General features: G+C 35.5%; 9 protein-coding genes across 11 annotated transcripts; 4 read left to right on the top strand and 5 right to left on the bottom strand.

The window, feature by feature from the left end:
• The first annotated feature begins 48,021 nt into the window (after window positions 1-48,021).
• On the top strand, window positions 48,022-49,340 carry LOC135695887 (myophilin). Its single transcript, XM_065215096.2, has one exon. It carries the CDS (start codon window positions 48,538-48,540, stop codon window positions 49,138-49,140), a length of 603 nt encoding a protein of 200 aa, XP_065071168.1. The 5' UTR covers window positions 48,022-48,537; the 3' UTR covers window positions 49,141-49,340.
• Window positions 49,341-53,063: 3,723 nt separating this feature from the next.
• Window positions 53,064-125,138, bottom strand: LOC135695886 (uncharacterized). Of its 2 annotated transcripts, none has more exons than XM_065215094.2 (57): window positions 120,910-125,138; window positions 117,661-117,746; window positions 116,244-116,402; window positions 115,025-115,386; window positions 113,306-113,474; window positions 111,946-112,188; window positions 110,265-110,666; window positions 109,068-109,112; window positions 107,334-107,837; window positions 105,320-105,361; window positions 104,013-104,180; window positions 103,141-103,260; window positions 101,703-101,897; window positions 100,666-100,983; window positions 99,200-99,465; window positions 98,460-98,562; window positions 96,426-96,642; window positions 95,234-95,382; window positions 93,307-93,628; window positions 92,921-93,053; window positions 92,128-92,308; window positions 89,991-90,104; window positions 88,702-89,409; window positions 87,645-87,905; window positions 86,714-87,009; window positions 83,317-83,548; window positions 82,552-82,887; window positions 82,026-82,082; window positions 81,374-81,498; window positions 81,036-81,094; window positions 80,122-80,294; window positions 79,253-79,555; window positions 78,004-78,339; window positions 77,118-77,441; window positions 75,675-76,481; window positions 74,700-75,026; window positions 73,778-74,248; window positions 71,695-72,051; window positions 70,975-71,292; window positions 70,246-70,416; window positions 68,505-68,786; window positions 68,035-68,193; window positions 67,532-67,705; window positions 66,715-66,885; window positions 65,517-65,626; window positions 64,269-64,327; window positions 63,438-63,580; window positions 62,391-62,696; window positions 61,679-61,972; window positions 60,064-60,375; window positions 58,754-59,220; window positions 58,166-58,257; window positions 56,830-56,986; window positions 56,108-56,174; window positions 55,563-55,834; window positions 54,941-55,112; window positions 53,064-54,379 (listed from the first exon to the last, which is right to left on the bottom strand). In XM_065215094.2, the coding sequence occupies exons 2-57, from the start codon at window positions 117,740-117,742 to the stop codon at window positions 54,183-54,185; spliced, it is 13,389 nt and encodes a 4,462-aa protein (XP_065071166.2). In that variant the 5' UTR covers window positions 117,743-117,746; window positions 120,910-125,138; the 3' UTR covers window positions 53,064-54,182. The 2 variants fall into 2 exon arrangements, with proteins under 2 accessions (XP_065071166.2, XP_065071167.2); XM_065215095.2 differs by having other exon boundaries at window positions 117,661-117,743.
• An 813-nt stretch (window positions 125,139-125,951) lies between these two features.
• Window positions 125,952-153,116, bottom strand: LOC135696009 (fidgetin-like protein 1). Its single transcript, XM_065215267.2, has 18 exons — window positions 152,539-153,116; window positions 151,729-151,820; window positions 151,444-151,497; window positions 150,179-150,264; window positions 145,219-145,437; window positions 141,811-142,032; window positions 140,051-140,173; window positions 138,292-138,392; window positions 137,493-137,564; window positions 136,288-136,363; window positions 135,875-135,975; window positions 132,563-132,642; window positions 131,574-131,644; window positions 130,698-130,859; window positions 130,025-130,080; window positions 129,272-129,435; window positions 128,404-128,504; window positions 125,952-126,173 (listed from the first exon to the last, which is right to left on the bottom strand). The coding sequence occupies exons 1-18, from the start codon at window positions 152,697-152,699 to the stop codon at window positions 126,051-126,053; spliced, it is 2,064 nt and encodes a 687-aa protein (XP_065071339.2). The 5' UTR covers window positions 152,700-153,116; the 3' UTR covers window positions 125,952-126,050.
• Window positions 153,117-154,449: 1,333 nt separating this feature from the next.
• LOC135696012 (uncharacterized) lies at window positions 154,450-160,632 on the bottom strand. The gene is made up of 4 exons (XM_065215271.2): window positions 159,113-160,632; window positions 158,259-158,315; window positions 157,904-157,977; window positions 154,450-156,235 (listed from the first exon to the last, which is right to left on the bottom strand). The coding sequence occupies exons 1-4, from the start codon at window positions 159,435-159,437 to the stop codon at window positions 155,855-155,857; spliced, it is 837 nt and encodes a 278-aa protein (XP_065071343.1). The 5' UTR covers window positions 159,438-160,632; the 3' UTR covers window positions 154,450-155,854.
• Window positions 160,633-160,836: 204 nt separating this feature from the next.
• Window positions 160,837-166,051, bottom strand: LOC135696013 (golgin subfamily A member 7). Its single transcript, XM_065215272.2, has 5 exons — window positions 165,913-166,051; window positions 164,470-164,586; window positions 163,940-164,092; window positions 163,479-163,580; window positions 160,837-162,417 (listed from the first exon to the last, which is right to left on the bottom strand). The coding sequence occupies exons 1-5, from the start codon at window positions 165,925-165,927 to the stop codon at window positions 162,394-162,396; spliced, it is 411 nt and encodes a 136-aa protein (XP_065071344.2). The 5' UTR covers window positions 165,928-166,051; the 3' UTR covers window positions 160,837-162,393.
• Window positions 166,052-166,060: 9 nt separating this feature from the next.
• On the top strand, window positions 166,061-168,032 carry LOC135696011 (isocitrate dehydrogenase [NAD] subunit gamma, mitochondrial). The gene has a single exon (XM_065215270.2). The coding sequence runs from the start codon at window positions 166,061-166,063 to the stop codon at window positions 167,207-167,209; it is 1,149 nt and encodes a 382-aa protein (XP_065071342.2). The 3' UTR covers window positions 167,210-168,032.
• Window positions 168,033-171,590: 3,558 nt separating this feature from the next.
• On the top strand, window positions 171,591-181,996 carry LOC135696010 (uncharacterized). 2 transcript variants are annotated; one of them, XM_065215268.2, is made up of 3 exons: window positions 171,591-171,833; window positions 177,675-178,590; window positions 179,737-181,996. In XM_065215268.2, the coding sequence occupies exons 2-3, from the start codon at window positions 177,693-177,695 to the stop codon at window positions 180,309-180,311; spliced, it is 1,473 nt and encodes a 490-aa protein (XP_065071340.2). In that variant the 5' UTR covers window positions 171,591-171,833; window positions 177,675-177,692; the 3' UTR covers window positions 180,312-181,996. The 2 variants fall into 2 exon arrangements, with proteins under 2 accessions (XP_065071340.2, XP_088968675.1); XM_089112549.1 differs by lacking the exon at window positions 171,591-171,833 and adding an exon at window positions 173,083-173,321.
• Window positions 181,997-182,121: 125 nt separating this feature from the next.
• On the bottom strand, window positions 182,122-200,143 carry LOC135696077 (uncharacterized). The gene is made up of 4 exons (XM_089112548.1): window positions 196,874-200,143; window positions 188,350-188,508; window positions 184,855-186,521; window positions 182,122-183,668 (listed from the first exon to the last, which is right to left on the bottom strand). Exons 1-4 carry the CDS (start codon window positions 196,874-196,876, stop codon window positions 183,212-183,214), a joined length of 2,286 nt encoding a protein of 761 aa, XP_088968674.1. The 5' UTR covers window positions 196,877-200,143; the 3' UTR covers window positions 182,122-183,211.
• Window positions 200,144-200,229: 86 nt separating this feature from the next.
• LOC135696080 (oxaloacetate tautomerase fahd2, mitochondrial) lies at window positions 200,230-208,158 on the top strand. Its single transcript, XM_065215357.2, has 7 exons — window positions 200,230-200,503; window positions 201,744-201,957; window positions 202,944-203,003; window positions 203,891-204,053; window positions 204,942-205,050; window positions 205,634-205,721; window positions 207,910-208,158. The coding sequence occupies exons 1-7, from the start codon at window positions 200,265-200,267 to the stop codon at window positions 207,985-207,987; spliced, it is 951 nt and encodes a 316-aa protein (XP_065071429.2). The 5' UTR covers window positions 200,230-200,264; the 3' UTR covers window positions 207,988-208,158.
• The last annotated feature ends 13,967 nt before the right edge of the window (window positions 208,159-222,125 follow it).

Here is a 222,125-nt window from a genome sequence, read left to right as displayed (position 1 = left end):
TTTCCAAGGCTATAGGCTTACGTTTTTCGCAATTTGGAGTGCGTTTGAGAAATATTCTTTTCTCCAAAAATACATTTTCTTTTCTTCAGCTAAAATGATAAAATGACCATTATGATCATATATAAGAGTTTAGGGATGGAAATAACCAAAAAAATTTCACCTGGAAAAACGACCAATTTTCAAAGGCTATAGGCTTACGTTTTTCGCAATTTTGAGTGCGTTTGAGAAATATTCTTTTCTCCAAAAATACATTTTCTTTTCTTCAGCTAAAATGATAAAATGACCATTATGATCATATATAAGAGTTTAAGGATGGAAATAACCAAAAAAATTTCACCTGGAAAAACGACCAATTTTCAAAGGCTATAGGCTTACGTTTTTCGCAATTTTGAGTGCGTTTGAGAAATATTCTTTTCTCCAAAAATACAATTTCTTTGCTTTAGCTAAAATGATAAAATGACAATTCTGATCATATATAAGAGTTCAAGGATGGAATTAGCCAAAAAATTTCACCTGAAAAAACGACCAATTTTCAAAGGCTATAGGCTGACGTTTTTCGCAATTTTGAGTGCGATTGAGAAATATTCTTTTCTCCAAAAATATACTTTCTTTTCTTCAGCTAAAATGATAAAATGACCATTATGATCATATTTAAGAGTTTAAGAATTGAATTAGCCAAAAAAATTTCACCTGAAAAAACGACCAATTTTCTAAGGCTATAGGCTTACGTTTTTCGCAATTTTGAGTGCGTTTGAGAAATATTCTTTTCTCCAAAAATACACTTTCTTTTCTTCAGCTAAAATGATAAAATGACCATTATGATCATATTTAAGAGTTTAAGAATTGAATTAGCCAAAAAAATATCACCTAAAAAAACGACCAATTTTCAAAGGCTATAGGCTTACGTTTTTCGCAATTTTGAGTGCGTTTGAGAAATATTCTTTTCTCCAAAAATACACTTTCTTTTTTCAGCTAAAATGATAAAATGACGATTCTGATAATATGTAAGAGTTTAAGGATGGAGTTAGCCAAAAAATTTCACCTGGAAAAACGACCAATTTTGCAAGGCTATAGGCTTACTTTTTTCGCAATTTTGAGTGCGTTTGAGAAATATTCTTTTCTCCAAAAATACACTTTCTTTTTTCAGCTAAAATGATAAAACGACCATTATGATCATATTTAAGAGTTTAAGGATGGAATTAGCCAAAAAATTTCACCTGGAAAAACGACCAATTTTCCAAGGCTATAGGCTTACGTTTTTCGCAATTTTGAGTGCGTTTGAGAAATATTCTTTTCTCCAAAAATACACTTTCTTTTTTCAGCTAAAATGATAAAATGACGATTCTGATCATATGTAAGAGTTTAAGGATGGAATTAGCCAAAAAATTTCACCTGGAAAAACGACCAATTTTGCAAGGCTATAGGCTTACTTTTTTCGCAATTTTGAGTGCGTTTGAGAAATATTCTTTTCTCCAAAAATACACTTTCTTTTTTCAGCTAAAATGATAAAATGACGATTCTGATCATATGTAAGAGTTCAAGCAGTGGCGAAGCCAAAGGTCCTGCTGGTCCTGCTGAGCAGGACCAAGAATTTCCAAAGATAAGATTTACTGTAAACAATAAACAATTTCTTCTTTGCAAAAAGGAAGTTTCAAATTCTTTTTGATAAACAGTCCCCAGTTCCGCCAGCTGATACAGGCATCCCGTGCTAATCTCAAGGTGCTGTTCTGTTCTACGGCAGCCCTGTATTTCGGTCCTGCTCATAACTATGATACCCTATGTTTGGTCCTGCTTCACAATGGGCTTTTGTGAATTTAGTCCTGCTTCACAATAGTCTAGAACAAAGAGCAGTCCTGCTCAATCTCGGGAGCAGGACCTCGTCGAAATGACCATCATAACATTTCGTAAGCAGTTGTGATTTGATTGGTCGAGGGTTCAGCTACGTAGGTCAAAGAGCATTGTTTTGAAAACCTTTGGTCCTGCTATTTCTGAGAGCAGGACTGCAAGAATTGCCCTGTGCATTCTCGTTCTGCTATGAGATACTAGCAAGGAGGCCAGTTCAAGTATTATGGCGAGGCGATGTGAATGCGGATTTTCTGCTTGCTTTGGCAATACCAATGATATTATTATTGACAGCAAAACTCGCCTCACTTGAGCTGCATAAATTTTATTTGTAACAAGACAGAGTCCAAAGTTCGCAAGAAAGAAATGTAAACAACAAGAATTGGCTGTATGAGGCACTCTGATTTCGGCCTTTGTACGATCGTTTGAGGCACGGTATATCATGGTGGCCTAAATAAAAATTTTCTTAGACTTGGACAAGGACGATGAAAGCATAATTGAATTTACTGCTGTGTGATTGAGAGTTTTGAGTTGGAGAATAAACCAATTTCAGCGGTACTTGCATTTTTCTACCTGAATTGTTTTCTCGTCTAATGGTTTATCTAATAAAGTTGTTTTCATTGATAATGCGACACATTATTCGATTGTATCTCTCTTCATCAGCTGCAGAATAATTGTTCTGCAGAATATGTGAACTTGCCCCTACAGACTTTAAACTCTGTTGTTTATTAAAATTATTTTAATAGAGTATCCAGATTGGTCAGGTTTATAAGACCAAAATCTGGAATACCACAAATATATGATATGCAACTTCAAATGCCACCCCTACCCCCTTTTATCGTCAAATTTAGTTATCACCAATTTGAACTTTTACTTCAGCTGTAGAGGCTTACTACAATTTAGCATAGATTTGTTTGAAAAGTAAGCACCCTAAAGCACGTCTTTAATTATGGGTTTATTTTTCAAAAGATAGACATCGATTTAAAATTTGCTTTTTACTGAATTTAAGAAAAAATTCATCTGCAAAATAGAAATTTTGTCCATAGGCTTTTCCAATTTAATAAGGGCGTGGCCCTGTCCATATAGCAGGACCAACAATTTTTGGCTAGCTTCGCCACTGAGTTTAAGGATGGAATTAGCCAAAAAATTTCACCTGAAAATCGACCAATTTTCCAAGGCTATAGGCTTACGTTTTTCGCAATTTGGAGTGCGTTTGAGAAATATTCTTTTCTCCAAAAATACACTTTCTTTTTTCAGCTAAAATGATAAAATGACGATTCTGATCATATGTAAGAGTTTAAGGATGGAATTAGCCAAAAAATTTCACCTGGAAAAACGACCAATTTTCCAAGGCTATAGGCTTACTTTTTTCGCAATTTTGAGTGCGTTTGAGAAATATTCTTTTCTCCAAAAATACATTTTCTTTTCTTCAGCTAAAATGGTAAAATGACCATTATGATCATATTTAAGAGTTTAAGAATTGAATTAGCCAAAAAATTTCACCTGGAAAAACGACCAATTTTCCAAGGCTATAGGCTTAAGTTTTTCGCAATATTGAGTGCGTTTGAGAAATATTCTTTTCAACAAAAATACACTTTCTTTTTTCAGCTAAAATGATAAAATGACGATTCTGATCATATATAACAGTTTAAGGATGGAATTAGCCAAAAAAATTTCACCTGAAAAACGACCAATTATCAAAGGCTATAGGCTTACGTTTTTCGCAATTTTGAGTGCGTTTGAGAAATATTCTTTTCTCCAAATATACACTTTCTTTTTTCAGCTAAAATGATAAAATGACGATTCTGATCATATATAACAGTTTAAGGATGGAATTAGCCAAAAAAATTTCACCTGAAAAACGACCAATTTTCAAAGGCTATAGGCTTACGTTTTTCGCAATTTTGAGTGCGTTTGAGAAATATTCTTTTCTCCAAAAATACACTTTCTTTTTTCAGCTAAAATGATAAAATGACGATTCTGATCATATATAACAGTTTAAGGATGGAATTAGCCAAAAAAATTTCACCTGAAAAACGACCAATTTTCCAAGGCTATAGGCTTACGTTTTTCGCAATTTGGAGTGCGCCTAAAAAAGACTCTTTTCTCCAAATACACACTTTCTTTTCTTCAGCTAAAATGATAAAATGACCATTATGATCATATTTAAGAGTTTAAGAATTGAATTAGCCAAAAAATTTCACCTGGAAAAACGACCAATTTTCAAAGGCTATAGGCTTACGTTTTTAGCAATTTTGAGTGCGTTTGAGAAATATTCTTTTCTCCAAAAATACACTTTCTTTTTTCAGCTAAAATGATAAAATGACGATTATGATCATATATAAGAGTTTAAGGATGGAATTAGCCAAAAAAATTTCACCTGGAAAATCGACCAATTTTCAAAGGCTATAGGCTTCCGTTATTTGCAATTTTGAGTGCGTTTGAGAAATATTCTTTTCTCCAAAAATACAATTTCTTTTCTTCAGCTAAAATGATAAAATGACGATTCTGATCATATGTAAGAGTTTAAGGATGGAATTAGCCAAAAAAATCTCACCTGAAAAATCGACCAATTTTCAAAGGCTATAGGCTTACGTTTTTCGCAATTTTGAGTGTGTTTGAGAAATATTCTTTTCTCCAAAAATACACTTTCTTTCTTCAGCTAAAATGATAAATGGACGATTCTGATCATATGTAAGAGTTTAAGGATGGAATTAGCCAAAAAAATCTCACCTGAAAAATCGACCAATTTTCAAAGGCTATAGGCTTCCGTTATTTGCAATTTTGAGTGCGTTTGAGAAATATTCTTTTCTCCAAAAATACATTTTCTTTTCTTCAGCTAAAATGGTAAAATGACCATTATGATCATATTTAAGAGTTTAAGAATTGAATTAGCCAAAAAATTTCACCTGGAAAAACGACCAATTTTCCAAGGCTATAGGCTTAAGTTTTTCGCAATATTGAGTGCGTTTGAGAAATATTCTTTTCAACAAAAATACACTTTCTTTTTTCAGCTAAAATGATAAAATGACGATTCTGATCATATATAACAGTTTAAGGATGGAATTAGCCAAAAAAATTTCACCTGAAAAACGACCAATTATCAAAGGCTATAGGCTTACGTTTTTCGCAATTTTGAGTGCGTTTGAGAAATATTCTTTTCTCCAAATATACACTTTCTTTTTTCAGCTAAAATGATAAAATGACGATTCTGATCATATATAACAGTTTAAGGATGGAATTAGCCAAAAAAATTTCACCTGAAAAACGACCAATTTTCAAAGGCTATAGGCTTACGTTTTTCGCAATTTTGAGTGCGTTTGAGAAATATTCTTTTCTCCAAAAATACACTTTCTTTTTTCAGCTAAAATGATAAAATGACGATTCTGATCATATATAACAGTTTAAGGATGGAATTAGCCAAAAAAATTTCACCTGAAAAACGACCAATTTTCCAAGGCTATAGGCTTACGTTTTTCGCAATTTGGAGTGCGCCTAAAAAAGACTCTTTTCTCCAAATACACACTTTCTTTTCTTCAGCTAAAATGATAAAATGACCATTATGATCATATTTAAGAGTTTAAGAATTGAATTAGCCAAAAAATTTCACCTGGAAAAACGACCAATTTTCAAAGGCTATAGGCTTACGTTTTTAGCAATTTTGAGTGCGTTTGAGAAATATTCTTTTCTCCAAAAATACACTTTCTTTTTTCAGCTAAAATGATAAAATGACGATTATGATCATATATAAGAGTTTAAGGATGGAATTAGCCAAAAAAATTTCACCTGGAAAATCGACCAATTTTCAAAGGCTATAGGCTTCCGTTATTTGCAATTTTGAGTGCGTTTGAGAAATATTCTTTTCTCCAAAAATACAATTTCTTTTCTTCAGCTAAAATGATAAAATGACGATTCTGATCATATGTAAGAGTTTAAGGATGGAATTAGCCAAAAAAATCTCACCTGAAAAATCGACCAATTTTCAAAGGCTATAGGCTTACGTTTTTCGCAATTTTGAGTGTGTTTGAGAAATATTCTTTTCTCCAAAAATACACTTTCTTTCTTCAGCTAAAATGATAAATGGACGATTCTGATCATATGTAAGAGTTTAAGGATGGAATTAGCCAAAAAAATCTCACCTGAAAAATCGACCAATTTTCAAAGGCTATAGGCTTCCGTTATTTGCAATTTTGAGTGCGTTTGAGAAATATTCTTTTCTCCAAAAATACACTTTCTTTTCTTCAGCTAAAATGATAAAATGACGATTCTGATCATATGTAAGAGTTTAAGGATGGAATTAGCCAAAAAAATCTCACCTGAAAAATCGACCAATTTTCAAAGGCTATAGGCTTGCGTTTTTCGCAATTTTGAGTGTGTTTGAGAAATATTCTTTTCTCCAAAAATACACTTTCTTTTCTTCAGCTAAAATGATAAAATAACCATTATGATCATATTTAAGAGTTTAAGAATTGAATTAGCCAAAAAATTTCACCTGAAAAAACGACCAATTTTCCAAGGCTATAGGCTTACGTTTTTCGCAATTTTGAGTGTGTTTGAGAAATATTCTTTTCTCCAAATATACACTTTCTTTTCTTCAGCTAAAATGATAAAATGACCATTATGATCATATTTAAGAGTTTAAGAATTGAATTAGCCAAAAAATTTCACCTGGAAAAACGACCAATTTTCCAAGGCTATAGGCTTACTTTTTTCGCAATTTTGAGTGCGTTTGAGAAATATTCTTTTCTCCAAAAATACATTTTCTTTTCTTCAGCTAAAATGGTAAAATGACCATTATGATCATATTTAAGAGTTTAAGAATTGAATTAGCCAAAAAATTTCACCTGGAAAAACGACCAATTTTCCAAGGCTATAGGCTTAAGTTTTTCGCAATTTTGAGTGCGTTTGAGAAATATTCTTTTCAACAAAAATACACTTTCTTTTTTCAGCTAAAATGATAAAATGACGATTCTGATCATATATAACAGTTTAAGGATGGAATTAGCCAAAAAAATTTCACCTGAAAAACGACCAATTATCAAAGGCTATAGGCTTACGTTTTTCGCAATTTTGAGTGCGTTTGAGAAATATTCTTTTCTCCAAATATACACTTTCTTTTTTCAGCTAAAATGATAAAATGACGATTCTGATCATATATAACAGTTTAAGGATGGAATTAGCCAAAAAAATTTCACCTGAAAAACGACCAATTTTCAAAGGCTATAGGCTTACGTTTTTCGCAATTTGGAGTGCGTTTGAGAAATATTCTTTTCTCCAAAAATACATTTTCTTTTCTTCAGCTAAAATGATAAAATGACCATTATGATCATATATAAGAGTTTAGGGATGGAAATAACCAAAAAAATTTCACCTGGAAAAACGACCAATTTTCCAAGGCTATAGGCTTACGTTTTTCGCAATTTTGAGTGCGTTTGAGAAATATTCTTTTCTCCAAAAATACACTTTCTTTTTTCAGCTAAAATGATAAAATGACGATTCTGATCATATGTAAGAGTTTAAGGATGGAATTAGCCAAAAAATTTCACCTGGAAAAACGACCAATTTTGCAAGGCTATAGGCTTACTTTTTTCGCAATTTTGAGTGCGTTTGAGAAATATTCTTTTCTCCAAAAATACACTTTCTTTTTTCAGCTAAAATGATAAAATGACGATTCTGATCATATGTAAGAGTTTAAGCAGTGGCGAAGCCAAAGGTCCTGCTGGTCCTGCTGAGCAGGACCAAGAATTTCCAAAGATAAGATTTACTGTAAACAATAAACAATTTCTTCTTTGCAAAAAGGAAGTTTCAAATTCTTTTTGATAAACAGTCCCCAGTTCCGCCAGCTGATACAGGCATCCCGTGCTAATCTCAAGGTGCTGTTCTGTTCTACGGCAGCCCTGTATTTCGGTCCTGCTCATAACTATGATACCCTATGTTTGGTCCTGCTTCACAATGGGCTTTTGTGAATTTAGTCCTGCTTCACAATAGTCTAGAACAAAGAGCAGTCCTGCTCAATCTCGGGAGCAGGACCTCGTCGAAATGACCATCATAACATTTCGTAAGCAGTTGTGATTTGATTGGTCGAGGGTTCAGCTACGTAGGTCAAAGAGCATTGTTTTGAAAACCTTTGGTCCTGCTATTTCTGAGAGCAGGACTGCAAGAATTGCCCTGTGCATTCTCGTTCTGCTATGAGATACTAGCAAGGAGGCCAGTTCAAGTATTATGGCGAGGCGATGTGAATGCGGATTTTCTGCTTGCTTTGGCAATACCAATGATATTATTATTGACAGCAAAACTCGCCTCACTTGAGCTGCATAAATTTTATTTGTAACAAGACAGAGTCCAAAGTTCGCAAGAAAGAAATGTAAACAACAAGAATTGGCTGTATGAGGCACTCTGATTTCGGCCTTTGTACGATCGTTTGAGGCACGGTATATCATGGTGGCCTAAATAAAAATTTTCTTAGACTTGGACAAGGACGATGAAAGCATAATTGAATTTACTGCTGTGTGATTGAGAGTTTTGAGTTGGAGAATAAACCAATTTCAGCGGTACTTGCATTTTTCTACCTGAATTGTTTTCTCGTCTAATGGTTTATCTAATAAAGTTGTTTTCATTGATAATGCGACACATTATTCGATTGTATCTCTCTTCATCAGCTGCAGAATAATTGTTCTGCAGAATATGTGAACTTGCCCCTACAGACTTTAAACTCTGTTGTTTATTAAAATTATTTTAATAGAGTATCCAGATTGGTCAGGTTTATAAGACCAAAATCTGGAATACCACAAATATATGATATGCAACTTCAAATGCCACCCCTACCCCCTTTTATCGTCAAATTTAGTTATCACCAATTTGAACTTTTACTTCAGCTGTAGAGGCTTACTACAATTTAGCATAGATTTGTTTGAAAAGTAAGCACCCTAAAGCACGTCTTTAATTATGGGTTTATTTTTCAAAAGATAGACATCGATTTAAAATTTGCTTTTTACTGAATTTAAGAAAAAATTCATCTGCAAAATAGAAATTTTGTCCATAGGCTTTTCCAATTTAATAAGGGCGTGGCCCTGTCCATATAGCAGGACCAACAATTTTTGGCTAGCTTCGCCACTGAGTTTAAGGATGGAATTAGCCAAAAAATTTCACCTGAAAATCGACCAATTTTCCAAGGCTATAGGCTTACGTTTTTCGCAATTTGGAGTGCGTTTGAGAAATATTCTTTTCTCCAAAAATACACTTTCTTTTTTCAGCTAAAATGATAAAATGACGATTCTGATCATATGTAAGAGTTTAAGGATGGAATTAGCCAAAAAATTTCACCTGGAAAAACGACCAATTTTCCAAGGCTATAGGCTTACTTTTTTCGCAATTTTGAGTGCGTTTGAGAAATATTCTTTTCTCCAAAAATACATTTTCTTTTCTTCAGCTAAAATGGTAAAATGACCATTATGATCATATTTAAGAGTTTAAGAATTGAATTAGCCAAAAAATTTCACCTGGAAAAACGACCAATTTTCCAAGGCTATAGGCTTAAGTTTTTCGCAATATTGAGTGCGTTTGAGAAATATTCTTTTCAACAAAAATACACTTTCTTTTTTCAGCTAAAATGATAAAATGACGATTCTGATCATATATAACAGTTTAAGGATGGAATTAGCCAAAAAAATTTCACCTGAAAAACGACCAATTATCAAAGGCTATAGGCTTACGTTTTTCGCAATTTTGAGTGCGTTTGAGAAATATTCTTTTCTCCAAATATACACTTTCTTTTTTCAGCTAAAATGATAAAATGACGATTCTGATCATATATAACAGTTTAAGGATGGAATTAGCCAAAAAAATTTCACCTGAAAAACGACCAATTTTCAAAGGCTATAGGCTTACGTTTTTCGCAATTTTGAGTGCGTTTGAGAAATATTCTTTTCTCCAAAAATACACTTTCTTTTTTCAGCTAAAATGATAAAATGACGATTCTGATCATATATAACAGTTTAAGGATGGAATTAGCCAAAAAAATTTCACCTGAAAAACGACCAATTTTCCAAGGCTATAGGCTTACGTTTTTCGCAATTTGGAGTGCGCCTAAAAAAGACTCTTTTCTCCAAATACACACTTTCTTTTCTTCAGCTAAAATGATAAAATGACCATTATGATCATATTTAAGAGTTTAAGAATTGAATTAGCCAAAAAATTTCACCTGGAAAAACGACCAATTTTCAAAGGCTATAGGCTTACGTTTTTAGCAATTTTGAGTGCGTTTGAGAAATATTCTTTTCTCCAAAAATACACTTTCTTTTTTCAGCTAAAATGATAAAATGACGATTATGATCATATATAAGAGTTTAAGGATGGAATTAGCCAAAAAAATTTCACCTGGAAAATCGACCAATTTTCAAAGGCTATAGGCTTACGTTACTTGCAATTTTGAGTGCGTTTGAGAAATATTCTTTTCTCCAAAAATACAATTTCTTTTCTTCAGCTAAAATGATAAAATGACGATTCTGATCATATGTAAGAGTTTAAGGATGGAATTAGCCAAAAAAATCTCACCTGAAAAATCGACCAATTTTCAAAGGCTATAGGCTTACGTTTTTCGCAATTTTGAGTGTGTTTGAGAAATATTCTTTTCTCCAAAAATACACTTTCTTTCTTCAGCTAAAATGATAAAATGACCATTATGATCATATATAAGAGTTTAGGGATGGAAATAACCAAAAAAATTTCACCTGGAAAAACGACCAATTTTCCAAGGCTATAGGCTTACGTTTTTCGCAATTTTGAGTGTGTTTGAGAAATATTCTTTTCTCCAAAAATACACTTTCTTTTCTTCAGCTAAAATGATAAAATAACCATTATGATCATATTTAAGAGTTTAAGAATTGAATTAGCCAAAAAATTTCACCTGAAAAAACGACCAATTTTCCAAGGCTATAGGCTTACGTTTTTCGCAATTTTGAGTGTGTTTGAGAAATATTCTTTTCTCCAAATATACACTTTCTTTTCTTCAGCTAAAATGATAAAATGACCATTATGATCATATTTAAGAGTTTAAGAATTGAATTAGCCAAAAAATTTCACCTGGAAAAACGACCAATTTTCCAAGGCTATAGGCTTACTTTTTTCGCAATTTTGAGTGCGTTTGAGAAATATTCTTTTCTCCAAAAATACATTTTCTTTTCTTCAGCTAAAATGGTAAAATGACCATTATGATCATATTTAAGAGTTTAAGAATTGAATTAGCCAAAAAATTTCACCTGGAAAAACGACCAATTTTCCAAGGCTATAGGCTTAAGTTTTTCGCAATTTTGAGTGCGTTTGAGAAATATTCTTTTCAACAAAAATACACTTTCTTTTTTCAGCTAAAATGATAAAATGACGATTCTGATCATAAATAACAGTTTAAGGATGGAATTAGCCAAAAAAATTTCACCTGAAAAACGACCAATTATCAAAGGCTATAGGCTTACGTTTTTCGCAATTTTGAGTGCGTTTGAGAAATATTCTTTTCTCCAAATATACACTTTCTTTTTTCAGCTAAAATGATAAAATGACGATTCTGATCATATATAACAGTTTAAGGATGGAATTAGCCAAAAAAATTTCACCTGAAAAACGACCAATTTTCAAAGGCTATAGGCTTACGTTTTTCGCAATTTTGAGTGCGTTTGAGAAATATTCTTTTCTCCAAAAATACACTTTCTTTTTTCAGCTAAAATGATAAAATGACGATTCTGATCATATATAACAGTTTAAGGATGGAATTAGCCAAAAAAATTTCACCTGAAAAACGACCAATTTTCCAAGGCTATAGGCTTACGTTTTTCGCAATTTGGAGTGCGCCTAAAAAAGACTCTTTTCTCCAAATACACACTTTCTTTTCTTCAGCTAAAATGATAAAATGACCATTATGATCATATTTAAGAGTTTAAGAATTGAATTAGCCAAAAAATTTCACCTGGAAAAACGACCAATTTTCAAAGGCTATAGGCTTACGTTTTTCGCAATTTTGAGTGCGTTTGAGAAATATTCTTTTCTCCAAAAATACACTTTCTTTTTTCAGCTAAAATGATAAAATGACGATTATGATCATATATAAGAGTTTAAGGATGGAATTAGCCAAAAAAATTTCACCTGGAAAATCGACCAATTTTCAAAGGCTATAGGCTTACGTTATTTGCAATTTTGAGTGCGTTTGAGAAATATTCTTTTCTCCAAAAATACAATTTCTTTTCTTCAGCTAAAATGATAAAATGACGATTCTGATCATATGTAAGAGTTTAAGGATGGAATTAGCCAAAAAAATCTCACCTGAAAAATCGACCAATTTTCAAAGGCTATAGGCTTACGTTTTTCGCAATTTTGAGTGTGTTTGAGAAATATTCTTTTCTCCAAATATACACTTTCTTTTCTTCAGCTAAAATGATAAAATGACCATTATGATCATATTTAAGAGTTTAAGAATTGAATTAGCCAAAAAATTTCACCTGAAAAAACGACCCATTTTCCAAGGCTATAGGCTTACGTTTTTCGCAATTTTGAGTGTGTTTGAGAAATATTCTTTTCTCCAAAAATACACTTTCTTTTCTTCAGGTAAAATGATAAAATGACCATTATGATCATATTTAAGAGTTTAAGAATTGAATTAGCCAAAAAAATATCACCTCAAAAAACGACCAATTTTCAAAGGCTATAGGCTTACGTTTTTCACAATTTTGAGTGCGTTTGAGAAATATTCTTTTCTCCAAAAATACAATTTCTTTTCTTCAGCTAAAATGATAAAATGACCATTATGATCATATTTAAGAGTTTAAGAATTGAATTAGCCAAAAAAATATCACCTCAAAAAACGACCAATTTTCAAAGGCTATAGGCTTACGTTTTTCGCAATTTTGAGTGCGTTTGAGAAATATTCTTTTCTCCAAAAATACACTTTCTTTTCTTCAGCTAAAATGATAAAATGACGATTATGATCATATATAAGAGTTTAGGGAAGGAATTAGCCAAAAAATTTCACCTGGAAAATCGACCAAATTTTCAAAGGCTATATATAGGCTTACGTTTTTCGCAATTTTGAGTGCGTTTGAGAAATATTCTTTTCTCCAAAAATACACTTTCTTTTCTTCAGCTAAAATGATAAAATGACGATTATGATCATATTTAAGAGTTTAAGGATGGAATTATCCAAAAAAATCTCACCTGAAAAAACGACCAATTTTCCAAGGCTATAGGCTTACGTTTTTCGCAATTTGGAGTGCGTTTGAGAAATATTCTTTTCTCCAAAAATACATTTTCTTTTCTTCAGCTAAAATGATAAAATGACCATTATGATCATATATAAGAGTTTAGGGATGGAAATAACCAAAAAAATTTCACCTGGAAAAACGACCAATTTTCAAAGACTATAGGCTTACGTTTTTCGCAATTTTGAGTGCGTTTGAGAAATATTCTTTTCTCCAAAAATACAATTTCTTTTCTTCAGCTAAAATGATAAAATGACGATTCTGATCATATGTAAGAGTTTAAGGATGGAATTAGCTAAAAAATTTCACCTGAAAAATCGACCAATTTTCTAAGGCTATAGGCTTACGTTTTTCGCAATTTTGAGTGCGTTTGAGAAATATTCTTTTCTCCAAAAAAACACTTTCTTTTCTTCAGCTAAAATGATAAAATGACGATTATGATCATATATAAGAGTTTAAGGATGGAATTAGCCAAAAAATTTCACCTGGAAAAACGACCAATTTTCAAAGGCTATAGGCTTACGTTTTTCGCAATTTTGAGTGCGTTCGAGAAATATTCTTTTCTCCAAAAATACATTTTCTTTTCTTCAGCTAAAATGGTAAAATGACGATTCTGATCATATGTAAGAGTTTAAGGATGGAATTAGCCAAAAAAATCTCACCTAAAAAATCGACCAATTTTCAAAGGCTATAGGCTGACGTTTTTCGCAATTTTGAGTGCGTTTGAGAAATATTCTTTTCTCCAAAAATACACTTTCTTTCCTTCAGCTAAAATGATAAAATGACGATTCTGATCATATATAAGAGTTCAAGGATGGAATTAGCCAAAAAATTTCACCTGAAAAAACGACCAATTTTCCAAGGCTATAGGCTTACGTTTTTCGCAATTTTGAGTGCGTTTGAGAAATATTCTTTTCTCCAAAAATACACTTTCTTTTCTTCAGCTAAAATGATAAAATGACGATTCTGATCATATATAAGAGTTCAAGGATGGAATTAGCCAAAAAATTTCACCTGAAAAAACGACCAATTTTCCAAGGCTATAGGCTTACGTTTTTCGCAATTTTGAGTGCGTTTGAGAAATATTCTTTTCTCCAAAAATACACTTTCTTTTCTTCAGCTAAAATGATAAAATGACGATTCTGATCATATATAAGAGTTCAAGAATGGAATTAGCCAAAAAATTTCACCTGATAAAACGACCAATTTTCCAAGGCTATAGGCTTACGTTTTTCGCAATTTTGAGTGCGTTTGAGAAATATTCTTTTCTCCAAAAATACACTTTCTTTTCTTCAGCTAAAATGATAAAATGACGATTCTGATCATATATAAGAGTTCAAGGATGGAATTAGCCAAAAAATTTCACCTGGAAAAACGACCAATTTTCCAAGGCTATAGGCTTACGTTTTTCGCAATTTGGAGTGCGTTTGAGAAATATTCTTTTCTCCAAAAATACATTTTCTTTCTTCAGCTAAAATGATAAAATGACGATTTTGATCATATATAAGAGTTCAAGGATGGAATTAGCCAAAAAATTTCACCTGAAAAAACGACCAATTTTCCAAGGCTATAGGCTTACGTTTTTTGCAATTTTGAGTGCGTTTGAGAAATATTCTTTTCTCCAAAAATACACTTTCATTTCTTCAGCTAAAATGATAAAATGACAATTCTGATCATATTTAAGAGTTTAAGAATTGAATTAGCCAAAAAATTTCACCTGGAAAAACGACCAATTTTCCAAGGCTATAGGCTTACGTTTTTCGCAATTTGGAGTGCGCCTAAAAAAGACTCTTTTCTCCAAATACACACTTTCTTTTCTTCAGCTAAAATGATAAAATGACCATTATGATCATATATAAGAGTTTAGGGATGGAATTAGCCAAAAAAATTTCACCTGGAAAATCGACCAATTTTCCAAGGCTATAGGCTTACGTTTTTCGCAATTTGGAGTGCGCCTAAAAAAGACTCTTTTCTCCAAATACACACTTTCTTTTCTTCAGCTAAAATGATAAAATGACGATTCTGATCATATGTAAGAGTTTAAGGATGGAATTAGCCAAAAAATTTCACCTGAAAAATCGACCAATTTTTTAAGGCTATAGGCTTACGTTTTTCGCAATTTTGAGTGCGTTTGAGAAATATTCTTTTCTCCAAAAATACACTTTCTTTTCTTCAGCTAAAATGATAAATGACCATTATGATCATATTTAAGAGTTTCAGGATGAAAATAGCTAAAAAAATTTCACCTGAAAAAATCGACCAATTTTCTAAGGCTATAGGCTTACGTATTTCGCAATTTTGAGTGCATTTGAGAAATATTCTTTTCTCCAAAAATACACTTTCTTTTCTTCAGCTAAAATGATAAAATGACGATTCTGATCATATGTAAGAGTTTAAGGATGGAATTAGCCAAAAAATTTCACCTGAAAAATCGACCAATTTTCTAAGGCTATAGGCTAACGTTTTTCGCAATTTGGAGTGCGCCTAAAAAAGACTCTTTTCTCCAAATACACACTTTCTTTTCTTCAGCTAAAATGATAAAATGACCATAATGATCATATTTAAGAGTTTCAGGATGAAAATAGCTAAAAAAATTTCACCTGAAAAAATCGACCAATTTTCTAAGGCTATAGGCTTACGTTTTTCGCAATTTTGAGTGCATTTGAGAAATATTCTTTTCTCCAAAAATACACTTTCTTTTCTTCAGCTAAAATGATAAAATGACGATTCTGATCATATGTAAGAGTTTAAGGATGGATTTAGCCAAAAAATTTCACCTGAAAAATCGACCAATTTTCTAAGGCTATAGGCTTACGTTTTTCGCAATTTGGAGTGCGCCTAAAAAAGACTCTTTTCTCCAAATACACACTTTCTTTTCTTCAGCTAAAATGATAAAATGACCATTATGATCATATTTAAGAGTTTCAGGATGAAAATAGCTAAAAAAATTTCACCTGAAAAAATCGACCAATTTTCTAAGGCTATAGGCTTACGTTTTTCGCAATTTTGAGTGCATTTGAGAAATATTCTTTTCTCCAAAAATACACTTTCTTTTCTTCAGCTAAAATGATAAAATGACGATTCTGATCATAGGTAAGAGTTTAAGAATGGAATTAGCCAAAAAATTTCACCTGAAAAATCGACCAATTTTCCAAGGCTATAGGCTTACGTTTTTCGCAATTTGGAGTGCGCCTAAAAAAGACTCTTTTCTCCAAATACACACTTTCTTTTCTTCATCTAAAATGATAAAATGACCATTATGATCATATTTAAGAGTTTCAGGATGAAAATAGCTAAAAAAATTTCACCTGAAAAAATCGACCAATTTTCTAAGGCTATAGGCTTACGTTTTTCGCAATTTTGAGTGCATTTGAGAAATATTCTTTTCTCCAAAAATACACTTTCTTTTCTTGAGCTAAAATGATAAAATGACGATTCTGATCATATGTAAGAGTTTAAGGATGGAATTAGCCAAAAAATTTCACCTGAAAAATCGACCAATTTTCCAAGGCTATACGCTTACGTATTTCGCAATTTTGAGTGTGTTTGAGAAATAGTCTTTTCTCCAAAAATACACTTTCTTTTCTTCAGCTAAAATGATAAAATGACGATTCTGATCATATGTAAGAGTTTAAGGATGGAATTAGCCAAAAAATTTCACCTGGAAAAACGACCAATTTTCCAAGGCTATAGGCTTACGTTTTTCGCAATTTGGAGTGCGCCTAAAAAAGACTCTTTTCTCCAAATACACACTTTCTTTTCTTCAGCTAAAATGATAAAATGACCATTATGATCATATTTAAGAGTTTAAGGATAGAAATAGCCAAAAAATTTCACCTGAAAGAACGACCAATTTTCCAAGGCTATAGGCTTACGTTTTTCGCAATTTGGAGTGCGCCTAAAAAAGACTCTTTTCTCCAAATACACACTTTCTTTTCTTCAGCTAAAATGATAAAATGACCATTATGATCATATTTAAGAGTTTAAGGATAGAAAAAGCCAAAAAATTTCACCTGAAAAAACGACCAATTTTCCAAGGCTATAGGCTTACGTTTTTCGCAATTTGGAGTGCGCCTAAAAAAGACTCTTTTCTCCAAATACACACTTTCTTTTCTTCAGCTAAAATGATAAAATGACCATTATGATCATATTTAAGAGTTTAAGGATGGAATTAGCCAAAAAATTTCACCTGGAAAAACGACCAATTTTCCAAGGCTATAGGCTTACGTTTTTTGCAATTTTGAGTGCGTTTGAGAAATATTATTTTCTCCAAAAATACAATTTCTTTTCTTCAGCTAAAATGATAAAATGACAATTCTGATCATATTTAAGAGTTTAAGAATTGAATTAGCCAAAAAATTTCACCTGGAAAAACGACCAATTTTCCAAGGCTATAGGCTTACGTTTTTCGCAATTTGGAGTGCGCCTAAAAAAGACTCTTTTCTCCAAATACACACTTTCTTTTCTTCAGCTAAAATGATAAAATGACCATTATGATCATATATAAGAGTTTAGGGATGGAATTAGCCAAAAAAATTTCACCTGGAAAATCGACCAATTTTCCAAGGCTATAGGCTTACGTTTTTCGCAATTTGGAGTGCGCCTAAAAAAGACTCTTTTCTCCAAATACACACTTTCTTTTCTTCAGCTAAAATGATAAAATGACGATTCTGATCATATGTAAGAGTTTAAGGATGGAATTAGCCAAAAAATTTCACCTGAAAAATCGACCAATTTTTTAAGGCTATAGGCTTACGTTTTTCGCAATTTTGAGTGCGTTTGAGAAATATTCTTTTCTCCAAAAATACACTTTCTTTTCTTCAGCTAAAATGATAAATGACCATTATGATCATATTTAAGAGTTTCAGGATGAAAATAGCTAAAAAAATTTCACCTGAAAAAATCGACCAATTTTCTAAGGCTATAGGCTTACGTATTTCGCAATTTTGAGTGCATTTGAGAAATATTCTTTTCTCCAAAAATACACTTTCTTTTCTTCAGCTAAAATGATAAAATGACGATTCTGATCATATGTAAGAGTTTAAGGATGGAATTAGCCAAAAAATTTCACCTGAAAAATCGACCAATTTTCTAAGGCTATAGGCTAACGTTTTTCGCAATTTGGAGTGCGCCTAAAAAAGACTCTTTTCTCCAAATACACACTTTCTTTTCTTCAGCTAAAATGATAAAATGACCATAATGATCATATTTAAGAGTTTCAGGATGAAAATAGCTAAAAAAATTTCACCTGAAAAAATCGACCAATTTTCTAAGGCTATAGGCTTACGTTTTTCGCAATTTTGAGTGCATTTGAGAAATATTCTTTTCTCCAAAAATACACTTTCTTTTCTTCAGCTAAAATGATAAAATGACGATTCTGATCATATGTAAGAGTTTAAGGATGGATTTAGCCAAAAAATTTCACCTGAAAAATCGACCAATTTTCTAAGGCTATAGGCTTACGTTTTTCGCAATTTGGAGTGCGCCTAAAAAAGACTCTTTTCTCCAAATACACACTTTCTTTTCTTCAGCTAAAATGATAAAATGACCATTATGATCATATTTAAGAGTTTCAGGATGAAAATAGCTAAAAAAATTTCACCTGAAAAAATCGACCAATTTTCTAAGGCTATAGGCTTACGTTTTTCGCAATTTTGAGTGCATTTGAGAAATATTCTTTTCTCCAAAAATACACTTTCTTTTCTTCAGCTAAAATGATAAAATGACGATTCTGATCATAGGTAAGAGTTTAAGAATGGAATTAGCCAAAAAATTTCACCTGAAAAATCGACCAATTTTCCAAGGCTATAGGCTTACGTTTTTCGCAATTTGGAGTGCGCCTAAAAAAGACTCTTTTCTCCAAATACACACTTTCTTTTCTTCATCTAAAATGATAAAATGACCATTATGATCATATTTAAGAGTTTCAGGATGAAAATAGCTAAAAAAATTTCACCTGAAAAAATCGACCAATTTTCTAAGGCTATAGGCTTACGTTTTTCGCAATTTTGAGTGCATTTGAGAAATATTCTTTTCTCCAAAAATACACTTTCTTTTCTTCAGCTAAAATGATAAAATGACGATTCTGATCATATGTAAGAGTTTAAGGATGGAATTAGCCAAAAAATTTCACCTGAAAAATCGACCAATTTTCCAAGGCTATACGCTTACGTATTTCGCAATTTTGAGTGTGTTTGAGAAATAGTCTTTTCTCCAAAAATACACTTTCTTTTCTTCAGCTAAAATGATAAAATGACGATTCTGATCATATGTAAGAGTTTAAGGATGGAATTAGCCAAAAAATTTCACCTGGAAAAACGACCAATTTTCCAAGGCTATAGGCTTACGTTTTTCGCAATTTGGAGTGCGCCTAAAAAAGACTCTTTTCTCCAAATACACACTTTCTTTTCTTCAGCTAAAATGATAAAATGACCATTATGATCATATTTAAGAGTTTAAGGATAGAAATAGCCAAAAAATTTCACCTGAAAGAACGACCAATTTTCCAAGGCTATAGGCTTACGTTTTTCGCAATTTGGAGTGCGCCTAAAAAAGACTCTTTTCTCCAAATACACACTTTCTTTTCTTCAGCTAAAATGATAAAATGACCATTATGATCATATTTAAGAGTTTAAGGATAGAAATAGCCAAAAAATTTCACCTGAAAAAACGACCAATTTTCCAAGGCTATAGGCTTACGTTTTTCGCAATTTGGAGTGCGCCTAAAAAAGACTCTTTTCTCCAAATACACACTTTCTTTTCTTCAGCTAAAATGATAAAATGACCATTATGATCATATTTAAGAGTTTAAGGATGGAATTAGCCAAAAAATTTCACCTGGAAAAACGACCAATTTTCCAAGGCTATAGGCTTACGTTTTTTGCAATTTTGAGTGCGTTTGAGAAATATTATTTTCTCCAAAAATACAATTTCTTTTCTTCAGCTAAAATGATAAAATGACCATTATGATCATATTTAAGAGTTTAAGAATTGAATTAGCCAAAAAATTTCACCTGGATAAACGACCAATTTTCCAAGGCTATAGGCTTACGTTTTTCGCAATTTGGAGTGCGCCTAAAAAAGACTCTTTTCTCCAAATACACACTTTCTTTTCTTCAGCTACAATGATAAAATGACCATTATGATCATATATAAGAGTTTAAGAATTGAATTAGCCAAAAAATCTCACCTGCAAAAACGACCAATTTTCCAAGGCTATAGGCTTACGTTTTTCGCAATTTTGAGTGTGTTTGAGAAATATTCTTTTCTCCAAAAATACATTTTCTTTTCTTCAGCTAAAATGGTAAAATGACGATTATGATCATATATAAGAGTTTAGGGATGGAAATAACCAAAAAAATTTCACCTGGAAAATCGACCAATTTTCAAAGGCTATAGCCTTACGTTTTTCGCAATTTTGAGTGTGTTTGAGAAATATTCTTTTCTCCAAAAATACATTTTCTTTTCTTCAGCTAAAATGGTAAAATGACGATTATGATCATATATAAGAGTTTAGGGATGGAAATAACCAAAAAAAATTCACCTGAAAAAACGACCAATTTTCCAAAGCTATAGGCTTACGTTATTTGCAATTTTGAGTGCGTTTGAGAAATATTCTTTTCTCCAAATATACACTTTCTTTTCTTCAGCTAAAATGATAAAATGACCATTATGATCATATTTAAGAGTTTAAGAATTGAATTAGCCAAAAAATTTCACCTGGAAAAACGACCAATTTTCCAAGGCTATAGGCTTACGTTTTTCGCAAATTTGAGTGTGTTTGAGAAATAGTCTTTTCTCCAAAAATACACTTTCTTTTCTTCAGCTAAAATGATAAAATGACCATTATGATCATATTTAAGAGTTTAAGAATTGAATTGGCCAAAAAATTTCACCTGGAAAAACGACCAATTTTCCAAGGCTATAGGCTTACGTTTTTCGTAATTTGGAGTGCGCCTAAAAAAGACTCTTTTCTCCAAATACACACTTTCTTTTCTTCAGCTAAAATGATAAAATGACCATTATGATCATATATAAGAGTTTAAGAATTGAATTAGCCAAAAAATCTCACCTGCAAAAACGACCAATTTTCCAAGGCTATAGGCTTACGTTTTTCGCAATTTGGAGTGCGTTTGAGAAATATTCTTTTCTCCAAAAATACACTTTCTTTTCTTCAGCTAAAATGATAAAATGACCATTATGATCATATTTAAGAGTTTAAGAATTGAATTAGCCAAAAAATTTCACCTGAAAAAACGACCAATTTTCCAAGGCTATAGGCTTACGTTTTTCGCAATTTTGAGTGTGTTTGAGAAATAGTCTTTTCTCAAAAAATACACTTTCTTTTCTTCAGCTAAAATGATAAAATGACGATTCTGATCATATGTAAGAGTTTAAGGATGGAATTAGCCAAAAAATTTCACCTGGAAAAACGACCAATTTTCCAAGGCTATAGGCTTACGTTTTTCGCAATTTGGAGTGCGCCTAAAAAAGACTCTTTTCTCCAAATACACACTTTCTTTTCTTCAGCTAAAATGATAAAATGACCATTATGATCATATTTAAGAGTTTAAGGATAGAAATAGCCAAAAAATTTCACCTGAAAGAACGACCAATTTTCCAAGGCTATAGGCTTACGTTTTTCGCAATTTGGAGTGCGCCTAAAAAAGACTCTTTTCTCCAAATACACACTTTCTTTTCTTCAGCTAAAATGATAAAATGACCATTATGATCATATTTAAGAGTTTAAGGATAGAAATAGCCAAAAAATTTCACCTGAAAAAACGACCAATTTTCCAAGGGTATAGGCTTACGTTTTTCGCAATTTGGAGTGCGCCTAAAAAAGACTCTTTTCTCCAAATACACACTTTCTTTTCTTCAGCTAAAATGATAAAATGACCATTATGATCATATTTAAGAGTTTAAGAATTGAATTAGCCAAAAAATTTCACCTGGAAAAACGACCAATTTTCCAAGGCTATAGGCTTACGTTTTTTGCAATTTTGAGTGCGTTTGAGAAATATTCTTTTCTTCAAAAATACAATTTCTTTTCTTCAGCTAAAATGATAAAATGACCATTATGATCATATTTAAGAGTTTAAGAATTGAATTAGCCAAAAAATTTCACCTGGAAAAACGACCAATTTTCCAAGGCTATAGGCTTACGTTTTTCGTAATTTGGAGTGCGCCTAAAAAAGACTCTTTTCTCCAAATACACACTTTCTTTTCTTCAGCTAAAATGATAAAATGACCATTATGATCATATATAAGAGTTTAAGAATTGAATTAGCCAAAAAATCTCACCTGCAAAAACGACCAATTTTCCAAGGCTATAGGCTTACGTTTTTCGCAATTTGGAGTGTGTTTGAGAAATATTCTTTTCTCCAAAAATACATTTTCTTTTCTTCAGCTAAAATGGTAAAATGACGATTATGATCATATATAAGAGTTTAGGGATGGAAATAACCAAAAAAATTTCACCTGGAAAATCGACCAATTTTCAAAGGCTATAGGCTTACGTTTTTCGCAATTTTGAGTGTGTTTGAGAAATATTCTTTTCTCCAAAAATACATTTTCTTTTCTTCAGCTAAAATGGTAAAATGACGATTATGATCATATATAAGAGTTTAGGGATGGAAATAACCAAAAAAATTTCACCTGAAAAAACGATCAATTTTCCAAAGCTATAGGCTTACGTTATTTGCAATTTTGAGTGCGTTTGAGAAATATTCTTTTCTCCAAAAATACACTTTCTTTTCTTCAGGTAAAATGATAAAATGACCATTATGATCATATTTAAGAGTTTAAGAATTGAATTAGCCAAAAAATTTCACCTGGAAAAACGACCAATTTTCCAAGGCTATAGGCTTACGTTTTTCGCAATTTTGAGTGTGTTTGAGAAATAGTCTTTTCTCCAAAAATACACTTTCTTTTCTTCAGCTAAAATGATAAAATGACCATTATGATCATATTTAAGAGTTTAAGAATTGAATTAGCCAAAAAATTTCACCTGGAAAAACGACCAATTTTCCAAGGCTATAGGCTTACGTTTTTCGTAATTTGGAGTGCGCCTAAAAAAGACTCTTTTCTCCAAATACACACTTTCTTTTCTTCAGCTAAAATGATAAAATGACCATTATGATCATATATAAGAGTTTAAGAATTGAATTAGCCAAAAAATCTCACCTGCAAAAACGACCAATTTTCCAAGGCTATAGGCTTACGTTTTTCGCAATTTGGAGTGCGTTTGAGAAATATTCTTTTCTCCAAAAATACACTTTCTTTTCTTCAGCTAAAATGATAAAATGACGATTATGATCATATATAAGAGTTTAGGGATGGAAATAACCAAAAAAATTTCACCTGGAAAATCGACCAATTTTCCAAGGCTATAGGCTTACGTTTTTCGCAATTTGGAGTGCGTTTGAGAAATATTCTTTTCTCCAAAAATACAATTTCTTTTCTTCAGCTAAAATGATAAAATGACGATTCTGATAATATATAAGAGTTTAAGGATAGAATTAGCCAAAAAATTTCACCTGAAAAAACGACCAATTTTCCAAGGCTATAGGCTTACGTTTCTCGCAATTTGGAGTGCGTTTGAGAAATATTCTTTTCTCCAAAAATACATTTTCTTTCTTCAGCTAAAATGATAAAATGACGATTCTGATCATATATAAGAGTTTAAGGATAGAATTAGCCAAAACATTTCACCTGAAAAAACGACCAATTTTCCAAGGCTATAGGCTTACGTTTTTCGCAATTTGGAGTGCGTTTGAGAAATATTCTTTTCTCCAAAAATACATTTTCTTTCTTCAGCTAAAATGATAAAATGACGATTCTGATCATATATAAGAGTTCAAGGATGGAATTAGCCAAAAAATTTCACCTGAAAAAACGACCAATTTTCCAAGGCTATAGGCTTACGTTTTTCGCAATTTGGAGTGCGCCTAAAAAAGACTCTTTTCTCCAAATACACACTTTCTTTTCTTCAGCTAAAATGATAAAATGACCATTATGATCATATTTAAGAGTTTAAGGATGGAATTAGCCAAAAAATTTCACCTGGAAAAACGACCAATTTTCCAAGGCTATAGGCTTACGTTTTTTGCAATTTTGAGTGCGTTTGAGAAATATTATTTTCTCCAAAAATACAATTTCTTTTCTTCAGCTAAAATGATAAAATGACCATTATGATCATATTTAAGAGTTTAAGAATTGAATTAGCCAAAAAATTTCACCTGGATAAACGACCAATTTTCCAAGGCTATAGGCTTACGTTTTTCGCAATTTGGAGTGCGCCTAAAAAAGACTCTTTTCTCCAAATACACACTTTCTTTTCTTCAGCTACAATGATAAAATGACCATTATGATCATATATAAGAGTTTAAGAATTGAATTAGCCAAAAAATCTCACCTGCAAAAACGACCAATTTTCCAAGGCTATAGGCTTACGTTTTTCGCAATTTTGAGTGTGTTTGAGAAATATTCTTTTCTCCAAAAATACATTTTCTTTTCTTCAGCTAAAATGGTAAAATGACGATTATGATCATATATAAGAGTTTAGGGATGGAAATAACCAAAAAAATTTCACCTGGAAAATCGACCAATTTTCAAAGGCTATAGCCTTACGTTTTTCGCAATTTTGAGTGTGTTTGAGAAATATTCTTTTCTCCAAAAATACATTTTCTTTTCTTCAGCTAAAATGGTAAAATGACGATTATGATCATATATAAGAGTTTAGGGATGGAAATAACCAAAAAAAATTCACCTGAAAAAACGACCAATTTTCCAAAGCTATAGGCTTACGTTATTTGCAATTTTGAGTGCGTTTGAGAAATATTCTTTTCTCCAAATATACACTTTCTTTTCTTCAGCTAAAATGATAAAATGACCATTATGATCATATTTAAGAGTTTAAGAATTGAATTAGCCAAAAAATTTCACCTGGAAAAACGACCAATTTTCCAAGGCTATAGGCTTACGTTTTTCGCAAATTTGAGTGTGTTTGAGAAATAGTCTTTTCTCCAAAAATACACTTTCTTTTCTTCAGCTAAAATGATAAAATGACCATTATGATCATATTTAAGAGTTTAAGAATTGAATTGGCCAAAAAATTTCACCTGGAAAAACGACCAATTTTCCAAGGCTATAGGCTTACGTTTTTCGTAATTTGGAGTGCGCCTAAAAAAGACTCTTTTCTCCAAATACACACTTTCTTTTCTTCAGCTAAAATGATAAAATGACCATTATGATCATATATAAGAGTTTAAGAATTGAATTAGCCAAAAAATCTCACCTGCAAAAACGACCAATTTTCCAAGGCTATAGGCTTACGTTTTTCGCAATTTGGAGTGCGTTTGAGAAATATTCTTTTCTCCAAAAATACACTTTCTTTTCTTCAGCTAAAATGATAAAATGACCATTATGATCATATTTAAGAGTTTAAGAATTGAATTAGCCAAAAAATTTCACCTGAAAAAACGACCAATTTTCCAAGGCTATAGGCTTACGTTTTTCGCAATTTTGAGTGTGTTTGAGAAATAGTCTTTTCTCAAAAAATACACTTTCTTTTCTTCAGCTAAAATGATAAAATGACGATTCTGATCATATGTAAGAGTTTAAGGATGGAATTAGCCAAAAAATTTCACCTGGAAAAACGACCAATTTTCCAAGGCTATAGGCTTACGTTTTTCGCAATTTGGAGTGCGCCTAAAAAAGACTCTTTTCTCCAAATACACACTTTCTTTTCTTCAGCTAAAATGATAAAATGACCATTATGATCATATTTAAGAGTTTAAGGATAGAAATAGCCAAAAAATTTCACCTGAAAGAACGACCAATTTTCCAAGGCTATAGGCTTACGTTTTTCGCAATTTGGAGTGCGCCTAAAAAAGACTCTTTTCTCCAAATACACACTTTCTTTTCTTCAGCTAAAATGATAAAATGACCATTATGATCATATTTAAGAGTTTAAGGATAGAAATAGCCAAAAAATTTCACCTGAAAAAACGACCAATTTTCCAAGGGTATAGGCTTACGTTTTTCGCAATTTGGAGTGCGCCTAAAAAAGACTCTTTTCTCCAAATACACACTTTCTTTTCTTCAGCTAAAATGATAAAATGACCATTATGATCATATTTAAGAGTTTAAGAATTGAATTAGCCAAAAAATTTCACCTGGAAAAACGACCAATTTTCCAAGGCTATAGGCTTACGTTTTTTGCAATTTTGAGTGCGTTTGAGAAATATTCTTTTCTTCAAAAATACAATTTCTTTTCTTCAGCTAAAATGATAAAATGACCATTATGATCATATTTAAGAGTTTAAGAATTGAATTAGCCAAAAAATTTCACCTGGAAAAACGACCAATTTTCCAAGGCTATAGGCTTACGTTTTTCGTAATTTGGAGTGCGCCTAAAAAAGACTCTTTTCTCCAAATACACACTTTCTTTTCTTCAGCTAAAATGATAAAATGACCATTATGATCATATATAAGAGTTTAAGAATTGAATTAGCCAAAAAATCTCACCTGCAAAAACGACCAATTTTCCAAGGCTATAGGCTTACGTTTTTCGCAATTTGGAGTGTGTTTGAGAAATATTCTTTTCTCCAAAAATACATTTTCTTTTCTTCAGCTAAAATGGTAAAATGACGATTATGATCATATATAAGAGTTTAGGGATGGAAATAACCAAAAAAATTTCACCTGGAAAATCGACCAATTTTCAAAGGCTATAGGCTTACGTTTTTCGCAATTTTGAGTGTGTTTGAGAAATATTCTTTTCTCCAAAAATACATTTTCTTTTCTTCAGCTAAAATGGTAAAATGACGATTATGATCATATATAAGAGTTTAGGGATGGAAATAACCAAAAAAATTTCACCTGAAAAAACGATCAATTTTCCAAAGCTATAGGCTTACGTTATTTGCAATTTTGAGTGCGTTTGAGAAATATTCTTTTCTCCAAAAATACACTTTCTTTTCTTCAGGTAAAATGATAAAATGACCATTATGATCATATTTAAGAGTTTAAGAATTGAATTAGCCAAAAAATTTCACCTGGAAAAACGACCAATTTTCCAAGGCTATAGGCTTACGTTTTTCGCAATTTTGAGTGTGTTTGAGAAATAGTCTTTTCTCCAAAAATACACTTTCTTTTCTTCAGCTAAAATGATAAAATGACCATTATGATCATATTTAAGAGTTTAAGAATTGAATTAGCCAAAAAATTTCACCTGGAAAAACGACCAATTTTCCAAGGCTATAGGCTTACGTTTTTCGTAATTTGGAGTGCGCCTAAAAAAGACTCTTTTCTCCAAATACACACTTTCTTTTCTTCAGCTAAAATGATAAAATGACCATTATGATCATATATAAGAGTTTAAGAATTGAATTAGCCAAAAAATCTCACCTGCAAAAACGACCAATTTTCCAAGGCTATAGGCTTACGTTTTTCGCAATTTGGAGTGCGTTTGAGAAATATTCTTTTCTCCAAAAATACACTTTCTTTTCTTCAGCTAAAATGATAAAATGACGATTATGATCATATATAAGAGTTTAGGGATGGAAATAACCAAAAAAATTTCACCTGGAAAATCGACCAATTTTCCAAGGCTATAGGCTTACGTTTTTCGCAATTTGGAGTGCGTTTGAGAAATATTCTTTTCTCCAAAAATACAATTTCTTTTCTTCAGCTAAAATGATAAAATGACGATTCTGATAATATATAAGAGTTTAAGGATAGAATTAGCCAAAAAATTTCACCTGAAAAAACGACCAATTTTCCAAGGCTATAGGCTTACGTTTCTCGCAATTTGGAGTGCGTTTGAGAAATATTCTTTTCTCCAAAAATACATTTTCTTTCTTCAGCTAAAATGATAAAATGACGATTCTGATCATATATAAGAGTTTAAGGATAGAATTAGCCAAAACATTTCACCTGAAAAAACGACCAATTTTCCAAGGCTATAGGCTTACGTTTTTCGCAATTTGGAGTGCGTTTGAGAAATATTCTTTTCTCCAAAAATACATTTTCTTTCTTCAGCTAAAATGATAAAATGACGATTCTGATCATATATAAGAGTTCAAGGATGGAATTAGCCAAAAAATTTCACCTGAAAAAACGACCAATTTTCCAAGGCTATAGGCTTACGTTTTTCGCAATTTTGAGTGCGTTTGAGAAATATTCTTTTCTCCAAAAATACACTTTCATTTCTTCAGCTAAAATGATAAAATGACAATTCTGATCATATTTAAGAGTTTAAGAATTGAATTAGCCAAAAAATTTCACCTGGAAAAACGACCAATTTTCCAAGGCTATAGGCTTACGTTTTTCGTAATTTGGAGTGCGCCTAAAAAAGACTCTTTTCTCCAAATACACACTTTCTTTTCTTCAGCTAAAATGATAAAATGACCATTATGATCATATATAAGAGTTTAGGGATGGAATTAGCCAAAAAAATTTCACCTGGAAAATCGACCAATTTTCCAAGGCTATAGGCTTACGTTTTTCGCAATTTGGAGTGCGCCTAAAAAAGACTCTTTTCTCCAAATACACACTTTCTTTTCTTCAGCTAAAATGATAAAATGACCATTATGATCATATTTAAGAGTTTCAGGATGAAAATAGCTAAAAAAATTTCACCTGAAAAAATCGACCAATTTTCTAAGGCTATAGGCTTACGTTTTTCGCAATTTTGAGTGCATTTGAGAAATATTCTTTTCTCCAAAAATACACTTTCTTTTCTTCAGCTAAAATGATAAAATGACGATTCTGATCATATGTAAGAGTTTAAGGATGGAATTAGCCAAAAAATTTCACCTGAAAAATCGACCAATTTTCTAAGGCTATAGGCTTACGTTTTTCGCAATTTGGAGTGCGCCTAAAAAAGACTCTTTTCTCCAAATACACACTTTCTTTTCTTCAGCTAAAATGATAAAATGACCATTATGATCATATTTAAGAGTTTCAGGATGAAAATAGCTAAAAAAATTTCACCTGAAAAAATCGACCAATTTTCTAAGGCTATAGGCTTACGTTTTTCGCAATTTTGAGTGCATTTGAGAAATATTCTTTTCTCCAAAAATATACTTTCTTTTCTTCAGCTAAAATGATAAAATGACGATTCTGATCATATGTAAGAGTTTAAGGATGGAATTAGCCAAAAAATTTCACCTGAAAAATCGACCAATTTTCCAAGGCTATAGGCTTACGTTTTTCGCAATTTGGAGTGCGCCTAAAAAAGACTCTTTTCTCCAAATACACACTTTCTTTTCTTCAGCTAAAATGATAAAATGACCATTATGATCATATTTAAGAGTTTCAGGATGAAAATAGCTAAAAAAATTTCACCTGAAAAAATCGACCAATTTTCTAAGGCTATAGGCTTACGTTTTTCGCAATTTTGAGTGCATTTGAGAAATATTCTTTTCTCCAAAAATACACTTTCTTTTCTTCAGCTAAATTGATAAAATGACGATTCTGATCATATGTAAGAGTTTAAGGATGGAATTAGCCAAAAAATTTCACCTGAAAAATCGACCAATTTTCCAAGGCTATAGGCTTACGTATTTCGCAATTTTGAGTGTGTTTGAGAAATAGTCTTTTCTCCAAAAATACACTTTCTTTTCTTCAGCTAAAATGATAAAATGACGATTCTGATCATATGTAAGAGTTTAAGGATGGAATTAGCCAAAAAATTTCACCTGGAAAAACGACCAATTTTCCAAGGCTATAGGCTTACGTTTTTCGCAATTTGGAGTGCGTTTGAGAAATATTCTTTTCTCTAAAAATACATTTTCTTTTCTTCAGCTAAAATGATAAAATGACGATTCTGATAATATATAAGAGTTTAAGGATGGAAATAGCTAAAAAAATTTCACCTGAAAAATCGACCAATTTTCCAAGGCTATAGGCTTACGTATTTCGCAATTTTGAGTGTGTTTGAGAAATAGTCTTTTCTCCAAAAATACACTTTCTTTTCTTCAGCTAAAATGATAAAATGACGATTCTGATCATATGTAAGAGTTTAAGGATGGAATTAGCCAAAAAATTTCACCTGGAAAAACGACCAATTTTCCAAGGCTATAGGCTTACGTTTTTCGCAATTTGGAGTGCGCCTAAAAAAGACTCTTTTCTCCAAATACACACTTTCTTTTCTTCAGCTAAAATGATAAAATGACCATTATGATCATATTTAAGAGTTTAAGGATAGAAATAGCCAAAAAATTTCACCTGAAAGAACGACCAATTTTCCAAGGCTATAGGCTTACGTTTTTCGCAATTTGGAGTGCGCCTAAAAAAGACTCTTTTCTCCAAATACACACTTTCTTTTCTTCAGCTAAAATGATAAAATGACCATTATGATCATATTTAAGAGTTTAAGGATAGAAATAGCCAAAAAATTTCACCTGAAAAAACGACCAATTTTCCAAGGCTATAGGCTTACGTTTTTCGCAATTTGGAGTGCGCCTAAAAAAGACTCTTTTCTCCAAATACACACTTTCTTTTCTTCAGCTAAAATGATAAAATGACCATTATGATCATATTTAAGAGTTTAAGGATGGAATTAGCCAAAAAATTTCACCTGGAAAAACGACCAATTTTCCAAGGCTATAGGCTTACGTTTTTTGCAATTTTGAGTGCGTTTGAGAAATATTCTTTTCTCCAAAAATACAATTTCTTTTCTTCAGCTAAAATGATAAAATGACCATTATGATCATATTTAAGAGTTTAAGAATTGAATTAGCCAAAAAATTTCACCTGGAAAAACGACCAATTTTCCAAGGCTATAGGCTTACGTTTTTCGCAATTTGGAGTGCGCCTAAAAAAGACTCTTTTCTCCAAATACACACTTTCTTTTCTTCAGCTAAAATGATAAAATGACCATTATGATCATATATAAGAGTTTAAGAATTGAATTAGCCAAAAAATCTCACCTGCAAAAACGACCAATTTTCCAAGGCTATAGGCTTACGTTTTTCGCAATTTTGAGTGTGTTTGAGAAATATTCTTTTCTCCAAAAATACATTTTCTTTTCTTCAGCTAAAATGGTAAAATGACGATTATGATCATATATAAGAGTTTAGGGATGGAAATAACCAAATAAATTTCACCTGGAAAATCGACCAATTTTCCAAGGCTATAGGCTTACGTTTTTCGCAATTTTGAGTGTGTTTGAGAAATATTTTTTTTTTCCAAAAATACATTTTCTTTTCTTCAGCTAAAATGGTAAAATGACGATTATGATCATATATAAGAGTTTAGGGATGGAAATAACCAAAAAAATTTCACCTGAAAAAACGACCAATTTTCCAAAGCTATAGGCTTACGTTATTTGCCATTTTGAGTGCGTTTGAGAAATATTCTTTTCTCCAAAAATACACTTTCTTTTCTTCAGCTAAAATGATAAAATGACCATTATGATCATATTTAAGAGTTTAAGAATTGAATTAGCCAAAAAATTTCACCTGGAAAATCGACCAATTTTCCAAGGCTATAGGCTTACGTTTTTCGCAATTTTGAGTGCGTTTGAGAAATATTCTTTTCTCCAAAAATACATTTTCTTTTCTTCAGCTAAAATGGTAAAATGACGATTATGATCATATATAAGAGTTTAGGGATGGAATTAGCCAAAAAATTTCACCTGAAAAAACGACCAATTTTCCAAAGCTATAGGCTTACGTTATTTGCAATTTTGAGTGCGTTTGAGAAATATTCTTTTCTCCAAAAATACACTTTCTTTTCTTCAGCTAAAATGATAAAATGACCATTATGATCATATTTAAGAGTTTAAGAATGGAATTAGCCAAAAAATTTCACCTGGAAAAACGACCAATTTTCCAAGGCTATAGGCTTACGTTTTTCGTAATTTGGAGTGCGCCTAAAAAAGACTCTTTTCTCCAAATACACACTTTCTTTTCTTCAGCTAAAATGATAAAATGACCATTATGATCATATATAAGAGTTTAAGAATTGAATTAGCCAAAAAATCTCACCTGCAAAAACGACCAATTTTCCAAGGCTATAGGCTTACGTTTTTCGCAATTTTGAGTGCGTTTGAGAAATATTCTTTTCTCCAAAAATACATTTTCTTTTCTTCAGCTAAAATGGTAAAATGACGATTATGATCATATATAAGAGTTTAGGGATGGAATTAGCCAAAAAATTTCACCTGAAAAAACGACCAATTTTCCAAAGCTATAGGCTTACGTTATTTGCAATTTTGAGTGCGTTTGAGAAATATTCTTTTCTCCAAAAATACATTTTCTTTTCTTCAGCTAAAATGGTAAAATGACGATTATGATCATATATAAGAGTTTAGGGATGGAATTAGCCAAAAAATTTCACCTGAAAAAACGACCAATTTTCCAAGGCTATAGGCTTACGTTTTTCGCAATTTTGAGTGCGCCTAAAAAAGACTCTTTTCTCCAAATACACACTTTCTTTTCTTCAGCTAAAATGATAAAATGACCATTATGATCATATATAAGAGTTTAAGAATTGAATTAGCCAAAAAATCTCACCTGCAAAAACGACCAATTTTCCAAGGCTATAGGCTTACGTTTTTCGCAATTTTGAGTGCGTTTGAGAAATATTCTTTTCTCCAAAAATACATTTTCTTTTCTTCAGCTAAAATGGTAAAATGACGATTATGATCATATATAAGAGTTTAGGGATGGAATTAGCCAAAAAATTTCACCTGAAAAAACGACAAATTTTCCAAAGCTATAGGCTTACGTTATTTGCAATTTTGAGTGCGTTTGAGAAATATTCTTTTCTCCAAAAATACATTTTCTTTTCTTCAGCTAAAATGGTAAAATGACGATTATGATCATATATAAGAGTTTAGGGATGGAATTAGCCAAAAAATTTCACCTGAAAAAACGACCAATTTTCCAAAGCTATAGGCTTACGTTATTTGCAATTTTGAGTGCGTTTGAGAAATATTCTTTTCTCCAAAAATACATTTTCTTTTCTTCAGCTAAAATGGTAAAATGACGATTATGATCATATATAAGAGTTTAGGGATGGAATTAGCCAAAAAATTTCACCTGAAAAAACGACCAATTTTCCAAAGCTATAGGCTTACGTTATTTGCAATTTTGAGTGCGTTTGAGAAATATTCTTTTCTCCAAAAATACATTTTCTTTTCTTCAGCTAAAATGGTAAAATGACGATTATGATCATATATAAGAGTTTAGGGATGGAATTAGCCAAAAAATTTCACCTGAAAAAACGACCAATTTTCCAAAGCTATAGGCTTACGTTATTTGCAATTTTGAGTGCGTTTGAGAAATATTCTTTTCTCCAAAAATACATTTTCTTTTCTTCAGCTAAAATGGTAAAATGACGATTATGATCATATATAAGAGTTTAGGGATGGAATTAGCCAAAAAATTTCACCTGAAAAAACGACCAATTTTCCAAAGCTATAGGCTTACGTTATTTGCAATTTTGAGTGCGTTTGAGAAATATTCTTTTCTCCAAAAATACATTTTCTTTTCTTCAGCTAAAATGGTAAAATGACGATTATGATCATATATAAGAGTTTAGGGATGGAATTAGCCAAAAAATTTCACCTGAAAAAACGACCAATTTTCCAAAGCTATAGGCTTACGTTATTTGCAATTTTGAGTGCGTTTGAGAAATATTCTTTTCTCCAAAAATACATTTTCTTTTCTTCAGCTAAAATGGTAAAATGACGATTATGATCATATATAAGAGTTTAGGGATGGAATTAGCCAAAAAATTTCACCTGAAAAAACGACCAATTTTCCAAAGCTATAGGCTTACGTTATTTGCAATTTTGAGTGCGTTTGAGAAATATTCTTTTCTCCAAAAATACATTTTCTTTTCTTCAGCTAAAATGGTAAAATGACGATTATGATCATATATAAGAGTTTAGGGATGGAATTAGCCAAAAAATTTCACCTGAAAAAACGACCAATTTTCCAAAGCTATAGGCTTACGTTATTTGCAATTTTGAGTGCGTTTGAGAAATATTCTTTTCTCCAAAAATACATTTTCTTTTCTTCAGCTAAAATGGTAAAATGACGATTATGATCATATATAAGAGTTTAGGGATGGAATTAGCCAAAAAATTTCACCTGAAAAAACGACCAATTTTCCAAAGCTATAGGCTTACGTTATTTGCAATTTTGAGTGCGTTTGAGAAATATTCTTTTCTCCAAAAATACATTTTCTTTTCTTCAGCTAAAATGGTAAAATGACGATTATGATCATATATAAGAGTTTAGGGATGGAATTAGCCAAAAAATTTCACCTGAAAAAACGACCAATTTTCCAAAGCTATAGGCTTACGTTATTTGCAATTTTGAGTGCGTTTGAGAAATATTCTTTTCTCCAAAAATACATTTTCTTTTCTTCAGCTAAAATGGTAAAATGACGATTATGATCATATATAAGAGTTTAGGGATGGAATTAGCCAAAAAATTTCACCTGAAAAAACGACCAATTTTCCAAAGCTATAGGCTTACGTTATTTGCAATTTTGAGTGCGTTTGAGAAATATTCTTTTCTCCAAAAATACATTTTCTTTTCTTCAGCTAAAATGGTAAAATGACGATTATGATCATATATAAGAGTTTAGGGATGGAATTAGCCAAAAAATTTCACCTGAAAAAACGACCAATTTTCCAAAGCTATAGGCTTACGTTATTTGCAATTTTGAGTGCGTTTGAGAAATATTCTTTTCTCCAAAAATACATTTTCTTTTCTTCAGCTAAAATGGTAAAATGACGATTATGATCATATATAAGAGTTTAGGGATGGAATTAGCCAAAAAATTTCACCTGAAAAAACGACCAATTTTCCAAAGCTATAGGCTTACGTTATTTGCAATTTTGAGTGCGTTTGAGAAATATTCTTTTCTCCAAAAATACACTTTCTTTTCTTCAGCTAAAATGATAAAATGACCATTATGATCATATTTAAGAGTTTAAGAATTGAATTAGCCAAAAAATCTCACCTGCAAAAACGACCAATTTTCCAAGGCTATAGGCTTACGTTTTTCGCAATTTTGAGTGTGTTTGAGAAATATTCTTTTCTCCAAAAATACATTTTCTTTTCTTCAGCTAAAATGGTAAAATGACGATTATGATCATATATAAGAGTTTAGGGATGGAAATAACCAAAAAAATTTCACCTGGAAAATCGACCAATTTTCCAAGGCTATAGGCTTACTTTTTTCGCAATTTGGAGTGCGTTTGAGAAATATTCTTTTCTCCAAATATACAATTTCTTTTCTTCAGCTAATATGGTAAAATGACGATTATGATCATATGTAAGACTTTAAGGATAGAAATAGCCAAAAAATTTCACCTGGAAAAACGACCAATTTTCCAAGGCTATAGGCTTACGTTTTTCGCAATTTGGAGTACGTTTGAGAAATATTCTTTTCTCCAAAAATACAATTTCTTTTCTTCAGCTAAAATGATAAAATGACGATTCTGATAATATATAAGAGTTTAAGGATGGAATTAGCCAAAAAATTTCACCTGAAAAAACGACCAATTTTCCAAGGCTATAGGCTTACGTTTTTCGCAATTTTGAGTGTGTTTGAGAAATAGTCTTTTCTCAAAAAATACACTTTCTTTTCTTCAGCTAAAATGATAAAATGACGATTCTGATCATATGTAAGAGTTTAAGGATGGAATTAGCCAAAAAATTTCACCTGGAAAAACGACCAATTTTCCAAGGCTATAGGCTTACGTTTTTCGCAATTTGGAGTGCGCCTAAAAAAGACTCTTTTCTCCAAATACACACTTTCTTTTCTTCAGCTAAAATGATAAAATGACCATTATGATCATATTTAAGAGTTTAAGGATAGAAATAGCCAAAAAATTTCACCTGAAAGAACGACCAATTTTCCAAGGCTATAGGCTTACGTTTTTCGCAATTTGGAGTGCGCCTAAAAAAGACTCTTTTCTCCAAATACACACTTTCTTTTCTTCAGCTAAAATGATAAAATGACCATTATGATCATATTTAAGAGTTTAAGGATAGAAATAGCCAAAAAATTTCACCTGAAAAAACGACCAATTTTCCAAGGCTATAGGCTTACGTTTTTCGCAATTTGGAGTGCGCCTAAAAAAGACTCTTTTCTCCAAATACACACTTTCTTTTCTTCAGCTAAAATGATAAAATGACCATTATGATCATATTTAAGAGTTTAAGAATTGAATTAGCCAAAAAATTTCACCTGGAAAAACGACCAATTTTCCAAGGCTATAGGCTTACGTTTTTTGCAATTTTGAGTGCGTTTGAGAAATATTCTTTTCTTCAAAAATACAATTTCTTTTCTTCAGCTAAAATGATAAAATGACCATTATGATCATATTTAAGAGTTTAAGAATTGAATTAGCCAAAAAATTTCACCTGGAAAAACGACCAATTTTCCAAGGCTATAGGCTTACGTTTTTCGCAATTTGGAGTGCGCCTAAAAAAGACTCTTTTCTCCAAATACACACTTTCTTTTCTTCAGCTACAATGATAAAATGACCATTATGATCATATATAAGAGTTTAAGAATTGAATTAGCCAAAAAATCTCACCTGCAAAAACGACCAATTTTCCAAGGCTATAGGCTTACGTTTTTCGCAATTTTGAGTGTGTTTGAGAAATATTCTTTTCTCCAAAAATACATTTTCTTTTCTTCAGCTAAAATGGTAAAATGACGATTATGATCATATATAAGAGTTTAGGGATGGAAATAACCAAAAAAATTTCACCTGGAAAATCGACCAATTTTCAAAGGCTATAGGCTTACGTTTTTCGCAATTTTGAGTGTGTTTGAGAAATATTCTTTTCTCCAAAAATACATTTTCTTTTCTTCAGCTAAAATGGTAAAATGACGATTATGATCATATATAAGAGTTTAGGGATGGAAATAACCAAAAAAATTTCACCTGAAAAAACGATCAATTTTCCAAAGCTATAGGCTTACGTTATTTGCAATTTTGAGTGCGTTTGAGAAATATTCTTTTCTCCAAAAATACACTTTCTTTTCTTCAGGTAAAATGATAAAATGACCATTATGATCATATTTAAGAGTTTAAGAATTGAATTAGCCAAAAAATTTCACCTGGAAAAACGACCAATTTTCCAAGGCTATAGGCTTACGTTTTTCGCAATTTTGAGTGTGTTTGAGAAATAGTCTTTTCTCAAAAAATACACTTTCTTTTCTTCAGCTAAAATGATAAAATGACGATTCTGATCATATGTAAGAGTTTAAGGATGGAATTAGCCAAAAAATTTCACCTGGAAAAACGACCAATTTTCCAAGGCTATAGGCTTACGTTTTTCGCAATTTGGAGTGCGCCTAAAAAAGACTCTTTTCTCCAAATACACACTTTCTTTTCTTCAGCTAAAATGATAAAATGACCATTATGATCATATTTAAGAGTTTAAGGATAGAAATAGCCAAAAAATTTCACCTGAAAGAACGACCAATTTTCCAAGGCTATAGGCTTACGTTTTTCGCAATTTGGAGTGCGCCTAAAAAAGACTCTTTTCTCCAAATACACACTTTCTTTTCTTCAGCTAAAATGATAAAATGACCATTATGATCATATTTAAGAGTTTAAGGATAGAAATAGCCAAAAAATTTCACCTGAAAAAACGACCAATTTTCCAAGGCTATAGGCTTACGTTTTTCGCAATTTGGAGTGCGCCTAAAAAAGACTCTTTTCTCCAAATACACACTTTCTTTTCTTCAGCTAAAATGATAAAATGACCATTATGATCATATTTAAGAGTTTAAGAATTGAATTAGCCAAAAAATTTCACCTGGAAAAACGACCAATTTTCCAAGGCTATAGGCTTACGTTTTTTGCAATTTTGAGTGCGTTTGAGAAATATTCTTTTCTTCAAAAATACAATTTCTTTTCTTCAGCTAAAATGATAAAATGACCATTATGATCATATTTAAGAGTTTAAGAATTGAATTAGCCAAAAAATTTCACCTGGAAAAACGACCAATTTTCCAAGGCTATAGGCTTACGTTTTTCGCAATTTGGAGTGCGCCTAAAAAAGACTCTTTTCTCCAAATACACACTTTCTTTTCTTCAGCTACAATGATAAAATGACCATTATGATCATATATAAGAGTTTAAGAATTGAATTAGCCAAAAAATCTCACCTGCAAAAACGACCAATTTTCCAAGGCTATAGGCTTACGTTTTTCGCAATTTTGAGTGTGTTTGAGAAATATTCTTTTCTCCAAAAATACATTTTCTTTTCTTCAGCTAAAATGGTAAAATGACGATTATGATCATATATAAGAGTTTAGGGATGGAAATAACCAAAAAAATTTCACCTGGAAAATCGACCAATTTTCAAAGGCTATAGGCTTACGTTTTTCGCAATTTTGAGTGTGTTTGAGAAATATTCTCTTCTCCAAAAATACATTTTCTTTTCTTCAGCTAAAATGGTAAAATGACGATTATGATCATATATAAGAGTTTAGGGATGGAAATAACCAAAAAAATTTCACCTGAAAAAACGATCAATTTTCCAAAGCTATAGGCTTACGTTATTTGCAATTTTGAGTGCGTTTGAGAAATATTCTTTTCTCCAAAAATACACTTTCTTTTCTTCAGGTAAAATGATAAAATGACCATTATGATCATATTTAAGAGTTTAAGAATTGAATTAGCCAAAAAATTTCACCTGGAAAAACGACCAATTTTCCAAGGCTATAGGCTTACGTTTTTCGCAATTTTGAGTGTGTTTGAGAAATAGTCTTTTCTCCAAAAATACACTTTCTTTTCTTCAGCTAAAATGATAAAATGACCATTATGATCATATTTAAGAGTTTAAGAATTGAATTAGCCAAAAAATTTCACCTGGAAAAACGACCAATTTTCCAAGGCTATAGGCTTACGTTTTTCGTAATTTGGAGTGCGCCTAAAAAAGACTCTTTTCTCCAAATACACACTTTCTTTTCTTCAGCTAAAATGATAAAATGACCATTATGATCATATATAAGAGTTTAAGAATTGAATTAGCCAAAAAATCTCACCTGCAAAAACGACCAATTTTCCAAGGCTATAGGCTTACGTTTTTCGCAATTTGGAGTGCGTTTGAGAAATATTCTTTTCTCCAAAAATACACTTTCTTTTCTTCAGCTAAAATGATAAAATGACGATTATGATCATATATAAGAGTTTAGGGATGGAAATAACCAAAAAAATTTCACCTGGAAAATCGACCAATTTTCCAAGGCTATAGGCTTACGTTTTTCGCAATTTGGAGTGCGTTTGAGAAATATTCTTTTCTCCAAAAATACAATTTCTTTTCTTCAGCTAAAATGATAAAATGACGATTCTGATAATATATAAGAGTTTAAGGATAGAATTAGCCAAAAAATTTCACCTGAAAAAACGACCAATTTTCCAAGGCTATAGGCTTACGTTTTTCGCAATTTGGAGTGCGTTTGAGAAATATTCTTTTCTCCAAAAATACATTTTCTTTCTTCAGCTAAAATGATAAAATGACGATTCTGATCATATATAAGAGTTTAAGGATAGAATTAGCCAAAACATTTCACCTGAAAAAACGACCAATTTTCCAAGGCTATAGGCTTACGTTTTTCGCAATTTGGAGTGCGTTTGAGAAATATTCTTTTCTCCAAAAATACATTTTCTTTCTTCAGCTAAAATGATAAAATGACGATTCTGATCATATATAAGAGTTCAAGGATGGAATTAGCCAAAAAATTTCACCTGAAAAAACGACCAATTTTCCAAGGCTATAGGCTTACGTTTTTCGCAATTTTGAGTGCGTTTGAGAAATATTCTTTTCTCCAAAAATACACTTTCATTTCTTCAGCTAAAATGATAAAATGACAATTCTGATCATATTTAAGAGTTTAAGAATTGAATTAGCCAAAAAATTTCACCTGGAAAAACGACCAATTTTCCAAGGCTATAGGCTTACGTTTTTCGCAATTTGGAGTGCGCCTAAAAAAGACTCTTTTCTCCAAATACACACTTTCTTTTCTTCAGCTAAAATGATAAAATGACGATTCTGATCATATGTAAGAGTTTAAGGATGGAATTAGCCAAAAAATTTCACCTGAAAAATCGACCAATTTTCTAAGGCTATAGGCTTACGTTTTTCGCAATTTGGAGTGCGCCTAAAAAAGACTCTTTTCTCCAAATACACACTTTCTTTTCTTCAGCTAAAATGATAAAATGACCATTATGATCATATTTAAGAGTTTCAGGATGAAAATAGCTAAAAAAATTTCACCTGAAAAAATCGACCAATTTTCTAAGGCTATAGGCTTACGTTTTTCGCAATTTTGAGTGCATTTGAGAAATATTCTTTTCTCCAAAAATACACTTTCTTTTCTTCAGCTAAAATGATAAAATGACGATTCTGATCATATGTAAGAGTTTAAGGATGGAATTAGCCAAAAAATTTCACCTGAAAAATCGACCAATTTTCCAAGGCTATAGGCTTACGTTTTTCGCAATTTGGAGTGCGCCTAAAAAAGACTCTTTTCTCCAAATACACACTTTCTTTTCTTCAGCTAAAATGATAAAATGACCATTATGATCATATTTAAGAGTTTCAGGATGAAAATAGCTAAAAAAATTTCACCTGAAAAAATCGACCAATTTTCTAAGGCTATAGGCTTACGTTTTTCGCAATTTTGAGTGCATTTGAGAAATATTCTTTTCTCCAAAAATACACTTTCTTTTCTTCAGCTAAATTGATAAAATGACGATTCTGATCATATGTAAGAGTTTAAGGATGGAATTAGCCAAAAAATTTCACCTGAAAAATCGACCAATTTTCCAAGGCTATAGGCTTACGTATTTCGCAATTTTGAGTGTGTTTGAGAAATAGTCTTTTCTCCAAAAATACACTTTCTTTTCTTCAGCTAAAATGATAAAATGACGATTCTGATCATATGTAAGAGTTTAAGGATGGAATTAGCCAAAAAATTTCACCTGGAAAAACGACCAATTTTCCAAGGCTATAGGCTTACGTTTTTCGCAATTTGGAGTGCGTTTGAGAAATATTCTTTTCTCCAAAAATACATTTTCTTTTCTTCAGCTAAAATGATAAAATGACGATTCTGATAATATATAAGAGTTTAAGGATGGAAATAGCTAAAAAAATTTCACCTGAAAAATCGACCAATTTTCCAAGGCTATAGGCTTACGTATTTCGCAATTTTGAGTGTGTTTGAGAAATAGTCTTTTCTCCAAAAATACACTTTCTTTTCTTCAGCTAAAATGATAAAATGACGATTCTGATCATATGTAAGAGTTTAAGGATGGAATTAGCCAAAAAATTTCACCTGGAAAAACGACCAATTTTCCAAGGCTATAGGCTTACGTTTTTCGCAATTTGGAGTGCGCCTAAAAAAGACTCTTTTCTCCAAATACACACTTTCTTTTCTTCAGCTAAAATGATAAAATGACCATTATGATCATATTTAAGAGTTTAAGGATAGAAATAGCCAAAAAATTTCACCTGAAAGAACGACCAATTTTCCAAGGCTATAGGCTTACGTTTTTCGCAATTTGGAGTGCGCCTAAAAAAGACTCTTTTCTCCAAATACACACTTTCTTTTCTTCAGCTAAAATGATAAAATGACCATTATGATCATATTTAAGAGTTTAAGGATAGAAATAGCCAAAAAATTTCACCTGAAAAAACGACCAATTTTCCAAGGGTATAGGCTTACGTTTTTCGCAATTTGGAGTGCGCCTAAAAAAGACTCTTTTCTCCAAATACACACTTTCTTTTCTTCAGCTAAAATGATAAAATGACCATTATGATCATATTTAAGAGTTTAAGGATGGAATTAGCCAAAATTTTTAACCTGGAAAAACGACCAATTTTCCAAGGCTATAGGCTTACGTTTTTTGCAATTTTGAGTGCGTTTGAGAAATATTCTTTTCTCCAAAAATAAAATTTCTTTTCTTCAGCTAAAATGATAAAATGACCATTATGATCATATTTAAGAGTTTAAGAATTGAATTAGCCAAAAAATTTCACCTGGAAAAACGACCAATTTTCCAAGGCTATAGGCTTACGTTTTTCGCAATTTGGAGTGCGCCTAAAAAAGACTCTTTTCTCCAAATACACACTTTCTTTTCTTCAGCTAAAATGATAAAATGACCATTATGATCATATATAAGAGTTTAAGAATTGAATTAGCCAAAAAATCTCACCTGCAAAAACGACCAATTTTCCAAGGCTATAGGCTTACGTTTTTCGCAATTTTGAGTGTGTTTGAGAAATATTCTTTTCTCCAAAAATACATTTTCTTTTCTTCAGCTAAAATGGTAAAATGACGATTATGATCATATATAAGAGTTTAGGGATGGAAATAACCAAAAAAATTTCACCTGGAAAATCGACAAATTTTCAAAGGCTATAGGCTTACGTTTTTCGCAATTTTGAGTGTGTTTGAGAAATATTCTTTTCTCCAAAAATACATTTTCTTTTCTTCAGCTAAAATGGTAAAATGACGATTATGATCATATATAAGAGTTTAGGGATGGAAATAACCAAAAAAATTTCACCTGAAAAAACGACCAATTTTCCAAAGCTATAGGCTTACGTTATTTGCAATTTTGAGTGCGTTTGAGAAATATTCTTTTCTCCAAAAATACACTTTCTTTTCTTCAGCTAAAATGATAAAATGACCATTATGATCATATTTAAGAGTTTAAGAATTGAATTAGCCAAAAAATTTCACCTGGAAAATCGACCAATTTTCCAAGGCTATAGGCTTACGTTTTTCGCAATTTTGAGTGCGTTTGAGAAATATTCTTTTCTCCAAAAATACATTTTCTTTTCTTCAGCTAAAATGGTAAAATGACGATTATGATCATATATAAGAGTTTAGGGATGGAATTAGCCAAAAAATTTCACCTGAAAAAACGACCAATTTTCCAAAGCTATAGGCTTACGTTATTTGCAATTTTGAGTGCGTTTGAGAAATATTCTTTTCTCCAAAAATACACTTTCTTTTCTTCAGCTAAAATGATAAAATGACCATTATGATCATATTTAAGAGTTTAAGAATGGAATTAGCCAAAAAATTTCACCTGGAAAAACGACCAATTTTCCAAGGCTATAGGCTTACGTTTTTCGCAATTTTGAGTGCGTTTGAGAAATATTCTTTTCTCCAAAAATACATTTTCTTTTCTTCAGCTAAAATGGTAAAATGACGATTATGATCATATATAAGAGTTTAGGGATGGAATTAGCCAAAAAATTTCACCTGAAAAAACGACCAATTTTCCAAAGCTATAGGCTTACGTTATTTGCAATTTTGAGTGCGTTTGAGAAATATTCTTTTCTCCAAAAATACACTTTCTTTTCTTCAGCTAAAATGATAAAATGACCATTATGATCATATTTAAGAGTTTAAGAATTGAATTAGCCAAAAAATCTCACCTGCAAAAACGACCAATTTTCCAAGGCTATAGGCTTACGTTTTTCGCAATTTTGAGTGTGTTTGAGAAATATTCTTTTCTCCAAAAATACATTTTCTTTTCTTCAGCTAAAATGGTAAAATGACGATTATGATCATATATAAGAGTTTAGGGATGGAAATAACCAAAAAAATTTCACCTGGAAAATCGACCAATTTTCCAAGGCTATAGGCTTACGTTTTTCGCAATTTGGAGTGCGTTTGAGAAATATTCTTTTCTCCAAATATACAATTTCTTTTCTTCAGCTAATATGGTAAAATGACGATTATGATCATATGTAAGACTTTAAGGATAGAAATAGCCAAAAAATTTCACCTGGAAAAACGACCAATTTTCCAAGGCTATAGGCTTACGTTTTTCGCAATTTGGAGTGCGTTTGAGAAATATTCTTTTCTCCAAAAATACAATTTCTTTTCTTCAGCTAAAATGATAAAATGACGATTCTGATAATATATAAGAGTTTAAGGATGGAATTAGCCAAAAAATTTCACCTGAAAAAACGACCAATTTTCCAAGGCTATAGGCTTACTTTTTTCGCAATTTTGAGTGCGTTTGAGAAATATTCTTTTCTCCAAAAATACATTTTCTTTTCTTCAGCTAAAATGATAAAATGACGATTCTGATAATATATAAGAGTTTAAGGATGGAAATAGCTAAAAAAATTTCACCTGAAAAAACGACCAATTTTCTAAGGCTATAGGCTGACGTTATTTGCAATTTTGAGTGCGTTTGAGAAACACTCTTTTCTTCAAATATACACTTTCTTTGCTTTAGCTAAAATGATAAAATCGTCTTTTATGGCCATGAAGAATTATCACTCGAATCAAATTCGAACATTCCCGCTGCAACGCCAAATTATATCCAGGCCTCTAAACGTTTCGAATAATTTGGCGATACAAACAACAAATTTCCTTTCTCCTCTTCTCTTTCTAGGAATAGTTTTTATTTCTTCCTTTTGTTCACGTTGTATCTTCACCTGCAAAAACGACCAATTTTCCAAGGCTATAGGCTTACGTTTTTCGCAATTTTGAGTGTGTTTGAGAAATATTCTTTTCTCCAAAAATACATTTTCTTTTCTTCAGCTAAAATGGTAAAATGACGATTATGATTATGAAGGCTATAGGCTTACTTTTTTCGCAATTTGGAGTGCGTTTGAGAAATATTCTTTTCTCCAAAAATACAATTTCTTTTCTTCAGCTAAAATGATAAAATGACGATTCTGATAATATATAAGAGTTTAAGGATGGAATTAGCCAAAAAATTTCACCTGAAAAAACGACCAATTTTCCAAGGCTATAGGCTTACTTTTTTCGCAATTTTGAGTGCGTTTGAGAAATATTCTTTTCTCCAAAAATACATTTTCTTTTCTTCAGCTAAAATGATAAAATGACGATTCTGATAATATATAAGAGTTTAAGGATGGAAATAGCTAAAAAAATTTCACCTGAAAAAACGACCAATTTTCTAAGGCTATAGGCTGACGTTATTTGCAATTTTGAGTGCGTTTGAGAAACACTCTTTTCTTCAAATATACACTTTCTTTGCTTTAGCTAAAATGATAAAATCGTCTTTTATGGCCATGAAGAATTATCACTCGAATCAAATTCGAACATTCCCGCTGCAACGCCAAATTATATCCAGGCCTCTAAACGTTTCGAATAATTTGGCGATACAAACAACAAATTTCCTTTCTCCTCTTCTCTTTCTAGGAATAGTTTTTATTTCTTCCTTTTGTTCACGTTGTATCTTCAAATTGTAGTTAATTTAGTTTTATATGTCGAATGTAAATTAAAACAGGGTTGCTATGTATTCCCATGCTCCCTGTGGTATCGCCTGGTTAATTCGTGTATGTTTTGTAAAAAATTTATGTGAATATAAAAAAAATGATAAAAGGACGATTGTGATGATATGTAAAAGTTTAAGCATGGCCTTAGCCAGAAATCTTCATCTGGACAAATCGACCAATTTTCCAAGGCTATAGTCTATAGTCTGTAGAAGAACTTTTTGGCCCCTACATACGAATCTGATAATTTTCATCAATCACCAAGAAAGCCTTTCATTTTAATGATCCACCTAAAAATAGTTTTGCCGCACTTTTTAACAGCACAGAACCTTCAGATGGCTTTAAGATGTAAAAATTTCCGGAATGAGTCAATCGGCACAGTTTTTATCTAGAGAAAAGAGGCTTTGTGAAGAGGGTGCGAGTCATTCATGTATCGTGACAGCCTTTCCTATCAACCTCATTGAGCCGTATGACTTTTCCAAAGGTTTCCATAGGTCCTCCTTCTTAATGTTTCAAAATTCCGGTCACGTCTTCAATGAGGCTAAGCCGCCTGCTAATTATTTTGTGGGCACTTAATTCGCATCATGATGGCATTAGTGGCCAGAAAGAAATCTCTTTTTTGCATGTTCTTGAAGCAGAAATGCCAATACCACAAGGGTAATGCAACAGTACCGATGCCATGTTACGATAAACATCCATGTTTCATGATAAACTTAGTTGAATAATCAAATTTTCGGACGACCCAGGCGAATCAATGTCGGATGCACTTTTTGAGGCAGGGAGAACAAATCGATTTAACATCCGAATGATGTTTCTTGTAACCGCAGCTGAATAGAGCAAAGAGAACAATAGTGACATATCCACCACGGCTTGTATTAGACAGATGCCTGCTTAATTTGATTACTATACAGTAAATATAATTATGGCTTTTTATTGCTTCTAAAGGTCACAATTAGGGGAATTTCACTATAGCTTCCCCGTATATGCAAAAGTAATGTTCATCGGCTCTATAAAATGACAACTTCAGCAAAATAGAATCATACGTAAATAGTAAACAGCTTTCGTAAATAAAATTATGGCTTTTTACTGCTCCTAAAGGTCACAATTAGGGGAATTTCACTATAGCTTCCCCGTATATGCAAAAGTATGTTCATCGGCTCTATAAAATGACAACTTTAGCAAAATAGAATCATAAGTGAATAGTAAATAGCTTTAGTAAATAAAATTATGGCTTTTTACTGCTCCTAAAGGTCACAATTTGGGACTTTTATTCTATAACTTTTCCGGCATGGCCTAAGATAAGCTCATCGGTTTTATATTTTGACAAATTCAGCAAAATAGAATCAATTGGATAAACCTAACTAATGTTTCTATGGCAATATTTAATGGTAATGTCAAAGATAGTCAAAAGTTTTTAATTTGCAAAACATTGGAGTATAAATCGCTCAATTAAAACATGATTTTTTGTATCACAAAAGGCAAATGAAAACCTGAAGATGGGAACTGTTACATCAACATCTGAATTTGTCAAATTCGACAAAAAACGCTCGCAATTGAGGTAAGACCAGACAATTTATTACATATGGTGTTTTAAGGTCGTAATAGTTAATTCACGTGCCCAAGGCATTTCATTTTAATTCTACATTGGAATTCCACTACGTGAGTTAAATAGCCAGATAAATGTTTATTATACCTAGAGTGCATTATACGGAGAGTATTCCAAGGCAGCAGACATTATGTTCAAAGTTGCTAGCAGCTCGAAATAAGCAAAGTTCGTAACAATTATATTTTTCTGGAAACTGTCAACAGACCAATCTTAGGTTTATCGTTTGAATGATAAATGGTAGTTTACTACTATATTGGCAAAAGCTGAGCCACGCCTCACGCCTTTCGCCTTATACCCCACACCCCAAGCCTCACGCCCGTTTCCTTACGCCCCACGCATCACATCTCACGCCCTATACCTCATGCCCCATGCCTCACATCCCACGCCACATCCCCCTCAGATATGCCCCTATTGGTGGGAGTTCGGTTTGCCAAACAAATTTTTTCCGTACTAAGGAACCTCATGAATGAATGTCTATGAAAGGCAGGAATATGCTTGTGAATCTTTGATCACAATCACGAGGCGACATAAGATCGTTTTCGAAAGAGTTTTTACAAGAAGCCATGGCTTAAACGAACCAGTGGAAATTTTGCTGGAAGTAGAGGCAGTTGCAAAACGCATGCAATGAAAAAATAGCACACGGATACACGACGAAGAGGCTATAAAAAAGGAAGAGAAAGACTGATAATTATTTGATTATTTTTTCAGGAACCTCAAGTTTCTGTATAACATTCTATAGAATCAGAAAGCAACTTCCAAAGGGTGTCAATTTTTCATTGCAGCAAAACAGATGCTATCTGTCACCGTACACTTTGTTTCAAAATAGAAATAGTGATAAAATAGTCACCCCTTTCACGAATGGATTTGCGGGCTTTGCTACAAATGCCCTTAAATGGAGTGTTGCAATGTCGCGGGAAAAAGTCTTATCTTCTACGTCATAATTCTCACGGCATGATCCCAAACCAAGGCCCATTTCCCATCCTTTGAACACCTTTGGCGGATTAGGTCACGTGATTAGGTGTTTTTACCAGTGGGCTTTAGTTGCGGGTCAAGCGCGATTCATTCATGTTTCAAATTACACAGGCTGCCACAACCGCTGTAGAAATGCAAAGTTAATGCGAGGCCACGCAACGATCGAGCACTTTAGAAAGAACGCTATCAGAGGCGGATGGGCAATTGTTGGCTCCATTGAAACGAAAATTTTATAGCATCAAAGCACAACAACTGGTAAATAAACGAGTTGATTGTTTGGTGTAAGATACAGCTTTGTTTGCGAGGGATCAAAACCTAGCTTGGATATAAAATCACGACGGCATATCATTGACAAGAGAAAGCCCTGAAAACAAGTCAGCGCCAGTCTTCCGTGACAAAGGTTGTGTTGTTCGAGAGACATCAGTAGCTTGGAGAAGTGGAAAAAGACCGGGGAAGGCTTACTTACGATTTTCTGGATTTTGGCTGAAAAGAGTTTCCTGTGTTTGCTACCCACGGGCGAAAATATTTCTAAAATACTTTGGATATTTGCGAAACCAGACTTTTTACTAGTGGTGAGATCTGAGGCAAAGAAAAGTTGAGGGAAATGTCAAGTCAAAAGGAAGGAGCGAACCGACCAATGGGGTATGGTTTAACAGCCGAGCTTGAGTTGAAAAAAATGGAGAAATACAACGCCGAGGAGGAACGGAGTGCTTTAGCATGGATAGAGGCGGTGCTCGATAAACCTGGTCTATTCGACGACATCACGGGGCCAAATGCCGTGCATTCGATACTCAAAGATGGCATCATTCTTTGCGAGCTGATTAATGTCTTACAACCTGGCAGCATCCGAAAAGTCAATCATCAAAAAATGCCATTTTTCAAGATGGAAAATATTGGGAATTTTCTATCGGCTTGTGAATCATATGGTGTCTCAAAGTGTGATCTGTTTCAAACGGTCGATCTATTTGAATATAGAAACATGGTCGCAGTTATAAACGGTATACATGCATTGGGAAGGAAAGCGCATACCAAATATTCGGGCCCTGCACTCGGACCTAGAGAAGCAACAAGGAACGTACGAGAATTCACCGATGACCAACTAACGGCTGGGAAAGGGATTATTGGTTTGCAGATGGGTACAAACAAGTTGGCGAATGCTGCTGGGATTAATATGGGAAAATCGCGTGGCATTACAAGCAATCACTGACGACATTCAGCGATTGGACAATCCTTTCTAGGTGTGGATAATTCAGTATTTCCTCGAGCTCAGAAACTGATTATAGCTATTGCTCGTGCAAGCTATGAATTCAACGCCTTTAATCTTAGCTAAAGTATTTAATGAATAAATGAAATGATATTTTTCATTTAATTATATTTTTTAGTTGACATTCATAAGTTCTAAGTTCAGACGAGCGTTTCTCTTGCATAATACTGGAAGCCACCTAACATGATTACGATTGTTTTGATCGCGTGAGCTAAAGAGCAATTATATTTTAATTTAGACATAATGATTAAAAGGAATTTCTTTGACTGGAAATTCATAGTAAAAAATTCCTACACGATTTTGTGGTCATTTTTTGACTCCATCAGAGTTTGCTTATTCTGTTGTCATCTCCTCAACTGTCATGAGGACAAAATGTTTGATTTATGAAAACCCATGTTTTCACGGCCATGTAAACAGTGTTAGTAATCCTATAGTTTACATCATAACAACTGCCTTTCTTTCAGAGATGTGCATTGAATTGATCGAGGTGATTAGTTTTTATAAAGAAACTGCTTTTGCAGGAAACCTAGAACGATAATGGGATTTCCCCGCGAAATCTAAACTGACGTAAACATGAAAGAACTTCAATGTCATTTATAAAGAGTTATAGCTTTGCTGGTGAAATGGGGGTTTTCCCAACTGCACCTTCCGAAATATGTTTATAAAGAAAAATAGACGAAAACAACTATAATAATTCGTATCTCTAAAATATATCCTAAACAGTTCATACCCAAATATAATATTCTAGCTTGAGATTGTCAATCTCAAATTCGAGTCGAAAAGTAACGCACACATCCACCCGAGTTCAACTCTCAACATAGCATTTTATTTTTGTGTTATCAGTGAGCTTAAATGGTTGACCTGTTCCCCGCAAGTCGATTTCGCATACTGGCTTTCTAGAGCTTTAGAAAGAGTGAGGGTTGGTAAGACAAAATGATTTAGATGCAGCAGAGGAGCAAAGTTATCTTGTGGCTAAACTAGAAAGACCGAAGTAGAAATTGGTTTTTTTTTATTTCAAATTTCAACTTTGAGAGGGCGTGTCTTCTTATAATGAGGGGTTCGTACGAGGGGCATGGCCAAACTGGCTGGTGCGTTTTGGAAACTGATAATACAGTCAGACGAATTAGAAGCTTTATCTTATTTAATTCTTCAATCTTATTTACGAGAAAGCTCACTATTATGCAAAACTAGAAATCAAAAAATCCTTACACCCTTCCTGCTATTTAATTTCAGCTTTAAGGTGACGCGAATTGTTTGTTTTAACTCAGACGCAGAGTTGCAAAAATCTTTTCCATAATCTGAGGATTCTTGTTCATATCGCGGACATACGAGAGAGGGATTAGCCTGTCTCAGCCTACTTTGATTTACTCAACCTCGAGCCGATATTTAGGCAAAGCTACTCATAAAAAGAGCAAAAGGAGAGGAAATTACGAAAAGGCAGACAAACATAGGAGGGGCATTTTTAATAGAACAAAGATGTTTAGAGTTTTCCAATGTTTTTACCAGGCGGATTTCACGTCTGCTTGAGCAGGGTTTATGAGTACATGTTTTAATATAAGAAATATTTAGACTAGTTACCGAAAATTGGCTTACTTAAGTTACTGTGAGTTTTACTGTCTGTTGGCAAAAGTCCTTATTATTGCGTATGTGTGGCTGTATTCAAGATAAATTTTTTGCAATATTAAAAATCTTCTCAAGCCTTTTTCTGTTGACGTTTAAATCTTGTTTCGTCAAGACAGGCCTACATCAGGATAGCAGCCATAGTAGTAATAATCAATATAAAGGTTGCTTTACTTCTTGTCAGCCATCGAATTGTAATTAGTCATAATGTCAAGTCAGTGTGTCAGGCTTTGATTTTGGTATTTAGAGCTCAGACAAAAATTTGGAGATCTTTGAAAAGCTGTTGAACAATAGTGTTTTTGAGTTTATGTCTGTTAGTTTGGACATAACATAACATAACATAACATAACATAACATAACATAACATAACATAACATAACATAACATAACATACATAACATAACATAACATAACATAACATAACATAACATAACATAACATAACATAACATAACATAGCATAACATAACTTAACATAACATAACATAACATCCTGTAATTTTTATGACAATAAAACTTAAAACCAATGGCAAAACCAGATTAAGGGGCTCTTGGGGAAACAAGACAAACATTTCAAGGCCGCGCCTTTTTTACCACTAGGAAACGCTCTTTTACCAACATAGAATGCCAATTTTACCTGAAGGGAACATGACTAACTTTTGGTTACGTAGAAGCAGTTTGAAAATCATAGGATTGCATCTCAAAAAATACGTTGCCTCATATTACCACTTCCTCAAAATTTTCTCATCGATTTTAGACGAAATACAAAATTGATTCAGCCGAGAAATTAAAACGTAACCTTTCCTTAAAAAGTGTTCCATCCGCAGCACGATTGCATGACATACAAATCTAGGAAGTGTACAATGCAGCTTAAACTGCCTCGTCATTCATATCCCGAGTTAGAATAAATTGGTTAAGCTTCTTAAGCAGGAACGATTAAGAACCCACAAATGGGCAATGGCAGTGATAGGTTGTCGATGCTATCATGTCGAGATTACGTCACTTTTCGTAAGCCGACGTACAAATCTCTCAAAATATATACGCCCTCGCCTTTCTGATAAAAATTGCGTCTTGTGCCTATTTTGCGAGCTGGAAACGAGATCATAATTGAAATGGTGGAGCTAGGGATTTTTTTGTTACACCAAGTCGTCCTTTGACGAAGCATTTTCTGATCATTGAAGACGATTTCTATATCTTTCAAAATTGTAAGAATGAAATATTATGAAAAAATTCTGGTAAGGACTTTTATGAATATATTTTCTTTTTGGCATGGAATATAAGGCTTGGGAAAGACTGCAACGAACTCCCGGCTTTTTATTGACTCGTTTCTGACCCGTACCTGTTTGGATCCGTACCAGGGATAAATACTGAACCTCACATTTAACTGATCAAAACTGATAATCTTGATTTTTTTTACAACTCGAACTGAAGTTCCGGTCGGTTTGATAGTTCTGGTGAATTTCTGGTGAATCCGACACTTCGACATTATCTCTTTGTATCTCAAACTTCTGTCTAAAAGTTTTCCTTACTTTGAATACGATGTTGGTTCCCTGTGGATGTTGCTCAATCTACGTCGAACTTCCCAGCACTCGATGTAAAATTTGAAGTATATTTTGAGCAGGCAAATTGCATAAAATATTGATAAAAAGAAAAATTGTGAAAAAGCCATCACTGGAAACCTGTGACGTCAGTGGAAAGCTATGATAAGGGATGACTGAAAAATATGGTTCTGTAAAAGTCTTTAATACCTCAAATACATCCTTAACTTTGGATTAAATCAGAAAAAAGCTATTAGCTGCTTTAGAAGGAAGATCATTCATGAAATGAAGTTATGTCAGTGTGATTATGGAAAGTTTTAACCCATTGATCGAGCGCTGCTTAAGGAAGAGGCCCTTTATAAACGCTCTTCAAGGGTAGAAGAAGCCTCTCTAAGCCATTTTGAATTCAAGAAGTGAAATTAATACCAACAGAACAATTGAACTCTTCCAAAGAAGTAAAGAAAAGAACTTTTTCGACGTGTAAATTAGTTGTAACTACGACTAAACTTAATTGCAGCATTCTTCCACTCACAAGAGAACATATTTATGAGTCTGTTTCAACTATTGCCTGATGTCCGATCCATTTTTCTTAGTTTGGAGAACTTATCCCGTATCTCGAATTTCCTCTATCTCGACATGACTCGAATTAACCAGTTCCTTGCCAGTTCGAGATAGAGAGAGCTGACTGTACTTCTAAAAAGAATTCCAATGGTGGTAGAAAATCTATTTTTCAGTATTTGTCAGTGTACATTAAATACAGAAGACAGTAGGCCGTGCGCAAATACGAAAATTTCAAACATGTAAAACGACAAAACATCGCAACAAGAATCATGATTATAACTTTGGCGGTGAAAAAAACTTTACAGATATTTTAAGGCAATAAAACAATAATAATTGACAATTTATTTAGCAGATATACAGCTAAGAATTATTTTTTAATGTTTTAGAGAATATATTAAATAATCAGGTCATATCGTTGATTTACAATAAAAAACAATAGTATATAGATACCTGGTTACTCATTCTTTAAATCGTTAGCTTATTCTTCAGTTTTAAACTTATTCTGCATTTGTTTAACTTATTCTTTAAGTTCTTAACTTATTCTTTATATTTTAACGTATTTTTTAAGTATTTAAATCATCAGCAAATAAAGAAATGATAGAGGGATGGACGAGCACTGTGGGGCATGGAGTAAATGTCCGCAGTGTGGATGGGTCTGTTAGAGGCCTAACTGCAAAAATGGTGTTGGAACACGACAACTGTTTATTTACTTCATGTTTTACTGTATGATGTTTTTACTATCACGTTTTTAATGGAATTATGGATCAAACAAAGCATTTGTTTAGCTTATTTACCCATGTAGAAAAGATTGCTCTAGACAGTCTTAGAGATGGGAGGCGAATTTATCAGTGAATTCTTCTACTAACAAAAGTTTTCGTTACAAGCTTATGTGGCCCCTTATAAGAGATGACTAAAGGCAATATTAGAATGCCAGGTAAATATATCAGTTAATGGACGCCTTTAAGCAGGACACAAACTTCCTCTCTACTTGGCATCTCTAAAGGTTAGCCAAGCTTTTAAACTAAATATCCATTTAAAAATTTTCAGTTTATTTGGAGTTCAATTTTTGGTAATTTCATTACTTTAAGTGCAATTTTCCTGCATTGCAGGTCGTTATCTGAAAGTTATTATATACAAACATGACTTATTTTTGTTGACATTATAAATATTCACAAAAGTAGAATCTTTACAAACGTTTGGTCTTTTAACCGTGTTTTTTTTGTTTCAATAAAAGATCGATAAGCATCTCACCGACCTTAGCAAAAATCTACCTGCTCCCAATAATCTGCTCCATATAAGTCGGATACCGTCGTTTCAAATGACGTTGGTAACTCTTTTTCAGCCGGAACAGTTCATTCATCTCACAACGATGCTCTTCCGATAAACGATCCAATTTATTATTGACACGCTTTTCAAAATCGTCTACAGATTTGTCAAAAGCCTCCATCTTTTTCAATTGTATCTCTGTAGTATTACAAAAAGATGATACTGCAATTAGCAGAGGCATTCAAAAGGGGGTAGGCATTTAATATGGATCAAAATATTTTGGTGCATTTAAGTAACGGGCAGGCTGGGGCAATGGCTAAAACTACAGATTGATGCAACAACATGCCGCCTCAATATCTTGTATTATCTTTCAGTGGCGTAGATAGAAATGAGGGTGGAGGGGGTTGGAGGGGGGCTAGAGAGGGGGGTTAGAGGGGGGGTCGGAAGGGGTATTGTCTTTGTTGTCTTTTTTCTAAATGCACTTGGTTGTCTTTTTTCTAAGTTTTCTATCTATCTAGGAATGAAATTTGCCAAAAATCTAGAGATCTAGAGAAAAAAATCGGGAAGTGTAGACTGGGTTTACACCAGATCGCTGCAATAGAGGGTAAGGCAGCAACAACTTGTAAAAACAAGATTTTTCGAAGAATTTCTAGATAAAAATCCAAACTTCGAAACACCGAGCCTGGCTATCAAAGGATAAATACTTAAGATGGTATGTGAATAATTTGCAGTAATAGGGATAATTCAAATATGACTTACCGCGAAGAGACATGATTTTAGCTTTTCTCTTCTTCACAAACTGGATGAAAGTGTAGATTAGGCCAGCAAGAGTACAGACGCCAAGAAGTATTCCCTCTGTTTGTAGCATTTGCTTGAAGATATCAGTTGAAGGGTCGAAAAGCATTGGGACTTCTTGTGGAGTGTTATCAATCTGTATAATGGGAAGGAGTACGGTCATTTTAGTCTCAACCAATAGAAATTCGATAATCTAACCTAAATATGCGAAAACTGAAAACTATTCAGTATAAGATAAACCCAATTCTTTACATCATAGAGCAACAACAAGTTTAGCAGAAAAAGGGCCAGCGAAGGTAAAATGTTATTCAAGCGTTAATGAAGCAAAAACTTCATCAAGATAAAATTCGTGCAAGATCTGAGCATTTATTGACGTATAGGCTACCTAAGTTACATTTGCTGTTTGGTATAGAACATTAAAGGATCAAGTCTTGACAAATCTTGGAGGTCATCTAAATTCCCATTGGTTTGATTATACAATATGCTATTGTTACGTTATCCAATCCACAGAGCCTATTGTTAACCCTGGACAGTTCAATGACAGAACATAGCTACTTTAATCTATTTGAAACTTGGCAACACTTACTTCAAGTTCAGCTGTCATGTTTGATGTAAAGCTAGCAATTTTGCCTTGGTTTGACGCAATATAACTCCTGAAATCTCTTTCAAGCCTCACAAACTCCTTAGACACAACAATGCCGTATCCGGCATTGGCGTTGATTATTTTCTTAACTTTCAGGCCTTTAGCGGTAAGGCGTTTTTGCAAGCCAGCGGCAGTAAACGCATCCAGCAATGCAATATCCACTTCTTTTTTCCGCAGGGCCTCCAAAACTTGTTCTATTGTTTGGTATTGCTTTTCTGTATGGAAAATAAAGAATTTGGTGAGCTTCTCAGGATTCAATAGCTTTGATAGAATGAACTGTGGATTTTCATTTAAAACAGCTACTTCATGAGGCACATTATATTGCGGCTTTTCTTAAACCTTGCAAGTAAAAAACAGGTCCAAAAAGATGGGAAAATTGATTTTAAATTACACTTATTTATCAAGTTGCAAAAGGGTAGAGCCTTAATGGCAATATTAAAAAAGGCTTTAACTAAAGTCATCTACGGAAGACAATGCAAAAGACGTACTCGGATTTACGTTGCTGTTTCGTCGCACTCCTAAGTTGTACTCGAAAGAATTGTTGACAGCAGCGCACTAAAACCAGGAAAGACAAAATAAAAAAAGGAAGACATACACTTTGGTTAGATTAGGCCCTTGACAACACTAAAAGAAATCTCTTCGATTTTGGGTTTAGATCGTCTATATACCTGGAAGGGTTGGAAAACCAACCAGGCAGTTATGCCAACTGCATCGATGAACTTTAGAAAATTGCCTTGAAAGTGGCAAAAATTAATTAAATAAAACTATAATAAAATAAAACTATGATCAACAGCAAATTTACAGACTATCAAAATTCTGATCCAGAAAGAATACATGAATGCCTCCAAATGTCTAAGTCAACTAACTCTGTCATAAATTTTTGTGATTTGGCGAATAAAAAGTTTTAAATTTGCTAAAGAATTAGTGTTATTCTGGTTCACAAACATTGAAACCAGAGCCAAATAAAAGTTTCTTGAGGAGGAAACTGATTTTGCAAATTCAGGGTTATTTTTGGTATTCTTTCAGGTTATATTTTCAAAATCCAAAAAATTTAAAAAAAATCTTACGTTATCCCCAGATTGCATTTTCGCGTGCATTCTTATGTCACCATTTCTACTACTTATTTATAAACTAATCTTTCAAATGAATATGTAAATACAGACTAAATCTGATGCTTGTATGAAAAACCATAGTATAAAACAACACGTACATTAGTTCCATACAGCTGGACTTCTGGGGGCAATGTCAATGATGTCACCGATGAGGTCAGGGCACCAAGAAGGATACCAGAGAGGACCAGGCCAGCTAGCGTCCATATAATCGCAACAATGCGGCCTTTGATTGTTCTTGGAGTTATATCTCCGTACCTACAAAATATTTGACAAGCGTACAATCAAGGGTATCACCAGCAGAAACAAGTAAAAGATGAAACAATATGAAAACTTCATGGCTACAGAAATAATCGGAATCTCTGAGCTCTGTATTTAGAAAAACTTCAGAGTTGGCCATAGAAAACTATACCAGCAAAATCAGGTAATTGAGAAAATGCAATTGTTTCTTTGCATTAGATTCCACATTAAAAATGACAAATGTCACTTTCATTTAAAAAGGCGATTAGTTGAAATTTTTTTCCATCATTTCAAAAGTACAAGAACTAAAAAATGCTAGTGTTCAAAATTATCTGTTATCAAATGGATTATAACGAACTACTATTGCTGACTGTCTAAAAAATGTACAAAATACTATCTTTATCATTTGTATCGTTAGAGGTTTTTGAAAAGATCTAGAATGAAACTTAGAGAAATTAAATACTTGCAGCAAACGTTTGCATATACAGGTTAAACAATGTAATATTTGTATGCAAAAATTGCAAAGACTCGCTAGCAAACGATACACGAAAATTCATCGATGAAAATGAATCAAAGGATATAACGCCCTTGAAATTATCGACGAAATAAAGTATATTGGGACAAACAAGCACAATCTATCCATAGAAATCAGCTGCTGGGATAAAACAGACCTGTAGGCTAGGACCAGTTAACTGTAGAACAGAACAGGAGCCCTAACTTGCTTAGTTACATAGGGAAGCCAGGTTCATATGACAAAGGTTTAAAATTAAAGTGAAAAAGTTCGTTTGGGGTAGCCAATGTTGGTTACAATTCCGGACAAAAATGGCTGAGACTTTTCAAGGAAAGCTTATATTTTTACTTTCCTTTAAAGAATAACTTTCTCCCCTTCCCCCGATTCAATGTTGAATGCATGATTTTGAAGGAGAAATGATAGAACTACAAATCCAAAATTGCTTTGGTGGGTAAGAAGGGATTCGAATTTACAGGGGCAAGGTAAAGTAGAATATTACAAAAATTGTTTTTGTCTCAACATTTTTGTCCGGGATTGTAGATTCAAATGCTTAATCGCGAATATTCCATAACATTCTTTCAAATAACACTAACAACATTAAACAAATTGAGTTTTATTACTTTTAACAATATTTGATGTCAATGGTCAAAATTGTGCAATATGAAACAATTTTAAAGGTTATTTACCCAACAGTTGTCATTGAGATGAATGCCCACCAGAAACCTTGAAACGTACCCAAGATGTAGCTTTGCGAAAACTCTTCATTCCCATGGCGCTCCTAAAAAATAGAGTTAGCATTTGAAAATCGTTATAAAAAAGAGCATTTGAAAAACAAAAATTCATATTCATAAAACAATCAAACTACACTCTCGAGTCTGGAATGAACTGAAAATATATGGAATAAACGGGGTGGGTAAAAACTTTTTCACTCAATAATGAGCCAGATGAAAGGCTTTCAGTCCCTTCAAATTGGAAACAGAAGGAATGAAAACAAGACGCTGGATTCTTAAACTAAAATAAATGTACTTATAACAGCATGATAAAGAATTCAGTTTTAAAGAACGTTTGCACTCATTCATTCTATTCTCGATGCCTTTTCTAATGCTACGGCGAGCCTCATTGCAGTTTTTTATATTCGAGATTCTGAAATGATGGCTGGAATAAGAATTAGGGAGGGGGGGGGGATATTCCGGACTGGAGAGAAATTAAACCTTAATCAAACTCTGATCTAATCCGAACTTATAGTTAAATATTTTTACATTGGAAGTACTTACACATTGCCAGATGAAAATGCCAAACACCCCGGTGATCAAAAACGTGATTAAATACATTGGCCAGATATTCACAATCGATTTGAAGGCAGTGATAGTCTTTTTAGCGTAGTCGACTTCATTCCTCACGATTGTTGCACTTCCCAGCGATTCGATAAACAAAATGAACACATGGTACTCCATGTATCGCGTAATGCTGGAATACCCAAATACGGGGAAGGACACATGGAATTCTCTACCAATAGATCCTTTAACCTCTAGCTCATTCTTCTTCACTGGATTTTCTCCAGACAAACTCTGGTATTCATAAATGGTGGACTCTTCATTTTGGCATTCTCCACACGAAGATTTGATCATGCTTTTGACTAAGTCGGCCATGATACCCGTCATTTGTTTCCTTGGTGAATCCTCAACATAAGGTGGATTGGAATACCAATTCAGGAACACATTTCTTGGACACTTGCATGTTCCTATAGGATAGATTCAGGCAAGGAATGTAAATTTTTTTAACAGGACGAACTGTACATTATTGCTTAGCACATTATATTTTGCAAAGGTAACTTGAAGCTTAAAATATCAGGAAATGTTGATTTATTGCTAGTTGTTGCTATTTATAACTAATGCTTCAAGCTGATGTACACTTTTCGTTTATTACATGAATACTCGTGTAATAAAAACCAAGTATTGCAGAGAAAAAAGTAAAGAAAATGTAAAAAATGAATCAATCAAACAAAAATTGAAAACGAAAATGGAAACAAGGAATCAATCAAGCAAAAATTGAAATAGAAAATGGAAACAAGGAATCAATCAAGCAAAAATTGAAAAAAGAAAGGAAACAAGGAATCAGTCAAGCAAAAATTGAAATAGAAAATGGAAACAAGGAATCAGTCAAGCAAAAATTGAAATAGAAAATGGAAACAAGGAATCAGTCAAACAAAAATTGAAAAAGAAAATGGAAACAAGGAATCAATGAAGCAAAAATTGAAAAAGAAAATGGAAACAAGGAATCAATCAAGCAAAAATTGAAATAGAAAATGGAAACAAGGAATCGGTCAAACGCACCATACTTCCATTGACGTTACTTTCTTTCCACATCCGGATATAAATTATTGGTTTCCTTTGTCATTATCTGTTGTTAATACTCTAAGGACTGTCGCACGAAAAGTACATGTGCTATATTTCAGCTTTTTTGCGTTATCTTCAAATTTTGTGGTACATAAAACATATCGGAAAATGGTTTTGCTACGAATCTTGCTACGAATGGTTTTGAAAGCATATCTTGCAGTTTTAAATGGAAACAGAGTCATACTCACTTGCTTCTAGTGGTTTGGAGTAGGGCCCTTCACCGCCGCCAGTATAGCCAGAGACACTGACCTCGTATGTTGTGTAGCTCTGGAGGCCTGTTATTTTGTATAAGAATGTAAATCTGTCAAGATCAATCACTTTAGTGATTCGTTCTCCGACAGAGTCCTGTCCAGATACTTTGGTTAATGTGTATCTGATCTTGTAACCAAGCAGAATGCCGTTCGCGTCGTCGTCAGAAATTCCGGCCCACGTGACAACCAACGAAGTTGTGGAGATGCTGTTCGGTTTTATAGCGAAATTTGGCGGTGAGATCAAAGGAGCTGGCAAGTGAGAGCAAAAACTGTTAAGACTGTGGTCAAAAAGCGAGTTTAGAATGAAACAGGTCGCTGACTAATTATATTGCAGTTGCTGTTCTATTGGTGTTGTTAAGGGTGATGGAGGTGATGGTTTTTCTGGTGATTATGATTATGATGATGACTGAAATTTACTGTGGTTGAGTTTCAAGATTTTTTGAAAAACACGGTTACAATTTACGATAATTGAAAAGTGAAATAATGATAGTGGTTATGATTGATGATGATAAAGATGATTGACGATCATTGACGATAATACCTTTCACGAAGAAAAGGATTGATGATGGCTTTTACTATGATGATGATTGTAAACGATGGTCATGGTTGTTGGTAATTTTCTATTTCGCAATAAGGAGAACGTAGAAAAAACGAAGTGAACGACGGACCGCTGGCAGAAAAATCTTTTTTAGCAAAAGAAGTTATCACGCTCAGACAGGGGTGTCGAGAGAGGGGGTAAGGAGGGGCAAAAGGTCCGGGGCCCGTACTCCGATGGGGCCCGTAATAATGCATAAGATTTATTCACCATGAAAAAGCTACTATTTCAGCTACTTACACTGAATCAACGTCTGTAGGTTTATCACAGAGAAAAACTATACCAACATGTCCTGGATTCATGTAAAGTGTTTTTGCACAATCTCGTTAAAATCCTTAAAAAACATTTTCAACAATTGCAGCTAAAAGGGCGTTTCTCTAGTTCTCCGGGAGACTCAAGAGCGCAGCCACAGAAAATTTTCTGGGGGCCCAGTTTTGTAAATCACCCCTGGACCTGAGCTGGGTGTCGACTGCCCTGCGCTCAGATACTGTCTGGCTATTTGGTTGCCATAGACAGCTTTCCAAGTTCTGCCGGGGAAAGGTTGTATATTGCTTAACAAATATATTGGTGCATTACGCTAAAAATTCGCATAAGTTCAGTAGCATCCCCTTCTCCCCCTTGAAAAAATGTTGAATAACAAAAGTTTCAAAGCTTGAAATTCAACCAATGTAACTGTATCAGCTAGGGTAAGTAATATGCTATTTAACCAATATTGTTTGGAAGGAAGGGAGATTATCTCTATATCTTACAAACGGAAACTTTCATTTCATTAAAATCTTTAATTGACTGCAGGGTGTTCCTAGAACTTTCGGCGAGGGTTGCAGCTTGTTGTCATAACAGCTTCCGGGCGGCATCGGAATTGAATTAACAAGGGTGTACCAAATCTGACTCAACCAAAACCAACAACATAAACTTTATCGAACAAGAACTAACAAAAAAACAAATCATTTCTCTTACCTCCTTCAGGGGTTTTGAGAACATCAGCCACCGGGGGTCCTAGCCCAGCCCCAGTGTACGCAGCAACTTCAAAATAATATAAAGTGAAAGCCCTGAGGTTACTAATGGTTACCTCAGCTAGGTAACTCGGGATGGTCTTGATTTCAAAATCTTTCTTGTTATACGGCTTGTACTTGATTTGGTACCCGAGTCTACTGCCATGATACTTTGAGTCGGGTATTTTGGACCATTGGACATAAACTTTCGATGCAGTTGTAGCCAGTAGAGAGAAGTCTTTCGGTGCAACGCTCGGAACTGGTGGTATATATAATAATAATTATAATAATTAAATAATAAATAGTTTCTTTACAGTTGGCGTACTAGATGAAAGTTCAATAGCTATAAAGAATCTAATTAAGGTCAACCATCTATGAAGAATTAGTATAAAATGAAAATATGGTACAATGTTAAAAACATATTTAAGGTATAATATTCTAAACAAAAACTAACCAAGCAATAGATACTTTCATAATCTACAGTCACATCCACTGGAAAACACCCATGGTAAAACAAAGGCGTCACTGTGAATGACATAAGCAAGGAGCCATACATATAATAGAGAGTTGGAAGTCTTTAGCCTACTTTAACACGGAGGTGCAGCATGACTTTCGATATATGTGAACAACTTTTGGAATAAGTATATTAAAGCTGGTACAAAACGTGACGACATTACCTCCTTCTTTCGTAGAGCTGATGACTTCTTCGCTTGCAGGGCCATTGCCACTGGTGACAGCAAGCGTCATTCTGAACCGATATTTCGTGAACGCCTTCAAATCCGTTAATGTGAAATCTTTACTTCGTAGATCAGGAACGCCAGCTACATCCCATTTTCCTGGAGGACTATCAAACTGTCTGTAGAATACATAATATCCAGAGATATTTACAACATTTTCAATGTTTGAAGGAGGAGTCCAAGACAACTGCATTGTAAAGGGACTGTGTGAGACAGCACTCAGATTTCCAGGTGGATCTGTGACAACTTTGAATAGAAAAGAAATACACTTTAACCAACTGGTAAATAGTTTATTGATTATACTAAAGTGTAAATGTGCATACTCAGTCGAAGTAAATTGGAGGTTAGTGCGGATGCTAAGTAGATGAAGTGGCAATTCTAAGCTAAAAACAGACCACTGTTAGGTACATTATTTCTACACTCTCTTTTGATGGTCATGTGACAAATTTAGTTTCTTTGGCATATGTCCACTTCAGTGGTTCATCCAGCTCGGTCTTAGATCAGAAAACTAAACTTCAAGAGCTTTGTCTATAGTAGCTAACACTACAGGCCACGGGTCTAATGATATCACTTGGAGGGGGATGTAGAGTTGGAGGGAGACAAAGAGGGGGGAGGTGGAGGAGGAGGGAGAGGAGGTGGAGGGAAAGGTGAAGGTGGAGGGTGAGGTGGAGGTGGAGGGTGAGGTGGAGGGGGAGATGGAGGGTGAGGTGGAGGTGGAGGGTGAGGTGGAGGGTGAGGTGGCGGGTGAGGTGAAGGGGGAGGTGGAGGGTGAGGTGGAGGTGGAGGTGGAGGGGGAGGTGGAGGTGGAGGGGGAGGTGGAGGGGGAGGTGGAGGTGGAGGGGGAGGTGGAGGTGGAGGGGGAGGTGGAGGGGGAGATGATTTTTGGAGGGGTTAAGTGGCTGAGTCACTGGAAGACGAGAAGTAATTCCCATAACATAAGAGAGTATTTCTTGATCTGCCTTATTTAAACATGATACCATGACAAACCTTGTATAGGCCTGACTTCTTTAACTGTTGTTGACAAGTTATAGAGTTTGCCTGTGGTTGAAACATAATCCTGGAGCAGCAGAATTTCAGCTTGCCTAACTTCCACGTAAAATATCGTAAAATTTGCAATGACACTTCCTTTTCTAGAAAATGAAATCAGCAATATTTATATGCTCTATAACATTATCTTAATTATTGCATTTCATCAGACAAGTACTAAACACAAAGCCCTTTCTCTGAAAGTTTATGCCTGTAAAGTATTCCATGACTTCTAAACAAAAGTAAAGACAACGACAAAGAGCTAGTACAAATAAAAATATAAAACAAATATTAACAGCTGAAAACCATGAATGCTCGTCAAAGAAATCAGATTCAAAGAACCATTTCATTGCTTATGATATATATTTACTAGAAGTATTTTTTGCCTAAAATTTTTGACACAAATTATTTCGAACTCATTATAAAAAGCTAGAATTCTGACTTAAGTTTCAAATATTTCTTATGCCATAACTACCAAAAAAGTTCTAGTATCTCAGTTTTGTATCTAAATATCGATCACACTATTTCTTAAATTAATTGTTTAATATCAGATTTTAATACCCTACTAAATGTATGCCCTAAAGACTCAAAATAACTGACCACTTGAAATCATTTAAGCATTCCTTAATAAGCATCTTTGCCTATTCTAAGGTGTTCAAGTCCTGGCCACACCGTTACAACTGTAACACATGATACTTGTTTGAAGAAGTAAACTTTTCGAAAGAAAATTTCGAGTTGAATTTGCAATTATAATAAAAGCGACAAGAAAAAAGTACTCGAAATTCAACTTACGCAAAATTCAGCATGTTTACTCTCTTGATGATCGCTGAATTATTATACAGCGCATGGACCTAATGAAAAAACAGTTTAAAAGTAAAGTTATGACAAAGGAAATCGCAGAAAAAAGAGATAAAAAACTAGTTCTAATCTTACTAGGTTGGACAACAATTACACTAATCTATTACAAAAATTACAAAAACCGATCGTTTTTAACCCTATAACCTGGAAAGAGCCAAGTTAAGATAGCGCGAAAAGTAGGGTTGAGAAGCAGGCACAGAGTTCAGTTCTATCAAAGAAAACTCTTTTTTGCAAAGTAAAATTGCGAAACATCTTCGTGAGAACATTTAAAATAACGAGCTCATGATTTCATGTAATGCTTCTCTACTTTAAATAGCACTCAATAAGGGAATAAAATAACTTTCAGACCCAGATTTAACGTAAACGCTGATAGGTTTTGCCACAAAGATATGAATATGTAAGTTAAAAATAATAAAAATAATAAAATAATTAAGCTAAAATGCAACAAAAAGCTTTCCATTCCACAAATACTCGAGCATGCTAGACAATGGTTTAAAGGATTAGAACTAGAAGTTCTGAAAACAAGACAACACGAATAGGATTAACACAAACCTAGCATTTTATATCTATCAAAAATCCAGTCTAAGGAAAACCAAGCCTTGATTTTCCGGAATGAATCATCCGGATTTTCCGGAATAATCCGGAATGAATCATCATAAAACACTGTTTTATAAAACACTGACATCAGCTTTATAAACTTTTAATCTTTGTAAAATACGAAAATTTCTACACTTGATCAACAAATTTCTACAAATAGCAAGAATTTTCTTTTTCATGTTCCTACTACTAAGACCCGAACACTTCCAAATGACCACTGCTTTATCTAATTAGAATTCATACTCCCTTAATAAATTAACATGTATATCGTTTCTTCATTGGCATTTTTCTACAATTGATCCTTATAATGTCTGTCAAAAGTCTAAGAAGACTTCACTATGGTTATGCAATTTTCAATTCCACCCGTTACCTCTTTTTATAGGCATAATTTTAGAAGCTCAATTAAATGTGGCAGTTTCCAGCCAGACGTGTAGCAACCTTGTTCTGAGGGGCGTGTAACAGCCTTGAACAGAATGTTAAAGTGCTGAACCTATTAATCAAAGAAAACTACTCTGAAGACCTATAAATGTATAAAGCATATAAAGCTTTGAAGATTATAAAATTGTATGAAACAACGAGACTCACATTAGACGCACAAAGGGCTGTCAACTCCTGGGTCACCTGCTTGCCAGGATAAATGTATTCAAAGGTCCATTCTATATCAGTCAGTTTGATTGTAAAAAGCACCTCAACGCCTACGACAGAACAAATTAAATAACTTTCAAAAATTTGATTTTTACTTGAATTTTCGCACTTTGAGAGGGAAAATAAGTTTATTTCAAGAAAGAACCTCACAATATTTAATTTTGAAATAAATCTACAATGCCATGCATTAACGGTAATCACTTCACCATTTCAGGTTGTTATATTAATCCCAAATTAAATTGTATATTGCTTAAAAATCTTTATAGCAATGTAAACTCTAAAATCTTTCTTAGCTTTAAAAAATCACGCGTTAGCACCATTAGATACCTACATATTCATCTAATAACCGGAAGTAAATACAAATATTAGCTTCTTAGCTCAGACTTTCTTGGAACCTTCTGTTTTTAAAACATTTAAAACATAAACCTATTGTAAACTTTTGTACAAGATAAGTTTCTCTTGCATCTCTGGAACCAAAACGTTTTGTTTATCCTAGTTTTAACCGTAACGACAATGGGCACACAGCAACAAACAAACTGGATCTCTTTATCAAGACGAATTCTCTCTCATAGAAAGATCGTCGTTTCTTCGTTGGCCACATTGAAGACTTTATTTGATGCGAAGAAGTAAGTTTTTATAATTACTTAGCAACTTGAATAAAATTTTTTGGCCTGATGACCAAGCCTTTAAAAAAAAAAAATTTTAACTTAAGATAAGCATGTAATTAACAGTTAAGGCAAGCAATAAAATATCATCAAACTCCCTTCAAGAAGTGCACTTTCAATAAATATTAAAATGTATAATATCTTTGTTGACCACATATATATTCCAAGATGAAATTATGCATATAAGATGTTGGCGTCTTTAAAATGCTCATGTTAAGCAAACAAGTTAAGCATTGCTCGTGTTCTGAAGCCAAAGAACTCAAATAGACTGTTGAGATGTGAAGGAGATAGAACAACGCATGGGTTGAACAGAACAAAACGATAACTTTAACTTCAAACGGCCTACACACATAAATGTAATACTGTAAACTGCAATATGAAACTCTATATAAACATGGGTCACATGAAGTAATGCTCATGCGCATAGTCTATTAGGTTACTACATAGACTTCATAGCATGTTACAATATATACCTTCACAAGGGTTAGAGGAGCATCTCTTCCACTCAGTGTCTTCACCTTCGCAGGATCTTCCTTCATACTTAGGGGAAGGGTTGTTGCAGTATCTTTTTCTTTTACTTAAACCAGTTCCACAAGGTGCATCGCATGGGCGCCACTCACCCCATTTCCCCCAATTACCATGAACTACAATAACAAAAACAGGGGGAAATCAAATAATCACATTCAATAGATATTTAGATATTCTAGGGTCGCGTAGCTCTTTAGAGCTGACAACGTAAGTGACTTTAAAATCACAAAATAACTTTTAAACTTACAGGTAAACCAAGTTTGAAAATTCTCTTTTTAAAAGCTAAAAATTTGATTTTAAAAACCTGAACGGTTTATATTTGAAATGATTGAAAGCTTTTTGAAATACCATAGTATGTTTACTGTTGACAGGTGCCTTCAACTTAAAAAGTTACCCAGGATGCTGTTCGACATAACTGAAGAAATATAAGATGCCTTTACTTGAACTCGCCAGCTTCCCAATGAGCTTTATATTATATTTATTATATTATATTATATTATATTATATTATATTATATTATATTATATTATATTATATTATATTATATTATATTATATTATATTATATTATATTATATTATATTATATTATATTATATTTTATTATATTATATTATATTATATTATATTATATTATATTATATTATATTATATTATATTATATTATATTATATTATATTATAGGATAATAGGAGAGTTTTACGATATATCAGATTATAGGATAACTTGCATAAACAGAAACAGATGCATTCAACAAAACATACCTGGACACACGTGCACATTGCATTCTGGTATAACATAGACAGACGGACCGGGACACTTGGTTCCACCATGCTCTGGTGCCGGATTACTGCATTTTCTGTACCGGTGTCTATAGCCATAACCACACGTCTTATTGCAAGCCGTAATAGCAGACCACGGACCCCAGTTTCCGTCAACTGAAATCAAAATAACCTTTCTATTGTAACCAGGATGCATTTATAAAAACATCATCGGAGATACAATCACATCTTGAAGTTGGAACATTCGAAATCGCATCACTAACTTGGGACATCAATGTATCATAGCGCCATGTTATAAACTTAAAAAAATCGGGCATTTCCTACAATATCACAGAAACCTCCATGGAAACACGGGAATCAACAGCACTGCAGTCCTTACGAATTCTTGTGAATGTTGATTATAATTCAGATAGCTTGACTACGGTGACAGGAATCGATGTGAATCCTGTAATACTGATCTACTAAACAGAAACCTAACTACTGACCTGGACACGGATCAGTGTTGCATTCAACGCGTTGGATCGAACTACCAGCCGGACACCAAGGTTTGCTCATGCAGGTCCGTGTGCGACTCTGGACACCACCTCCACACCTTTCCACAGTACACAAGCTCCAAGTGCCCCACTGAGAGCAACCACAGTCACCTAAGTATAACATTATAACAAGTATAACAAGATTTTCAATAGTTATAGAAAATTTAGCTAGAAAATTTAACTGTATTTCTCCTGTAAGGGAGGCAGTTCATTTTATAGACACAATTCCAAATGCAAAACTTATGAATTTACTAGTTTACCGGTCTGTCATTAAGTGCTTGATATCGTATAGGCAGAGCTGTGCACGCTCTGGTCCGTAGAACAGGACGGTTCTAAGTTGCAACTCCGAGTTTCACGCTTAATGCGATCATCAGGCAAATGCAAAACAACTGTATGTAAAAAAGCAGAAATAGAAAGCTTACCAGGTGAAACACAGTCACAAAGTCGTTTGGTCTTCCCATCTACTGGTGGTTTGGCAGTGCAGTTTAACAATTTAGGTAGGCCCTGATATCCTTCACATTTGCCATCTGAATGGCTTGGATGGTACAACGAACTGTATTTTGCATTAGTGTCATCTGTGCACGTGACACCCAGCTTTTCAAATGGGGCTGTGGTGCCATCCATGACCATATCCACATTGCAGTAGAAGGAGATATTCCTACAAGCTGTAGTGCAGCTCTGTTCCAACCCACCAATGTAATATCCTAGTCGAAAATGAAACTTCTCATTAGTCCGTTCAGCTCGTAATATTGCAGCCCTAACGGGCGTCGAGAAGGAAACTTTGAGTTTCTTAATACATAAGGAAACAATTGATAACAGAAGCAACAAAAATTATTTAAAGTTTCATGATTTTGAAGATTGAAAGCAAAAGTGGTTTTCCTTTTTCAAGACACTCTTTGAATTGTTTCTATAAAGTGGCAAAAAAAAGAAAAAAGACTCCTGAATGTTGCATAAATTTGAAACAGGAATCAAAATGAAAACTTCAATAAGCAATACCAATTTAAATAATCTATTTGTTTTTGTTAAGTCAGGACTGGCCTTAAGACTTGAGCAAAGGAGTAGTAAACAGCTCTCCTAGTAGCTTCCAGGTGAGCTATTCATTTATGCATGAAAATAGAAATAAGGAAAATTTATAGGGAAATTTTCAACAGTTTAAGAGAGCAATCTGCAGCTCCGCTGGAGCACTTGAGTGGAGCCTGGAGGGGAGCAAGAGCTATGACTCTCCTCAAAGAGCCAGGCTTGTTATGTGTTACGTAAAAAAACATTGCTATTGTCTTTAGCAAAGGTTGCTACCATTATACATAAAGTGATATGGTATGATGAGTTTTAAAAATCGCAAAGGTCTTAAGCCACTAAAGGTCTAATCTCTTCCTTGGAGGAAAGAAAAACCAAGAGGCGGAAGCCAAGTAAAAGGGAACGTTTAGAGATAGTATAGAAAGCAAGAACAGAAGGATGAAAAGTGGCGTAAAAAGACACGGGGGCCTAGCGGGATATTCTTATACACATTCTGTGTACACGCTCTTGTTCTAGTGTGATTTGATATATGCACAGTAAACCATAGATAAGATATTGACTATTGTAGAGCGATGTCCATTGTCCGGAAGTTACTTGTAAAAGGCATTGGTTATTAACAAATTTATCACTAAAAGGTGGATCTAATCTCTTGGAGATGACAGCTATAAAAGGTAATGTCCAGAAAGCAATGTCCTATAAAAGGTAATGTCCAGAATGAGTTTTTCAACAATCTTTAATCCATGGCAAATTTGTTCATTTTAAAATCACAAAGCTAATCACCAATAGAAAATTTTATAAAATGAAACCCTGTGTGCCATATTTACAATAAAAAGTCGTTCTCAAAGAGATATGGAAAAGTATTATGTGGTTACTCTGCAGATCATTTGACTTTTCAGCACGGAAAATTATTTGCGGATAATTTTTTTCAATTTCTTAGACCAACTAGGTGAAATTGGAGAATTTTCCACAGCACACAAGATGATATCTTACGTCACACAAATGGGCTGCGGCATCGTGGTTGAAAAGCACTGCATTGCGGGTACAAAACAATTTCCAGGCAGTGGGTAAAATCATACTTGCTTGCTATTAGAATAAATGAACGTTGGGTTGTTGGTCTGGTTAGTTTTAATTAGACATTCAATAACTTACCACTACAGATCTCTTTGTTGCATTGCTTAGTTCGATTGTTCACTCCTACACAGTCATAACCACCATTGTAGGGTGTGGGGTTATTACAATCCCTGCGCATGATACTTTCTCCACCTCCGCAGCTTTTGCTACACGGGCTCCAGTTAGACCATTGCGACCAATTGCCATGTCCTAAAAAATGAGCGCTATTAGCATCGGGGAATGCCTTAAGCAAAAGGTATTGCCTTTGCCATATTGTATTGCTATAAGCATATTGCCTTAATTGCCAGCACAGAGCATCGCCATAAAACATACTGGCAACATTGAGGAAACTTCTATAAAATTATCTTAGTAAAATCAGGGCTTGTAAGTAACTTACTTATTTACTTTGATCAGTTTAAAAGACCTTCCAGTCCAACAGTAAGTCTAAAATTCATATGGAACATCCAGATAGAGATATCAAACATTTAAGTCGATATATCTATCTAGAAGAAAAACAACGAAAATGTAGAGTAGAGTTTTCCCAGCCAAATAGCAGTTTTCCTAAAGAGAGTTGTGTTTTTGACGATAAAAATGTATAGCAAATAGCACTGTTGGCATGGCAAATCAAGTTCTTTTAACATGGCTCTTATTGATTTTTCAAACAATACAGCCTTATTATAACAAAGTCTCTGACTCATTTTTTGTAAAAGCATTGATGGATTGCAGAGTTTGGCATAAATGTAGTGCACAAAAAACGAATCAACTTACTATAATCCCCAGATTCCCCGTAATATTTTTTAGAGAATACACCAACTCCTTTCGACGTCATGGCTGCTATTTTGAATGTATTATTCGACTTGAGAGCCAGTTTTGTCACCTCGTAACTGTTTGGTGGTGGAATTGACGTCACATTGATTACGTTGAAATTTTCAGCGGACACGCTCAGTAGTGACGTTTGTTGATATTTGATTTGGTAGCCAATTATTATACCATTTTGCGAAGGAGGCTGTACGTTATCCCAGAATAAATTGATGGAAGTTCCATATGTTGCTAAAAGGTCAGTTATCGCTGGTGCTTCTACAGGTACTGTTGGAATAAACACAGTATGATCAGCTATTCACGATTACGTGTTATAAGATCAAACTCAATTAAAATAGGACTTGAACATAGAGTGGCAAAGTCCTTTCTGTCGAAGCTACTACAATTTTTTTTTACTGCTGTGCTAAAATTCTGAAGGGCTACAGTCCTGTCGATTCCTTCAAGAAGCGTATATTGAGATTTTCATATCTTAATAAAATAGGGAAACAATCTGATTAACATGGAAGTCAATCTGGAATATTCATTTTATAAACATGCTGTAGATAGCGAGGAAAGATTGATCAGCCAACCACATCGATCTGTTGCTGCCTGGGTATAAGTTCTGAAGTGCAAAGGTTTAAAAACATTCTGATTTACAAATTCTAAAGAAAAAATTTAAACAAAAACTACCTCCTTCATCAGTGCGATACGTCTGATTTGCACATGGACCATATCCAGCACTTGTTCTAGCACATACCTCACAATAATAGAACGTGTAGGGGGCAAGGTCATAGAGGGTTAGCTCGGTACCGTTGCTGTCTCTCGTACGTACTTGGAACTCTTTGATGTCTTCAGAAATCACTCGTTCGCAGTCATCAACTTCAGGCATTCTAATAAGGCGGGCGTATTCACAACTCTTCATGTACCTGACACGATACTCTTCAATCAATCCATTTTGATCCATTATGGCTAATTCATCCCATGAAATGGTCAACGAATGAGTTTCCCTTCTCGCAACAGAGTGCATCACAGGTGCAGCAATGGGCACTGCAATAACACGGGAGAGGTGCAATATTCTTCACTTATATGCAGAGACTGCTTTACTTGCTTAATAAGCAGAAAGTACTTTGGGCTCTTTAACTTATCATTGTCTAAGCGTGTTTATCATTTTCCTTATCATGAAGTTTCTTGTCAACAAATGAAAAATAGGATTGATTGCTAGAAATGTTTCCACAATCTCGGTGTTTAATCAATTCCGCATAAACAATAAACATATGACTATCAGTCGTTAAAAATGGAACAATGTCGTTGAAGATGAAGAAGAAAGATGAAACAAGAACTTTTATCCAAACAAGAGGAAAACAGGGCTCATTAATAATATTTTGTGCCTGCGAGCACAAAGACGAGTAACAATGTGCCTGTATGTAAAATAGGATGCAATTTACAGTCAGATATTGATAAATTGAGAACCTCCCTGTTACGCTCAGTACTGTTACACCAACTTACGTTTGTCAAAAGCAGATACCAGATCAATATAATCATGAACTACATGTAACTACATGTAACTACATGTAACTACATGTAAGACTGAACAGATAACATAGTAAATGCTACTAGCGTTACATTTTGTACATAAGAAAGGGATTGTTCCAGTTTTTATCTACGGGTAGTTTTGCGTTGTCAAGTGGGCCTATCCCTGTTATCGATCTCATCAAATAGAGACATCTTCACGTTTTCATCAAAGGCTTTCCGATATCTTAAATGCTTTACTTTAAAGAGTGCAGTTTTGTTTAGAACAGCATCTTCAAGGTCTGTGAATTTTGGGATCTTGCTTTCGCTTCCTTGGCAAAGGTTGCAAGAATGTCGACTTTACACTGGTTTTTTCTTATTTCAAAGATATGAAAAATAGCCATGAAAGATTCTATCCCCAATTACTTTCGTTGGAATGTCTTAATAAACATAGTATCTTACAAAGATACTCCGTTTTTTAGCTTTGAGTTTATCATGCTTGTAAGACTTGATTGTGAAAATGCTCTCTTTCCGAAAATTGAAGAAATAGAGGCTTGTTTTTGTTGTCAAAAATTGTCGAAAATGTTTGTTTTTGATGAATTCTTTCGAGGTTTACCTTGAAATTTTGCTCAAATTGGTTAGAAATCAATAGCTACCAGATTCAAAAGCTTGAAAACTTTAGTTTTACAAGTCATAACATAATACTGTGAAAAAGCAATACAATAATTGCAAGCAAAAGAGACAAACAGCCAACTTGATTTGGAAAATCAAATCGCGCCTTCAGAGTAAAGACCTTCTCTCATCTTGGTAACAAAGACTTGCAACTGCTGCCTTTTATATTCTATTTGACCGTTCAATTTCAATACCAAGAAAGATGTTTAAAAAGAAGGATTTTGATACAATTAAGGTAAATAAAAATCGATTCAGAATGGTGCCTGCAGAAATTCTTGAGAATGAGCTTTTGTGCCTGCGAGCGCCGCTCGCGCAGATTAATGAGGTCTGGAGGAAAATTAAATGCACACCATTCAAAACATGGTAAAAATTCTACAAATGCTTTTTTCAAAAAATGAGCTGACTTCCTTGAAATCGCCATTGAGAAAAATTTGTAAGTAACACTATAATCAAAAAAATTTTCACGAAAAAATCTACTTGATATGACCTCAATGCAAAAACATTGCTTACAAAAAGGACCCCCACCCCGTCGTTAGGGTCCCTTTTGCATTCACATCATACAGCAACCGAACTTTTATTTATGCATACTTACAGCTTTCATTGGTCTGGAAGGTGGATGATCCATAAGGCCCACAGCCAACAGCCGTGCAAGTTGAAACATACAAATCGTAAATCGTGTACGGCAGTAGTCCTGACACACCAATGCTAAAGTAGGTCGAACTGGAATTGAAAGTGAGATTTGTGATCTCATTTGAATCGAGACTGTTAATTGTAAAGAAGGCGAATGCTCTCTGTATGTTGCTTTTACCGCTGCTGTTCGCCATAAGTGGACCAGGGGATGCGCCAGTTGTAGGTACGATTGCAGGGGGTGATGTAACGTTTGAGGCCAATAAATTTACAGTATAGTTTTTCTTTACGTTATCACGCCTCCATTCTACCAGTGTCAAAACAAATTTTCGAAATATCCCGTTCAGGTCTTTTGGCGCTGTCTGTTGAAACAGGATGTCAGTGCTTATGCTCCTTGTCTTTTCAGGTGTTATATTGCGAACAGGAGCAGATGGAACTGAGAAGAAAAGAGAAATGTTAGATCTTGAAATTGTTTAACTCTCGAAAATGGAATCAAGTCCAAAGAAAACAACTGACAAACTAGCCATAAATTTTAGAAGATGTTTTTGAAAATATTTAGAGAACACCCCACTGATTTTTTTGTTTACCTATAAGTCATCACACGTAGTTCTAAAATCCATAAAACAAAATAGGAAAAACCGAAACACGCAACAAACAAAAACATATTTAGCACTACTTGCAAAATTTCAGCCTTTTCACGCGAAATCTCTAAATCTTGAAGCACCCAAAGGTACAGAGTTGTAAGCTTTGCAACAAAACCGATGAAATCTAACCGTCCACCTAAATTTACTCGATATGTTTAATTTATACACAGAGATAAGAACCAGACATAAATAAACTTATGAATAACATCGTAACCGTTGCATAAATGTTTATGTCTGACCTACCATCTTCCTGTGTTCTTGTAAGCATCGTCTGGAAACCAAATGGCCCACTACCAACAGAAGAGAATGCAGAAGCAGACACATTATACCAGGTAAAGATTGTCAATTTTTGAATGAATCCGGTAGTAGCAACCTCGTCAGGATTGCGGAGAATAACAGTCGAATTCGTTGGTCCCAAACGATTTCCATCTCCGTCGCACTTAAAATATTGTACGGTGTACCCTTTGATTATTCCATTGACAATGTCATCCGAAGGCAGCGTCAGGATCACTTTTAACTTGCTACTACCACTTGGCTTTACAGAAACGTTGCTTGGAGGGCCTTCAGGGGCTAGAAACAAAAAAGGTGACACTTTCAACAATTCAAAGGCCATTGTGACAAAATTGTGACCATTGTGACAAAAAAGGTGACACTTAGTACTAGCCATTCAAAGGCTTGTACTTCCTAAAATTAATGAGAATTAAGCCCACTGTAGGGGACGAATAAAAAAGCCATGCCCTCCCTCTTCTATCCTCCCCTCCCCCAGGGTTTATAAGCATAGAGAGGTCTGTTTTCTATGTACTGTAGGGTATACAGATATCGTTAGCTTCTGGCTCTACGAATTTTACATCTTAGGAAGACTGAGTGGAGACGAGGGGGAATAAACTACATAATCCAGTTTTCTTGCCAGTAAGGAATGTAGCATGGTAGCCCCTCGAGGTCTATTTTAAAAACGTTTAATAATCGTGTTTACTTTGGCAGGGCACAAATATCTTCTTCTACATTAAGGTGCGCGTCGAACATAGCTGCGTCGAAGACTGAATTTCAAAGTGAAATCTAAAATATGACCTGTCTCGATGAATTCAAGCAATGTTTAACAGCTAGATTCATGCAACGCGCAATTCCAAATAAAATAGAAATATAGACCTGTGTCAGTAGCATGTTCATAAAAATATTCGCACAATGATGATGTTGTGCAAAGCAAAAAGATATACATACCATCTTCTGCTGTATGATTGCAGAATCTGACGGATGCAGGACCACGTCCCTTTATATTGACAGCTTGCAAAAATACACAGTAGCTTTTATACTTCTTTAATTGAGTAAATGACACGTTTAGGCTTGTTATATTTGTGACGTAAAATTTCGTTTTTTTCATAGTTGGGTTAAAGGTGTCCCAACAAGATGACGTATTAAAACATTCCATTCCTGATAACTCTGATTCGAGAGCAAAGAAAACGTTGTAGTGTGTTAGAACACCATGAGTGCAGTGCACCGGATTCTCGAGCCATGAGATGAACATTGAAGTTGATGACGTATTTTGAATAGCGGTAATATTCGGAGCGCATGTCGGGGCGTGCTCATCTGTTCGTATGAAGATCGGATTGCTATAAGGCCCGCATCCGACACTATTGCAGAGGGCCGAACGCACACTATAGTTTGTCCAGAACTTCAGGTTATCTAAAGGATGCATAACGATAAATGCTGTATTTCGCAAATTTGTTTTTGCGGCTTGGCAAGAATGGTTGTTTTCGTAATAAGATCTGTTGAAAATATGTTCATTTCTTTCGCGGAAATTGCAATCAGAAGCCCTATCCAAGCAAGTGCCGTTGCTGGGTAGGCACTGTTTCTCTTCGATATGTGCTGTGTAATGACTTGTGATGTTTGTGACTATGTCAGTGGCCGTTACATTGTAGTAGAGGATAACACCGTTTTCACCTTTTATAGCAGAACAGCCGACTTTGTACAGGATAACATCCGATGTAACATTGATCAAATCGGAAACCACTGGCCGACTTGTCGGAACTAAAACGAATGACGAAATACAATTTCTCATGTTATATGAAGAAAGATAGGAGGTTAGGACAGATTAAAAAAACTTCAAAATTCAACAGCCTTCTCGTACATACTTTAAAAGATAAGATTTAAAAGGGGAAGCTTGCTATAAAATAGTCTTCTTTGAATAAATAATTCTATTCAAGTTGTTGAAAATATTAGAGGACCTTTAACCCGCGTTTTTTGTTCTGTTATTCAAAACTTGTTATGTTGAATATAGACAGTACCACAAGAATCTCATAATCAGGTCAAAGTCATTTCGCATATCGTATTTCAGTTAAGTTGTAAAATGTTACGTTTGAATTCGCATGCAAGTCGCTTGATGCTTTTACCAAATAAGTTTTCTATCGCGAAAGAACTCGCACGGTTGGGGAACTTCCAACAAAGTAACAAAATATTGTCTGAAAAGATAAGAAAGTGGGCATAAAAAAACTGGAAAGGATTTCGAAAAAATGGTTGAACATGAAACTGAAACTTGTAAGTTAAAGTTTAGTTGCATTGAAGGCGGTATGTTGCATGGAATAAAACGGATAAATTCAATGTGATAACGAAAACAGAATATAGCATGGAATACAAAGATATAGTGAGATAAAGTTAATCACACACCTGCTTCTCTTGTCCGAACACACAACATTGTGTGAATTCCAACCCGATCTTCAACATTGCCAGCAACAGACACGCTAAAATCCCGGCCTTCTTCGAGAGGCCCAAACGTAAGTGTCAGGTTGCCCGGCGAAAGAATAGTTGTTATTGGGAAGTGGTCATCGGGATACAGACTCGGGAGATTTTGCTCGTTCAATACGACAGTGTAGCCCGACAACACCCATCCATTGAGAAGCTCGATATCCGACGTCATTGGTGACCAACTTGCTTGGATGTGGGTGCTGTTTAGAGATGCCAAGTTAAAACCTGGCGGTGGTACTTCAGGTTCTGTATAAGAGGGATCATAAAATTGTCATAGGTATTGCTATTGTATCAAGTGCTATAAAATATTTTAGATTTATAACGTATAAGCAATGGGAAATATAACAAGTTACGAATAGAAGTAAAATCTGCCATTTTATACTGTCTTGGTAGGGATGGTATCACCGTCTAGCCAAGGGGCTTATCAGGTCTTTAGTTTTTAAAAAGAGACAAATATATGAAAAGGAATTATCCAGGGTTTACGCACATAGAAAGGCTTCAAAAACTTAAATTCGTTGTTGTAATACTTTTTCAAAGATACGCTTCAGAATAGGAATTTTTCAGGGAGCGACTTAAAAGTCAGAATTCGGGTTTTCTTCTTCCAAAAAACCCCTCCCAGTATAGGCGTCATTAGGTGGGGGCTTGGGAGCCCCAGTTAACCCTTAATCCCCCTAGCAAGATTTAATCAAGAACAGCTTTGTAAATCTAAGGTCATTTTTATCAACAGAACAAATTTGAAAAACCTAATTGTCTATTGTTGAAATCAAAATCAATAGGGATAAAATCCATATTTGTTTATATATTTTACCTCCTTGCATTGTTCTGTTGAATACTTGAGTCATCGGTCCAACTCCAAAACTGTTATAGGCACAGGCAATAATAGAATAATTTGTAAAATCTTCAAGACTGTTGAGTTCTCCGTGAAGATTGAGATAGTCTGTTACGTTGATATGGAGATGGGTGGCCGCAATTGCATCTGTGTCATTGAGCAGAATTGGAAGGCTGAGATTCAACAAAGACTGGTAATAGACTCGATACCCGATAGGAAAACCACTCCACGACGTCATTGAAATAGCAATAATATTGAATTTAATACTTGTGCGATCTTTGTCGTATACATTGATACCAGGCGCTTCAGTAGGGTCTGAAAGGAAGTCAGTGATTTTTAGAAGTAACTAAATAATATACTATTGGATCAAATTGAGTCAAATTCTGTAAATAGAGCTACATTTCCTAACAGTGGATACTGTACTTTCATTTCCAAACAGCATTATTCGCATTTCATTTTACTTGTACCTTTTCATCGTTTGTAGCTCCTCAGATAATAAAATATGGGATACAGAGAGGCCACAAACCAAATTAATACTGAACGCTGGTTAAAAAAAAGTGATCAAAATTTAATCTCAATTCATTTCACAAAAAAATACGCATAATAGTTAAGAAATGCTATAATTGATATTGCGGTATGGCAGTATTGGGGTATGGCTGTAAGGCTCTATGACATTATGGCAAGGCGGCAGTTTGGCAGTATCGCTGTATGAAAGTATTGTCTTATAGCAGTATTAATTCATGGCAGTATCGCTTCAAGGCAGCATGGCAGTATTGCTGTATCGCTGTATGGCAGAATGGAAGTATCGTTATATGGCAGTATTGATTTATGGCAGTATTGATTTATGGCAGTATTGATTTATGGCAGTATTGATTTATGGCAGTATTGATTTATGGCAGTATTGATTTATGGCAGTATTGATTTATGGCAGTATCACTGTATGGCAGTATCACTGTATGGCAGTATTGCAGTATGGCAGTATTGATTTATGGCATTATCGCTGTATGGCAGTATTGCAATATGGCAGTTTCGCTGTCTAGTAGCTTTGTAGTATGACATTATTGCTGTGTTGTAGTATCACGGTAGGGCAGTACCAGCTTTGTGGTATTGCAATATGGCAGTATTGCACCACCACAGTATTGCAGCATCACAGTATGACAGAATGTCAGTAGGAATCGGAAATATTTATGCAGAAGATTCAACACATGATTTGATAGTATTTACTTACTGCTTTCCAAGGTGTCAAAGGTTGTTTCAACCGGCCGGCCAATTCCTCGCACAAAAATTGGTTGTACGATTATCTTGTAGGTGAAGTAGGGCAAAAGTTCTTTGAGGGGTATGACACCCCCGGTCTTAAACACGGCTATTCTAACAGTAGTAATCCAGTTTTTGACAAACTTGGATCTCCCTTCTATCGTCACGTTATGCCCCTGCGCAGCGAATCCAGTGCTTTTGAAGTCACCAACAGCATTCAAATTTGCAGAAAACGAAGAGATATTTGCTACCCATAAATTGACTGGGCTTAAGTCAACTGCAAAAGGAAATTTAGAACTATTCAAACAACAACAACAAATTCCTTCTTCAAATCCAGTTTCAGTTTCATAGTGGAAAGGTCGCTTTAACTTTTTTACTATAAAATATGACTGAAGCAAAATTAGTTTTGTTTTCAGGTTGAAAAAGAAATCATCAACTTATGGCGCCTGGCAAGGCTCATCACTGGCTACTTTCAATTTTACATAATTGTTATCTGTCAAGCGTTAACTGGTGTACATATGCTTGCTTTGCAGCTTAATTGTTCAGCGCTAAAGCAACCAAGAAGTTTACAAACGGAAATAAATTTAGTACTATTTATTGTCGTATATCCATGGTAGTTAGTTGGGGGTAGTTAGTAAACATTTAATAAATAGTTACTTTGTACACAATTTCAGACAGGAATGACGAGGGTATTCCGAGGTTTATTATTGTGTAGGGGAATAAAAAATTTTCGATAAAGAAAATCATGGCATAGAATAGACAACTAAATAAGCTCGCATACTGTCATATTTTCTAAACTTAGCAAATCAACAGAACAAAAGTATTAGAAGAAAAGTTTCTCACCCCCTAAAGCCTGATGGGGAAAATTGTACTGACACAGCCATCCTTGGCAATCTGTCCAAAGGCCAGAGAACTTCCTAGAACTCATAATAGTATTTTCCTCTGCCCCAAGGTATCGAAATTTAAGAGAAAGCGTTGACTCCCAAGGACACTGACTATCATCGCAGATCGAAGTGCTAAAATAACAAAATCATGAATAAACAAGAAAAGCAAGGCATTTGCCTTCATTAAATGTGAATGTGCTTCACTTCTCAAATATGAACGAAAAGATCATTTCATTCTTGATCATAATTAACATTTCGTTTTCCTAATCCAAAATCCTTTTTGATTGAGAAATTGATAGATATAAGATCTGATCGATAATTCACTTTTTTTAACATCTGTCCAATGTCACCGATAAACCATTCAAATTTCCTTCAATAGGGTAGCTTGTAGACCCAACTTTAATCAGAAATCAGTAATTGTAATTCAGTTATCAGAAATCATCAATCAGAAATCAGTAATCAGAAATCAGTAATCAGAAATCAGTAACCAGTAACCAGTAATCAGCAATCGGAAATTATAAGTCAATAATCAAAAATCGGCAAACATCTATTATCTTCCACCTATTCCACAATGCATTTTATTTTTAATTCAATAAAAAGTCTAAAAATTTTTTAGATATTGACGAAAGAAGAAACAAAAACCGCGTGAAAATCCAATAGTCAAGTGTAAAAATGGAGCACACGAAGGCAAAGCAGGGAACGAACATCAAAGTTACTCTAGGTAATGCTGTTGTATGTATTGTATTGATGAATTGATGTATTGATGATTTTAGGAATTGTATAATGTTGCTTAAAAGATTCTTACAGGGCAGCCAAACATTAGCTGACTAAAATTGAGGTGAACGATGATATTCTTTGAAGCCAGGTACTCACCCGAAAATGCCACATTGAGCGCCTAAATAGTTGACGTTCGCGGCAAACTGTTGACTGAGCTGAAAAATTATTGCCGATTCTCAAATTAAACTGAGCTCTAATGCATTTAATGCTATCAAAATACAGAGAAATTTGATTTGAGGGTTTCATTATTTCATAGATTAACTTCATGGTGAAAAAACTAGCAATTACTATCCTGATCATGCTCCATTTGCAAACAGCTCTTTGTCCAGAAAACATTTGATCAAGACTTTAAAAAGGTGGCATCAGAAGAATAAAGATACAGCAATCAGGGAACGGTAATAGCTTTAAAATGTCAAGAAAAGTTGAGTATAAACCTCTTTTGTAATTTTATGGCAAGCGAATCTAGTCCAAGGTGAAAATGGATTTCGGAAGTCTAATAACTCTCGATTGGTAGGCACCAAGAATTTTGCTTTCACTTCTACGCGGACTTCGGCGTTCTCTATAAGGGAGAATGTAAGAATCTTCAACCAAGCATAAAAACTAGTAGACTGCAAAAGTTTGAAAATTTGAAAATCCTATAGGAGAATTTTAATTATAATGAAATTCACTACGTGTGGCTAAGTTTCCTAATGAAGATATTTGGTGTTGGAGAAGCTAAGTGGGCCACCAATCAAAAATAAATTGCAGTAATGAACAGATATTTCAGGTACTGGTTTTAATTTAAGATGTCTTGAACATGAATTAAGACTGTCAAATTAACGAAATTTCAAAAATAATTGATGTAAGGAGAATAAGTAGGAGGCGATAGGATGGCCCTGTAAGAGAACACTGAACAACGCAAGGCATACTATGGAGGAATTTTGTTAAAAAGGGGAAATCGATAGCCATCTGAATAGCTTACATTGATGACTTGACAGCATCGTAAGTAGTCAACAACATAGACTGGGCTATCAGTATGGCATTAAAAAGAAGCAATGTATTTTTGACCATAAAAAAGCCTGAAATTAGTGAAAGCTACACACTTACCTACGGTGTACGTGGAATTCACCAGATTGAAACTAGATAGTTTTTTAAACGGACTCACTAAAAATTAACAAAAAAACATAGATCAACATTCTTCGCAGTCGTTTATTCATGGTCTTCATTTTTAATTCAATTTCAGAGAGCCAGTTGATTTCAATTACAGAAAAGCAAATTCCTCAGACCTCTTATACACGGGAAAAGTTGGACCCTGTTGGTAAAACGTCTGGTCCCTTATAGAACCTGCACTTAGGATTGGAACTGGAACACTTAGAAATCTTGTCAAAACAGGACAAATTCGAAAATGGCTTTTTAGTTTAAAGCTGCACACGAGCCTCTTTAGGGCTAGTTTTGTACCTTTTGTTACATAAATGATACTTGTTTCTTTACTTATGTAAATGAGGCCCAAATACAATCTGACTTTATGAATTTTCTATTCTGGGGCATTTTGCAAGCTTGTCACAAGCAAAATAACTATTTTCCTAAAACTGTCGATGTAGCTAACAAAGATGGAACACATGTTTGAACTTACCTGTCTGTAAAACAAATTTAGCAGTACTGTCACATGGTCTTTCCTTTACCAATACATTATTGTTATTAACAGCAATGCATTGGTCTGGAAAATTCTTCCGGCGCAGTGTTCCATCACCATGGAAAACAACGACGTCATTTTCGCTGCAAGTATTTTCCTTGATCTTCACTTGAATCTCATCAAAAGAAAGCCTACGTTCTGATTTTAAATGAATAAGGCAGTTTTTTTCATCGAAATAAAACAGCTCATTGCAAACTTCGCCAGAAGTTAAAGTTTCTGAAGTTGCCTTTTTTTGTAAACATTTCCAATTATGGTTGACCACAAGAAACGGCTCAACTGGAAATAAGAGGCAAAAACAAGCATAAAAACTATAAGAGACTATTGGAAACTTTTTCTAACTCAACCTTTAAAACAGCACCAATCAATAGACATTGCATAGACAAACACAAGATTGCATGAAGTAGAAATACGTAATTCATTTGTTCATTTAATATTGGAACACATATTCTAGCAACATATTTTATATTAATAAATGGGTAAAAATTGGTATTGGAGAAAACAAACAAAAGATGCAATTATCAGTGCGAGATAAACAAGGCTAAGAATAAGAAATGTTTACGCACTTATTGAAATTATATCAAAATACCACTTTACCGTGCTATATTTAAATTGTTTTTACGGATAAATTGAATGATAATTTAAATAAGCCTGAAAATGAGTGAATCTTGTATCTAAAACATTGTGAATCGATATTTAATTGCATACCTTTCTTCAAGGCAAAAATATCCCCGTTCTGACGAATTCCAAAAGGAAGCCCGTAAATTGATGCAATGTCTTCAAATTTTCCATGCTCCGTGCGATGCTTTGCTTCAAAGTTATCATCTGGTTTCAACAACAGCTCAGCAAAACCTGAACTATCACTCATTAGCACGTATGGAGAAGACTGGAAATTTCCAAATGAAATCCTCTTAATGGGCACTGGTAGATTTCCATTTCCCTGTTTTCAAGTAATCGAAAATAGAGGAATCTTTTTAGGAATCAGCAAACGTGAAAATAGCAAAAACTAATGTACATTCTTTATATTGCCACTCTATCACTTGGACTTAAAATTGCTTTGAAAGTATGTTCAGCACGAAGAAAGACAATGTTCAACTGACTGAACCAGTAAAACGAAGTCAGAAAATCTTCCAGCAAAATAAATAAATAGGTTGGGCAGGACTCTAGTTGGATCGACAAAGAGTAAGCAAAAGGTAATGAAGAAGGGAAAATAAAAATATAAAAAAAAGAACAAAACGATAGAGAAGAAAAGAAAAAATAGAGAAGAAAGAAAAGTGCAGGAGGAGTAGAGGAAATGAAAAGAGAATGAGGAAAATAACAAAGCAAACAACACAAAGAAAGACAATAAGATAAGAGGCTGATGAAAAATAAAATGGAAGAAAATTATATTGCAGGCGAGAAATGGTAAAGAAAAGAAAACACTGAAGCTGAATAGAACGTGCAACTGAAACAGGCTAAGGAAAGGAAGAAGAAAAAGAGAAAAGAAGTTTGTGGATACGAGTAAGATAGGACAGGAAAAGAAAGACATCTGAAATTCTATGTCAGCTAACATCACTAGTTATCTGGAATTCTGTATCAGGTAACCTTATTAGTTATCTTGAATTCTGTATCAGCTAACCTCACTAGTTATCTGGAATTCTGTAACAGGTAACCTTATTAGTTATCTTGAATTCTGTATCAGCTAACCTCACTAGTTATCTGGAATTCTGTATCAGGTAACCTCACTAGTTCATGTAATTCTGTACCAGGTAAACTCACTAGTTATATGGAATTTTGTATCAGGTAACCTCACTAGTTATCTGGAATTCTGTATCAGGTAACCTCACTAGTTATCTGGAATTCTGTATCAGGTAACCTTATTAGTTATCTTGAATTCTGTATCAGGTAACCTCACTAGTTATCTGGAATTCTGTATCAGGTAACCTTATTAGTTATCTTGAATTCTGTATCAGCTAACCTCACTAGTTATCTGGAATTCTGTATCAGGTAACCTCACTAGTTCATGTAATTCTGTACCAGGTAAACTCACTAGTTATATGGAATTTTGTATCAGGTAACCTCACTAGTTATCTGGAATTCTGTATAAGGTAACCTCACTAGTTATCTGGAATTCTGTACCAGGTAACCTCACTAGTTCATGTAATTCTGTATCAGCTAACCTCACTAGTTATCTGGAATTCTGTATAAGGTAACCTCACTAGTTATCTGGAATTCTGTATCAGGTAACCTCACTAGTTCATGTAATTCTGTACCAGGTAACCTCACTAGTTATCTGGAATTCTGTATAAGGTAACCTCACTAGTTATCTGGAATTCTGTATCAGGTAACCTCACTAGTTATCTGGAATTCTGTATAGGGTAACCTCACTAGTTATCTGGAATTCTGTATCAGGTAACCTCACTAGTTATATAGAATTTTGTATCAGGTAACCTCACTAGTTCATGTAATTCTGTATCAGGTAACCTCACTAGTTATCTGGAATTCTGTATCAGGTAACCTCACTAGTTCAGGTAATTCTGTATCAGGTAACCTCACTAGTTATATGGAATTTTGTATCAGGTAACCTCACTAGTTTATGTAATTCTGTATCAGGTAACCTCACTAGTTATCTGGAATTCTGTATCAGGTAACCTCACTAGTTCAGGTAATTCTGTATCAGGTAACCTCACTAGTTATATAGAATTTTGTATCAGGTAACCTCACTAGTTATCTGGAATTCTGTATCAGGTAACCTCACTAGTTATCTGGAATTCTGTATCAGGTAACCTCACTAGTTATCTGGAATTCTGTATAAGGTAACCTCACTAGTTATCTGGAATTCTGTATCAGGTAACCTCACTAGTTATCTGGAATTCTGTATAGGGTAACCTCACTAGTTATCTGGAATTCTGTATCAGGTAACCTCACTAGTTATATAGAATTTTGTATCAGGTAACCTCACTAGTTATATAGAATTTTGTATCAGGTAACCTCACTAGTTATCTGGAATTCTGTATCAGGTAACCTCACTAGTTATCTGGAATTCTGTATCAGGTAACCTCACTAGTTATCTGGAATTCTGTATCAGGTAACCTCACTAGTTATCTGGAATTCTGTATAAGGTAACCTCACTAGTTATCTGGAATTCTGTACCAGGTAAACTCACTAGTTATATGGAATTTTGTATCAGGTAACCTCACTAGTTATCTGGAATTCTGTATCAGGTAACCTCACTAGTTATATGTAATTCTGTATCAGGTAACCTCACTAGTTATCTGGAATTCTGTACCAGGTAAACTCACTAGTTATATGGAATTTTGTATCAGGTAACCTCACTAGTTATCTGGAATTCTGTATCAGGTAACCTCACTAGTTCATGTAATTCTGTATCAGGTAACCTCACTAGTTCATGTAATTCTGTATCAGGTAACCTCACTAGTTCATGTAATTCTGTATCAGGTAACCTCACTAGTTATATGGAATTTTGTATCAGTTTACTTCACTTGCTATCTGGAATTTGTATCAGCTAAATTTTTTGGAGTTTGTTACAAGGTTTTCGAGAGCAAGACAGGCCCTAAGCGGCTAAAATGCATCTGCAAACACTCTTTTGCTAAAGTGTTATCATAGCATTTTAAGGTGGTCTGCAGCGTATACCGTATTTATTCGATAATAAGCCGCTGTTTATAATTATTTTTTAGCACGATTTGCTACAGTTTATTGTCAACGGCGGCTTATAAACGAGGTCGGCTTTTCTTTCTTTATCTAGATCCTGCCTAGCTTTACTGCTACCTAGAAGCTGAGGATGATAATGCAGAAGATGTAGCAGAAATACTTCTGGACGATGTTGATGATCTGTCATCTGAACGATATTGTTCTTGGTTGAACTTCTAACATCTATGTTTTTCGTTTAAGTACATAATCAGTTTTATCTGTTTTTGATCTGTCATCTCAAAACCAAGTATATCTGCATGGTTTTTTGGTGCAGCTTAGAAACAAGGGCGGCTTATACTCTCATAAATACAGTATCGGTAACCATGAATCGTATCTGATAATATGATCTATGAATTAAAATAAAAGTGTTGCAATCAATAAAAAATCAATGTAAATCAAATCTAGCTATAATTACCAAGTCAGTTCTTGTATCTAGTCTGCAATCTCCATTTTTGTGTGCAACTACCAGGTTTGTTGTAGGCAATGCACCGTTTGGTTTCCAGCACAGTCCTTGTTCATAGGGTATATCCCCGCGACACACCAACTGTCCAGAAGTTAAGAGTATGGTCGAACCATCTTTATAGAGAGGTTCCCATTTCGTAGCTATTGCTGCCGATCGAAAGTCATAACAATGCCACCGGTAAAGGCTCTTTGCAAAGAGTAAGCCATCTCCAAGTGATGTGATATCGATGATTCCACCCCAAAATCCGACTAAAAATAAAAAAAAGTTATCAGATTTGCAAACACTTGCTAATAAAAGACGGTTTTCATTCATGTTCAGAATCGCAGACAAATTTTTCTATTACGAAGAAATTTTATCAAAAATATCGTCAGTAATAAAGTTGCAATTTATTTTAAGAATATAACACTTTCTATGCAGGTGCGAGAAAATTTGTATTCATTGCCATCTTTTAGGCGGTTTTAGGAAACTGAGAAGAAACTTAGGTCCTCTTGAGGTGATGAAACCTTATGCTTCTAGTGCCTGGAAATACAGAGATCTGGCGAAAGTCCTCACTCCAAGTGGAAGTTTGGACATGGAAGGGAATCGAACCCCAGACCTTTAGATATGCAGTCCACGACCCTAGCTACTGAGCCATCCTCACGCTATTGTCAATTTTTACTTCATTCTAAACTTTGTTTTCTAAATTTATTTTTTCATACTAGATTGCTTCTGTTCGTGTTGCGTTGTTTTTGCCCACCATTTACAATCACATTTTCCATCGCAAGATTCACAGAAAACCCATGCTACAAGTTCAATAACCTCACAAAAATATTGAGCTCCTTTCATTCAAAGCTACATTAGAGGTACGGATTATGAAAACAATGACAAAAATGGTGGAACCCACCTTCTAAAGTGTACTTATGCCACGATGAAACATTTTGTGTGTCTAATGAGTAGTTGTTTCTCAGAACGTTGTTCTCCTGGTCTACTGCAAAAACACCCAAAGGACCAGCATGAACAGCACGCATGCCCTTATCTGATACAGCAAACCAACTCTCATTCACATACTTGTAAAGAACACCGGATTTGTCTAAAGCCCAGAGACCCTTTGATTCCTGATGCGTTAGTTTCTTGATGTCAATGTGCTGTCGGATGGCTTGCTGACCTAAAAGTTACAATAGGACAACCATAAAACAAAGGAAATGACCGAAGGTTGCGCACAAAAGTGACACGTGAATCGAAAGCTGGTTGAACTTGAATAAAGAAATTGACATCTTTTCACTTTTCAACATTAGGATCCTTTCACGCCCTGAAAGGCTGCATCTAGCTGCAAATAATATGAGCCCATATTCGCAGTCAAATCATCATCATGATTTACAATAATAATATCATAGCATATTAAAATATAATATGATATACTATAAAACGTGTACATAGGACAAACGCGTTTTAGCTCCTTCAATAAGTACAGTGGTTACCCCAAAATTTCCAAATTTTACCAATTCAAATGATAAAGCAAAATTCTGAAATTCATTTTTAGTTTAGATATCATACAGAATTGGATAAATAAAAAGATTGTGCTTCCCAGGATAATGGATAGTTATTTAGAACTTACAAGGCAAGGGAATATCAATTAAATACCCGCTTCATCCCAAGTTACACAATTTCTATATCAAACTTAGCAATCATCGAGAAGATGTATAGATAAACACAGGATACCTTTTAAATGAATCTATGAATCTTATAATAAAGGATTGACTCCAGAAGGGATGCTTATATAATGAACAATCTTCTTATCTTGATTGTTTAAAGCTTTTCATAATGGTTTGTTCCTATTTTTTACTATTTTCTAAAACTGATATTTAAAATTGCTGGTACCGTTCTTAGTAGAGACAAATAACCCGTATTTTGTATCAACTTCAGTATGATTTAAACTCTATAAGCAGAAAAAGCCTGCTAACCTCCGAAAATAGTCGCATTATAGATGTTCTCGATCTCCATTTCACCAAGGATTCTATTCCATACAACCAATTCGTCCATGCATGTTAATCTAAGGTGACTGCTAACTAAATTTGTAATTTGTGTCTCAGCTGGTTCCACTTTGGCTGATTTTTTCACAAAATTTGGTTTACCGTTGTAATAAACCTGAACGTCGTGCGAGGAGTCCACGGTGATGGCAAGATGAGACCAAGCTTCGGTTATCGAGCTGCCGTATATCATCGATACCCAAAGCCAGGTTTCGCCATTTTGTGTATAGGCGAACATCAGCGATGGGATTGGCTTGGTAGTTCCATTGCGCATGTCATTAACAACGCCGTAGATAACCTTGAGTCTACCGTAAGTGAAAAGCGTTACGTTACCAAGCGCGTTCCAGTCAAGCACAGGGGGTACCATAAACCAAAATGCAACGGTTGATCCACTAGCACAACCTTCACTGCTGAAGCAGGACGGCCCTGATATTTCGATGTTCGTTTCAGCTGCCTTTGCAAAGCAAACTGCCGCATTTACAGGTCCAGGGATATAGAAGCGAGACATCTTGCTAAACAGTTTGTAGCCTGGTATGACTTTATTCGTGGCATGTGCAAAATTTGGCAAGAATTTGAAGGGGTACTCTACATCATCGAAGGAATGGTATACAATCTTCCCATTGTAAACTGTACTCTCAATGGCTGTTAAAAACGATAGAAAGATATTTGAGCTACTACCGATAGAAGAATTATAATTTGAAACAATATTTAATTAAACAATTTTAAGCTAGATGGACACTTTTTTGTGACAGAAAACCTTCAAATGGTTAAAAAACAATTTTTATCCACTGAGACAATTTTTAGCATAAAAAGAATCCCGGCACCCTTGTATGGTGCATCCATTACCACAATTATCTACGAATGGACAGAGAATTTCGCCCGTTTCCAAAAGATCTGGGACTCTTCCTTCCGGTTGGAAGCTTCGAAACAGTTTCAATCTTTATAAAATAGTAGCAAAAAAGTAACACCGCAACGTGATGAGAATGAACAACAATAAACACATATAAATCAGTTATGGGTTATTTTCATCCAGGCAGTGGAAGGTCTATAACAAGTTATCTGCAGATCCACAGGATCATCATTTACCAGGGTCCGAAAACAATAAGTAATCTAACAGAAATCTGGCAACGAGATCTTAATCTGGATTTCAATCCAAATCGTTGTTCAGTTGTCTGTGCTTGCAAATGGGCAGATTAATTTGACCAATATTAAACAAAACGTACCACTGGTGCACTTCTCTGTGACAAATCTGCTGGCAAAACTTGGACATTCACATTTTTTGGTAAGTTGGTTGCAGATTGAGGGACTTGAGCAATCGCTGGAGCAAGCGTCTTTAACTAAAAATAAACAACAACGATAATACAACAACAAGGGAAAATCAACGCATAAGAAATCATTTTTCCCGTTTAAATTCTTATATAGAATTATTTTGGAATTACATAAGAGCTACTGAGGGTACGAGTAAAGAAAAGCTGCTTCAAAATTTCTCAGGAGAGATTTTGCAATAGCACTTCAAGGTTGAAGATACAGTAAAGTAGGCCAAACTAGAATCCGATTGGATTCAACTCGTGGTTGAGGATTTCGATTGTATGGAAAAGCAGGGCAAACATATTTGCACCACATAATCGGTAATACAGCCATGCAGACTGATAAAAATGGAAAAAATGTTCTTCAATTAACAATAGTTGACTTTTTCTGTTATTTTTCTCTTTGTGTAAAAAGAAGGGGCCTATTGTGAGATGATTCAAAGGTCACGTTAAGAAAAGAACCATTTTGGTTACTACATAGGTCGAAGCCATTACTCGCATTATAGGCATTAAACTTAACTCATATAATCCAAAAAACTTTGCTCGCACTGAGTTGGGTATCTGAAATAACTAGCCGTTTGGTTTAAAATGTATGAGTGGTGGGTTATCGAGAAACGCTTCTGTTGTAATTTCCTAAAAGTAACGATCATAGAAAGTTTTCATTTTCAAATAGAGTGCTTCAAGGCTGGATTATGTCACCAATGATGTACAGTTCTGGGGTACAGTTCTGATGGTAATCACTTTAACTAGACAGTTTTTGGTTGAATATAAGGAAAAATTGTTCTTTAAAATATTCCAAAGAGTGCTTAATGCCACATGGAGTTGAAAGAGTTAAAAACTTTGCATACTTTTTCATGTCATTGATTAAAAAAGCATAATTTTTTGCTTTGACTCGTTTTTCAACACACAAACGTACTAATTAACAGACCTTGCGTTGTACTGATCAACCTCAACCTTCAGAAACTGTTCGAAAATCCTCATTCTAATTATGGAATTGAAGTTATTCTTTTCAACGATCAGGCACCTCTCCTATTATTTATTATTACGTCTATTATTTCCTCTTCAACTGACAGTTTCCTCTTCAACTGACAAAGGTACACAGAAAGAAGAGCCCCTTGTAAGTTATTAGACGTTCTATATACTGTTATCACATGCTTCTAAAAAGTACCTCTTCAGCATTAAAGGGCATGTGTCGTGAACATGATTCGCTAATGCAATACAATTATCTCTTTTGTTTAGTACAAAGCATGGAATCGAAGGTGAATTTTTACGGCAGTAAAAATTAATTAAGAAGAAATGAAAAGCCACGAAACAATGGTATTCCACTCCAAACGCTTTTGTTTTAATAGCCAAATGCTAATGCGACATATGCCCTCTAAGCAATGCGACATATTCCCTCTAAGAGACCTCTACTACTGCAATTAAAACCAAAATTAAGAAGTTAATTCGGAGTTAAGAAGTTAGAAGTTAGAACTAGGTGTTAATTCGGAGCCTCGCTTTTTACAAAAAAAATAGTGCCCTTTAATCAGTTGATTTAAAAGCAGACCGCCGTGAGTACAGTTTTTGTCTGCCTTGAATCAGTAATTAAAAGAGGACTGTTCATCTCAAGGGTTCAAAAATACCGGCATCACTACAAGAGAACGGTTAATTATAGGTATAGATCGGAGTTTAGTAGTTTATAGGGCTGAAACTTGCAAATATTGGAAACAGGACTTAGTGAAGGATGAACGGGATCAAGATGTGCACTTGGAGATGGATGATTTCAGTGGGCTGGACTAAAATCGATTCAAGAGGTGTACGTTCATTTAGTAGGAACGTAACGAATAACCGTAGGGGGAATAGAAGGTCAGATAGCTTGCTTATGGTGTCCATCAAAGAAGAATACGATGGTAAATACAAGCACTAATGGTGATTGGGCAGTGGTTAATCATCATTGATCATTGATCAATCACCATCATTGATCAATCATCATTGATCAAATGATTAATCATCATTGAGACATCTTGATCAATCTTGAAGAACATATTTCAAAACATTATTAAAAAAAACTTACCATGGTGAATTGGGCAAAGATCGAGAGTTTTGAGGACAGATCTATCAAAGGCTTGACCATATAGTTGCAAGCAAGAAAGCGATGCTTCTGCCAAGACGCCCCCGGAAAGTATCTCTCCAAGCACACCCATGGTTGCAGCAACTTTTGGTACAGCGAAACCAGTATCCTTCTCAGCAACTAACTAAACATATAAGAGTTTAAAATGTTGCTGAATAGAATTACTGCATTCTAAACGGAAGAAACCGGTGTCAAAAATGGCTCTGGCAAAAGCTAAAATGTTCAGTCATACTTAGGCTTTTCGTCTGACACACTTCAGAGTATAAAACGTCAGAACATGGATTAAAGAAAATAAGCTAGGAACTATATAAACCCGAAATAGGCCAATCAGAAACATGAGCACATGACAGTTAAGATTGCCCAATCAGTGCCGCTTGCCTAGTTACCAACGGATCCTAAGGTGAAATGAACTCCTTCTGTCTACATGAAAGCGGTTTTTTCATGTTTATGTAGATAGATTCAAAAACTGCTAGATGGTCACCGTCAACTGCATTCCTACTATAACAAAAAAGGCTGCGTTGTTTTTAAGAAAACCAATTCAAGAACTTTAAAGAGCAAGATCTTCATCTGAAATTTAAATCATGAGTTTGACTAACTAGAAAGGTTGAGAAGCATGGCATCTTTCGATACTGCAACTCAATGCACACATTCTACAAGTAATTCAAATAAATTGTTTGCCAATGAGAACACATGTATTGGAATGTATTAAGCTACAAAACACAAAATAAATACTTACTTTGCCATTTATGAATATATTTATTGTCCCAAGGTGATCCTCATGAACGAAACAGATGTACTGCCAGAGGGTCGCATTGGAAAGAATTTCTGGTGTGTAAAGTTCCATGTAGGTATCTTCAGTTGTAAGAAATCTAAAGAGAATTTGAAGATAAATAAGAAACAGGTATTCACACGCCTGTGTTATCGGAGAAGAGGAAGAAGAGTGTAGCAAATGGGAGCTGAATTAGAGAAATTGAGGAAGAGCAAATAAGTTAAGAGGGAAGAGAAATAGAAAAAAGGTGGAAATAAGAAGGTTCGGAGAAGAAAAAAGAAAAGAATCTTAAAATGCGATTCCCTGATTCCATCGTATCTAAGCAAAGTTGTGCAGCAAAGTTGAAAAGTTACCTTAATGAAACTGTTTTGTTCTTCTCCATTGCCACGGTCAGCTCATCATTTGCTCCTTTCAGTGTAAACAAACGAAACGTGTCTACCTTTAATGGTTTGACGTGAAAGCAGAGCGTGAAATCAGCCGAAATCTCGACTGTGTTTCCGAAATTCACGGTGATATGGCTACTTCCATTAAAATAACCAGCCATAAGAGGATAACCATACTTATCGAGGGTCGGCTTCACAAGCGCTGGTTGCTGGAACAAAGAGGATTCCCCAGATCCATACATGTAGTAGGAATGATCCAAGGGAATAAGGGTCAGAAGACGTGGCAGGAAATCTACAATTAACAAGATTAAATATCAAATGGTATGTTGTCTCTAATTAAGAAATCGATGATATGTATGTATGTAAAATAATCTTTAATGTGAATTGCAAACTAAGTTTAAAAGCTTTTTTTCAGTTCGGTTCTCAAGTTAACAATACAAATAATCTAAAATCAGCATAAAAAGAAATGAAAAATAGTAAAATCTAGTACAAAATTTAAATAATGAGCTAAAAACATATTGACAGTTGATGATAGTTAAAAAGCTACTTTCGAATCCAACCATACTTATTGAAAGAGCCCAACTTTGTTCTGTCCAGAAGGTAATTTTTACATTTATTTTCAAACGAATCTAAATTGTCACATTGCGTCAATGAATTGGGCAAAGGTAGTAAAGGATATAAGAGTCTCATCAGTATAGACGCTTTCAGATGGAGGAACAAAACTAATAACTTAATGGAAAGAATAATCAAACACATAGTAAAATATTATACAACGTTTCAAATATGAGGCAGAATTACATTCTAGCCTGCCACTGGTATAGAAAACTCTAGAAATGAAGTTACACTATTGGAATATTTGTAGGTAGGAACCATGAAAAATCTATATTTTTTCAGGACAAGCAAATCTTGATCAAATCATATTGAAGAAGTTTTCTTGCAGACTTGATAGAATTGCAAAGGCAATGCAGCAGAATACCAGAAGAGTTGGAATATTACATGGAGTATATTTCCTAATAGTGCGAAAGTACAGAGCAAGAATATTTTCAAATGCAACGATGGAACGGATAGGGTATCTATTTGAGCTAACCATGGTTGCTTAGGCGTCGAATATCTTCTATTTGCGGCCAGTTTCCATTCCTACTTATTTCTACACGGTAGATCGTACGAAAATAAGCTAATAAAAAAACTAATTGATTATGTTATGTAATGCTTATTTTAGTTTTCAAATAATTTCAAGTCGATAAGGTGGCTTTGACATTAAATACGGTGATATTGGGGAATTTTGTTTTTTACCACTACCTAGCTACTAGCTTAACTTTAAATAAAATAATCCTTATTTGCTTCGGGAAAAGAAATTGGGCTTCGATAAGTACAGTAAAATCACGCGATGAAGAGCGTGAATTTCTGCAATGCAGTTTATATATGTTCTCGTTTAATGGAAAAGGAGAGGGGGGGGGGTGTTTCAACAGTTTTGAGCTCTTAAAGTGGTGCAGTGTTTTTATGTAAAATATTGAGTATGTTGCGTCACTGAACATTGCTAAACACACAACACCTTAATCATTACATTCAGGTAAATTCTATATGGAAATATAACACTAACAAAATATTATCTTGCGCTCTATGCATTTTGGCTAAAGTTTTATTAAATAATATAAGATAGCTATCTACTTATAAGATAGTCGATACTCGATAAAATCTGTATAAATAGATATCATAAGATTTGATAGCAAGGTATTGACAGCATGATGGTTCAATTCTAGCCTTTAAGTAAATGTGAAAATAAACTAGCTCACAGGCTTAATTGGTTGGTATTAGATGAAGGCCTAATTTCATAATTTCAATCCACTTTCCTCTTATACGCAGATATTGTCTGGATATTTTAGAATTTGTGTGTTACCTGGCACTGAATACACCTCAACTCCACAAATTGTGAAACCTCCAGAAAGAGCAGGAGAAGGAGCGACGAAGACATATTGACCAATGACACTGTTGCAAGGGATATCAGCCACTTTCGCTGATCGCATTGAACCACTATAACTCTGGCACCTTGTCGGAAAAGAATAAAGTCGTCACATGGAGAGGGATAATGACCATAAACATGAGAGAGACTTATTATACATAATCAATATCAAGAAAATTGAGCATAGTCATTGAGAATGTCATTGAATGAATGTCAGTTCAGTAATTCCTATCGTCATTGGAGCCTATACAAAATAACATCTAATGTGGACGAGACGTTCCACGTAAAGAATGACAACCATATTGCTAGTATTGAACAACTGAAAGATACAGTCCAGAAGGAACTAAATAACACTAGCATGAATCTGGGTACAGAGCTCTGCATTAAAAAGACAGATGTATAAGTTGAATGTTCCAAAGAGTTAGTTTATGCTTTAATGACTGAACTTGATTCAGAGGGACATCGTGGCAGAGCAGTTGGTGTACAAAAACAAAGGAAACGATGTTTTGCTAATAGGGGTCCGTTTTGGCTCGTGATGCTGCATGGCATGTTTCGACAGTTAAATAAAAGTTTAAAAAAGAGTCAAAAAATTTTACTTAGCATTTCTGAAACTGCTATTCCAGGCTGTTGTGACACATTGAAACCCTTTTTAGATTACCCCCGGAAAAGCAAGAAGAACATCCTTTTTTAGAACATCTACACAAGTTTAAATATTTTCTTATGTAGACGTTTTGGTAGTTGAAGCAGACGAGTAGAAGTGTTTGTATTTTTGAGCCAATTTAATAAATGGTCAGGACCAGGCCTGACCGTGACACTATTCTTATTAAGTATCAATCTGCTTTGCGGTTTGTCAGTCTATGATCCCCTTTGCACCCTGTGGGCTACCCTGGGTGTCAGAGCCTCAGTGAAAGAGTGAGCAGATGAAGAGTGACCTATCTCTATGGTCCGACCATTGTTCGACCATCTCTTTCACTAGGCCTCTGGTACTCTGGCCATACAATTAGAGAAAGATACTAGCACAATCACCGACCGCGACACTACAAAGCATTCTATGATGAAAATAATTGTGGAAATGCCGAGTTTCAGGTGGCAAAAAAAGCAAATAAAAATATTAATTGCTGATGCTTACAAAATTGTCTGTTGAATATCACGAGAGGTATTGCCGACTTTAACACCCAAATCTACCAAATTTCCTCCTCCGTTATTGACAATACGTATAGTAGTGATCTTATGACGACTTCCTAAATCTATCATAAGCCATTCACCAGTCACTGCCTCGCAATTGCCATTCATCACAAAACTTTGTATCCCCGAAGTTGCCACACTTTTTCCTTTTGCAAGGTCGTCTGTAAGGGAATGGAGATTGTTAAGTGCCGCAAAGGGAAATATGGTAAATTCATACCATATACGTACGGCGGTAGTTAAGGTTTGACATTTGGGGGGGGGGGGGGTTGCAAAAAATCTTTCTACAAAAATGTAGAAATGACTATATTACAAATAACGTACAGAGATTGTTGCCAAAAAAATAAACAAATTGTTTTAGCATTTTTAATTGAAAGCGTTATCAAACAACATTTTAAAATACATATTCTCAATCTTTTACATAACCAAACCAACACAGTTATGGGAGATAAGGTTAAGAGGCAACTAATAATCGAACTCAGTACATCTGCACATTGCATTCAACAGATCAAGAGTATCTGTTCTCCAATCTGCAGAAGGTCGAGTTTGGGGTCTTTCTAGAATATTGGCGAGCCCAAACTCTCTACCCCCTTTTACTTCCCCCTGCACATACACATGCTTTGCATTCATACGAAAATCTAAAATTAAAGCTAATAAGCGCTACAAATTTAAAGAATAGGGTTTCTCTGGCTACAGTTCGATCAAGATCAGAAGTTCAATGCTATGCTGAATGACAAATAATATGGTATTGTCTACTTTAGCCCTCTATCCGCTTTGGCGTACAATTTCGATATTCTGCAGAATGAGGCGCTAATTACCTAATAACCGAGAATTGTCTTTTGGCCTTTGTTGCAAATACGAGGCTCCTCTGTATTGACTTACTCACATAACAATTGTGGAACAGTGGTGACAATTTCGGCTGGACTGTCCGGATATTTCTCAAATAAATCTCATTGCGGGCGCACAACAGTGTATTCCTCTACGGCGATTGTTTCCGGATAATACACCAATTCGACTTACGACCTCATTTTGGAAATTTCTCCAAACTTCATTATACGACTTTTTTAAGCTCAGATTTGGTTTTATCGTTTTACCATATACCAGGCGGTATACCATTTTTCATATTGTTTGAGCTGGTATTTTAGATTTTACCGAGAAATGAAGTTTGAAAACTTGTAAGGGATTTGACCGCAAAAATCGTTCCGGTGGAAACTTCACCCCCTAGTCGCCAATCACGGTCAAATCCCTTTTTTATCGTTTTTATCTTTATGTCGTCATAAAATCAATATCGTGAGCAATATCATAAAGAAAACTTACTGCCATTGCTGTCAATCCGAATCTGAGGTCAAAGATTTTGTACAAAAGAATTTGAAGACTTTTTCAAAATGAGGCCGTAAGTCGAATTGGTGTATTCATTTTTTATTATTTCAGAAAAAACCACTAAAAGAGGATAGTGAAAGAAAAAAAAAGCACCCATATCAGGCTAGTTTCAGGTTTTATAGCAGACCCAGGCGGTCGAACACAATTCTTGAGCCGAACACACTTCTGGAGCCGAACACACTTCTGGAGCCGAACACACTTCTGGAGCCGAACACACTTCTGGAGCCGTTTTATAATGTTCGATTTGAAGATGTTTGAGTAAATCAATGGCCATCACTGTCACGACAAAATACTTGATGGAAGATCTATCGAGTAGATCATTTTTGATTACGTTCGTCGATTATCTCACTTATAATCTTGGCATTAAGATGATCGGTTAACGATCAATCGATTTGAAAATCTTCCAGTTAATGATTTTTGCTTGCCTCGAAAATAATCATTTTGACGTCACCTAATCGTTTGGCGATCGATCGAGTAGATAAAGTTTGATGATAGCTTTTTATGACATTTAACATCCTATATTTAATTTTTTTTTGAAATTTTAAAAGAAAACTGAACTCAGTATGAACAAAGTTAGGCAGAAGCTTAGCTTGATTCTCACATTGATTTGCAGGCACAAGAGAACATCTTTCCTTCGAAAAGCTGATATCATCAATCGCAATACTTTTGGCATTGCTGGAACCACCAGAGGCAACGAATGATATCTAGAGTAGAAGAAAAACTTATTACTTTAAAGAAGGACGAAAACTTCTATCGTTTAGCATTAATACGGTTGTCTCTATCACAAATTATTTGGGAATAGGCCTGTGGACGGGACTGTGGATGGACATATCCATGGACCTGTGGGTGAACCTATAGGTGGACCTATGAGTGGACCTGTGGATGGGCCCGATGGTGAATGTGGCTAGGCATATGGGAGGGCATGCCGACATGCATGCGGATGGAACCTACAATACTCTCGTAAACATATTTGTGTGTAGGAAATGAAATTCAAAAATACAATCTAGTTGCCACATCCAGTTTACACTGATTGGCTTACTTTGATTGATTTGAGATGTGTTTAAATTCGACTCAAAGATTCATCTAAATAATTATGTAGAGAGAATTTATTTCGTATTATTGAAATGAATTTGAAACACACAAATGCTGCAGCGTATTAAATTTTCACTTCAATATGCTACGCAAAATAAACAGTTGCTTTTTTCATAATCAAATAATAAATATTCGCAAATGCTCGTCATTTTAAATTTAGATAAATTTAGCAACTCATTTCGATAACTTTTTGTAACTACTGTAGGCACAACATAAAAAACTGCTATCAAGTTTTATTTTTCAACTCACTTGAAACAGGTCTTCTCCATCATTCAAAAATGCCTCTAAGGGAACAGTAGCCTTCTTCCAGTATTGACCTTGGCTGTCAGATATTTTCAATAAGAGATGGGCGCTTTGCTTACGATGTATGTTGACCAATAGAGATCTGCTGCCAGTATTATTCATAGAGTACCAAAACTGTAGACATTTAGATGTGGGGTCAAAATATCTTGTCTTGTACACAAGGGGCATCCCAGGAAATTTCTCGTCAGCAACATCAGCGTAGAGATAATTTTCTACGTATGTGAAAAAGAAAAGAAGCTATTAATGAATCATCTGATTATTAAAACTCTTATTGTTCCAATACTGCCGATACTCGCGTGTGAAGACCATAAGGGTTTTACAAATGCATTGACTGAAAAATCTCAAACAAGACGTAAATATCGGGGGTATGTGGGGGTTTCAAACTCCTACTCCCAATCTCCCAATTCTTTGATTTAGTCGGAAAACTTGAGAGTAATGGGAAAATTTAAGTCACAATTCCAATGTCTATTTCCGTTAGAGAACAACATAATGCTAATGCCGATAATTTTCTCAGTCAAGAAAGGAAGTAACCGTTCCGTATTAAGTTAAGATCGGAAAGGAGAATCTTATTGAAATCTTTGTAAAAAATTATAATTGGCTTTTTGTCAGTTGGAAACTTCGTAACCGCCCAAAAATATCCTCAATAGACATCCCTGACCCAACGGTAAAGAAGATTTTAAGTCAACACATCTGAAATGCAAACAACTTTGGTATAAGAGTAAGTGTAAAATGTTCTTTGTATTAATAAAATCCAGGTCAACAACCTAACGGAGGAAACATTACATGAAGCAAAGCTATTGATTATTTTGCATATTAACTAAAGATAATATTGGTGTTAAATGGTTAACTTCACTAAAGTTATCCTGTTCTCTATCCGAGTCATTTTCTATTTAACTTGAATTGCTCCTGCTAATTTTTTTAACTCAAAATAGCATGGTAACTTAAAACAAAGCCTACCACAATGTACATTTTTTGTTGGACATTCTTTTAAGTATAAAACCTTGCATGGTGAGCAAAAGGTAAGCGTAAATTTATATCCAGGCGGGTATCCATAAGTATAATGGTAGTACGAATGGCGAGTTTACCCCGGAAGGGATCGATCTCCAAACTACCGGATATTAATTTCACCGGATATTTATTCTTGTATCTGGATATTAATTTAATCGGTGTATCGGTATAAAGTGTTCTGTTTTCGTTTTTCTTTGCAGTTCGAAACCGAGCTTTTCATTATAGTGCCCGACAGAACGTTAGGAAGAGTACAAATTAGTTGATAACGGTTGGTAAAGGTAACGTTAAAAGACTTTTGCAGAAAGGTAACGGTTGGGGTTGAGGTAAGAATAGGTACATTCAGCTGAAAACAGGAAAGTCGATAAGAAGGTGAAAACTTTTACGTATATCTTAAAAAAACCTACCTGGCAACTTTTCTTTGTATGTAACGGAGAGATAGGAAGCTTCTAACGAAGTGGAAAATTTACACACGTAAGTTTGCCATTCAAAAACAAGGAACAGCATTTTCTTCATGTTGGAGTGTTTAAATCGAAGAATTGGCAATACCAAGTCTTTGATATCTGGCGATCTGTCATAAAATTTTTCCATTGGCCCAAACTTCCAAGTAATTGGGCCGAAATAAAGCCCAGCACGGAAAGATTTGTACCTACACTCAGTTATGAATTCGTCAAACTCTGTGTCACGAGGAACCACAACGTATAAATTCACTGCGCATTCCATATCTAAAGAAGGTTTAACACGTACAAATTCAGAGAGTAAAAGATTTATGCTAAAAACATGCTTTGCATAAAAATATGTCAATTAAATAAACTCAATATAAATTTAAAGGCAAATACCATGGCTACATAAAATTAGTTAAAAATAGTTTAAACTAAAATTATGAACAATAACTTCTAAACACGACATTTGCACTTCCAAGCAGCCGTACATGAAGATTGACAATGATTGGTGATATTTGACGACGATTGATGATGATTTGTGATGTTTGATGTTGAGGGGCAGTGATTTGTGATAATTGATGATTTTTGACGACGATTTATGATGGTTGACAAAGATTGCCGTTGTTTGATGACGACTGATGATGATTGGCGATGTTTGATAGCGATTAATTATGATGTGCAATGATTGGTGATTTTTGACAACGATTAATGATGATTGGCAATGATTGATGATGACTGCTGATGTTTGATGATAATTGGCAATGATTTGTTATGTTTGATGACGTTTGATGACAATTGACAATGGTTGGTGATGTTTGATGATGAATATTCGAATAAATAGTGGGCTAGTTTTCATTACGATGTTAAAGCCTTACTCAACAGACAACGCTGCTTTATCAAAAAAACACATACTATCGAAACATAAGACATGTTCAGCGTCGTCTACAAAAAGAAATCATGATATTACTCAGAGAAAATACAGAACAGTATTACCAACTTACCCATAGCACCGGTTTTTCTCAAAACCATGTGGGCACTCTCTAAAATCATGGGCGTCGATGTACCTTCCAGATCATAAGTTACAGACGACAGCAAAGAAACACCATTTTCAAAATCGTTATCTCTACAGCTACCATCTTTGAAGGTTGAATATTTGGAGGGTGAAAAGAGTTTTCTAAGCAACGGGTTTTCACTAGCTGTGGAAATAAATATTAAGATATCATGCATTGACGAAAAGGATTAAATTGTTAACGAATAGTAGGAGAATTTATGTTACTTATAATATTTTGTAAAAGTATAAAACATTGGATGTTACATATACGAAAAGGGCAGATACGGTTTCTAACAAATCTAAACGAAGTCAACTTTGTATAGATAAAAACTTGCCAAAAACTTGCGAAGTCAAAATAAAATTTTTTAACGAATATTCAAAAATCAAACACATAATTTCGCCCCGCCCCGCCCCGCCCCGTTTAACACCTTCAAGCCATTGAAACTTTGGATATCTCCAGGGGGATAACAAATAATATCAACTAAAAATAGTAATGTCTACAGCACCACATCAAACAACATCAAACAATATGTTATCCAAGAACCTATTTGCCTACTACAAACCATATTCAGCCATATCATCACTTTTTAATGTAATCGTTTCTTGCTATAGCAGTATTGATCGAAAAGAAAATAAACATCAGCCATTAGGAGAGACCTTTGATACCACTTACCATAGTATTCTCTTAATAAAACAACAAAGATGTGGCATTAGTATTAAAGAATTTGCGTGGTCCCCTATCTATTCAGGGTCCGCGCCACCGGGGGGGGGGGGCGGAGTGGCCATGGCCCCCACTTTTTTGCGAAGCATGTAGTTTTAAAGCTGCCGTAAAAGGGGTAAAAGGCCTTGGCCCCCTAAATTTTAGCCTTGCCCCCCCCCCTCAAATTTTAAATTCCTGGCGCGGGCCCTGCTATTTAACAGGACACAAGCAGTATTGCTAGAATGCCTGCCAAAGGCACTTGGAACAACCTGCAATTTGCTCTGCATTTTATATCTTCATTACTTTTCCAAAAAAATACTACTTTCACCCTCTTCCCCCTAGAACAATGTTGATAGTTTATTTAAATATCACAACAGAATCCCAAAAAATGTACTTTCTTAGCCCCTTACCCGTTTTGTAGTAAACCATCATTGTTCTCTGGAGGAGAGGGGGATGGCTGAATTTGATCTTGCAAAACTGACATCAGTGTTGCAAGACTTTTGGCACGCATTGTACCTCAGTGGGCGAAATTCAGAATTACGAATGGTTTAAATTGTGTTCCGGACCACCAAAATCCGTTCGTTTATGCTAATATGTGTAATGTTATAAATTTCATTTTGAAACTAGAGATATGAGCAAAACATGAACCTCTTTCTGAAAATTAAACTTAGAATTCAAATCAACTTACACATTCTTGAAGAGCCTGTAACGTCTTTACAAGGGCCACTGTTGTAGTCCAAAGTACAGTCATTGCCAATCTTCCAGTCACCATAGTTGGTTAACAAATTAACTGAAAAGTCTATATCAGCTGAAGACAAAAATTAGAAAACATAGTCAAATTAACAAATAGCACTAATGGGCAGGGGGGTTGGCATACTTTGCGGTAGCTGTTTTTACGGTCAAAAGGGGTAGTATTTTGTATTGTCATCAGAACAATGTTAGGCCGGTTTTCTTAAAATATACACGCAAAACATGCTGGTTGCATAAGAGACTTCAACTCAAACATGCCTTGCGCAGAGCGTTAGTTATCGTCAAAAACCTCTCATTGCCACCATAAAGCCTGTTAGCAAATTGCTTTTTTTTAGTAGTTACACTTGACCGTATGAGGAATTTTTAATCTCGTCGTTTAAATGATTTTTAGAAGGGCTTTTCATAAAGAAATGATATTTCGCTGCGATGCAAAAGCACCTACCTTCCTATTTCATCTTTACTGCTAAATTTTATTATGGCATTTTTCTTCTGATGCCCAAATTTTTCGAATTAACTAAAAGAAATTCACTGCCTCACGGCGGCTTGATATACCTATACAATAAATATGCAAATAGATGCTACTGGGAACTAGCTGTGTAAGCAGGTGCAATTTTTTTAACGCAATGCATTTACTGTTAAATGCTTCTGCGACTAGGCAAGAGTTTCCAAAACAACGACTGTGTGAGAAAGAATTGTCGGGAGAAGGACGTATACGGCCTTAAAAACGGGGAAGGTCAGCTACACCACATTTCTTTGATTGATCCTCCTCTCGGAACGAAAAACGTTAATAACGCCAAAAATATCACAAACCTTTTGGCAATTGAGTATCACAATAGCGCCATTTTCCATTATATATTGCATCTAATGAGCACCAAGGAGCATCTGCGTCAATGCTTATACAGGCCGAATACGTCAAAGTATTGTACGTGAAAGGAAAGACACACTGCACACTTGTATTGACAATGAAGCTCGAGTCTCCTATGATGTAAATACAAAAGAGGAACATTTCCCATGAGATCGCTTATCAGGGACTGCGTAAACGGGAAAGCTTGGGACTTAAGCCCCCCAAATAATTGTAAAAACTGTATTTTAGACAAAGAAATTATCGCCTTGCTTTTGATCTTTTGCAAGTTTAGCCCACAAAACATCTTCAGTTCCCCCCCAAGCCGTAATATGCTCCGCGGTCTCTGTCACATAAACGATAGAAAATAATCTAAAAATACATTATCCACCTGGAAATCAAAACCTCTACTAATATGGATTCTATGGATTTGATGATTATCCAATGATTCTGAATCTCAATTTTTAATGATCATGTCAATGATTTCCATTAGATTTCCATAACAATGGCTGAACTTAGGAGCCTCTATTCAGGGAGGTATTAGCCTCTCATGATGCTTGGGAGGTGTGCTGCGGCTAATGCCGAGTTCTATGGAAGTACGACATCCATCTTCATTTTGAATAACCAGAGTTTGTAATCATAACCCTTATTGGGATTATAACCTACAATCACTGCCAAAAGTCTTGAAACACTAACGTCAGTTTTCAAAGGCAGATTCAGCCACCCCCCGCTCCCCCTAAGAACAATGATGATTTACTATAGAAAAGAGGAAGGGGTTGTGGAGTCCGCTTTTTCGTGTGCCTTGTATGATATTTTTCTATACTTTCAGCATTGTTTTGGGGGGAAAAGGGGGACGGAAGTAGTTGTATTCGGGAAAACAAAATGAAAATAGGAAATCTCAGCACAAAGTGTTGGGTGTTCCAAGTAATTTTGGCAGTGATTGTATATTAAGATCTTAGTTACAGATGTATATTCAACATTTCCAGAAATAGTCTGCGAATGAAAGAATTCTAAAGGATTCTTATTAATTGTGCAAAAGAATTAACGTGCGTATCTAATCTTTTCTGGGTCTAAAAATAATGCATTAAAATTGTTACATAAAAGTTATTTATTAAGGCAGTAGAAGATATCGGATACACAGAAGTTCGAATTATGAGATGACTTCGAAAGCATCTTATCTTTTGTGAAATGATACCAGGTTTTTAAGCAGCACAATACATTGAAAAAAACCAATGTTTATTTAGTTAATGTTACAAATTGTAACGAATATACTCACGTGTTTCCAAAGACATGCTAAGCGGTTTGCCAGCTTCACTTGCTAAAAGGACGATAAATCACGATCAATCAATCACGCAATCAAAATTAAACCTGATTGATTAGCGGCAAAATTAAACCTGATTGATTAGCGGCTAACATATAATTTTTCCTGGTACAATTTACTTACATTGATCGTTATTTAACAAATAAAAGGTCCGAATAGGAGGTTATCTTACTTAAAATAAACACATTAACAACTATGAAATATAGTTGCAAGGTCCTGTCAATCTCTAGACAAATTTACCGACAGGGTTCTATTCAGATGGAATATTTCAAAATTGACATTTCAAAATTATAACTGCTGACCAAACAACAACAGTTCAAAAAGAGCAGGTTTGGCCATACCAAAGATGTCCCTCAAAAGCAGGCTTAAGAATGATACTAGGGCCAAATGCCCCATATAGCAGTTTTTCTTCCCTTAAACTGCGGGCGGCACTTAGCCATATTTGATATGCTTACAGCAGCCACGTAGCTGTGCCCCCCAAATGAAAATTTTGACAACAGCTTGCCCCCTCTGGCTACAGTTTTTCCAAATGATATTTTGAAAAGTTGGCACAATTATAATTCCATGAGCTTGATTTTGTCCAAATATATCTCTTTGTTATATATCTGTTTTCTTGTTTTAAAGCCTGCCCCCCTCAGGTATGGTTCTTGCTCGAGTTTGCCCCCCCCCCCCCCAGCCGACACCTACAGCTACGTGATTGGCTTACAGTGCCACGGGCAAGTGAAGAACAAGCATCTACAAGCCATCTTTAATGCTTCTGCTGTAGATGATAAAAATTTGGGGTACACCTAGTGCTTCAACGAGTCGTGGTATGTCCTTTTTGCGAAAACGGAATTCTGGGAAACTTTCGTTTTCAGTGACATTGCCTAAACCGAATCTTTCCTAAGTCCAGTGGGAAAACAGAAAATATACTTTGTGATTCGAAATGTGCAACTGCAAACATTTCATCTTCAGATCATCGACATATTACACCACAGCACTAATCGTTGTAATCATCATTTTGATCTTAGGAATCGTTTGCCATGGCAGGACAAATCTAAACAACTATAAGTTACGTGTGAGCTCGAGTCCAAATTCTAGTTGGGAACCTCGGGGGGGGGGGGTGGGGCCTCTGCAATCGCACTCGCACTGGATCTAAACCTCCCTGATAACCAGTCCAGCTCGACTTACTAGAAGCATTTACCACCAGCATAGCATCCGACACGTGCTTCCATTAAACCTCCCAACAACAACAGTACACGCCGGCCAAAGTTTAATTCAGCTCAGCTTTCTAGCGGCAGTTAGGGTCTGTCGGTATGTCAGATGCGAAGTGTTGCAAATAAAATTTTCAATGTCGGTGTACGGTGCGTTTTGGTACCATATGCAAAATTTTATAATATTGTGAAAGGCAATGTGCTTCAACTCTTGTGATTTCATAGTAGTACGAAGTTATGGCATGTTATGAGTAACAAATTGAGCACAATGCTTTGCGAGTTTAAAATTTCACACTTGTCAATCAAGGAAACTTTGGAGTTGCCATCAAAAATATCGATTGTTCTTTACATTCTAAAGAATATGAACCAGAACACTTGTGTACCCGGACCGGTTCACATGCTAAATTTCACCATTCGTTTCGGTTCCTTATTTTTTAAAGGCTTAGGTACACTTTTGCATAACCAAAATTGCCATGCGTTTGTGTAGAAAGTGGGCTAAGAAATGAAAGTAGGCTACCCGGAAACGGCCCCTAGCAATACTTTGCTAAGGTAGTACCTTCGTGCCCCTAAATATATGGGAACCTCTTTATGTGATAATCATCCCTGACGTGATGGTCACTAGTACCTTAACTTATCTAAGTTATTCTAAGACGCTATCAAGTCATAGCTCACGCATCGCTGTAATCGGAAAATTACACGCAATACAAAGTCGTAACAAGCAAGAAGCAAAAACTTAATGAGAAAATCAATAGCACAAAGATCTTAAATCAACTAACCTGAAATGCATTCGAGTGAACCGACAACGATATCAAGGCGTGCATTGATAGACAGACCTTTTATGGTCATGCTTGTTATTGGCAACTTGCTCATGTCATTATACACCAGTGCATCAGTACTTTCGGTCGCCTGCGTACCACCACAGTTACATGATGCTGGACTAGCACAATGGTTGATAGTTACCCCATTGCGTCCTTTCAGTTCCAAATCAGTAATGATAGAAGCATAAAAGCATTTATAGGTAACTTTTTGGGTGCAACTTTGGGCTGAGCCAATAATGCGACCCATCTGTTCCGTGGACACACTGTAGTCAAATTTCAGTTCAATCGGGGTAGTTATTGGTCCATTCGCCGTTTTAGGAAGCTGACGATGGTACAGATAAAAACGTGCTCCATTTCCATGCCGGACACAACCAAGTTGGAACGAGGATTTTCCAAAAAATATTTCATAAGTGCCTGTACGATTAGCATTAGCTTGCATAGCTTGGAAGCATGATTCCGGCCCTATAAAAGAGAAGGTCTTATTAGATGCAAAGCAACAACATTCATTAATTTCAAAATGGCCTGGATTAACCTTTTTAGATAATTGCCCACAAGGTTGTGTTTAGATACCTGCTTATTTATTACTGCGCATGAAAATAAGCAACTCGTCTTCAACTTTTAGAGGTCAATTGTTTTGATCTTTGGGTAGATTTTCGTACAGACTTACATTACTATTTGCTTGATCGCTACTGGTAGGAGTCATTCACAGCACTGACTGTCGAGAAAGTACGAAATAAGAAGCCCCAAAGGGATTCGGTGTTCCCATGCTCCCTACACAGTTAAAAATATATCCCGGAGATGTTCTTGAATGTTCCCTAAAAACGCTCAAGATCTTGTCCAAATGTTCTCTTGAAATTACGAGATGTTCCCATGTTCCTAGAATAACAACAATTCCCATGTTCCGTTGCTTCCAATAACCCCCAGAGAGGCTAAAAAAAATCCCACAGTTCTCTTCAGCCCATAGTAAGCTCTGATTGCAGAAAATGATTCAATTTGAGATATTTCACGATACCTCCGGTTTTCCCATTCGTTTCGATATATGTCTCTATTTTATGGCCAATATATAGCTTGCTTCTTTGCCACTCAGTTTAATAACTAACTTTTATTATATCGTTCCAGCTCTACCTACGTCGTACCCTCGTTTTCATTCCTTTTCTGTGTCTACTTCTAGTACATGACTTGGTAGTTTTTCTTACATATTCTCACTGCTCAAGCTTATATAATGCAAGCCATTTTCCCAGTTATTCTTTAATATTTGGTCTATTTCTTCACGTGATTCTGCGTTGGTTTTTATTTCAACAGTAGTTTGTAATTAGAATTTAACTTATGCTCCATGTCTCACCTTATTGTTGAATTTTTGATTACGTTTAAAGTCAATCTTGTCGTTTTCAATACCTCTCAAGCCTGATTCCCTTTGCAACTATATTTACAAAGCCGACCTGATATCGTAATGCATGAAAATACAAAATACACCCCCTTTATATCTCGTGAAAGAAAACAGCTACCGCAAAGCATGCTGGTTGCAGAAAGCTTTCGCCGTAACGACAAAGGGGCCTGCATATTTCATGTCTTTGTGAAATTTCATGCAAACTTTCCATAACTAGAGCTGTGCGATTCTAAAAAGTCACAACTTTCGAAAAGAAATCTAGCAATACATAGCTATAAATAAGAGAAAAGAAAATGGCAACTTACGGTACTTCTGAAAGTTGCTCTTTCTCACCGCCAACCAACCTGAACCTAAAAACAAATTCGGATTTTCACTACCGTTGGACTGATTTTCAATTCCCATTGCACTTTACTACCTTTTTCAAGTCAAAAATCGTACACGGGATTAGTCGGACATTCGTCAAGTCGGATCATTTTCCTAACGCCCATAACGGTCTGACTTAAAACAGGATTCAACTGTAGTTTCAAATATTGTCAAAATCATGGCAACATGAACCATGATTATTTCTGACCAAACATCTATCACTAAGTGGAGAAAATGGGTATGATCTATCAACTTTTTTTGCGAATGGGCGTTGTCAAAGAGCCTTTAGATGGGTGTGCTCTTTCTTTATAGGTTACCGAAGCGTGACGTCATCAAAAGTCTATTTTAGAATTTCTTAATTTTCACTATATGTTCTGAAAGAACGGCATAAAATCCCTCTCAATATGCAAAATCAGTTGGATGTGTTCAAAACTGGACGAGATATGGCCAATGAAATATTTAAAGTTTGCTAACGGATTACTGTTATTCTGGTCTGGTTCATAAAGTTATGAACCAAGACCGAATTACAAAAGTTTGATAGGAAAAGAGCCTGTGCGTATGTGGCTATATCTCGGCCAATCTCTAACATATTCAACTGATTTTGCATATTTAGAGGTATTTCATAGAGCCATTTTGAGATATATGGCCAAAATCGAAGAAGTCAAAAATAGATTGTGACGTCATCACTTCGGTACTCTATTCAACACCATGATACGCCACTGGAACTTTTTTGTGTAACTTTGTCCTGGTTGTAGCAATAGAACAAATTTACAATAACCAGTACATCATTGCATGGTTAGTTAAGATGCTCCTGTTAGCATACTTTACAAACTTGAAAAGATAAAAAGAAAACGAATCTATGTGGTCCCGGACGGGTTCTAAAGCACATGGAACACGAAAAGTTGTCTTTTGATTCCAATACAAAAATTCTTGAGGCAACCTTGAGATACATTCGTCCCTCCTCACTTGTGTTTTATGTGTTTTTTGCTACTTTATGCAGTTGTTATCTGTATTATGTAATCTTTAATATTTAGATGCATAAATTAGTGTTAAGTTGTTATATTTAATGTTATGGTCGCAGGGTTGCTATGTATTTCCATGCTCCCTGCTTTTAGTCGGATAAAAAAACAAATTGATACCTGGATTATGAATATCCTTGACTTCATCCTTTGAAAGCGTGAATTTCCAAATTCGAAGGTTGTAAACATGAGATTTCAGGCCATTAGAACGGACAGATATCATGCGTGTCGCGGGAATGAAAGAGCCAGCAACTGCAACATTCGACTGAGCTCTCAGCTGTCCATTGAAGTATGCAGCTAAGCCAGTTTCCAGGGACCAAGTCACAACATACATTCCCCATACTGCTATCGATTGTGAAGTGGACGAAACAGTATACATTCGATCTTGCAATATAAAATCCACTTTAAGAACCCCAGGCATACCCAAACAAATTTTGAAACCAACGTTGTTGCCACCATCACAGCTAACTGAAGTGTTTTGGCCAGAAGTGATCAACAAATTCCCTGAGTTTGCAGTGCTCGCTAAAAATTGATACTTAAGAGTTAAAGATGACAATGCTATTAGAAGTATTTCATGAGAAACGGCGAACGCTCTGATTGACGGGTAATCCGACAGTAGTTTACTGTTACCTGCCATTCATCATCAGGTACCATCTTCTATCAGAAGGTTGGCTACCATGACCCTCCAACTATCCCAAAATCTGAGTTTTGGTTTGTTGTCATGGTCTTGGATAAAACTAAGGGGCTAATATTAGAGATGGGCCCCCAGAACCACCTCTACAGTGTTTTTAAGGGGACACCATCCCTCTTTCCAGGAGTTCTTCCACCCGAAGCCGTTAACCCCTGGAGTCGTAGCTCATCCGCCCTCCTTGCCGGTCTCCCGCCGAGTTAGCCGTTGGCCATCGCTCGTAGCCCTGAGCTAGGGAACCCTGCCAGGTGGAACCAGTCGGGTCAGGCTGGACCTGTAAGCTAATGTAGGGAAGGGACGCTTTAATTCCCCATTCTTGTCCTGTCGGAGCATGCCACTGCCCTGTCATTAATCCCCTTTATATCTGCTTGTTAGTAAAAGTAAAAGTAATAATAATAGAATTAGTAACAGAAATTCTTTTTCAAAGAAATCATTTTTATTGAATACCTTTCAAATTTACAATTATACGACTCGCTTTTACAGGCATCATATAATTGGCTTATCTGCATTACAATATTCAGAAGTCAATCAGTTCGGGGCTATGCCATGGTTTGTTTCGACGACAGAAGATATAGTAGGTGCAGCGGATAGAAATGTTCATGAGTTTCATCAAGATGGATTTAGTCTGATTTGAGTCAAAACTGAGTTGATGTAGCATGTCGGAGAGAGAGGTGGATGAGGTTCCCAGAATGCCAAGATGCAAAAATATGATTAAGGTGGGATGCCTTAGTTATAAAATTTTTAAAGTTTTTGAAAGCAAGAGTGAATTTTAGAGAACATTTGAATATGGTATTTAGAACATTACTTGGGACATCCTCGAATCGGGGGCCCGTACTTTTCAAAGACAGGTGCCCAAAACTGCCTTCCACCACTTCCTAAAACACTAGACACAGCTGCTGAGACAAACACCAACACAGGTTGGCTGGCATGTTTCTATATCTCGAAATCTAACTAAACCCTCCCCGGTCAAAGTTTTGTCGCATGCATTCTCATAGTAAAGGTGTCATTATTAATCAGGAGGTGTGCAAAATCTCGAGAATACAACTTGCAGTTTGCTGAGGAAGCTATCATTGTAGAAAATGCAGTTTCGAAGGAGAAAATTGAATGAAATACCTTTTAAATGGAAAGCAATGGACAATCCATATTTGCAGAGAGCAGGATCAAACAGACAATCGAAATTTGCTATTGGTTGCGTGTTGGCGAATTTTGTGTCTTGGAACACAGCACCATCTCCACCGTAGTATGATTCTCCTGGGGCTACTATGTTTGTTTGCAATGGCAAGTTTCCACGTTCATCTTCAAAGCTAACAGAACCGCCTTGGCTTGTCACTGTATCCAATTGCCACTGGTGATCAGCTTTAAAGGAGAAGATTAAATTAAAGTCAGCTTATTCAAAATCATTTCATTTCATTTTTAATTATTTACACAGGGTAAAGCTATCAACTACATGCATAAATTGCTTTCCAAGCTGCCCTGTACAAAGAAAACGATAAACGCTAAAATTTAAAAATACAGATATACAGAGGGGACGTGCTGGGTGGGATGTCCGAGCTGCGGTGTGGGTATCGGGAGGGCTGTGCGAGCTGTAGTGTGGGTGCTAGGAAGAAGAATTTCCTGAAATTTCCTTGCCTATGTAAGAGGATGTAAAGATTGGCATCATGGAGGAAATAATCTTGCATTGAATTTCTCTCACTATTTCCATGTTCTTCCTACGGTATTGACCAATCAGCTGACAGGATTCTGACAGCAAACCCGTTTAATAACTAAAAATTAGGTCCATTTTGACCTTATATGTGTGCTTTTACCACACTGTCAACGAAAAACATTACAAGCCTCTAGAACAAGGATTTTTGGCTAATATTGTTATCAAATTAGGACTTCAGTTTCAACAACATTGTGTCGTGATGTTATTGTTATGAAGACATTGGCTTCTGAGTTAACCGAGAAACATATGGCAGCCCTTATAAATTGCTTGGATGCTATTCACTGGTGTTGTGGTAACAGTGGTGTTTGATAGATTATTGCTAAAAAACATCAGAAAAATGATTCCCTTTAAAAAAGGCACTGTAAACAAACGTACACCAATTAAAGGACATACCGTTTCTGTACATTGCGAAAAACCTTAATTGTATGTACATGCAGAACTTCGACAAAAGTTAATGCTTTTTATCAAAAAAATTATATTGTCGAGCAGCATGAAATATGAAATATACGAAATATGTAAAAATTTTAACTTTCGCTATCCGTTGACATTATTAAGCTTTTCACGGCTATCCCTTTATTTAGTTCACCCTAAATAGATAGATTACTGTCATGAGTATTATATAATTTATTTTCTTTGGGAAACTTTGGTTCACATTTACTTCTTTGAGCTTCAATATTTAGCATCTAGGCAGTCTAGGACGAGTCTTTGAAGGTATAACTGCGTGTATTGATAAATATGGAATAGAATGAATGATATATTGCTAAGTACCTTCCATATAGTCAAAACCGCCTAGCTCGCTGGCGAATTCGTAACTCCCACCAGTCAACTGATAAGTGAAAACAATCCTTAATGACTGCGCTCGAAAAGGTTTCAGCTTCCAGCGACACTCGTGGACTATCTTTGAATTTCCATTTGTACCAGTGGAACATTCGAGGATCTAAACATAAAATAGAGGTTACATCAGCACAATTTAAAATCACACTTTGAAATTACCAAACTGAGTATGGAGTTAGCGTTTTAGCTTTGTTGAACCTTTTTAAAATTTGTTAGAATATGCAGGAATGAATTCCCATGTAGAAACGCATGCCAATGCAGAAACGCACGCCAATGCAGAAACGCACGCCAATACAGAAACGCATGCCAATGCAGAAACGCACGCCAATGCAGAAACGCACGCCAATACAGAAACGCATGCCAATACAGAAACGCATGCCAATGCAAAAACGCATGCCAATGCAGAAACGCATACCAATGCAGAAACGCACGCCATGCAGAAACGCATGCCGATTCGGAAAATCATGCCACACCAACACCGCAACCAGCACAGAGCGAGGGTCAATGACGTCAATTACTTAGGCCCCATTCAGGCATCTCGCAAACAGGAAGGAGAACCATCATGGACAAAAACAAAACGGAGAACTTGAAGCAGCATGTAGTAGTGGCCATCGCGTGGCTTTCCTGTTCTATGGACTAGGTAGTATTAGACGCTGAAGTCGACTAACATCAAGAAGGGACATTTAGCACAAATGTAGGTGTAATTGTGAGCACTGCAGAAAAGTTCAAGTGAATTGCTGTTGACCTAGAAGAGTTCGGTGTTGTTTCAGAAACTGTTGAGAGAAATGATAAAGAAGGGAGGAAGAGAATGGTGTTTTGGACATGCTGACTGGATTGAGGGTCTGGTTAGAGCTACAAACAAATTCTATAATGGAAAGCAAAAAAGATGATGCCCCTGCACAAAGTATGGCGATATGATGACTGCAAACTGTTGGCACATCGATATAAATTCACTCCTAGGTCGAATATTTCGAAATACAACACAAGAAAAATTGATGATTTCGAAATTCCTCGGCTTCGTTTTGAATACCGCAAAAAGTCTTTTGGATACCAGGGAGCAAGTACATGGAACGAGATCCCAACACAAATACAAGATTCTGCCTCATTGAGCTCCTTTAAAGTAAGATTGAAGGAGTTCTTGAGGTAGAGCGACGCAAACACGATCCCATAGAAGAGCAGCTTTAGTTGTTTTTTAGTTAACTTGTTAAATAGCTTACAAGGTATTGTGTTTAAATAAGAGTAAATAAATAAATAAATAAATAAATAGATGAATAAATAAATAAATAAATAATAAATAAATAAATAAATAACTAAATAAATAAATAAATAAATAAATAAATAAACAAATAAATAAATAAATAAATAACATGGCGGTCCAAAAGGCAAGTATCGGTGTGATTATGCGAAAAAGATGCTTTTCTTCTTGTTTCTTTCAGCTTCTCTGAAATGTCACAAACTCCTTTGTGCATTTTCATAAAGTTTTAATGTGCCGCTGTGTGCTTATACAAGTATAAATTGCAATAATCCAGTTTGTGATGTTGAGAAGACGCACAATCATGCATGGAAGCATAATGCTTTAGCCGTTTCACCTAACAATTGACATGTCGCAAAATAGTTAACTGTATGCTACAGATATAAGGAATCAATACGAACCTTGGCATATAAGCCATCATCACTGTATCCTTGGATTTGGCCTCTAAAATCACGATAGCTCAGTGCTATTCGCCTTTTGTCGTCGACAGTCCATACCTTGCTAGTTAATATCAAGAACGTCATCTTCTTTGCGCGGAAAAAGTCAACCTGGAAAAAGACCGGAGCAGCTCGTAGTAAAAAAATCGGTATCTGAGTTAACCCTTTCAAGCAGTTTATCACAGCTGCGTGAGTTTCTGCATACTCTTTCAACGTAGTCCATTCGTTTGCGTACAACCTTGGGAAACCGCTGGAATTGGAAACAAATATTTGATTCTGGAGCACAGCACCAGACATCATACCGAGGGGATAGCCGTTGCGTATACCTAATAAAAAAAATAATTACGTTATTCAGCATCGATAAATATATTATACAAAAGCAAAAACAAAGATCTATTAAAAAGACTTTGTAAGGTAATTAGAAGCTCCCTTATAAGTTGACCTGTACACCCTCCTGGAAGTATTTTGCCTCATTACGTTCTCGGACTGCTAGCCACAATAGTTGCAAAAGAAGCGGCTGCAAAGAAACATTGCAAGTGTTATTGGTTGCTCTCCTCACAGCAGGTTTTTGTAGTTAATTAAAAGGGACTTGACATTCACCCCCTTCATAACTGGATAGAATACATGGTTCAACAAGACCGTACGAAAAATCGCTCTTTTATGCCTTTTTCAATGTTTTTAACCTTATTCTAGGTCAATAAAAAATATGTGTCTTGACTTTGTCGAGAGACAATTTATTTGACTACAAGCAAGTTTTAAGAAGGTCCATATTAACTCAAGTTCCAAATCAACTCAGACTAACAAATTTATAGATGTCTGTGATTGATGTACAGTAAAAAGAAGAAGGTCCTAAGTAGGAGCCTTGTGGAAGAGCACATGTGAAACATCAAGGTCAGAGCTGCTAATTTTCCTTACAGCACAGCTTTGGTAGAATGATATTAACAACCCAGCAGAAAAAAGGCAACTTTTGCATTTGAAATGTTCTATCAAAGGACCCTTTGGTGCGTTTTTGTTAAGGTTGATATGTATCATCAACTCTTTGCGAAAGATATGAACCTTCCTATAAAAAATATCTATTTCGAATTGTGAGCCAACCCTGAAAACATAAAAATAACCAATATCAAATTGACAATAAAAATCCACTATGAAAATCACAACACGCAAAGTCTTCATAGGTACTTGCCTGGCATTTTCTGGCCCATGCAGACTTTCTCAACATCTGATCCTGGTTTTTTACAGTATCTAACCTTATCACGAATGGAGCACGCTGTTGCATTATGGCCTCTAAAATTGAACCTTTCGGCGCAGCAACTTCCGTCCTCGATATAGGATAGACAACCATCTAGAAAAGGAATTCCTTTAATCCATAAACTAAAACATTGGTCCATAACAAGCATTTCTTATAACTACACTAAAAGCTGCACGCAAAAAAAGACGTAGGAGAGGGGGTCATGAGGTACAATGTTTCGATTCAAGTTGCTCCCTTCCTTTTCGCATATCTTGTAGACTATATTAGAAATTCGTGACATCAGAAGGAATTTTTTCTAAAAAAGGCTTGAAATAGTGAGAACATTCAGTGATACACCTTGGCCCCGACAGGGGGTCATTACTTTCTCAGACCCCTAAATTGAGCAATTGTTTTTTCTTGTCACTTTTCGACCAGAAGGATTAGTTACGAAGAACAGTTATCTATAGCATCAAAAATGATAACTTTGGCTTCCTCTGCTTTGTTTCTTTGGCTCTTATTATCAAAACTTGTCTTAACCAGTCAAGTTACCTTAATTGATAATCTATCTTTTCTGGCAATTGCCATTGACATGGACATAAACAAAGACATTGTGTATCGCAATAAGAGACACTTTATAGAACAAAGCTTGAAGTATTTTAAGCACGGTGAACATTTTTAAAAAAACATAGACATATATTTGAAATGGAACAGTGCTTGAGGGCTTCCACTTTGACGTCACTATTGAGATCATCATCATCATCATCGTCATCATAAAAAAATTAAATCATCCAAATACATAAATCGTTGAAGGGCCACTCTTACATCAACTACTGACATTATTTGAGTGGTTCTTCTTACAAACATACTTAGCAACGAAAATGGGGTCTGAGCTCTAGGGAGGGAGGCCCCACTCTTCAGAGACTGTGTAAGTTCTCACTTTTTCACAGCCGTCATCATCATAGGCTAAAGCGCCCCAGACAGAAATTCTGAACTTCAAATATGGAAGACACAGTTTAAGATTTTTTAAAAGTTATCACGATTTCCCGCTATGTATGGTCAGACTGGTCGGCCCTACGTCATAGGCTCGGTGTTTAAATGATCTCATAAGACATGTCAGGTGAACATCGACAATTTTTATAAAAACTTTAAAAACTGCTGTAAATAAACTTAATATTGAATTATAATTCGATGCAGATACATCAAAAGCATGCTTTTATCAGGTGCATTCTTTTATCAGAATAATCCTCTTGGCATGGTAATTTGGCAGGCAACACAGTACATTAACGGAAATATAAGAATTTCATGAAAGAACGGTCACTTGAGGGTAAAACTTATACTGAAAACAGAAAAAAAGAAAATGGCGTAAACTAACCGTTCATTGCTGCGGAGACCTTGAAAGACCATATCAGTCCAGTTAAGCAGAGCAGAAGCAACTGGAAATGCATGGTGTACATCCTTCTAGGGTTGAGATAAAAAGTAACGATTGCAAGGTCAGAACTCTTTCTACTTAGACATATGTTTAACTCATATTCCTATGGTCATGTTTTTGTGACCCGTACTTCTAATTTTAAGAACAGCACCCTTGGGCAAGGTGTTTATGGAAATTGTGTTTTTGATCCCCCAGGAGTTATTATGGAAATATTGGATGGGGCGAAAATTAGAGGTAGCGGAAATTAAAGGGTCCTTAAAAAATCTATTTTCTTTAATAGAACCTTAGTTTTTAGGCCCTTCAAGAAAACTTCAAGTTACCATCTTTGCGCGCGTCAAATTTTCATCCTGCGTTGATTGCTTTCATTGTTACAGTTCTTATTTAGCGACTTTCTGGAAAAATATCCATACTGAGAAGCACAGTTTATTTCAAATCTTAGCAATTTCTCAGAATTGACACTAGGTACATCGAGATTCATTTTTAAATTAAAGGGGCGAAAATTAAAGGGAGCGAGCTTGTGCACAAAAGAGGACGAAAATTAAAGGGGCGAAAATTAAAGGGAACCAAAATTGAAGGTAGGCTAAATTTGAAGGGACTAAGTTACTGTAGAGTTCCAAAGTGATGACGTCACAAATGTCTTTTTCAAATTTTTGCATTTTGACTAATAAGCAAAAACATTATAAAATGCTTCTAAATGTGCAAAATCAGTTAAATGAGATACGAATTGGCTGAGTGAGGTATAGCCACTCGAGCACAGGCTCTTTCCCCATAAACCTCTGAAAGCTGGTCTTGGTTCATAACTTTATGAACCAGGGCAGAATAACAGTAATCCGTTAGCAAACTTCAAATCTTTTTTTGGCCATATCTCGCCCAATTTTGAACATATTTAACTGATTTTGCACATTTAGGGGTAATTTATGTTCTTTCAGATTATGCTGCCAAAATAAAGAACATTGTAAAATAGATTACGTCACACTACGGTACTTTTTAGTTGACGAAAGATGAGAACAAAAATGATGTTTTACTAAATGATTGATTGATGGAATTAAAATTTTGCAAAAAATCATGAAACATCATGAAACATGTTATCCAAACGAATGAACATGTTTTATGCAAAATGTTGGATGATGCTTTATGCCGATGCTGTTTCGTTATGCCAGGGCTTCACTGGTAGCAGAATATGAAATCCCACCTGTCAATCAGGACATTGAGAGACGCGGTATTTGCGGTGAAGAAATGAACTGGTGGAATAATGTCGGGAAATTTGAATTGAATATCAAAACAGCTGTTCAAGAAAGATGTCAGAATGTCAAAGTTGTTATTCTCTGCTTGGATGGGGGCAATGGTTGAAAAAATTATAAGAAATAAATGCAAACTAGCACTGCTAGTGTTGTGTGAAAAATTGATTAGCAAACAGGCTTTAACGTCTTAAGCCGATAGCTGATCCAGTGACTGACAAACTGAAAATCAAAATTTTTAGAGGCAATCGCATCTTGATTTAATTAAAAACTTCCTGGTGAACTTCAAGGGAAAAGAGTAGAGAGAAGTGAGGCTACTATTTTTACAGCAGATGGTTTAAAACCATAGGGGCTAAGAGCGGTTTATCAGAAAAGAATATAGTGCAGGTATAACAGAAGGCATCAATGGAAATAAAACGAGACAACGATTGGTAAGAAATGCAAACAAAGGTTTTTAAGAAAAGAAAATTTATATTGATCTAAAATTCGTTTGGCAAATCTATCACTTTAACATTCTTGAGGATTAAGTAGACATCTATGACCACTGTGTGGCAGTGTTTTTTTTATCAGAATATCGTTTTAGTGGTACAAAATTCAAGGCTACATCAAGCAGCATTGCCATAATAAAAACTTCTTCTGACTTTTAAGCAAAAGTTACCAGGCTTCATTTGCTATGTAGACGATACTTTTATAATCTTCTAGTCTTTTACAATCTTTTATAATCTTCGAAGGAGTCTAGGCATGAGAATTTTAATCAAAACTCGAGGCTATTACTCTGTCAATAAAGCTGCCTTCTAACAAAGAAACGGATTAGTTTTGATGACCCATGTTACTCTGAATTCATTTCTCAAAGAATGATTAAAGAACCATTGTCTTTATGTTAAACAATTTCCAAAATAAAGCTATGCATATTCGAATAGACTTCCGAAGGTATGACGTCATAAAATCTATTTGTAGAATATTTCAGGTTGTTTTGTCAAAATTGAAAAATAAATTATCAAAGAAGAGTTTTGTGACGTTTTCAGTTCAGAACACTTTCTTGGAGAGCTTTTCTTAGATCTTTAGACAATACGGCATTAATCTCATCGAGACAAGTTACGGTGGTGCTTGTAAACAACTGAAAGGGTTTGTTAAAAAGCATTAACAGAATTGGCAGCATGACATGGTTGGTAGAGATATCCGATTGAGCTTTAGAGGAAATTTCTGTTAATGTACTGTCAGAAAAGGAATTGTACTGTCAGAGCTAGGTAAAGAGAGATCAATTGAAATAACTTCGTGGGATATCGAGATAGGAGCATAAACACGCAAATCAGAGCAGACATGGCAACGCGTCGGAAATCGAGAACTGTTTGCAAAATTGGCGACGGCAATCTTTGATTTGAATGTGCTATAGATAGTTGAAAGGAACAGAGAACGGCTTTACGTTCGTGGAGAAGAGAACATCCAGTATACATATATTCCATATATAAAATGTTAATAAGATTGCAGCGGTGATACGAGGTGAGCAAGGTTGCAGTGACGTATAGGATCTCCTTGTCTTCTAAATGAGAAGATCTATCCCCAACTAGAACATTTTCAGACGAGAAACTCTAATCTAGATATTTCTCTACCTGGATTTTTTGTATATCGTGTACAGAAATATCAATTATCCTCAAGAGCTAGCAAGGATTGAGGAGGTTACTTCGGTAACTCAAAAAATACAAGCGAAATCTTTTTACATAAAGACAAAAGAGTTTCTACGAATCACCTTTTGAGAAATCGAAAGTAAAGTAGCCAAAACAGATCCGCGAAAGATAGTTGCTTTTTGCGATATTTGAAAGATACTGTTTTCTAAAAGAAAGGCGATACGATACATTTTTATTCCATACCAGATCAGATCAATCAAAATAAGTCATATGTAGATCAAAATGATAACATTTCAAAGGCTCTAGATACATTAGAAATTACATCTTACCTTTGGATGATTTGGCAAGGGTTATTGCGTATTTACATCAGTTGATTTTGATGTGAAGACAACGGCTTTCGAACTTTACGAACAATGCTGCCAAGATGTGAAGGAAATAGACTTAGAAAATATTTGTCAAACGGCATCAAATATTCATATTACCATGAATGTCTTTTTGATTGTATGAACGACATCAAATAAGTATTATATTACTGAGTGCAGAAACCTGCCAGAGCTATTCAGTACAAAAAGATGTTCGAATGCATAAAAATTCTTAGTGGCCTAGAGTTTGTATCTTTTTCCACTTCGATTCAGCTTCCTTAGCAATAAGAAAGTGCTTGAAAGCAAACCGATATTCATGAAGCCAGATCCAATTTTGACCCACGCCCATTTGTATCTAAGGGCGTGTGGAGGAGCGAAAGATAACAAAATGCAATACACCTGATTTCTATTCAGTGCATTAAGTCTGATTTCCATTCAGTGTTTTTTTCCCAGCTACGACATTTTGCAGGCGCTAAAAGTGCCTGCACAAGATAAAAAACGGCTGCAGTAAATAACAGAGTTTTACAGTCAAAACGATTCGAGGCGTTGCTTCGATTTCGCCTGTGTTGAAGAAATAAAAAAAATTAAAAAGGCAGAAAAAGTGATTCTGGGTTAGAGGAATTTTTAGTGAAAGCGAAAAACAACGGGAGTTTTACTTTATTGTAGAGGGAATAAGACACTTTTACCGAGAATACTGTTTCCAAATGTTTCAAATGAATCAAACAATCCGGGTAGCCCTATCTATCCTGAAAAGCTCTTTTGAAAAAGTGTAACTTTACCAGCAGATAGGATTTGTGTGTCTCTTCGATACAGCATGAAGCCTGGATGAAGATAGCCTGCGTGCACACTCTGTTGTCAAAATTGAAGTCTGCACGCAGGCTAGGATGAAGAAGGCTTAATGATATGACTCTAACTATCCTTGCTGCATTGGTGCTCTATATAAAAGCATATTAATATACAATCAATGTCAGACAATGGCGCAGTTGGTACGAGATAGCTTAATATACCACTTCGCATCACCGCAAGCTGCATTTATTTGGCTAAAAAATATTAACTCTCAGCAGTTTTGCGTATAGCAAAGATTCTTCTTACAACCATGTTCGAATAACATTTAATACCTCAAAAAGTTACTCTTTAAACTCAAAGCAAGTTTAATCTCATTTGGTATCTGATCAGTGCAAACAGGGCCGCCGAGCGGGAAAAGGGGGGCAAAATTGTCCCGGTGCCTCGAGGACTAGTGGGCCTCATAAAGTAATGAATACCATTTTAAGAAAGGCCGGGAAACTCGGTTAGCCGGGAAACTCGCCTCCGTGTGAACAGGCCCTTAAACGATTGCAAGAAAAGACTGCAAAGAATATTCTAAAATGTGCACCAATTCTCTGCCCGCTTCGTTCATATCTTCATTTGCTAACATCTTCATTGGCTGGAATCTTCATTTGCTAACATTTTCATTTGCTAAAATCTTCATTTGCTAACATTCTTATTTGCTAACATTTTATTTGCAAACTTCTTCATTAGCTAACAGCTTCATATCCTAAAATCTTCATTTGCTAAAATCTTCATTTGCTAAAATCTTCATTTGCTAAAATCTTCATTTGCTAACTTCTTCATTTGCTAACTTCTTCATTTGCTAACTTCTTCATTTGCTAACTTCTTAATTTGCTAACTTCTTTATTTGCTAACATCTTCATGTTGATAACACGCTAGGATAAAGAGATGAGTTTAATGAAGCAGAGAATTCAACTGTTTACGACAATTCTTATTGGTTGAGTAACATAGTTTAATATTATAAATTAATTCGTGCAAAATATCTTTTACAGATGATAAGTACAGACAAATTTTATGGCCTATTTGGGTAACGCCTGTGCATAAACAGAACTTAAACATACCATTTTTCCAAAAACTTTGGCAATCTTGTTCCATGTATTGCTTTTTTTGCCTTCTTCTTTATATGAGCCAAGGCTTATGTTCCATAAGCAAGATTTTTCTCCCACTCAAATTATAACAAACGTCTTTGTGAAACTCTAGGCTCACTTCAGTTGCATTGGCATCCACAGGCTCTACTTCTGTTGCAGAAGTATTGAGGGGAAGTGGATTGGTAACATATTGTTTGAGCACTCAAACCTGCCTTGGTTGTAATGAAGAGTTCTTCCATCGCAATCTGCGCCACCATGCTGCTTCGATAAGTAAATAGTGATCTGCCCTGGTGATTGATCGCAAAAGAGGAAGAGCTCACCAAGGTAAAACAAGCTTCTACTTTTGAGGTCATCGCCCACTTCAAACCCTAGAGGCATTTCCAGATAGAGGATCGACTGCAAAATATCGTGCGTGCGATAACTTTACTTCACGTCTCGTACAAATCGGTTCAAAGTAAAAAGCCCAATAGATATTCGTGTTACAAAGAAGTTGGGCCGCTAGTATTGGTTCATATAAGGGGTTAAGATAAAAAAAGATCAATGCCATTGGAAAACAAGGGGGAAACTTAAAGAAAAAGTAAGGCTCTTCAATGTGAAGGTCAAAGCGTTCAATTTGTTTTCCAGTTTGTGACAGTTACGTAGTTAGAAGCACTGATTGGAAAAAAGTGTAAATAAGGAACTGGATCTGAGGATTTTTCATCTTTCGTAGAATTTCCAACAAGGCAAACGCATATTGTGTGAGAAGGAGGAACAAACGTATATTCCTACGGCTTGTGTGAGTCCATAAAACTCATCAGCAGCTCTGTGCCTAAAAATGTCATCCTTGCATGTTTTACAGTGCAAGGAGAGCCCTTCCATTCATTCAAAAGTTTGCGTCCCTATTACAACTCCTAGCACCATACAAAAGAGTTTCGTTAATTATGAGTTTACGTGTTAATGTGATTCTGGCTATGTAGGATGCACAATCAAAAACTTAAGGATAGAATAGAACAGCGTGCTCCTGTGTTACATAAGAAACTAAACGTGAGAGAACAACATCCACGGTGTTGCAGATCTAAAACTTGTGACTCTGCCATTAGGCAGCCAGGTTGTGCAAAAATGTATAATTGCGACATGCTTCGGATAATTGACAGAGTCCAGTCCCCTTTCCATCTAGCAGTTACATACAGAAAAAATAAAAAAACCGCTATTCTGCAGAGAGAAGTTGTTCGAGTTTTACTTTTGGACACCATTGGTAACAATACCAATACGCAAGCGGCACTGATTGGGCAACCTTAACACAGTCATGTGCTCGCATTTCTGATTGGCCAATTTCGATCCACAACTGGGTGTACATGTTTCCTGGTCTTGAGTCTTCAATCTATGTTTTCTGTTCTGAAGAGTGACAGGCAAAAGCTTTAGCATATTTTGGAATGCTTGCCTTATTCAAAGCCGTTTTAGAAACTTCATCCCGGGTTGAGTTCAACATGGGCTGAGATCTTATTCCGTATCCTAATTAACTAGCAACTCTTTTTACGGCTTGACATCAGGTCACGCTGTACGATCATAATTGGTTATCCGGCATACAATTAAAGAACCGACATTTAAATGAGCCAAGCTGTTGATATACCATGAACCGCAACTTTGTTTTGCGGCTTGATATCGATTAGCTACCGCTTTTAAAATATTTGGAAATTTGGTAAACAGGTCAAACATATTCCATAGTTTTTAGTATGACCCGTCAAACTGGTCAATGTCCGTTGCTTATTCCAACGATTGGAAGAGAAGCTGGTCATTTTCACCTAGTTTAGGCGGATTTAGGGGGGCAACTAGGGGCAGTTGCCCGTCCTTCACTGAGTTGAAGCAAGTCTGGCGCCTCTTTTTCGGAAACTGTGCGCCCCTTTTGAAGAATGAGAATCAGGTTTCTGAGACTTAAATGTTAATTTACTTCAAGGATTACCTCAAAAAATTCAACAAATATTGTGAAAATCCCCTTACAAGGTGAATGGAGAACCTTCTATCAGTAGTTAGGGTCTGAAATTGTTGTGTAAAGCGTACAGTCATCGCCAATTTCTCAAAATTTTTCAACTTCCCCACTACCAACTGCCCCTTCTTCAAATTTGCTCTGGATCCGCCCCTGTTTTCACCATCCAAGTTATTTTGGAGCTCTGACAACACGGTATGTAAATCTTGACGTTACCGTACAGGCGATAGAGGTCATGTTTATCAACCATAACATAAGATAAGATAAGATAAGATAAGATAAGATAAGATAACATAACATAACATAACATAACATAACATAACATAACATAACATAACATAACATAACATAACATAACAAACATAACATAACATAACATAACATAACACAACACAACATAACATAGCATAACATAACATAACATAACATAGCATAACATAACATAGCAAAACATAACATAACATAGCATAACATAACATAGCATAACAAAACATAACATAACATAGCATAACATAACATAAAATAACATAACATAACAAAGCATAACATAACATAACATAACATAACATAACATAACATAACATAGCATAACATAACATAGCATAGCATAACATAACATAACATAACATAACATCGCATAGCATAACATAATTTTGCATCCCTGTAAAGTTTTACTCGTTTCCGTCTTGCAAAAAAAGATAAAGTAATCAAATCGAGAATATGATCCAATGAGAGTCAAAGAGAGAACAGCAAGTAAACTCGGGTCGTGAACCAATTACTGCCAAACAAAGATAAAATCGCAAACAGAAAAGTTCACCAAAGTTCTTTGTTAATTCAGAATTCATAGGAGCATCATTATATGATAAAGAATTACGAGAAAGGAAACCTTTATTGACACAAAAAAACTTAAACGGAGATTCCGATGGAAGGGGGCAGCCCCTTCAAGGACCAAAATTATCATTAACTTCTGGAACCTTTTTGTCGGACATTTTAACTCCACATCTCCCTCTTCGAAAAGTAATAGCCTCCAACTGCACTCCTGGACGAAGCTTCTTCCATCCCATATTTTCATTCTTATGCGGCACCTCGCAGCTTTAAGAGCTTTGACAACAGAGGGATTTGAACATGAGAAATTTAAAATGTAAATAACAATGGGAAACAAAATTTATAGTTACATTGGAGCGAGATACTAAACACCTCGGCCAGCTAAAATAGTTCAGAAGTACCAGTTAAAATGCACCACTGCCATACAGCTGGTTCCATGATGTATATGCCTCCAAGTCTTTCTGTGACACACTTGGTCGAATGCTTTTTAAGGCACTTTCGAAATCTTGCAACAATATAGGCCGAACCTAAAACAATATCAACAAATACGATATCTCACCAAACTTCGAACGCTCAGAGATGAAATATGTATTCTAAATCATTTATTCTGTTGGTAGCCACGATTATAATCTGCAACATGGTACTAAATAAAAAAAGAAACTGCATGTGCCTACATAAAAATGAGGCAACGAGGTTTGGGGCTGATAGTTCAATTTCTCCATTTTTTTCTTTTTCTTTATTTGGGTTAAGCTAGCCCTACCCTTTCTCACTCGCACGCTTGACTCGTCCTCCCCCCTCCCCCCCCCCACCTACAAGTTGGTTTACTCAACTTACTTGAAAGAAACAAACGCTCATTCATTTCATTTTAGTATATTTATACAGGTCAAGTTCAATATAACATGTTTTCCAAGCCGACCTTTCAAAACGAAATTCAAACGAAAGCAGTAATTTGAGAACAAAATATATAAAAATTATATATTCAGAATATGATACTACGTCAATGGAAAGTATCAATATACACTGCGTAAATGTTGCACGAAAATGGATTCAAATGCAAACTCTAAAAGCTTTCTTGCAATTAATCATAAATGAGACAAAACTTATGTCGGCAAACAGGTTTGACTGTTTTTGATAAGCTGACTTTAAAATGTAACATAACTTAGTACGCAATATTTGCAAACAATAGACCGTAAAGAAATATCCGAATTCGCGGAAACAAGCTTTGAAACAAGTTTACGAGCTTTTAAAATTCGACATTTACTCATAATTATTTAATGTGCACGAATTTAATAAACAGGTGGTTGGATTCTGCGAGAGAATTAATCTACGACACAGCAAAATGTGAAATAATGTCAAGTAACACAGAGAAAATGTTGGCATACGCTTTTTCGTTTATATTCAGGCGTTTCTTGCCATCTAGGGGTGTTTTTCGGTGAATTTTCAAACTTGTTGGGCAAATAAAGGATGTCTGGCTCACTTTGTTGACAAAAATGAGGCCTGAACACCCCTCTAGAGCACACTAGCTAGCAATTGCACTGCAACCCCAATAACCTAAGAACAAATTGAGAACAACCAGTTTGAACTTAAATTTACTGGTTCTTATATAGGAATGCCATTTCAGGAAAATAAAGTCATTAAAATAGGCTTGGGTTTAGAAATGATTATTCCATTCATGGTTTCAAAAGATAATCGTTCATAGCAGGGCAGCCAAAGAGATGGGAGACAAATAATGCTGTTAAGTTGGCGGTATCTAGCCAAACTGGGCCGGAATTATGGCTCTAGCCAGGTTCACCTAGCCTGCCTGCAGACTCTTGATTTGATTTGCAAATGTTTATCCTCCTGTAGGATAAACATTTGCAATTCAATTCAAGAGTCTGCAGGCAGGCTAGGTGAACCAGCATGCATTCCATTGCAATTCAATTTCCCGCGCCACCAATTCCGCAGGCTGACAAAAAGGCAGCGGGATGACAAATTGCATATGATAGCGAGCTATTTTCAGCTCTTTTATTAACATTATTTTCATTTCATTCTAAAATCTTTATACACGAATTCCCTATCAGCTATAATACAAATATAAATAAACTACTTCTATTACAATTACTTCTTTAATATATATAAAATAAAGATGTTGCTGTTCTACCTAAGGATCGTGTTTTGGGAATCTTTCCAGTAGGCCAGCCCGGTTTAGTGAACTCAAATGTTCAAAATCTCAAGTCACATAGAATCGCTAAATTTTCAGGCTTTTGTCGGGTGAACTGGCTTTCTTTGAGAAATTTCACTTTACCTGTACAAAAATACTTGATGTTTGGGCCCACAGGGGTGCCCTGGGCCCCCTGTCTTATTTGAACACGATATCCCATCAGAAATCTAAGTACAAGTTATGATAAGCTAAAAAAAACTAAAAATGGAAGACAAGATTTTAAAAAATGTATTTAATAATATGAGTGAATTGAAATTGACGTCTGATCTTCCTAGGAGTCGTGTTTTAATTCGGGATTCCTGAGCTCTTCAAAGGAGCTTTTAATTTTCGTTTGAATTGATAGAGCGAGGAGATCTCCCTTTGTTCTATGGGTGCCCTGGACCACTCCTGCATTTTCACTTCTAAAGCCCAGATTTCAAGAGCTATCTAGATTTTCAGTATTTTTCAAAAGACGACACGCTTTTGAAAAGTCAAAGCTTTGGAAACAAAAATTTCAGGAAATCACTTTTCAGACGAAGTAAAGTTGACCATGCACACATATCTAGTTGAAAAATTACCTCATCAGGAGTGATGAAACGAATATCTTTCATGCCAATGCTTCGAATGGGTCCTAAAGCAGCCTCTCTGCACAGATTAGCCATGTCAGCACCCGAGTAGCCTTGAAAGTAACAAAACGAATGAGAATAACGTAAGGCTAAGAAGGATCAAACAAAAGCCCTTCAGTAGATAGGATGAGGTCATCTACCATATTATAGTAACGAATCATAATCAATCTGTTTCCCCCGACGTTTAACTTGCAGAAATCTTCCAAATTTTTAGATTTGCCTTAAATCTAGCCAAAGTATTTGATCAGTAAACAAAGTTCACTCTTTTGATAGTTCAAATATTGATAAATCTTAGTATTTACTTTAAAGTATACCGTTAAAAGAAAAATCAACAAAGCGGAATAAGGAGCATTTGGAGGGAAAATTGAGGACGGAGGATGGAAACAGCAGAAATTTCCGCCTTTTTCTTAACAATTTTGTTAGGTTTTTGCTCCTTAAGGTATCCTCCACATTCCACATTAAAATGCTAGAGTATCAAGGAATTGTTTTGGTTAAGGGGTGGTATAAAGTTGGGGATTCGGTGCGGGTTTTGACCATGAACAATAAATGGGGGTCACCGTGTTCCCAGGCGAAATCTATCTGAAGCGAAATCAATGCTACAAACTGAAAAAGAGAATCTTCATCTAGGCTAGATAATGTTGAACTTGAAGACATGTGGTAATTGTCAAAATGAGCATGGAAAAGGGTCTGATCGATGCATTTTAGCCCTATCATATGATTGTATTGAACCTTAAATCATAAGTAGTTATATTGGTCCTTTTAGCTTCATAAAATGAGGATGCTAGGGAAGGTTTAGGTACTTCAAAACAGGAAAAATCACCTTGTGTAGAAGCCACAATCTTTGAGTAATCTTCATCCATCAATGAACAATTTTGCTCTGTCATTAAATTCCGAACAATTTGCTTCCTAGCCTCGTCTTCAGGGAGAGGTATATACAGCCTTTTCACGAGTCTTCTTCTTGCGGCTTCGTCCAGTTCTTGCGGCCTGGTGTATCAAATAAAACAATGAATAGGAAACAAATAGCTTCTTCTGGCACCTTGGAAACACCACTATCATACAAAAAAAAATAAAACTGCAATTAATATAAAAATATTCATCCAAGAAATACTCATCGGCTGTTATGACTGGTTTAGAACCTAAACACAGCTAGGTACGTTGAAAGTTCATTTTTTTATCGGTTAAGTATCAGTGTATCAATAAGCATCAAATAAGGCATGCAAGTAATCAGTAAGTGGATCAATGCACAAAATTGCTTGGTGCTCACTACCGTCACAGCCACAAACACAAGCAAAGACCTTATGCGCTCATGGTGACGGTCTAGACACAAGATCATGGCTCAGCTTGATTTCCTAGATCACTTGCATCGTCAGTGCCCTAGCTGAAAATCAAAGCAACAAGGCACAAGCAGGTACGTGAAGAAACGGAATGTTTTGACACTCTTGTGCTTGTATTGTACGTATGTTTATGATTGTGGCCAGCCCGTTCTTACTGGCGCTGAAATCCCTTGTGCTTGTGTTTTTGCTTGTGCCGCAAATGTGGACCAACTTCTACAGACAAGAATGCCAAAACATACCTGTTCGTGGCACCGACCACTAAAATTCTATCTTCATTTTTAGTTGTTGCTCCGTCCTAAAAGAGGTACAATTGTCCTATAGCGCATGTAATTGAGTGGTACTGGTAAGGAAGATAGGGTAAGAAAAACGGGTTTCAAGGAAGATGGGGAGTAAGATAGACTTGAAGTAAGAAAGATGGGGTAAGAAAGATGGGGGTAAGAAATATAACGGGAAGATAAATTAGGTTTATGAAAATTGGTGGTAAGGAAGATAAGGGGTAAAAAAGAAAGATGGTAGGGAAGACAGGGGTAGAAAAAAAGGGTGGTAAGGAAGGTTGGGAGTAGGGAAGATGGGAGATAGCAAGATGGGAGTAAGGGAAATTGGTAGTAAAAAGAGGGGTAAAGGAAGGTGGGTGGAAAGGAAGATAAGGGGTAAGGAAGATGTGTGGTGAGGGAGATGGGGTTAGGGCAGATGGGTGGTAAGGAAGAATCTTCCTCACCCAACGACCCAAAATTTAACGAATCTTAGTTCGAAAAGCTTGCAGTGCTGAAAAGTAAATTAAAAAAGCCATATCAAAACATTCTACTCATCAGAAATAATAAGTAACAATTTTTTCCCAACACTAACAGAATTTTCGTTGCCTTGAATATAAGTCAATCTGAGCCAAAATAAATTTCTTGGAAATTAGCTCACCAACTGAACAAGAAACTCTGTTTTTATTCTCCGTGTAGCTTCATGCTCACCATCCGTTCGCTGTGATAACAATGAATCAATTTCATCGATGAAAATCACGGCAGAATCGTGACATCGGGCCACTGCAAACAACGCTCGAACCATCTTCTCTCCTTCTCCAATCTGTGATAAGAAAATATGCGATTAAATTGATCAACATGTGCCACAACTAAATCCAAACCTCAGGATTACGTCACGATGAAAATGCGATTACGTTAGGATAAAAATGCGATTACGTTAGGATTACTAATGTTTACATGGACTAGTGCTGTTTCTCCAACCTTCTGAAATCTAATTGAATAAATTCAATTAATTTTCAGATTTAAAAAGATGAAAAAAGGAATAAATATCACAAATAGGCCCTTATGATGTACAAAGTTTATCCATAGAAAGGAAAGAAAAGAGATAATAGATTGAGGGATAAATAGCTTTGGGGGCAATGGTAGCAGTATGCAACGGTCTCTAAGCACCATAAACATAGTTGCTCTCACATCATACTAAATTCTTTAACACTCCTTCTAGGTATTGAACCACGAATGTTTAATTACTACACAAAAATCTGCTGCAGCAAAAAACAGGGCCAGGCACTGGAACAATAGCTAATCAAATGCTTGATGTTAACCATCTTGTGTTAACCATGTCACATTTCTGCCATACTCCGAGCAAACAAAAGTTGCATTCACCTTTGTAACCATGTAATTGACACGAAAATACATAGAGAGAAATTTTCTTTAAATCGCTACCCTTGCATCAAAGCCCACTTTCAAACAACCTTACTTGTACGATTTGACATTTGCATAGTTCTTAAAGCAGGATGTGTATACAACTTCTACTTACCCATTTTGAGGTGAGTGACGAGGCACTGATTGAAAAGAAAGTAGCATGGGACTGGCTGGCGATGCATTTACCTTTGAAATAAAAAAGAAAACCTTCTACATTACAAAACCTTTCCTTCGCAAAATTCACATTTTCTTTGTAAACAGATTATTACAAAATTCTATTTAAAGTGGCTTTGAAAAAAGCAAACATTTTACAACATATTAACTAAAAGCTTTTTGTTAATACAGTCGATAAATTGACGCCTTGGTGGAAAATGGACAGGAAAATTTAGCGTGAAAATTTGAAAAGTGGAAAAACTATTTCTTTTCATATTATTACAATTAAATTTATTTTCCTTAAAACAAAAATAACTTGAAATTAAGAGTTGTTCAGCTTTTTACTTGAGAGACGAAATATTTCCCTTCTATACTGGAGAACGTAATGAATAGATGATATAAGGGAGTGGCCCCCTTTGATATAACTATAGAGGGCATCTTATCTCATGATATTTGTTGAGTGGTGTAGCCTGGTTATTAGCTAAACATCTTCTTTTTCTTCTTCCGTTTTCAGCTTTCGCCGAGTCGGGCACACATTCTTTTCCAGTCCGCTCGATTCTGAGATAATTGTTTCGCTTCTGCCCAGTTGATGCCAATTCCTTCAAGGTCCTTTCCACTGTTGCTTGCCACGTCATTCCCTGCCTTCCAGGTCGTCTTTGACCTTCTCGTGGTCTCCACTCCATCGCCTGCTTTGCAATTCTGATGTTGATCATTCTGTTCATATGACAGAACAATCTAAGTCTCGTCTTTCTTAATTTACGCTTAATTTACCAATAACTTAAGTTTCCTCATGTTTCGGCTTTTCTCTTATAGTTTCGTTTGTCACATGTTGTTGCCATCTAACTCCTAACACTCGTTTTAGGCATATTTGGTCGAAAAACGTTTTTAGCTTATAATCTTCTTTTAACTTCCAAATTACAGTAAAGAGCAAAATAGAGAGTGATAGCATACCAATGAGTGTTTTTCCAGTGCCAGGGGGGCCAAATAGCAGCAGTCCCTTTGGAGGCCCTCTTAAACCCGTGAATATATCGCTAGAAAACACAAAAGAAACTCAACTTCAACATAAGACTAAAAAATTATTCGACAAATTTTTTTTTTAGTTTTTATTGCAAACGTATATATCTATAAAACGTAAACCTATTGTACCTGATTCAGTTGTCTTAGCGCGTTCATGAAGGGAGGGGGGATCTACAAAATTCCGTAGCGGGCCCGAGACAACTAAAACGAAAATAAGCAAAGAAAATTGGAGACGAGGCAACAAAAACCAAGACAATGAAGCAAAAACGGAGACGAGGCAATAAAAATGGAGAAGGGGCCATTTCCCGACCCATTATAAAATAGGGTCTTAGGTTACGAATGGCTTGAGGCTAATTAAATATAGGATAAGAAAACACTATTTGGGATTGTTTCTCAATCCTCTATTGGAGATTGTCTCAAGAAAGAGTAAGAAATTGTCACACAGAAGTTCTGTTCAGACCGACGAACAATGACATGTAAAATCTATTGAAGGCCCAAAAATGGAAAATTCAGAAATCATCATATGAAATTCGGAACGCTGTACGAAATGCGATTGCCACGTGAAACTTAAATGCCTTCAGTCACAAAGATGGTTAATTAAATATTAACAAGCATTATGAATCAGTTGCAAAATTCATAAAATATTTAGGCCCGAAAAAAACATGACATCTTTAAGAATTTAGTTGAGATATATATAAAATGGCGTAACTGGCAGATGAGATGTTAAAGCCCAATATAAAAAATGGCTATTGTAATAGAGATGCTAACGATAATCTATAACTAACTCAATAAAATGTCAAACAATGTCAACAAATATTAATGACCGTGTCGTAGAAATTATGAGTAGAAACGGCATCCTTCTGTACGTTTGTTTAAAGAAGGCCCATCGGTGGACTGGTACCTTGCCATAATCAATTGCCACTATTATAAATATTGTATGATGGAGATGTCAAAGACATTCAGATTGTTCATTAAATTTGCAAAAGGTCTGATCAATGCATTTATAACCAAAAAAAACTCATAAACCATTGATACAACTTAATACAATAATATCATATGAATTGAAAGGGAGATAGCTGGACAAAACTAACAAAAAAGCATGAGCAATCTTTTTGTGGTAAAAATGGCTTTGAAAAAAGCAAACAATTGAGTAAACTAAAGATTTTCGTCTGACACGCCTTCAGAGTTTAAAACGTCAGAACATAGACCGACAACTCTACGCTAGGAAATATATATTGTGGATCGAAATAGGCCAATCAGAAACGCGAGCACATGACTGTTGAGGTTGCCCAATCAGTGCCGCTTGCCAATGGAAAAGTTTACGAATGGAGTCCTAAGGTGAAAACGAACCCCTTCTATCTACACGATACCGGGTTTTTCATGATTATGCAGATAGATTCGTAAACTGCCAGATGGAACGGCGATCGGACAGTTTCGATCACCAACTGGGTATATATATATTTCCTAGTGTAGAATTTTGGATCTATCTTCTGACGCTTTTTACTCTGAAGAATGGCAGACGATCAGCTTAAGTATGTTCTGAAATTTTTGCTTTTTTAAAGCCAATATTAACACAAATCTATACAATTATGATTTTCCAAAGAAAAGCGCGAAAAACGTTGCGGAAAACAAGTTATCGGAAGGGCGAGTTTCGGTGATAAGTGAAATAAATAAAGCAGCACAGAAAGAGGAATAGGGATTAACGGATACGTGATATTGGGAGTGACGTAATGGATCCCTGTGCTGCGATGTGAAAATGTGAAGGAATGTACGAGAAGGAAAAATAAGGTAAGCAGGCCTAAGCAGAGTAACTAAAATCATTTGTCCAGTAACCGAGATGTGGCGGCTTTTATAAACTGGGTGATTTGAATGATTTTGGAGACATCAATGCAGCATAGTGGCTTTGTTGAACGTAATAGGCAAAAAGAATTGAACGTAGCAAGTGTATCTTATCTACACAAAACAACGGTGTGGCTTCGTGGAAAACTAGTAAACACTAAAATATTCGTTCTCATGAAAGAAATTTTGTCAAGTCTCAAACTCAAAACTCAAAACATTTCATTCACAGCAATAATTAACTACTACATTTCTATCTAATACTTGAACCACAAATAACAATTATTTTTTACAAAAAAGAAAACTACATACAGTAGATAGTTCGAAGTTTGGTATGTTTGCTGTCGGACATATGAAAAGAACTCACAAGGAGCTATCTAGGTCACAAGTCAGAATTAGCGAGCTATGTCAGCAATAGTTCTTGTGCGTCAGTAGGTGGCAATCGTAAATTTATCGGCACAAGCACCAGCACAAATGACAGATTAGGTTCACCACCCCTTGTTCGTTTTAAGGGAAGCTGCCAAGACATACGAAAAGCTCTACCAGGTTTGATCAGTGATAAGGATGCACATCTACTGTTCTCCTAGCAGAAAATGGGTACATTGTGGAAACAGTGGCTTGAGGCAGCGAAAAAGGGAACCAATAGCCGTCTCACCGTGCGGTTACAGAGTGTTCTCCTTAAAAGGCAGTTACCAAATTTCATATTAGCGAGTGATGTAGAGAAAAGAAACGAGTCATATGACGTCATCACCCAGTTGATACAAGGACAAGTGCCCTTACCGATACGCTCTTATGCTTTACATTGACCGCAAACGAAACTCGGATTTACTTAAACAAGGCCATGATGCAAATGGGTCTTAGAAGTAAAGAGAACCTTTGTCCCGCTTGATTGTAATTTAGCAACTATAGCAATTACAGGCTCTTTGTTTATCTTTAAGGGAGCGCAGAAATTCATTATAAATGGTCTTTCGAGCAGCTGGCTAGAGCCATTGGGTTTTTGAACAGTTCGCCTTATTAAAAGGAGGAAAGAATACTTGCAAAATATTGGGTCCCTTTTTGGTTAGAAGTGTGTTCTTCTTACGCGCTTATCTTACTTTGAAAAATCGTTTCGCTTGAAAGAAGGCAAAAGACCAAAAGGCTAGAGAATGTTGATGTTGCAAATGATACTAGATCAAGGGGGAAGCTTGTGGTTAAGAAGAATTCGCTTCCTGTAAGCTTGCAAAACCTGCAGGCAAATGAGCACGCTGGTTCCAGGCACATGCAAATAGGCGCAATTCACTGACAGGCATATTGTGCGGAAAATGAATCCCGACATGGCAAATGGAATATCGAATTTTCAATTGCTTAACATTGCATTAAGTTCCTTTCAATGTAACTGGCTAGCAAACAAAATCAACTTTATTCTCTTACGGTCTTAACATGGGCCATATCACAATTTCTTGAATCGTTTTCTTTGCAAACTCCAGCCCAGCAATGTCATCCCAGGACACAGGGGCCCCGTGGTCCATAATCTGAAATGGAAAAGCACCATGCAGTTACCTGTTTGTGGTAGCTCAGGAGGATCGCTAATATTAAGCATGAAATCAGAGAATTGAACTGCTGCTCAGTAGAAAACCGTTTCTTTAGCAAAAATATCATTTTTGTATTTAAGCTGTGAAAGAGACGAATCATGACTCACAAGCGCTCAAAAACCGCATCTAACTACGATTATTTCTCTCTTTCTGGGTAATCCTTCCACTTTTAAGGATTTTCAAGCAGCTTTGAGATCGCGCTTTTGCACGGAAACACGCTCTGAACACAAGAAGATTTCAACATTCAAATACCTCATTCTCAATCATTTCGACCATTCTTGGTTCGATGTTTTTTAATCTTTCATCTTGAAAATTACTGTCGCCGTTACTGCAAAAATACAAGCAAATTTAAATACAGTCAAATAAAAAAAGAAATTTAAGATTGCAAATTTAGTCTTTTCCCTGTTGCGAATTTACGTAGAAAATCTAAACAGAATACGCAAAAATGTTTTCTCGACCTAAATAAAATTATATGCTGCCTGAAATGTTTTTTAGCTCGTGTTAACCATGAAAATTAACGAAGACAACTCGCAAAAAACAAAGAAATAAGTTGAAGAAGATCTTACAGGAGAAGCTATTGACAAGAATAAGATGACCAGTATAGAGTTCGCTGAGGTCCATAAAAATATGCAGAATGGTCTTCTTAAAGGTACTACGTCCCGAGCGCGTTAATGATCAAGAAAATATCGAGAATCAGCCTTAGGTGTAGTCTAACAAATGGAAAATTTAAATGGCCAGCGAAATGCGTCGGGACATAAAGTACCTTACTTGAGGTAACAGTGTAGTGACGGCACGTTTTGGCTACAGTTCTCAATCATAACAAGATAGGCGATTCATGATATAAGCCTCTATATCAAACATATAAATTAACACCTACCACAAGCTTTCCATTCAAAGCATAGACAATCATAACACGACATATTTTATATAGCATTCAATACCTAAGAATAACATTTTTCAACAGCAAATTATGCTGGGGTTAATCGCTAATTAATATTTAAATAGTGTTATGATTATATTACAAGAATTTCATGTTCTATTATTAACTACGATAGTCATCAATATTGAGTCATTTTGCAATACACAGGAAGTGTGAATTATCACCAGGATATGTGACGATAGATAGATTGAAAAGTAAACTGGAACGTCATGTTTTCAATTTTAAAAAACTAGCTTTATTCTTCTATGATTTCGAGATACAATACTATAGCAGACAATACTACGATTATACAAAACATATAAAATATTTCTTATTCCATGGCTATACTTCAAAACATTATAAACTAACTTCGAAAAAATAGATAATTATTAAAATAACACCTTCTAAAATATCAACTCCAACTGCCTTGTATGCCTATTATTCATTATCAATTAGAATATTTTCAATAATTGCTAGCTGATTTTTCAGACCAAAAAATAATAAAAGCAATTGTATCAAATACAATGATTGGGTGTACCTGTTAGTGCTTCCATGTCCATTTGCCTCCCGGTTCATTACAGGCGGGACGAACTTGCTAGATCCTCCCCTCCTAATAAAGAAACAAGAGACAATAAGGCTTCTGTTACAATAAGTACTTGCATAAGTAGCCCCCTTGTATAAGAACCAGAGCTCATTTTCTTCAGAAGGGGCTCATTTTATAGTAAACAATTTTAGGCCTGAAATTAAAGTGTTTCTTATTTCCAAGTATAAACAGTTGTGTTTTATATTTTCTGTTTATGTTCTATGATGGTTGCAGTGTGTGTAATCTATTGATATGGAAAATTAAACTTAGATTATGCATTATACACTACTACCAATAACATTGAATACAAATCCATGGACGGTACTGTCATATAGCTTGCCTTGATTTGACTTGACAGCACCTGTCGATAAGAAACTTAGACCCTGATAATGAAAAGTTTCTGTCATTAAGAACCTTTCTGAGTCCTCAGTTAAAAAAAGCGGTTTCTTATATGCAAGTACTTATTGTATATGAACTAAGATGCAAAATAAATGTTGTCCGTGGAAAGCATTGCAAAACAAAATTTTAACCTTTCTATATCATCTGATGTTTAAATGGTAGTTTAAAAAGTGAAAAAATATGAGCCAGTGACATGTCCTGGGCGGGACTCGAACCCAAAGTCAGCGACAGTGTGTGTCGTTCCAAAGAATCTGCGTTTCAGTGATGGGGATCGAGTCCCACCCTCATCCTGTCACACGCTCACTTTTCTCTAATACATGTAAGGCACTCAAATTGTAGTTAATGAAAGCATTACCGAGTTCCAAGTGACTTCTTAGTTTGGCCGTAATCAGAATGCATGATAAGCTTGCTCTCGTTGGATGAATTGGGTTTGTTCTTCTTTCTTTGGTCGATTACCTATACAAAAAGCAAAACAGTTATAGGAAGTTCATTAACACACATTCTGTTTTCTATCTGTACCAATTTCTTTTTGAGTGAAACACAGGAGTGAATGAGGGAAGTTAGATTCGTAGAATAACAAATTGACATCGAATAAAAACTTTTTGGAAGATGATGTATCTTCAAATGTGGTACAATATTTCCATTGATTGGAAAGTTGGGCAGTTCTCATCTACACTTGATGAGAGATGATTGAGACAGTCAAAAAAACTTCATGTTTTGATAACAAAAATTTAACGTGTCTTGGAAAAGACCTCTTGACATTCCAAAGGATAGAAGAGCATTTCACGACGAGAGGTGTATTGGTTGGGATAGAGAAACAATTTTCAGGAGAGGATTTAAAAAAGCAGAAGCTATTTTTTCCGCATTTTTCTTATCTTCGGTATAAAATGTTCTTTGAGGATTGCAAATGGCAAGAATTCAAACCCAGAAAATGGTTTTGGTTCTCAAGTCCAATAACGTGGCCAAGGCTTCGATTCTAGTTGGAGGCATGACGAAGCGTAGAAAGACGGGGCAACATTATTTGTGACCACGCCCCTTTGAAGGTTGACAGACACTTCTTTGCAAATTTATGCTGTTTTCTGACACCAATTCCTGACTTTATCACCCACATACTCTCCCCAAACCTCCCGCTAAGCTATATGCTATAATATCAAGGTTTTGTTGAACAATTACACAAACTGCTTCCAATGGAACATCAAGGTGATAAAATATTGAAAACAAAGAGTTAGCAGGATATCTTGGCAAAAGTAGATTTGGTGCTTCAGAAGTGACATTTTCAGATAGCAACTCTAATTATTTCCTCTAAATATACTATTTATTAATTCTCACAAAGAATGATAAGAAAAATTTGAAGATCTTTGGCAAAATATGCAAAAATAAAATATCCATTTAAGTAAAATATTCTAAAACTAAACTCAACGGTAAATTTAAACTAAAAAGGTAATAAAATTGATTTTCCTTACGCGTCAATTACGTTTCGGTCGTTCCGTTCACAATTTTTTTTGCACAGGTTTAGAAACTTCGAAAACACTAGAACATTTCTCGTTTATGGTCATTTTTATTGTCGAACATATAGGCTATAGGATTTTGACTGGTCGAGACAAAATCAATAAAAATTCCCCCGCTCTGTTATTTATTAATTAAAGAGCCTAAATCCTGGAGCTAAACCCCCTCGTATAAGCTCCCATGTTCAAATTGCCCCCACCAAGACACGCCGGTTTTTTACAACCCCGTTTTTAGCCCGTGATAAATAACATATTAAATTGCATACGATTTGACTTCCAAAATGTTTTCTTTCTGCCAAAACGAACTTGACTAAAGTGAAAACGCTTAAAAATGTAATTTCAATGGTAATTTAAGCCCCCTTGATTCAGTACCCATCTAAAACACCCTAAATTAAAAGAGCCTATAGTGTTTTTTCGAGCATTTACGGTAGCTATATATGAAAATAGTTATGTTTATGTATCTAAATAAATAAACAATTCCCCTAGAAAACAAAAACAGTAACTGCAATATATGAAATTATCAAATTCTTAAATCGTTTATCCATTTAAGAATTCGCAAGACATTGTTTCAAGCCAGAATCGAATCATAAAAAAGTCTACTGCACTCACGTATTGATCCCTTGCTGTCATAAACGTATTTTTACCCTGCAAAGTTGGATTCTCGTCTTCATCCTCAGTGTTATCAGTGTTATTCTTGTACTGATTGTTAGGGTGCCATTTGCGGTTCTTTGCCTAAAAGAGACAAGGAAGGCATCTGTTCTCATCGATATGAAATCACCAAATAGATTACAAGAGTGGAGAATCTTCAGTTCTAGGCCAAGGTACATTAAGTGTACGAGCTTTAATCATTGCCAAAAATACTTGCAACACCGAGCAATATGCGTTGCGTTTTCATACTCTCCATTTCCTTTCGCGAATCCTCCACCTTATGCACCACCTTCCCCCAAAATATGTTGATCATTAAAAAAATATAATGCAACTCACAGGAAAACACGTATTTCCGAATCTCCTATGTTTTTTGCAGTAAACCAACATTGTTCACATATCTATCATATAGCTAATACAGTCTTGCTTGACTGAATGGACTCGGTCATTGCCAAAAGTCCTTGGAAAACCCAGCAATATGTGTTGGGCTTTATCCTTTCCATTTCTTTTCCCGAACATTCCATCTTCTGCACCCTCTTCCCCCAAAACAATGTTGGTAACTTAAAACATATCATAGAAGTCACAGGGAAAAACGTACCCTATAACCCCCGTCGTTTTTATAAGTAAACCTACATTGTTCAAAAAGGTAGGGAGTGGCTGAGTTTGGTCTTGAAAACTGACGATAGTGTACAAAGACAAGCATTGTAGTTCATTCAGTCAAGCGAGACTGTGTGAACTATATGCTAGATATGTGCCAGAGAGACATAATTTTTAACACGATAAAAGAGCCAAAACCATTGCTTTATCATTCAGTCTAATTACATGCTTTTAATAAGAACACTTGGTTCCAGTTTCAGCCTAGCGTTTCTTATTTTTTCGCAAAATTTCAGCCTAAAGTGTTCTTATTTTGTTTCTTATATCAAACTGATATTAATGGTGTTGCGCTGATTTTATCATAATAAGTTTATCATAATAATAATTTAACTATTTAACCAAAGTATAGAAAGTTTAAGTGTAGAAATATGCTCATATACTCAACTTCTTTTAATAGATAGTATGAAAAGAAGAATTATAAAGATAAGTTGAAAGACAAGCACAACGACATGGACTGAAAGATTAGTTACTATAAATTACGTTTATATATTTAAGATTCTATATATATAAAAGATATTTCATCACTTACATCTGTGTTTTATCTTACGTCTTCTGGTTAAAAGTTCATTTTAAATCAAAGGTGAAACGTTGTGTGCAGTGTGTAGTATGAAGTTATCAATTGCTTATCACATTGTTAAACATTTGCGAACGTTAAAATAACTCCTAACAAAAAAAATTTGAAAATCTTTATACAGGGCAAAGCGCTTATTAGAGGAAAAAAATATATGTTTGATAGAATAGAGTATTCACTGGGTTTGAATCAAGGATTTAATGCGTAGTTGTCAGACATTTTCATGGATGACAAAGTCTTTTCTTTGTAGCCCCTACACATACTTATATATTGAGGTACTTGAGTTTGAAGTACTTGTTTGACTTATCTATTCAGCGTTAAGGTATAGTATACGCTTTAATTTTTGAAGAAATTCGATCCTTGGTATGGTCCTACTTGAGTATACGTAGCACTGGCTTGTTTTTTGCAGAAATTTTCTCCTCAATATTCATATAGCTTTCATGCTTATAAAAAGGTTAGCCGAAATACCTGGCTGACAAAAAGCAAAATTAGTGATTACCTTGTTGTATATTACACTTCGGCTTCGTTTTTGACCCTCAGAAGGGTGCGCTGATGCTTCATTTGGGGTGAAACGAAAGCGATCTTCTTTGGCCTTTGTCTCGTTTGATGCAGTTGAATTCACCAAGAAAGGTACAATTTTGGCTTGCTTGCTTGGCTGCGAAACGTCCTCCGGATGTTTTCGTTTGGTAAAAGCCGCTTCATATTTCACTTTTTCGGGTACCTAAGGAAAGATCGATTTGAATATTCTATATGCAAATGCAGAAATGTACGTCAGCAAATGTACTTCGAAGGGAACCTGAACATTTTACAAGAAAATAACCATATTAAAAGAAATTTGTCCTAAGCGTCGCAATGCCAAAAACAATTCTTATTCTTTTCTACTTTTCAACTGACTATCATGTTTATTCTTTCAGGCCTTATTTTTCAGACCTGCACACTTCCAGGTTTATGGAAGCGTTAAGTGTTAACTCGTAAAAGAACAAAATCTGACAGCCAAGCTAGATTGAGTATTAACTCTTGTAACTGGTGCGTTGCAGTTTGTAACTGGTGTGTTGCAATGGAGACCTTTTGCAATGGAATGTTGGAAAATTGGTGTACTTTGACTTGACTTAAAGCTAGCTGTAGAAACTATTTCCCATAATCACGGATCGAATACAAGCCGGCTCTAAGTACGGGAACCCCAAAAAATTAACAAGAAATGTTGAAAATACTAATGGGACAGACAAGAGCAAATAAAGTATTCAAAGACTGTAGCTGATCGAGTGAAATGAATATCCATGGCTGCCAACTTGTGTGGTGGATAAGGCTGACGATAAATGAATCTTTATGGTCGTATCAAAGATGTTCTATAGAAAAACTGGAATTTTCAGAAGTATGAGTACTCAATATAAGAAAGCATCTAAGTGCCTTCCAAAGCCGAGCAGGGGCCTACACTATTGGTTTTCGATCATATTTTACGATGATGACCCTGCACGAGAGGGCATTGATAGAGTAAACTGTCGAAAATTGCTATCACGGTGGAATACTTAACCCATCGTAGTGATGTAAATGGGCCGTCTTTACTAATATTATTTTGCTTCCAGGTTTTTACACAAATCCTAGAAGACCCATATACAAATAAACCTCAAAATAAAATTAAAGGCCCTTGTTGCATATCAATTGACAGTTTTGGCCAGTACTTAAATTACAGGCCAGTCAGTGGACTTACTCCACGAGCCTCTGTTTGGCTACAGCTTCATTTGACGGAAGCTACAACAGAGACTCATAAGAAAAAGTACTCAAAAACTGGCGCGCATGACAACTTTTTGTCCTGAAAATCACAGAGCAGCCTTTGAAAATGCGGCTTTCTAACTGGCTGCCCGCCAAAGAGCTGAAATATATACTGACCCAGACATGTTGCCAAACATCAGTTAAGCTCCGGATAATTTGCAAGCAACTTCAAGACAACTTCAGAAAGACGTTGCTTGTAACTTACAAAAATACTGACGATTTATCTATTCTTCTCTTCGAATTTGGAGCCCTTCAAAATATTTTTTAAAAAAATCCTTTAATATTCCATTAGACTATTACAGATTAACAGCGTTAACGCAAAGATAAACATGAATATATTAAAAATACATATTTTAATGCCACCTTTAAAGAGATTATCACAGTCGCACCAATTCTAGCAACAAATTTCGAGGATTAATGTAACATCTGCACTAAATAATAGATTTCGGATTAGTGCTTGAATTTCCTTAAACATGCATTATTTAACTGGTGGCCAATGAATGAATGAATGAATGAATGAAGACTGAATGTAAAGCTAGCATAATCCAACACCATGCTAACAAGCAAAGCACAATAACAAAACTTGAGAGAATATATGAACAATAAAGGACTGTTCGTGCAGATATTTGGACGAACATCGGCTGAAAGGCGTAAACCTTTGAAAGCAAGTCCACCATCACATTTACCATCATGTTTATAATTTTACTTCAAATGAAAAAGCCAGCAAAGTGTTTAGGCATCATTGTTGTGTTTTAATTAAGTATTTTTGCAGGGCAGGGAACTCAATTATCAAAGATTCAATAGCTCAATTGACAAAGATAGAAGACTTGGGCAAGCAGAGGGTGAAAATCTCAAACAACAGCCCAGATAAAATTAAAAATGTTTTGATATTTTCAACCAACAAGATCACAGTTAAGGCAAATTAGCTTTTTGGAAGCAATGAAGATTTTCATAGCATCAGAATTCATCTACTATTGAGATAGCAAATCAAGGCTGCAAAGCCCAAATAAACATTAGGAATCCCCGGCTGTGAGCTGGAAGAAGGTTATCCAACGATGCAGCAGTTCTGAGGGAAACCAGTGCGTTACTTGAAAAGACTACATAAAGTAAAGGGAATTTTCCGTTGTACTTGGACTTCTATTATTTCCTGATAGAGCTTAAATGCCAAACTATAGATTATTTTACCCAAACCCCATTCAAAGGTAACTTTTATTCGAAAAATCCAAGGAAAAATTTCAGAAAAGGCAAATAAGGCAAAACTTTATCCGAAGGAAGATTGAGGCGTTGCTATAGCAAGGCTTTAGATTTCTAGAGTGTGGTGTCACCAAAAACCTTTTATTAGAATTTTTGAATTTCAACCACATGACATAAAAGATCATAATGAAATACTTTGCAAAATTAGTCAAATATGTCCAAAATCAGTTGGGATATTGCCAATGAAAGATTTGAAGTTTGCTAAACAAAATACAGAGGTTTGGTGTGGAAAGAGCCAATACGCATGTGGCCATATCTCAGCCAATTCGCAACACATTTGGCTGATTTTGCGAAGTTAGAGGTATTTTATGATGCTCTTTCAGGTTATGGAATTCAAATTCAAAAATTTCTAAAAATAGATTTTTGTGACATCATCACTTTTGAACTCAATTAGAGAGATGTGCATTGTCAGCTCATTAGGTTTCTTGTTTGTAAAAGCGCATTTCAGTACCCTGGTAAAAGTTTTGTTTTCCTAATACGCAGCTGAAAATCCATCACTCTGTAGTTATTAGGTATTCATAAGATGAACGCACCTTCTTAACAGCGAGCAATTAAAAATGTCAAGAAATGGGAAATAACCTTGCGTGTATTTTCTTACTCAATAACAGATGACGTTGGAATATTTCTCTTATTTTGGACAAATACTGAGAAGAGACCTTAAAGTTTTATTTAAAATAAAAAATGTTAGGGGCTGTTAAGCACAGAGCAAACAATCACTTCTATTGGTTAGTCTTTCCAACTGGATCGGTTTCTCTAAAATTCTTTGATAATTCTTTGAAGGGTTAAAACGCAAAATAACAATCGGTGGAAATGTTAAAAACCAAAGTAGCAAGAGAACAATTTCTAAATTATAATAGCTTTAGTTGTACAGAAATTTACTTGCCCGTTTAACTGTGCCTTTTTCTTCCTCTTGTAACTTTCTACCTTCACTCCATGAACTTTTAAGTTTCAATGGATTACAGGTTTTGGTGGGCAAGTCACATGAAATCGCTTCTGCCTTCCGCGCGGTAAAATTCGCTTCCTTCACACCCTGACTGGCTGAGTCAGACTTGGAATCACGTGCGATGTATTTCAATGTTCTCTTTTCGCTTTTTTCTTCCTCCTTTGAAATAAAATTTAAGTATAATTGAGTATATTGTGGATGAAAGCGACTTCAGAGGCAAGGCAAGCATTCGAATCAAATTGCAGTCAAGTGCTCTAGCTACTTGGGCCCTTGACAAGAAAGTAAAACGAATGTTTGAATTACTCCGCTGTTGCAAGTAATCTAAAAGTGAAAATTGCGGCCTTTCATATTTTAATTTCAAGTGAATTTCGCAATCCACTGTGAAATTAGATATATTTTTGAGTCGCAAATATGCTTTATCGAAATTTCACAACAACTTGCACAAAAATTATAAAATTGCACCAAATCCATTCGCACTAAAAAACCTTTTGTGCTGAACATTAAAAAAAATTCCAGAAAGGAACTTTCCGCGGGTAATGACCCAGACGCGGAAAGAAATTCACACAGCAACAGCGACATTAAGCATCGAAAATAGCTGCAAAGATTTTCCTTTGATGCCTTGCGAATCGTAACCTGCATCGTTGTTCTCGGGTTACCAATCTTATGTACTTCAAAGCAACCAATGCAAAGCGCGGGTGGAAAATGCAATGTTATTTTATATATAAAATTTCTAAATAAAAAAGACATTACCAAATTGGAATATTTGAAAAGATAACAACAGAGCTCGTAAGTGTGACGTCACAAATAAACTACTTTTAGAACTCTTTAATTTTAGCCATATAACATGAAAGGACATCATGAAATTCTTTTAAATATGAAAAATCAGTTCAGCATCTAAAATATCTTGTGAGGTATGGCAAATGAAAGATTTAAAGTTTCCTAGCGGATAACTGTTATTTTGGCACTGCTCATAAAGTTATTATGAGCCGTATTAAAAAAATTCCAAAATTACATTTTTTGCGACGTCATCACTTAAGAACTCTATTCGGATCAGAAAGAGATCTTACAGCAGGCCTAGATCATCGGTTGGTCGTCTACTTTTCGCAGCAGCTGCTTTTTTCAAAAAAAATAAATTTATATCTTCTCTATCTCGTTTTCTTGTAATAGTTTATTTCAAAATCTTCAATTTTCAAAAAAGGGGAAATATCATCAATATTGTCAACACTATGAAGAGAACGTCTCCAATTTTCGAACAAAATTGCCTGATGTTTCAAAAAATTTGCGGCCAGCCATTCAAAATGCAACATTGTGAAGCAAAGTGCACAGTATAAATTATGTTGAAAAGTGGGCTGATTTTGTGTAGATTCAAAGACGTTATAGAGTGTGGGAGCTATATGTGAGGGAGAGATATCAAAGGACAGAGAATCGAGGCTGCTGTCCTTGGCGTTTCGAAACGTAGATAACAAGGGAAAAACATGGAAAAACCGAAATAAGGATAACATCACTGTCGATGTAGAAAAGCTCAATTGATTTATTTGCTTGGACGAACCGAAAGGAAATACGTCACTGAAACTCTTTGGACTTAAATCTCTCGGAACATGGTGTTTGATTCTGTGTAGCAATGACATTGCACAGCAGAGTAAGGAGGGAAATGCTCTGATAGAAATATTTTCTCATTTTTCTTTATTTCTTTCGATATTCACAATTGCTGTCTGCAGTTAAGAGCTAGCCATGTGACTTTAATTTTGTCAGTAATGACACCTTACACACAGTGTTGCCACTCATACGGGAAAATCCCTACAGTAGGGGAATTTGGGGCTTTGTAGGTTGTAGGGGAAACCTTCAGGGGAAAATTCGCAGGTGTGGGGAAAAAAGCAAAAAATTGTAGGGGTTTAAATTGCTTCTAGAATTAACTCAGTGTCAAGGCACAATTACAGGAAAGTAACCTGCATCACAGTGTCAGAACCTGTTGCATGGAAAAATATACCCAATCTGAACAGGTGGATATTGAAGCCAGTAATTGATTAACTAATCTCCAAAAGAACTGGATGTTTTTATGATATTTTATAGCTGAATTGAAGTTGCGTTTTCTTTGTTTGTAATATTTTACTTTTGAGTCTATGGCATCCGGGTGTATGTATGACTTAAAAAATGCATGCATTTAGTAAAGAAATGCTTCCAGGTCATGATTACACATCATTAACTTGGTAAAACAGAGAAAAACCAATAAGTCTATAACTTTAAAAAGTACATTTAGTGGTAGAGGGAAGTAGAGTAATATTCCGCAAGGCAGGGGAAAGTAGGGGGAAGTATGGAATTTTCTGTGGGAGAATGTAGGGGAAAAACGGCATGGGAGTAAGGGAAAACGACAACATGAGAGTGGCAACACTGCTTACACAACTTAGTGTGAACCAGACTGCTTTCGTTCGAAGCTTAGGACAAAACAACTGTTGCGAGTCTTCTCGCAAATAATAAAGAGTTTGATGCGCAAAGAGTATAAACAAATTCTGAATTTTGCTATCAGTTCATCAAACCAACAGACGGTAAACTTAGCAAATCAAATTTTGCGCCAACAGCTTTCAAAATTGTGATGTCAAATAAATCCTGCATTTATTTTTTAGATACAAAATGTATAGTGCCTATTAAGAGTAGTTTAACAGTCGCATGACGAGTGCATTATTTAAGCAAGGAACTTGGGCTAGCAACTTGGAACTGTCCTCCTTTACACTAAATAGCGTATACAGGTCTATCCTATAACGCATCAAGAACTTTTGACAGACTGGTAAAATAGAAAATTTCGTTAAAACGTTTAGCGGAAGGTTAAAAGAATACACTGACTGCAATAATATTGGTTAGAGATAATTTACAACCTGACTGAAATTGTGACAATTAGCACCAGAAAAAAACACACTGCAAAAACATGTTAAACAATTGTAGAGGATTCCCTCGTTGATATCAACATAGCGCAAAGTTTTCAAGGAACTTTTTCGGGCTGGCGCTGATCGTAAAACACAGTTTTCAAGCGATAATAACAAACTTTCGTGAAGGTTTTTAGTGTAAAGGGCACCTGTAAATGAAAAAACATCTCCTCGCATACTTTTAGGAGCATAAAACCAGCTATTGCAATCGGGAAATGTAATGAGAAAAGGACTAATCTAGACAGGAGAAGGATAACACGGCCTTTTGCAGTCAAGATTTCCTCTACTGTGCAATAATCTGGACCGACATATTCCGAAGTAGGTAGTTTGACTTCGAAAATATCAATAATTAATATATTCATGTGGTATTTTCCCAGCTCGCAGTTTAGTTCAGGGACTTATCTTCGCTGTTTAAGAGCAAAGATCGAACAATTTCACCTGCCTCTGAAATTATCATGGACTATTAAATTTCCATACATAATCCAACCACATATCAAGAGTCAATTCACCGTTTACAGCAAATGTGCTTAGGAATAACAGAATGCAAAGCGAAATTATACTCACTATGTTAGCAATCGCAATGGAGTTATTTAATTTTGGAAAATTATTTCTTTTGCTTCGCTTTTTCAAAGAATCATTTTAAACTATACATGATTATGGTTAAGCGAAATGCTAAAGAAGTTGATTCTTAAAGAAAATAAGGAATATAATTTAATTTTGGTGAAATTTAACATGGGGAAGACTTAGAACTCTAAATTTGTAAGTTGCCTATATTCGGTGTGCATGGACCACGTTTACTTAAAGCATAAGTATGATAAGTACGTAAGGCATAAAGAAGATAGGGTGTTACAACAATAAACTAGCATTGAAATTAAAAGGATTTTTTTATTATCAGTTGACAAAAGTTATAAAAATGATGAAAAAACTTGTTTGAGTTTGTCAAGACAAGGATTGGTTATTGCTACTGAGGAAATGGTTAAAGACAAAAAATTCAAAATCAATGTTTTGTAAGTTACAGAAATTCAAATCGCCTGAAAAATTTATTTTTAGAAATTTAAAAACATGTTTATAACGAAGAGACAAAAAGAGATCAAATCAAATTTATGCACTTTCAGAAGAAGACTGCCTTTTTGGTGCCAGTTCAGCGATTTCTTTTCTTCTTACCATTAAATAAATGATGATGGTTTGAATGCATTAACAATGCAACCTTTTCTATTTGAATTACAAATGAAGTATATTCATCTCCAATTTAGGCTACGTTCACACTGCTCCATATTCGTTTCGCTCCGTTTTCGTTGATGAAAACACTGTCCGTTCACACTTATCCGTTTTCAAATGAATACGATTTGAATACGGTTAGTGTTCACACTGCTCCAACAAAAACGCCGTTGGTGGCCTCATTTTTGGAAAGAGGCGTTCACGAAACCTCAACAAATTGGCATCATTATGATGAAGTTAAATAAAAGCAAATCGTGAAAAACTTTGTTGTAACAGCTACCAAGCCATTGTGAATTCTCAATTTATAAAATTTTGAGATTTGGTGTGCTAGAAAGCACGTATTTTGTTGCCACTATTAATGTATTCAAATGTCTCCGTTCTTGGTGTTCACACTGAAAACGGAGCGTATTCAATATGATGTATTCGCAAGTTTCCGTTTTCATTAGCGTTTTCAAACGACTCCGTTTTCATAGGAGAGTAGTGTGAACACAAGGCAAAAACGGATTAGTTTGACTCCGTTTTCATTTGAAAACGGAGTAATGTGAACGGGCCCTTAGTATGATGGAGCAGCCGCTAGGTCTCTATTTAAAAAAGCTCAACCAGGTGGATGACTTGATTTATTGGTTTCCTATAATTAAACCAATTTAAAATCTCTTTTTGAGATAAAAATTTGATCAATATCTTTCATTCAACCACAACAGTGCCATGGGCAACTTTATAGTTACCCGCAAAGAGGAAATTGGTATACTGTAACAAAAAGTTACCTTGGCATGATTCAAAATCTCCTTGACTAAAGATGAATTTGAAGACCCTTCAGCTAAGCTCCAAGAGCTGCACCAGGACTCAGATCCTGCATCACAAAAAGGGGAATTATCACTTGCGACATGGATAAGCAAGAAAAGTAGTTTTTATACTGAAAAATTACATCTTAGTTTGCATAAGGCAATAATCAAAGACAATTTCTGTGTACCGGGCTTAATAGGGAGGGGGGCTTAATTCAAATTTTGGCTTCATTAGGGGGGCTTCATAAAGAGGAGGGCTAAAATGAGAGGGGGGCCTAAAAGAGAGGGGCGCTTAAAAGAGGGGGGGCACTTAAAAGAGAGGGGCGCTTAATAAAGCTTTTACGGTATTTGTATTATGTATTTGTTTCTACCAAGCATCTGAAGGTGCTTTTAAGAAAAATGAGAAGCTTTGCTCATAGAGGGGTATCCTTGCCTTTTTTCTTCATGACAGAAGTAAAGACATCCCAGCTATGTTGGGTTTCATCGGTATAGTAGAGAAAGTCTACTACATGGATGATACTGAGTCTTGAAAAACAAGCCGCGTCTGAGGCAACAAAATTTGATTTTTATCAGCAGAAAGCACAGATCCTTAGCTACCAAAGAGGGTCTCAGATTTTTCAAATTCATCCTCCCCTTGAAAGTATATCCTGTCAAAAATTGATCAGGGAACAGGTCAAGAGATTTTCAGGCCTCAACTAAAAGTTCTGATAAAGAAATTATGGAAACCTTTGTTACATGTGATTTTTGCCATTTTCAAAATTTCTGCTTTTTTCAAATTTGGTATCATTGTGTGCCTTGAAAGTTCAGCTACTTGAATGTAAAAAATCAAAAAAAGGATTTTTTCATCCAGAAAAGTTTACCATAACCTTAACTCTGGTATGGGGTTATTCATTCTGAAGAGCTAGTTTTTTACTAGTAGGTTTACCAAGTCTTATGGGAATTATAAATATATGGAGTCTTGACTCTTCTAACAGTAAGTATTAATACATAAATATTGACTCAATACATAAAAGTTTCCAATCAATCTTCAATCTTCAATCGTTAACTCCTAAAGGCTTTACAACCAATCTGGAGTATTTACTCTAAGAGCATTAAAAAAAGGAAAATTAACTCAGGAGTAGGATTAATACCATTTCCACCCAGTGCTCCAGTTTGCTGATTTCTACAAAATGCTGCATTTGGTTTTGGTTCAACAAATCCAAGCAAACTGTGTAGGAAATACATTCAACAAATTCAATTGTTCTTACCATTTCTTCTTCCTGACACTATGTTCATTATTGCCCTAGCAAAATTGTTTAGACCTAGAAATGAAATAATATAAACAGTCTTTTAGGCATTTATTATCATTTAGCAAATATATCTTGACAATCTTAAAAGAGAGGGGTAGATTGATATAAAGAAAAGCTTTCTATCCAATAAGAACCAGACTAGGCAGCCTAGCTCCAATTATAATTGTTGCCTTATATAAAAGTGCATAATGCTTCAATTAAAACACCAGTTTGACAACTTCAAAAAAACATAAAGATGCTCACCATTTTCTGCTTCCAAACTGTCAAAAAGCTTTGCATATTGTTCTTGGATAGGGGTAACAAGTGCAAGATACAAATCTTCATTTATCAGCTTACTGCAAAGACATCAAACGGATCTCTTAAACTCACAGACATCAAACTTTTTAGAATCCAATTAGCTTTTTACCATATTTCAATAATTGAGAAATGTGCAAGTTGAAAAATATTCAATTTCTAAAAACAAATTGACATTACATTGACACATAATTGTTTTTCCTTTGCCTACCACAACTGCATAGCTTTAAAGTTTTTATTCCCAGATACGACAAATCTGTTGTTTCAACTAATTAGCTAAAATGTTTCTATTGTACTATTAGCCTTTTCAAAAACAGTTCTTCTCTTACAGTCCCCATTTTACAGCGAAAGACCTCAGGCATCATCCCAAGAAAATTTCAAATGGCCAAGAATCTTTTTCTCATTTGGGTGTACTTTGAAAATATCATTTAGTGCATCCTTTCTCTCTAAACATTAGTAAATTGTAAATAGAATAGAGAAGTTTAAATCTTTATTTTATAAATCAATTTTAATTTTAAAAATTCTATTTTGTGGGGGCCCCGGTCTTGATGAATGATAGCTTGAAAACCCGCACCAACAAAAGCGTTAAATTTCTCATAATAGGCCATCGTAGATCAACATTTGAAACGAAAAGAAAGAATAGATAAATGCCATTTCCAAACTTCAAAACATATTGTGCTCCAGAAAACTTCGACCTTTCTTATGAAAACTTGGTCTCTGAAGTTCATAGTTGCAGATCAAAATTTTGAAACATCATACCTTTGCTTCATTTTTTCCAAGAACTTTTGCATCTTCCGTAATCTTTCAGCTTTATTTATTTCAGGCTCTACATCAACTTTTGAGGAGCCCCTCGTAGTGCATGGAAGGTTCAAATCGTTCCAGTAAGACTGTAAAAAATTATCTTTCGTTGACTGAGCCATGTTTTGGTGTCTCCGTTTGGTTAGGCCATTCTCTAGTGGCGGGAAACTTGTCTCACAGGGTTACAAGGACGAGATAAATATCATCTAATCATTTTTGGTCCTCTCTTTGTTGGACAGCAATCCCTATAAACTATCGATCTTACTTACGAAGAAGCAACCGCAGATGGATGACATCAAAATGGTGTCTGTAAAAAAGCATTTAAGGCTCATTCATATTTTTAGCGTATTTCAAAAGAGAGCGCCATCTGAACCTTTTGAAACTGATATGAAGTTATAACCAGTATTTGCGAATGACTTATTGGTTTGGTCATATTCCATAATTCACATCTAAAGATATCAGAGTAGAGCTAATTCATGCAGACAGTGGCGTAGCGTGCGGGGGGTGTACACCCCTCTTAACTTTCAGGGAACTCGTCGGCAGAATTAAATTTATAACAAAATATTAATGTAACAAAAGAATTTCTGTCGGTAAAATATGGTTTTGCATCTCTTACAAACCTCCCCGACCCCCAACGAGAAAGGTCACGCGACGCCACTGTATGCAGAGGACCCAATACTCTAAAAATGTGTTAATTCACAGTTTGAGCAATAAAGTCGTTAGCATTGCCCATTAGCATTGCTTTTAGATTTCAATTTCCTTCTGAGGAAAAATGACTTCCCTTTTTATCATGTCTATATACGTTGCCAAAAGTTCTATTTGTTAAAACTTCAACTCTAGATCGAGGCAGGATTAAAATTATCAATTGTAATCCACATGTCAAGGGATGGAGTCAGGCACCGCGCACCAATCTAAAAGTTGATGGGCTGATCGAGAATTTTGAGAACGCCGGAAAACGCCATTTTAGAAAAAATTGATTCTTTCCTCTTATTTTTTATAAACAGTCCAATTCAGAGAAGATATCAAATACTATAAAATTGATTTAACAAGATAAGACTCCAAGAAAATGAACAAAAAAGGGTGCCTAGTCAAAACGAAAACGAAAAAAGCTACTACATGGGATCCGTTGAAAAAACTTCGAATTTGCATTAGAGTAAATTTTCTTAAAATTTCTAAACAATTATTGCAAAAAAGTGGGGGGAGGGCTATAGCCCCTGCCAGCCCGATGGCTGCGCGGTGCCTGGATGGAGTTCTGGAGGTGTCGATAGAAGATCCTTTTTCACTGATTGATTTGACTGAAAGATTTTTCTCAGATGAGTTTACATCTATTAGAATTGATAGCTACTTCTCATTTCCTCGCTCAATTAACGCTGTTTCTCTACAGGGTTCTGTCATATCTTCTGTATTCTTCATTATTTTCATCAATTTTTCGCCTCATTTATAAATTATCATTCCTTTGCTAATGAAACTTATTTGAGGACAACTTTCTACTGACTTTTTTTTTGTTTCCACAAATGGCACTGACACTGACTTGGATCATTTTCTTTTGACTTCCTTTTGACAAATGGGCTATCCTTTATCATCAAACTTTAACTCAAAATTTAATCAAGATAGGTCTTTCTATCAAAGCTAAAATTGACAAACTTGATGTCGCTTCTCTCTCCCAGGATCTGATTCTTTTCCTTTATTAGGACATTTGCTATAGGCCTCGAGGCCCCCCCCCCCCCCCCCAGTGTAGCTGACTAAAAAGCAACTAACAGGTATTTAAGAGTTTCGTTGAAACATTTGAACTATTTGCCCACCCTAAATAACAATCCAAGTCCACCTCTTTGCACCCTGAAAAACTTCCCGGTCATACATTAGATTATCACTGTATCTAAATTCTTTATTCGCATCAATTCTGGATCAGTACTCACATTTCATAGATGTTTCTCAAGATAGTGACTCAAATTGACGATTTAAATGGAAAATTCTTTGTTTTAAACAATACCACCAGACTTTGATTCTCCAAAGGTTTATTGTTTTTCGCATTTCGTCAATTCTTCAGTATTTTCACGAACCCTGTAAACTTTCATCAACAACTCTGAATTCTTTAAAATTCGTCTGTTTCGACATTCGAAGCATGTGACTCTCATCATGTCGTCAGAAAATCAAAGTACAATTTGTGATCAAAATTAGATTTGAATACCTTTTTCAACTTAAATTAAATTGTCATGCAAACTGTATCACTAAAAATACTCACAATAAGCAGCCCTTGGGTACTCCCATTATAGCCTAACAAGAGGGTCTTTTCAGGGTCAAAGAGGGCCAAATCTTAAGTATTAACAGATTACCCTCAAATGGTGGTCTTTTTTACATTAACCCTCAAATGGTAGCATAAGAGCCAAGATCTGTCAGGCCTTAATGGGAGTATCCCTCCCCCTCCCGGGATGTACTCTTATAGGGTTATAGCCATGACTGTTCTTAGGGGTAGGGGGGGCTAGTGTCGCACAGATTAAAAAATTCTTTGTTCCAATGAACAGCACCTTCTATTCCTATTGTTCTAAAATAATGGTGCCAACTCAATAATTCTATCCTTTCTACGGCATTCCACAAGTACCTTGTTAAATTTTCGACAGTCTTGGTGGCTGTGTATTTTGTCAGAAGAACCAAAAGATTGATTAAATCTCTCTTAAGCTAAATTGTCAGAACAAAGTGGAATTAAATAGTTAACCTGAAAGGAGCAGTTGGTAACGAGGATGCTTATAATTTAACCAAAACTTCAGGACACTTTTTGGAAATTTGCAGCAATCAAACCATTCAGGCTTGTGGCAACTATTTCACGAAAGCACCAAAAAATCCCTCACTTAATTATAGCTTCTAAAATGTGTTAAAGTTGTTATTACATATTTGATTCACTTCAAGTGCTACATTTATCGACATTTTGTACAAAAGTGGATTAATAAAATATTTATGTAGAAATATTTGAAATTCAAGCAGGGTAGACTGCACTCAGAGAGGGGAACAGGGACAATGCGCCGAGAAAAACGGCATCACACTAGTAAAACGAAGAAAAATGCTCAGTTCCGCGCGGGCAAGGGGACTACTGCCCCCGCTGTCCCATGGCACAGGCGTCCTTTAATTCAAGTTCGTCAAAGATGAACAATTTGTAGTCATTAAATTTAAAATTTCCACCGTACAATCCCCTCTCATGTCTTACCAACGAAATTTAAGCAATAATTGTCAGTCAAGACTGAAGAATTAAATAGTACATTTTTTTGAATATAATTGTAATTCTTTATGAAACCGAAGATCTTCGTCGAACTGACATTTGGCTGCCTGACCTGCTTCGAGTAGAGAAAGCTCTCTTCTTTCTGTCAAGCAGCGTTTCCCTCATTGCGTGTTCAAAGCTCGTCTGCACAGCAACATTCGCAGCAGCAGAAACTTCAAAATAGACACAACCATAATCCCCTGCAAGCTTTTCTGCAGCGGATTTGAGAATGCACCTTCGCTCGTCCATATCACCTTTAGTGCCAACAATAATCACAGGCACATCAGTTAGATTGTTTATCTCTTCGAGTACTTTTTGGACATAACAATACGACAAAAAGTCGATGATCGAATATGCCAATATTATGCAGCTCCCAGCTTCTCTTAATATTCTGTCAAACTTTTTCCCCTACAAAGATAAACAGATCTATAGATTCAGCGACATCATCAAGTATTAAAAGAAATCTAATTGCTTCTTAGGTTCGGAAGCATGTGCATTGTGACTCCTGTAGAGCACAGACGTTTAACTGGGTGAAGTTTAAAGATAAATCAATGACTGCTAGCGTTTATGGACAAACGTTCGTAATTTTGTTCTGTTGACATGACACAATTCTCAAAATGCGAATTGTTTTTCTAAAAATTTCTCATCTCAAGCTGAGCATGTTCTAGCCTCGATCTTATTTTTTGGGCAAAACGAGCCTCAGTGTTCTTATAAAAATAGAGCACAGTAGATGACAGCCTAATGAATAAAAAAAAGAATTTTAAATGACAACAGCACAATTAGAAAATATCATAAGTTTTAGAATGATGTTTCCTATTAAACCAGCCTCCGAAAAGTGCGTGAAAAAGATTTTCACAAAAATGAGATATATATGCATGATTCCCATGGCTTTAATTCGAAACTCAAGAATGAATATTATTTGTAAGTGGTGTAAAATGCGACGAGAAAATTGTTTTCTGTTCCAGCTTCCGCCACACTCTTTAGCTCATTTAAATTCATATCAATCGGCTATGTAGAAGAACTTAACTGTTACTTTGCTGGTTCGCAATTTTTAAAGCTAATCGGCTGATACTTGAAGCACTCTGTAAAGAATCGTTAGTGCGTGTTTTGTTGTTTCATTTAAAAATTAGTTTAACATTCAAAATATGGAACTTAAAATACTAAGGAAGCTTCTAGGACTATTTTTTAATTGGGAAATTTCCACTCTAAGATAGTTGTCTCGAAAAACCTCTCAATACCTACAAACGCAAGTTGGGCGGATATGAAGAATCCGGGGAGGTATCATGTTTTACTTGATTTCATATTTTTAGGAGAGCGTTCCACTAGGCTACCTGTGATTCGTTGATGCAGTCAAAAAAACTCCCTGAGATGTATGACATGACGTTAATCGAATCATCCCTACCGGATTTTTCACCATCGCCAGGAAGTTGTGTGTTGCATGGCAAAAGGTAGCGTTTATGTATGATTATCTCAACGGGTGAAATAGAATGAAAAAGCAAAATGAAGTAGTAAACCAGGCGCATTATACGGAAAGGGAAACATAAGAATATGAAATTTTGGAATAACTTCAACCAACAAGACCCCTGTTTCAGTAAATTCTTTTGCCAATATGTCATGTGCTTTGAAGTAAGTGAGAACAGAGAAGTCATAAAAAATCTGCGCGAAGGTTTCACGGATAGGCTACCCTAAAATGAGTGACAAAGAAAATGCTACCGATACGGCGTTGATTAAATATTTGACCCCCGTCATTTAAGGTGTCAATTCAAAATTTTATATAATCTGCTATCAGACTGCATTGAAATACATTGCAACTATATAATAGAATCATGTTGCTTCGAAGAAGAGGAAGGGTCGGAAAAGTAAAATCTGCATGCACGTCATTCAAAATTGGACGAAAGCCCCGGTTTGGGAAAATGCCCATATTGGGTAAATGCAGCAGGTGTTCGCCGTTTACCAAAAATATTATCATTGCCAAAGGGTAAGAGTAGCTAAATATCATGGTGGCAAAAAGTTCAGAGAGATGTTACCCTTACCGCAATATACGCCTGGTCTATAACAAAAGCTATAAAAACTCACCCAAGAGGTCATACTTGTAATTTGAAGATCAACAATACCTCCGTCTAAATTGACTTTTCTTCGATAACATTCTTCTGTTAGAAGAGAAAACAAAATTTAAAACTACGTAGCTCCAACTTGAAAGTTATCGTCACTGTGGATTGAGGTGACCTCAAATCATGTAGCAAGATTGCTGCAGTTTCGGAATTTCAGTCGAAAATGAGACCCTGTTGGCAGGCACATCCCCGGATAGTCAGTGAATTAGCTAAACCCCCGGGGTAACAGCACTGGTTGTATGGTATTTCCACCAAATTTTCCAATAAAGGGTGATATTGGACGGAAGCATATTTTTAAAAAAATGATTCATAACACTCGCCTTCACTGGACTGGTATTCATGTATGTATCGTCCTGTTAAAAATCGAACAACTGCAGCTATTGGAAGAAGAGAGACGTTCTTAGAAATTCAAGAGAGCTCATAAGTAAAAGGTACAAGCACTAACATTTTCTGGTCTTCATAGATCAATAAACCAATTTTTTACGAGATATCGAGCGCCTACAGCCAGATACATTGATCATAGGGCGTGCAGGAAAAATTCTCAATCTCGTTGTGCAGTGTCCCAGGCACCGCGGAGCGTTGAGAAAAGTGGGTAGTCTAAGAAAAGTGGGGGGCTAAAATCTTATGAAAAGAGGCTTTACTGGTAGTTTTGTACTTAATATTTGGTATTCCATGCTCAAGCCCCCCCCCCACCACCCCCGCCCCCCTGCTCCACGGTGCCTGTGCCCTGTTACGTCTGAAGTATTTCGAAGGTAGAGGTGCATGAAGCGAGGGGCACTTTGCCTCAGAAAGAAGAATATTTTTCCAATCTCAGAAAGTGGCATTTTGAAAAGTATTGGCCCCACATCCCCAGCCCGAAGTTCGTCCGTGCACTTGCCGTACTATGAAGGCTGGGTTGTTTATTAAAAAATCACTTCAAAAAATCAAAACAAGTAATTACCGATATTAAAAGTGGCTTTGCAGCAATTTCGAAGGAGGAAATTACAGGGCCGTAAGATCTCTGAGAAACCGAAATCAAATATGCTTTTCCACAGCTGACTTTGTAATTATTTCAGATTTCAAACCCCTTATGTTAAAAAGCCAGCTTAAAAAACAAGGCTTCGTGGTTGCACAAAAGTACAACAATTCTCACTATAGTGAAACGTCTCTCAATAACAAAGAAAAGTGTACATACCTGTCTTGCCAATGCCTGAATTACCAATAACAAAGATTTTACAGGGATCTTTGGGCTTCAGCTTCTCAGTTTGAGACCCTGCATCACCCTCGGGTTTGCAGGGGACCTTCTTCTTCTTCCATGAGAAGGTACGAGAAAATGCCCTTTTTAAAACCACTGTGCCCCCAGATGAACTCTTTATATCTTGCGCAAAATCATATTCGGATGCTCCGAGAGAGCTGCATGCAAGACTCTCCTCGGATCCAGAACAGTCAGACAAATCCTGAGCATCACGTACATCGACAAACGATCTGAATTTCTTTCGTCCCAGCAAGTTATGCGGCATCTTGTTTTAAAGAAACCTCGGCAAAAACCAAAACTTATATTGAAAGTTTTACTAAATATAGAATAGTTAAGCCAATGTTACTAAATTCAAAACCAGATGTTGAAATGCCAAATCTCCTGAAATTCAAACGCATGTTAATTTTACGTATGCCGTCAAAAATATTTGCCAAATTTCCACAGAGGTGTTAAACAAGTTGCCAATGTAGTTGTTCAAAGTATAAAAAGCTCCGTCAGCTAAATTGTTTTTGGTTCACTTGAGGAGTGAAATTGTGAGCTGTTTTGAAAAGCATGTCTTTTCTTTTACATTTGAGGCGAAAATAACTAGGAAAGGTGTCAATGGCACTTGTTCTTTTTTGTTTATTGTGGAATTGAGACTGGGCTGAAGAATAAGAGAAAACGTCACCACCTTGTTAAGTTTCAAAGGAAGGTTTCAAGGACAAAGTTTCCTGTTTGGCATGAGGGAATACGAAAAATGCGTGTCACTTGATACGTCTGATGTATTTACATAAAAGTTTTCTATACTGCTGAACAACGTAAAGTCGTACTCCAGATAAAATGAACTTGCCCTGAGACTGATTTCTAATATCTAATAGATTTTCTTTCTTATTCGAGTCAAAGGACCCCGAATAAGTCGGACATTCTTTTAGTCACGCCATTTCCTTACATCCCTTGAATCAAGATAAAATAAGAGCTCTCGTCTATAATAAGAGATCTTTTTGGCTCTTCTCTCGTTTGCAGTTCTCTTATTTCATTTTGCTTGAAAATATATCGAGGATTCAACTGCATACCAAACGTCTTGCTTATGAAAAAAGTCATGTCGTTCAAGGCTATCTATCAGCTGAGCAAATTGAAAACAAGAGTTCTGTTTAAAATATTGAACAGACTCTCACTTACAGTACTCTGCAAATTGAAAACAAGAGTTCTGTTTAAAATATTGAACAGACTCTCTTAACCTCTAGCAATAAGCTGGCTGGTTATACCAGAAATCATCCGATGCTTGAAGGGGCCCTACTACCAGCACGTGAACCTAGTTACCCTGATCACAAACAGCTTTTATAGACCCTGCAGTATAATATTGCCGGGGCTCTGGATGTTCCGGAGTGGTTTGATAGGAAAATTTCAAGATTGAGAGAGGTTGTCTTTAAAAAGGAAACAACAAATGTGTGAAATTCTTTCCTTTTCGGACCAAGTCGCAACAAATTTTTCCATTTTGGTAATCTGATTTTTTCAGTCGATGAAATGATGGCTACAGGAAGGGTTTAGAATAAAGTATTAGAAATGCTCTACTTATGTTTGTTAAAGAGGACAAAAACCTTGAAGATGGGTGTGAATATTTAACGTAGCCACTACCATTATGGAAAACATGAGTAAAAGGCTTACAAAAAGAAATTGTTCAAAGATTAAAACCGAAATAATACTTTACTCGTTGTAAGAACATCAAATAAAGTATTAAAAAGACAATATAATATACAATTGCATGCAAATCTAATCTAATTAATACAATTAATTGAAAGTTAACAAATAACTACAAGAAAAAAATATACTGAAATCGCAAAATTCTTTGGGTCTTTCATTGTGAAATTAAGGCACAATTAATAGAGGCGCAATTTGAAGAAGATGTGGATGTAAAAGCCTCAAGATGTCCCAACGTAATAATGATGGAGAGACAAGGAGAGCCGTTCGTAATTCTTGATAACGGTAGGATTTTTCTCGCGTTGCTGGCATGAATTTAGAAAGTTGGTCCATTCCAATAATAAGATGGACCTAGTGGAGGATTTCCGCCCCGACTATGAAACAAATGAAGCAATGAAACAAAACACGCTTGGTTTCTCGTTGCCTTTTTATACAGCTGGAGGACGGCGACACAGATGGGCATGATGTACATCCACGAAGTAATGAAAGCCATCGGATTGCAAAGCTTGATCAAGAATTTGTACGTTTGATGCGACTGATCCAGAGACCAACAAAGCTTTGCAGACAAAACTGGCTAAAATTTGTTCCGACTAAGCATATTATATTTGTATTCAAGTCATGTTAGATTATGATCAAATGATACAGATTATAATATATCTCATAGTTTGAAATCATGAAATGGCTTGTTCTGATTTTAAATCATCTTTCCCTGAAATTTCCTAAATATTTCCTCAAAAGTTCCAATTTCTCCAAAATTCCTTGATAGATCTCAACATCTCAAAGCTAAAGAAAATTTCCACAAAAGCTAGCGCCCTGCCAACTACCACAACAGGTCTCAGGTGGATCTCTTTCATAAACCTTCCAGGTGGACCAAAGAAAGGGCATTTGTCAGGTATCCAAGGCAATTTTCGTCATATTTACTAGGGGGAGGGGGCAATTTCCACTCAAGCCCCAGTGATCGCCCATTGTTTAAGATAACAGACTATTTACCACTTCTTTTTATAAACAAAGGCACGACCACCAAGCTGGTATCCCTTTGAAAAAAGCTACGGGTAGGAATAGCATAGAGCAATGGGTTATAAATATTCACCTTATGAAGTAATACCTATTTGATTTACTTCAAGCTATAGAAAGAAAAACAGCAAATCAAATTACAGAGATAGAGTTAAGCAAAGACCCAGACAAAGTTAAGTATACGGCAAAAATGTTTAAAGCCAGTTGTTGCATGAGATATAATTGCAAATGCTGATAATTGTTGATGTGTGCCAAAGAACACACTAGCATAAATTATAAGATTTTGCAAACATGGCTTTGGAGTTCCCTAGCTTTGAATATGCACTAGAAATAAGTTAATTCAATGACACATTGTGGTTCATTAAACTAAAAAGTGTCCTTTGGCAACCTATCTTGGATTGATACTATACATCAAATAGGTACAAAGCAGCAATCTTAACATCTGTTGGAATGTCTTCGTTCACTTTTTCCCAAGGTAGAAAATCAATCCAAAACCACAGCCATCCAGTCCTTGGCTGTAAATTTTTTATTTACATTTGTACACAAATTTCTATCTATAAAATGATGTCAAGGAAAGTCTAGATAATTAGTCGATGAAAAAAGCATGGTAAATTTATAATTATGGTTAAAATAAAAATTTCAACATTGTCATTTTTTTATTTTGACCAGGCCATTTTTATTGTTTTAGATTAGAAACATGTTACAGAGTTTTTAATCTAAGACAACAGACTGCTTAATTGAATGATATAAATGTTATCTCAATACAATAAAACATGTTTCTTTGTCTGATAGTGCAATTGGATTGTCTCTTGATTAATTTTACTGGTTTAAAAGCTCCTCTTTCATCAATTATTCTTATAAACATAGTACAGTCTGACAATTACTGGAGCTCTAGCAATATGTGGGGGCATGTGTCCCTGGTTCCTCCAGTTCCGAGGAGCCTGGATCAACTACCTACTACATTAAAAATAAAAGGACCCTCAAAAAGAATTCCAAATACAGATTGTTTCAAAATTTCTCGGTTTCAGCAAACCTATCATCTATTTCCTTTTGACAATGAAATTATTCATCTGGGCAAAACAAAAGAATTACCCCAAAGGGAACACATCTCATGCAAATCATAATCTCCTAGATTTGTTATAAAGATTGCCACTTGTAATATGAGAAACGAAAATTTTCATATCAATGCACAATGTACATAAAAGAATTGTATTATAAAAACTGCAGTCATAATATAATTCATGGTACCTTCAATTTGATAATTTATAGTTTCCTTATAGTGGGTAGTGTATTGAGGAGAGGCTGCTAATGTAAAAGCTGGAGCCAGTGAAGATGAATGATACAAAGCCAAGAAACAAGTGTATATGAAACTTATCTGTGATAAACAGACACATTCAGCTATTTCAAGAAAGAACCAGTGCCAGATTAAGTAAGCTGAAACCCAAAAAGATAAGCTAATGATAAACTGAACTCTCAATATTTTAAATATGGCATAATGTCAAATGCTAAATTTATACATGCCAAAAATGAAAGTGGTAAAATAACTACAAGGTTTCTTGTTCCCCTAAGGTTATGGCAAATGAGCAACAAATCAAACAACCATTGTAAAGGATACAACACGAAGACCCCTCTCCATTGGATTGACAAGCATTAGACCTCTCGGAACATAAACACTTTCATTTTGCTCATTGATGTATGCAGCCAGTTTTTTCATGCACTAAAAAGCAAAAGATTACAAATAAAGAGTTTCTTAAAAGCAATCATGTAATTGGTGAATAATGGCTGAGGTTTCAAAAAGACCTGATGAAAATTGGTTCTAGAAATGAAAAACAATTTTTTTGCTGCTAAATAAACTAAAATATGGTGCTTTCCGTTTGCCATTCAATAAATAAATTGCTATGTTGCTAAATGAAACTAAAGGAGAATTTTCTATTATTCAATTATCAGTTGTCATTCAAATAGGCAAACTCTTTTCTTTGGTTTTGCACACTTGCTTTATAATCTATTACACACAATTTTTAAAATAAAATCAAAATAAGATAAAGCAACTTCTTCTGACACAAAAAGAAAACTTACTTTATCATAATGGGTGTTACAGCATGCATAAACAAGATATGCAGTTAGGCAAGCGAAACATCCTTGAGTGTAGGTTCTTAGACCAATCTTTTCAGCATTATCAAAAATGCTATTGACTTTCTTCAATGTTTCTTCAAAGTATGATTGGGGAAGCTAAAATAGCAGATCAAGCATATACATTTTAAAAATGATCATAACAAGACGGTAAGTCATCAGGGCTTGAGTACAATTGCCCACCTAATTATCATGTTAAAAAAGATCCTCTATTCTATGCTTTTTATGCATTGGTATGTACGAAAGAAAGTTTAAAAATCATTTAGAATTGGTAGAAACACTAAAAACATTAAAATATGGTTGAATGAGTCATCCACAGAGGTTAAAATGTTATCAATGCAGCTGACAATTGTCATTGTTACAATAAGAGCTATTCTTGGGGTGAGGGGGGGGGGGAGGGAATACTCTTGAAGGATGTATACCTAGAAAGTACAGGCTGTGGTTTAAGGTATAGAAAAAGTAGCACTTCTTTTCACCTTTCCTTCCAATTCTAATGGATATTTGACTTGGAATCTAACAGCAGTGCCTTGTGTGAAATCCCTTTGCACAAACACTCGTCTTATGTTTGCCTGCATTGGAGATCTGTCAGATCTCTGCAACAAATGAAACACATTCTCTGTTATCTATAAATTACATACATACCGAAATGTACTATTTAATCACAGCAAAAAGAATTTTTGTGGGCTAATGTCTTTCAACTAGGAAATGTCTCTGTTTAATGGAAGTGAAAATTTTTGAAAATGGTTTTTATTCATGTAAAATACTATTTTCAACCTTTTTATTTGTTGAAAAAATACTTATATACACTACCAGGACAAAAATATTGCAACACCCGCGAAGGCGATAACTGGAAGATCATGGAAAATCTTTTGTTGTTGTCTGATTGAGCTATTGTTTTGTCAGCCAATGGCGGGCAAATAAAACTGCAAATTCAATGAAGCCTTAATTTGAATTTCCATTTTCATTTTTCAAAATTTTAAATCAATAATTCAAGTAACTTTTAATTAAACAATTTTAATTAAACAAACATTTTGTGGAGGTGCTTCTGACTGATAAGTGTTGAAAATTGCTTTGGAATTGATGCAAAAATTTGTTGATGAAATGCACTGGTATTCTCCTTCATTCTGCATAAAGTCAGTTCTTGTTTGGACCTCAGAGAACCTCATGAATTTCAAATCCGATCATTTTCATTGGCAACACAAAATAATTGCTTATTTTAAGGTTAGGCATTTGTGATGGCCGAAGAAGGACAAGAAGCTTACAGATTCTCAAGGAGTTTGTGTTAAAATGGCCTTGTAGGGGGGATGTATTACTTTTTATGAAAAATATTGCCTCCCTCATTTCCCTAGCATTGATTTGATTTCACTAAAGAGACTGTTTTGCATTCTTCTGACATATTTCTGGCATTAACTCACACATTGGTAGTTGACAATTTACCAATTTAAATAGGCCTAAGAGCTCAAAATTACCCAAGTGTTGCAATACTTTTGTCCTGGTAGTGTTAGTTAGCAATGAAGCTACAATTTGAACTGACAGCTCTTTCTGAGCCTTTCAAGTTAGTATTCCAGGGTAGGCAAGTGATAGTTCTATTACCGCAGTGCCCCTTAAAAATCAGGGCATTTGAATGATGGTAAACGTAACCAATCTGAATAAAAAACTATCAATTGGCCTTTTACATTTTTAAGAAAGGCAAATAAAAAGTAAGCCACAAAATTCAAGGTTCTAGCTTATTTGGAGTCCACACTGTATAAGACAAAACTTAAATTTGAAATATCAACTTTGAAAATTTCCAGTTTAAAAGCAGCTGTCGGGCATTTTGAGCAATCAAATTAAAGCTCAAAATTATGCATTTTCTTTTTAAACTAAAACAAGCCTTTGAAAGGAACAAAAGTAGTTGAAAACAAGGGAAAGTTACTTACCGCATCCGACTCCATCTCTGATTTATTTTCCCAATACAACCAAGATGCTTCATGTAAACATTATTTCCCAGACAACATTGCGGCCATTTGGACTTGGCATAGGCCTAGAAAATCAAACTTCAAGTTCACTTGTCCTCAAAAAGGCAAAATGATCCAGCTATTTCGACGAATTATCAGCAGAAACAACCTTTGTAAATTCCATGGGAAACTTCAAGTAGCGAACTTCAATAGCAGATCGCCGACTGGGACGTATGGAGGTAGACACACAGTAACAATGTTGCCTGCAGATGGCATAGGCCCGCGACTGATGCAGGGTACCCAGGAGGTTTTTAGGAGTGCTGGTGTGCCCATAGATTTTGAGGTAGTCACTTTTAGTCCATTAAACTCAGAAGAATCTTCTGAAACAATTGAAGATGCGGTTACGTCAGTGCAACGAAATGGTGTAGCGCTGAAAGGAAACTGGATGTCAATAATGGACGGTCCACATGACATGTCTTCAAATGTCCAGTTGAGACATAACCTTGATCTATTTGCAAACGTTGTAAGATGCAAGTCGTTTCCAAGTGTTGAAACAAGGCACAAAGATGTAGATGTTTGTATAGTGCGTGAAAATACTGAAGGGGAATACAGCCACTTAGAACACGAAAATGTAAGTGGAGTCATTGAAATGATGAAAATTGTTACTGAAGAAAGATCTGAAAGAATCGCAGACTTTGCCTTCAGATATGCCAAGGAAAATGGAAGGAAAAAAGTAACAGCAATCCACAAAGCAAATATCATGAAAATGAGTGATGGATTATTTCTAAATACATGCAGAAAAATATCTCAGTTATACCCAGACATTGAGTTCAGTGACATGATTATCGATAATTGTGCTATGCAGCTTGTTTCAAATCCAAAGCAATTTGATGTAATGGTAATGCCTAACCTTTATGGAAATGTCATCACAAACATTGCAGCAGCCTTAGTTGGTGGGCCTGGCATTCCTCCTGGTGCCAATTATAGCAATGATTTTGCAGTCTTTGAATCAGGAACACGCAACAGTGGAAAAGCAATTGCTGATAAAAATATTGCCAACCCAATGAGTTTTCTTTTTGCTGGTACAAATATGCTACGGCATCTTGGTTTGTCAAGCTATGCTCAAGTCATAGATAAAGCAATTGAAAATATTGTTGTTAGCAGAAGAGCCAGAACCCCTGACATTGGGGGACAGACAACAACATCAGAATTCTTTGAGATTCTTGAGAAAGAAATTGAAGCTATGAGGTCAAAAAGAAGGATGTACCCAGCTCAATAAAGTAGTTTTTGTTTTAACACCAAATGTTGGAAAAAATGTGGTTTAAAGTGTTTTTTTAAAACTTGGATGAATTCAGAATACCGTTATCAAATATTATATTGAAAATTCTTGTATTATTTACCAAAGAAATTGTTGTACCATGTTGTTTTGAATATGTTGTTCTAATGTTTAAAAAAGGCATATCTTTATAACAATTTAAAGGACTCAAAATGTTTATGTTTCTTGGTGAAATAAAACTCCTTTTCATGCCAACTTGTTTCCAGTATTTTTACAATGGCATTCATTATTACCTTAAAACATGGACATTTTTGCAATTGTGAAGTCTTGCAAATCATATTTTGAAAATGGTTTTTAATAGAGCAAACATTTCCCAACTTACTACTTAAAGCTTTTTGCCTGACACTCAGTAGTGTTAGTATTAAACATCAGTACTAGGGCTGAAAGATCACAAGGATGGCTCAGTTGTTAACAGCGCTGACTACAGACCCAAGGGTATAAGGTTAGAGTCCCTGGCATGACCAAACTTTAGCCCAGAGTGAGGAGAGTCGCCAGCTCTCTGTAATTCCAGATGTAGGAATCACAAGGTGTGGTTACATCAAGAGGAAGGACCAGGACACTGCTTGATAAGCATTAGCTTCTCAGTGTCCTGAAAAAACTACCTGCTTGATATTAGCGAGACAAAAATAGACATAAGGAAGTTTTTACAATCTTGTTTAAATGTATTCGGCATTGAGCTATGTTGTGGTAGAAATATGTTATGTTTTCAAACAGATGTCGAATGTATTCTCGTTTGGGCATTTTGTATTAAAGACCAGTCCGGTGAGGCTTGTTTATTCTTCTGGAACCATGTTTTTTTATTACAAAGGATACTTAAACTTCTGAACAGTTGTAACTGATTTTCAAATCAAACATGTTTAGAACAGCTCTTGTGTGTCAATAGGTTTTTGTGAAATATTACGGTACATTCATCATAGTGAGTATTAAATGCTTCATAGCTATTCATCACTGGATCCCAACTAGGGGTGTGACCTTACTTATTGGGTGGATATTTTCTCCCGACAAGGTATGATTAGGTTTCAGTAGACTTGGCATCCATTCAGTGGATATTTCCAAAGTTGTTAAGACGACCCTTTGGTTTGTACGAATTACGTTTCGTTTCTGGGTTTCACGTTCAATGCGATCTGTTTATAGGACTTGGCTATTTATATAGAGAGTTATAGGTTGACTTTTGAACCAAGTCGAGAGGTGAGCAGGTCTCGAATGAGCTTTAATTTCTTTCCTTGCTTTTTCACACGCAGAATAGTGCCTATAAATCATTTACTTGAAACATTCTCTAGTTGAGTAAGTTAAACATCGAAGATACAACGTTAAATGGAGGAAAATATTACTTTGGTTATCTTCAAACGTTGAATGATTGTTTTATCAAATATTTAGAGGATACGACTGAATTTTTCATTCGTAGGTAAACAAGCAGGAGTAGTTAATGCACTTTTGTCGCTTCTCTGAATTATTACAATTATTCTTTAAACCAAAGTTTAGTGGCAGTAGTGACAGATGCGCCCAAAGTTTCATAAGTATTTCCTGATTTTTTCTTCCTTGTGGAAAAGGGAAACAAGTGTTTGCAATCTTCTTCCAGTTTAATCGGGTTTTAGAAAAATATTAATCTGAGTTCAGAAAAAATTACCACGACTTCCTAAAACGTAGGGAATGCTTTGTCATTGAAAATCAATCTTGAGATATAACATGTTTGAAGCCAATGATGGGGAAGAGCCCCCGAAATAATAATAGCTCTCTGATGAAAAATACATTTCAAATGCATTATTCGGAAATATAGAATTAACTCTATAAACAATAACAATTGCACTTTTGCGGCGAAAACCACGCTCTCTAATCTAGGAATGCTCTAGCTAGGCATCTTAGTATGTACCTGTCTGGTTCCCAGGGTACATGCTGACCGCAATTGCATTTCCAATGTATACAAGATTTTACTCAAATTAATAAGTCCTACTCTCCCCGTCTAAACAAGAATGGAAGCAGTTTTATTTAATAACTAACGCATTCCCATGGAATTAGAAGAGTATCAATTGAATTTGGAAAATTTGAAGTTTTCCAAAAGTATCATAGAATTTTCAAGGCCTTTGTTAGGGTTTGTACGCCCTATCTCAGTGTATCTAGGACAACTGATCTAAACGATAGAATTTCTAAAGTTTTTCTCTTAACCTAGATTATTTTACAATTTCATCGTAAGTAATATGAATCGTAAGTATTCTTTAAATAATACTTCATTATCATTCATAGAACGTTAATGAATATCAACTAGATTGGTATAGAGCTGTGGAGATAAAGCGTTCCATTAACCCAGGAATTCTTACACATTTCCTCAATGAAAGCCAAAATTCGGATACCATACCAGAAACAACCTTTTTGCATTAATACTTATTTGGAAAAATTATATTGCTAAATAAAACACATAAATATCGATAAATTCCCAGCAAGTATATCATAAGCTAGCAGGTCTGATTCCCTAATGGCATTGAACAGACGTTTCGAAGGAGATAAATGCAGGTGCAAATGAAAGAATGCAAATGTGATTTACACACACGTGTTTCAGGCGAGGATGAGAAAAGCAAAGCCAGTAAACAATCAAATCACTCCATCGCGCCTTTTTTATAAGATTTGATCTTAATGAGCTAAGTAAATATTAGAACTGGATTGAATCAAATGATAATTTATGGACAACAGAACTTGTAACCAAAAGAGTCAGCTACTTGGAAGCTCCAGCTTCCCCGAGTATTTTGAAGAGGAGACCCAGCCAAGCCTGGCAGCTTCATGATACAGGCCCCGAAAAGCAGGGGGCTTGGGAGCTATAGCCATCATAACCTCCAACTTTTTGCCAGTAACGCAAAGAAATTAGGAATTGACCACAAATCAAGCCTCTTTTCACTCGACCTTGCCCCTCCTCCACTTTTTCCAACGCTCCGCCGTTTCTGCGATGCAGCAAAAAGCAGTAAATTTGCTGTATTAAAAAAAGGAAAAACCAAGGTTTAATATTTAGTAGATTCTCTTTGACTCCTTTACTTATCATTTGTTGAGGTCGAATTGCATCATTTATATTTTCAGTGCTTGTGTTTATCACCGATGATACTGGAATGGGTCACTTGTGACATTATCAAAACAATTCATGCTAGTGAAACTTCTGTCTTTCAAAATAATTTTATACAACCATTAATATTGTTTATCAATATTATAAAAACGATAAAAAATCCAATCTGCTCACCTGCATCAACATCTAAAAACTGTAATTATTATCAAACTATAATATACACAATGAAATCCAAGCACACGATCGTGACCTCTCACGAGATAACCCTAGCACAGCTATTTTCACGGAAGCATATTTGAAAAGCTCTGTTGTAAAAGTAGTTGTACAAAAGGCATGCCTAAAGGGCGACGAGGCACTGTATCTACACTTTCCATCAATGTTCACTGCTCAAATTGATGCCTAAACCCATTCTTCTTATGATGACCCCCTCTTTCAAATGGAAGGTGCTGCTCCTGATATAAGCAAGATACCTAATGGCTTAAATTGAGCTTTATGGGAAGGAATTGGCAGTAACCTCTTTAAAAGCAGCTCTTTGTTTTCCATTTCTTAGATTACAGGATCCAATTTTTATACTTTTTCCAAGGTATATCAGATTGAAAGCCCCCAAACCCCCATAATGTCTGCATATGCACTGATCGTATACAAACTTCAATCAATCTTGGAATAATTATGCTTTGCAATGACTTCATCAATATCGAAATCTTTCAACATCTTCAAGACTGGAAAAGGAACATTGTTAATGTACCTAGCATGTTTTATAAGATTATTTCTCCAATTTAAAATTTTGCTTAAATTTCTTTATTTTGATAATATTCTTCAGCAAACGCACAAATGTTTGCTGCGATATGCATTTGCTAAGCTGATTTTTATTATTACCTCTTTATTCAAATATATTTGTTATAATTTCAGGTAACTGCTGCTTAAATTGACATTTACAATAATCGTTATAATTATTTGTATTATACTTCTAATAAGATATAGAAAGCTTATTAATTGAGTATACAAATTAGCACACCTGCGGAGATCACGATTCTGAGACGAAATTCTGAAGAAATTAAGCACGAAACAAGACATCAAAATTACCACATCCAAAAACTGGGAACTGTGGGGTTATGTATTTAATTCACATTATATATCAAATTTAAAAATATATTGTTCATTATTCTGTATTGGTCTTTTTGAACTTTGATAAAGCAAATACGATATCTATTTTTGATGACGTTGTAATGAAATTCCGCTCTACCATCACCTGCCTACCTTTCAGCTGCCTTGATAAAATGACATGCTTGCTTCAGGTTCTCTTCTGTGTGTGTTTTGAGTGGGTGCAGACAGAATATGAAATTGCTGGTGCAGTCTTTTAGGCAATACAAAGCAGTATCATCGAGAATTCTACAGTAACACAATTTCTGCAGTATACTGCTGGCGTGAAGATATCATTGCACAGTAGCGATTGACTAACTAAAGAAAGAGCTGTTTTTTAATTTCAAGTGTGATTGATAAGCGAATTCACGAAATTTGAAGGTAAATTTACATTTATTTGCGTACTTTACTGACCTGCATATGGGAAAAAAAAGACCTCTGCGTTTTATCACATTCTATCATCAATTTCTTGGAGCAGGTGAAATCTGGATTTTCTGTCGACCATTTCTCTCTCTAAACAATGAATTCTTTAAAGCTTTTAGCAGTACGTATTTGCCGGTGTTAGGCAAGAAAATAATCCTTTTTTGTTGAATATAAATAAGTCATGGTTTTCAGCTGTTTTGGTAAAAACGAGTTCCTTTCATTTGACTTTAGCTTGGCGCTCATTTAATTTCTTCCCAAAAAACTCATAGAAGCAATTTTCAAATTGTAAAGACGGTATACTTTCAAATGCACTCAAGCACAAAAGCCATTTCTGAAATCAAGGAAAAGGTGAAAGTTTTTGCTTTAAAAATTATTTGCTTTTGCTATTTATAAAAACAACTATTGGAATCGATTATCTTATTTTTTCTTAACAAACTCCTGAAACTTTCTAAAACCTAATGTCACAACACTGAATGCTTTGAAAAATTGATCGAAAAATCGAGCCCACATAATATTATGGAAAATTGGCTACATAAGAGCTTTCATTGGTAACCAAATGGAATCTTTTATAACCAAACTCAGACTGTTTTGGTCCAAAAATAGTTATAAGAACTGAAATCATATTCTAAGCAGCATTTGTTAATCAATAAAAGCGAAACAATAATTTCGCATCTAGCCTTTTTCAAGGTATTTGTATCCATAAGACATACATCTGGACAAAATCGTGTCCTTAAAACAAACAAACCGCTGGAACAAGTTGTATTTAAGGTATATGGGTAAGAACAAGTTACATTTAAGGTATTTTGGCTAGGTAGAGTGACTTGTGCGGATGCACCAACGGCCAATCGTCGCTTCCCAGGATGAGGGAATGTATATTCAAGATCTGATTTGATAAGAGATGTCGTAACGTCTTCTGAGGGAGCTATTTTATTTAAATTTGAAGACTTCCTTTGTCTATGTTTCTTCCCCGAATAAGAAATTAATTGCAAAATGTCAAGTTCAACAGTAACAGTTCTACACAACGAATCGCTACCTTTGAAAAACTTGTAGCATTTAATGGTTATCATAAAACAACCATTTTCGCAGAAACTTTTTCACAGCACCTTCTAGTTTAGCCGTGTACAAATATCAATCGGAAACTTACGAAATGGCGGGTCGACGTGATTCAAAGAAAAACACAAAATCCGCAATGTTTGTTCCGCGGATGTTTTTGCACGGGTAGTTTCTTTAAAAAAGTTAAGGGACAGAATGACGGGGTGGTGTTAGCGTTGTAGAATATATATTTATCGATAAATAATAGGGATTTTCTTGAAATAAGTCCTTAATAGCCGCAGAATATTAGTGCCTATAAATTCCTTGATAACAGGTGAATTTGCTTCTATAAAGAAGACAGCGATCAGAAACCGACTTCCATTTGTTCGAGTCAAGATTTTTCTCCAGATTTTGGTATGCATTTAGGTCTATTTCATTTTTAGCATTCAACTCGATTTTATTCTGATTTTGGATAGATTTTGATACCTAGAACTTGACTTGTTTGCCACAACAAAAAGGAATCTTAGAAGAAATGTGTCTTCGATGGATTGAGTCTCATCAAAGTTCAAATCTCATCAAAATCTTGAAAGAAAAACATTTTCGCTTCCTGCTATCCGCAATGATTTTATTGCACGTAACTGCAATTGAAGACGAACCAATCTTTAGCTATGCGACAAATATTTGATATAAAATTTAATCTTTGAGCTATACTTTCAACTATCAACTCCAATCATATAATGCTACACTTTAGATCAATTTATGAATGTTTGCTTTTTTAGTTTCAAGAGCAGTTAGATATTTTTTCACTAAGAGCATGGGAATGAGCAAGAATTAATGGTCCATTCTCCTGTAGATGGTGTTTTTCATAAGAAAATAGAAGACAATTGTCTTTCTACAAGGCATCTTTGGGCAGGGGTTGAAACAATGGCGGTGCAGGGAGGTCACATCTCCCAAAGGTTAGGCAACAATCGCCCTGATTTCTGCTGATTGTAGACTTTATTACTTGCTAAGGCCCTAGACGCACTGATTTCTAATATAAAACTCATTATCTTTGCCAAAGTGGAAAATCGAGAACCCTTTTTCAAATTTGACAAAGACAATCCGATTTCCGCTTGGAAATTCGAGCGCGCTGCAGTTCGCGTGTGAAGTGGTTGTTTGCTGTTAGGCTAATGTAATGTGGTTTAAAACAAAGAATGATTTGACTTTGGGTATTCTCTGGCACCAGAAAAATGCGTTAATTGCTAATCATTTCCGTTCTCCAGAGCTCGTCCTGCTCTGGGGCAGGACGACGGAACTTTCGAGGGATTAGTGAATTTGGTTCCGTAACAAATTGAATTGGCGCAGTGGAAATTCAGCATTTGTTTACTAACAGGCTTAATCCCTTTTTTCTATGAACAATAGAGATTAAGTGTGTCAGAAGTTCTTCCTGAAATCTTGTGCGGTGCGTCTAGGGCCTTACATTCGTTTAGAGAGGCCGATCCACTCTTGTCGAGAGTTGGTTTATAATGATGACACACTAACAAAAATATAGGTTATTTGTGCCCTTCGTTTCATTTACCCCGAATCAGGAGCCTTTTCAAACCAAATGTTTCAATGGTACATCGATACGAAGTACTTAAGTTAGTAAACAATTCAAAATGTGTTCTAAAAATGTAACTTCCTTTAAAGCTTATCAGATAAATCCAGTTATATTCATGAAGTTGATGATAATGAATAAAAGGTTGTAGTCTTGAGTGAAATGATTAGAGGTGGGTCTATAGCCTGAAGTAACAACGATTTGCCTCCTTGATGATTGTTTTATCGCCAACTCGGATGATCTACCATACTGTTTATTTAGCATTTTGCATCTGGCCTATTTTGCCAACTTTTGCCATTGCTCCTCCATAGAATTGCACAAAATTTCACACTTGTCCATCAAAAACTGTAAAACCACACAGCACAAGGCTACGACCCTAATGGTGTTCTCCCACCACAAATTATTAGTTAGCACACATTGTGTGAAGACTGGCATTTAATGAAATAGAAAAAGACTTTTCGATGCGGAAGATAGATTTCGAAGGCTCGAAGTCCATGTACAAACTTAAGTTTGTACAAACCTTGAAATAATATCGTTAGCAAAAGATATCATAAAATAATGTCATGATACCATTACTGAGAAATATAAAAAGGGTATGAATTTCATGGCAAAAAGAGATATGAAGGTCATTTGCCATTTCTATTGCATCGTTCACATCGATTAGACTCGTTTGTGTTTACTGCTTTTTTGTAACATGGCATCCAAAGCTATATGATATCTCACTCGATAGCTCTTCGCGAGTTTTTTTCCATGTGTCCTTCAACATGATAAATTAACAATCGATTTTCTGATCTTGCTTACGGTTCTAACTTTAAAATTTCTAGAAATTGTATTTTAAATCAGAATATTGTAATTAATTTGTTTGGTTGCTAAAAAAGGTATTGAGTTTAAGTTTAAGTTTGAGAAACCTTGGCATTTCATCCTTAACTGAGGTTTGTGAATACTGTCAATTTTGAACAACTACTAGAAATTTACAAAACTATTCATCACGAAGTTTCATGGAAGATATTTTAGCATAACTGAATCACCTCATAGCCTCAGGGAGGCTCACTATCACTAATGCAAACACTATAGCATGCGAATTAGACACTGTATCCTACAGATGTCAAGAAGTATTGAACCCTTTTTCCACAGAAATAACTTTAAGCTCAAACATAAAAACTTTCAAGGCAAGTATCAAAACTATGTTTGCGATTTCTTGCTCATGAAGCATTTGTAAACCATTTATAGGACAAGTAGGCTATATAAGATAACGAGGAACCTACTGTACATTGATGTATTCTGTTAGTTATTCATCTATTTTTGTTGCGTTTTAAAATCGGTTATTGTTAATATATTTAGTTGATTTTAATTAGCTTTAGTATAGCTAATAGTGTACGTTTGCCAACTCAAAAGAAAGTGAAGAAAAAAAATCACGGAGCTTGTAGCATTGAAAAAACTATCATGACGAAATTCATGTTCGTAGAATCTTATGAACATCATGGTATCTTTCTACATAAGAAATTCCAATTTGAAGGATTTCATTTAATTCGTGGATCTCCATTCCAGCGAAAGGAAATTAAAAAGAAATTCTTGACAGGGAAGAATTACAACAAATAGAAATATTTGACAAGTGTATGAAAAAGGAAGGTTTTTGTACAGCATGGACTGGTTTTAATTTCAATGAGCAAATAAAAGAGCCTGTTTTTAATTATTGAAACAACAGCAGCTGCTTCTCAAAATCGTGGATTTTCTCGATCTGCTTAAAAAGGAAGAAGTTGAAATGATGGAAAGTAGGCTCTTTTCATCATGTGTACAAATTCAATTCAACCACAATAACTGTAAACGGCTTGTTGCCTTGCCAACAGAAGCTGTTTATCAGAGCTCAAAATGTAGCGCTTGGAAGGTCACATGTTCAAAACCTTAGCGTACCGTTCCACATCGTTCCGTTCAAGAAAGTGAAACGCTCAGGGGTTGTGCTCATGCGGTAACGCTTTTAATCGTTCTGTTCCCTTCCAAAAATTGGATTGCTCTTAAAAGTGATGCGAAAAGTGGAACAGTACCCGATCGTTCCGTTCCGTTCCCTTGTGAACAGGAGAACTGGCCTGAAATATGGGAGCATGAGTTCATTTAGTATGGGCGCATGCGTGTTAGTAGACAAAACACAAACAAAATGGGGAATTTTGAACTAGCACGTGTTGTCCTGCTTTTGCATCTTATCTTATGTTAACTGCTATTCTGAAACTTTCATTATCAGTAATTTTAAAGCATTATCAGTCCACAGAGACGTATTTCATCACCAGTCCATTCAAAAGAATTAGATCTTCCTGCTTGATGATAACTGTTACCTTCAAATTAGAACTTCCTTCATTTTGATGCGGTTAAGAAATAACTCAAAAGCATCGGCGGCTAAAATTTCTGTTGTTCGTGCTAAGTAAAGTTTGGTTGAAATCGTGGCGCGCAAAATCTTCGATTATTGATATGCGCAATGGTTTCTTTTTGTTTTGTTTTGGAGCGCAAAAAGTGTAATAGAACGATTCCCTTCCCATGTGAACAGCAACGAAAATTGGTAGGTAACCATTCCGTTCCCGTGTGAACATCTAATTTTTTCGTTCCAATATCTGGAATGGAGTTTGAACCGTATGCAATCGTTACCGCGTGAACGGGGCCTTTGATAAGTTTAGCCTTCTTCAAAAAGCTGAGTTTTGTGTGTTTAGGGCGATTATTCGTTGCTATTAATCAAGAGCGGGAGTTTGGAATGCAGAAACTCGTTGCATAAACCTCTTCGGGAACGCACACTAAACCAAATCAACTCTCTTGATGCAATTCCTATTCTCTGGCTATCCTACCAGCAAATCGGGTCGAAACGTGTGAAAATTGTGCCGTTTTGAAGGCAACAAGGTGCTCAAAGCTATGGCACTTTTCTGACTGGGGCGCATGTTGCTATGGTTGTTTTGATGAAATGGAATGTGTAATTGTGGTGTGGTGTCTGGCATTTTTCATGCTAAAGTTGTTTCTGTTTTCTCAATAAAATGCCTCAATGAAAACGAGAATTTTTTTCAAGCAGATCTTTGTTTTACATCTTACCTACTATACAAGTGAACTCAATATGTTAAGTGGTTTTTCCTCGATATTTCGGTTGTTCTTTACTGGTTACAGCTTAGAATGTTGAATTTAATGAATGCAAATAAACTTGACTTTTATCATTCTAGAAACAGACTCTCTACAAAATGGCACAGCTGCGGATTTCCCTCTTGAGTTTTGCTCTATTCGCTTGCTCATTCCAAGCATTTGAGGCTCGTCATTTGGCAGATAGGGAAAATATGAAAGCTACACTGGATGAAGCGAAAATCCTTTTAGAAGATGCATTGAGGGAAAAATCGTCAGGTGAACGGATTGACAATAATGGTGCACCAGCAAGAGGCCACGCCAAACCTAGCGCTGATCAACTCGCAAGCCTTTTGGATGCTGCTGTGAAGGAGCTTGAGGATGAATACGAGGCAGGGCATTTGGAAGACAATCGCTTCTATAACGAAAATGCTGATCAAGCAGCAGCAAAAGAGCACACAATTTCTTCAGGTAGAAGTAAATTGCATTCTGGGAGTACAAATAAGAAAGGTACATCTCGCAAGAATGGGGCAATAAAACAGGGTGTCTTACTGCCTTCATATGCCAATATGATGCATAATGATGGTAGAAATGAGCAAGGACCGTACTCGGCGGACGAACTTCTACTATTAGGTTCGCGTCGTGTAGGTGGTAAGGAAAGCCACGAACAGCACGCCCGCCTTCCGTACTATGAAAAGATTAGACAGTACGCCGATGGGACAACGGTAGGCCAAAGTGATGGGCCCTATTCAGCTAAATTCCTCAAAGCAATCAAAGGCCTCTTTCATGATGTTGATACCACAGGTCTACATGAAGGGATTCAAGGACAAGGAGTTAGGCTGGCAGGACATGGCTCAACGAAAAGCAAGTCAAAAGCAAGCGATGAAATGAACAATGGCTGGAACCTTGGCTCGCTCAAGCCATATTTCAGCGACGTTTATGAAGATCTGCAACATGACGCGAGGATTGAACCAAGTGATTCTGGTCGAAGTTCAGCCCTTCCACTCGATGAGACAGAGTGTAAAAATATTTTTAAATTTCTATATTCTTTCTTGATTGTTTTAAATCTCTTGCTGGACGAATTCTATTGAGCCCTTAAGTATGACGTCATAAACAGATTTTTTTACTTCTGATCACATAACGTAAGGAACACCAAAAATAGCTCTGAATGTGGAAAATAAGTCAAATATGTTAATAGTTTGGTATATAGTCAATGATAGATTTGTAATTTGCTAATAGGTTACTTTTATTTTGCCTTGGCTCAAAGACTTATGAACAGAAGTTTAGATCTATGTTCTGACGTTTTAAACTCTGAAGAGGGTCAGACGAAAAGCTTTAGTTTACTAAACGTTTCCTTTTTTCAAAGCCATTTTCAAGTTTTGTACCACCAAAAGATTGTTTGCAAACTACAGTGACTGTATGGAGAAAGAGCCTCCGCTATTGTGGTCATTTCTTAGCCAATTTGTAACTCATGTTACTGATTTAGTACATTTAGTAGTATTTTGTGATGCTATTAAAGGTTTTGTTGTCAAAATTCAAAACACTTCAAACTATTTTTTTGTGATGTCATTGATGGAGAACTCTATTAAAAAAGATTTCATACTTTTCGGCAGATTTTCAGCAGAGTTTACATTTAATGCTTTCAGTTTTAGATTAGGAGCAAATTTTTTCTCTTTTTATAAGGCTTAAGACTAGAGGTCTTGACTTTAAGTTGTTTATCTATGGAGATTTCATAGTACAATAAAATAGCCATAGGCATCCATTTATCGGATGAAAGGATAAAGAAACGCAGTCATCAAAAAGTTTCATAGCCAATAGGTGACAATAACTGGGTTGCATTTGCCGGACCTCATTTTATAGTAATTGATAAGTTCGAAAATGCATCAAATGGGCTACCGTTTTTGATACAGAGCTCAATTGAACTTCCTTCTTTACAGAGCAGTGTAGACTCATTAATACCCTATAATAGAGCCTTTTATAACTTTTTGACGATTTTCAAAGAATACGCCTACTCTGGAGGTTTGATAGTGACTCAACCCAATTTTGCACACCTGAAGAGTGTTCTCAATATTGCCATTTGAATGTTGTCTTTGAATGTTAAATCCTTACGTTGAATGTTAAATCCTACATTGTTCATATATGTCAGTATTGATGCTTCTTTCTTAGACGATGATCTAAATGGACGTGGAAAATTAGAAGAACCTCCTTATGGATGGTTCCAGAAGAGTGTCAAGTACCAGCATAAAGATGACTTGGACAACACACGACTTGCCGATGAGCTGGAAAATCTCGCAGCAGCCCTTGAGGACGAAATCAGTGGTAAACACCCTAAAGTATCTAACTCAGTTCGACACGACAAGAACAAGTTTCCAAATTTGAATAAGCTTCAAAAAAGCTCGAAACATGAAGGACAAAGAGTAGGTCAAGGACCTTCAACAAACGCAGCAAAGCAGCAAGAGATTAAGGCATCAATGCAAGAAACAGACGTCGTGAGAAATGACTTGCACCGTCAACCAGAAATCGATAGCAAGTCAGTGCCTGCAGCAGCGTTTGAAGGCCGGCCTAGATCTTCTGAAGACGGTGCTCCACTAGGTAAGGAGCAAGCGCAACCTGATGACAGAAATCGTGAGTCAAGAATGATTGACGAATTGGAAGCCCGTGTTGCAGAGCTACAGCAGGACATAGCGGCAAAAGAAAGACAAAATCGCAATTTCAAGGTGAACAAGGGACTAAGAATGTAGAGCCATTGCAATGAATCAAGTTATGGCTTAACATACAAGTGACTATTCAACAATTAAACAAATTATCAAATTCAACTAAAAGACTTCATAGATAATTCAACTAATTTAATTAATTCGTATATTATCCTTTATTGTTAACGGATATCGCAACGAGCCTATAACAGAGGTTTAACGATCGAATGCCAAAATCTTTCCTTTAAGACAATTTTTCATAAATAGGGTCTTATTCCAGCGTATCTTTATTTTTGCTCAAGTATAAACAGAAAAATAAGAGACGAGAATAACGGAAAAATAAAAAGGACAGCAGAAATTATAGGAAGCATAAAATCAGAGGAAAGCACTATTGTGAATTTTTAGGGGTACGATTTATATTTCTTCTTATGCAGTATGGGATCTATGCAGGCATGCCGGAGCCGGGCGGCCTAATGCCCCCCAAAACATGTTTACTGAAGCATGATACAGAGGTTGTGGCATCAAAGACAATGGTTGCACGCTACTAAGGACTCCAACACCAGTTGGGAAGTGAGGCCAAGGGAAAATTTAACACCCACAAAAAAAGTTCGTGAAAAAATTTACTGGTTTGCAAAAAAGTGGCCCCCCTTCATCGGTGGCCCTGACTAATCTAGGAGATTGTCAACTCATCTAAAGCATCCCAACTCCAAAATGTGCTCCGGAGTCCCTTCTATGACCGGCAGTGACAAAAGACAATCCAAAACCGAGAATGCTTTAAATATATTTAGGATTTTGAATAAAAATTTCCGCAGAGGTTAGCTTAAAAACGGACTTTAATTTGTAATGAGGTTTTGAGAGGGAATAGTGTCTGTATACGTCACGTGTCCTTGGTACTATGTATGCTGTACATGTTTTAATGCAGATCTTACAGTCTAAGAAGGAGATAAACCTCAATTAAAGCCGATTAAACCCTAATGAAAAGATTTTATCCCGATTAAAATTTTGCTTCAAAACGTACAAAATTTACAATGTTAAAAAAGTAAACGGGCTTAAGAAGGTTTAGAGTCAAACTTTAATTGTTTCATTTGCGCAAGCATCAACTGGAAACACGCTTTGAAAAGTAAGCACTTGTTGGATGAAAATTAATTTTTCTTGTCGGGAAGGGTCCGTCAGTTTCATTTAGGTGTCCATTAATGGGGTTGTCCGAAAATTTGAAGTGTCCGGTAAAGTCAGGTATCAGGTAAAAACAGCTTAGTAACTGGAAGTGCCCAGCAATTGAAAGTGTCAAGTAGGGTGGGGAATACGGTAACATGAGATGTCCAGCTATTGGTATTTAGCATTAATAGAAGGTGCCCTGTAATGGGAGGTGCCCTGTGAACTCAAGAATCAGGTAAAACGACTTGTAATGAAAGATGTTTGGTAATGGAAAGTGATGGTTTTATTATATTTGACAGTCGGTATAAAACAAAGCTTTCTTCGAATATAATTGCTTGGCTCATGATAATAAGTGTAACAAAATGATTCATTTAATTTCCTTTTTCTGCAGAAAATTTTTGCTCTTTCTCAAAGTCAAATACCTTACAGCGTACATTTAATGATAAGATCCCAAGATGTCTCTTAGATATTTGTTCTTTTGGCAAATCGATTCTATAAATGTAAATACAAAAAAATAACGTGCAGAGAAAGAATGACTCGAAATTGTGCAGTATTATGGTAAAAATAGTTCGGGTTAACATCGCTTCATTTTTGTGTCTCTTTCTCAATGTCCAATCTCATTCAAAATGTATAGAAAATTTTAGACCTGTGGGGAATCAGAATCGCACCATGCATCATTGTGTCATGCAGCTCCAGGCGAATCAATCGTGCCATGAAGAAATCTTAGAAATGAATTTAAAGTTTTTGAAAGTTAATATTTATTGATACAGAAAATGATTAGGATCTTGGTAAAATTGTACTTGGAATAAATAATGGATTATTAGTTAACGACGTTTACTAGAGCATCTTGGAAAAATCTTTTGATTTGCTGAAGCGCTACCATTTTGAATTTATGCAAATTAGCCTGGTGAAAATTAAATCGTAAGTTAATGGGGAAACTGCGGCTGAGGGATGCAGGGTTTTTAACTTCCTAACACAAACGAGGTGTGTTAGATCCGTAAATTAACAGTTGAAGCGAAATAAGCAAAAGAAAAATTACAGCATGGTCTTTTAGATTAACCGTTCGCCGTCAAGATCTCAAGATATTCAGCATTTTAGAAATACATCGATTTAGGCCTATTCAACAGGATAATAGTTATTTTAACCGTAAATATTCAAGTGGATGGACATTTCTCAGAAGAACGTGTAAACAAGCGGATGAAGTGCCATTTCCTCAGACAAAGCCCGTGTAATGCTTGCTATATTTGTCATAAGCCTTCGTTTAAAAGTTGATTGGAGAATGGACTAAAATTGTGTTCTTCCAATACATTGAATTCCTACTAAATAAGCAAACACTGCTACGCCTTTCTTTTTTTTGTAAAATCATAAATAAACCATTCCCTAATCGGATACACCCTTTTTGCGATTTTTCCATCTTGTCCTCTTCCTAGGAGCGAAGAAATGAGAAGCGGGAGTAGAGACAGTTTGCAGAAACGAGAGTCGAGTTGATGCAAATTATTTGATTCATAAGTAACGCCCTATCATGTAATTACTTGATAGATTACTCTAACAGTGGATTGATTAAAAAGAAAGTTCAGTTGAAAACTTTTTAATTGGTAGGAGGAACAGCAAGTACGTTTAAGCAGCCTATCATCAAAAGGAAACATTAACAGCTGGTGATTTCTTTGGATAGCTGAATGCTTTTATTTATAGTGCATTTGCGAAACCTAGTCTGCAAAGACAATAACATTTGTGTTTGATCACAGAGAAAAAAATAAACCGGATTTTACTGGAGATAAATGCTTTTTTCCCGATCATTTAAGATGAAAGTTAATCAAAAACACGAAAAGTATGATTGACCCAAAACAAAATGACGTCATCGCTCTCACTAGCTCCTGGGCAGGGTAAGGCATCGGTGCATCAGCAACAAAAATGATAAAGTAGGTTTGCAAGTCACAAAACGTGTAACCAGATTTAATAACATTTACTCTGAAGTGAAATAGACCAGAACCATCAAATTTCAGAGCGCTCTTTTTCGCAGCTGACATGCAACCAGGTCTGACTTTGTTTTCTATCGAATAATCTTTGCGTTCATTCAGTTCTGTGATGCAGTAAGGAAACTTTAGGTCGGTCCTTGTTCCATCTCTGTCTACAACGAACAGCTTGGGCGTAAACTCTTCCATGAAATAGACTTTAAACACTCTCTGAATACAGTCAGTTTCATCTGGCCGTGATGAAATGGTTGCGTTAAGTGTGCAACCGCAGCTGGCTCTGAAGCAGATAGGAAAATAAAGATATAGAAATAAAGAAAAAATAATCTTTAGCAAAGAAAATATTTAAAGATTTATTTTAATTTTGGTTAAATGCAATAATAAATTGCCTGATTGGTCCTGTTCTACGCACCAAACCTTGTAAATTCGCTTATGCATTTTCATTTAAAGTTCATTTGCCAGGACAAAGGGCCACAAAGGATTGTTTTTTGTCGATTTACAATGCTGTTGGTTATTGATTCTCAACTCATTACATCAACCCTGGTTTTCAAGGTTTGGTAAAGGAAAGAGAATATCTGAAAAAGGAATATACGAAATCGGTTCTCCTCCTTGACAATTTTTTTAGCTAACTTTTCAAAATGATATTTATTTTTGTTATTTGATATTTCTTAAATGGGATTGGTAGAACAAATACTGTATTATGGATGGGGCAAAGGTCATGTCAGTCCATTTCCAGTATACCCGAATCAAGATCTCAAATGGCTCATTCTCATCCGTTTGATTAATGAGAGAAGAGACAATTTGATAATATCCGAGGAGGAAGCCCCTACTGGAAGCGTGAATTTTCTAGAAGTATTAAAGAAGCCCCTAGGTCTATAAAACTTTGAGAATGATTCGAGATCTAAGGATTCGAAATGCACGAAAGAACCCTCCGAAAACATCCCTCTAAAAGCATTAAATAAGCCTTAAAGAATGAAGAGGAAGAGACAAAAAACAAGCTACTATTAACATGGAAGAAGCCTCTAGACAAATTGATGAAGCCAAAAAATATGGAGGATGCCTATACAAGGCATAAACGCAATGGGGTAGTGGAGGGATAACGTTGCAAAACGTTGTTGAGCGTCCTAAAACCTTTAAGCTGCAGTTCTATTCTACCTACTAAAACAAAAAGTGGCGTTTTTCCTCTTGCATTTTGGCATAATTCTAGATACCAAGCAATTTTTGCAACTAAATTCATTAGACTTTGCATAAATGTCTCACCCAAGAGTGACTGGGTATGAAAGTGATATGGGTCATTTGAAGATAATGCCATTGCAATCTTGACATGCTTTTGTAAGTTGGTCATGCCTAGTTCAGTATAGACGAAGCCTTAATAAGTGCGCAGGAAAACTCACTAAACAGAAACACGTCGGATTTCTCCAAAAAGGCTGTTTCTTCCCATTATAATTTGAAAAAGGAAAGCTCACCTTGACTGTTTCCCATGGCATTGCTTGTATTTGGCAATATCCCTACTGATTTTGTAGCTAGACCTGTGCATAGGTTTGCTTGGGTCTGCATTGTAGATGTTGGGCGTCAACGGAATCGCTTTACCGAGTATTGAAGGTGGCTGGTAGTTGAACGGAATTGTAGCAAGGCGAGTAAAGCCTTCGTGGTCATTTGGATTCCCATACAACCACGTGTTTCTGTCATAGACAAGAGGATACTCAAAGGTAAGATGTTTACCAGGTGGGCAAGTTCCGTGAATAGTGATCAGCTTATGAGATCCTTTGCAATGCGCGGGTTGCGTAGTAGCGTAGATACTTAGCAGTGAAGTGCCATTGCTGTACGGTTTCTGCTTGATCAGAACCTCAACAGTCATTGGCGTGAGTTTCATACGGGACTTAATCTGGACTTTCACGTGTGTCGGCTCAATCGGTTGTATTGCAAAAGGCGGGATTTGGTCCAAGTAAGGGTGTTCATTGAGAATCTTTGACAATGTCAAATTGAATTCTGTTTCATCATTTGCATCCAGAAACACATCTGCAGATTGTAGGCCTTGATATGCAACATCAAAATGACATGGTTTTAAACTATTTTTAAAGAGCGATTTGCTTTTATCATCGCTATCATGATCAGTAATGAAGCAGACATAGGTAAATGCTGATTTTTCAAACGTAACATTGCCCAGTAGTGCGAAGAATGTTCTGTTTTCGTGGAATGACAGTTTCCCAACCGCATTATCCAATCGAACATATATTGCACCAATCTCTATTACCTGATCATAAAAGGAAAACAAAGTAGAATTTATTTCAAATAATCCAGGTGAATCGGCCATGTAAACTTGTGAGCTGCTTTTCTGGCATCTCTCACTACCACTTGAATCAACAATCGCAATATCAGAGGAACTGAAGAATTCTTCTTCTTCTTTCAGGTTGTAGGCTGAGCAGTTGACAATAGCAATCGTATCATTCAGTAGCCATTTCACCCAACATGATGCTTGAGCTTTCAAAAGTATTACAGTACGGCCAATCATGCTTGCAGTCCAAAGTTTACACGACTGTCCTTCTTGGTTTGGAGCTGCTGTCATAATGTACATGGAGATGTTGTAGTTCTTGAGTTTATATGTACAGTTTGGGTAATACTGCATCTCTGGGTGGAGCTTAAGTGTATGTGATTGAGGTTGTTCTCCTTTCGCATTACAGAGATGTATATTCGGAAACTTGGAAATCTCACAAAAAATGTTCATATTTAGTATAATGTCGTGCACATTGTTATACACATCTGGCATGCTCACTTTCATTTCAAAATCACTTACAATGCTACTTGACAGGGAAGAAATAAGAGACATTTCAATATCAAACCTCACAATTTTCGGAATATCTGGCGGACCAAAGACCGAGTCACTGCAAAAAAATGTATACTTTTTGCTTCCATTTGAAATAAATACGGATTGGCTTGTAGCTAAGCAGTGCAGATCCGAGTTGATCAACTGCCTTCGCAATCCAAATGAGCTGTATCTAAAGACATTGCTTGTGGTTATAATGACTAATTCTTTTTGAGATTCTGTAGCTGTTTCTACCTGTAGTATTTTCTCGTCTCTTTGGACACCAAATATTTGCCTGAAATTGTGTCCTGCATCTCTTGAAAGCCATATCTAAAATGAACAGAACATAGGCTACTAGTAACGCTATTGCCATATGATATAACAACGCGGTTACAATATGATTTTCCATTCACACATTACATGCACGTCTAAAGAGATTTTAAAAACAATACAGCGTTGCAAAACAAAGCACCAAATCAGCTTTTCACAGTCATGGCTCGATAGTTCGACCACCTAATAATTCCTCTTCATTCAGAGACAATATCCGTGTTCAAAGTTATTGTCAATTCTTCAAAATTATCCGTGTTAATAATTCTAATGATCTAATGATCTAATTTTCTCTTTACAATTTATCCTCAAGCAAACGTTTTCTATTTTGAATATTTTCGAAGCTTGAACTTTTCTTCTCGTCATAGCAAAGTTGTTGTGGTTAAACCATTGCTTTAGAAAATCTCTTAGTCTTCAGTTAAGATAAAAGATTGCGATAGTGATGAGACTTCGGGAAGAACAGGATAAGAAAAGAAACTCCTACCAGAAATTGTCACATAATGTAAACAAAACACTGAGAAACACTCCTTACAGATGAGATTTACGTTTGAAGTGGTGAAAATTCAAATAAATAGTAAAAGTTTTTAACCGTAACGAAGTTACATTTGCTGTCATGGACTCCACACTTGAAATATACTTTTTGTTTCAAATCAAAAATGAGCATGGATTTGCTTCAATTTCTTTTTTCAAATTATTTCGCGAGAAATATTTCTGAGCAAGCGAAAACGCGGTAGATGAATTAAATCGAAATAAACATAGCAAGAACAAGGCTTGTGTTTTTCTCAGTAAAAATCGAGAATAAGAAAAGTTTTCTTAAAAGAAAAGGCAAAAGGGAAGCAGGTACTACATCTAGAAATAAGAGTAATTTTCAATGGAATCATCTTTTGATTGTATTCAAGACAAAAGCAAGGAGCCTATCAAAGTATAAGAAAAGAATCAAAGCGAAGAGCAAATATTCAAGTTTAGTTTATAGGGGATGTTTTGAAATGCCTAGGCACATATGGTGAAAAGATTCGAATTCGCGCACATGTCTGTTTGTATGGAAATTGTGTAGACTGGAAGCTGTTTGTATCGAAATTGTGCAAAATAGTACCACTTACAAAAAGCTAACTTTAGTGACGTTTCAACAATGTGTACTAGAGATTGTATGTTCAATAGTTCAATTAACAAGAAAGTGCATGTTCAATATTAAATAGCATGGCTCAGCAAATTGTTTAAAAATGGGAAATGGTTAGCAAATCACTACATGACCATTAAAAGAGTCAAAGAAATAGTTTCTGTCAGAGGTAGTAGATTTTGGCGCTATTTATTAGTTTAACTTTCAGGCAGTTCTTAATTTTGATTTAAATTCGAGTCTTGTCGCATCTTTAGGATGGCATCACTGTGCTATTAAGTATCATTTCATCCAGGTGAAGAGATGTAACGGCATTTGTTGAAACAAAATGTGTGCAATTAACACAACAATTATGGAAACAAAATCACATAATCAAAAATGAAAGGATTTATCTATTTCTATTTTGCATTTGAATCACGTTTCTGAAATTTGCAATATTCCTGCAAATACCAGATCAAATTATGTTATCTTCAAAAATGAAAATCTACAAAAAGAGCAAATTAGTTGACTAAAATGGTAAATGATGCTCTTTCTTAAAGTCTTACTTAAAAGATTTTTGAGGGTGAACTTCCTGCTAGTCCTAAAGTGGAAATAAAAAGGAAGCTCTCTTTAAGTTGGCAAAAGAATAATAACATAATATAGCTATCATAATAACACTAGAATATTGTAATTCTCTATTATTTACAAATTTCAGCATTATTTTTAGCATAAACATACCTCAAACTGGTCATAAAGCAGAGTTGCTGGAACTTTTGCTAGCAATTTAAGCTTCGGCTTTTCTAAGGCGTGGTCAAGAAAAAACGGAGTTGAGGTCAACTTAAGCTCCTTCCTCTCTGAATCAGCAAGGTCATAAACCAAAATAATCGTTCTTTTGGGCTGCAGATTTGAAAACAAGATTGGATTTATTCTTGAGAACTGTTTTTTATGAAAACTGACTTTCAGTTACGTCATCGATAAGATGATACTACAACAGTGCAAACGCACGGCCGATAAAGCGCTAAATTAAACGTGCTATAGTAACAATGAAGGTCGAAATAGAGAGATTGCAAAGTAAATACCGAGTGATAAGCATGGTGATTTTTTTGTGTTATCAAAATGTTCTTTATACAGGTCAAAGTGTTTTTATCTTTCTAAAATTTCCACGTGTTGCTTTACATTTGGCTAGTCTATTCTTGTGTTGAGACTAAAGTTAGACTAAAGCATAAAAACAGTCTCGTTGCGTAACGCAAGTTGCTTGAAAATTTTGAATGCTTTTATTTATAGATCTTTTTTTATTTGAAGCCCTCGTAAAATAATCTCACTGTTTGTGAACCGCTATTACTATAAATATATAGCAACAAACAATTTTCAAAATGGGGGCGATGTTCTGTTATACTTGTGAGGACCTCTCCGAAGACCCCCCTTTTAACCATTATTACAAGAACTGACTTACCCCCGGGAAGAGGACTTTTTTAGTTAGTTTAGTTAGAGAGAGGGACTGTTCGAATCAAGTTAAGGAGTTGTAAAGAGTATTTGGTTTTTTATAAAGGTTTGCGTTGGAAAACTATGTCGTGTTTTGTGTGTTTATTGCTTGAAGCTAATTGATTTGCACTCGAACCGGGCCACATTTCTGGTGACCACGACGTGACAAGCAAGTAACTGTAAGTGCAAATCTTTTCAATTTTTTCTTTCAAAATTGATGTTCTCAAGAAGAAGCCACCCAGAAGAACACAGAAGTTGAAATGATGCAATTATTTGGCAATATCGTATCAAGATTTGTTGTTTTTCTCTTATGATTATTTTCGTGCTTTGTTGGCGAGGCTTGAGTCTGATTTTCTTGTGTCTTTCTCGATCTCTCAGTTGCGTTTGTTTACGTTAGGCCCGTTAAAATTGTGCCATTGCGGATAGTCGAGACTGTTTTCGTGTATTTTAGTAGTATCAAAATGGCACTAACTGGGGAAGAAATCGATGATTTATTATTGGAATGTCATGGTCTACTGACAGGGATGCGCAAGGAGACACTTCATGAATTTTGCGATAAATTAGGGACAATCTCAGAGTCGACCTATTTGGACAAAAGCCGTTTCGCAACCGTAAAATTGATTTTCGAGGAAATTGAAAAACTAACGGAGAAATGCAAAGAAACAGAAAAGGCAGCATTTCTCAAGGATATTCTGAAACAAATTACTGAGGTAAGGAGCGCAATTGCGGGCGGGGGAGATAAGCAACAGACACTGGCTTCCGTTAGACAGGATTTAGAGAAGGAAGTAACACTGTTAAAGGAAAAACAACAAAAAGAGATGGAAGCGTTGACTGATAAATTGAGTGCTGTCAAAATGAGAACAGGGGGCGACGTTCATATAGATAATGATTTGAATGGACAGGCGACATCTGAAACAAATTACAGGGGCTTGCAAGCAATTCTAAAAAGGGAATTCAGAATTGTCGGGACAGTGGGGGCCCAGGGGCAAAAAGAACAGTTGTCCTATTTGAGCCTCAGTAGACAAGTGGAAAGTGGCAAAGAGCGCGGTTATTCCGAAAAGGAATTGGTTGACGGGCTCATAAAATGCATTCTGCCGGGAATACCCCTCAAAGATTATTTAGAGGCGATGCGAGAAATGGGGTTGGAAACTCTAATGAAAATTATTCGCGCCCACTATCAAGAGAAAAATGCTAGTGAACTATATGCTAGCCTCGCAAATTTGGCCCAGTCACCAACAGAAGATCCTCAAAATTTTCTACTACGTGCCCTAAATTTGCGGGAAAAGATAATTTTTGCATCAAAGCAGGAGGGGAGCAAATTAAAATATGATACAAGTCAGTGTCAGTCCATGTTTCTGCATGCAATCGAGACTGGACTTCTTAGCAATACTCTCAGAACGAGGATGAGACCACACCTACAACGCCCAGATGTTACAGATGCTGAATTGATTCAACAATTAAACCTCGCTGGTGCAGAAGAATCAGAAAGAAATGCCAAATTAGGAATAGGCCAGAAGGGAAAAGCAAAAGTTGCACAAGTCTCTTTGGAACAAAACACAAAGGGAAAAGCTGAGAGCCCCAAAAAGGACAAAGAAGCGGAAACACCACTAGCTCAAAAATTGCTGTCCGAAATCCAAGCGATAAAAGCAGAAGTGGCCTCTCTAAAACAAGATGTTAGCCGCAGTCGTGCTCAGTCCCCTGGGGAGGATAATAGAATATTATCTCAAGGGAGAGGAAGACCCCCTCGTGAAAACCGTCGGGGATGCAAGGAATGTTTCAAAAAAGGCCTTGGAGATAAGTGTACTCATTGCTGGAAATGCGGGAATAGTGCGCATTTTGCCTACAACTGCCCTCAAAGAAATGGACCGTGGCAGGAAAACTGCCCCCGGCTGCTGTCACGGGACAGCCAGTAGCCAAGGCAAATGATGTAGAGTCCCACCATTGTATAAGCTGCAAACAACTACACAAAAATATTTTTATTTGTGCTGCATGTGAAACATCAAAATATTGTAGTAAGGCATGTCAAATAAAAGACTGGGCTAATCATAAACAGATTTGTCTAGCGATTCAGGAACTCTCCGATAAGTTTGAAAGGGTTGAGCATGGAAGAGGTGACAGTGAGGATCATAGAGTCTTTGTTAGCCATCTCTCACCTCAAGGACAAGAAAAACTGTCGAAACTAGTGGGTAGAAAATGTTTGATCAAGTGCAATATGAATGGTATCGAGTTACCCGTACTTTTTGATACGGGTGCACAAGTATCAATCGTGAGTTCAAAAGAGCTTAGAAAACATTTTCCACAGTCAGAGATAAAAGATATCGCAGATCTCCTTGATCAGGACATTGAGTTAGAACTAACAACAGCCAATGGTTCAAAATTGCCATACAGTGGGTGGGTTAAGATGAATTTCAAGCTTCTGAATTCAAATGTAGATGCAGTAGAAGTACCAATGCTAGTAACTGAATTCGAACTTGAGCAGCCTATTATTGGGTACAATGTAATCGAAGAACTTATCAAAAGTCAACAACAAGTCCCAGATGAGACTAACCTTATCTCGCTGCTATCAGCAAGTTTCTTTCAGACGTCACAATCAGATTTAAATGCTTTTGTGAGTTTTGTTGACAGCAAGTCAACACCAATATTTTCCACTGTTAGAACAGGCAAGAAAAGCATTATTGTTCCAAAAGGCAGTACAGTAAAGATTTCATGTCGCAGCAAAGTTGGATTAATTAGCCGACCAACACCTATGCTGTTTGAGCCCGATAACGAGTTAAGCTTCCCCTCTGGTTTGGAAGTACACGAGTCTTTGCTCACTTTGAAAAGGGAAAATTGCGACAAGGTGGGAATTTATGTCATTAACACTAGTGCACATGACATCACTTTGAAAGGACGTACAGAAATGGGTTTTCTGCAACCTGTTAGGTCAGTTACACCAGTTGAGTTGAAGTTCAAAGATCACAATGAAATGGATAAAGAAGGAAATAAAAAAGAACTCAAGTCTACAAAGAATGAGCAATACAGGACCAGTCAAAGACAATTAGAGGCTGACGAGAAGCTAGCAACGGACGTGATACCAAAAGTTACTTTAGGAAATCATTTGAGTGAAGAGCAAAAACGGAGTGTACAGCAGATGCTTTATGAAGAACGTGATGCCTTTTGCACAAGTAGCCAAGATGTAGGTTGCGCAGAGGGCCTCAAACATAAGATCATACTAAATGATACAACACCGGTGCAGAAACATTACATTGCTGTCCCAAGACCCTTGTACCCTGAACTCAAGAGATACATCGAGGATCTCCTGAATCGCAAGTTCATCCAGAAATCAAAATCGCCATATAGTAGCTGTTGTGTGATTGTCCGAAAAAAAGATGGCTCAATGAGGCTCTGTATTGACTACAGAGAACTAAATGATAAAACAACAGCAGACCGTCATCCAATACCCAGAATTCAGGACACGTTGGACAGTTTATCCGGAAACAAATGGTTCTCCACTATAGATCAAGGGAAAGCATATCATCAAGGCTTTATGGACCCAGAAAGTCGCCATTTAACGGCTTTTGTGACACCCTGGGGTCTCTATGAATGGATAAGACTTCCCATGGGCCTCAAAAACGCTCCAGCAGAATTTCAACGTTATATGGAGAGCTGTTTAGGGGAATTTAGAGACGAATGTTGTGCACCATATCTTGATGACGTCATTGTATACTCAAAGTCATTCAACGAGCACGTGGAGCATGTAAGAAAGGTTCTACGACGATTGAAAGAAAATGGTATCAAGCTGAAAGCTGAAAAATGTGACATGTTTAAGAAAGAAGTTGTATATTTAGGTCGAATCGTGTCTGAAGATGGTTATCGCATAGATCCAGACAGCACAAAAGCAATTCTCAAGTTACGTGACTACACACCAAAGACTATTGGTGAAGTTCGTCATTTGACAGGTCTACTGGGTTACTACCGTCGATATATAGAAAACTTTTCCAGAGTAGCAAAACCCATTTATGACTTACTCAAGGTTGAACAGCCATGCACTTCCAAAGTAAAGAAAAAAGACACACGTGGGAAAGGAGGCCAAGCATCATCGCGTGCGCCAATTGTCTGGCTAGAGCCGCATCAAAAAGCTCTCAATTATCTTATAAGCTGTCTTACCAACCCACCTATCATGGCCTATCCAGATTTCAGCATCCCATTTGTACTTCATACAGACGCATCACAAGAGGGACTTGGTGCAGTCTTGTACCAAAAACAGCAGGGGAAAATGAGAGTGATAGGGTATGCCTCTCGGACGCTATCTCCAGCTGAAAGAAAGTACCATTTACATTCCGGGAAACTGGAGTTCCTAGCATTAAAGTGGGCTGTAACTGAACAGTTCCGCGACTACTTGTTTTACGCTCCAAAATTCACAATATATACCGATAACAACCCTTTAACATATGTTATGAGTACAGCAAAGTTAAATTCTACAGGGTATAGATGGATAGCTTCATTGGCAGATTTTGAATTCACCATCAAGTACCGACCGGGTAAAGCGAATGTTGATGCAGACTTCTTTTCAAGAATGCCAACAAACATTGAGAAGTTCATGGAAGAATGCACACAAGAAACATCACAGATGGATTTTGCAGCAACTCTCAGTGCAGTTACCACCAGGCATCAAGGTAATGTGTATTGGATCCATGCAGTTTCACTTAACCAAAATACTACCCAACTATTAGATGCAAACAAAATGGAAAAACACACTCCCCTGCCTCTGCAGAACATCTTACAAGCGCAGAAGGAGGACCCTGATGTTGCCCGTGTCTTAGCTTATAAAGAACAGCCAGTTAGGCCTTCGTTTCAAGATCGACATGGTGAATCAGCTGAGGTAAAAACACTAATGCATGAATGGAACAAGCTGATACTGGGAAAAGACAGAGCCTTGTACCGAAAGACAGCCAACAGGTTGCAGTTGGTTTTGCCAAAAAGATACCATTCTTTGGTACTCCGCCATCTTCATGATGAGATGGGACACTTGGGTGCTGAAAGGGTGACAGAGCTAGCACGAGATCGTTTCTATTGGCCGCACATGACGAGAGACATCGAACATTACGTAACCAAAGTTTGTAGATGCTTACAACGGAAAAAGCCATCACTACCACCACGTGCCCCTGCTCAAAGCATAGTCACAAGTCAACCGTTTGAGCTTATATCAATTGACTTTGTTCACTTAGAAAGAAGTACAGGGGGGTATGAATATCTTTTAGTTGTTGTGGATCATTTTACCCGTTATGCCCAAGCTTACCCTACCACGAACAAATCTGCGAAAACTGCTGCTGACAAAATATTTAATGACTTTATACTCCGATTTGGTTTCCCTCAACGAATCCACCACGATCAAGGTCGAGAGTTCGAAAATGATCTGTTCCACCACTTGGAACAGTTGACAGGAATTGCTCGTTCAAGAACCACACCCTACCACCCAATGGGTAATGCGCAATGTGAAAGATTCAACCAAACTCTCTTAGCCATGTTGAGATCAATGAGCGAACAAAAGAAAACACGCTGGAAGGATCATGTGAATAAAATGACATTCGCATACAATTGCACACGTCACGATAGTACAGGTTTCTCACCCTTTGAGCTTTTATTTGGTAGAAAGCCACGATTACCTATTGACATTATTTTCGGAAATACTAAAGTAACAGCAGTGAAAGGATATCCAGAATACCTTAAGCAATGGAAGAATGCGATGACAGATGCTTACCGTATTGCTGCAGAGAAAACTGGACAGTGTGCAGCACATGGTTGGGAGGAATATAACAGAAAAGCAAGATGCTCTGACCTAAAGCCTGGGGACCGAGTACTTGTAAAAAACGTAATAGAACGAGGAGGCCCTGGAAAGTTGCGTTCATTTTGGGAGGAAAAGATTTATATCGTTCTAAACAGAAAAGGTCCCAATGCTGCTGTTTATGAGGTGCGTCCAGAAAATCAAGATGGAAGGACAAGGGTTCTGCACAGAAACCTTTTAATGCCTTGCCCCTTCCTTCCCCATGTAGGAACCCCACAGGACACAAGAAAAGGTCACACAAAAAGAAAAGCAAATAATGCTGCAGAGATCGAACACGTGCCATCTAAAAGCCCAGAATCGTCATTCCCCGAGGTCAACATCCAAGACGATGACGAGGAACAATTTCCAACATTTTCACCAAATCAGTTGGAACAAGCGAGCCATTATTTAGAGGAACCATTGAATAGAGAGTTGATAGGGAACAATGAAGGTGATACATCACAGCTCCAGGACGGGGATAGCCACAGGGATGTTGGACAGGGGCCCAACACCATGGCTGAAAGTAATCAGGGCAGACAAGGGAAAGTACCAGACAGTGAAGTGCGGTTACCTGATCGATCAGTTTCTGCTAGTCCACCTCCTGAGCGAGAACGCCCAAGAAGAACTAGAAACCCGCCAACAAAATTGTCGTATTATGGGTTAGGAACACCAGTGGACAATCAAGCAGGAATCTTCTCAATATATCCACTTGCATTAACACCGCAGACTAACTTTGTGCCATTTATGCATCCGTCATTTGCTGGACAGAGGCAACCGCTTGTACCACCACAAAGACAAAATATGTTTCGACCAGTCCAGTGTTTCACACCATGCGGACCTATTGTTTACTATTAGTAAGACTTATACGGTGTTGACTATCGTTTATGATATCAAATTAAAAATAACCAACAAATAAAAAAAAAAACATCCAAACTACGCAAATAAGAGGGTCTATATGCCTAACATGATTTTTCATAATCGCTACTACTGTTCAATCACAGTGCAAGATAAGTTTCGCTGCGCAGCAAAGAAAAAGTATATCCAGTCGAACAATGATACATTGTTGCTGATCTTGTGGATGTAATCAGGACTCAATTAGGATTCAGCTCAAAGGACATTGATTATGTAATTCAGGGCTCATCGAGACGTCGAATTGTCCTAGTAATCACTATTCTCTGTCAGAGCATAAGAGATTGAACGGTGAACGTTGTTATCAATGTGTCTCCACAAGAACTTTACATCTCGGAGACTGAAATGTCCAGAAGACATTCATTTTGTGGGGGGAGAGTGTGAGGACCTCTCCGAAGACCCCCCTTTTAACCATTATTACAAGAACTGACTTACCCCCGGGAAGAGGACTTTTTTAGTTAGTTTAGTTAGAGAGAGGGACTGTTCGAATCAAGTTAAGGAGTTGTAAAGAGTATTTGGTTTTTTATAAAGGTTTGCGTTGGAAAACTATGTCGTGTTTTGTGTGTTTATTGCTTGAAGCTAATTGATTTGCACTCGAACCGGGCCACATACTGTTAATTGTTATTTTATCTTTTGTCCTCCTTGTCAAGCCGGATGAAAAGTATACGTTAGTTACACTTTAGCTATAAGATAGTTTTCACACAGAAAAATAATTTGAAGTTTTTCCGCGCAATTTTTTTAACTGAGGTCTCTGAAAATAATAATATATATTCTAAAATTTCTTGTTATGACAGCCATCAATTTCTCCTTACCACATCCAAGGCAAAAACAAGCTTTCAAGAGCCCCATTATTTACACACATTGTAATTTTAATTTTTTATTTTTTTTGGAAATTTTTAAATTGTTTTTTAATTGTCTTTAATTTTCTTTAATTCTTTTATTTTTTAATTTTTCTAACTTCCTAAATTTGAAGTTGCTTGAAGAAATTCCTTATCAGCCTGGGGAGTTTTTATGCTTTGAAAAAAGTTTTAACCAAAGCCAAAGATTATAAAAGAATAGATTGCTTACCATGCCTATGTTTGCCGCAAGGATGAAGGAGTGTCTGTCAAAATCTATTTGTGTCTCAATGTACGTAACTTGTGAGAGCCAGTCCGGTAGACTATAGGCCTTCCAGCTTTGGTGCTGGTTCCAGCTTGATCCTATCAAGACTCTAATGGATTTGTTGCTCAGTTGAACGAGGGTAAGAACATCAAACCATGAGACGTGGATATTTTCATCACATCTATGTGATGATGATATTGAAAGGATTTTGGAAATTTGCAGCGAAGACAGTTCATCTTTCTAGAAAATAAAACACTAGAATCGATTGTTTTGAGAAAGAATTAACGTGCTTGAATCGGTAGGCAAGTTTTAACTATCAAACGTAGTGAAAGAATAAGGAGAAGAGAGGACGGGGATGCAACCAAGCTGTACAGAGTTCCAAAGTGATGACGTCACAAAAATCTAATTTTAGAATTTTTCAATTTTGACTGAGATTGAGCCACATAGCACATGCTCTTTCCCCACTTGGTCTTGTTTCATAACTTTATGAACCATGTTAGAATATCAGAAATCCGTCAGCAAAGTCAAAATCTTGATTACATGTTAAGGCTAGACTTTGTCAACAAACTTTTTTTAACCACGCCTTAGGGGCACACTATACCTTTTAACCTCGAACCCGAGCTGTCTTTGTCGCTGGGCAGCTCGTTTTCTTGGTACTTCATATTTAGGCTCAAAATTAAAAAACCTGTAGTGTTTACATTCAAAACAGATTTCTTGAAATTCATACTGGTACCCATTTTTGTGGTAATAAATCTATCCCATACCTTGAACACCTGAACTATGCTTTCCGGTGAAGTACTTTCAGCGATGCTTGGAATGAAGAATAACTGTGTGTCATTGTGTAGCAACAAGCTGCTATTCTGTATCGTGACTAGCATTTCATAATCAAGATCTTTCAATGTAATGTTTTCCCATTCTAACACCGTGAGTTGATTTGCAGTAAATGCGAAGCCCAAAGGGAAACCTTGAAATAAACAGAGTCTACTGAATACAATTTTAAATGAAAAAGGTTCATTATAAGGTTTGATAAGATCGATATCATTTTAAGATTGTGTTTTTTTGCTTATAAATCAGGTTTTGTTATCTGAAGGGATAAGATATGTGAAATTATATAAAAATTGGGATTGGGTATCAAAAGTGCTATTAATTGTTGAAAAGGTTCAAAAACTTTTTATTGTAAAAAAATTTTGCACCTAAGAGTAATGCTTTGAAAACAAGAAAAAGCGTTTCAGTTGATTCAAAAATATTCTAAATAAGCATTTTGTACCGCTAGATCACACCTGATATTCAAAATTTGCAAGAAAAACTAAAAATTTAACGTGTACACATTGGTTTACGAACTTCATTAAAAGAATGTCATGAATTACCTTGCAAAACGTTTTCAAATTGTGGAATAACTAAAATCTACACTCTTTCAAACGTTTTCTTATGATTTCTTATCTTCCAAACGATCAGCATTATGAAAGGATAGAGCCTCTTGCGAGTAAATAAGCAAGAATCTTTCTAAGAATGAGCAGAGGGTCATGGCTCTTGCATCTCTCCATAAGATATTTCCATTATGATGACAATCAAACCTTTTCTATTAGATATTTTTGAAGCTCAAGGTGCCGCTAATTGCTCTAGGCCTATTGGTTATTAAACTTTTTACAACTTTAACACTAGGCCTATTGGTAATTTCAAAAGTCAAAATTCATTCAAATGCTGATTATTGATGTAGGCTAGCTGGTGACTGAGTTAGTCAATAATGAATAATTATTGTGGAAAGTGGGAGTTTTGGGTTTCTCTTCTTTGAAGATATGTCACATATTGACTAATTGGGCCTCTAAACCTAAAATTTATTAAATTAAAAATAGCCGAAAATGCAACCTACCATTCTTGAAATTGGAAAGGTTTGCCGGGAGAACAACAACCAAATTGGAATTGCATGAATACGGTTTGAATTGCCACGAGGTTCTGTTGTAAGCAGACTCAAGAAAACTTTGGTTAAGAGGAAGCTGTGAAAAACTTGGAAGCTTGCCAAGGCGAGAGAAGTTACCTTGTAAAAACAGCCAGGTCGTATTTGATTCAATAATGTTCATTATGAAAGGCATATTTGTGCCCTCACTCATTTCAAGGAACTGTTTTTCGAAAGAAAATAAAACTGCGTCCGATGTATTTGAGGTTGCTGAGAGGACTGTTTCTGATTCAAGACTGTTGTTAGAAACGGTATTTAATACTTTAATTTCGTATTTGAATGCAAGAATCTTGTCACTAACACATTTGATGAGAGTTTTCCAAGCTGCTTCGTATAAAATGACATCTATATGATATGTTTGGTTGGGATTCCATGAAAATATCTTTTTATCTTCCCCATGAATAACTGAACAAGATATATTTGGCTGTGTAGAAGCAATCGCTGCTTGAATTGAGTTTCCATTATTGCAAAACATGTTGTCAGCAAGAGCGACCAGAAGGAAGTAAACACAAAAAATCATTTCGAATCTAAAAATCTTGACTACCCTTTGAGCTGGTGGTGGAAGCTTTCCGAGTTGATCATCGTGAGGATTTGGTGGCTGTAAAGATATACGTATTGAAACAGCATATATTAGTGGTTCAACACTCGATAAAGACCAATTTTCATGTCTTTCTTGCTGAATAGCCTAGTTTTTTTACAGCAGAAAAATAAACTATTGTGTTTTTATCGCTGCAATAAACGCCCTGAAAATAGCGTCAGCAAATTTTTTTAATGGCGGGAACCAGTCACGTGATGCAGCTTTGTTAGCCATTGAAAAATGGGACAAGTTTTCATTTCATTGTTAAATTAATAAAATTTCGATCCCTGTTCTCTATCTGCAAGCATTTTCACGGAATAGACCTTCTACATAACAATTCAAAATGGAGAAAAGTAATACCACAATCGTTGCTCTGTTTTTGCTTATATAGTTCATGACTGCAGTGCTAATTTCAGGCTGTAGGCAAGACTAGGGTTAAAAATGGCACATAACCTTCCACTTCACAAATGTTCTATATATGAAACTTCAATTGACTTCAGTGAGTTCGAAGATGTACGATAAGGATTAATTTTTACCTTGGAAACAATTTTTGTAAGCTGACTGCAGTACTTTTCCAAATTTCAAAGCAACCAACATTAGTCTGGATTCTATTTTCTGCTTGGATCCGAAAAGGTTAATGATCTGCGTATCAATCAATTTGCGACAACGAAGTACTTTTAAAATTTGACGCTTCTTTCAGAAAAAAGTACTGCTCTGCTTTCCATAAATGCAAATTTTTCTATCAAATGGACCAGCGAAACCAGTACCATACAAACAGTTTCGTGACCGATTTCAAAACGAGGCAACTCCAGGAGATTCGAACACAAATGTTCTTGTGTAGAGGTTATCTTGAAGTTTCAAGGCGTCTAAGAGCAAACTGCTTTAATTTTTTGTTAAAAAGAAACATGAGACTAGTGCAGTTTATCGCAGAGGGAAAGAAAAGTGTTGGCGTTGAAGTAGAGAAAGATGGGGCGATTGTTGACTTGTGCAAATTTGACGAGTCTGTCCCAAACAACATGCGCGAGTTCCTCGAGCAAGGAACAAGGACACTCGAGATTGCTAAAAGGTACTTATTCTCTATTAACGATTTCAGTGTTATCTTAAGTTTTATTCCGCATGTATAGCTTTTCCCCGTGAGCATCATACATTATTATCTTTAATTCAGACAGTACTGAATGCTTCAAAATAAAATGATATAGGGAGATCGTAAATGACCTCAAGCTGTTAGAAATTTATCTAGACGATATAGTCTTTTTTCAATTAGTGCATATACAAGAGGTGCAGCAAAATTAGAGAAGTTTTGAAAGGTCCTGCTGGTACTTTCAAATGCCACACGTGTTGTTGACACCCAAAGCCATGCAAATATAACCACAATGTGATTTGAAGTAGCCAAGAGTAGTAAGTTGTTAAAATGATACTCTAGAGACATGTTGGAGCAAACATCAAGAATACCACTGGCTATAAGGTAGATAATAGGTTCCAACTGCCAAAATTCTGAGTAGCCTAGTGGCCTTTATCACAAGGAACTATGTGGCCTATTTTTTAACAGAAGAATGCCCAGGGAGAGATGTAAACATCATATGTCTGGTAGCATGTGGTGTGCAAAGCTACTCAAAGGTCTAAGCCATGGAAATAGAGAGATTGCAAAAATAAATGCACTGGATTTTGTTTGGAGATAAACTGGAGGACATGATCAGAGGTGAGAAAGTGCAGAAAAGTGAAAGGTGTCATAGTAGTGTGACAGAAGCAGGGGCTATGATGGTAGGAAAAAAGAAATGACCTGGAATAAAAAGCAATGATTGGAGATGCAAGAAAAGCAGAAAAAGAGTCAACAAGGAAATGCTGAGTTGAATTTGTGAAACAAGACATGCTAAGGAGATACAATGAGATCATCATATAGACCTTGTTAGCAGGGAAAATATATCTATTTTGTTGTTGTTATGTTGTTGTTTTCTCAATAATATCCAAAGTTATATATGGTTTTAGTTGTATATGGTTAAAACCATCAATTAATTTTTCAGCTCTCAAGGAAGGTTGTTTAGTAAGGAGGTTTAATGTGTTTTTAATTTATTTATTTTGCTAGGTATGCTTTTGATGGGCTACCAACTCCCTCCATAGATCTAGCCCAATTAATTTTTTCATATTTTTAGTGTGCTATGAGGGAGTTCAAAGAAATCTAAAAAATTTACTTTTTTGAAGGGTTGTTTAACATGTAACAATTCCCCTCATTTAAAATTCAATAAACAGACTAAGTTCTCATTTTTGATTAGGCACTATTTTTTTTATCTCTGTTAACTCCATCTTAGGGCACTGGATTCTAAAAGCAATTTGGTTGAAAGATCAAGTGTAGAGCTGAAGGCACCTGTTAATCCATCAAAAGTTATTGGCATTGGAATGAATTATGTTGATCATTGTGAGGAGCAAAATGCACCAATCCCAAAAGAACCAATAGTTTTTGGAAAGTTTCCAAATACTATTCAAGATCCTTTTGGGCCAATTATTTATCCAACAGAGTCAAATGTATGTAGCCATAGCAATGTAGTTGTATTTGGAAGTTTTATAATAAGGGAATTAAATCATTGAAAATGTTATTATTAGGACTAAAGAGCTTTGTTATCTTTTCAGTTATATTTTTCTTTACATTACATCAAAGTAATGAAAATTTTATTATCGATAATTTTGGTTCAGAGGCAAAAGTCATGGCCAGGTCTTAGAAATCAACAGCCATACCAAGTCATGTGAGGTTTTTGCCCATCTCAAGACCAGCCGAAGGCCTCAAATTTTTTCAAGGAAATCTTGGATTATTTTTTGTCTTAAGCAAGTATGCCAGACTGTCAATCTTTTGCAATGGTTAACTTACTCATGCTATTTTTAAACAATCCTATAGTTAACACTGAATGTCTCCATTAGTTTGTTGCCCGTAATAGGCTGTGAAGCCTGAGGGGTTTCATGTCACCCAGGGGAAACATTTGTGTTCTCTTTAGGGTAAATGGAGTAGGAGATTTTGCAAAGCTGAGTATTGCCCTGTCATGAATTTCTACTATTCAATGATGATGGATTTAAGGTATCAATAGTATACTGTAAAAAATACCTAAAAAAATTCGTTTTCAATAAGCAAAATAGAAGAAGTGGGAAGTGGCCAAACCCAAGGTGTCCAGAACCTTTATAGAGCTCATTTGTATTTTAGCCCCTGTCCATTGGTTACCATATTACCTTAAGCCTAAGTCATAGTAAGCAAATCTGCATTTTGCTTTGATAATGACAATTATGAAAATAATAAATTGCTGGTATAGTAATAGGTGCAGGCATATTGTGCCTATCGACCCACTGTCATGTGGTTTCACTCACCTACTAATGCAGCCCAGAAATAGTTTAACCCACAAACTACCCAGTCCTCCTTTAGATACACCCCTGCTAATGGCAACTCCTAACAATGTCCTTGTTTTGCTTAGGGATGTTTCTGAATTTATTTTCTCTATAAAAATGTATTGTCTCTTCATCTACAGGCTGTTGACTGGGAAGTTGAGCTGGCAATTGTTATTGGAAAGCATGGCACTCACATAAAGGTACAAGTTCATTCATTTTTTCAGTTTTTTCCAATTTCCTGGAAGCTTTCTTTGGTTGGTAGTGTTGAAAAATACCTTTGGACATATAGCTAAACCCTAGCAAGGAAAAAGAGGAGGAAGCTAGGAAGAGATGATACCCAAACTTTACAAAATTCTTTTATTTCGGATCTTTTAGTTTTGATTTATGTAGTTCTTCTGTTAATATTCTTATGTTCTTTTGTTTAATGGCTAAACTTTGTTTGGTTTATTTATCTTCCTGGTCCTATTTTGGTTACTAACTAACTTTATATATGAAAAACATGATTACTCGCTGCACTAACAGGGTTATTCTAAAACTTTGCAAGACATTTGCTACATCAGAGGACTTCCTTAAAGATTTCAGAGGAACAGTGGCTGGGAGGCTAAGGGGGGCTTTAGCCTCTTAGAGGAGCAAAGTTGTCTGAAAATTTCAGAAAATGCGCTAAATGCACAGAAAATTGGAAACATATCATATCAAACTAAAGTACTTTTTTAGACATTCGGCACAGTATGAGCGTCGAATAATGTCCAATGATATTGTCTTTAGCTGCTAAATCTATATTGAAACCCCACATATCACATTTAATGTGGTCATCAGACGTTGTTTTGTTCAAAAGCTATATATCTATATGCTCTTCATACATTATGTATTCAAACTTGCTCAAGAAAAACCAGCTGATTTCCATACAGATTCTTTGTTAGCCGTAGATTTTTGTTTTGGTACCTACTTTTTGCTGTGCTTGCAAGTGGATTCAGAACGTTGATTTGTTGCATTGGTTCAGTGCTGTCCTATGTCAATACTTTAAGGTTTAGACCATGTTTTTTTATTGTTTATTCTATTCTCAAGAAACTACATTGTTTCCTAACAGGAGACTGATGCATCGAGTTACGTAGCCGGTTATTGTGTTGCCCATGATGTCAGTGCAAGGGACAAACAGTTGCATTCAAATGGTGGCCAATGGCTTCTTGGCAAAACCTTTGATACCTTCTGTCCAATTGGACCAGCTTTAGTTACCCCAGACCAAATCTCTGGTTAGTGAAATTTGTTTTGAAATTACATTGAATTTCAAATCCTGACTATTGCAATTTCATTTGTGGATGGCCATTGATATTTTAAATGCATTATTTGGAAATGTGGAAAGAATCATAGAGGCCTTTTGTTATTTTATCTGTGCAAATTGTACCTTTAAATTTCCCAGCTAACGAACCTGTTGTTGCACAATAGCTTTAGTATTTACAGCTGAACCCAGTGGTGTAACAGAACAGTGTGGGGCCCTAATTGATTAAAGTAAAGTGTTTTTGGGCCCTTAATTGATATCTAATACATATCTAAATTTGAGTCATGTTTTAGAGCCTAAGTAGTCACTCTATAGGGTTTTCCTGTAAAACCCAAAGAAATAGCAAGAAATACTATCTATAACAATATATGAAGAGAAATTCTGCTGCCTGAGATATTTTCTTTGATCCAGGCATTACTATAATTTTTAGCCAGATAACATTTGCTAGCCATTTTACTATTTTCTTATTCATGCTACCATTTAACCGCCTTAGACCCTTTTGTAGTGTAAATTTAGTAGAGTTACAGTATATTTTGTTGCATAAATTCATAAATGTGTTAACAAGGCTTCGATTATTATTAGCTAGGCTATTCTTATAAATCATATTTATTTTTTACTTATTTATGTTGGATTATTGTAGTAGCATCTACAAGTACTATAAAGCACACAACAATGCAGCGAAGCATCAACCAAATACAAAGATCATTAATGCCTGAAAATCTGGACTTTGTTTCATTCTTTATATATTCTTAATGATGGCTCATTCTAAATTGCTCATCCTTAAGTATGTATTTACAACTTTATTTTAATGAATTATCAAAAAATTGATATGTTTTAAAGGCTTCAACTTTTTACCTTGAAGACCCTCACAATCTTGGCATTAGATGTCGTGTAAATGGTCAAACAATGCAAAATTCTACAACGAAGAATTTGATTTTCAAAACGCCACAGATAATTTCATATATATCCAGGTAGGAAATTGCCATGTTTATGTTTTACCACTTGTTAAAGTGACCAGTATAAATGCCCTTCCATGCATCATTAATACGCTGTTCTCAGTTTGTCTATCTATTGATAGAGTTCCTCTTTTTAATTGTTTACGACATAACTCCTAATGAATGCCTTACTGACTTCCTGGTTAAATTTGCAGGTATTACCTGACTTTATTTCCTATAGCGTTGGGTTTTATTTGCTTTAACATTCAATGTTTTGGTTTGATACTTTTCTTTGCAATTCTGTGTTTCAAAACTATAGCTCATGATGTCCCTGAAAATATGTCAATTTATTGTCTTATTTGCAATTGGGACACTGATGAAATGGACATCCAAAAAATAATGCCACTTAAACAATTACGTACACAACTCTCCCTTGAGGGGTTTTTGCCTCAAGGGACGTGCTTCCAATCTTTTGGGAAGATGATTGTTAAAAATTCATAATTATTTTTTATTATGTTTTATCTTCATCCCTGCTTGGAAGTTCAAGATGAAACATCTGCACCATCTGAAAGGTTCACTGGCATGATGTAAACAGCCAATACTCCTTTTTATATTTCAGGTATTTTTCTTTGGCTCCTGGCGATGTCATAGTCACTGGAACACCACCTGGAGTCGGGTGTTTTAGAAAACCACCAACCTATTTGAAGGTATGCATTCCGTTTAATTTATTTTGATTTATTCTAACAACATGAAAAATACGCGCAGTCAACCAAGGAACCATCTGCTTATTGTTTTTGTGAGAGGCTTTTGAAGCTTGAGAAGAGAGTTTCAAACATGTCCTAAGGGCTCAGCAAAAATTATGGTATTTTGTGAAAGGACATGTTTAGTATGTGCATCACGTCAAGTAAAATTTGTCTTAGGAATTCTATCAATGTCTTTACTGAATAGATGAATAAGGTAAGACTGTTTTCTAAAAGAGGGGGCTTTTTTTTGCATTTCAATATAAGAAACGCTTTTTCGAAGAGATGTTTATTTGAGGTAGCGTTCATTTGAGGTAGCGTTCATTTGAAAGCACGTTCTACGGTTCCAGGGAATAGGAATTTCAAGTTTTCAATAAATCGCTAAAAACCCGTACAGCTACGCTAAAAACGTTGTTCTGTTCTCAAATCTTTCTATTTCAAATGTATTAATGCTTCTCGCGGGCTGAACAATCAATCACTTTTTTAAACAAGTTCAATGAAAATATCGCAATATTGGGTGATGGCTTGCTGTCAATTGACCTATATATTCTGGTTTCTAATTCTGTATGTCTTTTAGTGTATCGAATCTATGTCGTAATGCATGGAAAACATTGCGTGTTAACAGTGACAGGAAACATTGCGTAAAGACAGGAGTAGAATTTCTACATATAAGTTATTCCTATCCTCGTACCGCGTTCTTTGTCTGCAATAGAGAGAAATATTAACCTTCAATTGAAGGCTTGCTTTGCAAAATTCTGACATGCATCAGCTGTTTCTAAAATAATTACTTTATGACTGCGTGAATTTCAGAAAATCCCATTTCAATGTTGTTATCATAACGATGCCATTATATAACCAGACAATATTTTGCAAGGTGAACAGTAAAGAGAAGATTTTCCTGCATTGTGACGGTTTAAAACGCATAAAAAACTCTTATTTATTACTATATGGAAGCATTTATCACAAGAATCGTTGAGAAAATTCTTTAACTCTGTTTCAAACAAAGAATCTCAGTTATTTAAAGCAGTTTTTCCCAGTTGATACCATGCAAGTCAAATAAATTGCAAAATTCTTGTTTGCATTTGCCGTGCGACGGCTTCCTTCCGAAATTTATTTGACTGTTTGACTTTCACTATTTTATAGCAATTGATTCCTTTCTCGTGCAATGACAGAGCGAAGGCGTGTTTGTGTAGGAAGATCCTGTACCGGTGTTATATAACTAAGTTTTGATGTTGGTGTGTTTTTTCGTGAAGAAGACAATAATAAAATTCATCTTTAATAGACAATTCTTGTTCTCATTTTTTGTTTTGAGTGAATTTGAAGAAGTTTTGCAGCATACACGTTAGAGTTTATGCCTTCTTGACAATGCTCTTAACTGGTATTTTTACCTATTGGGAGTCTTGAATAACTTGATTGCCAAAGCAGAGGGGCCGTTTGCAGTTCAAATTCGAAGCACTGAGCATTATCTAGACTTGCAATATTTTCTGTTCATACAGTCATCGGGAAATTCACATTATTTACCCATCCTTAGATAATAGGTATCACTGTGTTTGATGGTCCATGGAAAGGTCAACTTCCCAGAAACTAGACAGTATATTGTAAGACGCATTTGTAAGAGATGTAACTGAAAATCCTATGTATCTACGTGTTAAAAGTGCCTGGCGAGCATTTCTATGGAGGAATGGACCTCCTTTGGATACGAAAAAGAGAGATTGAGCACACTAAGTTAAAAACATTGCAAAATCCAAAACTGTGCAAAATATGTGATTTCTTTTTTATTAAGGAATTTAAACAATATATTGCTCAGTCAACGTTGGCTGCATTTAAACACAGACAGGAATCCAGTGCCTTCTTTTCCATGTAGACATCAAGATGTTTTTTCTCCTTTTCTATGCTAAACTATCGGAGAGATTTGCAGTCCTGCTCTAAGTTGATTATAGCAAATTCGTCATTGTAGCTAAGTTAAATACTTGTTTGCAATAACAAAAATTATTATTGATGTGGTAATGTTTGTCGTGCCTATTCAACATCGTTTCCCTGGGGTCAATTCTATTGTCTAGCTATAAGAATCACACTTAAACACCTTTTTTCTTCGCTCTATTTGTAATTTATTGCAATGCTAATTGCATATTCCCTTCTATCACTTAATCCACAGGTTGGAGATGTTGTAGAATGTGAAATAGATGAGATCGGTTGCATTCGAAACGAAGTTATAGCTTCAAGCAAGATTTAGAAGCTTGAGAAAAGTCCGTGAGTTTTCACTATGGAAAATGATCTTTATACGATTTTGTGCATCGCTCTCTATAAGGTAGAACTCTGAGACAAACTTTTCTAAATATCATTACATTTTCCAGAAAAATATGTATATGTAGGAAAATTGGCTTCAAAAATGGTTTCAATTTTATTTTTGTCCAATTTTTTTCTTCATGCCTCTATTTTTTCTTTTATGATTTATATTAGATCATAGCACCTTTTTTCGTCATTGAATTGATTAAAATTGCTGAATTTAAATTGTTTATGTAATTGAGGGTTAAATGTATGAATATCGTTATTGATTTTTTTAACTGAAATAATTTATTGAATGATGGAATAGAATTTGCGTGAGAACACCGATCTTTATTCAGCTCCTTGTTCGAAAGCGTTCCTGCTCAGTGTCATCTTCAATCTTCTGACTATCCCACATAGCCTACAGGGTTGCCAGATTGGCCTTTTTCAGGCCAAATTTTCAAATTTTGGCCCTTTTCATAAAAAAAATTGCCTGGTAACTTTGTTTTTGGTCTACTACTCAAATATGGCCTTTTTTGGCCTTTTTAAAAATTTTGAGGTCATTCCTTTGTTTGATATAAAATTTAACTCCCTAAGTAACAAACAAATTATGAATTGAAATAGCAATACTACACAGTGTAAACTCAAATGTCAAATATTATCAGCTAACTTACGATCAGCAAAGGAATTGTTTTGAAGGAGAAAATTTCTCAGTTTCTTGCTTGAGCTTAGAGATTATCAACAGGCCTATGCATGGAAATATATGCTTCACTTTGCGCTGTGTATTTTGGGGAATTTTTTAAATTGGCCTTTTTATGTGCATTTTGGCCAGAGTTAGTCACCCGTCACAGTGGGCCCAGAGGTAGAAATAGGTTCAAAAAAAATTATCAAAGCTTTCTTAAATTGATATTTTTCTGAAAGCCAAATAAATTGCCCACAAAACACAAAAAGAATTATGTCAATATCTTAAGTTATGATAATTTGAAGTCTGTTTAAATCAACAAAAATCTTAGGTGGGATCTTTCTGTCTAATATTTGGCAAAAACTGTCATCCATAATCAAAAATAGTAGATATATTGTAAAAAATTCATCCAAAAAACTCCTTTTGATATCTTTTTTCTAAACTATAGCTTAATATTCAAGAAAATACATTATATGTGTATAATATTACATGTGCACAAATTGATGGTATTTTTTCATCCTAATCTGAAATTTGAGCAAAAATGGCTATTTTGGTAATAGTAAACCCTATATATTTTAAAATCTATGAAGTAAGCTCTATACAATAACACAGAATACTTGTTCAACCAAACCTAGGATTTTAAGCATTTTGACTTTAAAAACATGACCCTAGGTAAAAACCTTAAAAATGATAATTTTAGTTCTGTGGCAAAACCTTAAGTTTCAGTACAATTCCTTTTCCACACCATTTACCTTAAACCTTTCTTCTGATGTTATTATTCGAATAAGTTCATTATGTCTATCAGATAGTTTATTATACATCAGATAGATAGATGGATAGATTATTCAGATAGATAGATAGTTTATTGCATTTTAACGGTTTCGATACTATTCTATGCACATGTGTAGTATCGAAACCTTCCTTCAAACACTGTAATTATTTCTGACTAAATTACAGTAAGAACAGTGTAATAGCTTCTGTTCTATTATATGAACACATGTTACCGTATTGTAATAGTTTCTGTTCTATCATATGAACACATGTTACTGTATTGTAATGGTTTCTGTTCTATAATATGATTTATATGCCATGGAAAATTACAATCTACCTTTCATACAACTATAGATATATTAGACTATGGAGGTATCAGAGAAAAGGTTTTTTGAGTTGTTTACAAGTCAAGATGATGAAGTTGTAAAAAAGAAAAGAAAGTTGCAGCAAGATGATTTAGAACCTGTATTGTTAGATTTGTTAGGCCCAAGATGCTTTGACAGATAGCCAGAAAGAAATTACGAGAGCTAGTTTGCGACAGTACAGAAATTTAAAAAAGAAAAGAACTGGAGTAGAGTTAGCAGCAGAAATAGGAAAGGCGTCAGATGAAGTTAGGTTCACTGGAAATAATGCTAACAAAAAACGAAAAAGTACTGATCTGTCCGAATATTCGACTCCACGTAAACCATTTAGGGAACTATCTTTCAAAGCAAAATAAGAACGAACGAATCAACTTATCGAAAGAAATCATGAATTTATGGATAATGAAAGAATGGATGATGTTTCTGTCACTGAATTGATGGGTTATATCATCTACAAAGAAAATGTGCAGACAAATAAAAGTCTGTCCATGGTTAGTAAAAAGATATTTGAAAATGAATTTGACGATAAACATGATTTCACTGTTGAAGATGCAGTTGTGATGATGCACACGCTAGTTTTAACAAAAAAAAAATTACGAAAAATTAGATCAATATTGCAAACAAAAGGAATCATATTTCCCACTACAAATGAAATTCGTTTGGCTCGTGAAAAGTTGCGGCCAACACATGCGAAACTGGAAGTTACTTTAGACCAAAAAGGTGTAAAATATGATTTTAAATCATTGGTGAAAATAACAATAGAATTGGTTATTAAGTTGGTTAGACGTCAAAGAACGTACAAACAACAGGAAGGTGACTGTTACAAAATTTATTTCAAGGATGGGGGAGATGGATCAGATCAACATTTGATCATGCATAGCAAAGCAATGATTGACTCCAAATCACACATCTTTCAATATGGTTTGGTTCCTTTGAAGATGATTTGTTCTAGAAACAACATTGATGAAGTAATGTGGGAAAATAATGCACCAAATGCTTTAAATGCAGTACGGCCACTATATCTTATACGCGAAGAAGAAACTGATGCTGACTTGTTAAGTGAAGTAGTACCATCAACTGACAAGATAAGAAAAGAGTTGAATGAGGAATAGTGGTAAATTATGATGAAGGTATATTAGTTGATGTTGCAGTGAATAAACAGGACACCATGAAAGATTTGAAGTTCAAAGATGTATCAGTGGATGGCAAGGTGCTGATTGCATTCTATGTACAACGAAAGTGTATGATTGGACAACACGAGCTTATGTCATAACTGGGTTTCCAATTACCAGAAATGCTGCTGATACCTGGGAACTGTACAATCAGTTAATTGACCAAGATGGGGAAAGTCCCAGGAGACCCAATGACTTTGAATTACGTGTGATGCTTATTAGTCGAGATATATCGAAATTGTAATTTTGGTCTAAAATTCCCAAATAAGGAAAGTTTCGCCCAGGACCCCAACATTACAAAATATACAGCGCATGGTAGTTTCATGTAATTTGTCTTAATTATACCTTTCTAATGAGCCCTCAATAATTTCCCTGTGATGATTATTAGTCGAGAAATATCGAAAATGTAATTTTGGCCAAATATTTCCAAATAAGGAATTTGGGGGCCAGGACCCCAAAATTACAAAAAAATAAAGCACATAGTGGTTTTGAATTGTTTCGCTCACCTAACGCTTCTAACGAGGTATCATTCATTTTCTAGAAACAATTATTTCTTGACTTATGACCCTATTTCCAAAAAGTACGTGATCTGGGCCCACTGTGCCCATCTGGCCTTCTTTTGTAAATCTCTGATAGCCCCCAAACTAGGGTTGATCGTTATGAACGTGTAGGGAAAAGTCACTTGTGAATGAACGAAACGTAAACTGGTCATAATCTCGAACAACCTAACCGTTCGGGACGTTTCTGAAATACATTTTCAAAATACGAAAAGCTGTTATTATATATAAGGACATTGTATCGGAAATGGCTTTGAAAAAATCAAACATTTCACAACATACTAAAAGCCTTTTCGTCTGACACTCCTCAGAGTATAAAACGTCAGAATAAGGTTCCGAAAGAAAAAGATGGAAAATATATATCCAGTTGTGGATCGAAATAGGCCAAACAGCAAAATGCGAGTACGTGACCAGTAAAGTTGTCCAATCAGTACCGTGTGCCTATAGGAAAATTACCACAGGAGTCCAAGAGAGAAATCGGTCGAGCGGTGTATCGCTCTACCCAAACACCATACGATAAAACTAAAGGATCTTTAGGGATTTTTAGAAGATTTTTCTCGAAGAAAATTGGATTTTTTCAAAAGTATACGAGAATTTTGTAAAGTGATATGCCCATCTAGAAAAAACGAACTCCTTCTGTCTACAAATTGACGGCTTTTCTGTTTGTATGTATATCGATTCCAAAGCCCCATATGAAATTCCATATGAAAAGACGACCGGGCTCTGCCAGTTTTCTGAAACATGTCGTCATTATAGACTTTGGCATACTCTGGGTCAATTAAAAGACGTTGTATCGATTTCTTTTGTTTTCCCCGAATTATTATGACATTTAGATAATTCATTCAACAGTTTCTTGGGGCTGTACCTGCAAAGGTTTATTTCACTTTTTGTTCTTTTGTTGTGGTCAGTTTACATTCCCAACAAGGCCAAAAGGATCAAGTACTTCCTTCTATTATTAGATTTCATTCCTCACGCACGTTTTCATTCCTCAACAAGCTGAGACACTGTTGAACATACAATATTAAATTTTCATGAAGAATGGACAGTTTGACGCCAAAACCGAAACCCTATACAACTGCGACTGCCGCAACCTCTCGCTCTAACACAGGGGTGGGCAACCTATTTGTAGACTGGGCCAAATCTTACAAACCTTTTTTTAAGCGGGCCAAAGGTACTAAGAAAAACGAATGCGATAGTTTACTAAAATTATAATAATAATAAAGAAAGACTTTCATTTTAATTCAGTTACACTACAACTACAAACCTCTCTTTTACATAGATAGTTTGCAACGTTAGATAAGACTGTTACAATCGTAAGTGCAAAACTGAAACAAAACAACAAAATTAAAAAGGATGTGATTCAAGGTTTTGAGAAATCATCCTAGCAAGGAAATACAGTATTATCCATCGATCACGTTTAGCTCAGACCATTCACTTAAGAATAAACACCAATTTATCCAATAAAGCCACCCCCGGCACACACTAGCAACTGAGACATGACAAAAAGGGACAAGCGTGCTCCCTGCTCAACTGCCATGAGTGGGCCCAGGAAGATTCGTTCTTGCTGCATTTGCTAAATGTCGCCCAGTCCCAAGATTCTGCTGTCCTGTGAATTCGTGACAAAGGATTGTGAGAAAATCTTTCCATGATTCCCAGGTTTGATGAGAATATTAGATTTTCTAATTTTGAATCGATAGATTTCATTCAATATTTGTGAACCTTCGAAAAATCATCCTTGCCAGCCAAAAAAATTATAACTTGATATTTTACCACATCTATGAAGTGTCAACATCTACACAAGTTTATAAAATTAGCTGTTTTGCGAAGTCACGCAAAGTCAGATCTCTATTTCTTAGTACGTGTCGAAAGAGTGAACAAAATAAAGCATATCTGAGGGTCCCCAAAGGGGGGGGGGGTAGGGGGGTACTTCTTTCCGTGTTACCCTACCTTTGTAAAAAACAGCCATGTTCCTGTGTTCCCATTAAAGAAAAAAAAGATGTTCCTTTATTCACTTAAACTAGTAATAATGTTCCCGTGTTTCCAGTTGAAAATTTAAGTTGTTCCCCTGTTCCCGAAAACCCCTGGGAGACCCTCATATTTACTTGAAAACATAGCTTTGTAGAAATTTCAGGCTAAATGTGTCAAGAAAATAATCCATTTAAGAAGAGGAAGGCAACCATACAGCCACTCAGCTGTTAACGTTCAATTCAGTTTCACCAAGAAGTTGAGCTGCAGTATCAGGTGTTTTTGTTTCCGCTTGTCTCTTACTCTTAAAATGGTTTATTAGAAACAGACTTAGAGACATGCAAAGAGTAACAAACATAAACAAAGCATCAAGGAAGAAAACAGATCCTGCATGCACTGAAGCAAAACCATAGTAAACAAGAGGGCCGACTGTAGAGCCGAGCAGAAAAGCAATTGTTTCGAGTATAAGAGTTCCTGCCAAAATGGTATCGACTTTGGACGGTGGGATTAGTTTTGTGATCATTGCACGAATAGTGGGGACATTAGGTGCCGAAAGAGCTAAAATAACTTGAGTCAAATAAAGCATCCAAGTTGAATTGGAGAATCCAATGAGAATGTAATAGACCGTAAAGGTTGATGCTGTCATTACCAAAATTGTGTGGTCTTTCAGTTTAAGAACACGTGTAAGAATGTAGTTAAAACCCGTAAGGCCAAGCACTGAACGTGATGCATTTCTGAATGCAAGGAAGTAGCCAATATCAACAGAATTGAGGTAGTATGGTTTATTTTTCAAATACAGAACCACCACAGCTAGTTCTCCTGAGTATGTTATAGTCACAAGTATCAAGAGAAGGAACAGCACAAGGGAATATTTTACCTGCTTGTAGATCTTTAGTAGATCGTATACTCTCTTGAAGCTGCCCACAGGGTTTGAGGCCTTCAGTATTAACAGGACCCTATACATCATACTTTCTTCCGCTCGCCTTTGCTTTTTTTCACGCTCTTTGGAGTAATTTTCTAGCACACTTTCGCTGTTTAAGTGCTGATGGGCAAGTTCCTGTGTTATAGATGTCTTTTCATTTTTATCTTTATCATCAATGTCAATATTTTGATCTTCTTTACAATCTAGTCCAGTCTCATCTTCAAACATATCCGTCTTTTCATCCGTCATTTTCGGTGTTCCTATTGGTTTTATGAATAGGACAAGGTAAAGTATGGCCAAGGTTTCTAACCCTATACAAGCAACAAAGATACCTATGTAACGAAACCTCTTTATAATAAACCCACTCGAGAGTGTGGCTGTGAACGAAGATAGGATCGAGGATGCTTCCAAGAGGTTAAGTCGCAAAGTCCTTGTTTTCGCTGTTGTTATCCTTGTGATGTAGGAACACGTCAGCATGTATAGGCCACTTGCATCGCCAGCAATACCAGGTATTAACCCAACAAACACCATAACCCAAGTGGGGAAAATTAACCCCCTACTTAGTATGCAAACTATGACAATGCTTTGAACCAACAGGCACAATGGTTGTATAACCATGGTTCTTCGTCTTCCAAATGCATCTGATATAGTTGCGATGAACGGCAAAGATAAAACCGATATGAAAGTACTAAAAACCAAATATCCACCGAACCATAAACTTGATTCCTCCTGCACAATATCGTAATCTTCTTTGTAAAATCCAGTATACATGGCTGAGCATTTCGTCCCGTTATGTTTCCTTAAGCACACGTTCTCTAGTATGACCTGCGGCAGTGCAAATATATTAAGGAAGAATACATTCATACATAGAAACAAGAAAGGCTCCACAGTTATTAACGAAAGCATAGCTGCCATCATAGAAAACCAGACCTTGTGACACGTTGTTCCTACTGACAATAGGCGCTTCTATATCATTGAGTGACACTTGAATATTGGATTTTGGATTCATATTACACCGGATTGCTTTTTGTTGGGGATATGAACGGTCGACAATTAAATAGAGACGCTGTGAGGCAAATTTGTTTACTTCCGCCATTTTAGATAGTAGCAAAAAGGAACTAGCTCCATAATGAGCCCCTATAAATTTGATAAAAGTAAGGATTGATTTCGTTCACTTCACTTTCGAATATCGATGTGAATTTTGGTGAGTCGCCTTATATTGCAATTAAATTTATGAATTGATGTTAATATTTGAAATATAAGCCGTCGTTTGCAAATTCCAAGCATTTACAGTCGCGAAGCTTGCTGTGGTGTTTTCTGCCTTATTGAAACTCTAGAAAATAATGATTGATTTGTTTTAAAACGGATCCAGCAACAACTTCTAGCCACTCCATAAATTATTTTCTCAACATATTTGTACAAAGATGTGATTTAGTTATTTTTTCTTTCTTGATTTACAGAAACTGCGATGAAATATCTAGGCCCAATTCTAGAAAAAGCCGAAAATAGGGCAGATTATAATGTTTGGGTATTAACAACAGAATTTAAATAAAGCAACCAATTTTCGATTTGATATAATTGTTGATATTTTTACACTCTTTCAAAACCACAATCGTTGCTTGTAATTAACAGTAGAACAATTTTAATATCCAAAGTGTTCAAACCCCTTATTTTAATTACCTATTAGTTGATTATACAAACTTTTCGTTGTAAAATGACATTTTAGTATTACGTATTTTTAACTTTTTCGTCCATTTGTAATTGACAATTGTATTATTAAAAAGGCGCTGATTAAAGATTTGACCCCCGTCTTTTAAGGTGTCAATTCAAGATTTTATATAATCTACTATCAGACTGCATTAAAATACTTCGTAACTATAATAGAATCATGTTATTTATACGTAGAGTTAGTAAAGGCTAGAAACTTTTAAGGTTGCAGTGCACGTGATTCAAAATTGGGCGCAACCCCCCGTTTGGGAAAATGTCCATATTTAGTAGACGCAGCAGGTATTCGCCGTTTACCAAAAATTTTATCATTCCCAAAGGGTAAGAGTAGCTAAATATCATGGTGGCCAAAAGTTCGGAGAGATGTTACCCTTTCCGCAATATACGCCTGGTCTAAAAGGCTGAAGACTGAAATCTTGTTTGAACGAAAGCAACTAGTAAGATGTTGATGATTTTCAAGCTGTATGAAACTCCCGTACTGCAGTGCAAAAAGTGAAGACATCTGCGTATTCTGTGGACCCCACGATAGTTTTGAAACTAGCTTGCAACACTATCCCTGCTGCTTTTTCTGCAATGATCGTGGAAAGAAATTTGTGCAACGTCGCACTAGAGTCGATTTTCCGAAGAACTGGCCTTATTCTTACACAGGGGTTTTATCCTAAAAAGTTAGGAGGAAGGGGCTTTGATGTTGGTAACTTCTAGAAGCTACGCCCATTGCCATATCCTTGCCCAAGTCCAGTCGTCTCAAAAAAGATAGTTCTGCAATACGCCCTCTTCTTTTGCTAGTCTCCCCGATCTCGTACACTTGAAGTGACGTGCAATAAATGCATTATTTAGGCATAAATAATCATTTTTTATATCTCATATGATGGCTCCGATGATGATCAGATCATGTTTATAAAGTATTGTCATTGCCCTTGTAAGAACTCACTTGATGGTCTCAAAGCAGTGGCGTGGTTCCTCAAAATTGGCTGCGGGGAGGGGGGGCCTAAAGTCGAGCTCATGGTACAACTCTATCCGGGTGGGCGAAATGTAATTGAGAATGGGGGACACAATAGTATCATTATTCAGGGGTTTCATGAAGACCGCCACCATGGTGGAATGGAAGATAAATCCTAGGCAGTATTCATCAACTGTCTTTTATCATTATGCCATAATGGTTAGGTGGTGCATGGGTTTACTGAAGGGCGTCACCATTTTTAGCAGCAAGAAAATTTTTACAAATATGACGTTCTTGAAACTCTAAAAGCTCATCTAAAATATTTACAACATAGATTTAGAAACCAGGAAGACCTATGGAATGTTTATAACTTTTTCTTTAACATTACGAAAAATAAAGCCGCAACCATGGTTGGCGGCAAGAAAAATTTTGAATGTATGGGATGATCAGAAACTCAAAATTTCTACAACATGCGTCGTTTTAGGCTCAATGGAGATATAAAAAATGTTCATAAGCTTATTTTTATCATTATGTACCATAGTTTAACAATGAAGACGTTTAACAATAAAATATGAGCATAAGAATATCAACAAAAGAACAATTCTATTGAAAATACGAGGCAAAGTATCTTTGTAAAGTTGAAGCATTATTTTTTAAACTTTGATCGTTAAAATTTCCCATAGTATTTATGTCTTGGTGACTAAAGTGGATTGTCAAGGGATGCTGGGATGCCATTTCTAACCGCGGTTCCAGAACTTCAAGGGTTTTAAACAGGTCGAAATATTCGCCTTTTCAAAGCTCGGCTATGTCAAGTGGCCTTCTTCGTTCTCATTTGTTTTCCACGTGATATGGGCGCCCCTTTGACGAGTTGGATCCCCTTTCGGCGCCCCCTCACTCCTGGTCGCTGGAGGGGCACGTGCCCCCTGCCTCCTCAGCCACCACGACACTGTCTCAAAGGGCAAGAGGAGACGGAGATCGAGCCTTTGAATCAATTCCAGAAATCAGTCTTGAAAATGTTTCTGATTTGCTGATGGACTCAAATCATGCTGAAGAAAAATTTGTAGAACAATTTTGCTATTTTCATTGAAATTTCGAGTAACAATTAAAACAAAAAAAACAAAAAAGTCGTTCGTTTATAATATTAAATTTTCTAAAATAGTCTAAATAAGCCCCCCTTTTCAGAGCTTTTACGGTACTTGCATTTGTGTCAAAGATTCTCTGCTATGGATGTGAAATAGTCCAACTATTCACCAACTCAAAGTCGGATACGAAACTGCTCATTCACGCAAAAGTTTTGGCGTAATAAAGGGTTATAAACACAGAATTTGCCTTACCAAAATGTTTTCGCATACTAAGGGAGGGCTGCACCCTTAAAAAATATCTTTGAATTTCAACAACATAGGGCTGAGGCCCTCTTCCAGCCCCCTCCACAGCACCCCGTTCTTAAAAATCTTAATGATATTATGATCTTTCCATTACCAATTGGCGTTCACTTTGTAAAAAGCTACGACGGAAAACCGGAGGACAAAACAGCTTCTTAGGGCCATATATAAGGCTAAACAGCTTTAGGATATATATAGAATATAAAACCGCCGCCTGCCTGATTTTTTCGGCGCAATTCTGATGAGAATCAACTAATTGATTTTAAATGGCCTAAGTACAAAGTGGGTATTTGGCAAAATTTCAGAGAAATATTTTGCTGTATCAATGCAGTTAGAAAGTTAACAAGGGATGTATGTGCACACTAGGATGTTTTTGGCACTGGTCGAAGTGTCTAAAATTTATTTTATATCCAACAGTAGACTTTATTCTAAATTGGCCAATTCAATGCACTCTTTCCCGCGCTATAAATAATTTGAAACAACGTTGATCATAACTGACTGCATAACATCCTTTTATAACTGTAGCATTGGGTTTTTTTAAAAGCAGTGAATTTTCACTTATGCTGTCCTACATTTCCTTTATAACCATTTGGTCAATGGAAAGTACTACTACGCCCCCTTCCTAACATGTATTTGTTCCAACAACACTGTAACACCAGTTCACAATAAGGAAGGCACAAAGCTTCAGTCTTATCCAAAAAGCTAGAAAGTGGAAGTCTGTCACTCTCTGTGCTATTGTTGTGCACCAGATCGAACGAACCATTGTAGGGTATAATTTAAATATTTGGCAAACACTTTATTTCCGCTGTTAATTATCTAGGTTTCTTTTGGTTGTAGGTCTTACGTGTTTTTAGCTGATTGGTTGTTATTAATACTTGTAAAATGCTTGTATATATAAATACGCTGTAGTAGTTTTAAGAATTAGGCTTTTTGGGAGAAGCATCTTGCTGTTCGTTCAAAATGCTGACGAAAGAAGTCGTTGTCTCTCTGCTCCTTTCTGCCACAAGTCGAGTTGAAAAGGGCCGTGAGTTATTTTATATATACTTAGTTGCACTGTAGTTAAAGTGTAATATAACATATTGGTGACCACGACGTGACCGGTCGAGAATACTTATTGGCGTGCTGAAAAAAAAAAACCGATAAACTTGCGTTTTACATTTTGGTGTCGAATATAGGTTTTATTGCATTTTTCATTGGCCGTTTTGACGTAGTCGCTGCATTTGCTCGGGTTTGATGCTTTTCATATGTTTTTGTATATAGTTTTCTTTTTCTTATTTCACTTGCCGTTTTGACGTATTCACTGGAATTGTTCGGGGTTGATGTTCTGGGTATGGTTTTTATTTCTTGTTACTTTGGAAATTTTGACGTCTTCGCCGCATTGGTTATCTTGTATCGTTTTTATTATTACGTCGGATTTCCGTTAAAAGTGAAGATTGAACTGAACTTTCGAGAAGCAATTTCAGAATGCTGATATACTTATATGATATTGTCTAAAGATTGTTCAAGACAGACTTTAATACCGCTCGTTTTCTTCTTGATAACTCGAAAACAAAATCCGTGGTTGCACTCATTTCGGCAAAACTTTGGAAATATTGTGAAATTGTTTAGTTATTCACGTAGTTAAAATGGAAGCAACGGTAGAAGAATTACAAAACCGTGTGTCTGCTATGCAGGCAGCCCTGGAGGGAAACGCCCAGTCGGGACTTTTTAAACAACCGCCTTTCAGTGGATTCCAAAATGAAGACGTAAATGAATGGGTTGTAAAATTTAATCGACTTGCCAGGTTCTATGGTTGGGGCAATGCAAAAAAATTAAGTGCACTTCCATTGCTGCTTAATGGCCCAGCTTTGGCATGGTTTCAGACGCTCTCAGACGAAACTGCAGGAACTTTCGATAGCTTAATTGAAGCTTTAATTGCAAGATTTGGCAACCAAAACATCCAGTTTTTGATACGGCAAGAACTTTATGCCCGAAAACAGCTCGAACATGAGCCTCTAGTAACCTACACTGAAGACATCATAAAAAAGTGTCAACGACTGAATCTAAATGAGTTAGAAATGATGAACATTTTCATAAACGGCCTAAGCGCAGAACTAAAGAACCATGTTGTTTTAAACCAGCCAAAAACTTTCACAGAGGCAGAAAACCTTGCCCGCCTCCGTGACGCTGTTTCAAAGTCTTTCGGCCCAACCGTCCCGCAAACCATTTCGCAAGACCAGCGTATTAAAGAACTTGAGGGCCAAGTTAATATATTGCTTGCGTTGGCTAGCAACAAGAGAACCGGCCAGTTAAACGCTTTAGATCAAATTGATTATGGTAACAACTTGGGTGGCGGTACATATGGTAATCATGTTGCAAATCAAAGCTCTTTTCAAAGTGACCTCCTGAATCTTAAAACAGAGCTAATTGCTGCAATTGATCAACGTTTTGTGTCTGGCAAACCTCAACCCATGAACAGGCTTCAACAAGGTGTAAGGGAAAGCTATGCAAGGGGGCGTAATTTACGTACCACCGATGGGCAACCTATTTGCAACAACTGCTATCGTGTGGGTCATGTGGCTCGATATTGTAGAAGTAATAATAGTGGTGTTTCTGGTAGAGAAAATGCAGTTCAAAATAATTCTCGCTTTCGGTCAACTCAAAACTTTCAGCAGGACAGATCCGGTACAAATTATTTAAACGAACAAGGGCCTTCTCGTTGGGGGAATTGAAGGAGGCCCAAACGGTTGAAAAGCAAATGAAGCCCCCGTTTTGTGAAAAAGCTGATTCGTCTTTCGAACAATGGGTTAATAAACGAAATCGTTTGACTAGTGCCAAGTTTCAATTAGAAAAACCTCTAAATGACATTGATATCGAGCCAAGAAAGGGAACCTACGCAGTACCGTGCTTACTAAACGGGACATCATCAAGTGACGAATCTTCGATACTTGGAAATGTCTTGATTTGGGGATCAGTTGAAAATGAGCAGGTTAAATTACTCGTAGACACTGGCGCCGCTATTTCCGTAATTAGTGAAAGTTTTTTTAATTCTGCTCTGCGCATGCATTACTCGCTGCAGACGCCGCGTAATGGACTCGAAAGTATTCAAACTGCAAATGGTGCCACTGTTGCTGTGAAAGGTTTTGTGACGTTTCCTCTCACCATTGGTAATGAGCATTATGAATGTCAGGCCTCAGTTGTCTCTGGCCTAGCTTACAATGTTGTGTTAGGTCGTGACTTTCTGCATAAAACCCATGCTGTTATTGATGTTCCTGGCCATATTGTAACATTTACGAATGATAACACTGTCTCATTTATAACTGGCAATACACCTCCATTGCTTTGCTCTGTCGCAGTTTTTTCTTCATTCGTCATTGAACCTCGTTCTGAAGCTATTATTCCTGTGCAGCTTTTGCAGTCGCACAGTAGTTCTGTCGCAGGCCTCGTCGAAGGTAATGAGAAATTAACCTCTCGTTATCGCCTCCTCCCAGCAACTTCTATTTCATGCCCAACTAGTGAAGGAAATGTCTCGTTTCGTTTGTTAAATCCTTCTGATGAACCAGTGCTTCTTCATAAAGGAACAGTCATCGGCACGTTTTCTGAACTTTTGCACACTGACATCTTTCCTTTAAAAAGTAGTGTCTCAGCT

Source organism: Rhopilema esculentum, chromosome 14, assembly GCF_057945365.1.
Source record: "Rhopilema esculentum isolate cy_ngs chromosome 14, ASM5794536v1, whole genome shotgun sequence".
Classification (NCBI taxonomy): Eukaryota; Metazoa; Cnidaria; class Scyphozoa; order Rhizostomeae; family Rhizostomatidae; genus Rhopilema; species Rhopilema esculentum.
This window is presented reverse-complemented; position numbering and strand designations above follow the sequence as displayed.

Bases quoted from the DNA above. Each gene is read 5' to 3' on its own strand.
- LOC135695887 (XM_065215096.2), top strand. From the start codon at position 48,538: ATGTCAAGTCAAAAGGAAGGAGCGAACCGACCAATGGGGTATGGTTTA.
- LOC135696011 (XM_065215270.2), top strand. From the start codon at position 166,061: ATGATCCAGCTATTTCGACGAATTATCAGCAGAAACAACCTTTGTAAA.
- LOC135696009 (XM_065215267.2), bottom strand. From the start codon at position 152,699: ATGGCTCAGTCAACGAAAGATAATTTTTTACAGTCTTACTGGAACGAT. The intron at 145,438-150,178 runs GTAACTTTTTGT...TTTATTTCAAAG, and splicing joins AGATTTTGAATCATGCCAAG to GAGGAAGAAAAAAGCGAAAA. The intron at 135,976-136,287 runs GTATTTGAATGT...TTTCCATTTCAG, and splicing joins TCGAAATGATTGAGAATGAG to ATTATGGACCACGGGGCCCC.
- LOC135696080 (XM_065215357.2), top strand. From the start codon at position 200,265: ATGTTCTTGTGTAGAGGTTATCTTGAAGTTTCAAGGCGTCTAAGAGCA. The intron at 201,958-202,943 runs GTATGTAGCCAT...CTTCATCTACAG, and splicing joins TTTATCCAACAGAGTCAAAT to GCTGTTGACTGGGAAGTTGA. The intron at 205,722-207,909 runs GTATGCATTCCG...CTTAATCCACAG, and splicing joins AACCACCAACCTATTTGAAG to GTTGGAGATGTTGTAGAATG.
- LOC135696010 (XM_065215268.2), top strand. From the start codon at position 177,693: ATGGCACAGCTGCGGATTTCCCTCTTGAGTTTTGCTCTATTCGCTTGC. The intron at 178,591-179,736 runs GTAAAAATATTT...CTTCTTTCTTAG, and splicing joins TCCACTCGATGAGACAGAGT to ACGATGATCTAAATGGACGT.
- LOC135695886 (XM_065215094.2), bottom strand. From the start codon at position 117,742: ATGTACACCATGCATTTCCAGTTGCTTCTGCTCTGCTTAACTGGACTG. The intron at 65,627-66,714 runs GTATATATTGTA...GTTCTGTCGTAG, and splicing joins CTCCTCTAACCCTTGTGAAG to GCGTTGAGGTGCTTTTTACA. The intron at 54,380-54,940 runs GTAAGTCATATT...GTAATACTACAG, and splicing joins TAAAATCATGTCTCTTCGCG to AGATACAATTGAAAAAGATG.
- LOC135696077 (XM_089112548.1), bottom strand. The intron at 186,522-188,349 runs GTATGTTTATGC...TGTTCATTTTAG, and splicing joins TGCTTTATGACCAGTTTGAG to ATATGGCTTTCAAGAGATGC. The intron at 183,669-184,854 runs GTGAGCTTTCCT...TATCTGCTTCAG, and splicing joins TGCCATGGGAAACAGTCAAG to AGCCAGCTGCGGTTGCACAC.
- LOC135696013 (XM_065215272.2), bottom strand. The intron at 164,093-164,469 runs GTGAAAAGAAGT...CTGCTATTTTAG, and splicing joins CATTAGAATTGGAAGGAAAG to CTTCCCCAATCATACTTTGA. The intron at 162,418-163,478 runs GTATCCTTTACA...ATCATTTTATAG, and splicing joins TGGAGAGGGGTCTTCGTGTT to ATAGAAATTTGTGTACAAAT.
- LOC135696012 (XM_065215271.2), bottom strand. From the start codon at position 159,437: ATGCCGCATAACTTGCTGGGACGAAAGAAATTCAGATCGTTTGTCGAT. The intron at 158,316-159,112 runs GTATGTACACTT...TTCTTCCAATAG, and splicing joins TTCAGGCATTGGCAAGACAG to CTGCAGTTGTTCGATTTTTA. The intron at 156,236-157,903 runs GTGAGTTTTTAT...TTATCTTTGTAG, and splicing joins TTACAAGTATGACCTCTTGG to GGGAAAAAGTTTGACAGAAT.